Source organism: Cyanistes caeruleus, chromosome 3, assembly GCF_971803275.1.
Source record: "Cyanistes caeruleus chromosome 3, bCyaCae1.hap1.1, whole genome shotgun sequence".
Taxonomy (NCBI): Eukaryota; Metazoa; Chordata; class Aves; order Passeriformes; family Paridae; genus Cyanistes; species Cyanistes caeruleus.
In genome coordinates, this window is record NC_141703.1 from 72,774,864 (window position 1) to 73,047,091 (window position 272,228).

General features: G+C 39.1%; 3 protein-coding genes and 1 long non-coding RNA gene across 8 annotated transcripts; 2 read left to right on the plus strand and 2 right to left on the minus strand.

Annotated features, from left to right (window-relative positions):
• Nucleotides 1-16,553: 16,553 nt before the first annotated feature.
• On the minus strand, nucleotides 16,554-175,353 carry DDX10 (DEAD-box helicase 10). Its single transcript, XM_086881915.1, has 18 exons — nucleotides 175,086-175,353; nucleotides 170,700-170,760; nucleotides 170,326-170,456; nucleotides 168,544-168,702; nucleotides 168,000-168,120; nucleotides 166,842-167,031; nucleotides 164,692-164,818; nucleotides 163,322-163,484; nucleotides 161,955-162,039; nucleotides 149,361-149,462; nucleotides 142,589-142,676; nucleotides 136,902-136,990; nucleotides 127,988-128,456; nucleotides 77,377-77,490; nucleotides 75,022-75,183; nucleotides 61,086-61,142; nucleotides 26,568-26,701; nucleotides 16,554-17,244 (listed from the first exon to the last, which is right to left on the minus strand). The coding sequence occupies exons 1-18, from the start codon at nucleotides 175,269-175,271 to the stop codon at nucleotides 17,058-17,060; spliced, it is 2,625 nt and encodes an 874-aa protein (XP_086738041.1). The 5' UTR covers nucleotides 175,272-175,353; the 3' UTR covers nucleotides 16,554-17,057.
• Nucleotides 175,354-205,688: 30,335 nt separating this feature from the next.
• EXPH5 (exophilin 5) lies at nucleotides 205,689-243,404 on the plus strand. 3 transcript variants are annotated; one of them, XM_086881924.1, is made up of 7 exons: nucleotides 205,689-206,545; nucleotides 223,185-223,342; nucleotides 227,275-227,346; nucleotides 227,450-227,594; nucleotides 232,153-232,201; nucleotides 233,743-233,869; nucleotides 235,478-243,404. In XM_086881924.1, exons 1-7 carry the CDS (start codon nucleotides 205,740-205,742, stop codon nucleotides 240,790-240,792), a joined length of 6,672 nt encoding a protein of 2,223 aa, XP_086738050.1. In that variant the 5' UTR covers nucleotides 205,689-205,739; the 3' UTR covers nucleotides 240,793-243,404. The 3 variants fall into 3 exon arrangements, with proteins under 3 accessions (XP_086738050.1, XP_086738051.1, XP_023775799.2); XM_086881925.1 differs by lacking the exon at nucleotides 227,275-227,346; XM_023920031.2 differs by lacking the exons at nucleotides 205,689-206,545; nucleotides 223,185-223,342; nucleotides 227,275-227,346; nucleotides 227,450-227,594 and adding an exon at nucleotides 229,327-229,565.
• LOC147654248 (uncharacterized) lies at nucleotides 207,332-213,231 on the minus strand. Its single transcript, XR_015284781.1, has 2 exons — nucleotides 210,378-213,231; nucleotides 207,332-209,620 (listed from the first exon to the last, which is right to left on the minus strand). It is a non-coding gene; the product is annotated as an uncharacterized LOC147654248 (long non-coding RNA).
• A 2,832-nt stretch (nucleotides 243,405-246,236) lies between the features above and the next one.
• On the plus strand, nucleotides 246,237-261,014 carry POGLUT3 (protein O-glucosyltransferase 3). Of its 3 annotated transcripts, none has more exons than XM_086881937.1 (9): nucleotides 246,286-246,569; nucleotides 250,790-250,887; nucleotides 251,289-251,486; nucleotides 251,840-252,126; nucleotides 252,857-253,073; nucleotides 254,426-254,622; nucleotides 255,571-255,765; nucleotides 256,776-256,880; nucleotides 257,743-261,014. In XM_086881937.1, exons 3-9 carry the CDS (start codon nucleotides 251,390-251,392, stop codon nucleotides 257,866-257,868), a joined length of 1,224 nt encoding a protein of 407 aa, XP_086738063.1. In that variant the 5' UTR covers nucleotides 246,286-246,569; nucleotides 250,790-250,887; nucleotides 251,289-251,389; the 3' UTR covers nucleotides 257,869-261,014. The 3 variants fall into 3 exon arrangements, with proteins under 3 accessions (XP_023774728.2, XP_086738063.1, XP_086738064.1); XM_086881938.1 differs by having other exon boundaries at nucleotides 246,315-246,569; nucleotides 250,793-250,887; XM_023918960.2 differs by lacking the exon at nucleotides 250,790-250,887 and having other exon boundaries at nucleotides 246,237-246,569.
• Nucleotides 261,015-272,228: the final 11,214 nt, after the last annotated feature.

Consider the following 272,228-nt stretch of genomic DNA (forward strand, 5'->3'; position numbering starts at 1 on the left):
AGAAAGAAGATGATGCTTCACTCCTGTGATGATAAATCATTCCTATCGAGTCATTCAGGGTTTGATCCTTAGAGTCAAAACTGGCATTAATTTCCTCAGATACAGAGCATGACCCTCACCCTTAGCTGTGCAAACATGAGACCTCTATTTAGTAGAGACGATGCAGTGGTTAAATATTTGAAATTCACTTCTAAAAAAAGCTGCCTAAAAATTGCCATGCTTTCCTGTTGGTTCAGTAGCATATGGAAATGCTCCTGCATTAAATGGAGTGGTTTGTGTCACTAGGAACTAGATAAGCGAAATATTTATGGTGACTGTTATCCTGGAGAGCTGAGGTCACTGTCCACTGCACTGTCCTGTTGTTGTGAGGTGTTTTTTACCTCTCTATGCTATGCTTTTGTCTGTGCCTTTCCTTGAACAGTGAGGCTGGGCAATCTCCATCCTTGGAGACATCTGAAACTCAGCTGGACTGAGCAACATAACCTAACTCGAACCACTTCAAGAAAGGGATAGGACTGGATGATCTCCAGAGGCCCCTCTTAAATTATTCTGTGATTTGTTCACAAGCATGTGGAACAAGAGTTATCAGTTCTTTAATTTGTCAACACTCAGCTAACTGGTCATTTATTGACCCCAAAGTCAGGTGGTTTTCTTTCCCTGACTCAGGGTCATAGGTGTAAGAACAAAAGGGTAAATCAGAGTTTTTGAAGACACACTGCACAGAACATGAAGCAAACAATATGTATCAGTATTAATGAAATTAGAAATAATAAGGTTCATAGAAGAAAGAAAATTATGGACTATGAAAATGGATTCCACCTGCCAAACCCAGTAATTTTTTTGGACACATTACCTGCAGCAGTAGACACTGTTCCCAGTTTTGCCAAAAGGCAAAACTTCACTTGAGCCAAAGCACTGTGGAAAGGACCACGGGTCGATCAGTAAAGGGCAATCTTCCTCCAGGTCAATGCTGAGCTACAAACGATGGAATGCATCATTCCTGCATCAGTCCTGCATTATTGCTTCCACCTTTTCAGAGCTGTTCTGTGTGTCCTTGTACTCTGATTCATCTCAGCTAACTTCAGATATCTAAATTTAGTCACCTGCTTGTCCAGGCTCTACCTGTACCAAATGGAGAGCAAAACACCTTCAGATTCCTCCCTCAGTTTGGCTGAAGTTTCCCATTGATGGTGCCTACCTCCCACCCTTCACCCTCCTCATTTCTACACTGGGTGTGGAAGGTGTGTGCTCACCTTGCACATTGTGTTTGCTGCCCTCTGTACCAGTCACTCCTTGTCCAGTTTCTGTCTGGCACACAAAGGAGCATTTGTCCTTGGCCGGACAGCACAGCACAGCCATGACCATGAACAGTGACCAGACCCACAGCACTGTCAGCTCTGGCAACCAACACCACAAACCCCCAGGAGAGACACCAGGAGACCCAGCGTGGTGGGGAGGAGCACACCCAGCATCCCACAGCTTCTGGGCCTGCACACTTATGCTGTAGAAGTGAGAGCTAGCTAAAGCTTTACTGGCAAAAGGACTGGTCTAATTCTATTTTATATTCAATTACTTTGCTCTTAAAAAAAAAAAAAAAAAAAAAAGAAATAAAGAAAGAAAATGCTGGAGTAGAAGACATTTTGGTGTTCAGCCTGGTGCTTTATCATAAATTCCCTGCACAGTACCAGAAATGTGTGATCTGCACTTTGAATAAATATTTAACACCTAAAATGGGGACTCCAACTTTGATCAGGGACCACACTTGGGAATAAATTGTCATTGCTTTTAAATTGCTGCAGTTTAGCTATAGCAGGTTATATACAGCAGTTATATAAAGCTATATACAAGGAACAGTTTCTATGCCACCACACCAGGAGCAGGGTATGAGTTATACAACACTTAAACTGAGACATTCTGTCCGAAGGAAACCATATTGCTCACTCTGGGATTTCATACTGGACATTTACACCCCGGGTAAGCAAATGGATTTTCATGGAAATACATATTTATTTTTCTTGTTCAAACAGAACATAAAAATGTGCAAACTATTTTTAAAGCCAAATTAGATTTGGATTATCTTAGCTGTTCTGTTCCTCTGAAAAAAACAAACATATTCATGATATTATGGGGTTTCAAATGTTCTAATTAATCCACTGCTTTTAATTGAGGATATGCCAAAGTAGCCATAGTGTCTGTTATTTAAAGAGCACTGGCAACTGGTAATGAATATTGACATCATGGTTGCTGACTCTGGGTCCTTTCATGTCAGTAACTCCCCCAAAAAAGCTACTTTCAAACTCTCTTACACATGTGTGAAAATACCAGTGGGAGGGAGAAAACAGAACAACTGTGATGTTGCATCAAAACAACTGTGTTCTGCATCACAGAACTCCTACGTGTGTTGGCAGCCCTACCCACTAACCTGCCCCAGCACCATTTCTACTGGAAAACTTCAAGAAGGAAAGAAAGGCTGAGTAAACATACTTCCCCCTCTCTCCTAACAGAAAATAGGTACTAGCTGAACGTGCCATTTCAAAGGGGAAAAAAATCATTCCCCACTGAAGTTTGTACAGTGCTTTGCCAGACCTTTTCACCCCCCTCCAACTCAGTGCACCGCAGAGACCAGATTGGAGGTGCTTGTGATTCTGTCCATCATTCCCATGCCTCTAACACAGCTAGTAACTGGAATTACCAAAGGTGATATCCTATCACTTTAATCATATATCAGGCCTTTATCAGACAGGAGAAATACATCCTTCCTGGCTAAGGAGGCAGGCCCAGACCCAGAAAGGTTTTTAGCTCCTACTTCTTACCAGAAGCAACAACCTGCAGGTACATGCAGGGTCCCAGCAAGGCTCTTGTTTTCTAAGTCACCCTACCATGGCACATTTGCCCTTAAACCACAGCCCAGGTGAGGTGGAGAGCAGCACATGGAAGCTCCATGCACATGCACAGAAAGGCAGCTTGAGTATTACAGCTTTACCAAGCATAGCTGGTGTCTAATGTGTTTTACCTGTTGCAAGGTGAAGAATTTAGGTCTGCCTCTTCCCTGGGGTTTCTAGCAGCCATTTCATCTTTGTGGGACCACATTACCCAGTGCAAGAAGCCAGCCTGGTGAACCCAAAGCTGCTCCCTGGCAAGCACCCTCTGCAGGCTTTCAGTCACACCAGCAGACCTGTCACAGGACTTGTTACAGTATGGCCCTCCTGCCCCACTGTCCACTGCAAACAGGCTTCACAAACCTGACTGCCTTGGGCAGGCTCAGTGAATCCGTGGCTCATTCAGAGCCATTAAGCTTCACTCTTCAGGGAATACCAGGACACAGCACAAGCTGATGCCTAGCAGCTCTGGAGTGACAGAAATCCCTCCAGACGTTTCCAGCAAGGGAGATGGAGGTACAATTTAGTCACACCTGTCCCCCTTCCAGGGACAGAGCCCCACAGCACCCCAGGCCTCCTCACCAGGACTGGCTGGGGAACCCTGCTCACCCCTGGGCTCTCCTCTGGCAGAGGCTTCCTGTGAGTCCCATCAGCCAAGGAGGATGCAGCCATTTGGGAGTGCCACTGGTAACACATTCCAGCTCAGGAACTACAAGTGTAAGAGGAGCCCAGGTCTCAGAGGACTTTGGAAAGGCACTGAGAGCTGTCAGCCCCATGCTGAGGCTGAGAATCTGAAAAGCTCTTCGTTTCCAGGCTCAAAAGAAGGAAAACCCACAGGTTACTCACACCAGGAACTTGTCAAAGCTGGGTGGCTGTACGTCTGTGATCATGGCAACATGGAAAGCCACTGGGAAAGGAATGATAATAATACTGGCTTCATGAAGATTTACCAAAAGAGAGCATTGCCAGGAAAAAAACCATAAATTTAGTTTCACAAACAAATTCCTTGCCCAGACTAACAGAACCAAAATCTTTTCTTAATGGCTTTTTGCTGTTGGGCAGCCGCAGAAAATCTTTCTGTAAATATTGAGGAGATTCTCTCTCCTCTTGCAGCTGCTCAATTGTCAGGGTGGTGAGATTACATGCAAGAGAGAGAAGAGGTTAAGCATTAGCAGCAACTAAGGAGCAATGTCTCAGGAGGATGCTGCAGCTACTGTCAGAGTACGGGACTGATGCCAGTGGTTGGTTGTGGGAACTGACAATGGTCAAATAAGAGATTTTTAGGCTTCAGGCATTAGCCTGAGCCTGTGTGAAACTAAGTCACACAAGGTTCTCGCTCTGGCATGAGAAATCATAAAGAGGAATCCAAAGAGTCCTTGGAGAAGGAAAACAACCTCTGCAGGTATTGTTTGTTGCCTTGTTGTTTATTTGCAAGAAACAGTCAAGGGGTGATGTTCCAATTGTCCAATGATGGTGATGTGTTGGTTTAATGACCAATGAGAGTTTTACCTTTTGGACCTTCTCAGGACTGCCTATAAAAGAAGATCTGGGATGATAAAACTTGCTGTCTTGTGCAACCCAGGTGGAGAGTTTGTGTCGTGCTTCCGCCGTTCCCAATATAGTGCGACAGTCGATGATGTCCTGTGCGAAACAGTTCTGCTCTTCCAGACTCCCTCTCCAACAGCAGCTCCTGGAGGCACAACTGGAATTTATCAAAATCAAGAGGGCTACAGCAGAAGCAACCCTGAAATGGAGATAAGCTCAGCTCCTAGGAAGGTAACCAAGCTTGCAGGAGCCAGCGAGCACTTCCTTTGGTGCCTCTGAAGCACCAGGGTGCGGCCTTATTAGAGCAGTAAGAGGTGCAGAAGATCACCCTGGGAGCCTGGAATTACCTGCTGCAGGTAAACTGACTGGAAACTGAGACACTCATCCAGCGTCAGAGACGCTCTGCAGGCACTCCAGCCTGCTCCAGGAGCTGTTTTCCCAGAGCACAGGAGCGAGGCACGACGGTACACAATGGGATGAAGGAATCCCAGCAGAGCTGGTGGTTCCCAGGGAGCAGAGGAAGCGCGGGCAGCGGCCAGGATGCTGCGGGCAGGCGCTGGCAGCTGGGCAGAGGCAGCTGCTGCACAGGCAGAGCTCCAGCGACTGCAGACATTGACAGAGCTCTGCAGGGCACAAAGCTCATCCCAAGGCAGGTGGGGAGAAATGAGAACAGGAATCAATTACAGAAAAACAGATAGGGCTCATACCTGCCACAAATGAAAGAAAATTGAAAAACAGTCACAGCCTTCAATAGTAATAAAAAGAAAATGGTTTGGTCTCTGGATGGGAGGCTGAGAGCAGACCTTGCAGAAGCACACAGGGATAAGGCAGGGCTGCTTGACTTTGCTCTTTGCAGGAGAACAGACATGCTGTGGGTAAAGGTCACCTGCAATTTTCAATGAAACCCTTTAACCTTGTCATCAAGACCACCTCCCCTCTAAAGAAATCAAATAAAAGCTCCAACATAATGAACTGCATTTTTTTTGCCAGAGTCATCCAATGCACTGGAGGAAATTTGGAAAGGTAATTCTTCATATAGCAAATTGGGAGGCAGATATATAAAAGATCAGACAGCACAAAGTTAGTGTTTGGATCCATCTGATGAGATGCAGATGTGTACACCTGAGCTAAACATCCCATCTGCTTTGTGTGTTCACTGGTGAGTTTTTGTGGCAACAGGTTCCTCGTGTCTTTCCCTCTTTCAGCCCCCTGTGACCAGTGTAAACCATATGCATAGAGGAGATTACATATATGAGTTATGGGGGAAAAAAATAGATGTTTTATTTTATAAGGTAAGAAACATGATCATGTCGGAGAAGCTGCACTGTGAGACACCATGAGTGGAAGAGTTTAGGTTTCCTGATTTGCGTGCACTTATTTGTGGGACTTTAATAACCTCTTCTACAGAGAGTTTCCAGACAAGGTTGGACATGGCACATGCACACAGGTGTATAATTGACACTGAATAATTAAAGTGCTGCAACCTCTCTCCAGATACTTCACTGGCTGATGGATAGACAGAGAGGCGTGTGTAGGTGACAGAGCACAAAGTGATTGCACACATCTAAGTCTTCACTCTTTCTGGTCTCAGCTTCTTGGCAGTTTCCTCAAGTTGTCTATGTCTTTAGCCAAGTTTTAATCACTGTTAAATCACACCATATGACTTGTGCTTTGGAGTACTTTGTCAACATCAAAAATAAATATTATTCCCCCAAGGAATCCAGCTGGCCTCTAATTAGCTTTCAGAATATATCAATTAAAGTATAATGTGCTCTCCAGTGATGAAAGCCCCTGTCTCACCAGCTTCTAGAAGATCAATACAACTGTATTATATGAAATATCCACCAATTTATTTTCCTGGCAAATGAATCAATATGGCAATTTTAATGGGACCAGTCATCAAATAAATATTATCAGTCCTGAAGAAGTCCCAAAACAGAACATCAGTTGTATACATTCAAGCAATATTTTTCTTTCTGGTACTTATTAGTGAAGAAAAATTACACTTGTCTTAGCAGCAGCAAAAGCACTAATGTAGATAATCACTGTCCTGAGCTTCAATCTATGCAATGCATGGCAAAGCCATCTATTTTTCTGAGAAGCTCTCTTCCAGTGCTACTTTAGTGCCAAAGAGATCTGTATGAAATACGAGGGGGGGGGGGAAAAAAAGAAAATGGCAAAAGTTTGCATCTGGCTAGCCTACAATCCCTTTGTACTTGCCCCACTCCTTCTAGAAGTGACAGTACTTCTGATAAGAGAGTGGCTATTAACGTTCGCTTCTTTAGAATTCCATGTATTTCATGGCCATCTGAGCAGCATCTGAAGCACCTTGAAGCCAGGTTTGCTGCATTTGCACTTCATTTTGAGGCTCACCTGGGTCTGTTCTGGATGTCTGCTCCTGTCATAGCAGGCATGAGCTCCAGCACAGAAGAGCCTTGTTCTCAGAGTGACACTGTCCATGACACACTATTAGGGATCAGCCAAGAGGTTGTTGCCCCATAAAAATATCTCACAGAAATGTTTCTACCACTAAAGGAAAATCCTGGAAAAATCTCTCATCAGCCCCAAAAATGGATCACGAGTCAGCTCATCTAAACCAACTCAAAACACTTCAGCAGCAAGTTGGCTGTGTCAGAGCCTGTTATCACCTGCTATGAATACTTGTCAAACCAAAAGAAAAGCTGAGACAACAGCAGATTTCTCATATTTCTGGTAAGAACACATTTGCATTACTGCTAGCAATGAAGGATCATTAGTGTGAAGTGTTTGAATACATGCTGAGAAACAGCAGCAAGTGCACAGGCAGGGCAGTAACATCACAGATCACAGGAATCAGAGGGCTTCAGAGTGTGCAAATCCCAGCATCCACTACTCCCAAAAGGGCATCCCTTTCCCCATCTCTCCTTGCTCCCTGACCATCTGTTCTCCTGCCAATCTGTTTTGATTTCAGTCCCTTCATCTCCTGCATGGAAGACACCAGGTGTTTCCTCATGTCTCACATTAATACACTGAGCAGAAAAACCCATGTCTGGTCTGAACTGACACAGCTCCATTTGGGGTGATGCTGGTAGACACCAGCTACACTTCTGGATGGAGAAGAAACAACACAGAAGTCTCTCTGCCCAGGCAAATAGGTTTTATTCCCTTGTCAATCTTTTCAAATGCCCTTCTTTGCAGCCTGTTCCTCAGAGGTTGGAAATACCCCTCTGGGGACTTGTGCCATCTGCCCTGCAACTTTCATCTAGGTAGAGAATGAGCCCAGAAACAGCCTGAGTAGATTCATGTCTTTTGTTTGGCAGAGCCTCTCTTGTGTTTAATAGATAAAATTAAGTCCAGTAGCAGAATGGGGATTAGGATGGGTTTTTCAGATCTGAGCTCAGGTTCTGTGGAGTTGGGATCAAAAGTGAAGCGTTTTTTTCAGCAACATCAGCCCTGAGGCCACCTCTGCTCTTAACAAATCAGCAGGAATTTTATCACTGACCTCGAGGCACAGAAAGTACCAAAAATTTCAGAGATGACCCAGTCCCTTTCAGAAGCTTCAAGCAGTAGTTAAAGCACTATTTAAATACACAGAGAGTTCCTCCTTCATCCTGCAGTTTCAAACAAGGCTAGTAGGCTGATGCCAGCACTTCTCCAGGCAGTGATGTGCCCAAGAGGGAATTACCAGGAGTCTCTCCCAAGGCAATAAACCTGATGTCTTCTTTTGGAACAAAAGCCGGAGGCAGCTGCAGGATGTGCACCTAAAAGACAACTGCACAAAGACTTGTGCTCTCTTCCCAGCACTGGCACTAGCTCAGCATTCACCTGGGGACAACAGCCCTGCTCATACCGTCCTTAAAACCCTCAGCAGAGACTGTGCACTTTCATTAGCCACAGCTGAATCCCAGATTGGCAAATAGCAGCTGAAACACCTGTTTTTAATTTAAATGAGTCATGATAGACAGATTTGCATTAGTGTTCATACTAAAGCTGCTCTTCATAGGGCAGTCGTCCATTAATCTGATCATGATCATGGTTTTCTTAATGATGTGGCAACTCAATTAAACATATTTCTTAAAGTGAAAACTTCCTCTTCTTTCTCCAAGTGAGTCACTGCTCATTTCCATTCTCTGTAATCTTTCTTACACTGTGCATAACATCAGTGTCTTAAGAATGCAGATCATTTCCTTGAGGCTTGGCCAGGAGTCTTGGTGTCCATGTAGGGCACCACTTGTCCAGGAGCACCTGTTGCACCAGGGATACACTGTGGAGTTGCGAAATAAAACCAGGATGTTCTCTTAACAGCTCTCACAGTGGACCAGAGATCACCCAAGAGCAGTGGTCCTGCTGGAGGGGACACTGAGTGTTAGGGAGCACCTCTGCTCCTCTGCTCATTAGCTGCTGCTTCACAGAAGCAGCAGCTTAAGAATCTTAAGGAAGAACCTTACACACTTTTCAGATGACACACCAGGGGCAACAGCGAGAGCTGGCAGTGGAGAGGTGACACGTTTCTCGCTTCAAGCACACATGAACCATGATGAGCCTGCAAAGTCTGATGTAGTTATAAATGGAACACACAAATAACCAAAGCCACTCTCCACAGATAGCCAATTAACCCTTTGCAGACAGACCATGACTTGCCTGGAGACTGATCCTGTCACTGAAGCATGCAAGGACTAAGGTGGGGGAAGATTTGCCTCTGGTGAAAGGAGAATTCACGACCCTGACCTGGGAGGCAGCAACCCCACATTTCAGAAAAGGTCATCCTTGCACAGGCACACATATACAGGAGCACTGCAGAAGTTTGCAGCATCGTCCTGTGCCCTGCACAGCTCCAGCCTCAGAGGGACCCTCAGCCTGGCTTTGATGGTTGCACTTGGACTGGACACAGCAGGTGCACAGGGAACAAAGACAGACAGCAGAGAGGAGTCAGGGCAGTGGCAAACATGCCAGGGAGGGTGGACAGGCAGCCACCAGCCCCTCTCCAGGGACGACCATCGGCAATTCTTTGGGCTGTCACTGAGCAGATGTTTCCTGTCAAATGTGTGGAAATGCTCATTAACACAGCAGATTAGGAAATGGGGAGCTAGGGGGCTGAGAAGAGAGGAGGGGGTATTTTAGATGACAGCATAGGGGATCAAACACTGAGCTCTGCATTTCCCTAATAAAACACTCAGCATGTGATTTGGTGGTGCTGCTTGCTCCTGCAGAATCTGTGGCTGCTGCAGCCACACACATTAACTGAACACAGAATGAATGCTAACATCTCTGCAGAGCTAAATAGGCAAGCTCATATTTTCACTTAGTGGAGAAAAACTGCCCCTCTTAATGCTTTATGACTTGACTGACAGAAAGGAAATTTCAGTGTCTGTGCAGGCAGACAGGAATAGATGGGGAAAATTATGAATATTTACAATACAGAGGAGACTATTTGGGTGAGATATTGAATATTTTCCAACAGAAATGTGAGTGAAATTGTTGTTAAATGTATAAAATCTTATATTATCACAGAGGGAGTTGTACTTTGAAAATCCAAAATAATTCTAAATAGCTAATGCAATGAAAGAGCTTATAATAAGTACAGTCTTGCAAAATGGCATAGCTGGCCAATCACACTCATCAAAAAAAACAGAGAGGATTTGATTGCATTCCAGAAAAGACTAAATGACCATATTTAGTCAATCCTGCACTCCTTTGCTTCCACATCAAATAGGATAGAAACTACAACCTCAGATGCTTGGCAGGAAAAGAAGAGAGCTGAATACAGAATTTTACCCTCCCTTGATTCTATTTAGCAAGTTTATGGAGGAGAGCTGTTCTTTTAGCCAGGGGAATTCTGCATCACTAACAGATTGGCATTGTTTATGCTGAAACTGGGTGCTGAAGAAGCAAATTAGTTTGCAAAAAAAAAGTATCAGCACAAGAAACAACAGAAAGAGTAAATGGGCTTAATTAGTCATTAGACAAGGAAGTGGATTAATGTGTTCTTACATATATTTAAGAAATACAAGCTCTTAATCCTACCCAGTGCACTTTTTTCCTTGTGCTGAATAACTCATCTTCATAAAGAGGACTCTTTGAACAGCTGTGTGGGTCAAGGACCATGTCTCCCAGCAGCCACAGCCACTGAGCAGGTGCTGTACCTGAGCTTAGCCTGGGGGAAGGCAGAGGTGGAACTTTCCCCTGCACACCAAGTTTCCCCTGCACGCTGGTCCCTTGCAATCCACTTCACTGCCTCTCTGCTAGACATTGCAGAAGGAAAACAAATTACAGAGTTAAGAAACAGAAGCTGTCAATGAGAGGCTTGAATAAAAAAGCTCCTGGGCCAGCCCCTGACAGCTGACATCCTTGTGTCACCTCTTCACTGCCTTACACTGCAGCACACTTTTGCCAAGGGACACCAGCCAGAGCACTGTGCTTCTGCCTGGGACTGCTTCCCCCCTCTGATAGGTGAGGAAAGGTACTGGCAAGAGAATGCCAAAGCCAAGCTTCGTGGCTCCCTACAGTGCTCTTTTGAATGTTCTTATTTTCCTGATGGAGGATGGAGAGATTTACAAAGGAAAAGTCCAAAAATAGTCAGCTAAAGAGAAGTATAATTCTTTATCTCTTGGAGGACAAAAAGGGCTCGTGTACATTCCAGACAGAGTGAAACAGGATGATTGCTGCTCACTGTAACCTCACTGCTAGCTCAATATTCTGATTCTCAACCATGTCCCAGGTCTTCACCAATTGAACATCCCCACTGGTCAGGAATACTGAGGACAAGCTTAGCAGCATCCATGCAGAAATTGTGCCATTTACCATGACCCGGGATTTGAGAGCAGGACATCTGGTTTCCCTTTGCAAACAGGGTCCATCTGCAAGCTGACCTGTCATCATTTGAGTGTGTGATACTGAGTGAGATGACACCAAATCATTTACTTCATTCCAAGCATTTCTCTCTTTTCTCTGCAAACACTAATGAGCATTTCAGTCAAATCAGTCAGGTTAGGTTTGCACAGACTCTGTTTGCTTCAAGAAAAAAACCCCTAAATTTTTGGGAAACAGGTGCAGGGTAACATTGACATGGGGAATCACATCTCCCAGTTGGATGATTATCCCCTTTCTGGTGGCAACAAGTGTCTCCATCCCAAGGGTCCTTGTGGCAGCCTCTTCCCACTCCATGAGGAGTTTTTATGGGCAAGCCAGGGCACCAGCCTGAAGCACACTGGCAAGCTTCTGAGTGCAACTGAGCGTGTACTGGAGTAGACTCTCCTCATTCCAAGGGAAAGGATTCACATTTGTATCTACTTTAAGAAGCAGAAAAAGTCCTCTCAAAACCAAATTCCACAAAGGACTGGTAGCCTCTTCAAACAGATGAGAACTGTATTCAGGGTAATGGCATAAAAAGGCTGTAACCTGCTGAAGTGCGATTTGTTAAGTTATTTGTGATGACAAGCAAGCTCAAATAGTTCCCAAGCCATATTCATTAGCTTTCACTGAGCCCATGGGATAAAAACAAGTTGCATTTCAGCATAATCAAATGCATTTGGTGGGAAGGATGACATGAGTATGGCCATTAAGCATCCAGACCAGAGGAACTGTTTCACTTCCTTAGGAAGTGCAGCACAATGTATATATAATAGACTTGTAAAAACTTGAGCTGTATTCCATTTTACCTCAAGTGTGATAAGCTCAAGCACATCAACACACTTAACAGCAAGTTCAATTTACAGCAAGTTCAATTCACAGCCTGTACTTACACATTGCTTTTTTTGTAGCTTAGCTTTAGCATCAGAGGGACAAGCTGTGCATGACAGAGGGGACTCCTGCAGTCCCAGAGAGGCCACAGCCAGGAATTTTATCTTCCTCCAGGACCCCATACGTGATTAGGAGAACAATGCTCATTAGATTCCTCTTAGTGCAGCTGAAATCTCAGCACAGCTACTTCTCAGCTCGAAAGGATTTCAAAAACTGCTCAACAAAACTGATTTAGTTTAATTAAACTTATCTACATTTTATAGACAAAGCACATCTCAGACAAAGTGCAAAACTTACAGATAGCATTGACCCAAGAGATTCCACTCCTGGGTAAAGCTGCTAGCTGATAGCCCAGTGTAATTTAAGCAATCATTTTTACATGACTGAATCTGATGAATAGTTTTCTTTGTGAAAAATGGCTTCTGGCCAGACATGGACAAAAATAGGCAATGAACAAGGCATTCTTGGAACAGATCAACTTCTCTCTACTGATTTAATTGTAGCAATATCTCCTAACAGACCTGAAAAGAATCTTTCTCTGCATTAGGCTTTCTCATTCCTTGATGATTTTGACTGACTGATTTGTCTTTCAAGTTGGAAGAGCATTTCATTATAAAAGTGTGCACTGCTTTATTATAAAATGTCCACATGGCACAAACTAATGCCTTGATAGCAATTTATAACTTACAAAGATGATGGCAATCCATTTTTCTGGCATCTAGATCCACCTTTAAAGATAAAATTTGCAGATTCTTCTGTGAATAAACCATCCATTTGGAAGGGTAAGACATAATTCAGAGGAGCTACAAACACCAGAGAAGAGAGCAATATAACAACCAAATCTAATGAAATGTGGTCCTAAAGTGAAGGTAATTGTCTTTTCTCACTAGAACTGTTTATTGAAAATTGTATGTCTCTTGGAGTTACCATAACTGTGTTCTGGATCTTGTAGCTTGAAGCACGCTGGATGCAAGGTTTGGCTCCACTCTGTGCAGGGTCCCTATCAAATTAACAACAGAAGTGGCTGCTGCACAAGAGCTACTGTCCTTCAGCTGCCTGTCACCAGCCTTCTGCCCGGTTCCCAAAATGGGCAGCATAAGGAGTCATCCCTTCCAGCACGGGACAGGACCAACCAGCTTATTTTAAACCTCAAGTTATTTGCCACGGGAAGGTCACAGCCAGGGCAGTGACCTGCAGCATAAAAGCAGTAACACCCTGTGCCACAGTGCATTTCTGCAGCAGCTGCAGCCTACCACAGCTCAGCATCCCTGAGCATACTCCATCTCTCACAGAATATAAGCATCAATCAGGTCAAACTAGAGAGCAGCACGATAAAGAAAAATCCCCATTAGCAGCCTTTACTAAGAGGCATTTTCTTTTTGTATTTAGTATCAGTTTAGTCATATATATCCAGGATTACAGGAACCCACAGGGTCACTTCGGTATCTTCAGATCTTGTACTGTGTTTTATAGTCTGAATTGAATGTTCTCTACCACAGTTCTCTGTTTTTTAATGTTTTGCTTCAGGCATTTCTCTCTCTTTACGAGTACGGCCAGACGGCAGGACACACCAATCAATGCTCCAGCTGAACTCAGTCAGTTGCAGGAGGAATTATTTCTTTACTTCTATTCATATAATATTTAAGGAAACATACCCATTTAAAATGTTTAATATTAATTTGCAATCCCTTATGTTAGAGCCTAAATTTCTTATCATCTTCACACAATTGAATGTGCAGCATCAATAAAAGTGAACACTGAACAGAAACTTCTAAGATGCTGAGGTTAACACTACCTCTGCTATGACACATTTTATGTGCCTCATGAAAATACTCCAAGCTGGGTATCTTCAGTAGCTAGCACATCTAGTGTCAGTCTATTTAACTGATCTAAAAAACCCAAACCCTTCAATGCTCTCCTGACTTTCACCTGACTTCCAGTTTTCATCCAAAGAGGCTTCAAACAAATTGTAATAAATTATCTGGCAAACAAATGTCTTCATTATTTTGTATACAACAAAGAGAATTATTTATTCTGAAGAAAAGCCAACTAAACTGTGCCATTCATTACATAAATGCCTAATGTGTATCTTCAGAGTTAGCTGCATGTAATAGATCTTAATGCTATACCCAGCTATAAATCAACACACTAACACCATTCTAGCAGCAGAAGGAAATCAACCACTATTAACAGAATATACAAATGCAAACTGATCTGAAAAGGCATTATTTGACACAAGACTTCCTGCTTGGCAGTTCAAGAATGTTTCCTGGCCAATGGCTTTGAAAAATACTCAGCATCTTACTCAAGAGTTTTCCACCCCTCCTGAAGGAGCCTCCAAAGGGGGTTTTCCATAGGTGGCAACTTACAGGGGTGAAGAAGCCTGAAACCCATCCCAGCAGACAAGTGCAACACCTAAAGGTTACAATTCTGCACAGAAGGCAGTTCAGATGCCAAGTGGGAGGCTGCTCTTGATAAACCACGAGTGATTTAGGAGTTGTAGATCAACTACATAAAGTTAGCAAGGAAGTCTTTGGATATGATTTCCCTGCTTCCACTTCTCCCGTGTAAAGCTGGGACTATAATGCTTATGAAATGCAACCTTGCAAAAGCTTGGCATTTATTCTGATGCTACAGTGGCATGTCTGGGACCAGGAGAAATGGAAATAGATGATGGGTGGCATGCCCAACTAGCCCTGCTCCTCCTGCCCATTAGCTCTGGACACACAAGCCAAGTTTTTTGGCATCAGATTGAGAGGTCCCCGGGTGTGAGTTGAGGCAAGCTCCCTGGAAAACACCCTTCAGTCAAGTGAGTCCTGAGACTGGCATGTTTTGTCTATTTGTGCTTTTCTTAGACCAGAAAAACATTGCTAGAAGCAGGGCTGGCAAGAAGCCCATTAAAGCAGATCTACAGCTCACAGGACCACAGCTGCTTCCCAAAAATGCTGAATGCTGGATTTTTTGTCTTACTACTTCTAGCACATGCAGCAGTTACCTGTTCTTACATACACTCGTGGCATGAAGCATCTGCCTCAGTCCCCTTCCCTCCTCTTTTTCACATGGCTTCATTTTTATGTACACACCATTGCCTCAAGGACAGACACATTTGAAGTAGATGGGATTCTATTTCAAGGAAGTAAAGTAACTTACTTCTGCTTCAAGCAAGTTAACTCCCTAAGGATTCAAGAAACACTGTCTCTATATCAAACAACACAAATACATTAGAAACTTCACTATCCAAAAATACAAAAGTAAAAGCACTTGAAAAATTATTTTTATGCAGACAAAAAATTATCGCAAGATAAGAAGTGCACCACAATCCTTCCAACATGTATAATTTAATTTTTAGTCTTACAGTTCAGTAGGTAAGAATATTTCTCTCCCACTTCAGCATATAAATATGAATATTCTAGTCAGAAACAGTTAAGTCCTTTGTATTTTTACTTGCTTGCCTCAACAGCAAGTATTCATGCTTCTTAGAGCAAAGCTTTGATTTGAGAGACATCAGGTGACATACAAGACAACTGTCCACCACCAAGTACACTATGAATGTGTAAATATCTCTAAGAAGTACACACCCACTGTATGCATTGTCATCCATATCCATATCCCTATCATCTTTGAGCAGCTTTCTGCTGGTGGAGCTCTCAGCACTGCAGTTTTCTGCCTTCCTCCACAGCTACAGGAGCTCTGCTATCCCAGCACAGATAGATATTTGCTGAGGCTGCTCATCACATTCACTGCAGCCATTCACACGATGGCATATGGGACACGTGCACCAGTCACAGAAGCACCACAGCAGATCCTTCTTCATTAACAGATTCATCAGTGATGCTGGTCCCAGATCACAACATTTTCAAGGCCCACTGTGGCACTGTAGACTAAACAAACACTGTACATCAGCTGCCAAGCAGATCCCATCTTTCATGTTTAGCTGTTTGTGAAACTCAGTCATTTCTTCTCAATCCACATTGTCAGGAAGGAGCAGATGGCAGATGTGCTCTGCCTATAATATTGTTTTTATGATACCCTGCCTGCTGGCAGAACAGTGGAAGAAACATTTGGAGGCAAGAATTTGCAGTATATTTTCAGTTTTGGGTAAGTGAGCTAAAAGACAGCATAGAGTACAGGGAGAAGAGGAAAGGGTTGTACTGAATAGGTGATGACAGATTCCTGTGACAAAAAAAAAAGTGATACTGACAAAAAAAGGAGTATTTAATATGTTGATATGGAAAGACCAAACAGATGAAACTATGAGACGTGTTCTCATTCATATGGGATTCAAATACAAGACTCAGTTTTTGGATTTTAAAAGTTATTTTCTGAATTGCCTAACACCAGTGACAGAATCATAACAGAAATGATACCTGAAGGATAAATATATGCTTTCATAACAAAGCTGAGACACCATTAAGTTTACACCAAGGCTCTAGAAATTTTTATTAAAATATTCTTAAAATATGTGCATTATACACAGAAGAAAGTATATACTTTATTTTTAAGTAATATGATCTCAGCTGCCAACGGTATTTCTCCCTTAAAAATTTTAGTACACATATATCTTCCAAAATAACAAACCTGGCATAGTCACAAAAGGAACATCCTGTTTTCAGTTAAGCAAGATGAAAATAAAATAAGGTAACTGTTTCAAAACTTGGAGATTTAAAATTATGAACACGCTACTGCAAAATTACACCTGGGGATTTAGGTTGAAAAGTTCATTTAGAAAGCCTTATAAATCAAACTAAATATTGTCTATAACCTATGAGCCAATCTAAGGCAATCCCACTACATGTGGAACTCATTTATCTACATTCACTGGTACCCAGCTGCCCAGATGCCAAATTCATTTTGTGTAAACTACTGACAAAATTTGTGGAAATGTCTCAGGAAAGAAAACCTGCAGAAAAATAATTAGTTGTGACTGTTGAGCAGATGTAGTACAAGCTCTTCATCCTCTGCCAGAGAAAGCCCAGTATCTAATGGCAAACAGGGGTCCTCCTCTTGGCTGAATTGCTTCCTTCTTTTCAGTGGCATTTCTTCTGCTGTGACACTGTTGTTATAGCTTCTCCTCTTTCTTCCAGTCTTCTCCTCAAGTTCACTGCAGAAAAAAAATCAATTAGTCTTTTTAACAACTGTGGTAATCAATATCATCATGTAATCTAACAATTCCTTTTAAACAAGGCAAATTTGTGTCAAGATAAGAGCAAACAAAATTACAATTCAGAAGGGTAAAGCAATGGAAGCTGATAAACTCTGAATGTCTAAATTAGAGCTGCTCTCAGACTGAGGTGGTGGTGGTGGATGTTCTGCTGTCTTAATTGATTACACTGTATCAAGATATTGCTATAAGTCTTATCTAATATTTGCTGCCTAACACAGCAACAGACAACTTGACAAAACTGATTTAGTGATGTGTCAGTGGACCATGACATGCATTCAAGATCTTGCCTACAATAAATATGCACCAAAAATAAAAGAACTGTCCTTTGATTGGCAAATCCTACACTTAATACTGTTTTGATCTGGGACTATCTCACTTGATCACTCTTTTCCCTTCTTTGAGGTATTTCCCTTGGAAGCTACTAAACACCTCTTTGCCACGAGAGGAAAAGCCCAAACCCAGTCATTTTCCCTGGTGAATTCCTATTTCTTCTGCTGTTTTTTTAAAAGACTCGACGGAACTGCCTTTTGCAGCCTTCAATCTGGATGAAACAGCTGCCAATCTGTTTCATCTGGCTTCTACCATATGCCCATGTGACAACAATGGGAGGTAGGACAGAGCTTACATGCATCTTCATGTGTTTTTGGTCCAAAACATAGAAAACATGCTAAAAATCTTCTCATCTAAGTTTAAAACAATCTAATAAAATCTGTTCTAAGATATATCTGTGAACCAGATTATGGAGAGCTGGCTGTTGTACACTGTAGGGTAGAATTCATACCCTCAAACCAGTAAAACGCAAGCCCTCATACTTCAAACCTTCCATCCAAAAAAGCTAACTGGAACAAAACACCATTCTCAGCTTTTCATGTCTGTATTTTTTAAAACATAACAAAAATAGAAATGAAACTTCAAAAACAGAGTGAAGGCTTTTCTAAAAAAGTTGGTTAAATTCAGATTTTCAATTAACATTTGCCAAATTTCTACTCAGAAAATTCAGTTTCCTTACATAAAAATTTCAACGAGAATTTTTTCATGTTCAAAACTTTTACAATTGCTTAAGTGTAAATATAATGCTTGTGAAATGTTCCATTCAGAAACACTGTTTAGACACTTAACAATTAGAAGCAGCAGTTACAATAAATAGCTATAACTGGGGAATACTGTCCTGAGAATCAACACAGCAAAGGAACCCAATGCCCAATTCAACCCACCTTCAGCTGCCCACCTTATTTTTTTTTCCATTACTAGGACTAATTAACAGTCTCAGTTTCACCACTCACTGGAAACCAGGCTAACCCAAACATTAACCCCAAACATGGCAGCTTTCAGCAAGTTCCCAAGTGCTCTCAGAGAGGGATCAGCAGCACAATGCAGCTTGTACACTGCGCTTTCTGGCTGTCCCTCCAAAGAGAAGGAATTATTACAGGACATCTGACAGCCTGGTGGGCTGCACAAGTATGGCCTGCCTCCCTTTCTCATCCATCCCACCTGTCAAAAAACAGTGCCATCTTCTGCCTACTCATTATAGCCCAGAGGAAGGAGGGAAATCCTGTAAGAAACACCCTGCATTTCCACAATAAAGGTAAATGAAATACCCTGCCTTTATGTTGTACTTCCCTGCCTACCCAAGAGAAACAGTGTAAAGAAACATGGTCTAGTGGAAGGTGTCCTGGACCTAGATGACCCAGAAGGTCCCTTCCAACCAAAAACATTCAGTGATTCCATGAATAGATGATGACTGCCCCAAATACTCACTTTTCCTATAATTCACAGGATATAGCAACTTTGCTGCCTTTGAGCTGTCATTTACATGGGGGTGGCTTTTCAGGGCTCACTACCAACATGTGTACCAACATACACTCCATTTCTGGGGAAAGGACTCTCGTGTTTTTCTCTGTAGTGGCTCTAAGATATTCCATAAATGCTGAAGCCATACTGACAGTACATGAAAATATACTGAAGCATAAAGAATTCTCACTTTTCCAAGTGGACAGTGTGGGTCTGGGCTGGAGTTTCATAGTGTTCACTTTGATCAGGACAGACTACAGGGGTTCACTTTAAAAGCGCAAGAAAGGCCTCATTAAGTAAAAGCATTTTAGCTTGTTTGCGAAAGAGCCAATTATTTCCAGTCTTTGAACGGACTCTGAAGCCCAGTTTGCATTCATAATTGACTAATGCTTCATCTAGGACATTAGTTAAAAACATCGTAGCAATTAAAACACTGCAGAAACCTCACAAGCTATGCATTTGTACCTACAAGCTATGAAACAGCAGACTTTAAACACCAAAAATTATAATCACTTCTGGAGTTTCAGAGGCCCACGGGCCTAGATATCTATAAGGTAAAACATTTAAATATAGAATAATTCAGAAGGAACTGAACTGTGAGTTTCCTCAATTTTTTCCACAAACAAAAGCACATAAACACAATTATGATTAATTTTCATCCTAAGTTTTGTGGGATGAGTCTGCTGAGTCAAGCTGCTTCTTACTAAGGGATTGTGCAGCTTGATTAGCAGTGTAAACAGAAGATGCATCTACACATAGGCAAGTGTATTTTCACACTAACTTGACCCCAGCTGGGCTGTGAACTGGAGAGGTGAATAAAGAGGAATGTGTAACACCGGAAGCAGCAGCAAAACAGCATTTGGCAACAACAGCTTTGGAAGGTAAACAGAGAATCGTGTGAAATGTGCAAGTAAGATGTTCCTAATTTTGAGGAGCAGAAGAAATACAGACTGACTATCCATAGAATGATTTGGGGCCTTTGAGGAACAGCAAGTCCAACCCCCATCCCTGCTCCTCCAGAATGGATTTTTACCAGCGTGGGTTTGGGTGGTGTGGAAAGGGTCTGTACTACTCTGAAGGAGCTGTCTGAGTTGTAGCTTTCACAAAAGGTGATAATGGCAATTTTAAAAGGGAGATGAAAAATGTGAGGCATCATGATGCTCAGAGATATCCTGTGCTCATTCAGGTTGCTTTTCCTTAGCTGTAGGGACAGAAAGCTCTTTGATGGAGTTGTAACAAGCATAACTCTCGGTTCCACATGTGAAAGGACTGAGTGTGCAAAAGCAGCTGTATGGGAATAATTTCTGCACTTACTGTCAAATAAATTCCTCCTCCATTAATTGAAGGCCTGTCACCCTGCAGAGCCAGTCCTTTTATTGTTTCCCATGGACACAAATGGCCCCTCATTTGTCACAAACTGATGTACTACCAGCTAGTGTTCACAAACAGCCAAAACAAAGATATGCTAAGGTAGATTCTAGCAGAACAACTCACTCAGAAAGCAACCCCCAATTCCAATCCAAACCAAGGCCAGTGCATCTTTTTGTCTTCTACTAATAACATTTCAAAAGTGGCATGTGCATCTGGTTTACAATTCCTTCCTTTTACCATCTGGTGAAATTTAGCTTTTCAACTGCCTGAACAATCCATGCAGTCTGAGGCTGCCTGATCAAAGGATTTACTTTGTGTTTACACAGGTGAGGAGCTACCAACAGCCAACTTATCAACAGGCACAGTAATTTCTGTGGCCACTATTTGCACAGCTGTAACACCTAAGTAATATGCTATCAGTTGGTAGAAAATATTTATTACTCAAACATTAAAGTACAGTTTATGAATCCTGTCCCTGAAACAAATGCCAACATATCTGAATGGCATCTGGAAAATGGGCTCTAACTATGACCCTGATAGCTATACACCGAGAAACTCTTAAACTACTACAAAATAAACTCAGTAGTATGTTTTCAGGTAATGCCAGGGAAAAATAGAAAGCTTTAATTGTTAGTATGTAACTCGCTTCTGGGCTTTAAGCAATGTTAATTTTTTAACAAGCTGTAAGGTTTAGATTTTAAATGCTTGAGAAACAGCCATTTGAAATGTGCAGTCACACAGCCAAGTTGCTGCTGTTTAAACAACGTGGTTCTGGCAAGATCTTTAGACAGGCTCTGCTTCACTTAACATTTATCAGAGAATGCTTTGCAGCAGAGTTTTACTAGCTTTCCTCTGGTAACAAACCACCCTTGCCACTGAACTACAGGGCATGAGTCAAGTTTCCAGGCTGCAATAAAACACACAGGCTCTTTCCCAAAGAAATGTACAGGAATAATGAATGAATCTGCTAGTAAAATACAGTTCAGAAAAGGTAGGAATAATTTATCCCATAAATATTGGCATTTTGCTAATCAAACATGCTGTGCCCAAAACTTTTTCCATGTAATAAATTTTAATTCACAAGGCCATGGCAGCAATCCTAATGAAGATTAATTACTGCAGTCCCTTCCATAAAGCCCAGTGCAGCTTCTTCCTTACTTGCTGTCAGAATGCTACAGCACATAAAAATGGTAATTAAAATATATTGTCCTGTGTTATTTTCTAGATCTGGACAAGCTGGATCAATGGGCTGAAGCCACCTCTAGGAGATTCAACAAGGCCAAGGTCAGGTCCTGCACCTCAGTCACATCAACCCCAGGCAGTGCTACAGACTGGGGGCAGTGGCTGGGAAGCTGCCCAGCAGAAAAGGGCCTGCAAGTGCTGGTCAGCAGTGGTTAAGCATGATCCAGGGTGTGCCCAAGAAGGCCGATGGCATCCTGGCCTGGATCAGCAGTGGTGTGGCCAGCAGGAGCAGGGCAGTGACCGTCCCCCTGGACTCGGCACTGCTGAGGCCACACCTCAAATGCTGTGCTCAGTTCTGGGCCCCTCAGTGCAAGAAAGACATTGAGGGGCTGGAGCGTGTCCAGAGAAGGGCAGCGGAGCTGGGGAAGGCTCTGGGGCACAAGTGCTGTGGGGAGCAGCTGAGGGAGCTGGGGGTGTTTAGCCTGGAGAAAAGGAGCCTCAGGGGGGACCTCATCACTCTCTGGAACTGCCTGAAAGGAGGCTGCAGCCAGCTGGGGTCGGCCTCTTCTCCCAGGGAACAAGTGACAGGATGAGAGGAGACAGCCTCAAGTTATACCAGTAGAGGTTTAGGTTGGATAACAGGAAATACCTCTTCACCAGAAGGCTTGTTGTCAAGCCCTGGAACAGGTTGTCCGGGGAGGTGATAAAGTCACCATTCCTGAAGGTATTTAAAAGACTTGTAGATGTGACCTTTAAGGACATGGTTTAGTGGGACTTGGCAGTGTTGGGTTAACGGTTCAATCTTAGAAGTCCTTTTCACCGTAATTGACTCTATGATTCCCCTATTGGCCATTCCACTGATATAAATCAAAACACCTCTAAAACTGAATATATAAGCCTCTGTCAAGAACAATTCAATATCTCAGTGTCCGATTTTGCAGCTAATCAGAATGACCAAGGCTTTTAAACTGAGACTTTTTATAATGTCTCTCCTATGGTGCTTCTCTGGCCATCACAACATTAAGTTCTGGCCTTCACAAAGTCACAGATATGACCTGAATAATCCATTTTAGAAGGAGCACCATGATTTGCTGATAAATCATCTCAAAAGACAATATAATGTCAATGTCATCAAGAATGACCTGAAACTTAGCATGTCCATGCATCCTGCTGTAAGAAGAAGCTGTAAGAAACTGCAATTTGCCCATAATTTTCATAAATAAAGGAAAGCACACAACAAAGTACCACTGGCTACTAACTTGCACACTTGTCACCTAGCAACTGTCCATAAAGTCACTAACAAAACAGTACCAGAACTAAGATATTTCCCCTCATACCCAAGATTCTCTCCATGATGATCTAGGAGTTAATGTGATCAGTCATACCCATTAAAGATTTAAGAAGATAATGATGAGGTCAATCAGAACTTTGGTCCAATTTTTTTTTTTTTTTTATTTTTTTTTATTTAAAGAGGTTGAGAAATTAGAAATACCAAAAACTCAATGTGACTGCAAAATGAATATTTGAGAAATACAGCTACTTTTTTTTGCCCTGTTCTATATTCTTAGATTTTTCACCTCATTAACAATTTACATTTGATAGCCTTAAACCAAATATGATGAATGTTGCTAGATATACAAAAATTAATCTCATATTACATGCTTGAAGTCATTAATTACTCTGCTTGTAGAGGTATGGCTGGAAGGGACTTTTTATGCAAAGGCAAATTTAACTCATGATTTGTACAGCTCCTCTACTTTAAAAAAAAATTCTGTGGGAGGACAGAGAAGATTAACAATGGTTTTGACTCCTGAAACCATGGACAGATGGTCTATTTTTTAAAGACTCTTGAAGGAAGACACCCTAGGTCTCATACTTACTATGAATTATCCCTTTTAGAAGCAATTTTTCCCCCCTTAAAGCAAGGAGCAGCTAGTGTTGCCCAACTTATTTCTATTTGATTCCAACTCTTTGAGCAAAATATCTGGATTTTGGAAATATAAAACAGAATAGATTTGCGTTTTCTAATCTCAAAGCCCAATTTTTCTGTCTGCTGCTCTCAGCTGATTTGTTTTTGTTAAAACCATTAGGTCAATATTTCCCAGCCACCAAAGCAACTCACCATACAATTCAATAGCAATTCTGAAAGAGCTGCATGAGGCATGAGACTCAAATTAATTTCCTTCACTGCATCTTGCTCCTTCTCAAAAACCTTCTACAGGGTGCTCAGAGCACCTCACCAGACATACCTACACTGAGCATCAAAGCTGCTCAGTGTAGTGTTCCTTTGGAACAGCTGCAAACAACTTTTCTATTTCTTAGGGTGCCTGAGCGAGGTGTGTTGGAAGGCAGCACCACTGCTGACTCCAGTGACAGCGCAGCATGTGATGGATAATCCTGTGCTGGCCATGGCCTGCCCAGGGAATATCAGTCAAGTTGTTACAGGCTAAGTGGATTTGGCCATGGTGTGGGCACAAGTATTGGCGTGTGACTGTCCGCAACTGCTGCGACTTCGGATGGTGCCAACTAAAGCTCTTCTGGGCAATGTCTCAGTACTTTGGTGCAGTAGGACAGGCCAAGGACTGTTTCCAGTAAGCAGTGTTGATGAAACCAAATTTCTTCAATATGTGTAGTAGTCTTTTCTCCAGCTCCAAAGGCAGCTTAGATGCTCAGTGTAGGTATGTCTAGGGATACACTAAAGGAAACCTCCCTGGTTTCCTTTGATGTATGTTCTTTCTTTCCTAATCTACTCCACAGGAAAGGAAAATAACCAAGGACCTTGACTTTGAGTGTTTGCTCTCCTTAAGAGCACATGACCTGACTCTAGGGGACCAGATCAGCCACTGATCCAACAAAAGTCTGCACTTACTACCACTGCCAAAAATCTGTCCATCTCTGTCAACTTTTATTCTTAAAACGCAGCTAATCTTGAGTCTAGCTGACATTCTGAGGGAAGGATCAATACAAAACATGATGTATGAATACACACTCCCCCTCGCACAAAGGAGGAGCGATTTACTGCTGCTCAGAAAAAGCAATGCTTTTCCCCATCCTTGTCATTCTATTGACATTCATGGGTGAACAGGCTCCAGGGGACATGGCCACCAGCCTGCTAACTCAGGGCTATCTAATCCTTAAATCCATGTCCCCCACCCAGTTCTGCATACTGACTCCACAACACACAGTGACACATGGATAAGGACAATCTAGCCCATAGGGTTCACAGAATTCAGATGTGAAAAGCAAGAGCTTTATGAATTAGACATCTAGAATCCCATTTTAGTGTCAAGATCATCCTTCCCCATCTGTTACACGATACATTGTTCGTCACAAACATACAAGTGGCCTTCTTATTGCAGTGACCCACACAGGACTTCATGTTGTATCCCTTCATCTTCCCAGAATATGTCGGCATCAACTACAGATCCTCATTCCCACCCTGTTCTTTAAACTATTTTTTATTAAACTACATGAAACAAATTCTTCTGGTTCATACCATTATAAACACTGCTTTGAATTAATTGAATTTATTACTGTATAATTACTTCGACTCATAGTCCACATGAGTCTTTCAGAGTCTGAACAATACTGAATCATAGAATTTAACAAGTTTTACCATGCACAAATTTATTTAATACAGCACAGCTGCAAAGGGATCATCAAATCCTTAAGTTACTTCAACATTTTTCCTTCTACACAGAAAGAACCTGCAATTTGACAGAAGAGAAATGCACTTCTGAAACAGAACAGACCCACCACTGGCCAAGGCTGAGCCCATCAGTGATAGCGGGAGTGCCTCTGGAATAGCATAGCTAAGAAGGGGAGAAAAAACTGCACAAAAGCAGCCAGGGAGAGCAGTGAGAATATGTGAGAGAAACAGCCCTGCAGATGCCAAGGTCAGTGCAGAAGGAAGGGCTGGAGGTGCTCCAAGTGCCAGAGCAGAGATTCCCCAGCAGCCCATGGTGAGGCTGCTGTGCCCCTGCAGCCCATGGAGCCCCAGAAGGCTGTGATCCCTTGGGAAGCCCACACTGGAGCAGGCTCCTGGCAGGACCTGTGGCCCCATGGAGAGAGGAGCCCATGCTGGAGCACGTTCACATTTGCTGGCAGGACTTGAGTCCCCAGTGGAGGAACCTGCTCCCAAAGGACTGTATGTACATATACTATATGTATGCCATGGAAGGGACCCACACTGGAATAGTTAATTTGCAGCCCACAGGAAAGAGTTGAAGAAGATTGTGGGAGAGACCCCACATGGGAGCAGGGAGAGGATCATCCCCTGAAGAGAAAGGAGTGGCAGAAACAACATGTGAACAAACTGCAACCTTCATTCCCCATCCTTCTGTGCTGCTGAGGATGAGGATGCAGAAAAAATTGTAAGTTAATCCTGGGAAGAAGTAAGATGTAGGGATAAGGTGTTTTAAGATTTAGGTTTATCTCTCATTACTCTACTGTCACATGATTGGTAATAAATAAATGCATTTTTTCACAAATCAAGTCTGCTTCACACGTGACAATAGCTGGTGTAGAGGAATCTCTCCTGGTGTTATTTCAACCCCTGAGCTGTTCACTACATTTTCTCTCCCCTGCCAAGCTGAGGAGGTCAGTGATAGAGTGGCTTTAGTGGGCACCAGGCATCCAGAGAGGGTAAGCCCACCACAGAAACTTCCAGGACATTAGTCAAGATTTTTGTATGTGAAATAATCTCACCAAGATCCCTTCAATATTGACTCAAAAATCATTCTTGTACAGCTTCAGAGAAGAAAGCAATAATCTTTAGCTGAGATTTCTGTTCAGCACCTAACACACAAACTTTAAAGTCAAATACTAAGTCCTGTGAGAAAAAGAACTGTAAGATGAATTCTTAACATGCAATATAAAAATATAATTTTAAAATGAACATGGAAGATGGTGCATACCTATAGCTGTCTTCACTTTCTGAATCCTGCTCTGCATCAGAGTCTTTGTATTTATCAGGATCTGGGAGAGTGCTTGGATCAAACTCTTCTTCACTTCCACTGTGAGCAAGAAAGGCCACTGTTTCCTCTTCAGCCTGTGAGGCGACAAACAGAGAGTTACAAGAGAAGCAAACTTGTCCATGTCACAACCCCATTAATAGGGGAGGCTGTAACAAAAACCACTGCCCCCAAATGCAGTCGAACACCACCAGTAATATAGCCAGGAAAAGAGAATCATTTCTGTCATCACCAGTACTCTCCTCCAAGGCTGTTTGTTAAAGGCTGAAGAAACATTATTAAAAAAGGAAGCACAAGGATTTATGTTCAAATTCTACTTTTCAATATAGTAATCTTAAATCTATGAAATCTAGGCGATCTAGGCAGCAACTAATCAACAGCCAACTGAGACCAAGTGTCTAAGTAATATGCAGCTTTACTGTCCCCAGAAACACACTGGTAAAGAGATACTCACATGTGGACACATAAATCACTGCTGTTAGGTGAATTTAATGAAATAGTCTGATTTAAAACTCATCTGGGTATCCTTGCCATTAAAAACCAAAAAGCTGCTTAAGCTGAATTAACTGCTCTAAGGGACTTTCAGCCATCCTCTGCAAGAGATACATGTTCTTCAGGCATCTTCCCAGATCCCCTCATCCCTCTTCTCTGGGACTCAGCTTCCCTCTGTCCCCACAGCACATCTCAGTATGGGCTGATGGCGTTGGCAAGTTTCCCCAGGGCACAGCAGTGCCTCACTAATTCGTTAACAAAGAGAGCACAGAAGACGCTGCTCCATAAAAGTACTGGTAATATAAAAAAGCTGACTAATTTTGCAGATATAAGTTCTGCTCCACTTAATCCTAAACTGATGGCACCACTTTTGTAAATTTTTGCTAGTAGGCTCAAAGAAACAAGATAGACTGGAGGGCACATGCAATTGTATATGCACACAGAAACGCAGACAGAAAGCTTACAGGCATTTCTAAGCAACGTGAACCCTAGATCCATGCATATTTAAGCTGGAAAGCAAAAACAAATTCCAAGAAATTATAATTAAAGACATTGCTACCTTTTGTTTATATATCTAATCAACATGCACACAGCTGAGTTTCTAAAACAGTACTCATTTAAATGATCATTCATTCTATGAATAACTTCACATCATTATATATTTAAACTTAATTTTTGTTTTGATTTTTCATCATTTTTATCACCAAGTTTTTAAAGAACAGTCTTTATGTGCACATACCTTCCTGCAATAAAAATAAATCAAAATTAAAATGGCAAACAGAAACCATACCAATGGTCTCTTTTATATCTGCATATAGAGTGAGTGAAAGGCAATGAGCTGGTGAAGGGTAAGATTAGTCACCACTGCAAGAGTCCATTCTTGCTTGACCAGTGACACTTAGCAGTGTACTGAAAGCAAGCAGAAGAAAGAGACAAAAGCCAATCAGAGGGCAGAGGAAAAACATACTGAACACACATTTTGTTCTTTACTACTCTAAATACCATTAGAAGTAATTATATAACTGGATGTATAAAATTACTAAAAGTACTGTAACTCTTCAGTACTATAAGATTACTAAGGTAAAGACCACCAAGAGAAAAGCATGTTGATTCTCAGGAACATCAGGTACCACTTCACAAGAAAGTTGGTTTTGGTTTTACGGGGTTTTTGCCTACAAGATAATATATTCAAGCCTGTCTCTTAGTACAGTATTACAGAGCATTACTAACTCTGCAGAAAACTTTTTTGAATGTCACCTTTTTGCTAATTAATTTTCTTATTTGAAAATCGTTCTGCATTAAATTATAGGTTATTTTAATTTCTTACAACATTCAATATTTGCTCTTTACTTGTCCTTCCAATTGCGCTTCTTATTTTGATACAGCTGGTGCATACCAACCTTCTATTGAAAAAGAAAGGAAAAAAAAGAAGTAGCATTCAAAGCTGCTGTATGGAACAATGTATTTTTTAATATGTATGTGTGACACCATGCAACAGAGTTCTGTAATACTAGCATTTATGGACAGTCATCTTTTAAAACTTGGGCTGTTCATTCATATTCTCCATTATGACACACAGACCAGACCTGCACTTTAATTACACATTCATATTAATTCTGTCCAGCAGAAAATATACAGAGAAGTGTTAAACATAATGCTAATGCTAATGCATAATGCTTTTGCTATAGCAAAAGAAATAATTGGCAAAGATGTCTCTTTCACTCATCAGGAATCATGAGGCTGTATTTCTTTTAAGTATCATTGCTTACATATTCATTAAAATATTTCTAAGACCCTGAAAACGTTAAGAACCTGAGCAGGAACATTTATCATCCACAGCTGAACAACAGAAACTCATTATTTTTCCTCTCTCACTTCAAATTTCTATCAACCAGTCAGGAAAAAGAAATCTTTGACTTCACATTACTCACCACAAGAGCTGGAGAAAAGAAGTAAAATCACAGTTCAAAAAGACACGTGTAAAAGTTCTTCAGACACAACTAGGATGCAATTTACAGACTCAGGACTAGACTTCTCCTAAGGCACTTGCCATCAAAAGAGATTAGAAAAGATTTTGATGGCCTGTACTTTGTCTAAGGCTGGCTACAACGTAACACACACTTTGGAGTGTGTATTTTTTGTGAAGTTTAACTGTAGAAGGAAACTTGCCATGCTTGACACCAAAGACATCAAATCAGGCTGGCCAAGAGAACTGAATTAGGTGGCAATCATCTTTTCTCTCTGCTCAGGGATGACAAGCTCTCTCTTCGTACCACACCAGTTCATGTTATTTTGTAATTCTAGTTCCACAGAAACCTGCACAAAGACTTCCAGTTTGAACATGACACTGAGATGAAAACATTTTTGCATTCACAGTCTCCCTCTGACAAGAGAGTCTTCTTATGCAAACTCAACACTTTAGAAAAATTCAGCAAAATTTCTGTGCTGAAAGTTTTGGAAACCTTGTTGCCTTCAACATTCCACATTGTACCAAGTCAATAATCACATATGACCTTACTGCAGTCATTTTGAAAATATACACCCCCTGACACAGGCTCCTCTAGAGCTTTTGCCATGCTTATCAACAGAATACCTCCAATTCAACTTCTGTCTTTGTTACAAGATGTAATGACAACTTCCTCTCCTCCTAAAGAGGCCTGGATGGCTGATGGAGCTCAGGTAAATGAGTTAGGCAGGCTAAAAGAAACTTAAAATGAAGAAACTAATGTACCTCAGACACCCAAGGGACTCGAATGATGTCTCATTTCTATCAGGCAATAGGCACTCAGGTGGTTATTTTTTTTAACTATCTATCATCAGAAGGAAAAAAAAAAAAGAACTGAAAAAGCCACTATGAAAACCTGTATATAGAAAAGTTTTGTTATTTACCAAGATTTCATTTCTAAAATGCATGTTTATCATGGTATTTAATTCATATCTAATTTATTAAGGGTTTTTTTCCCTCCAATTAAACTGTCTAGAGTTGCACTTTTGATGTTCAACCCTTTAAGCAATCTATCAGTTTCTAGCAACCAGGTTGAGAGAGGAGAAATAATTGCTTAGGCACTATCAGTTCTGTCCACAGTACTTTACAAAGCACAGTGGGAGAATATTTCCAATTAGCTGGAAACAAAACTCTTAAGGTTTGTTTAGAATTTGATCACACTTAATTTGAGTCCATCACACTTACACAGTGCTCACTCCTTTCTGAGCTATGCTACCCTTTAGTTTTTGCTACTATGGCCTCTCCCAATAAGCGGTGCCTGTGACTGTAATGCCAAGAAAAGGTAAGTTCTAAATACTGCTAGGAGGGTACCCAACACAGGTACACAACTTCTAAAAGTTTAGCATATTATGTCTCATACAAGAAGATATTTAAAAATAAAATACCTTGTAAGACTTGACAGCATTTCTAATTTTCTTCATTTTCTTCTTTTCTGACAATTATTTTTTATATGAAAACAGAAGTTGTTTTTGCACCATGTTTATGATGGAAGCCATTTATATATACAGAGGGGTTTTATAGCATTTTCTTTAAAATGTCTTACTCTGGATTCACCTGATCACCTCGCAGGTTTGGGTTTTTTCCTTAGCCTGTAGCCCAACCCAACACTGTCCCCAGCTGAATGATTGTTCTGATATGTCATCATCTACATTGCTCCAGAGGAATACAGCTATTCTGGCAGTTCAAAAATGAAATACAGCCTTTGATGTTGCTAGGGTGTTTGATCTAACAGTTGCTTTGAAGACCAAGACAAAAGCCTTAGCCTATACTAAAAACTGACTGGGAGCCAGCGGAGCAAACTACGTGTGGTCTGACACACATGGAGTTGTCCAAGCTATGCCAAAACTCACAGCTCCCATCTATACCATCTATGGTGCATCAGCATTCTGTGGCTCTGGCCAGAAAGGCTGGTAACCAAAAACTGTGGAAACAAGGTTCCAGGTTAGTCAACCACACATGATCCCTGCGCTAAGATGATCTTGCTGATCTTTGGGTTCTGGAAGAAGTCGTTCACATTTCCTGGTTTCTACACTTCAGAGAATTTAATTTTTGGTTTTCTCTAGAAGGGACAGATAACTCTTAGCTTCATCTTTAATCATTCACTATTCCCAATCAGTAGTAGTCACATCCAGGTTCAATTTCATTCAGTCATTTTTTATTTCTTTTAAGCCATCCAAGATCTCAAACAATACAGTATGCCTCGTTTAGCCAGCAGAACCTTACTTTTACCAGCACTCTCACACAATGCACATGAGAATACTTAATTTTCTTTCTTGGCTTTCCTAAATGCCCCACATTTTATGGTCAGTGAATGGGTAAGCCTGTGTTCCAAACTAGCAGACATTGATGCATATATTCTGACATTCGAATTTCTGTGTGACTATAGCAAAGCAATTTGTGCTGGAAATGGCTCCTGTCACAAGCACAGCTCAGAAGCACCGAGAACACAAAACCAATAGAAATTGGTGAGAAGTCCTAAATCTACTCAAAGACCTTTTATTTTAATGTATTTGGATTTCAATTATAATGGCTATGTCTCAGAACTAGACCTTACACTTCTCCTTTTCTAATTTGTTCCTTTACAGCCCATGTAGAATACTTATTATAAAGACAAGTTTCTTCAAGTTGTTATTAGCCACAATTATCAACTTCATTTCAACAATAGAGAAGACTAGTATCAGGATAAAACAACTATACTGTTACCTTAAATGTACTTCATGTTACAGACATGAAAATACAACAGAAAATAAACTAAGTTACTAGGTAGGTAGCTCTAGAAGCAAAATACACACTGAAATACATTATATTCTGCAAATTAGCAGGGTAAAAAGAAATTACTGAAGTTTGAGAGAAGTAAACATGCCAGCGTACTCATCCAAAAGTCTCTGGTCCTGTCAAAAAAAATACAAACAAAAAAACCCAGCAAAGCCCCAACTAGAAAACTACAGTGCAAAACAATGTTTCTGAACTTATATTCTCAACACATGACCCTTGGACTGTGTTTACACTTCTTCCTCTCTACTTTGAGGTTCACAGCAGTCATGGCTGTCAGCTCAAATACTGAAATTCTCCAAAGCAGTGTCTGTGTTCAAACATTTCAACACATCCGTCTTCTGCAGGGAACCTCGGCATGTATCCAGAGAGATGGTACCTACATGAGAGAATCTTCTCCATATCACTTTCCAGCACTTCTGCACAAACCTGAGGGAGCTGCATCCCTACTGTGACACAACAGTGTCCCACCACCACCACCACTCACAGCAGAGACTGCAGGCAGACACCACTCTTTGCTTAGTGACGGGTATTTTTCAAAAAGGAACAGGTCAACAGCAGCACTGGCAAGAAATCAGAAGGGAAGCCTTTTAAGTCACGTAATTCTGTAAACTGGTTGGTTCTGCTCTTTTCTTGGAACAACTGATTTGTATTCAGTACACAATGAAGAGCTACACTGGCATTAAGTGCTTGTCCAACGACACGATTTTGATGTTTTCACTGTACTGCTTCAGTCACGTACTCTAAATGCTTGTACAAAACACGCATATAAAATAGCATACTTACAGGGAGAAAAATATGAATCAAATTAATTCCAGGCAGTGAAAGTTATTTTAACTCCTGGTGGTTCGACATGAACTGAGGAAAAGAAACACAGAAGGGATATTGCTGCTCATGGCATGGACTCAACTGCTTGCTGTGAGAACAAGACCTTGTGTGCCTTTGTTCCAGACCTAAGTAGCAGCTGCAACAGTTTATATTTGTTCAAATTTCAAAACAAATAACCAGCAAATCAACAAGCACTGGCTGATGCTGCAAAATTGCAGGGTCATTTATTATTAATTGTTTTTGTTGTTGTTGTTAAATTCACCTTCCTAAGCCATGAATCTCTTTCTACAAAATTTTTCAAAACTGCTGGCACAAGTAAGGGCTAAGTAGAAGCCACAATAGAACAGATGAATCCAGACTGATGAATGACAAGGAAGCAAGCTGCCTGGGGAAGATTTGAGCAATGGGCCTGACACAGCAGAGAGACCCTCTGGTATTTCCACAAGCATTGCTGCAAAGGGGAACATAAATGAGGAAACTGAAAACGATTCTGAGGTAGACTGGCAGCCATCTACCAGCAGACAGAAAATTATAATATCCCCTGATAACAATTTTATCTACATGAAAAAATATGACAGGCATGTCTTAGAAGTGACAAGTATGAAGAACATGAAAGATTTATGTGAGACAAGATCTTTCAGGACAACTAATTGAAAGAAACACAAATTTTCAGGTCTAAAATAATACAAAGCAACTTCAAAGCAAAAAATCCAACCCAAACTAAGAATAATTGTGAGTTAGTGTTACTAGAGGAATTAAGTAAAATGGAATAATATATGTGCAGCAAGCTTGGGGAATGCTAGTACAGGGAGAACCTAAAGGAGAACCTTCGGGAAAGAGAGAGCACATTTGTCATCTGTGGTAAACAAAAGGACAAATGGAGAATTAGGAAGGATTTAAAAAAGTGACCATGGCAATGCTGAGGCATAGGCTGAAGCGAGAGAAAGTGGTGATATACAGAGTTATTATGAAAGAAACTTACAAGGAAGTCTGAACTTTTTTCTTGAGTGTTGCCTAACCCATGAAATCCATCAGCTAAGATTTTAATTTAGGCAGGAAGGTACAGCTGGAGCAGAGAGACTGAAATAAGACTCCTCAGTATAGACACGAATTTGTATTTTTCTCCATGAGTAAGACAAGGGATAACAGCAAAAGGCTGTGCAAAACATCATCACAGAAGGAGACTGAAGATTCTAAGATTCCAGAAATTACAAAGGAGGAGCCAGTAGAGAAGAGAGACACCAGAACAGAGTGTGGTCACATTTGCAAACCCTGTAAAACTGGAGTGGATATGAAAAGGCCAAGTGAATGACCAACAAGTGAGAGGAAAATTGATTAATGTTTATTGAGTAGAACTGAAACATGTCTACATTTCAAATTAACAGAACAGCATGAAGAAATGTGGTAGCTCAAATGCACAAAATACCAGTGTGGAAGTGGGAATCAAAGACAAATAGGGAAAAATTGTAAGGCAAAAGTGAGAGGGCCTAAGAGAGGACTACCAGGACGATCTGATGGAGATGACAGTGATGACAAATGGAGCCAAGGGGGGTGAGTAGAGCTGTCCAAACCTATTTTAAAAATGGAAGAGAGTAGGAAATGGAGAGAGTGAGAAGGCATGAGAATGGCTCGAGGTATTACTGCAAAGGATGTAGAAAAACAGCAAAAAGGAAGAACAGTCCCAGGTATAGGAGCATGAAATCAACAGCAACAGAACTAGAAAATGCACAGTGAATACACAAAGGCACTTCTCTTCTTTGCCAAAGCCATGAGTGTTTTGCCAAAGCATACAGGAGTTTACACAGGCTCAAGTAATAAAATATATCAAGGCATGGTAAGTGGCAGCACTGTGCCAATAACCCTGGAAGTCTCTCAGCTTCAGAATTCTTCAGCCACGGAGGAGTAATGATCACAATTTGAAAACCACTCTACAGGTACGACTGCAAATTTCCCTTCAACCAAAATATCTGTCAGGAAGAAGGGAAGCAGGTCACCCTCATTTCATGGAAGCCATTATTTTTGCCACCGTTGTTCTGTTTTCTATCAGTCTTTTAGGGCTTCTCATACAAATACAACAATTTATTAAATGAACCCGGTGAAGATGACTATCTCATTCTCAGCAAAACTGAAATGTTTGGAACAATACAGTGAAGAGAAAATTGAAAGCTGAGACATTTTCCATCAAAAGCTTGTGCCTAATTGTATCCTATGTAATGGCTCACTGAAGAACCTAAACTGTGCTATCTGTCTCAAACAGTCCTTGGAGTCTGTACTGCTGCCAAAAAAGTTCTACCCTATTTCAGTGACTGAGTAACAGCTCTTGGATTCAGTAAGAAATACAAGCAGTATACAAACAGACTTCTAACAGAATTCTTGCTGCTCCCCAAAAGCCCACACTTGCAGCAAATCAGTTTCTAACTTGCTGCAAGCATTGAAGGCATCTATAGAAATTTTAACCTAGGAAAATGCAATTTTCAGCTCATGTAACTTATTGCAACCTAGAGTTGTCATGTGCTCGCCTGCTCATTTCAACAACATCTAAAAAATCTTTATACTGCATAAATAATGTATTATACCCATAACAACAGGATGCAGTATGCTGTATGATTGATTACCTTGGCATTTAGCTCCCGTGGGGACAGCTTTTGTGGAACATGGCTCTATCTAACTCCCTGAAAATTACATTTTGGTAAAACTGTCTGAATGATCAAACTTAGACATAATGTTGTTAACACTGCACAGGCAGGTACAAACTTTCACTCTTCACACTGTACTAAAGCAATGCTATTTTACATCCATTTCACAAGGAATTTGAGAGAGCAACATCAGGGGGATCAATTTAAATCAGTGATTTGAATCAGTAATTATAAACCCCATTAAAAGCAGGAAAATTTTAATTCCCACAGTATGTTACACATGCAATCACTGCTGCTTTGTTTTTTTAATGTCAGTATTTTAGGGCACAGTTGTTTTGTACTGGACTTAACAAAATGTGTACACACTATTTCATGCTAATTATTTTAAGTCCTAGTTTTTCCTTTTGCATTAGCAAATGATAAAAGAGCCATCACTTTTTTGTCAAGTGATTATTACTCATTTTTTAATCACGGTTAGTGTCAAGCTGACTCCTATTCAATCTGAAATTGAAACTGATTCCAACCAGAATTTTAATTATTTTCTAGAATATGTATGTTATATGCATATTATTTAGAAGTTATTAATTAAATAGAACCATCTTAAATACAGCAGTATTTCAGACCCAGGAAAGTATACAAGCTTTTATGAAAAAGCAGTTGATTTTCCCCGTTAATAATTATTCTCTAAATCACATCTCCATCTGAAATTTATTCAGAAACTTTATTTCTTGAATAATTTTTTAGATTTTTCTGGTAAACTTTTTCATAGGTCATTCCTTAATACCTTAATTTTCATCACCCATTTTAAGGTCTAAAAAATTAAAGAATGTACCTAACAAATTGAAATATGCATTTTAATAATTATTTTTGTTATTGTTATTGAGCTGATGATTTTTCTCTATCACGTTATTAATAAATATAAGACTTTTTTCCCCATGCCCCTAAATATTTGCAACAGATATAGACTACGTGACCGAAAGGGAGACAAGAAGGATAAATATTAATCTTCCTGATTTGAAAATAGATCATAAAATGCTTAGAAAGCTGTCAAGAGAAGTAATTTTAGCCTAACTTTACCACTCAATCTGAACTCCATGCTAACAGCTCAATTGCTGTACCAACTTTGTGGTGTTAGGCAGTCTGCAGGCAATTACCATCTGCCACCATCACTAAATACTGGGGACAGGACCAGCAAACTGAAACAGCAGCCTGTTTCAGTGTGCCTTGAGTGTAGACACACCAACACATATTGCCCTGCTGGGGTGTTACACCTCTGGCAGAAACAAATGCTTAAACTTGCTATGCTTAGTATTTTCTAAACTGCTGAAGGGTCAGACAGGGTTTCCTGTGGCCACATTAAATCCTCCCAGAGACCCATCCTCAAGGATCAGTCAGCAGTCACTGGTCCTCAGTATTTCCATCTTGACAAAAATCTGAAGCATAACACACCCCAAACACAGAAGTTATCTTCAAATGCTACTTTCTCCACTACCTCTGGTAGATGATTTAGATTTGGATCATTCTTCAATTCTTGACCTAATATCAAAATCAACACTTTTTTTCTCAGAAACCTTTTGCATCTGTTATGTTAAATAAAGACAGTCAAACAAAAGAACTGTGACTTTTAAACTGATTTTCAGAGACACAGCAGTATTTCTCCACTAAGAAATGGTGGGCCTTAAGTGCCTGGTTCTCTTTGCACAGTCACACATCTTTGCAATGGGAACATTTTATTTTTAAAGTAGAATTTTTGCTTTTCTCAAGACTACAAGTCTTTGCCACAGACAAGTGTAGGATTTCAGCATTATGGAGTCGCTAAAATTATTTCTGCCTCAGAAGAGCAACCTGATTATAAAATCCAATTATGATTTGATTGCATCCACAAACCTATCTCCTCACACATGTATCTTAAATGGCTTACGCTTCCTTTTTAAGTTCTTGCAAATTCACAAAATATTGAGGATAAAATTTAATGATCTATTGAAAATAAATAAATAATTTGTTATATCACACTGTACTTTGCATACAACATTAGCACAGAGAACATTTGCTAGAGGTACTGTTAACTGAATATCCTTGTTACATTATGCATGACTTCCCAAAGCACTGAGTACATAATATCCATCATGAAATTCAGAATATATAACTAAATTTAGAAAGAAGTATATTCAGACCTATGATCAGCATTCTGACATCTCCAGCTATGAGTTTTAATTAAACTTGCTTTTGTATTAAGTCTATTTTTATTAAGTAAGTACAGAATCCTGCTTTAAACATTATGCATAAGTAAAAAAAAAGATTAAAAAGTATTTGTAGATGCCTTTTCTTTAAGGCATAATTCAAGTCACTGTTCCATAACTTCTCCTCACAATTGTGATGAAGAGGCACCACACTGCTGAAGGTGATCGGTTTCTTTGAGAGCTTCAGCACCTTGCTGGCAATGCATTTTAGCACCCCAAATACTACTTCCAGTGACAAGAAGCAGAAAAATTGTATCAATGGGTAACAGAGGGCACAGATTATTTGTAATATTCCTCCCCCACCCAGGAAATAAATTATCAAAAACTAAACCCAAAAACATTCTTGGACATCTCTGATAAACCAGACTAACCACTCATCCAACAAAAAAACACAGGGTTTTGCAGCAAATCTATCCAGTGTTATCCCTCTAAATATTCCACTTATAATATGAACTGCTTCAAATTAGTTTCAAGCAAGAAATGAAACTAGAATTAATTTTGATGACACATTACCAAAACCAAATACTTCTCTAACAAGGAAAGCACAGCTTAAAGGATTCAGTATATTGTGTTTCAAGAAACCTATGAGAATGGATGTACTGACACTGTGACACAAAAGTGGAGTGGGGTTGTGGTGGTTTAGTTCTGTTTGTTTATTTTACCATGGTAATACTTTTCTTTAAAGGTTTCTCCTACATTTCCAGGAAATAATTCTTATTAATAGAGCCCTGTACTATAGTATTCACATTCTGACCTGAATAAATACCCTTCCAGAAAAGTACAAACTAAAATGCCTTGAAATCAGCACATCTGTATTTACAAATTCTACATTACTCCTTTGATATCAATCAAATGCACAAGCACATATTCACTGGCTAGCGTATTAAATAGAAGCCGAAAGTAACTGTGTCTTGGAAAAACAGCTTTACTGGATGAGCAGAAAGCTATTTTCCTGCTGGAGAGAAACCTACTTAATCATCCAAGAAAAGAAACTAAGAACTTCAGATTTATCTAAGCAATTTCACTGCATTTCCTGAAATTAAGACAGGTAGAATTCAGCACCTGTTAAAGTTTTGGTACTAATTCTGCACAAATGGTGCTTTAAACTGTTTTTTTTAATATCTCTGAAGTAATCTGTACTTAAAGAAAATTCTGATTTTGCAGGTGCTTTTCAACACTTGGAAAGTCCTGCTTATCAGGCAAGTTCGCTGGGCACAATCATGTATTGGTACAAAGAAATTCTTTTTCTGCATTTCAAGTTGGGTAAACAAGGATCTTGAACAGATGACAGTCACAAACAAATGAATATACAGCACTTATTAAAAGTTTTCAAGAAGCCAAGATTTTGTGCAGAAAATAATCTGTAGGATGAGTCAAACTTCACATAGTATTTTTTGATTATGTTTTTCCTATAACAAACAAGACTGTGAGCACATGCTGACAAAATGCTGGATATACATAAACAGCACAAAGTAAATAAAATACTTTAAAGATGCGTTCTGTTAAATTGAGAACTACCACAAAATAATTAACGTAAGAATAAATGCAAATACTGGAAAGCAATTTTAGTTCTAGCTTTGCTGTTTGTGTTTCATTGCCAAAACATTAAATCCATTTTAACATAGACATGGGATACACAGTATTTTCAAGATCAATTAATTTTATTTTGCAAATATGAAATACTTAGAATTTCAATATAGAATTTTCCTGGAAAGAGTTTTGGACAAGCAGTTTGTCAAATTTATTCTTATTTTCCCATTCCCCCTCATCTTTACCATCTATTCAATTCTTTTGATATGGATTGCAGAATGCATGGCTGCAGTCACCTTCCCTGTGTTTAAGAACACTTATTTGAAAACGAAGATGCACCAATGATATAGCTTTTGGAAGGAATGAGAAGCAAAAAACAGTAAACCCCTTGCATGCTAAATACAGCCAGCGATTACACAATGTACAAGAACTGCTGCACCAAAACATTCTTGCTGCTGCTCCACTGACACCTCTGAATTTGAACAAATGTGGCTCATTAAGATGAGGCAGAATAAAGACAAACCTGAAATGGAAGTTTCCCAAAGTGTTTCACTTGCAGGTACCTTATTTATGACTCTTATTTTCTTTCCAAAATAGGGAGAATGGCAAGATTCAGTGTATTGCATACATTGTTTTAATTGTCTGAAGAAGTTTCGTTCTTAAAGCCCTGCTTTCTCCAAAAGGTACAGAAGACTTAAATGAATAGCCTAAAGAGAATAATTACACAGATGGGTAGTACTGCCATTTTAGAGGAAAAAATAAATGTCATCATGGCACATTTGTACAAAATTTAGTTGACAGCAGTTAATTCTGGAACCTTTCCAACACTGAGAGGATGCTGACTTTTTTTTCCTGAATGGTGATTTGAGCACAGGAATAGTGTTGTCCTGTGTATATGTTCAACTCCCTGTAGCCTCTTCATATTGCAACTCATATAATATATATATATCTGTGTGTGTGTGTGTACATATATATATTTTAGAGAAAAATATTATATATGTATTTGAATTCATTCACAATGTGCACTCCCAGCCCAGAAAGCCAAAGGTGTCCTGGGCTGCATCCAGAGCAGCGTGGGCAGCAGGGCCAGGGAGGGGATTCTGCCCCTCTGCTCTGCTCAGACCCCACCTGCAGGGCTGCAGCAGCTCTGGGGTCCCAGCACAGGGAGGATGGGGACCTGTGGGAGCAAATCCAGAGTGGGGGACACCAGGGTGTTTAGAGGGAGTGGGAACCTCTCCTGTGAAGAAAGGCTGAGAGAACTGGGATTGTTCAGCCTGGAAAAGAGAAGGCTTTGGAAAACATTTGCAGCCTTTCAATATCTGAAGGGGGCCTACGAGAGCTGAAGATGAACTTTTGACAGGAGCATGCCAGACAAGAGAGAATGGCTTCAAATTGAAAGAGGGCAGATTTAGATTACATATTAGGAAAAAATTCCTTGCTGTGAGAGTGGTGATGCACTGGAACAGATTTCCCAGAGAAGCTGTGGATCCCTGGAAGCGTTCAAGACCAGGCAGAATGGGGCTCTAAATCACCTGGTCTACTGAAAGCTGTCCTGCCAATGGCAGGGGAGGGAGTGGAACTGGGTCATCTTGAAGGGCTCGTCAATTTAAGCCATTCTATGATATGCTTCTTCAGCAGGTCATACATGTTTGTGAAAGAGACTTAATGCCCATTGTTTTTCTCATTTTCAAAAACAGAGAATTAGATGGGATTGCTCAGTGCAGGTATGCATTGCTCAAGCTGGGATTACTAGAATTGTATCAGGCATTAAAGAGATTGTCACTATTCACACTATTCCAAAAATGACAGCTTATTAACAGCAGACTAGTTCCTCACAGATGCCATACAGAAGCCTCACCTTCCCTCTGCACACTGGCCTGAAGAATTTTTCTGATGCTGAAGAAAAATAACTGACTAAGAAAGAGTGAACTGCATATAAACTGACCCCTTTCATGCTTTTGTAGCTTTAACAGAAATTTCCTTAAACCAGGACAACTAACCTCTTCAAAATTACCATTACTAATTTTCTTGCCCATTCAACAATGATCATGTTGGCATCTGACATTTTCAGGATTTCTTTATTGCTTTTAATTACCTGGTCTATCATTCTTTTAAACTCATCTACTTCCTGTTTAATCTGTTAATAAGAGCAGTGATTTACTACATCATATTTGAGGTATTTAGAGAGCATCTGCATAGCTACACCAATTAAATGTTTTCCTACAATCAGGTATTTGTATTTAATGAAAGTATAGAAAAGAAAACCCAGCACACTCCACTGATTAGGTCAATGAACTCACACATAAGAAACAAAACTAGGTTTATTATCATTCCAATTTAAATCAGCATGCCTACTTCTCCAAGAGTACTTCCAACCAGAGATGAGCATAATCTTCAACAAACAAAGTATCTTTTCATAGAAAGTTTTACCTTATCTGAGGCTGCTCAGAACCACAGTGGAAAGGGATTCCCTATGGACCAATGCAGAAGAATATGCAACCACTTTAGTCACCTTCAGGAACAGGTGAACTTTCTTGACACTACTGCATGGCCTAGCGCTCCTGTGGAGATGGTCAGCAGCAATCTTAAGTCAGAATATTAGCTCAGTACCTGCCAACTCATTCTTAATTAAATGAACTGACATCTCTCCATCAGTAATCAATATTCACAATGTAAGCCTTAAGCAGAAAGCAACCAGTTTCCAGTTAGGATTGGTTCAGGAGAAACAGGCATATTTGTTTTAATCTGCCGGTTTTAAGTGCTAAAATGGGCATATCAGCTATTACACTCAGCTGATCAAATTTCCAATCAAAACAACTTCTAAAATCAAGTTAAGACAAAGTACTCATATTTGTGGATATATCAAATTAAGCAGGTTATTGGTCACAGAAAAGCCTAGAATGTATTTCTTTTTGCTCCATAATTATTCAGGTAGCGTTGTTTTGTGCGCAAATTTTTTTTTAAAAATGCTGTCTATAGTGCCCTACCTTTATTCCTTGCTTAGATGATTTTCAAAAGAAGACTAGGATCAATTGTTCTTAGCTAATTACCTGAATAATTATTGGCTTTTACGATAAATCCTAATTATAAATGTTAATTTATAGTGTGCTCACTTATTCACTTAAATATTTGTAGGCATCTTCAGGATCAAACACATTTCTCATGGTTTTGTCACAAGTTGTTTTAATTTTAGCACATTTTTTATAAAAAGATAGTCTAGTTCCATAAAATAAAGGTGCCACTTTAATGGAAACAATATTTACATTGACTTATTGAAAGAAAAAATAGTCCTAGAAACCAATGTGCAATCTGACAAATATGACAGGCTACTACAAATGTGCTGAATTTAAAAAAAAAAACAAACAAACATAAGGCTACTTTTTTTCATTTAGTCTCCCTGCTGAAAGACAGGAAGAAACCTATAAATTCAAATTACAAAACCCATCTGAAATATCTGAGACAGGCTATGCTTCCAACCATTCTTTCTTTGAAAGCACCTTGGACAGAGGAGACCTGTCCTCTTTCATTGTTTAACTGTTTCTGGCTGCACATTAACTAAAATTAAATTTCAATTAAATCACCCCTATTAAACAGTCTGTGATTTAAGACTCAAAAAATACATTTAATATACAAGGATATTTTATTTTATCTTAAGAAATCTTAATCCTTAGTCAGCCACCACATGACCTAGTCAGGGGTGACAGGTTCAAGCTCCTCTGCTAGGAAGTCCACTGTGTCTCACTGAAGAGGTAGCTACAAGAATCAGTTGAAGTATTATTTAATTTATAAATTTGCAACACTCCAAGAAATATACTACAGAGCAGGTTTTTTATTAACACCTCATATAAGAAAAATAAATTAAAAACTGTTACAAGCATACAACTATTTTGGTACAACTATAATTAATGAAGCTGCCATGTGGGCATATGCAAAAAACAGTCTAATTTGTTAAAAACTTATTCAAATTATTTGCAATTAAAAAACTGGATGTCTGGAAGCCAGAGCAGCACCTTCAACTAAATACATTTGCATCAAGACACTTGCTTGACAACTGTTTTCTCTTTATTTCTATGAAATGCTACCCTGTAGACTAATGATTGTGCATTCCTTTCAACTGGAGCTGAATTAAAATAGGCATGGTCACAACCACAGAAGAAATAAACCATTTCAAAGTCCTAGGACTTTTAACATCAACAAGAAATCACCTACCAGTACACAAAAATAATGTTAGGATTAACCATTTCAGCTTTTTTCTTGTCTGATTATATATATATATATGTGTGAGTGTAATGAGAAAAGTGAGAAATTAGAACACCTACTCCAAGCATGATTTCAGGTAATTGAGACTAAAGAAGAGAATATCTGATGCAACTGGTTGCAATTTTTAGTTAAACTCTTATACCACTGAAACAGTATCACATCCAGAGCAAGAATATTTATAAGCAGTACCATGTTAGAAGTGCCACTACCTCAACAACATCTTTATCTTTTACTATGCAGAAACAATTCAACTGCTTGAAACAAAATCTAGATAGCATCAAAATTCAGCTAACACAGGAATGGAAGGCACAGGCAGGCACTCCATAACAACCCTGCTGTCACACGCTAAAACACCTCACAAAACTTTACATGAGAAACCTCAGATCCTCCACAAGTACCAAAAAACACAGCTATGAAACACCACAGAAAGGTTTTTCCTAGTTCTCAGGAAAGCTAGAAATTTGTAGAATGACATTTTCAGAGGGTGCTGTTCCTCTAATTACAGAGCAAAACAAAAAGAAACCCTCAATCCTCATGATTCAGACAGAAAGAAACATCTATAAAATATCTGGTGACAGGCTGAATTGTGAACCCAAGAGCAAAATATACCCCTGAGGCATGGCTAAAAGACTTTAAGTTCTCCTCAGCAATACATTCCAACTTCAATTTCCAGAGGAACAGAAAGTCAGAAGCAAAATTTAACACTGGGTTGTATCACTACTGTATTAACGTGAAAGATAAACAAATAGCTTGCTTTTAACATTAGTCCTAACTTAATGACCTGATCATGGTAGTCAAACCAATGAATCTCATCCTGATTCTTTTAAATGCAATTTACTGATATAGTTTTTGATAGCCTCTCTAACCATTTGACCATGGAAACACATGCTATTGGTATGAATAATTTTAATTACTTTTTAAGACCATCTGCAGCTAATAAAACAGTATTTTTGTTCAGAGACAGCTGTATTACTAATATTAAGCTACCTTAAAATAATTTTTTGTACAAGAACATATAATACAAGAAGATCTTGATGTGGAAAACACACAGACTGCTACTGTCCAAATGAATACCTTTACTTCTTTCTGTAAAACTGAAGTTTATCATGAGATATTTAAAAAATGTGAAACTATATGCAAGTTCTCCTTTCAAAAATGCATTTAAAAAGATCTTCCATAAAGTCAAGGCCTTACCTCCAATAGTGCATTAGGACAGAATTTTTCATTTTAAATAGCTTTCAAACTACAAGACAGGACAGATGAATAAACTTACAAAATAGATACGCAATGGCCAAAAATTTTTATCAATTACATTTGTTCCTCAAACTGCCTGATGACTATAAAGAATGCTCCTATGTAATCTATTCCACTGCCTTTTAAAATACATTCCCAGAAAAGATGACTCATGAGGATGCTTCACAAACAAGAAAGCACCAAAATTTCCAGTGGTGACTTCCCTGAAGAGTTTCAAAGAATCCTCTTCCAAAGGAAGAGTTCAGAACATTTCAGGCAAAACTATAAAATATAAGCTACAGACTCTATCCTCTCCTTCAATATGTACTACAAAAGATGCCCCCCTGTATTCAGAGCCTTGAGATTTTTTCAAGCATTGCAGCAGCATTTTCTATACCTTTGCAATTTGGCTCTCAAAATGAGAGTAAAATCTATTACTGAGCTTGAGTACCACGTTTTTTGTGTTTTGCTGGACTGAGACTGTGATGAGCAAACTTTACTGCCCTAATTCAGGCAATAGTGCCATAAAAACACTGGCAGTCAATTAGTGAAAAGCTAAGAAGGTTGTAAGTATCCAGTATTCTAACTGGAAAGGATTAACACATTTACAGAAACACTTTTTGTTTTCAAGAAGCCGCCATAATCCATATCTACACATTTAATTGTAATCTGCACGTATCTGACAGCTTGTATAGTTCATTATAAAGTAATTGACAAAGCTGCTGAAATTCTGATGCCCTCTGTGTAATAACATGGCCTGGAAAACGCCTTTGGAAATACCTCTCAACAGGAAGATGATGTTACCAGCAAGAGATACAGAGAGCAGTGGAAACCTAACTAGCCTACAGTTACTGGAGGAAAAGCTTGTACCATCATCACATCACATATATACTGCAATACCTTTTTAACTCCATCTTTATATTGTTTCTCTTTCTAAAAACCCTTCAGATAAGACAGAGGAAGGAATATCAAGCAAGCAAGCAACTAGCATGACAAGTGGAAAAACCTGCTTAAATCTCTGCTCCAGGCCCAAGTCAGAAAAAAAGACTAAGCAAATCACTCAATATGTCCCACTGCTCTTGCCTGCACATGTGAACAGAAGTAAATCCTGATTACAGACTGCTGTGAAGAAAAACACACTGAAAGATCATGAGGCACTTAGTACTAGTCACAAGGTCAGCAAAATTTAGACAGTCTAACATACTGGATAACAGTTTATTAACTTGTCAAAGTAGCCTGCAAGGAAAAGCTTTTCAGAATTCAAAGCTAAATGGCAATTTAAAAATTCAGTCCACGAAGACTTACATAACACTATTTTAAATAACACTTGCATTCACCAGAAATGAGTGCTCTAGAAATGCCTTCAGTTAGACTTATGGAAGACTCATTTGGTTTATAAGCTCCATACAGTAAGAAAGCAGTTCTAAGGCCAGCTTGGAAAATATGACTAGAATTACAGAGGGTATTTCCTACTCCTTCACTAAGTTATATGGTCGTTGGTATTGCAATACAGAAGTATTTGACACAATTTTTCAACAGGCAACTCATTATCTTTGCTTACAAATACCATAATTACAGTGCATGTATTTTAATTACAGTAAAATCACATCTGTAGTGGTTGAGGGGCAAAGTGACTTCTGTGCTGACATCTTCAGCATTTTACAGCTGCCTAAAAGCAAAAACAGACTGAAGGTATTTCCAATGAATGGTGAAGGTAACAGATTAATAGCTCTAGCAGCTGTAGATCTACCTGATCTTTCAATCTACCAATTAAGAGCCAGGAAGAGAGTAAAAGGTTCTGGAAAGATGATGTGTGGTTTTCTTTTATAGTGACACACATCAGGGCAAAAATATCAGGGCAAGTAGCTCATTCTTTTTAATACCGTTTATGACACTATTTCATTCTAGTATTGAGCTCGTGACTCAAATATCTGAAAATATGCTTGAGCTGAAAGTCCTTTCTGAGGACAGTATTATATTAAGACAACTTCAAACACACTAAGCATCTAACTGCCAAAGGTAATTTTAGACATCAGAGTGCAGAGGGACAAAGCACAAGTCCTACTCAACATCACCACAAAGCAGAATAAACAAGCAAACAAATAAAGCCAAACTCTAAAATTTCAATTTCTCGCTGTGTGTTTGAAACTATTCTCTAGTGCATATTCTAGAGATAATATTGAAAATAGTCTGCTTTGAGGTCTACATGACATGCATTAAAAAAATTATAAAACTTCAGAACAATTTATATACAACATAAATGTGTCACTGTGACAAAATCATCTTTGTCCAATAGCACACATGATTAAAAAATAGTCTCCTTTTCTGGAATACTTCCAGACTTACTAGAAGAGGTTTCCTAGAGAAGCTGTGGATTCCCCATGGCTGGAAGTGGTCAGTGCCAGGCTGGATGGAGCTCTGAGCAATCTGGTCTACTGGAAGGTATCTCTGCCCATGGCAGTAGAGTTAGAACCAGATAACCTTTAAAGCCCCTTCCAACCCAAACCACTCTTTCATTCCATGACTTCAGCAACCAGGGAAAGTCTTACTGTCACTACCTACTGAAGAAACAGCTTGCTCTTCCTCCTGGGACCCCGTTGCTCAGGCTGTAGCCAGAAGACACACAGAATACATGAAACCAAAAGACTATGGCAGCATTTCTCATACACAGTAAAAGTACAGTATTTCTGAGAATTGGTATTTTATTAGTACTGTTATTAATATTTTAACTTCAGGCTTAAAATGAGACAGCAAATAACAGCATGATCAGTAGGAGTCACTGTACCAGATTAGAGAGGGAACTAAAACTCATTATACAAGCTGGCTAGAAAGCTTACACTGTATTTTGCCTTTCTCTGGAAGTTATTAAAAGAGAACATCAACAAGAATTAAGTGAATCACTCTCCTCCTAGTTTCTACTTCTCAATTAGAAATGCTTCAGCAGATCCACTCAGACCAAAGCTGCTAATCTTCTATCCCAGCCAGGGGCACTCCCTGCCCACTTGTAAAAGTCACGTTGGTCTACCTCATTTCTCCAGACGGACTTACAGACCTGCTCCAAAACTGGCATACCATTTACTGTCTGGAAAAGACTTCACTAGATATTATCCATCAATGAAAATGGGCTACTGAGTCATTATCTTTGTTCTGACTATCAAGAATCAGAACTGAACAAGATTTTTCTGATTCCTCTTGCTAACATAAAAAAAGATCAAAATCTGAAGCAGAAACAGAATCCTTAAACACAGGAATCCATCCTTATATTCATAGATTTTAAGATGGAAATCCTCTAGAATAATATAGGTCTCAGATGGCCACAAAATCATCCTTACATCCTTAAGTCAATACCTGCTTATTGAGACAGATCAGACCCCTGGATTATACAGTCATTTAGGTATCTAATATTCTTTTAACCATCTTTTTTAGGTACAGTGATATTTATGCATCTTTTAGGCAGTTTTACAAAGTGATATTCTTTCAGAAGTCTAGAATACTTTGATGCTACTGTGAATGTTCTTAGTGACACAGAAAACCCCCAAGCACTTCTATATATGCAGGCTGTATTAATCTTTTTAATACTCTTTATGCTGCTACCAAGAAGCCTTCTAGGAGTTTAATTCACTCAGTGTCTGACACTCAAATGCAGTTAGCAATTTGTAAAATTACAGAATCTGTAAAAATCTGAAAACAATTTCAACTGAAGACTGGGTTTGAAATGCAATGCCTAAAGAATTACACAGAAAATTGTCCTTCAAATGCCTTTCAGAACAAACAACGCAGGAGATTTTCTTTAGCACCTGAAAAACTAATCTCATCAATTTTATCGTAATGAATTAAGTATGTCAACTCATTGTAAGTAGGACAAATTAACAGAATTCAGATTTTAGTTGGTGAATAAGATATCTGCACTAATCTCTTGCTCTTTATCTACATTTAGGTGTTTTCTGAAATTTTCAGTATCATTGGCATTATTAATTATGCGAGTGGAGACATTAAAAAACAGTTCAGGATGAATTAGAGGAAGACCTCTCAATAATCCCTTTGCTGACTATGCAGGAAGTGCTTTCAACACATGGCAGTCAGAGCAGGTCAGTCTCAGAAGAGGACAAAAACAAAAAAAAGCTGTCTAGCTTTTAATGAATAAACACATTCATACAGTGAAGCCAGCATCCTGCAGGGTATAGCCCCAAGCTTACTCCTTACCTATGTCCATTTGGCAACTCTGAAAAAGGGAAATCAAATACAGGACCAATCTTTCTGCCATGGTACAGACAAACTCTGCATTCACTGGCAACAGAGGGAACTGGATGGAATTCCTCCACAGACACACTCACTAGCAAATTTCTTTCTGCACTGCAATACTATGAAATCAAAAGTCCTTTCACCAACTGCATCATACAGTTGAATATTTCTGATAACTTCTAAATAAACTACCTTCAAAGTTAATAAATAATTTGTCTTCCTGTCTTGAGGCTGAAACAGTGATCTGGTCCTTCTATCATGGGACAAATCCAAACAGCCTGGCCATACCAACAATTTAAAAGACATGTCCATTTTTATAGGTTTCAAAACAAATTTTAAATGAATGTTTTTCAGCATGACACCTTTTGCTTTTCTGTGAACTCTGAGCCACATTCTGACCTAACAAATACAACAAACCTAACTGACAGAATTCAGCATAAATGTGTTGCTTGTAAGATCAATCAGGCAGCTTCCCAACCTCTATTTTTACCTCTTCTAATTTTAGCTCTTTCTTTGCTTTATATCTGTCAGCTGGGGCCCTGTCTTGGGTTTGCATGACAAGGTTTTGGGAGTGAGGGGAGCTACAGCAGGAGCTTCTGAGAGAACCCAGCAGAAGCTGCCCCCCTGTTCAACAGAGCCAATGCCAGCCAGCTACAAGGTAGATCTGCCACTGGACAAAATCAAGCCCATCAGCAATGGTGGCAGTGCCTCTGCGATAACCTAGTTAAAAGAAGGAAGAAAAACTGCACAGCTGCAGCTGAAGAGGCATGAGAAAATCTGTGAGAAACAGCCCTCCAGACACTGAGCACAGAAGGACAGGGAGGAAGTGCCCTGACGCCGGAGCAGAAATTTTCCTCCATTCCATGGTGCACCATGGCGAGTCCACGTGCAGCCCACGGAGCTCCATGGGGGAGCAGAGACTCACCTGTAGCCTGTGGAGAACACCAAGTCACAGCAGATGGATGCCTGAAAGAGGCTGTAAACCTTGTGGGAAGCACACATCCAGAAGGCTCCTGGCAGATGTAGGAGGGCTCTTCACCCTTGGAATGTGGTCAAACAACTCAAACAATGACTATTAGTGGTGGACTGAGAGGGGGCACTGAATTGTGCTAAAACCTGTCTGCCTCACCAACCCCAAACTAAAACCCTGATAGTGAGAAAAAAAGACTTGGATGATAAGTCCCTAAGATGACCTGAAGACATGTAACCAGCAGTCAATCACTTCACACTGTAGCAGTCCAGTCCACTTTCATAACTTAGGTCGTTTTAACATATTCCTTCTTGGACTGTGTGTACGAAGTTCCCTTCTTTGAAGTGGGAATGTCCCTTCACAGATACTCCTCCAGGCTGAGTGAAAGAGATCTGCCCACAACTGTTGGTATGGTGAGTTACATCAATCTCTATTTAATAACTTTCTTTTTGCTAGCTTTCATATAATTGCTTTAACATAGAGCACTATACTATATTAAATGGTACTAGCAGTTTTAGCTTTTATACTGTGTAGTAAATAATTCTGATTAAAATCTTTTATCTAATCATTTGTCATAATAAATAATTCATTTTACATAATTATATCTGATTTGCTATCTTTAATCCTGTAGGACAAAGTTATTTAAAGAGCTGATAGTCTGGGGCTAAGATCAGATCCAGCCTCACCAAGGCTTCCCTCTGCAAAAGAGATGAGAAAGGAAGGGGGTCCTCTCTGCACCTCATGACTCAGTGGATGACTTCTCTAATAAACTTTGTCTGAAGCTCCCCCTCTCACCCACAACAACAGAACCTGTGGCCCCATGGAGAGAGGAGCCCACACTGGAGCAGGTTTGTTGGAAGGGCTTGTGACTCCATGGGGGATCCATGCTGCAGCATCCTGCTTATGAAGGACTGCACCCTGTGGAAGAGACCCACACTGGAGCACTCTGTGAGGAACTGTAGCTTGGGGGAAGGACTCATGCTGGAGAAGTCCACGGGGGACTGTCTCCCCTGGGAGGAAACTCATGCTGTGTGATGAACCGATCACAGCCACATTAACAGCCCACTCGTCCTGCTTGGGGTAGAGAACTCAGGATTGAAGTTAAGCCCAGGAAGCTGGGAGGGGTTGGGAGAAGGTGTTTAAAGATGTTCTAATTTTCTCATTATCCTACTCTGATTTGGTTGGCTATGAATTAAATTAATTCATAAACAAAAACCTTTGGTTTTATTCATAGAGTTATGCTGCACAGGTACCTACTAAGAAGAATGAATTTCATAAATTCTATGTATTTCTTAAGTTAGTAAATACCTTGAATAGTTATAATGACCTTTAGCACCACTTTTGTAGATACATAGTCTATTAGAATATTAGGTGGTGGGAAATTAAAAAATGCTAATAAGTTTTGGCATTTTTAACAGCATATGAATTAGCAAAGTAAATGGATTGATATTGCCATTTATTTTGAAACCTAATGATCTTTATGAGCTTTCACCTTAAACAGCCACCCATGTACATCATGTAAATGCATGCTTACTGTGACTGTTATTAATCAATCACCCGCCCTTGTCCACACAGAATTTTTCTTGCTGAAAATTTCAAAGCCTTGGCAGATTGTCCAAAGAGAATGAAGAGAGGAGAGTAATATACTTGTATAAAGCAGGTCTAATCCTATTACATGCTGCTGACTGCCTTACTGACATATGCTCAACTTACCTTATTATCAGCCATAACTGTTTGCTTTGCAAAACTGCTTATAAGAAAATTCTACTTATTTTTAAGTATTTTCCTTAAAGTATGAGGAAGGATCAGTTGTCTATCTACCAAAATTCTCACCACAACGAACTGTGAGAAAGGAAGCAATTCCTTACACACATGCAGCTCCAGCTGCAGTAACACACCTACACTCTGTGTAAACCTGGGACCTCAACACTACAAAAGTGACGCCTCCATAAGAACACTCCAGGACCCCCATCACAGAGAAGACCAGAAGAAAAAGGGCCAGCAGAACACTGCAGGACCTATATGGTGGTGACTCTCTACTTACCTCTTTCTCTTCACCCACCACTCCTCCCTGTATGTCACATTTACTGTTAAATAAGATCTCTACCACTGACTTTGGTATACGGTCTCGTTTGCACCTTCATTTGGACAGAGGCATCTTTTAAACCTTGAATCCTAGCAACGGCTCAGCAAAATATTACCACTATATATTCATTTGAAGAAATGTCTGAAAAATATGAGACCTTACAGTATGAAAAAAACAAAATGAACAAAAAGAAAACCATCAAAACTTTACTCTAAAATACTGAGCACATCTCCTAAGGCTTTGCTACTAGATGATGCTATTATCTTTCTTCTTGGTAATTCCCCTTTGCTTCTGCTCTTGGTTTTCCCACAGCAGAAAGTAACCAAATAGATGCAACAGTAGCTTGAATTTAGCTACTCAAAAGAAACAGAAAACAGGATAAGGAAACAGCAAGAGATAAGAAACCTGTAAGTCCACAAAAAAAATCATGAAAGACCAGAGGAATAAACAAAACAAAACAAAACAACTGAAAAACAAACTAACAAAACAAAAAAAGAGTAAAAATAAACATTAGGCATTACAGAAAAGAAAGAAACACAGAGGGAACCTACACAGAAAGACCCAGATCCTACCAGACTCCATACAAGATGGATCTTCATTTGGGGAAGCATGGACCTACCAGATTTCCCATAAGCTGTTAAAGAACCACATGTTAGTTACTAGCTTGGCATTGCTTATTGATGAACTCCTTGGTTTATCTATGCAGCTGATAGCATGAAAGGACAGAAAACTTATTAAAATCTCTGCACACCGTGGTAAAACAAGGGATATTGCACTACTCCTGCTCTAGTGTATTTGGCAAGGGAGAACTGACAAAACATTAAAGCTTTAAAAACTCGGGGAAAAAATATATTTGAGAGAACAACCAAAAGCTTTTTCTTTCTCTTAATGCTCACATAAGATCAGCATAAAGAAACTGGAATCCTGGTGACTGCATGACCCTAGAGCATTCTGAAAAAACAGCCAGAAGAATTTTAAGACGTTGGTAACTGTAGCATTATCAGTCAGAATGCAGATAAAAGTTTTCTGATTGCACTAATCAATTTTCATCACTAGTAGCAATTATGACTGCTATAAGCAGACTATGTACAACACTGCAAGCAACACATACCAAGAATATAAACAGGGGGGATAATGAGAAAACAGAACTGCTTAATTTAAAACTAAATACCACTGCTTGCTGCATGAGGATGTCATCAAAACACATCTGAAAGTTTACCCCTGCTCATCAGTCAATTAACTCATTCTTAAGTTCACATCTGAAGTACAGAGCAAAGTAGAACTCCTGCATCTCAAGTCTATAATCTAAGAATGTTTCAAACAAATAAAGCTGCAAAGCAGCTCAGAGTACTATCAGCACACACCAAGGTGCAAAATAAATAAGTTTGAACAATCTGATACAGTCTACTTGTGAAATGCAATCATCAGTGCAATATTTATATGGACAGAATTGGGGAATGTGAATACACCTGGCTTTTCACAACAGAACAGGACAAGACTCCCAACGCAGAGAGAATACCCATTTCCTAAATAAAAGCTTTGTGTGAAAGCTGCTGTAAGCCTAAGATCATCATGTCTGCTTTGGCTGGAGTTTCCCACTTCTTCAGGATAATGTGAAGAGGTGGAAAGAAGGGTAAAGATCTCTGGAACTCAGTTCCAGGGAATTCTTCTGTACTGTGTTGATTGTAGCATCAAAGGACTGTGGTGAGCCAAAGGCAAGAAGAACTCCACATTAATAAACAACAGCTTGCTGTTCCACACATGTATGGAACACAGCAAATGAGCTTGGAGTAACAGCTTTAAATTTTGTGCTTTAGAGGGAAAGAAATTTCAAACACTGGTTACTAAACACTATTAACGAGTAACATGGAGCAGATGAAGAGATGAAGTATCATTAAAATTAATTTCATCTAGTGGTCTATTTACTAAGATGAAAACCCTCAGAGAAAGGTTTATAACATTTTAGAACATCTTTATTGCTTTTCTTCTTTTCAAACTGGTAGATATGCTGCTCCAGTACTGTCTATCGTCTCTTATTCCTTGGCCAGAGTCAGGGAGGGGCAAAGCAAATCTTCCATGCTCTGCTCAGACAGAGACTATTGAGGAGGGTGTTAAACCAATGAAGAAACTGAACAAGAAATTTTGAAAGCCAGGAAGAAATGATGCCGCTGTGCAAGACTAGGAGAGCTCTTGAATTGCGTTCCCTGTGCTCCACCACACTGCCATATGCAGGAACCTGATGGTGGAATCCTGTTCCAAACATCCACGGAGACAGGAAGAGTAAGAAGGAAGCAGAGTAACATATTTGCTCTAAAGAGGGATGGATCTGAAGCAGCAACTCAAGTAAACACTCAGGTCTTTGCTGAGCCCCATACAAGAACCTGGGTGGAAAGCTGTAAAAGCATTCCTCAATTCTACAACTACCAAGGGTTATTTGTAACTGTATGATACAAATAAATGATTACAAACACACATAAGTCACGAGGAAGAGTGAAATGCATATTTATTCAGTTTGCAATTTTCATAGGCAAAACTTTCAATAAGAAAACCTGTTTCTTTTCCCCAAAAAATGCCAAAATATTGTTGATGCTGGAAAAAATAAAATTGTGTAGTCTTTAACACACTGAAAGCTCTGAAGCTCAGCAGTTGTCACCAAAACCCCTGTTCCAATGATACCGAACTTACTCAAACATTCTAAAAACAAAAGGTTTTCCTGAAGAACAACAAATTAAACAGTGTCATATTCCTGGAGTCTACTGGAGAAATTTCATCAGTATTGCCCTAGAAATTTTAAACGATCATTTACAATCAAGTAAGACAATAACCTTTGTGCTCCTAACATGCCAGAAATCGGGTTAATCTGTTCTTCTAAATCCATATTACATCTTTCATCAAAAGCTCCCCTAGAACTGCAACCCACCAATATTAGACAAAATCCCCAAAAGTCTGAAGAAAATAGAAGCTTCCTCTCTTCACCATAAATTTTGTCTTCACTTGCAAGTGAAGACAAAACAAGGAATAAGTAAAACAAGGAATAAGTATAGGTATATCACATATGGTAATGGAGATGCACTTGTGTTGATCCACTGTGCATCTACCTCATCCCAGCAGACCTTCAGAGAATAGAAGAGTATTTGCAAGGTCAACAGACCCACTAATATGCTTTTGTGCCAAGCCTATGAAGAAATAACCTCAGTGACTGGTAAAACATCAGCTTTTGGCATGTAGAGCAGCAAACCCTCATCACATACCACATGAGATTAAAAATAACAGTTGTGAACATTATACTCTCAAAATTCAATTGCTATAGCCATGGTCAATTAGTTTAAATGGTCAATCTGATAAATATGTTTGAAATCCTTAGTGTGCTATTGGCTGCAATGAAAAGGTTTACAGAACTACGTGTAACTGGCAAATCAATCTATCAGCATCCTTACTTGTAACTTGTTCAGGGCCACAACACCAAAATATTGGTTTAATCATATAAATTCTTATTTGTGGAAAAGACAGGACTTATTATAGCTTTACTTAAAGCAATTCAATTGTTATATTATATGTTATTTTAAATATGTTATTTTCAAAAAGCAAAATACAGGTAACATTTCCATACAGGCACATAATACCCATTTCCAAATATTAACTTAAAATATTGTAGAATACTTTTGATTTTAAAAAATGTTTCAGCATAGGAGTAGTTCAGAATCAGGAATTCATTTTCCATTTCACAACTTGACTTTGAAATGAAATGACTAAATTAGTAGGTTAAGATGTTCATACCCCAAATTACTGTGTTTATTCACAGAGCTTCTCAAGGAAATTCAAAACAGTCGAACTTTGCATTGAATAAATAAAGCTACTTACAGCTTTTGGATATGCATACAGAATGCAAGAGTTAACAAATCAGAACTACTTCTAAACTAAGGTTAATGAGATTGTTTTAAGAAATAAGTTTGACTTATTAAAAGGGATAAAATTGACATGGTAATTTCAGCTGTAAGCTCCCCACACTAAACACACTGGAAGTTTTTGCAGATGAACGTTACCTCATTTTTTGCTGTTCTTTGTGGTATTCAGAATAAAAAATAATTACTGATGAAGAATAATTTTAAGTCCTCTGCAGATTGTCAAACAGCAGTGACAAGACATAGCCTGTCCTGAAGTTACACCAGCAAAACACAACTCTCTCCTCCTTAAGAACAACAAACTCCCCAATTTCAGCATCAGAATGTTCTGGCCCTGAAACCCTGCTCCAGCTCCAGAAATCACAGGGAGCCTCCTCAACACCATCCATGAGAGGGTCATAAGAAGTGATCCAGAATGCATCATCACCACTATCAGGTATCCCATGAGACTTCCACTCAAGAATACACAAGAATACTCAGTGACCCCTGTGATCAAGGGAATTTGGGAATATGGATTCACAGGAGACACAGATCAAATTCCTCCTTCACTCCTGTAAATCTCTTTTCCACACTGATATTACTTTCACAGTGAATCCAGCATCTCCAGCCTAAGCACAAGCCATGGGCTAGATCTCAAGAAAAGGTAAATTCAAGGCAGAAGCAGAGGTAATACAATCCCAGTAACTACAGGAATTATCCACAATGGATGAAGCATTTTCACAACATTCTGAAGTGTGTATTTCTATGAGTAGATTATCAGCCACGCCTACCCAAGGGCTTTGACTTTCCCTTTCCTGTTTAAATTTTCCCACATGGTGCAAAGACTTCTTGAGCTACATTTGGCAAGTGTATCTCAATTTCCCTGGGGGTGCTGGAAATCAAAACAAAATGGTGTGTTCAAGCATTTTTCTGGTTAAAATCTCAACAGAGTATGGGACAAAATACAGAAAAGAGAATGCTATATTGAGCATTACAGCTTGCAGTGATGTGATATGGGCAGGTATCAATGCCTGAATCTGCCATATCTAAAACTATGTGCCCCCTGCTCACCCGCATGTATTTTGTAGATGTGCTCATATAAATCCTTTCATAACAGTAGAAAGATTCATTGCAACTCTGAAAAATCTTAAATAATATATATATATAGTATATATTTTGTAGACCTTCATATGAAAGCACTAATTCCTCTGGGAATAGCAAAATATACTAAGGAGAGAACAGGAGAGAAAGGGTGGAGAGAAGCTAAAGCATATTTATTATCCTGCTGTTGCTGTTGATCTTTTAATGTTCTACAATTATTCAGCAAGTATTTATTCCTGAGAAAAAGCACCCCTGACAACCAAGCTCTTGGAGTTCTTCCACAAGTCAGTTTTCCAGCAGGGTTAGAATCTCTACCCTCAATTTTGTCCAGTGAAAATACGAAAAAACATCTCAATAAGGAATATGTGTTCAAGCTGGATTTCTCTAAGTTTTCAGCAGGCTACATTTTTCTTGCAGACCCTGGATAAATAGCTCTTGCTCTGCTAGTCAGAGCTTCTTCAGGTTTTTGTTTTGCTTTGGACACCAGCATGGTGCAACTGCTATAGGACTGCCAAAACCAGAATCAGTGCACCAAACCATCATGACTGAGCAAGTTTTACTTCCTGACACTGCTTACAGATGACGTCCAAACTATTTCTAGCAGACAGCAACCAATGCTTTCTTCTAGGGACTAGTTACCACTTCTTGCATGGTGCTAGGAGCTGATAGTTGAGGATCACCTGGGACATCAGTGCTGGGCAGGGAACAGCACCTTCTCCTGACTCCTGCTCTGCTCCCCCACCTTGAAGCACAGACCTATTTAGCTGCTCACATAAAATTCCTTTCCTACTAAAGCAATTTTATTTAAAAGAAATCAAAATCTTCCTTATTTCATAATTCTCAACACATCAGTAGCACTCTAAGGCATCAGGGTAGCAAAAGACTAAAATCACTAGAGGAGAAATACAGTCCTGTTTAGCTTCATCGCAGCTAACAGTTGCTAGGAGAGCAAGGACCTCTAAGTAATGGTTGAAACCTGAAAGTTCTTCACACAGATTAAGAAATCAGTATGTGTAGATTCTAGAAGAAAAAGTGGAAAGCCACAAGCACAGGGATGCTCTGCTTGGTGTCAGGGGCTGGCTTCATTGAGTAACACCCAGCTCCTGTCCCAGGGCAGCTGCTGCTGCTGCTCAGTGCTTTACTTCTTGCTCAAAAGACTTCTTGCCTAATTTTCTCCACACTATCTTCAAGTAAACAGTATCAAAATTTGTTTGAGGACTATAATTTAATCATTACTGAGGACAAAGTATGTGCTTCTTTCATCTTAAAAAACACTGCATTTGTACATATCACATCAAATTTTCATAAAATGGGAGACAATTAAACATCTTACGATAAAAAAATTACCAAAACCCTACATTTTTTTCTTCAATAAGAATATATGAGAAGACTTCTTTTATCTGTTTTCACATCCTTTTGCACGAAAATTTAATTCATGGTCATAAATACCTAGAAATACTTTCTCCAAAGCATCCTTTAAGAGTCTTCACTTCTTACTTAGTTTATTTATTGCATGGAGATTTATCCAAGGTGTCAATAACACTGCAGCTACCAACTTATCTGATCTCCTGCTCAGGCACACTCAGCAGAGCGTGCCAGAATTTGGTTAGTAAATTCCAGCTGCAGCAAGCCTGGTTTGTCCCAGCATAACAAAGGCTGAGCAAAATCTTCCCTGCAATTGCTCCTGCAGCACCAGAGGAAAAGGGAGGATGTCCTTCTCTCCTGTATTTTTTTTTTTTTTCCCCCTAAATTCACAAAGAATTATTCTTTAATACTAAGAATTGGAAAGCAAATTTCTGTTTTGGTCATGTCAGACCTGGTGGGCTGTGTACTAGTAAAAGACAGCAAAATAATGCTTTGTAACCCAAGCAGTTTGTAACATGAGGGAAACAGTTAATAAAACAAACAAGGGGATAAAGCAGATAGATGTGGAAAACAAATTATGACCACAGCTGCTCAGAGGTGGCTGGCTACCTATAATTGTTGATCTAGTCCTTTTCTCCAACTGCTAAACTGCATTAACATGGCTAAAATGCCTTTTATACTTTTTTGGCTCTCCTTGTTGCTTTCCCTTTCAAGAAAACATCACTAATTACTAATTAAAAGGAGTAGTGTATGGCAGAGTAAGTGGGTCACAAGCCATATCATGAAAGCAGTAGAAAAAATGATAACATTTTTTGAATGCTCCTGATTTAGGGAGCATATATTTTCTCAACTGGTTTAAGTTTCAATAGTTTCTGTGTTTTACTGTTTCTTCCTTCTTAATTCCCCTGGGTATCTTGTACGAGGTGCTTGAGTCATATCCCCCAGAGACTACAGAGAGCTTCAACTACTATGGCTTCATGTCTAAGATCCTGTGAAGCAGGCAGTGTTCTTAATTAATTCCTTAGACACCCAGCCGACAGAAACTGGCACCTTTATCTACTGTCTACTGCTCCCTTCCACTTCCAGGCATGAACAGCCCAGGTCCAAGCTGGCAGCCTTTCCCAGTGGAAGTATTTTCCCTGAAATGAGCCACACTGAAAATGACAGGACTCGGCTGCACAGGGTTCTGGCAAGAATAGCCTCTAAACAACAGGAAAAGCCCAATAGTCTTCACCAAGGAGACATGTCAGCACCTGAGGCTTGCACCTTCTTGCAGAGAGTGAACTAAATGCTCCAGGAATAAAATGAAGTCGAAGCAATAGCAGGTTTACACAGCTGGTACCCACAAGGAGAGCATGTGCCAATCTCACACCAGACCAACGCTAATAAATGAGCTTTCCAAGCACAAATGCTGCACAGAAGAGAGGCAGAGGTGCATAAAATTGTGGGCTTGGGGCTAAGGTTCCACATTCAACCCATATCATGCCCATGGACACACAACCACCCCCCCCACACACTCACAAATCATTCCTCAACAGGGATCAACTTCACTTTCCAATAGCACTGACAGATTCATTTGCTTGGTCAAGAACAGGATAGGAGATGTACATCAGCAAGCAGATCATTTTGAAGGAAATGGATTTCTTTCCACAGCTGCTGAACAACATTTTATTCCTTAAAAAGAGGCACAATTAACAAGCAGTATTCATGAATATGATACAGCCTGATTTGATCAGTGTTTTCTCTCTTTATTAAAATGTTTGTTAATTATTCATTCCATAATTTTCCTAAAATGCTTGCTAAATACTTTAAAAAGTATGCATCTTTATACATTCAATTACAGGCAGAAAATTTCTATTGCTTGATTGGGGAGTCATCATGCCAACAGCTCTCATAGCTTGCCATCTTTGAAGGCAGAATCATACTTAAAACTTAGTATAACTAGGCTTTTCATCTGAAACTGTAATTACTTTCCACTTCAGAGATACACAATGAAACATCGTCCTATACTTAAGCCTCCCAGAGCACAGCCAGCTTGCAAAAATCGGACAAACAACATTATCAATTTTCTCAAGGGAGTAAGATATTTGCCGACTGCCAAGAAGAAACTGTAACTATTCATGTGTAGCAAAAGTAGATGCAGTGTGAGAAACTACATTGCTATGTCCATATTCCAAAAAAATCACTGAAGCTGAATGAAGCCTCAGTTTATGGCAAACCAAGCAACATGAAAAACTGGAACAGCCTCCAGGAAATAAGTAATATACAAATGAAGAAAAAGAAAACAAAGGTTTTGTTTGGGGTAATGAGGGGAAGGAATCAACTTCAATGTAAATACTTGCTATTTAAAAAAAAAGTTCAGCAGCAAAAGGTTGGAGCGAGATTTGGCACACAAAAAAATAATCTCACTGCCTGCAAACTATAAAACATGACCCAAGTCAGAGAAAAAAATGGCATCAGTACTTCAGCTGAAATTGCAACTCACCTGATACACATAATGAAGAGGACGAAATTCCAAAAGGCTTACACACATTTTACATTATTAAATTATTATTTTAATAAATTATGTAAATAATTATTACACATTATTATGTGTATTTATACACACACAAACATACATATTCATGCTTTATCTGAATCCTTCTATACCAAGTTATTACAACCACATCAGAGCAAGGGAGTAAGAAAAGACAAGTAAACAGAAAATTACTTTAAAGAGCCGTTAATCACAACATTGCTTATTAAAGAAAGGAATGAATCGATTTAAAAACTGTTTCAAACCTCAACCAGTAGCTTGATCAAAACAACAAAACCCCTTACCTGTGCATTCTTATTCCTGGCTTCTCTCCTTGCAGCTTTTTCTTTTAACCTCTTCTCCTGAAATAAACAAGATGTATCATTTTAAAGCAAACTCCTGCATTGTTATTATTTTTTTTTAATATTTTAAGATTATTGTTGAGCCATCTAGATATTTTTAAAGCATACATGTTAGACTGGTGGTATTCACCCTACATGTTATTGGAAACAATAAATGAAAAATCTGAATGAGATACTACTCATTCTTCTTGCTCTTAAAGGAAATCATAAAACTACAAGAATGATTGAAGCTTGTATTTTACCCAGACTTATTACTCTTAAAGGAATAATGCAGCTGAGGAATTTAACAGAGTAAGTATTAGTCTGTAAAATAAGGTAGTTAAAATGGTACTAAGAGATACAATTTTTCTTTTTTCCTCAGTGACTTAAAATGAAATCAAATCCACTTAACAAACTAAACTGAAAATTTTCCTAAGCAGAATTGCTGAAGTAACTGGAGAGTGAAAGCCAAAACATCTTAACCCTTTCATATCTCCATTACCAACAAACACTTTACAAAAGCATTTGCTTAGTAATTGCATCGATTCAGAAACCACTACAAAGTTCTCTTTACCAAAATGATTCTGCTACAGGAAAATTACCTAAATGCAGTCATAAAACTCATCCAAAGCTGCCTGCTAGATCTGTCAGCACACAGAAGTGCCCAAGATATTTAAATCAAATGACATTTACTGCTGCTTGTTTTGTTTATTCTTACACCAACTGAAGTATTATCTCTTAATTTATATGGTCAGGTCCTTGCAATTGAACATCCTTTAAATTCTGTATTTCATGAGGAAAGGACAGATATTCAGGTGAGAGCACATCCTCTAGAAAAGCACATGGCTCCCTCTTCTTGTCTTAGTGATGCTGATGACATTGGTATTGAAAATCTTCTATGCTAGCATAAAAATGTTTCTGAAATACAACTCTGTTTCTCTGAGCAATATAGGCCATCCTCACAACAGCACATTTAGACTTGAGTCCACATAAAAGGAGAAATTAACATCAGTCCAGGGTCAGCACTTCAACACAGAGAAGGCTGAAGAGCAGTTACATATCAGCTCACTCATGGGAGTAATGAGAAAGCTACAGCTTCAGCAGTCCCAGTGCCACTTCATCACAATGATGCTGCCGAAACATATTGGAAGGTATGACACAAAGTTCTTTGGAAAAGCAGTGTCTGACTGCAGACATGGGAAAAGGAGAGCACAGCCACCAAGATTTTCAAAGTTGGTGTCGAAATTCAGGGGCTTTTGAGACATTTCTCTGGTATATGCCATTTTCTATTCTCCCAATTGCCTCAACAACAAAAGCGTTAGCTTATTTTCAAAATCCCTTTATGCAGAAGTCAGCCTCTTCTCTCCAAATCAAAACGAAACAATTCCCCAATGCTTTGTGCAAAGCTGTCTGACTTGAACAACTCAATACAGACTTCAATGCATGCTGTAAAAAAAAACAAAAAACAAACCACAAAACAAAAAACCCACAGCTGTCTTATTATTTCAGATATATTAAAGAATAAAAAAAAAAAAAAAAAAAAAAGAGAGAGAGAAAAAATAATTAAATTTAAGTCCACAAGTGCATCATATGGGACAACAAAATCCACAACCAAATACTGTCTGCTCTACATGCAGTTCCTCCAATAAAGTAGACCGATGCATCATGGTTATAACATGATCATCCATGTTACGATTCCTTCACTCCCAAGTCAAATTTATATAAGTTTCTGATCACTTTTACTTTTGTTTTTGTAATTATTTACTTAAGTTTTCCATTTCCTCCACTTTAAATGCTGCACATTCTCCACTCTTCGGGGTAACCATCGGGGCTATCTCAATTTTCTGCTAAAACTGTGGTAATATTCAAACTTTACCCCTCAAAAACAGAGAGAACACAGCTAGAAAGTAATACATCACATGTAAGAAAGCAACTTTTAACTTGGACAGTCTAGAAAATTTTGGATAGAAAAATTCTGATAGGAAAATTCTATAGTGTATGAAATGTGTTTTAACTGCAGATACAGACTTGAGCAAATATAGCAGCAAAGTTCCTCCTCAAGGGATTTATAACAGAGCACCCAGAAGACAGCTATGAAAGCAGAAGATTGACATAAGGACACAGAAGAAGTGTACACAGACAGCATTATGTACTTTAGTCTCTAAAGAATGGTGAAGACACAAAAAATTCTGAAGTTAATAGGTCTGAAATAAGGAGCACAAGAGAAAAACAAGACAGAGAAGCAATCACCAGGAGATGTTGTCAAGATCTCCTTTTTTTTCCCCAGAAACGGGGGAGAGAGGGTTTGGATCTTTGTCAACAAGAAACAAAAGTAGATTTTGCAGAGTGCAGGTATGGTGGCACTGAGCTGGAGTTAGGAGTGCATTTCAGAAGCCAATGTCCTCATCAGGCCTGCCTCTGCGGCTTGACACTAACACACTCCAAACAACACTGGGCATTCACAGGGTCACAGGATCATTCCAAGTGGAAAGAACATGAGGGGTCTCTGGTCCAACCTCCTGCTTACAAAAGAGGTGAGGTCATACTGCACAAGGCTTTGTCCAGCCATTTCAAAATCCCAAGGCTGGAGACTGCCCATCACCTCTGGCCAGCCTGTGCCACAGACTGACTGCTCTCACACAGAAAAAATCCCCATAAAACCATGCTGGACTGAATCTCTTGCTTTAACTTAAGGCCACTGTCAGAGGTTTTGGTCCATTTAATTTGTGACATGTTAATTTACTAATCAGAACACCCAAGTGAAAAGCCATGCAGAAGTTCCAGTGTATTTCACAGACGTATTTACAAACCAGGTTCTGCTCTGATAAAAACATATAAATACAACTCACTATACACCTAATTTCCACAAACCCACATTGGGTTCATATTCTACATATTCTATTATATTCTATATATAGTATTATATTCTTTTCATTTAGTTTTTCATTAATAGTATAACATAGGTCAGAGACCTTCTTGGTCAGACCTTTTAAAATTTACTGCAAATTATCTTTTTTTCTTCACACTTACAAAGCTACTTAAAAATGATGGTTATAACCTCAGAAATCAAAGGGATGAAAATTTTTAGCCATCGTCATGTAATATGGCTAAATCATTTGCCCTTAAAGAAGAGTTGTAAGTCTTCTACCTTTTCTGCACTAGAACTGACAACAGAAACAGCTCTGCCTAAAAGGATCCCAAACCATGAATAAAGCCATGTATAATATATGGAAGAACTACTCGCTATTCTTAACTGTGAAGTTAAGAAGTCTGCCACTGGCTTCTTTTCACATTTAATTTCCCCTCCTCCTACTGCTGGGTTTTAAAACAAAAATTCGTACCCCATTTAATTCTTAAAACTCCAACACACTTAAATATTTTAACATTTACATTCCATATTCTCAACTTGAGACAAAAAATAATGAATAGCAGCATGGCAGCTCTCTCTAGCTGGAGAGGTAAGGAATGTGTGAAAGACACATAAATAGAGAGTTTAAATCCCAAGTTTTTAGTTATAAAAAAATTAAGTCTAGCAATTTTGAGAGTTCTTCCCTCCCAAAGGAAATCTCCTCTTCCTTGGACTCTCCTCTTTCTACATTTAAGAGTTAGTTTTACATTTCACAGAGGGTTTACTGCAATATAAAAAAATGCAGCATTTATTTCTGTTATTTCTATTACAAACAGTTTTGTTTCATACAGTAATTTTTCTTCTCGCTTTTTTAATGTGTAAGAAATTTGTACAATAAAATCTCCTATCTTTTAAAGAATTTATGCAGAGGTCAGATTTACATTCAATTCTTTTATCTGATAAACTGCAGTTTTCCCACCCTAAAATTTCACTGACCTCTTACATTTCCTTACCTGAAGTCAAAAAAAAAGTTTCACTCAACACAACTAATGCGTATTACGGCATATTTAGCTCCGAGAGAATTAAAAAAGCCTGTGGCAAATCTATTTCCTGTAAAAATTTCATGCTCATCTGAGTCCTCTGAAGTCTTTATTTAAATACTCAAGAACTCCCTCAGGTTTTGATCCATCATTTTCACACTAGATTTTCAATAACTATTCCTTTACATACTGATGCCATAATTTGGAGCTACCAACCCATTCTATTTAACAGCTGATGTAATGGTTTACCACACAACAGATCTTCAGGGACCGTGTCCTGGAATAAATCACTCCATTGCCTGGAAAAATCTGGCTGTCATTTGCAATTGGTCAATACTGGAACCTGATACCATGTCTTGGTATCTGACTATCTCTTGTTATTTTAGTGGGACACAGCTAAATTCAGCCAGTTGTGCTGCAGAAAACAGAGTTGTTCAGAAGTTCAGAGCAGCTCTCATATAGTGGCATTTCAATAGCCAAGAGCTGCTTCCAACAAAATTTTGAAGCACAAATATGCTTTGAAAACTTACTTAATAAACATGTTTCCCACATTTTTCTACCCCAAGATTTTACACCAAGCTTGAATTGTTTACGTGCTCATGATCATTGCTACATTTATACTGCTATGTAGCTTAATATTTCTCCTTACAGAGACTAGAAAACCGTCTACACACAAGCATTTCTCCAACTACCAAAACAAACTAACATTCCTAACTCCAAGATAAAACTGAATCAACTTATTAGTATTTCCTTGAATATAATTTTTTTTAAAAAAAACCTGGAAATTAAGTTAAATTGATTACCATTAAATAAACCAATCTTAATACCTTGAAGAAAAAAAAGCAAAAGTTTTTTTATTGTTTTGTGTTTGTTTTGTTGTGAAGTTTTTTGGAATCTCAATGTTTGGTTTTAGAAACCTATTAAATAATCTCTTCAAGCAACAAACTATATAAACATAATTATGTAAGCCTCATCTGTAAAGCCAATGTTTACCTTAAAGCCACGGATACTGAAACACCTAGTAATCACCAATTTAAGGCAACACAGAGTAGGCATCAAAGGCATGTGAAAAAGAGCACAGGGACAATTTTAAACATTAAACTAGAACTGGGAAAAGTCTTAGAGGCAGTGGAAAAAAGGCATTCTCATTAAAAAGAAGAAAACAGAAGCTTACAGAAACTGACCCTTAAAAAGACATTTTTGGAACAAAACCAGCACAGGAAACCAGTGGAGAAAGATCAAAATTATTCTTTTTCCACTTAGACCTGAACGCACTGAGTATGTTTTAAGGATAGAAAGTTTTTCTGAAACTTTTAAGTGAGTTGGTTTAAAATGTATATGGATGAGAGGCTGGCCATGAGCTGTCAGTGTGCACTCCCAGCCCAGAAAGGCAAAGGTGTCCTGGGCTGCATCCAGAGCAGCGTGGGCAGCAGGGCCAGGGAGGGGATTCTGCCCCTCTGCTCTGCTCAGACCCTACCTGGAACCCTGCATCCAGCTCTGGGGTGCCAGCACAGGGAGCACATGGACCTCTGGGAGAGAGTACAGAGAAGGCTGCAAAGATGATCAGATAGAAGATAGAAAATATCTGCAGTGGAGACAGGCTGAGGGATTTTGGGTTGTTCAGCTTAAAGAAGCGAAGGCTCTGGGGAGACCTTATTGTGGCCTTCCAGTAAGTCAGCTGGAAAGGAACTTTTTACAATGACATGTATTGGGCAGGACAAGGGAAAAAGGTTTTAAATTGAAAGAGACTAAGTTAAGATTAACTATTACAAAGAAATTGTTTACTGTGAGAGTGGTGAGACTGAACCTACACATACATAAACACACACAGTGAGAGATAAAGGTAACACTAATTCAAAATACAGTTTCAACAGAATTATATGATTAATGAAGCTAGTTAATACTGTTTAAAAGTAATGCTTAAAGCTGTGAACAAAAATCTTAACAACAAATCAATGCAAGTTGTATTGCAAACCATGCTAATATACTCTAGAGAGAAATAGAGGAAAATTAGCAGTGATGCCCTTCATCTCATTTTGTTGCTGCTTTAGGTTTTCAAGGGATGATGCTGCTTAAGAGTTCAAATTTCATTTAAAATGAAAGAGTTAAAAATTCATTATCTGTAGAGGTCACACACTCTTAAGCTGTCTTTATGCAGCCACCCATAAAGAAACACCCAGCCCAAATACCAGGTCTGAGAGAAGGCAGAAAGGTACAGAAGGTACACAAATCTTCAGCAAACAAAGGGTGCAGCTCCTGTGAAAAGCTGCAAGGCTGCCTCCCAGAGCCTGACAGACAGAGACCAACATTTTGGGCAGTTCCTCCAGTACATCCTCCAGCAGAACAAGCAGCTTGGCATGGAACATCCCTTACAGCACTAGGGCTGGTAAAGCCCCACTTTAAGGTTATGCCTGAATTACCTCAGCCTCCACCCACAGCTGTATCCTCTCAGAATTCATCTGAATAGTGTGTACACAAACCAGCTGGTTAGAGCCTGGTGCTAGTAACACCAAGGCTGTGGGTTCAAACACCATATGGGCCATTCACTTCAGAGCTGGATTCAATAGTCCTTGTGGGTCCCTTTCAACTCAGAATATTCTGTCATCGGTGATCTCATTTTCTTATTTTTCACATCAGTACGATGAGGTCAAGAACCCTGATTTTGCTGCAAGACTCCTAGAAAATATCCAAGGACACTTCAAGCTCTAAGTGTAGCCCATTCAGCTGTTGAAGTGAAAGATAAGTAAGCCCTTGCCTCCACTGGCACCACAGGGAGACCAGATGGATGCTGCTGCTAAGGCTGAAACAGGATGCTTGTCAACCAACATCTCAGTGTCCATCCCCTGTATCTCAATAGCTCTGCATTTGGAGCGTAACAGCAGCACTGTCTGCACACAAAAGCTATGGAAGGGCTCAAATAGGCTTTCTAACAAAGTAATATTTTGATTTTTTTTACACATCTCTCCACCTATACTTTTCTTTGCTGTTCAGCTGAATGCTCCTCTCAGCAGTAACCTCCTTGCCTCTATATTTTGCTCCTACGCTGGCATATTCTTTACGTGAGAGAATTTTGTCATTCTCACCCAGCACCACATGAAACCAACTGTACACAGGGTAATCTGACAAATTCCACTTCAAAGTGCAGGACTATTCAGGTGCTTTATTTAATAAAGATTATAATCCTGCATTGCAATTTTTTACTCCTTCAGATTACTTCCTTGGAAATATGACACAACCCTTCTTCAGAATAAATCTAATGATTGATTTCAAACTAAAAATACTGTTTTTCATGGGAAAATTTATTTTCAACCATATTGAATGGCTTGTGTTATATAACATCTATTTTATAAAATAAAGAAAATCCCTGGGGAGCCTTTTCCATTTCTTGAGCACGGTATATATGGTAGTCAATGATTTATTACAATACACTAGAACTTTTAAAATTATTTTATAAAACTATAAATCGAGTAAGTTTAAATTGCTTGCAAAAGCAGGCGGAGAGCATGAAGTTCTGTTTGGAACGGGGCTGCCAAAGGAAGGAGTAGCCCTAGGGTGCTCTCCCCTGAGAGCTTTCCCATCTGGGCTACGGCTCAGCCAAGGAAAGGGGTGAAGATGGAAGCAGGGGCCAGAGCTTGGAGAGAGATAAAGGCTAGAGCATTACACCAGGAAGCAAACGCCAAGGAATGCAGTGTAGCACGAGATACCTTGGTGGTAGGGATACCCTGAAAGTAAAAATGTGGTTTATAAGGATGAGACAAAAACAAGAAGGAGAAAAAGTAATAAAGTGAGTATGAAAGGCACTAACCCTAATGAGCACTAAGGCAGACAATAGCAAAAGATGTGAAGTCCTAAGTCACTGACAGATGAACACTAAAGGAACCACACAAGCACAACCTTGGGAAGGTCCACACAGAACTTTGCAACTGGTAAGAAAAAGAGAAAACAGGTTATCTATGTTTATCAGTCTCACAGGAAAGAGCAAACTTAAAATGGAATATTTGAAAGGCACTGTGAGACTGAGCAGAAAGACCAGCACATGGAAAAGCCCAAGGTCAGTGATTACACAAGGGCCCTATGATGTAGGTATGAAACTGAACATTATTTAGGGTCCACTCTACTATGTAATGTATTGGTGAGTGTGCTTAACGATCAAAGCAGTGGGATCTTCTTAGTCCTGCTGGTAAACATCAGCCCTTATCAGCCAACAAGAAGAAATAAGCATGTGCTGCCTGTGCTGTGTCTGTTTATGTGAGTGCAGCCTCTCTTGTTTCTGTGGATATCCACAGAGATATCTTGTCTGTGCCCCTCTGTGCAATGCACGTGCAGGGGGCTCGTTCTGCAGCCTGGAATAGCAGCAGGCTTCATCAAAAACACCTGCAGATGAAACCACCTGAGTTCAAACCCAAGGGATTTGGCTTCCTGTACCAGTCTGCGATCTCCCATTTTCAAAAATGAATTTTAATCAGAATTCAATATTCTCTTCACGAAACTGAAAGCTATTTATTTTATGATAGTCCTTACATAAAACCTGGTACAAAGAATTTTCTCTTTTAGCCTTGGAAACAGTTAATAGAATAATAATATTTGGGAGAGCAAACACACAAGGAGTGAAACATTGCAGTGTTTCCTCCTCATTAAAATTATGCACTATGCCACTAACAAATGCATTTAGGGCACAGGAGACAAAACAAAGAGAGGTAATCTGTTTCAGTACAGTTTTTAAAATAATTCTTTTTTTTCTACTGAATTAAGAGCAGCATAAGCAAAACTTTGAGAACATATAGCCCTAAACTTCAAGTGGTACAAATCAAGATCATTTCAGTGGCACAAGGGCCACAAAATATCTCCAGATTCCTTCGAGCAACATCAGTATCCCCAGAAGACTGTGCAAGGAGTCTCAAAAATACTAAGTATATATTACATTTAAAATACAGACTTGTGATACAGTGCAGTATCTTCAGAAAGATCCCCCATCACCCGCAGTCTAACTGAGTCATCTCTCTATAAATATATTTGTTTAAAGTCTTCCAGGGAGGTAGAGAACAACTGCATCTTGCAGTATCAGACCCCTGAAGACAGTCTCAGCTTGATTTCTACTAACACTGCCCAAATAAAATTATATTTAAAAAATATTTCTAGCCTTTTTCTCACATGGATCATTCAAAATTCACAGCATATCTTACTCATGGGAAAGAGAGGTAAGAAATAAGGCTCCTATTCATTTTTTCTTCAGCACCAACGGGCATTTTTCTGAGCTTGCATTAGTACAGGGAAAGAGAGGTTATTAAGTAGTGAGATGAATCCCTCTCCACCACTATTTTCCTCCTAACAACACTGCACTTTCAGCTGAAAACTTGAAAAATGGAGTGCCAAAACATGTTCTGAATAGTTTATTCACTTTTCCCATTATTGTTGTTTATAACATTTTACACATTTCAAATGGCTTTCATTAAATAGCCATTATTGCAGAATTATTTTTATATCATCTTGATCAGTACTCCTGTCCTTCCTTTGTGCTCAACTGCTAAAATTTACTTTGCTGCCAAAAATGTCAGTAAGCATTAATTACATTACAATTATACCTCAGAGTTTTATTTACTTCTATCCATCTGATTTTCAGTTCTTCCATATTTGTAGAGGAAGGAGAGAATAATAAAATGTGAGACTCAGGAAGGAAACCCAATTATAGTGTAGATGCTTTGCAAGTTGCCACAAGCCTTAAGGCACTGCAACACACAACTCTTCTAATCCGAGCATCTCATGAATGCATCAAAACATTTTTCTGATCATACAGGAAACTGCTCATTTAAATGACACTCACAAATGGACTTAAAAGCAATGGCCTGTGGATACTTTCTGAATACTTTTGTTCTTCATCAGAAACAGTTTTGCAAGGAAACTTCATAATAAGCTTACATGCCATGTTCCCCTAAAAGAAAAAATTAGGCTATTTTGGGGATGTTTTGATTTTAAGGAGTTCACTTTTTTTCCCCCAGAGACCTCTAATCTTCAAGATTATATTGCAGAAATTGTAAGAAAATGATTCTCAACTGAAGATGACCTATAAAAGTACAAGCTTTATGAAAATGCTGCTTTTTCTACATCCACTCATTATCTAAATCAAAACCTGGACCCACCTGACAGATAAAAAAACCTGGATGAAATAACATCTGCATTTATAGCCCTCTGTAAATTGTTTTGTTATTGTAAGTCACCATTTCAAAGCCAATGTAAAGACTTCAGGTATCCACACGCATTCAGCTTGAAGGAACTTTATGATTACATACACATAACCACATATCAGACTGCTACATTTGATTTATACAGAATGAAAATGCATTTGTCTCTAGTGGTCTGCTAATCTTAATAACTATAATAGATTTAGCATGTTTCAAAAATTTATTTAAAGGGAAAAAAAACCAAAAATTACTGCCACACACACCACCAGGTATCAGCTGCATTAGGGAAGAAAAGGAATTAAGAGGAGGAAATATGAATCAAGATACATTTGAAACTTGATGTAAATGAAGGAACAGAAGAAAGTTCAGTTGATGAAAATGTTAAGCAAAGATGAAAAATGAAGCAAAAGCAGAAAGGAAAGATTCAGCCACTGCTTGTTCAAAAAGACAATTGTAGAATTCAGCAGCCGAGGCAGAAAACCAAAAACAGAGAGTTGTCACATCTAATATTGGAACATGACAAATGGACAAAGATCTTCAGCAGTCTGCTTAAAGAAAGGAAACTTAAATAAAGATGGGAATTAAATAATTAGCATTACTGCAGAAAGGACAGGTCAGATAACAAGAGTTCATATTACAACATGATGTATTTTGGCCCACAGTGTAGCACAGAGGATTTAAAAAGAAGCAATGACAGTCACAAATGATGGATTTAAGACTTTGTATAAAGGGTTCTGCTGAATGCCAGCAAAGGGATATATAAGATGGGATTAAAGTATGTGACTTTGAAAAGCTCCTCTTTCAATGACACAAGAAAGGGCACTAAGACATCCACACTTAGACAAAATCCAAAGTAATAAAAACAAAGTCTCTTAGTGTTTTTACTACTCTCATAGCCTTTACTGGTAACACACTTGAGTATTCATCTTTTAGGTTACACCCTCTCCCTCCAAATGAGGGTAAGAAATAACTTAAACCACTTGCCTGTCAGACTTACCTAAACAACCAAACTTTTAATAGCAAATTCAGACAATCATCAGTCACCTGATCAGGCTTCTGCAGCATAGTCATGATGCAGACTTGCATAGTTCTCCTTTCCTGTCACTGAGATGTGAGCCAAAGATTCAAACTCAGCTAGTATCTGCTGCTGAGCGATTATCTTTTGGGAAGGGAAACCTCATGAGGTGGGAGAATTTTTAAATACCATTAGGAAGTCACTAAGAAAATAGCCATGTAACTCACTTTTACTGTGAGACAGTTCAAATTTTCCTCTGTCATTCTTTTGTTAATGAAGGACAGATGACTTGTCCCATCAACAACACAATAAATCCCAAAAACGTTAGTGAAAAAACAATGGTTGAAACGGCTAAAATAATGTTTATCTATGACACTTATCTGTGATTTCTGAATTATGCCATAGAACTTCCCCTACAGTGTGAATTTTAAAGTTTACATTTTCTGGTAATGAAAAAATTGAGTAGCATCTCCTCCACCTAGTAACTATGTCGCTTCTTCATAGATCACTGGAAGAAGGCCATCTTCTGATCGCTGGACCAAGCTTAAGATGACCCAAGAGAAAAGAGGCATGCCTGCCTCTCCTTGGATGAAACAAAAGAGCAGGGCTTAGCACATTTTCCCTGTAATTACCACTACAGCTGTTTCCTAAGCAGCAACAGTTCACTGTCAAGAATCCCAAACATAAATGGTTGACTTAGTAATAAGGAAGAGCAAGAGAATCAATCTATATGTCAGCCTTACCTTATATAGCCTGTATTAATTAACACATGAAATGAATTGGTATCCTGAATGCCTTCTGGACTCTGGAGAGGGGTTCATCTTTAACCACAAGGTTAGTGAGACAGTGGGAAGGCAAATGAAGTTCTGCCAGAGTAAAAGCTATCGTCTTCCTGCCCCCTCCTTTCTTTGCAAGTTTCATCTCATTTAAATTTGGATGTTAGGATTCTAAACTGTTATAAGACTATTTCAAAAATTAAATAACAATCAGGTACCTGAATACTTCATTATATACAGAAAATTTATATATGAAGTATTTTTCACCTCAAATTGTGAAGTTTCAAATAAAAAATCTGAACAATGTCAGATGTGTGTCAGTCATACAATGACTGAATGACAGCCCTTAATACTAGACAGTCATTTCACAGGATGTCAAACAGAGGTATTTTTTATTTTTTCATTAATACATTTCCTTTTTTATGTACTATAATTTATTTATTTCATTTCACAAAGGATAATTGGTGGAGTGTGAAAAACACTCATGCACTAATCTCCAAGAAGCTTCACATATGGCATTTTCCATAATTACAAAAAATATCCATGGCATTGATATTGCCAGTCTGTTAACTTTGACTCAGTTTTGAAAAGAGGCATTCTCTTTTCACAGTATCTCCACAGTTGAAATATTTTTCTTCAATGCAGGTAAATATCTGGTCAACATCATTTGTTCTCCTCAGCACTATAAAGCTATCTTAACAGACCAAGAGATTAATTATTTTATCATTGAAGTCTGATATCGAACCTACAACAGTGTTATTCAAAGTATATGAATCTGCTAGCAAACAGATTGATTGCAAAGTCATAGAATCAGTCTCTCCTTCCTTGTTCATTAAGTGCATCCTTGAAATCTGATGGCATTGTTTTCTGTAAACTTGACTATTATTTCACTTAGAGCACATCAAACATGATTTCTTTTCACTTCCTATCAATTGCAGCCCTCTGCTAAAGATGAGATGAGATTTTTTTATATTTGTCAAATGACTGCAACAGGACTAGAGGAGTAGACTTTCAAATTAAATGTGTAAAGTATGCTTTGGTATTAGCTAGGACACTTCACGGCTGAAACATAACTTGAAGCTTTTTTCAAGATTCATTCCAAACGATTTTGTTCAAATTCAAGCCCTCACAAACACTGAAAGATTTTGTACTAACAGTAGTAATCAGTGGAAAGTCAAACTGAATTAAGTCAACATTTACAGAGCAGGACAATAAAACAATGCTTTCTAACACTTTGGAAATTTGAAGCTTTGAGTATAAATCAGGCCTTTAACAGCATATAGTCCTGGGATCTTACATGGATCTGTTATCTGGAGAATGGCACACCCATCTCACAATCACTAACAGAATGACCCTTGAGCTCAAAGACATAGAGCTGTGACATGGTATGACAGAGCTATGACAGGTACCCAGCAAGATCAGAAACCCCTGCTTTGGTTCATAACTAACAGCAGAGAAGCAGCTGGAAAACTCGTAGTCTGCAACTTAAAGGTTTTTAAATACCAGAGAGAAGCTAGACTGTAGACACTGATCTTCTCAAGTCACGAGTTACATGATAAAATCATTATCATGTAGTTTGAGTAATTCATTAAGCAAATTCTGATAGCCCCAACAACACTGACACAAAAAGTTAACACTTTGGCCTAGCTGAAATGTAGTAATGACTGTTGAACAAATGGTAGTCTGAAGACATTTCAGAGATACTCTTTCAGTGACAGCAGGTTTTAGAGCACATAGGCCTAGTAATATTTTCTTTTGGTGAAACAAATTCTTCCACTGAACACTGCTTAAAAAAAAATACTCCTACTAAATTCACCAGATTTTAAAATTGCAAATAAAACTCCAACACTTAATGGTGAATAAGGCTTTGTGCTATCCAGCTACTTACATTAAAACAGTTTCCTGTGAGTAGCATAGTCCTGAAGAAAACTGAAATATTTAAATGAACTTGTTCTACACTTATTTCACAATGTATTTAAGTGTTTTTCCTCACTCAGCACAGTATTTCTGTACTTCAGTAATTGAGCTAGAAATCAACTTACCCTATGTTTTTCCTTTACTTTCTTCCTGTATTCTTCTTTGTCAAATTTGTCTTCTTCGCGCAGTATTTCTTTCGCTTTATCTAGGTTGATACCACTGGCATCCTCTTCCTCATCTCCTTGCGCCAAATTGGATTTCTGCACAGGTGGCCACTGCTGCACTAACTGAATTAGAGATGACAGCAAGAAAAATAATGGTTAGAATGATTTTTTCCACATCACACTTTTTGTGGCCTAAATATTCCAATACATTATTTGTCCAGACTAAATAAAAAGATCATCTGCAAAGGAAACAAATTAACAAACCTAAATTTACACCACAATCAGTTTAAAATTACTATTTTAAAGTAGTGTCTCTATTATATCACAATACTTTTTAATGACTTCACTTGAATCTCTTCTCTTATTTTGTCCTCTTTCCTGATTAGAACAAGTAATTTCTAATCCTGCTAGTCATTTGGGGGAAAAAAACAAACTACTTGTTCTCAAGAAATTACTCTCAGAAAAAAAAAATGTGAGTAAATCTAAACAGTTCCTTTCATGTACACAATAAGCATTCTGACATATTAACCAAGACAAAAATTAGACAACCTTTATTCAAGAGTACACAACAAAAGCATGACTGCAGGTTCATGTTTTGAGGGAAGCAAGGGGAACAGATATGGAAGGGTTTTTTTGATTATTGTACTAGGACAGTATTGGAAATACAGTATTGTTTGATGATTCATGCTGATGAAATGTTTGATGGACGACACACTGAACACATTCAGCTTCCCTTAAATATTTGAAACTCTAAATTCAAGACTACACATTCACCAAAAAACATCCACATCTGTCTTATGACCTAGTAGCTTATACCGTGTGGTATGAGCACACACTTTAAAAGGAAAGCCTTTGCAAAATCATTCTTGCTCATGGATTGGTAGAGTACTAAATCTTGACATGCAAGTACATGGCAGACAATACAGAATGCCTTTCAGTACAATTGCAAAACCAAACACATTTAGGACTCCCTAATGCACGCAGGTTGTTTATTTAACAGGTCAGATAAATCCAACCCATTGTTACAACATCCTTTTGTAAAACTGAGTTTGTGTAGGTGTATTTTCCAGAAAGATACATTTTTAGAGGACTTTATCAAAGAGTAGGAAGTGGAATAGAATAGTAAAATTTTAAAGTACAATTTTACACAGCTTGGATAGGAAAAAAACCAAGAACAACATCCATAGATGCAAATTCTGAGTTTCCTTAAATGTTACCCCTTTTCTACAGTAGTGCTTTTCAAACTAGAATCTTTGTGATTATTTTTCTCTCCATCCTTGCTCCATTGCATAAATACCTAAAACATTTGCATACGAATTTTAAGTTCAGACAACAGCTTCTGTATATCTAAAAATATCTGACATTGTAGTTTTCGGTCAATGGGGCAACCTCTACAACCTTTTACATTCTCTCTAATGTTAGTAATTATGCATATGGCTACACTCCCTTCACCTGCAATATAAAATGCTTTATTTTGTCAGAAAAAAAGAAAATTATATACTTGTAAAGGTGACCTCTCAGTTTATGCCTTACTGAAATTGTTATAAAGAGGAGGAAAAAAAAACCAAACACATCCTACTTTTTATCTTATCTGCTGGAAACAGGAAAACAACATACACAGAATCCGAAGCTGTGAAATCAAATGATAGAAAAGTTCATGGAATATGGATACTTGCTAGTGAGGTTATTTCCACAGGGAAAACCTAGACTAGCATCCACAATAGTTCCTTTCAGTATAAAGTCAATATTTTTTTCCACTGTTCTATTAAAAGAACAAATCAAATAACTGGCAAATTTCCAAGCACTACTACGTCAGTACCAGTAGGCCAAAATTTGCTATTTCTTGAGCTTTTCTAACAAAACTTTTAATCTAGAAATGGTGAATGCTGGGAAGAAAACCAGGGTCTTCTTTTAATTCCAGTACATTAACTCAAGACTTTGGAGAGCTTTGGCAAACAGCTACAGGAAAATTGTTTTACATTTCTGTAAGAAAAAAACAAACGTGCTCTTGATTCCACCTGAAATTGAAGATAATAGGCAGAGAAAAGATACAGTTCTGTACATCCACTTTCAGCTCTCATACAAGTATCTTACACATACAAAGATGAAAAGAGGTCAGTGCTCAACATTCCTCTTTTTCCCAATGGAACTGAATTCTAAATGGAAGCTGAACACTTTCGCAAAATGTAAGCCAATTACAAATACCACACATTTTTCACAAGTGTCTTTTTATACAGGTATAAAATACATCTATGACTTTACAGAAACTACAACTTCAATTCCCACCAAAATGCAATTACTTTTAAGTGATCTTACCTCTCCTTCTTCGGTAAAAACTATTTTTGTGTTAACTTTAAATTTCTTCTTCAATATTTTTTTGGCTTCTTGGGTCTTAGTTGTTTTTTTCTTCATCTTTGATTTCGACGTGGTCTGCATAAAAGAAAGTAAGTTTTCTTATGTTTTTTACTAGTCATAGAGTATATATTTCAAACTTTCCTGAAAGTAATTAGATGTATTAAAATTTAATTCCTAAAACATGTGTAAGACTAATTTCCAGTAAAAATCAGCCAGCAAACCTTGTCATGAAAGCATTTGAAGCAGGCCATATAATCAGAAATTCATTTACTCGGATAAAAAATTTAGTATAATTTAAATCCTGTCAGGACACCTGGCCCATTCAGATCTCACTAAACTTTAAGGGACAAGGACACTAGATTCATCAGCTTATGCTTCTAGAAAGCCTCATCAGACAAGAAATACAGTATAAATGACTTGAAGCCATTAACTACAACTGATCAGATACTCATTTCATCTCACTTGTCATCACACTGCCCCTAGACACTACAATAAACCAGTTTGAGCTATCTCTGTATCAATAATGCCACATGTGGCCATGCAAGAATATTCCTACTTCATGACTTTTGTCTCTTGCAGAACTTCCAGTAGGTGATTACCAAACTTAGGGAAGTACCATTTAAATATTGCAAAAGTTACTAGCATCATAAAAGAAAGTAGGGAAAAGAAAGGGAAAAGAGACAGCAGAGCAACCAATGAATGAATCCACAGAAATCCACAGGAATTGTGAAATCCACAGATGGCCTATATAAGTTTCCCCAAGGCACACATATGGTGGCAACATCACGGAACTAAAGAATGTGGAGATCCACCACCCCAACTCCTCTTCCGAGAACTCTCCTTTCAAAAACAAAGATGTGTTCCAACATCTACCAGGGCACAATACAAAGAGGACATTTTAAGCAGTAACTGACATTGTAAAATCTATTTTATAGGAAAAAATGTTCTGAAGGAATATGTTGAGACTCCATAGGAGAAGGCCCACAACTCATTCATCATCCCTTAAAGACTGCAATCTCTCCACTACTCAGGAAAAAGTGCCTGAAAAACAGTCACTAAACTGTCTAAACTTCTAATAAATAACAGAAAGCAGTCAAAGCATCCAGAAAGAAAAAGGAAAAACTGAACTTTTTCTCACTTTCATTTTTTATTTTGGTCATTTTAATCAGTTTTCATGTTCTATACAAAACCCACTATAAAAGGAAGCAAAAAAACATTAACTCAGAAAGTCACTGTCACTATGGTCAGCACACTAATGCACTGAAATATGAACTATAAAAGAGAAAAATTACAGCCCTTCTAACAGGAAAAATGGCTTGTGACAGCTACTGCGCTGTGATATCAAGTAATGACCATATCTATTATAGAAAATAGTAACTGTAGCAGCACTTTTGTCCTCCGTATTGTCAAACAATTTTTGCTGCACTTTGCAGCTAGCACTGGTTAGGTACATCTGTAACAGCCCAGAAAGCTGTGCTACTCCCTCATTACTGCTGCTTATCCTACAAACAGAAATTGTTTCAGAGTCTGCATTAGCATAAAACCCTTACCTCAAAATACAGACTACTTAGCAGAACAACAGGAGCTGTCCACAAGAAGAATTTAAAGGGAGATGTATTTCAAGGTGGTGGGACAATACTATTCACTACCACGGCATTTTCTTTCAGCAGCTGCTTTTGGTTTTCTTTTTTTATTAAACAGTCCTTTATTTCTGGACTGCCAATATTATTGGTATCAGCATAACATGCTACTATAAAAGAAAAAATACTGCAAGATTAAAATTGGTAGAACAGTATTTTGCAAAATTATATTTAACTGTGAATTTCAGCTGTTTACATTTCTTGGTTTAAAAGGTTTTTCCAGCTAAAAACCACAAATATCCAATGAGCTGTCTTTACATGCACACATAGGCAACATTTCCAGTTGTACCTTGTTCCCCCTCCTTCCTCTGAGTTTGATACTGCCAAGTTGTGTGGGAGAAAATGGAACAGTGCAAATTTCTAAACAAATAGAAGGAACAAGAGGAGGAGAAGAAAAAAATGGGAAGCTAAATTCCCTCACTATAGATTCAAAAAGCATAGTGTAAGGTCAGTGGGTGAATTTGGCAGATTTATAATATTGCTTGTGTAGCATTACACAAAGGGATTAAAATTTTAAAAAAAACCTGTAGAAAAAAGCATGAATATAAAACACTACACACTCTCTAGATAATTGAACTGTGGGTTTTACTAGGATGCTGCATTGGGTTTTCATGGCCAGCTTTTGGTACAGGGGGGACTACAAGGGTGGCTTCTGTGAGAAGCTGCCAGAAGCTTTCCTCATGTCCAGCAGGGTCAATGCCAGCTGGCTCCAAGATGAATGTGTTGCTGGCCAAGGCTGGGCCCATCAGAAGTGATGGTAAAGCCTCTGTGATAACATATTTATGAAGAAGAGAAAAAAAAAAATACGGCACAGATGTAAGTGTAGCCAGAGAAGAGCAGCGAGAACATGTGGGAGGAACAGCCCTGCAGACACCAAGGTCAGAGCTGAAGGAGGGGCAGGAGGTGCTCCAGGCACCAGAGCAGAGGTTCCCCTGCAGCCCCTGGCACAGCCCCTGGTGAGGCAGTCGTGCCCCTGCAGCCCCTGGAGGACCATGGAGATGCAGCAATCCCCCTGGAGCTCATGGAGGAGATCCACACCAGAGCAGAGGGATGCCTGACAGAGGGCTGGGAACCCATGGGAGGCCAGGAACAGGCTCCTGGCAGGGAGCTGCAGACCCATGGAGAGAGGAGCCCATGCTGGAGCAGGTTTCCTGGTAGGACTTGTGACCCACGCTGGAGCAGCCTGTCCTTGAAGGCCTGACCCACACTGCAGCAGTTCATAGACAACTGTTGCCCATGGGATGGATTCATGTTAGACAAATTCACGGAGAACTGTCTCCCATGGGAGGGACCCCACAGTGGAGCAAGGGAAGGACTCCCTTCCCTAAGCAGTAGCAGGATGGATGAACTGACCACAGTCCCCACTCCCTGTCTCCCTGTGCCACTGGGAAGGAAGAGGTAGAACTGAGAAGGAAAGGTGAACAGAAGGTGTTTTAAAGGGCTGGTTTTACTACACATTATCCTGCTCTGATTTTGTTAACAATAGCTTCAATTAATATCTCTAATTTAGGTCTGTTTTGCCTGTGATGGTATTTGGTGAATGATCTCTCCTGGTCCTTAGCTCAACCCATGAACCAACCCCTCGTTATGTTGTCTCTCCTCTGCCCAGCTGTAGAAGGGTGTGATAGAGAGGCTTTGGTGGGTGCCAGGCATCCAGTCAGGGTCAACCCACTACCATGGTAATTTAGCTTTCTGAGCACACTTCAAAGTTGATGGCTATCAAGGCTCCTTCAGCTTCAGAGACAGTCCCCTGACTGACTCATAGTTTAAGACCAGATGGGCTCAGCTATCAAAACATTTTCATCACAGATGTAGGCAGAATTTTCCAAACTACAGGACTTCAGTATTCAGCAGTAGAAGAAGGGACCTTTGGTGTGTTAGGGCACTGGTTTCTGACATACCTTCCCTGTTCCAAGGGGGAGTCCAGGATCAGCCATGGAGTGTATAGTCCTGGGGCCACCATGGGTGCAGCATACATGCTGCTTTGGTTCCCTTCTGAGGATCTCTCACATTTTTCTGGAGTCCCTACATAATCCTAAAGTGTCTCTCTTCTACCACTTAACCCTCTCCCTCCATGTGTCTCCAGTAGCATCTTCCAGGGGATCCATTCCCCACATTCCAAGAGCCTCTTGCCCTATACTTCCTGCCTTGGTGGTTGCTGCTTTATATTGAACATAGCTGTGCCAGATGTTTCTCCAAGTAGCTTAAGTCTTGATGCAGGATGGGTTGTTTAAATCCATCTCAGTTCATGGTCTCCTCCACCATGATACCCTGTGACCCCCTCACCAAATTTCTTCTGCCACTGCCTGTCTTTGCTTTGACCTCACACTTGAACAGCTACATTGAAACATCAGTGTCCTATCTAGCAGGACCCTGATTCATTCATTTTAAAAGTGAAACACCACTGGATATGAGACCTCAGGCTTCCCTAATTTAAGTGCTAATCCTTGGTTCTGTGTTTTCAAGCCATTCTGCTTACTCATTTCCCATTTTCATCTTTTCTACTAGGAGATACCTGAGCACAGATAAGTGGCAGGCTGACATTCTCTACTGCTTCATCTCTTCTTCACAAGGAGTTCACCATAGTAGCAGGCACCACCAGCTGCTGGAGGTTGCCAGAAGATCCTCACACCATCTGATAACCTTAAATTCTGTAGAGAATACAAAGGTAGCAGAAGTCATCTCTGCCCAGTAAACAGCTGGAATCTGGGGTCATGGACTTTGCAGGTAGAAGTATCACCCCATCAGCAGATATAAGTGAATGGAGGGTTTCTGCTGACAAGACCCTGTTCCTAGTGCCACAGCAAGCCACAGGCCCAGGCATTTTAAAGTGAGCTGAGAGGGAACAGCTGCTGTCTTCGCAGATGGGTTCATTGCAGGTCCTGCTCAACTACTATTTACCTCAGTAAATCCCTTCCCAACGCTGAATTATTCCATCAGATAGTGCACTGATCCAAACAAAACAGCATGAGTGATCTGGGCACAGGTTTTCACACTGCCGTTAAGATACCAAAGGAATTCTGCATTTGAACTCAAGTTGCTAACAGTAGTTTAAGCACCAGCTGCTGCACACACCTCTCTCTGTCAATGAGAAGAGGTTACCTGCTGCTCATCAGCAGGTACATTTTGCCCTATGCTCAACACAACAGGCCTCCAAATATCTTCTTTTCTTCAATAAAGATGTGGCAATTAAAGTGATTAAACAAGACCAGAACAATAATTAGCCTCTTTTAAATGATATATAACACTTAAACATTATAAGTTAAGAGTCACTCAAGTTCATAAAAAAATCTGTAAAATGCAGGATCAGCTGCAGGCTTGGGGGATTTTCTACTGTTACTAATCTAGAGCCAAAATTTCTTTTTCCTTTTGTAGATGCCAGATGTCTTGCTGGATTATTTCATGAGTAACAATAAAAAATAGCTATTAGAAGCACAGAAAATGCAAACATTTTGATATAGAATCACTAACAATACAGCTAATATGCAAGTTCTTTTCTATTTTTCTCAAGAAGGACTGGGCTTTTGATTTCTGGCTTAAACATCTGATATTCTTAAGCTGAATCAACAACAAAATGTTTTCTGAATGATAAGACACTGATGAAAGATACTGACAAGTTTAAGAAATCAGATTTACTATTTTTCCAGTTATAATATTTTCCTGAAGAGACAGGGAACAGAAATGCAGCTGTCAGTAAATTCTGTTATTGTAATATGTCACATTTTTTCCTATTAATATTTTAATAATTTTAAAGTCAACAGATAGACTTGAGCACGTAATCCTCAGCAACTCAGGATCAAACAGCAGTATCTTACCATAACCAAGACGAAACAGATGCGCTTTGACCATCTGAGCATTACTCATCAGCAACTTAAAAGTTATTTTGTTTCTAACTATAATTTTCTCTTTAATTTGAACTCAACACACACTTGAAAGCAAGCACAGAATACTCACTACAAAAGCTGTCTACAGACATTATTGTGGCAGGGTAAAGCATTGCATCATAAAATATCAGTAGGAAAAAAAAAAGTTAGAACCAATTCTCCAGTCCTGTAAGCTAAAACAAGCATTACTGCATTTCTAGAGGGGTTGTTGGCTTTTCTTCTCCCTCTTCCTTGTATCATACAATTCCTAGGAAGAATGGTGCTGAACCTGAAAATATTTTCCAGTCTCCCCCCCACATCATTACATTACTTTACCAAGAAGCTAACAGTAACTGCCTCTGAGAAACAAAAATCAACATGGGACTCAATTTCACAGACTTGTTTCATATTTCTTCAAGAAACTGCCCACAAGAGGAGCAAGTATTATCACATCTGCAGTATCATCAAGTACGTTGGTCCCTCTGTTGAGCTACCACGTTCAGATTCGAATGTCATTCCCTACAGAAGGCCTGCAGACCGAAGCTACCAAACCTTAGGCAAAGAAGAGGCCTTTTTGTGCCATGGAAAGCACAGAGATGGTTTTCATCCAGCATGCACCACAGAACTTTGAAAAGACTAACTAATCTCCAGTCACTAATCTAAAACTGCCTAACCATAAAGCATTACCTTCCAACCACATAAATTTTCCAAATTCAGACTACAAGGCTTTGATTACCTATATGGAAAGAGAGGAATTTAGAGGGGAGAGAAGTTTTTACTTCTGAAAAATATCCAAAATATCACAGAAGCAGCATTGAGTTACAAACTTTACTCCTTCGCTCCTCACACATAATTACTAAATTACTAAAGATACTAAAGGTAAGACAGATAAGACAGAAAACATCAAGAGAAGCAAAATAGTCAGACTCTCTTCAAGCACCTACAAAATGCTAAACACCAAAAAGCTTCCTCTTGATAATACAATTTGATTCCTATTGAGTATAGAGGACCCAAGAGGCAAAAATCCTTGTGGTTCACGACCACAAGGGGATGCAAGGATGCTGCTTTTCTTCATGATCTTTGGTAGCTAGGTGGTCTTTATTTTGATTTCCTGTCCACTTCTCTAAATGACAGTTATTTCTGTCCTTCCTAATTTCTGCTGACTACTCATGAATCATGGCCAACTTTGCATTGTTGTGAACATCAGAACAAGCCAAAGCCACTAAGAAGAAGCAGGGCAAAGCTGCTTCTAACAGAAGAACTCCCTCAATCTTCCCTAGGAAAACAAGCTTCTTTCCTGTGTTGTTCTACTTTTTATGTAATACAAGCACAGCAAATTTTGCTTGGGTGAAGTATTCTAAATTTTTACTTTTTAATTAAATGTTAAAAATTAGGAAGCTTAAATTCACAGACACTATTCAAACAACTTGCATATCATTAGTATATATCACTGAGGACAGCTTTTACCACAGCAGTTGTGAAAATCTGGAAACAGGTAGACATACTCAAAAGAAAAAAACAACACTCCTTACATGTTTTCTATTTGCTTCTCTATGAACTCTTACAGCACATTAATCAAGTATGAAGATCAACATGACCTTCAGTTTTTCAAGCAGTGGCTTAAATTAAAAGGCTGGATTGATGGGGGTCTTGCTGGTTTGGAGTATTTTTCCTTCAAGGTGTTAGTATATGTGTTATTTTGTGTTTTTTTCAACTAGTATCATGCAAGATTTCAAGCAAGATACTGAAAAAACAAGAAGCTAAAGTTATTGGTTGATAATTCTTTACATAATATCATCATTTGATCAGGGAAATTCTAGACATCTAAATTACTTACTACATCTACTAATTATTTCCTTTCTAAACCTAGTGAAATAATGCTGATTTTAAAAAGAGACTATTTTATAGATGAGAAAAACATCAAGAACTGCATATGGCTTTTACAGTAGCAGTTATGAAGGAAAGATACAGGTTAGTATTCAAAAGAAAAACAGCATTCTTAGCATAAAGAATAGCATAGACATAAATCACTTCAAAATCACAGCAACAGTAGAAACAGAAGTAGTGTTAATTACAAAACATTCTAATAACCACTATTCAGTACTGCTAACTGCATATTGTGACTTAACCTCAGCCAGCAACAAACCACAATGCAGCCACTCACTCACTCACTCCCCCTGCAGCAAGAGGGGGAGAAAATAAAGAACTGTAGAAATGAAAAAGCTCCTGGGCTGAGATAAAGACAATTTAAAGCTAAAGCAAAGGCTTTGCATGCAAGCAAAGCAAACAGAAGAATAAATTCACCACTTCCCATGGTGAATTGGGAATGGCAGGTGTTCAGCCATCCCCAGGAGAGAAGGGCTCCACCACACCTAATGGTGACTTGGGAAGATGAACACCATTATTCCGAATGTCCCAAGCCCTTCCTTCCTCTTCCCCCAGCTTTATATGCTGAGCATGGTGTCAGATGGGCTGGAATGCCCCTTGGATTAGCTGGGGTCAGCTGTCCTGGCTGTGTCCCCTCCCAATCCCTTGTGCACCTTCAGCCTCCTCACTGGTGGAGTGAGGTGAGGAGCAGAAAAGCCTTGGTTCTGTGAAAACCCTGCTCAGCAGAAATGAAAACATCCCTGTGTTATCAACAGTTTCCAGCACAAAGCCAAAACTCATCCCCATACTCGGTATTATGAAGAAAATTAACTCTATCCCAGCCAAAACCAGCACATCACATTATGTTTAGACCACAAGACCAGCAGCTCACCACACTACTGTGTTCCAGTTAAAATTGCCTTTCAGATCAAAGAAAGAGACACAGATGAAACAAACCACAGTAAAGACAGACCTGTACTATGGCACTCATGCACGATGGTTTTGACTACTGTCATGAGAGATTAAATCTGAATCCAACTTTGATTACAGTTTTGTATTTGGGCGCAAGAGTCTGCTGAGAATAGATTTCTTACTATATACTACTAGTCCCTAAAACAGATAAAATTAAGCCAGGAAAGTTGAAAATAACTAAATTTAAGATTAAAATTTCAGTTTTAAACATAAATAATGCAATAAAATGCAGGAGGGAGGAAAAGAAAACCTTGCCACTTGCTAAAACAACTGGACTATTCTGCAATATATTTACATTATGAACTTGGCAGTGTGTTAAGACAGGAATTTGCTACCATTCCTTCTATTTAAAAAATGAATTTATTTAGGAGATTGTTTTACTTGTATAGACTATGACAGCAGAAAAGGAGGAGAAAAAGGCACCAGTAAATGGGTCCCTGTCCAGTATTTATCTCTAACCACAGTCAAGAGCCAAGCTTAAGTACAGAAATCTTTATTAAACGGTTCTTCAGTGATAAATCTTATTCCCATTCCTGATGCCACATAGCAGCATTTCTCTAGAATACTTCTAAAACACTGAAAACAACTAAAATAATTTCCCACTGAATTGCTAAACTTTTCCTAAGAATGAATGCATACTCCATGTGATACAGGACTGCTCATTCCAGTAGCTGGTATCAAGACTTAGAAATGGAACTTTGGCAAAGGATAAACAGAGATGGAAGATGAGGTTTCTCTAAAAAGCAGGTAAAATGAGCAAATATTAAGAAAAAAATGTTGATATTGCAACATTTACTGTAATTTATTGAACTTACTTGTGAATTACAACTCAAAATCATAACTATTTAAACAATGGTAAAGACAACATTTTCAACAAAAACTATTCTTTCAGGATATTGAGGATTCCATCAGTAGCTCTGCATAGTTCCAACTATGAATTTAGATGAGAGAAAGGATTTTTTTTTTTATCCATACACGCCCCATACGTCTGCACTCATTTTTAAGTTTAATTCTGCTTTAACCATTTCCTCTTTTTTCTTTACAGGTACTTTAGAAATGCCTGGGAACAGTTCCTAATCCTGAAATACAATTCCTTTATCCTCCCAACAGCATTTAACTGCTAAAAAATTTAAACCAAATCCTGCAAATCTATTTTTTTAAATGCATTTTCATCCCTACATTCATGAGAAAACTTTCATGCTTTCATGTTCTATTACTGAATAATAGAATATTAATATTTTACCCTGATATAAAATCCCAGAATACCAGAAGGAACCATGAATGAGCAGCATTGCACAATCAATTTTTCATGCTTTTTCCTTCCTTATCTTACCCTCTCCCTCTGCTTTTTTCTTTTTATTTTTATATTACATATTTCCAACTCCTCCACAGAATAGGAAATGCTTTGGTCAAGAGCCAAGCTCCTCCCAGCCCACAAAACAAACATTTGATTCACAGACTATAAATTATGTAATTGTAAAAGCAACTCTATCTGTATATGCCAACAAACAGTTTTTGCCATTCATCTGCAAAACCACTGCAGCTCATTTTCCAAGTCCTTAAGTATAAGACTATTATACAAGAAATACAGTATAAAAAAAAACAAAACTACCCCTACATTTTTTATTATACTATCTAACATGAAAAAAATCCACTACTTGAGAAATTTATGAATTAAAATAATTAGATAATATCTCACTCTGAAAGATATCTCTATTTAATGCACTGGAACACAGAACTTTTCAGTATAGCTATTATTGCATTAGGCTGAAAACCTCCATTATCTGTGAGCATAAGAGGCAACAACATTCCTTTCTAAAGCATTAGCCCTTTAGCAACACAAGGCCATCACTTCTCATGCAGCTTATTTAAGTGAGGTATAATAGAGAACACAGAACTATTCACATATTTCATAGGCAAAAACTAAATTAAATTCTAATCAAGTATGCATGACTAAATGAAGATAAAGACATTCCAGCATACTGTAATTCACACTGTAAATATCAAAGAAGTATACAATAATGATTAATCTCACTAGTAACTGCAGTGCCAGATCAAAGCGCAAAATGCTTTCATTCCACTCCTCTCTGCCATTACCAAGTATGCACCCTTATAAGAAAATCTTCTGGCAAAATCCAACAGAAACACACAGAACCAACGAATTCTTCAGGACCTCTACGGACAAGAGGAGTAGATGCTGCATCAATTAGCATGCAAATCCCATTATCTTGTTGACTTCTATTTATCCTACCTATTCCAGAGCTTCCATTTTTGCGAGCAAGAAATAAAGATGCTATTTCCAGCACAACTTGGCAAATTAGGAGAGCATGAGCATGTATTTGATATTGGCCCAAATTACTTCAAACCTAGGCATCTCCTGTCTGCCACTTCCAAAAAAAGCCCTAAATCAAACAAAACCACACTCAACCCAAGCCCCATACAACATTAAGGTGGAGTTGAGGAGCTAAGAAAATATGCACCTTCATTGCAACTTTTGTTCTATTATGGATCTCCAACAACAATGATGTTGAGATATTTTCTCAGTTTTCAGCAGGTGAAAGATTCTGCTTACTCATCCCCCATTGATACTCCACATGAAAGGCCCACACTCAAAATGGGAGTGAAGGGAGACAAGTAGGAAGGGAAAGGGAAGGTTGGCCTTCCCCTAAAGATTAAAGAATCCTTAAGTCCTGAGGTGTGCTGAGTACATACTATGTTCTGGACCTTATAAATTTTCAGTTTTGCTGGAAATTGCTCCTTCTCTCAAAGGCCACACTTAATATCTTACTGCAAGACAGTAAAATTGAAATATTCTGAGAAATGTAATCACTGGTGATAGAGCCAGAAGGCAACGCTAGGGTGACATTTAATGAACTGATTAATTGGGGGCTTTTTTAGTTAAATATAGATCGTTGCGTTTAATGTGACTATTTTCTAGGAGTTAGGACAGTTATTCTAAGGAAAAAGAGGAAAAAAATATTTTTCTGCATAATCATTAAGGCAGCCAAGGCTTAAATAAATGTCAAAACATAGTTAAAATTATGGCTTAAAAATACTCTGCAGAAGAAACTTAGATCAAAAGGTGGGATGAGAAGACCAAGCTTTCCTGCTGTTATTCTTTAAGGCTGAAAGCATGTGATGAGCATGACCTTCCTTTCTCTCTGAAAAGCTGGCCCCAGGAACACAGTGGCAGCCAAAGCTGAAACTACTCAAAACATTTTGTTTGCTACATTCTCCTGATCTGTCATCAGAAAGTAATAAAAACATTATTTTGCAAAGATAAAAATATATTATCTCAACTCCCTCTCTCCCTTCTGTTGCACAAGCTGAAACCACAACCTATGCCCATTTAATTGCCACCCACAAAAATATTCTCCACAGACTGTGACCACAAATAGCAAAGACTGCAGATGTTTTGAGAAAAAACCCTGAGTTTTGCTCATTTGACCAGAGTGCATTTTTCAGCAGTAATTAGTGTGATAACCAGCACTGTCTTTAAGAGAGCTTTATTTCCTCTTCTGATTGACCCAGATGGCACATTCTCCTCCCCTTCCCCTTCAGAGGCCTCTGAAGGCGATGCTCTCTGTGCACAGGAGCAGACACAAGTGAAGCCATCGCCCTGCCTCCACCCAGACACAGCACTGCTATGGAGAGCAAGCAGAGCAAACACCAGTTGGTCTGAGAGGGTTTATCTTTGAGACAAGGCTTGGTTGAATTTTGCTCCCAGACAAGGAGTGCAGAGCCCAAGTGCACCAGGGGCTCCTCAGTAACCCCATACACCCAGCGAACAGGAGGCCCAGCTGGGGCAAAGGCAGCAGCACCACACACGTGAGGAAAACACCAGGGAACCAGAGGAAAGAATGGGAGATCAGCTGAGGGAATTGCTCACTGCTGGCGAGAGACCCGAGAAGAACAGAGCTGGTTTCTCCCAACCAAATGTCAATCAAGGTTAATCCGAAAAGACGGAAGTTCTTCACAGCTAAAGGTTGATGCAGAAACCACAATAATAACCAGGAAAAGGTATTTCACTTCTATTATTTCTCTTCTTAAAAAAAGGTTGAGTATTCTGACTTCTTTTTCCATGTATTCAATACAGACTTACAATGCTGCCAGAAGTGGTCCTGCAGTTCTACACAACTCCACACCTGCCCTTTGCTAGCACTGGCCCTTCCCCAAAGAGAAAAGCTGCTGCTCCAAGGATTTAGAACTGGCAGAAAGCTGGCACTAAGACTAGAAGGGCAAAGGCAACTGAGTTTCCAGCAAAGAGGACATGAAAACTGTCCACTCATTTTGAAGAAAAATTAAGTAATTTTCCCCCCAGTTCAGGCATTAAATGATCAGGTAATCCCATTAACACAGAATCTTCTATCAGTTGTGCAATTTTACTTTTTTGAATGAATCTTTCTTACTGGAAGTAACAGATGATTTAGAAGTGGAAACAGCAATATTTACAAGAAACAGTGAAGAGTAAGGAAATCATGCTACTCCAGACAATGACAGACCCTCAGACTGAACTCAAAAGGATGCAAAGCAGAAAAACAAGTTTTAGAGGAATGATGGATTACAGAAATGGAAATTGGAATAAGAAATGCCTTGCAGACCAAGAATGCCAAAGGCACATTTGCAAAAAAAAAAAAGTTTCTTGACTCTTTAGACAAAGGCAATATAACAGGAGAAAATAATTTAACTTTCTGTGGAACATTTAACAGAATCCATACTAAAAGTAATAACTAAAGTTTAAAAAATGTTCAAGGAGAGTTAAGAGACATCAAGGATTAGAACTGTTACAGTGACTACAATGATCTGTGTTTAAAGACAAATTACTGGGTTTCTACTGATTCTCCTCAGTCAGGCCCATGGTTCTTCTTCTGTGTGCACCCCTAGTTTCTCAGGTCAAGTCAAGATCAATTAGGTTGTGTCAGTTGTTCTGAAAGTGGAACAAACATCTCTCATTAATTATACACAGTGTCTTAGAGTTTACAGCAGTCAATTAATTGCACTCTAACACTGAATTTCTCCTCCTGAGCTGCATGTACAACTTTGCTACCAACTTTTAGGAAAACTTATGTTCTGATTATCTTATCTGAGCCATAATACTCATATTTTAAAGATCCTTGGAAGAAAGTCAAGCTGAAATCAAATCAGTAATTATTTCTAGAGAAACACACTGGACTTCAGAGATGTTAGGAAATTAACATATTCTACTTGTTATAGTTATTTCATCATCATAAATTAACTTTGTATAATATTACACACTCTTCTTCTCCCTTAAATGTAACTGCACTAGTTTTGAATAAATGTGGATTTTATATTCTGCATAGACTGAAAAATAAGTCTAGAGAGATAACACATGAACAAATGACTTGTTAGCTATTCACCAGAATATATAGCTTAGACCTAGACATTTCTTGTGCTTACTTAAAATCCATAAATATTTAACACTGAAGTTTCACAAACCAGAAACAATGGAAATGCATCACTGATTTCAGCAAAAAATACTCTGAACGTACCACAAGGAAGACACATGGTACTGATCAGTCATTCCTATTCCTCATTTTAACACTAAGGCCAGTACTGCAGGAAAACCACAGAGAAGCACAAAGAGAATAGGAATGGCATTATGACTGCAGCTCTAAGCAGCAGAACCTTCACAAGAAAAGGTTCAACAGCTGGACATGGAAGATATTTTTGCGATCCAAAGAAATGTCTTTAGTCTTCTCACTAAGAGCACAGCGAATTGTTGTGAAGTCTGTTGCAGGACACGTTATGCACCAAGGTCAAGAGCTGGACCAATCCAATTTAAGTAATACAAACTAAACAACACATTCCCATTCCTGAAGTGTTTGCATGTGCACTGTCAAATAAACTGCAAGTTGCTCATTTTCAGGCTTAAATCCCATCCTTGCAATTCACAGAACATAGTTTCCTGAGAAATTTCTCTAAATTAAGAAATCTCTCTTGAAAGATTATCTCTTAGCTGGACTTCACTTCTGTACCACTGAAAAATTACCCATTTGAGCCTTAGCTAAGCTCCTGGGCACACACACAAATTGCTACATTGCCTTAACTGAAGAAGTAAGCTGGAGCCACCAGGCGCACCAAAGAAAACAGCCTGAAGCCAGCAAAACAGTGGGGACACAGCAGCTTATGTTAGCACAACTGGACCTCTGTAATGAAGTCATAAACCCCACACCCTAGTCTGCTCTACGCTCATTCTCACTCCAGCATGATGGAAAAGCTCACCTTGCTCACCTGAAAACACTTCACACACACTAATTCAAGCAAACTGGTGTACTGAAAAAACACTGTCCATTGAAAATGGACACAAGAAAGGAAAGCAAAAAATATGTTTAGGATTATGAATCTGTCATCACTACTTAAAAAAAACTGAGGTAGTTGCTGACAGGTCTCCATTAAAAATTAATTTAGATAGCTAGCTAGCTTAAGAAATAAGGGAACACTCATCTCTTTCAAAAAAACAACAGTTTCTGAAGCAGTTTCAGAGAATGCACGGGTCATGTGTGGCAGACATTTGTTCAGTTAAGAATAATCTGCTTAAAAGTCAAGATTTCCAGGATGATGAGAAATATTTCCCATTTTAAGTGCAAATGTTAAAATGGGAAATAAAACTAATAAACTGCAAGTGTTTTCACTTTGTGCCAAGAGCCACCCAGTGACCACAGCTGGAAGAAACCCAGATGACACTTCACTTACTCACAATATCAAGGTAGCTGTTGAGAGTTTTAACAATACAGCAAAGTTAGGAAAAGCAAGAAAATCAAGAATAGCAGGTCAACTGCCAAAGTGGAAACTGGATTTTAAACAAGTGCGTTCACATTGACACATCTTACCTGAGATTAAACAAAAACATCCTCTTAAAACCTTTCAGCAGAAAAAAAGATTCTACATAAGAAACACAATTGAGTGAGAAGACAACCATGTACTTCACATTACTAGTGATCTTTTTCTATTCAAAACAGTAATCCAATATGGAAACGAATAAAGACATAAGAGAGAAATTTCAGTCCCTTTTCTCCAGAGCAAGTATTTTCTCAAACACTGTAACAGTGATAATGTAATAGAATATGGTTGTTGCAGACAGACCAGTTTGTAAGAACACACAAATTAACCTTCTGCACAAGTCACTCAGTTTAAAACTACAAAGTACATTATCTTGAGGTTATGCTTTTTTTCATATCCATTTCATGCATAGATTGATTTCCACGATGATCAAAGTTCACAGATATATATAGATATAAAAGTATTTTTTCCTACTAAATCTACAGAAACAGAGGTTATCCCTTCATATAGCTGCATTTGATTGCTTTGATTTTTCTCAAAAGAGAGACGAAACTGAGAAGATATAACTTACTTCTAACTCTGGTAGGATAAAAACTTCTGAACTGCTTTTATAAGCACTTTTTACAGTGCTTCCATGCTTGTACAATACAGCTTTTTATGTTGCAGTAACTTTTTATCATGCATTCAATAGATTTTATTCCTGTAGCCATTTACAGACATGTGGGTAAGATTCTTTTTATCTACCATTTTCAACTGCTCTGAGGAAAAAACATTAAAAAGCATATCCAAGTTTAGGCTAATACCAACAGGAGAATATGAGAGATATGAGAGACCATATGGAAAAAATGTTTTCTGTTTCAGTTTAGTATGGAACTCTTTCTTATGCTTTGTCTAACATGAAGCTTTCCTTACAGTAAGGGTATCTGACTGATTTGCTTATAAGTGAAAAAAAAAGCTGCTGAGGGTATTCAGTGGTCAATAACTCAGAGAAGACAAGTAGCCTGATAAGAAGCTCACACTGTATTGAAACAGCCAGTTTCTTCCAAGGACATAACCATAATACATTTTCTATCAGTTTAGCAGCTTGCAGAAGATAACTGCCATAATTTATTATCTTATTTATCTACTTTGCTGCTTAGAACATCACTAGGTTTCAGTATTTAGTAGAGCAATGGGAAAAATAATGAGTCAGCTATGGGCCATCAGTGCAAAGAGATCGATATCTGATCTAAGATAAAACTGGAATATTTAGTAATCAAAATTACTTATTACACAGAGCCAGTCCAGCAGCAAGTATTTCTTCTCAATACATTTTATACATATATTTAATATATGCAAAACAAATTATTAATATTTTAAGCCATCTGCTTGTTTATTTACACTGCTTTAATAAAATCTGTCTTCTGACAATTTCCACTCTCACTGCTTAAAATAGAAAATAGCAACAAAAAAGTCACACTTTTAAAAACATCACCCAGTAAGCTGCTTTTTTAAAAAAAGAGGGAAATATTTCTCTTCCTCCTGGGAAAAAAAAAAAAAAATTAAAATGGCAGGAGATATTTCCCATTAAAAACATAAAACATACTGACTTTGAATATTCCAATTGAAGATGTGAGCACACATCCCAGAGCACAAATAAACTCTTTCTCCATGAACATTTGCTTAACCAGGCTTTACTTCTTCATATTGTCGTGGATTTCTCACTTGCAAGGACTGTGGTCCAGATAGATCCCATTTTTTTAATCTTTTTGAAATTTGGGGCTATTAAAGTCCTTCACTTGCAAAACTGTAGCAGTCAGTTTTCCAAAGGAGCCACCATGAATTTGTTTTCTGGTATATGATTTACAAAAATCATCACAAGGATGTTAAAAAGATTCTAAAAAGATAGGAAATAAAAGGAAATAAAATTACTCTTTCTTCCAAAGGTGAACTTATAAAAAAAAATCCTATTTCAAATTTTAAGATCTGCAACACAAAACTATTTCCATCATTACTACGTTCCAGCTTCGGGTCGCACTGCACCTCCAGCTATAAACAACTCTTACTGACATAAACCAAGACAAAACTACAGGGCTGAGCACTAGACTTAACAGCAGGTCCCCACATGAGAGTTATGAATTCTGCCATCTGGATTATTTATTATGAGGTCAGTTTAGTCCAAAATATTACCAGGAGATTTCAGATCAGAGTTTGTAAAAAACTGCAATTATGTCCCTTCCACATCTAAGGGGACACTGATTGACCAATCCTTTTGGCTAAATGTTTTCTGTAGCAGAAGTTTAACAGCTATACTGCAAACTTCTTCATTAGTGGGTTGGCCCATTCACTCCACATAATCCAGCAGACAGCCACTGTTCCATGTTAGTTTTCACCTGCAAAGGAGCTGTTTTCACTTGGAAGATCTGGTACAATTTGTAATAAAGTACAAAAATCAACAGGGCCAACATATCACATAGATCTCCTTCCTGCACACATTCTGCATTCTGTGGAGCAGGAATTTTGCAGAGAGCAGATCTCTACTTTACAGACATAAGTGCTTTTCCTAACTAAGTGCAGAATACTAGAGACTAAAAACAAACGGAAAAGCAAGCACAAAATGAAACAAAGGAAAACTATTTTCTCCTTACTACCTCTGCAAATCAAAGGGGTGATTTTAAGCAGGAGGTAAAACACCAGGGGCTTTGAATCAACTCCTGAAATCACTGAATCCTAGTATCACAAAACTGTTTCGGTTGGAAGGACCTTTGAAGGTCATCTAGTCCAATTTCCCTGAAATAAGCAGGAAACTTCCTCTACACATCAGGTTGCTCAGAGCCCAAACCAGCCTGACCGTGAAAGTCTACAGGAATGAGGCACCTACCAAGTCTCCAGGCAACCTATTTGAGTGTTTTACCACGTTCATTGTAAAAATATTCTTCTTTGTATTTAATCTAAAGCATTATCTTCCTTCTCCACTACAGGAGTAACCTTGGATGACTGGCCTACACATGAGAAAATAGTAATCTTCCTTAAGCTCAGTCTTACCCACCCCTTCAAGATGTGTTCTATCAGTTTTCACTTGGACTCCCTCAAAATGTACCAGCTCCTTGTTAAACACTCTCTTCCCTAGAAACCATCACTCTTTACACACCCTCTGCTAGTGTATCCTCACCACCAAAAGGTGGTGTGATGCTGGAGTGCAACACCAGTTGTATTTCAAACAGCAGAACTTACCAGCATCATTCTTTCCACACAACTATCTTGATTCCTTGCTATTTCTGTACCTTTCAGATTAAACATCAAGCATTCCTTAGGTGAAATGAGCCAAGTCAACCTACCAGGGCTTAAAGGCAAAAAAACTAAACACTGGATAGATTGAAAACAAATTTACATGAATACTCCAATTCAGGCACAACTTGGGAACACCACAAAAAAGATAAAAGTGCTCTTGTTTATGTCGTTAATACTCCATTGCAAGACTGGAAAAAATATTACTTGATTATTACTTGATACCTCCTTCCCAACTGTAATTCCCAAGCACCCACAAATTAGGGTGTTGAACACAGATGAAAGTAGAGGAACAATTCTGTCATAGTAATGATGATAATGATGATGAAGATAATAATAATAATGTTTATTAACCAGTCAGGTTGATCAGGTATGTAACTATATATGGACCTGCACTGCTAGATCCTTAAGACAAAATGAAAAAATACTGTGCTACAACAAAAAAATGGTATTACAAAATTTCTCTCTTTAGCTGGGCAGATGGTAAACGGCAACTGCAGCTTATTACAACCCCCATAATTGTCTTCATCACCTTGTGTTTCCCCATCTGTCTTCTGTGCCCACCTGTTTTCTCACCTTAAACCAGCAGCTCTGCAAAAGTATATATGTACTATGTTAAGTGCCCAGTGCAACAAAGTCCCAGCCTTTAATTAAAGATTTTACAATCCCTAATTTTATAATTTATAAATTTATAATCTAATTTATAATGTTATAATCTAGGCTAAACAAGATTTCATTTAATCAGCTCTGTGCATACAACATTTAAAATGCACATTATTAACACCCAGAAATAATGTGTTACATTTCTTTATTTAGTTAGTAAAGGAAATAGATATTTAGTGCTCCCTTGCCTTCAAATGCAAGTCTTTTATGTTACTTTGTAGAAGAGGAACTACTAATCTAAAGAATTCAAGATAGCCTATTGTTTTCATTATCTTGCCTCTTCACTTCCTTCAACGCCACTTAGTGTTCGGTTTTGTCTCATTCCATAAACACCAGGGATTAGTGCTGGTTGACAGAATAAAACTCAGGAATCAGTAACTTAAATGTACTTTGGAGCTGCAATGTACCACTACATTCTACTGGACACCGCCCAAACTATGTATGGACAGAAGATTCCCTTAGCTCATAAGATAGAAAAATCTCCAATGCTACAGCAATGGAAGGCCCAGCGAAGTATGAGGGGTTTATTTTTATCCTGTTGCTTCCTCGTTGTCAGTGTTGCAATTAGAGTAAGTGCTCATCGCCCACAGTTTCTCCACTGTTATTTGGCAGTAGTTGCAGTCTGCAGAGAAAATTCTCATTTACTGTGTCACTGAGTGAGCACCTCTGTAAAGCAGCACATCTGCTTTGTGTCCCAACCTTCTTTACTGTTTACAAGCCCTCATTAGCTGTGTCCTGGATGCTGTGCTATATAAGAAAACACAACATCAAATGCTGAACCTTTATGTCCAGATCAGACACTGCCTTATTGGTGAGCCATTACCAAATCGCTCAGCTAAAATATCACTCTACGTTAGTGAAATACATGGCTAAGACAGATGACAGCAAGCAATAAATCTCACAGAAAGCATTTGATCAGCTGTTTTAATGAGAAGTTAAAAAGGAAACTGCAAGTGTTAGGCCTTTATATCAGTCTTTTTTTTCTAATACAAACTGCTAATCTCTGACTGAAGCAGAGTCAATGCTTAAAAATCCATTACTGTCTTTGCCTTTACATCATTTAATGAAAGTTGAGATAGTGGGGCTATTTACTCTAATACCTTAGATTTCTTTCAAATTTTATCTCTAAAGCTATTTCTATTCTGACTGCCAATTTAATATCTTATTATTCCCCTTCTCTGTAAATTCCTGTTAAAGCAATAAGTACTTCAGAAATACCAAAGCTTAAAAATTCTAGGATATTGTTTCTTCTGGAGCCTCCAGCAATGTATTTCCTAAATAAATAGAAATTTAATCAAATTTTTCATTGACCCAAAATCTGAAAAATAATATATTCATGAAGGCAGAAATGCAAATTTCAGCAAATGGAGGTTACATAACACAGTAAATAAAAAGCACAGCAGACAAATATCAACTTCTGAGAATAAAAGCTATCTGAAAAAAAAAAAAGCAACTAAAAAGCATTCATCTAAACAAGCATCTTCTGAAATTTCTTTTAATTCTCTAAAAATCAATTTACCCCAAGACATTTCATGCATTTGCTTGTTTGCTACTTCTGTATATACAATTTATAGTATTATTATTTCTCAGAATCATGACTTTTTAAATTCTTTTAAACACGAGTTTACCCTGTTTTCCCTGTGAAACAGGGAAAAGATGCAAAGTAATAGGAGAGATGAAAAATTAAAAGGAAATAAAATCAATTTAATAAAATACAATCAGAAAGGGAACAAAATGAAGATGTAGCACCACAGAGCAGTACAGCAGCTCAGAAGATACCAAAATAACTTCCATAGGCAGAAAAGATGTGACAAAAAGAGAAAAAAGAAAAGGAAAAAATCCTCTTTTTTTCAAAAGCAACACAGCGTACAGAGCTAAGCTGTAACACAGTCTTTACTGCAACACTTCTCAATTTTATATACAGGAAGGTTATTAAAAAAAAAAACACAAAACCTAGGCTGGAAGTAAACAAATGTGAGAGGCACCCAAAAGGTTAAAGGCAACTGAGACAGAAATACAGAGTATAAGGAGACACACCAGAGGAGATAAACAGAAACTTAAATATTTCTTCATTCATTTGCAACACAGAGAGTCATGATCTGTTGAAAGAATATTTGAATGTTTGCTTCTATGTGTACCACCAATGATAAAGATGCTTGCTTATTTATAGCAACTACAGTGGTAGCTTCCCATGGTTTTATTTGCATAGTCTAAGAAATGCTTCCAGTTTTAGAACTTTTTAATACAACTATCAAAGACATTCAGATATAATCAAAAAAAGAAACCTTGAACAAAAGAAGGAACACTAAAGTAAATTTATTATCAGCACAATTTTAAACAAAATTTAGTTTCCCATTATTAAGCTACTAAAAAGAAAAATTTTCAGGAGAGCAAAGTAAAATTCAAGGAGAGAAAATAGGTCTATGAGATCAAATAAACTTTTTAATGATTAAATAATGAACAAAAACAGCTCAAGATTCCTACAGAGTTTGGGATTAAATATATTATGCTATTTCATGGCTATGTGAAATAAAGATTGATTGATTTATTTATTTCTCACTAGAACTAAGAGATTATAATTTTCCTACTGCATGTTCTTTTCTTGTTATTTGAGGTATTTTATTGCCATCCTTGGCCATTAATGGTCAATAAAGTCTGATATTAAATAGACCTGAAAAAAATCTCGTTTTCTGTTCCCCAGGAGCTACAGAAAGCTCAAAGGAAAAGCAGGGCATACTCCTGTTGAAATATGCTAAAGAAATAAGATCCAAATAAAAACAGAATTAAAATCTCTAAGGTTGCACTTTAGGAAAGCAGTTTTTTGGGAATTGCAAATACTACTCACAGAGTTAAATACAGCCTGAAGTTCCTGGAGATGGCATTCCATTCTCTCCAAGAATGAGTCCCTCTGGACCTACCTACACTTCTCAGATGTGGACTATTAGTGTCACAAACTCCAGCACCTACTGCCTTGGATATTCTGAGCATGGAGAAATCAAGCAACTGGAGACCAGCTGGAGGACAGATCAGCTTCATTAGAGAAGATGGTTTACCAGCAAGTGTGAAATCCTTAAAAATATAAATCTAAGCAAAACCAAGCCTGTAGGACTATAGAGCTTGCTGAATAAATAACCATTACAAGAGAACTTACCAGGAACCCTTCAAGTAGCAGAAACAGGGATCCAAGTGAGAAAATAACATCATACAAGTTGGCTAATAGGACTGTAATCAAACTAATTCCTATGACTGCATATACAGTAAAATCAATAATAATGGAGTTGTTATGCAGGAAGAATATAGGATTACAGAATATCAGAATGTGTTTTCAGAACAAAACAGTACAGTCACAAAGAGAGCCCAGGAAAAATAGAGCAACTATCACCAGGCTGACTCCATGGGATGAAAGGATCTGAAAAAACATTTGCTGGAAACTGAAACAAAAGATATAAAAATACAAAACGGGACAAGATTCAGCATGGGTTGACCAAAGATGCCAGGCCAAACCCATACTCTAGCTACCAAAGAAATTGTTTTAAGAACAGAAATGCATAAAATACTTCTGTTCAATAAAGCTTTTTATTATACAAATTTCATTATTTTTTTTATTATACAAAGCCACATGGAAAATCACTACTTAAAGAAATTTAGCCACAAGTCATCTAGCTCTAGTGAAGATAGCACAGAGGCATTACTGCAAGCTTAAGAGCAGGACTGTAGAGGAGATTACACATCCCTTAAGCACAGCCTAAAAAGGCTTGTAGGCGGCAGAAGCAAATGACAGCATTAAGTAGCCTATGACTGAACCTCCTCAAACAACACCAGCAGCTACCTCTACTCAGAGATTTGAGACTCCCTAAACACAATGCAAGAGAAAAAGGAAAAAGCCAAAAAATATCTGTGGAAAGGTATGGAAACCTGAACAGTTGGAAGGAGGAACAAACTACTGACAAAATTAAGTCCTACCAGCTTGTTTGTAGTAGAAAAGAACAAAGAAGTAGAAAATTGTACAAGGTGAAGAGCTGAATCTGCCTGACAGGTTGATGCCCATCTTCAACCTTTCACCTGGGGATTATGTGCCTACAGGTAGGATTACTTGCCTCCAGTCTTGCTCAGTGAATTCCTGCCAAGAGGCTCCACACAGCCTGGCTTTTCCTGGCATAGCCAAGCACCCCCTTGCAGCTGCTTCCCTAAGAAGAGTCAGCATCTGCATCCTGCTGGCTCGCAGCTCAGCTGCCCACTATACACATCCATCATTCCAGCAACTGAAATATTAGTCTTGACACTACTCTTCAAAATTCCAATTAGTTGCTTTTGCACAAAGACTGTGTTATAACTGTATTTGATGAGGAACAAGATCAGAGAGGCAGCAGCAGCTGGAAAAACCAGGAAAAACCATTATAGGATGAAAAACTGCAGTATAAGAGGGCAGGCCCCTTTATACACTGATAAAGTGTTAATTTATATAAGAGTGAAAGACACTTTTCACGAAGTGGGAGGGTTGTTAACAGGAACTACCAAGAATTTCGGCTAAGATTTATAATGCTCCATGCATTACCAAGAAATTTTGAAGCAAGGGTGAATAGCTGGGTTAGAAAAATCTGTCAACAACAAACTTACTGAGAAGAGTCACAGTGATACTGAACTTAAAACCAGAATGATGTACTGAATAACAGAAAACACTAAAAAAAATGCAGAAAAATGGCTATATAACACTATTCACACGCTAATGAACTTTACACTACCTAGATCACTCTTTAAAGATGTCAAATTACTGTGCATAATTTTTCAAATATGAGCTAACCACTTGTTTGCAATCAAAAAGGAAAACAGATCAAGAACAAAACAGAAAACTAACCAATATCTTTATTCATGATACACTGCATTCTGATAGCTACATCTGCTCAGATCATCTTGCCTCAGAGACATGGACACTTTGCAAGAGATACAGAATAAAGCAACAAAGATAATCAGAAGTATGGAGCATTTTAAGTACAGAACAACCATAAACAAATCCTACATATTAAATAGACCACAGGGATCAGGGTTAAGATTATAAATCCTATAAAAAACTCTCACTCACACAACATAGAATCAAACAATATGCCCCTAAAACTTAAAGAGAAAATAAAAATTTGAAATTATTTAATTTTAAAATAAAGCCTGCAGAGAAACAGGTAGATATAATTTACGTGCAAAATAAAAAAACAATGATGTTGTAAAGCAGAAAAAAGAGGTGATGTTGCTTCTATGTAGAAACATAGTAACCTGAATCCTGAAAGCTGAGTCCATTCCAAGACTGTATTGCTAAAAAAAGGTTCAAAGATGATAAAACTATTTTAGATTGCAACAACTCATAACAAATATGCTGCAAATCCATGAACTTCAACCAAAACACAGAAGTAGTTAAAAGAAGAAGTGACATGAAGGAAAAAAGTTCAAAGGACTATTTAATGACGGATAAGGTGATGGAATTCAATGTGACTTGCAGAGTAGAAATAACAGTTACATTCAGGAAGAGAGATAAGGACATGAAGACTTGACAGACGCAGTATTGTTTCAACACAGACCTGCTAGGAGAATCTTCTTGCCTTCTAGCTGTATTCTAGAAATATACCTTTTTTGTACAGTAAATTTAATTTGCAGAACTGTTAAATTCAAACTATGCTATTTTCAAAACTGCATCAGATAGGCAGTAACATTTCAAATGTTGTGTTGTTGTCCAGAACCAAAGATTTGATTTCTCTCTTCCCTTTGGTGAGGCACCTATATTTCAAGAAGGAGAGAAGTGACATCATCTGCTCTATCTTCCCTGGAAAACCTGTGGCAGAATTTCGTACTAAAGATCTTAAGCAGCTCTCCAGATTTGTATTACTGCAATTATTGTACTGTCTGGAGCTACTGTCTGCAGAAACTCTTCCTCTTTTTTCCCAATCACCAACAAGGACAAGTAGTCCTGTGTAAAAGATCAAATGCTTGACCCAACATCACAGTTTTATTTGATCCTAGCATATCCTCAAGTAAGATACTGAAATCCAACTGCTTAGCTCTCAGAGTCCCATTACTGGCCAACCTTGCAGATGATTGCCATTTGGCTGATACCATCAGACAGTGTCACCTACACTCTTGGAAAGTCACATACACAGCTGGAGAAGTATCATCATTTCATATTGCTGTGGATGCTTAAATTCCATGAAATGCGCTGGTGTGGGTTCAAAGTTAACTATATATAGTAAGCCTCACCTCTGGATGCACTGATTGCTGCTGGGCATGCTGTGAAATTATTTTACATTAGTGATCACAGTCTTTTGTTTTAAGAGCTTTGAAGAACAGAATTTCAACTGAATATATAATAGGAGCTTTGGGTATTCAAATTATACATTTGAAGACTCATAAGCAAATTAGAGCAAACAATTATAAATCCTTGTCTCCTTTAAAGTAGAAGTCACATTTCAGTAGCATCTCAATATCAAAAATGAGAACTGCATTACTAGCTGCATAAATGTGCCGTGAAAAGACACTGACCTTGTAAGAGAGAACAGTATGCTTAGAAGACACTACATCCCACTGCTTGAAGAAATCGCATAAGGCAAGGACTAATGAAGAAATTCCCCCAAATCCTGTCTAAGCACAGTGCACTCCTTTGTTTGCAGGGAAAGGAAGACAACCTGGTCCTGGGGAACACAGTTACAACAGAGAGCTGAAGAGGACAACATTCAGAGTTGGTTTCAGTGCAAGAAAGACATTACCAAGTGTACACTGATACTGGGACATCCCTCTACCCTGAATGCTTTCCTTAATCACTGCCAGAACTCTATTGGTTACAGACTGTATCAGACTATTGACATAAAACTGTTCATTGTAAGTATGTGCATACATATTTGCAGCCATCCATATACACATACTCACCTAATTTATACTCTGCTAAGAATGAAGGAAATTGATATGGTACCTCATGGCATTTTGCACTGAATAAACAACAGTGGTAATAAGTAAGAAGAGAGGACAAAAGCCAAAAAAATATGTACTAAAAAAAGTATGACCTAAAGTAAACAAAAAAATAGACCAGCGGCATTATAGAGTGTGTCTGATCATTCACTACAAACACAGCAAGGGAGAAACCCCAGGGGCTCCAACCCAATCAAAACCCCTGAGCTGCCACCCCATGAGAGTCTGGGGTGGGGCGACTATTCTTGGCCTCGCAGGGCCTATCCCCTGATGCAAAGGATGGAATTCCCTCCTGTCGGGCTTAAAGACACGCCTCTCACTTTAACAATGTTTATCTGAAATTAAATCTTTGCCTCCCTGGGTGGAGGGCACCACACAATTCCTACCTATTATGTTTTGGTGGGTACACTATAGCAGTCTCAGAGCACATGAAAAGGGTTCAATTTGGATCAGACAAGACTTTCGGATGCCCTTAGGAGTGTATCTTACATGCTCTGACTGCCTATGGGCAGGAACGGACTGGATCAGCCCCAGTGCTAAACCCCACACAAGTGTGGTGTAAACATGGGGCTCACTCTGCAGATCCACTCTCTCTGCATTACACTGTTTGCCTCTGCAGCCACACAGTTCTTACACTCTATCAGAAAGAAACAAGACAACAGATTTCACATATTTTTAATGTCTTGCCAGTTCATACGTCCCCACTTGTCCCCTCACAGTGCCAGCTTGGTACACAGTCTTCAGCAGAACACAGCCTGCCTACGCGCTGTCACATATGGGAGAAAGCGTTAACATAGTGATCTATATTTTAGTGGAAACAATCACTTAAAGGCTGGAGACCACTGAAAGCATCGTACAGTATTTGCTAGCCAAATTCATTTACGCACCAAAAAAAGCCTTGCCACCTGCTGACAAAGTTTATTCTTCCAACTGCAACACTAGTTCCCACTAAACTAATCCATAATCACTTGGCTCATCACAAAATCCACCCCATGCACATGAATTAGGACTCCTGAAGTAGCTAATACTGGATACCAAATAAAATAGGATCAGAGGATTTTGAAGAACCAAAGACAATACACTACAGAAGGAATTCATTCTTACATCAATGGCTGCCCAGGGAGGTCATGGAGTGTCTCTCTCTGGTGACATGAAACATTCCAAACCCACCTGGGTGTGTTCTTGTGTAACCTGCTCTAGATGACCATGCCTTGGCAGAGGGATTGAACTAGATCATCTCCAGAGGTTTCTTCCAGCCCTAACAATTTTGTGATGAACAAAACACATTTTATGTTGTTATATGTACACACGGTGTTAATAGGGTGTCCTGCCAGAAAGGCTGATAGTGATATATTTAGAATTAACCAAACTATGTTAGGACATGACCTTACTAGATCTCAGTTAAGCAGGTTCCTGATATAGTAGATAATTCCCAAGGAAAAAAAGCAATCCTGGAAGAGGTGGAGAGCAAACATAAATGCTGAGAAATGATCTTAAACTGGATGCTTAAACATGACATTTTTCCTAATAAAAAGTGAGAAGAGCATTTCAGGTTATTAACATTCTTGGTGTGCTTTTTATAGGCACAGTGTGCTTTGTCAGACTCCTACTCTTCCATTTAGATTTTGCCTATATAAAACATGTCATATAATCAGTAAAAAACAATTCAAATTATATATTTTGAAGCTTAATGGGATTACACATGAGCATCCTGTAATGGAGAACAGCCAGGCAAGCACTGACCTCCAGAATCTATTTATACAATCAGTATCTCAGAATGATCCCTTAGCTTTCATTATATATATATATATATATATATATATATATGTATTTCAGTACTAAAAATCTCCTCTTGACAAAATAAACAGCAAGAAGAAGAAAAAGAACATGTTTTTCTTTTAAATTCATTAAAAGCTTCAGATTGAACAGGGAAAATCAAGAATGCATATCAAGAAGGTCTACAGCTTTTCCCTTCAGCTTACAGTCTTTTTAAATATCAATAACTTCAATTCAAAACAATTTCCTTGTAATGAAAGCACATTTTCATCTAATTAAGAAAACATAACAACTAGTTTTAAGTTTCATTTTGTACAGTTAAACTTCCAACCATTTAATTTAATATCAGCTAGGTTTTCAATATTTATGAGTGGAAAAGGTTCTAAATTAAACACATACTACTCAGGCAGCAACTTGCTTACAATGACACAGGTTCAGGGGATGCAAACTAGTATTTGCTTTCATTTATGTAAAAGGTTTTTCTGCTACTTCTTAAATAGATACAGCTAAAGGTAATTTAAATAAACTGTCCATTCGTGTCTAGGTTCATTACTGGGGAGAGGAGAAGGTTTAAAAACAAGAATGGCATTTTAAGACAGTAGTTCTTGGTCTGCAGTGAACTTGAGGGTCTGGGAATTTCTCTAAGGACCCATCCTGGCTCTATCATTTAAATTTTATTAAAATAAAGGCATCATTTACAGGAACAAAGATTTCACTAGGTACTCTGAAAATACAGTCAAACCTGTGTGATTCTATAGTAGCTCTAAGTATCTCTCTAAAACACTGAAGTACCACTTGAAAAACTCCTCAGAACAAATACAGCAACACTTAGAAAGCACAATTTGCCTTCAAAGTTAAGTACAGTATAAGGCTCTTGACTTGGTTCTTAAGTTTGTTGACTCAACATAGGGACAGGTAAGTGTTCTACAGAATCAACACACCACTGACCCAGTGAAATATTTTGTCCTAATTGTTCCATGAAGTAAAGGATATTGAAGCAGACTAAGTTACACTGTTTAAGGCCAACAAAGGGAAGCCTCACCATAAGCAGAATGAAAAGTGTCTTCAGCCCCATGTTTTAATGGTATACCATTCCTTCAAGTAAATCAGTAGGCAAAATTAATCTCACAAATTTGATCATCAGTACTTCAGGTTTTTCCAACCACCCTTCTACAGTCATGTGTGTCGCTGTACAGAATAAGCAAATCATTCCAGCTTGGTGCTGAAATCCATGCAATCTCAGGAAATTCTGACAAAATCCCGTCTTTCAAAAAACTTCATTTGCACAAGAATATTTCAAAGCACTGTATAAAAAAAGAATAAAGTATGTACAGGTATGAAGACTCTTTTCATAAGTGTCAACATTTACCTTAAAGATCCTTTTAAGTAACCAGCTTCAAAACAACTCTGAAATTTAACTACTCCTATCCTTCCTTACCCTCTTTGAAAGAGCAGAAGTAATTATTTTTTGTGTTTTCATTCAAAAAATACAGCATTTTCTAGTCTATTTTAAGGGCAGCACAATATTTCTGAAGGTCTGAAGGCTTTGGGGGAGACTTTTTTTTTAAAATATACTCACCTCTTCCCCCCAGTCTCCTGAAGACAGTGCAGTATTAAGCCATGGGAAAAATGACAACCTGAATAATCAAAACTCTGGTCCCTAAATATTAACTCTCCAGTAATCTCAAGTCCACCATTTGCACCTACAACTAAACCAGAATGCACAATTTTCTGCACCAGTTTGAATTTCCACTAGAAACTGGACATCAAGCCAAAAAAGAGCAACTTGGTAATCCTAAAACCACCTATAAAACCCTTCTGAAAACAGCAGTAATGTTTCCTTTTTGCCAGTATCACTGCAAAAGAGGAGATGAAGGATTAAACAACTCCAGAGCAAGCCAGTGTGTCAGGCTTGCACACTCTTTCCCATCAGACCCCTAATGACTGGGGACAGCAGTGTCTCAGCTGAGGACAGTTTGAGCTTGGCTGTGCTGCCATGTTCATGCTACAATAATGTATACAGCACTTCAGTCATTAGATCAAGAATTTTTCAAAGTCTAACCTTATGGTTTTTCTGGCTTTTCAAAGTGTACTGCTTTATCCTGAAGTGCCAGACCAGAAATCAGAAGCTGACTGTTGAGTATATGAGGCATCCAGCAGTGATGACTGTGCTGCAACCTGAAGTCACTGTACTGAACAGCAGATGTCTGGGTGCCCTCACTACATTTTTGGATACTCCTGATGCTCCTCAGTGTACATACCTATCCATCAGGAGTATTACCAATCTGCCACATAACTACACCAAAAGAGAATCAGGAAGGACTTCAAAAGATCATCTGGTCCAACCTCTCATGGGAAAGGGAGCCAACATGAGATTATCCAGCACACTGTCCCGCCACCTCTTGAAAATATTCAGCAGTGGGGGCATTGTTCCAGGGATTGCTTGACCACCAAATTGAGTGTTTTCAAAATAGTCACTTTTTAAATTATTTTACCTTGATACTGTACAGCCCTGAGAATTCCAGCAGAGATCTAGCAAGTGCTTAAAAGAATGACAGCCTTTATCCTAACAATGCTTCCATTTAAGACAGCAGGTAGACCTTAGCTAGGCTGGCACACTGGCAGTCTAGAGCTCCTCCTGCTGCAAGAATTTCCATGCTGAAACCAAAGCAGCCTCAAATGACAAACTACAATCCTACTGTGACTGCATTGCAACATCTAATCAAAGCTGCCAGCTTTACTGGCACAGAACCGAAAACTTGCTGCAACAATAACCTGATCTGTTAATTCTAGGCATAACAGCACCAAATCTTTAAACCAGAAAGTACTCAACAAATATACATTGTACTTGCTAAAGATTTCTGTAAGCCTTATGCAAATATTTCACAATGTATGAAAAGACTAAAGATAATTATATTTGAACCAATATCACAAAGTCAATACCTACTACTACTGTTCCATGATATCTTTCAAAAAAGCTTTCACTAATTAAGGTTTCAAGAAATAGTCAAAAATCTAAGAAGATATGCATACTTGCAGACTGGATAAGCATACAGAATATATAATGAAATATATCAATAAAACTACCCCCAAATACCAAGTTCTAATTTTGCATTTGCCATTTTAATTACACAGCATTAATAAAATAATAGTCTCAAACCCTAGGAACACAATCCAGTGTTGACTTTGAATAACACTTTGACTATCCTGCAAATTAAAATCTGCTTTTTAAGCTATGACAAATATTTTTTTTAGAATAACAAAGGGTCTTAATACAGTACAAATCTTCTCTATTTCTTCTCTAGACCTCACTTTTCTACACCAGTCAACATTTTTAAAAACTACTTGTACCAAAAATGCTTTTACACACTTGTGTAAAGAGACAACTATAATTGAACATTTGTTCCTGAAACATTCTAGACAAATGTTAAAGCTGTATTTGGAGCACATATTGCAATTTCCATTATCCAGGATACACTCATTTCCCATCTCAGAACAAAGAGGGAGGATTTTGATATACTTATTCCATAACTGTGCTTATCAACAAGTAATTTTTACTTTTGGGAGACAGAAACACACTGAAACTTTGGCCAACCATACTACTGTGTCATCCTCCTGAATGGTTAAGGTAACAGTAACACCATGTGAGGACTTGTATAGGGAAAACCTAAATGAGAAACTAAAAACAATGCTATAAAGATTTAAGGAAAAGTTTACTTTTGTCTTTTCATACACTTTTACCAAATCAAGTTACTCTACAAGTCCCTTTTTAAGTAGAAGCTTTCTACTTTAGAAGGATGATGTAGTGAACTTTAACAATCTGCCACTTCAAGAAACATCATAGACCACAAAAGCATTTTTCCTCCACACAAATTTGAGTGGTTCCAATAAATGTTTGTTGTGAAACAGATTTAAACAAGCCAGTGCAAATAACATATGTTCAATTTCATTGTGATTCATTTTGGCTCCTTTCATGCAGGAAAAACAAGCATCTGTACACTTTTAGCTTAAAACAGATAGTCACATGGAATTTATCCTGTGCTCATTAATCTCTTTCCACCTGCATTTAAATCTCTGAAATTACTTTATTCTTCAAACAACTGTTCTGGTATGGCTTGTTTTTTCCATTCACTCCAGACAACGTATAAGCCTGGACACTCACTGCTCACAGAAGAACTCACATTTTCGGCATTTTCCTGACCCTGCTGTGGCACAGCCACAAACCATTCCACTTTTTCCTTTCACTGGAATCCTTCTCAATATCTAATTTTTAAATGGATCAACTGTCAGCACTGAAAACAGCATTATTGTTATTGTTATTCCCTTTGAGAATACCACTTAATAGGCTTATGCAAATCATGTACCTTTTATTTACTGCCCTAGACAAACCTAAAGGGAACAGGTTGTCAGTAACAGCTTTGTTCCCCAGTAACACGCTCAGCCCACTCCTTAGGGGTGGCTGAATGCTGCACTTAGATTGTCATTCAAGAAATAATAAATGATCTCTTGGGACATATTGCCAAGACAAGTATACTCATGGAGTCTTCATAAACTACAAAATTACAAACTCAATTATTTCCTAAAAATCTGAACAAGCAAAGTGCTTTAAAACTTTTGGGTTATTTGAAGTACATCTTCACATTCAAGTGAATGCAAGGAAATGCACCCATAGCTGCTTCAAGCTGGCTGCTACCACAGCCATTGAGAAGCATTTCTGAAGTGAGAATAATCACACTTATGGTATCATTGCATTTAGATATCGCCTTTAAACTTCCCTGTTTCAGATGCAAGTACCAATTCTATTTCAAAATCATGGGGTACAGGTCAAATGAGCTGAACAACGCTAAGATGCAAGTTCATGCACCAAGAATAAACTCCTTCTGAGAAAGTCCTGAGTCCTTTTTGGGCAGTTCAGAGAGAGAGAGAGGAGCTTTCAAATTTCAAGATACTCACGAGAATACTTTGTTTGACTGATAAAGATTCTAGCAAAAGTCAGTGCGCACATGCAGCAGTCTGTCAGCCTCACCATTTAAGCACATAAAATCAGACAGGCTTTCCAATTTATGAGTATTCCAGTTGGCAAGACCAAGGTATTATTTTTATTTGTTATGTAAGTTGTAGTACTGCAGCCTTTGTCACAGACCTGATTTATGAACCTGATTTATAGAACCACAGGAATCATTTAGGTTGGAAAAGACCTCAAACGTTGAGTACAACTATTAACCCAGTACTGCCAAATCTACCACTAAACCATGTTCCCAGATGCCACATGGAGACGTCTTTTAAATACCTCCATGGATGGTGACTCCATCATTTCCTTGAGCAGCCTGTTCCAATGCTTAACAATCCTTTCCGGGAAGAATTTTTTTCCAAATATCTAATTAAACCCACCCTCTTTCACTTTGAATCCATTCTCCCTTGTCCTGTTGCTACATGCTCTTGTAAATAGTCTCTCTCCAGCCTTCTCATAGGCACCCCCTTAGATACTGGAAGGCCACAGTTAGACCACCCCATGCCTTCTCTTCTCCAAGCTCAGCAAACCCAGTTCTCTCAACCTTTCTTCACAGGAAAGGTGTTTAATCCCTCTAATCATCTATGAATGCACTCAGAGAAATACCATACATTAAATACTCTGCAAAAGGGCCAGAAGGATTTGCTGACCTGCTTCAGGCCATGCAGAAAGGCCTCTAACATTTCTTAATGCAAATTTTCTTTCTCAAGCAGTTTTCTTTTTTTCACCTCTGTGTCTATCCAAAAAAATTCATCCACCTTAACCCGTGTACTGCAGTGCCTTTAAAAATACTGAAAAAACTAATAACCCGTTTTGTAGCTTCAAGAACTGACCAGCTCATCTCCCAAAACCCACACTTACTCAGTGCAGCACTTGGATGCACTCAGTTTGCCAATACCTGTGTGGAGAGTAAGGGATGATGCTGTTGTCTCAATGTTTCCTCATTCTGTGCTGAATAACCATTTAAAAAAAAAAATATTTTATGCACCCTTCCCCCCAACCCCCAGCCCAGACATTATCAAAAATTGTGTCTACAGTTGTTTACAGCTTGTCACTCTGCCTACAGCAGTCAGCTGTCAAATCCAGGTCTGGGACAGCTGGCACATTACAGTGACTACACAGCTGGGATTAGCAACACTTCTCGATTTGAAGCTCAAGAGGGAGTTCTTGGATAGGGCTTTTGTTTTTGTTGTTGTTTGTTTGTTCGAAGACTCTTTCAACTAAAGTTTCAAGTGCTCTCATGAACATCTATTCATCTTCATCTATTAGAAGAACCTAATTAGTCTAGACCCAATATTTAGAAGTGATGTCTGCTGTGTATGTAGCTAGCCACCAAAGCTTTCCAATACAAGCACAACCCACTCAGATCTTAGAATTCATTTTTTCATTAACAATTTGGGGGGTTGCCAACTCCATATTAAAAGTGACAGATGTTCATAAAGTAATGTCTAACAACTGCAGCAGCTTTCTGATAAAACAGAAAGTAGGTTTTCACTGGCTTAACTTCCATTAGCATATCCAACACAAAGTAAGGAATACAATAAAAAGGTGAAGTATTAACAATTCACACATTTTAAATTAGCTCACATCCTAAAGAACTAAAGAATTCTAATTGCCACTGGTAAGCTCCCCTTTCTCTTTGAATATGTGTGGTTTTGCCTTCTCCCTTGAAGTCAATTATCCCTACATACTTTTTTGTTTTTTAATATCATTACTGTATATGCCTTTTTGTTGAGCAATACCTTCTCTGAAATTTGCATAGAACAAAACAAAACAAAAACACTCAAATCCCTTCCCTCCCTGTGAGCAATTAGAGCCAAGGCTTAGCAGCAGTTAGGTGACTTCTGCTGCTATTGGCACACAGTGGGCATTTACAGAAGGTACAGCTACTCACCATAACCACATACACGAAAGGAAGTCACGTTGGTTGAATGACCCAAAAAAGGATGACTTGGATTTCTTCAAGTCTAGCTACTCACTACTACCTACAGCCATATCCTCCACTTCTTGATGTACACCTGAAGGTGGATTGCTTATGTTACAATAATTCCTGCAGAGTGGTTCAAGAACTCCTACCACTGTTCAGAATGAATAGGAAACCTTTGCATTAAGCCTTGCTTATGTATAAAAATTAGCTCAATATGGTATCAACTCACTCTCTCTCCTGAAAAGCTGATGATGAGCATTCAGACTAAATACAAGATTGGCAAAATCCAGCATTTTAATTTTTTTATATTTTATATTATTTATGTATTTTTCTGCACAAAGAAGACTGGTGAGAAATTCTCTCTCCCATGCCATCCAATTCCTGCATGTGTGACAGTCAGCACTAACAAAAACAACATAAAGGAAGTATGAGAGAAGGGAACACAAAGTGAGGCACAGCTCATGTACAAAAATAATTTTATTCTATAACCATCAACAAGAGCAGTTTAGGGCTATCAATCAGCCCCTTGTCTGAACATAGGGGAACAGCAGAACTTTGTCCCAGGAGAGTGAATCCCAGTCATAAGTCATTGATACAGGCAGGACAGAGATATTTCAGAGAACTCCAGAGATAAAACCTAAAGCTTTTCCTTGTTATATACAAAAATAGTAAATAAAAAAGGTAAGTGTAAAAAGTCTGAATGTGCTGTTCAAACTCACATTACAGGCTACCATGAGACCTAAGCTTTCACCTTCAACAGTTTTCTGTCATTTTGCAAATGCAAAGACCCAGCTCACAAATGCCAGACATTAAAGTACACAGAACTGCTCAATGAATTTTAAGTAACCTATGTGTAAACAAAAAAAAATTAGTTTTACACAGCACAGAAATTGAGCTTATAGAATTTGCTCAGAGTAAACAAACCAAATAGAGGAAAACAAACAAGTTACAAGCTTTATAGTTAGAAATAACCTGGTTTCTCCCATCACCTTAAATGTCCTTAACCACTGTATAAGCTCTCATGACTGAAGAACTTGAGTCATCATACATTAGTATCATCATGTTCAAACACAGAGCTATACTTGTGAAAAACTCCAAGTCACCCCTATCTTAACAACTGGTTTGTTCTTATGTCGAGCCACCTCATTAAATATTCTCAAGGTAAAACCCTAACCAGTGACATCTACAAAGGCAGTATTGAGCTCTGAGAGCTTCGCACCTCTTTCCAAACATATTTACAGCTTTCAGCAACATATGGCACTTTTTGTGTGAATCACAAATGCCTGCCCACCACTTTTCAAGGAGGATGAAATTCTAAGGGAATTGATGAAAAGTGTAAGGGAATTATGAATATGAAGTTTGGGTTCATTCCTGAAACAGATTTAGTAGTTTTGGCTTTCGGAAATTAAATACTATTTCACTAATTTTGTGGCAACATTTTTAGCCGAGTGTGCTGCTTTTGACTTGAGTAGAATTAATTTTTTCGACAGTAGGTAGTATGGAGCTATTTTTTAGATTTGTACTGGTAACGATTTTGGTAACACAGGGATGTTTTAGTTACAGCTGAGCACAGTTTGCACACTGTGCAGAGTTAAGGCCCTTCCTGCCTCTCACCCCACCCCACCCATGAGTGGGTTGGAAGTGCACAAGGAGTTGGGAGGGGAAACAGCCAGGACAGCTGACCCCAAGTGACCAACAATATATTGCAAACCAGACAGCATCGTGTTCAGCACATAAAGCTGAGGGACCAAGAAGGAAGAGGGGACATTTGCAGTGATGGTCTTTGTCTTCCCAAGTCACTGGTATGCACTGTGGAGCCCCACTCTCCTGGAGATGCCTAAACACCTGCCTGCCCATGGGGAGTGGCAAAGAATTCCTTGGTTTGCTTTACTTGCAAGCACAGCTTTACCTGTTAAACTATCTTCTATCTCAACACAGGAGGTTTTTCCACTTTTACTCTTCTGATTTTCTCCCCTATTCCACCAAGGTGGAGGGAGCAAATAGCTATGAGGCATTTAGTTGCCAGCAGGGGTTAAACCATAAAGTAAATAACTCAGTTTTAAAAACCAGCATAGTTAATACAAGCATTAACCTCCCAAATATGTACTGAACATGCATATGAATTTATATTTAATCTTGCTAAAAATACTTTCATGTAGATTTGAGCCTTCCTGCTGCAAATATGAGAACAAATTTAGTTGGGAGTATATCTTTTAGAAGCACTGCATTGCTCAGATGATTAACTGGAAAGAAGAGCTAATGATTCTTTAGTTGTAAAATCTTTAGACACAGTTATATGTGCAGAAAAATTGGATTTGCCCATTTTTTTTATTTCACCTAGCTTCCTTATTACCTTCAGACTTGAGAGAGAGGAAGCAGCAGTACAAGTACTGCTTATACTCCATTTTACATACTTAACTCCTTGCCATTAATGCCCCTTCATCTCCCTGCATGCATACCTTCAGAGTTACCACATAATCCATCAGGAATTAGGTAACAAAGCCACCTCCTCAGGAGAGAAGGAATGCTGCAGCATGTTGTTCCTGAAAAAAGCTAAAGCAGCAGAGAGAGATGAGATACGAGGAAGCAGAGATGTCTCCTGTCAGGGTAGCTGGACCCCTTTAGTGCCAGAGGCCAGTTTCAGCCCTTACAGACGAGTGTCCCTGGGCAAAGCCCCAGCCCTGCTACTGGAGCCTCTCACTGCAGCAGGAGCCTGCAGCCAGGAGAGCACAGCCCCTGCAGCCCATCCCCCCCTGCCTCCCACCACCTGCTGCATCAGCTTGGTAACCAGCATCTTGCACTAGCAGGTAACGTGCCCTTTTCTAGAGTCCTTCCTAAGGCCCAGAGAGGCAGAAAATAATAATGTAAAATGTAATTCACATCCTTCCTTCAAGAAAGTATCTGAGGAATTGCCTGGCTCTGTAGATACTACAGTCCAGAAGTTCCAATACCAGAGACTATAATGTGAGGCAAAGGAAATCAGAGATGCCTGAACCGACACATAGGCAAGGAATTCATCTAGCTGAAGACCCACAGAAACAGGACAAGTGCAACCAGTTTTCAACTACATCAGCTACCTCCTATCCCAATACCAGCACAGTGTGGATGCTCTATCCATTTCAGAGACCACAGCACCCATACTACATTAAGTTGAGCATGGAACAACAGCATAATTTGAAAGACATTTGAACTATTATTTCACTATTTAAAGAAAAAAATTAAAACAACATGCCAACACTTACATTTCAGTGAGATGCTCACACTTGATTAAAGACTCAAGCTAAAATTACATTCTAATTCTCCGATGTTTTTCCACTAGAAGGATTTAATGTTTCTCATACCACTGGTTAGTCTCTTTTCGATTTACCCAGTAAATATTTCATTATAACTGTCTTGGTTTTAATCACTAGCAGCTATTCTACATTACATCATTACATGTTTTAAAAGAGTATATTATTGCTCATGTTTCAAAAGTGTTCAAATGAAAAATATGAATATTCTTTTCCAAGCGTAAAAGATTAGCAGTAACAGAGAAATTTCAAGATTGATTATCTTCAATGATCCAATGAAAAATTAATCTGTACTAAAAAGAATAAAATACTTCTTGAAAATGCAGAAGTCAATGTAATTTATGTTTTAAATTTCCCATGTTAAAAAGGGATTGTGAAAGTAGAGAACAAAATTGTTAACAAAATTGTTTCACATAGACTGTGAAAGAGAAAGAACAAAACTGGTTAATGAAAACATAACATTTCCTTGGCTTACAGTAAATGCTGATCTTGCAACCAAAGAGAGAAAAATTACCTGCAGATGTGGTACATAAAATTTTTCTCTTTCTTTTAAGGCTGGCCTTCTTAAGATAATTATAATACTTGAACCAACAAGAATCAGAAATCTGAGTCAAGTTCACTCAGTCAAAACATAAAACCTTCAACTCCCACACTGTCCTTTCCACACCTAAGGAACTATGGGAGGCCTTCCAAACTACTTTTGCTAACATTCAGCAATAAATTGTCCATAAGCTAGAAGCTGCCTTAATTTGCATTTGCACACTGCATTTTCAATTTACATCATGTCATTCACCTCCCCCATAACATTATCACATTTTCTTCTCACATTCTTCTCTGTGCTAAAATAAAGTCTCTCTTGCAGGCCAGAGGAATATTTGCTAGAATATCTTTATTCTCTGCTGCCCCTGTTGTATTTATTCCTCAATCCTTTACCCACCTCTTCAATACAACATGAACAAATGAGTAAAACCACTGGAAAAAGTAATTAGTTGTGGTGGATTTTTAATCTCTTAATCTCTCCAGATCGAAAAACGATGCCTTTTGAAAGGTACACTTATGCAAAATTCAATTTTTGTATTCAATACAGGAGTTACTGATTAACACAATACATTATAATATCCAGAGAAGTCAGACCAGATGACCACTTCCCTTTACATCTATAAAATGCAAGTACAGCACTAAAACACTGTAGAAAAAGAAACCACATATTAGAATAGTCAATATTCAAAACTGTGGTAGTGACTAACACACTAACATATATTCAAATATCACTTCAAAAGAGTTGGTATAAGCTTTAATGAAACATGAAGTTAAGAGAGACAAGAACTTGCACAGAGTATCCTGTCAAGTCCTAACCAATGGTCAGGTTCTAAAGATGCCTCATGGATTTGCCACACCCTTACAAAACTACTGCCTTGCAACTCATGTTTCTCACCTTTTTCTCATCTCTCCCTTCAAACCCCTCTTGCCATTAGTCCAAATAGCTCCTGTGACAGCTATGTACAAAGCTTTCCTTCACAAGGTGCCTCCATCCTCAAACACTGTCTCTAAACTGGCTTAAGAGCTACATGTGCTAGAAACTCCCACTCAAAATTTCTTTCCCAAAGCTGGAGATGAGTATTTCTTTTCAGTCCACTGATCAAAATACACTTTGCATCAACACTCATTAACCTACCACAGCCTATCACTGATAGCACTTTCTGATTCTTGCTACTGGTCCTTATTTTCCTGTTATCACATCATTCTGGCATGTATCACACATTTATTCCTGGTGGTACACTACTTTTTAAAAAGTTTAATCTTTTTGTGACCAACATAAAAGTACATAAAACATAAAAATAAATTTAAGAACAAGAACCTGTCTGTACTTTTCAGACAACATTGTTGGGAAAACTGTTGGCACAACAGTTAGAGATAGTTACAAATTACTTTAGTCCATAGCTGTTAAACAACTAAAATTTCTAGTATTTTATCTGAGATTGTAACATTCTTCCACAAATGCCAATTAAAACACCATGAAAACAATGACTCAAAACTTTAACTTTATTCTGCAATCATGCTTCTCATCTATGTGTCAAGTGAGTCTCAAATTTTAACCTGAAGAGGAAACCTCAAGAAACAGGACATGAGAAAACACAGTGAAGACCTGTCTTGCAAACACATTACTCATTTGTAACCAGGGTACCTAAACTCTCATGGAACTCCTTGGAAGTTGCTCTCTTCCCATGCTCAATCTCACACCAAGCAGACATCACAGGAAATGACAGCAACAGTTCACACAGAGTTCTTTAGCAGAAATGATGTGATTCTAGGTCAGCAGGCTATTTTCAAAATATGCGAACTGAGGAATCACCCATTTCTGCAAGCCCTCATCAGTGAGTTCCTGCACTTGGAATGTAAGAATCCAGCAGAACATGTGCTTATTGCTTTACAAGCACCTAAATAGCTATGGCTGCAGTGCGTTTTGGTATTCAGTGCATCTCAATGCAAACAAGCCTCAGATGCAGCTGATAATATACATTTTAGTGTTATCAGCTTGTTCTTCCCTTCCATTTAAAAAGACAACAACTTGAGACTAACACTGGGATTTGTGACCTCACCAGAAGGATCCCTGCTTTGCATTAATGCAATCTGAAGTAGCCAAATGCAAGACTCACCCAGAATACAGACACAAAGCTCAGACTAGAATTGTATGGGTTTACAGGTGAGGAATAGTGACTGCAAAAACAGTAATTTTTTCCCAGAAGTAAGAGGTATGTGCATTACATGTATATGTATACAGACCCATGGAGAAAGAAATACATACTGTCCTTTTATGCTCTGCAAGATGTGGTCTCTGTTGCAAAGCTGGTGGAAAGCTGCTACCACACAGCTGGTGTTTTGTGACCCTCCCGCTCTGACTCAGGTAAGAGTAAACAAAACCAAAACATCGACTAATATTAATTTTTTTCAATGTGGAGATTATGGAAACAAGAAAGGCACTTTCAGCAACTCCAGTTTAAAATTAATGTTGTCAGTACTAACTACTATTTTAAATGGGTATTGTCTTGTGTTCCCTTCACAAAGAACTCATAGCAAGACCTGCACTGCGCAAGTACCTCAAACACACTCCTCATCTACTCTGCTAGCAGGTAAAACTAATTTCAAAAACCACAACACTAGTGGTTTCATGGCTTGACATTGGTTTTTTTTCCTCCAGTGGGCCACGTGAACAGCCTCTTTGCAAGAAGCATAGTCAATGTTACCACAGAAAAATACCATGAAAGACAGTTTTAAGAAATGGTTTGTGGTCTTGGTCACATATGGGACAAATCCAAGGGAAATTATACTGCCATTTAGCTCCTCAAAAAGCTACCTGTGTCATTTTGTTTTCCTGTTCAAGGGTACCCATCTATATGCTTTTCTGAGGGATTTACTAATGCACCTCATTTTTTTCAGGCATGGTTGCCAGCCATCTCTCTTTTCAAGCACAACCCTATTACTTCATAGAGGTCCATACAGAACATATGGGCCACAAAGAGCAGGCAAAGCAGTTTATCTTGATCCAGTGAGCATCTGCTAGATGAAGATTTCTGGCAAGAGAAACACACAGGTAGCTCAGGCAAAGGAGAGAAACCACACTGCATTGAAATACGTGCAAAACTACCACAGGAGCGGTGAGGTAATGAAGAATGAGAAGACCTCTAAGACTTCCCCACCAGGCTAACCCAAAGACATTTATACTTAATTTGTTTCTTACTGAAATAAAGCTAGAGGCTGCAGTCTTAATTGGTTTAAGCTCCTTTCACTCATTCAAAGTAATGCACCTCTCAGAGAATTTTATCCCCAGAGGATGCAGCTGCTGCTTTACCCAAGATGGGGAGCAGAGAGACCAGGCTGCAGAAGGTGAGACGCCGTCCCACTTGGGAAGCCAACAGTACAATTCCTCACAGCTGGGGCAAACCACAAGCTCATGGAAACACAGAATACCTGCTCCATGCAACCAAGCAGACTTCCTAGCTCCTGGTCAGCCAGCAGGTTGCTATTCCAAAACAGTATACACATCTTCCCCTTTTAAAACAGCCATTAAATTACAATCTGCAGAGTGTTAGTGATACTGTAATGAATTACCCCAGGACTCACTTTGGTTAATAGCTGATGAATCATCACCCAAAAATTTTATTTTCAAACTATCAAACAATTCCATCTGAAAATCACACAGTTCAGACGTGAATTTAGAAATGTGCCTCAAAATATTGTGTAAAATGTACATGGGTAGTTTGTTAAGCAATGCTTACAGTAGCATATGTCTGTATCAGAGAAGCCACTATACAATAAAGAATAATTCTCAAAATTTTAACTTTGCTGATAGAAAGTCGGAAGACTCCAGATACATACTTGATAGTCGGTCTGCATTACTACTATTTCAGGAAGCAGCATTTCCTGTAAAAATTAGTGGCTTATAATTTCTAGTAGTATTTGACCATTTTAGCATTCAACTTCCAGAACACTTATCAAAAATTATGTCATCGTTATAAATATTTCCAATGCTATCATTGGAAATATTTATACTCAGCAACCATTCAGGGGCTAATGATTTTAAAGGAAACTTGTGACATTCTAATAACAATTTTTTTTAATTACAAATCCTATGGATTCAGAGAATATTGATTAAACCTAGGCAGATTTAATGCAGAGTATTTTGCTCATTCACCCTTATCTATGAAACTGCTGCAGTATATTGAACAAGGCTATACATCAGCAATAAAGAACAGTTAAAACTGAGGGTATTACTGCAGGCTTGAGTAACCTACTAGAATTATTAATAGAACCTATTATTAATTGAACCTATTAAATTAGTAAGATTTTAGTGAATTATTTCAACTCATACAAGTCGTACTCTAGTGTTTCTTGACATACAAGACCATGCATCTCTCTCTCAGCCATTTTGGGTCTATTCAATTGAGCAATATAGCACACATCTCATTTCAGCATGAATTTGCACCAGATGCTGAAACCTGAGCATGTAAGTAATGAAATAGTAACAGTAATAGTCCAGCCTGCTCAGAGCACTCTGTACAGCACAAATCATCAATAACCTGGAAAGATTACAGAATCACAGAATTTCCTGAGTTTGAAGGAAAAACCCTCAAAGATTGGAGTCCAACTCCTGGCCCTGCACAGGACCCACACCAAGTACCTTGAGAGCAGTGTCGAAACACTTCTTGAACTCTGCCAGGTTGATGCCGTGACCACTTCCCTGGGGAGTCCAAACACCCTCTGGGTGAAGAGCCTTTCCCCAATAAGCAACCTCAGCCTCCCCTGAGACAGATTCAGGCCATTCACTGGTGACCAGAAGGAAGAGATCAGTGCCTGCCCCTCCTCTTCCCCTCACAAGGAAGCTGCAGACTGCAATGAGGTCTCCCCTCAGTCTCCTCCAGGCTGAACAGACCAAGTGACCTTAGCCACTCCTCAGATGGTTTCCCCTCCAGCCCCTTCATCATCTTCGTCACCCTCCTTTGAACACTCTCCAATAGTTTAATGTCTTTTTTATACTGTGGCACCCAGAACTGCCCCCAGCACTGAGGTGAGGCTGCCCCAGCCCAGAGCAGAGCAGGACAATCCCCTCCCTTGCCCAGCTGTGATGCTGTGCCTGATGCCCCCCAGGACAGGGTTGGCCCTCCTGGCTGCCAGGGCACTGCTGCCTCATGTTCAACCTTCTGCCAGCCAGGACCCCCAGGTCCCTTTGTGCAGCGCTGCTCTCCTGCATCTCATCACCCAGTACATCCAGGGCTGCCCCATCCCAGGTGCAGAATCCAGCACTTTCCCTTCTTGAACTTCATCTGGTTGGAGATTGCCCAGCCCTCTGATTTGTTGAGATCTCTCTGCACAGCCTCTCTGCCTTGGAGGGAGTAAGCAGCTCCTTCCAGTTTTGTGTCATCTGGGAACTTGCTTAGTATACCTTCCAGTCCAGGTTCAAAATTCACATAAGTTACAAGTTTTAAAGTACTTCAGTGAAGTTGACCACAGAAACACACTGCTAAACAGCCTCCTCTCCTAAGGGCAGTAATTTATGTGGTACTTCAGCAGGTCCCGCAGAGGGAAGGCAACTTGTAAGGCTGCTTCAGGTGGCACATGGAATTAAGGAATTTAACTCATGGCTTCAGTAGCTGAAACAAAAGAGTGGCACTGCCTAGTTCAGAAGTGTGCTACAGCGGCTACTACCTTATCAACAGCCCTTGCTCTAGATGGCAAGCAGTACATGTCAGCCAGCTGGAAAGCCACTGACTAGTGAGTAACTCCCACCAGATCAGGGAAGCCTCTCCTGGCTCAAATCAGGCTCCTTTCAAATATCTTTAACATAAATGTTCAAAGCAGGTTTCCTACTCATCTACCATCTTTCCACACTCGATTCCTATTTACAAGAGTAACAAACGCCAAGAGGACAGATTGTGGGCATCAAATGTACCATTATTCACAGTGGTTCAAAAGTACCCCAACATGTCAAATTTTCCACAAAAGCAAAGCCCAGCACATGGGAATTATGTACTCCATAGCCAGGATACAGAAAGCTAGTATCTGTGACAAGGGCAGATATTATCAAATAAAATTTATAAATATTCCTTAAAACCCCATTAATCCAGGTTTTCAACATGATCAACATATTTGGGATGACAGTCTTGAGCAGACATCCTTTGAGAGATGTATAGAAGCCATGTGTTTCAAATACAGTTTACCAGTAACTCAGAGACTTCTAATTGTAGACTTTTTTTAATTAACCTAAGCATCGCAGGGATTAGCACAAATACCTGGGAGTGCTGTCTTACAGGTACAGAAAACCTAAAAACTTACAGTGATTTTTTCATAAACTACAGAAGTTCTTAGTAAGCTGATAAAAATGCAATTGAAATGGAAATCTTTAGAGGGAAATTTGAAGATGTATGTGGAGCCAACAGAAGGCTGCCAAAGCAGCTAACCTGAGAAAGCAATGAAGAAAGTCTAAATCAATTACTTACCTGCAGAGCTAGAGTTTAATGCAGGTAATGGGTTTTTATAAGGGACTGCCTGAAGAGTCTCTGTTGCACAGTTTAATCTAGCAAGCAAGTCATGAGTGTTCTACTCAAAAATAGTACAGCCAGGAAAATGAACTTTTCTGCAAATCCAAAAAGTAAAAGTTGTCCAGGAACACAAGTAACTATGTTTGGTCTGTCCTTTTTGTAGCTCACTGGAGTAATCCTGTATAACAGGACTTTTTAAAACTACATAGAATGTAAAACTGGACATCATAAACATACTTAAAAAAACAGTTTCAGTTGTATTGAAGTTACTGAAATTGCTTTGAAAGAAAATGTAATTCCTTTAAAATTTTCTATTCACATCATAGAATGTGTCCTATCATGGCTGCTCTGCATAAAGAGGCTTGAGGTACTGTCAGCAGGTTTTATCACCGTTCAATTCATGGCTGATAATTTTTTCTGACACTGGAATCTTGAAGCACTTCAGCTAATATCTAAATGTAGGCCTAGTTCACTTGTATGCAAATATTTTGTTCTTCATTTAAATTATTACTTGCTATAATTCAACTAGAAATACATAAACACTCTGTTACTGGGCTGAGAACCTAAAGCACTTACATTCCTTAGGAAGGAGATTTTATGGTATGTAATGCATCACAATGTTGACTTTTATTTAACTTACAAATAAGTAACTTCTCTATTTTCTCTGCCAGCCTGCTTACTTTGCTACATGTCTCCAAGGAATAATACTCTCTTTAGAGCCAGCAGACTGCCCGGGGCAGCTTTCTTCTCCTGGACACAACACACTGCTACAGCAGGAGCAAAGCAGGTTACCCCCAAGGGAAATGCCACTACCAGAGCCAGACAGCTTGCTTCCTTGCTTCTCCCTTCCTTTGGGTATTTTTTATCTTGCTGTCCCCCAAAAAGCTTCAAGAAGACAAAGTCAACTGTTTAAAATATATTAATATGAAAACATAGGAATAATAGGTGGTAAGAGGTGGTGAGAAAAACAAGAAGATGTTTCAAACCAAAAAGAGCAGTATATAAACATAAGAGTGGTGAAAAGTTCTCTCGTAACACTTCACATGAAGAACGAAATCCCATTCAGAGAGAAAAGACAATATAAGAGAAGCAATCTAGATAAATCACATATCTGAAAATTAATTTTGATTTCTGTGGACTATAACAGGCTTTCTTCTCAACATCACAGAAGAAAATTCCAGGGGACTATGTCCTCATTTTGGTGCATTTTAAATGATGTTTCCTTGATCTATATAATGTGCAAAGTCCACATTACAAAGAGCTAACACTCTTCTTGGTATAGAGTCACCCATCATTGCTAGTTAGGGAGATTTACCTTTGTCTCTTCTTTCCTGCTTTTATCAATATGTACATATCCTGGTCATGTCAGTTTACGGTGTTTATGTGTTTGAGAAGTTAAGACAATTTCACTGTATGCAATAATAATGGATTGCAAGGCCAGATAGCTCAGACAGAAACACAGCATATAAAATAATTTCCTTCTATTGCCACAATATTCAAACAGCATGCTCTTCAAGAGCCAGACGAACTCCAAGGAATCTGCAAGCACTATTCAAGGCAGCCCCCTCCATGCTTTTGCTTGTTACAGTGTTCCACTATAAACGAACTTGAGAAGTTTTAGGAGTCCATAAAACAAGGGATGGGGGAGCAGGGAGGAAGTCAGAGCAATCCTTAGAACGCAGTAATGTAGTATTTTCTGCACTAAAACAGAAAATTCAAGAGCAGAAGAGAAGTCAGACAGTATGCAGTATGTTTGACAAGTTGACTAAAATTGAAGTGTAAACAAAACTAAGAAAAAATATTATAGGTTTGATCTCAGTTCTCAAAATAAATAATGATAGAAGTTGAAGTACAGCCTTTGAATTGCCAAATGCAAAAAGCAATTTCATAAAATTAGCATTAGAAACAAAGTTTGTAACCAGGGAGTACTTACAGTCTTTGCAACATCAATACTGCTAATACTGTTAAATGCACTTTAGAAGAATAATTTCCATAATGTTAACACAACAGCTAAATACTGCCTATCTGCTAATGGCTCTATGCATATAGCTGACCTTCTTTTCATGCAAAAGAAGACTACTTATCTAAATAAGTCCCATGAGTTAGACCACCAGCTAAAAATCCTGACATATCAAAGTAAAATTCATAAATGGAGCAGCCAGTTACTACCTCTTAAAAAATGAGCTAGGAAGCTCATAATAAAATTGCACTATCTGCCAAGGTCTTCCACCTTATCCAAGGTCTCTCCTTTTATACAGTGATGCAGAAAACAGGTTTTTTTTTCATAGGTGTTGTCACAAAGTGACAAAGTACACATGCAGCCAAGGGACACACACCAAGAAAGGGAAAGAGTGAAATTGAGCCACAATTGATGCTGTTAGAAGATTAACACTGGATGGGTCACACTTTACACCATAACCTCTTCTACAGCTAGACCTGGTACCACACACATTCACCAAAAACAAACTGCTCTACAAAAATCCCACAAATCCCCTTCTAGTCCACCATCAGTTTAAATAACCCCTGCTCTTTTTGACCAGTTCCTTTCCCTTGGTACAAAGATAGATGAGCCAACCCCACCTGTAACCAAAGGTCAGGGCACTACATCATCACAGAGGAGACTCAGAGCCAGCCTAACACTTCCCCTTGCTTCTTCTTCCATTGGAGGGACTGGGATAGAGACAAGGATGAGGAAGCAATGGTGTCTCTAACTACAGCAATTCAAGAACTGAAACTAAACCTAATGTTTCCATTTACAAAAAATGTCCTGGAGCTCCATAATCACAGCAGGACTGCACTGCTGTCGATGAGAAGACTAAAGCAAGAACAGTGAAATTGCACAATCAATTATACGCATTAAAAGCATAAATGCAAACTGAATTCAATCTTTGTGGACATAATTAAAAGCCCACATAGATGACCACATACCAGTGTTTGCAAAGGACTCCTATCTTACTTGGCACACAGAACACATTTTTGAGAAAATCCTCCTAACTGATGCAGCTGAGTATACACTCCATGTTCATATTCCTAGACTCTCTGCAGCCTTTCCTACTATTAATTAATGCACTGCCTTATCCTAGAAATGCAGCAAACTAGTTCCTGAGTCCTTCCTAGAAGGACACTGCAACACATAGCACCAGGAAAACTGCATTCACACTGTTCAGTGCTTCTCACACCCCAGAATAGTAATGCTTTAAATATGAACTGATCCATCTTAATGCAATAATAATCACTTCAAAACTTCTATCCAAGAAAATAAAGAAATGAAAAAAAAAAAAACCTAAACTGCTGCACTTTATCAATTTTGTCTTAACATCCAGAAAATGAGGTGCTGAGTTATGTCAAATAAAAAATACGCAATGCCCAAATCTTTTTATGTAATTTCTGCTATGTTGCATTTCTATAACAAAACTTTAGAAGTTAATATGTTTAGTGACAAAAACCTTTACTCTCTTATCCTTACTAAAATTAGAATCCTTACATTTAAAGCATTCCACAGTTTATCAGTATTTTTCACAGTATCGGATGTTAATAAACTGATCACAATAAACATTAATCAAGTTAAGCAGAGTACACTTTTGACTGCATTTTGACTTTCTAAAAATCACATATTTCATTACCATAGGCATTTCTGCAGGAGTTTATTTAAATATAATCTAAGTTCTTAATGACACAGATCTTGAAACTTTTCATTTTTTTGTTCTCAGCTGCTTAGAAGAGAAATGTAATATTTTGTTATTATGCCCCCATGTACAGGAGCTTCTAAGTGATACAAGGTCTTCTGCATTTGCACACCAAACGCGAACTACATACATGAACTACTAACCCTAACAGCAATTATTCCACTTTGCATCACAGAAAATAATGTCTGGGCTGTCTGAACATAAACTAACCTTTAAATGTTTAATGCTGGAAAACTCTTAAAAGGTTACCCAGTGTGGTTAAAAATTACTTTCTAAATCACTTGTACTTTTCATATTTCAATTTTTTTTCTGTTCATTTTCAAATTTCTTCTGTTCATTCTTTTACCTCAAACTTACCTTTACTATTTCCTGAACAAAACCTGCCAACATACTAAAAACAGCATGAAATTGTCTGTGTATTTCAGCATGCAAAATTGTAGAAGCAATAAGAAAGCCATGAGATAATAATTCTTTAAATAAGGCACAGATGTTTTACTCCACTTTGTTTTTAAAACACAAAGCTCTTTTCTACACAAATCTGAAATTTATGAATAAATATAAGCTACTACCAGGCAGTGGCCATACCTGGGCAGAACTATTCAGGCTTACAATAACAAGAACAGAAAGTTAACTTTGCTTCCACATTCCACAGATGAGACTGGAACCTGTGTCAGCCTCCTCACAGCAGAGAGGAGAGTGCAGGCAGCAGTCAGATTACTGCGCAACCGCTCCTCTTTGACAATGACAACTCATAAAACTAGTTCATGCTTCACTATATACCAAAGGAAAGATGCTGCTTATTGATGCAGCTAGTAGGCTGATTAACTTCAAGGTCATGGTAAGTGCCCTGTGCTGTTAAATAACAGCCCAGAAAAAGAAAGATTTAAAATATCAGTTGGAAAAATAAATACTTTGCTTAACAGGAGGCTCCCCTTGAATGCCTCTAAGTTCAGAAGAACACCTTGCAAAACCAGATGGTTATTTTGCTTGTATCTTTTTACTACAGAAATACAGTTGCTAGATAGCAAAGGATACACCAAAAAAAAATAAAAAAATAAAAACCCCAATATGCACATACCAAATCTTCTTTACAGATATTGCCAAAAAAAAAAAATTAAAAAATCATCAAAATTCCCCTTACTGTAACACTGTCTTTAAAGATTAAAATAAAAAATATTTCTCAGACCATCAAGGATAAAAAAACCAAAATTATAAAGCTACTTGCCAGGGAAATGAAATATTTACATGAATACTTTCAATAAACCTTTATAACCATGCTTTACAAGAAACATGGCCTCTTTCTCTCTTTGATACTGGCTCAATTCTTAATAGCAATGGTCCTGTTGAAAGTAAAAGTCATTGTTTGAAGGTTACATTCTTGTAAAGATCATTCTGCTATGATTTCTGCTGGGAAGTGGCTCATCCTGTATTGCAATTCAGTTCCCAGTGCTATAAACCGTGGTTCAGCATCAAAATTACGACTGAAAGTGGCAGCTATTTAGTGACTTACAAGCAAATTAGGAAGATATAAGAATTAAAACTGTCAAAACTTCCAAGGTTTTCGAGTCACATTATTCATAAATTAAAGAGAGTACAAGGATATTCGTTATGCAAGTAAAACTATGCTAACTGCATAAAATGATAAAAGCTAAGTCACACCACTTATCTTTTGGGAGTGTTTATGACCTCTGATACGTATGCACAACACGTCCAACTTCAAGCAAGTATTCTGCAAAGAGCAGAATTTCCTCTTTTCCTCTCCTCCTTACTTGGAGCAAGTCCAATAAAAAAATATTAAGATTCATGAGCCTTACTATAAAGCACTTACCGGTGCCGGATTATCTTTAGCTGCCACTCCAAAAACATCCCGTTGTTTCACTGTCAGCAAATCAAGACCTTCAGTATCATCTTCATCATCATCGTCATCATCTTCAAAGAACTGCATGGAGTCTGAGTTTGGTAGCCTGTTAGGTACATGAATCTCTTTTTCCTCCTCCCCAGACAGCTCTTTCGACTCATCCTCAGACTCGCCACTTTCCTCAGCACTTCCACTGGAAGCAGAACATTCCTCAGTTTCTTTTCTTCTCTGCTTTTCCTTTGTTTTATTAACAGATGTTTCTCCACTGAAACTAGTTCCACATTTCTCCACTGTTTCCTCATTTACCAAGGTCAGGGCATTCTCATTTTGCTCTGTCTCCTCCAAGTGGTCTGTCCCATTGGCTGCCTCATTCACATACAGTTGCTTCTGAACTCTTTGAAGGAATCTCACACGAGGTGCCATTGCAAGACCAAGTGATCTAAAGCGTGGAATAAACCAAACACATTTAAAAGGTAGATACACAAAATTCGACTAAATTAGAAGCCCTCGTTGATGGCTCAAGTAATTAAATTTCAATTATGACCATTCATATTGATACATTTAGATCAACACATTTAGAAAAATCTAGCATGAAAAACACAAGGGAACATTGGAGGAGAACACAAGATGAAATAACTGAGAGCTCTCAATAACAATTACAAGCCGCCTGGAAAGGTAAGCAAAGAAAGAAGCTGGTAACTTGTAGATAAGAGCCAATTAATTATTTACAATTCATGGTAAAACATGGTAGAAGAAACACCAATGTAATCTGATACTGAAAATGCATGGATTTCATGTCAAGGACTGAGATAACACTGATCTGTCAAGTGTCCTTCACTACTGGGAGTACACCCAGAACATTATCCCCCCGACTTCACAGTGACTGAGAGACCAGGAGAACAAATAAGGTATGCATGAATGACTAACTGCAGAAAAAGCTAGGCAAGAGACATTTCTTCCTTAAAGGCAATTAATTTCACCTGCTTCCACCTCTCTACAGCAAGGCTTTACCTCCATGGCATATGTAACTAACAGTGCCAGCAAAACTATTATTTTACCCAGTTATTCATGACAGTTTGAAGTTATACTAATAAACATTACACGAAGGAGCAAAAATTGCAGAAAAAGCAAAAATCCTGTCTAGCAACAATACTGGAGAGCATTGCATGGGAACAGATACCCTGACTCCAACAGCCCACTTGACTTCAGTAAACTTTGTAACTATCCACTGTTATTACACCTGACCCTGTCAAATTAAAATTTAAAAAAATAACAAATGAAAAGCAACTCTTTCAGAGTTCATGAGCCTCCTCATTAGGTGAGGGAACACTGGTACTGGTGCAAGAAACACAGAGAGAACCCATGACACAGAACTGAAAGTAGTACCTGGTGGCTGTACACACACTTAACAAAGGAATAGAGGATTTAACCAACTGCAGTGTCTACAAATATACACAGGCATCCACATCTGTAGAAGATCAGCCACTTTCAATTCAAAACATGCATAGCTATACACTACCTCTCATCTCAATGCTGTTCAAGTAGATAGCATAATTTTGTCTTTTCACTACACAGCCTCTGAAAGGAACCCAAGTTATAGTACATGAGAAGTATCTAATCCATACTACCTGGCAGAAATGTCATTATAAACAGTCAATGAAGTACCCAAAAGATACTGAAGAGCAGCAGGAGTGCACTGTAGGCCCTAGAGAGCCTTGAACTTTTAATGGTAGCCAATGCAAAAGGGCAGTCAAAAGGAGTACCCTTGCTTGAACAAACCCAATTTTAAACAAAAAAAAAAACTCCAATTGTAACCACACCTGCAGTTAAACAGGGCAATTTTGGTACCAGCCACAGGTTAAAAGTAGACACAAACCCAAACAGCAATTCACACTGTTAGGATAAAGAACAAATCTTTCAACAGATAAAGTTTATTTTTACTGCAAAAATTTTGGTTTCGTGTTTCTGATAATTCAGCACTGTTCTACATGCAATTAACAACAACAGCAAAGCGAATAAAATTTTATGAAAAAGGCTCAAAGGAAGTTTTTATCCAGTGTATTTTGTGCATTTACTGACAGTGCAAAGGATACCTCAACACCACTGGGAGCTGAAATTGGAGCAACTAGCAATCTTAAACTTGTTTTACTGTTTGACAGCAAACACTAATTACCTTCGCAACGAAATGATGTGTTAAAGTTTGGCCTATTGACTAACTGTAATGGAAATAACCAAACAGCAGATGTAATGCTTCACTGCAGCAGCTGGAAGCCATTCAAACCTGGAATTGGGCCTTAACACCAGGCACAGTGAAACACGCATCAAGAGATTGCTGCATTCAATCTCTTCAGCAAGGGGATCAAAGTAGCAAAAATCAAATCCTTTGCAAGAGAAACGATTTTTTGCTTTTCCAGATTTCACATTATTCTACATAAAGTATTGCTGTCAAGTGTTAACAAAGCAATGCAAGCAGCAGCAATACTGTATGGCACCAAACACAATCAGTGTTCACTTCTCTTACTCAAGCAGACAGGTACAAGGTACACAGGGTTGAGAGCTCTGGTTTTATCAGAGCTTTTCTTCTACACCTCCAGAGCTGGCATCAAAGATCAGGAATAGACGTGCATAGAAAAATCTGACATGGTGAAAAACTATTCTCTGTTCAGTGAAAGGTACAAAACAGAAAGAACGGCCCATGATGTGGACAAGACACCAGATTTTTTTTTCATTCAAGTATGAAATTCCACTTGCCAGTCTGCTGTACTGCACTGATGTCTTACTTTAATAATTGAATAAATTTAATTGTCAGTTAGTCTTGGAAAATTTTTATACACTGCTTAGCAAGCCTACCGAAAAAGACCAGGACTCTCAGAATTCAAATTACTTCCAAAAGAATACAGACCTCAGGCAGAAGGGAGAGAGAAGGTCAAATTTATTTCGTAAGACAGTAATAGTAGATAAGCTTAGAAAAAGTGTATGAAATAATTCCTTGATGCTTTAAATTACATAACTTTTCAAAGAAATGTCAGTGTTTTGGCTCATTACTGACTCTTTTTTATAGTATATTCCAAATGGAGAAAAATCTGGGACAATCTGGACTTTCTATTACTGCTAAAAGCTTCCCCATATTTTAAGATTTGACAGTTTCTTTAGAAGCTATTTCTTAATTATTCACCAAATCTATAGTTCAGTCATACTGAAACAACTCAATCTATGAACCAGCCTTTCTTTTCATAAGCTAGAATGGGCATTATTAGTTCTTAATAATTCATTAGATGCCACTCAGACCGCAATCCTACTATGACTTAAGCTTCAGCTTTTTTTTTCACTTTAGTACTACCATTTCACACACTCATCTGGAATAAGAAATGTGCAGGGTTTTCTGATCAAGACAGACAAAAAGCAGGTAAGTTATTAACAGACAACTCTAAAGACACACTAACACCACAATGCAGTCCTCAGACTATGGCAGACTTTAAATGGCAGCAACAATTCAGCTGAAAAACTAAACAATCCTGTTTCATATTTGGGTGTGAAATGCAATGACTTCTAAAGAGCAAGCTCTTCTAGAAAGACATTTGAAATCAGCTTCTAAAGGCAATTCTTAAACAAAGGGAGTGTTTTGCTGCTATAAATCAAAGTACAGCTGACAGTTCTACTCCTCAACTGAAACCTAGGTGGCCAGACATCAGCACTCCCTAACACTGATTATGGAATGCATGGAAGTAACTAAACAAATGACCTATAATGCTCAAGTACCATTGCTAATTTAGTAGCAAGTTCACAAAGACTTTCAGGAAATAAGTTAAAAGAGTAAAATGGCAAAGAAATAACGCTGTATGTCTTTAAGGAGAACACTGCTTTTGTTTCTAGTGAATAATGAATATCAATTTAAAAATTAATTTAAATGAACAGTGTAACATACTTAAAATAATGCTTCTTCTAAGGTTTTTTAATTGTGCTTACACAAAGACCTGGAGTGTGTTTATATTAATACATAATGTAATGGTGACATTACTTTACTGGGATGAGAGAAAAACTCAACATCTCTCAACTCTTCAGAAAGACCTAATCTTAGACACTCTAAGCAAAATCTATCCTTGCAAAAAACAAACGCAAGACTGATAACATCTTTACATTTTTACGTATTTAAGCATTTGTAAATGCTCCTAATGTGCTCCTAGAAGATTACTAGTCCTTTTTAAAACATGAGCCAGCTATAAAGAATTTGGGGTCACATCTGCTGAACTGCTGTACAACAATTTTACACATATTACTGATTCAGTCTGATAATAACTTAGTCCATTTACTAAATATAGACATATTCCATTAGTGAACTACTTCAAAATTATTTGAATACATAAAAACACAGCACAGGGATTACTTTTAGTGTAGAACAGGTTCAGACAAAGATTTAAAATAGGTTGAAAAAGATTAAATACTCCCAGGAGAGATGAAATATTTCAAGAGAAGAAATATGTATTACTTGCCTAGCAATATATGATACATCTGCATTTAACATTTAAAATGTTTACAGAAGACAGGATGAGCAACCATTTGGAGGTTGAAACAAGAGAAACAGGAGAAATCACATCAACTGAAAAGACACAAATCTGAACTAACAGGCTTTCCAGATGGTCTGATTAATAACCAAAATGAACAGAGAAATTGTGTTTGCTGTGCTATTTACTTTACCAGCCAGCTTTATTCCTCTCCATTAAGGAGCAAAAATGCCTGGCACTCTATTAATAATAAGGAGGGCCAAGCTATTCAAGACTTTATGGGTCAAAGAGAAAGAGAACAAAGAGGATGTCATGGTTGCAATCTAGTAATTCAGAAGACCAAGATGTAGTCTTCCTTACAAAAGTAAAACTCCACATTGCAGTTCCAAACCGCGGTGGTGTTCTTTGGTACTTGAGCCACCCTGATACTTGCTCAGAGGGCAACACAGCAGGGAACAAGCAACAAGGTTTTCTAGAGTGAATTAAAAACCCTTTCTCCAAGTTAGCTGGCTTAGCCAGTTCTGATAGGCACTCTACTGGAACTGCTATTCATGCATATGCAGGTACATTCACTTCTAAGGTGAGTGAAGGTCAATAGCCAGCTTGGCTGCAGAATGAGAAAAGATAGCTTAAGATCTTAGAAGAAATGAGGATGATGACTAAGAGAATAATGACCCTGGACTTTGAAAGAGGAGACTGCAGCTTTTTCAGAAAGCTAAAGTTTACAGTAGTTACAGAAGCTCAGGAAGAGCCAGCTGGATCTCAGGTGGCTGAGAGGGAGCTCAATGAGGAACGCCCAAACTCTGCAAATGACTGGAGGGAATGCTGGGGTCTGTATGACCAATAACATACAGAGGCTGACATTAACCAGCTAACAGCATGAGAAATAGTAAATCTGGTTACAGATGCAAAAAGACTGAAAACAACAGGGGAAAAGTAATTAGGAGCCATCTTTTTAGCTAGGAGATCAGCATGTAGAAAAGTAAGTATAAGGAGGGCCAAGAACCAGCAAAGGGAGGACAAGACCTGCAAAGCCTGGAACAGGCACTGCCTGAGGACAAGACAGCCCTAAACAAGGTAACAAATGAAACATGCCCTGACCATGCAGTGTAGGAGACGCTTTCTGGGGACGGTCAGAGACACGGCAAAGACCTCTATAATCGAGTTAAGTGTTAGAAGTTTATTTCAGGGCGTGGGGTAGAGAGAGAGCAAGCGAGAGAGAGCAAGAGAGAGAGAGAGAGGGCAAGAGAGCAAGAGAGAGAGCAAGAGAGAGGGCAAGAGACGGAAAAAAAGAGACCGAGCTCTTCTATACCACTACTTATATAACCTATACCTTTGAATATTCTATTCCTTTACTAACCAATCTTTCTAAGTATACTAATATAGTAACATTTGTGTACAACCTATAGAAATCGCTATTTTTGCATATTTTTAGTTATCTCAGGGTCCTTCAGACCTTTCCTTATAAGGCTGGGATGAGGGGTCTCAGCTTGGTTTTATTGCAGGAAAGAATGTGTTCTGGCATACCAGCCCGGTTTCTTTGAATTATTCAAACCGTGCTATCATTTGTATTTCTTCCTTAGCCTTTCTGGCTACAAAGTCATATTTATAATTTCTTTCTAATTCTACCTTCCCAACAATGCAGTAAGGGTCAGGCCAGGGGTGGGGATGAGAGTGCAGTGGGTGCTTTTCCTGGTTAGTGAAAGGACAGACAGATGGATCATGTATTCTAACATCACCCATTCCAGCCTACAGCACCTTTTCCTACCTACTGCTTTTCAGTACTGACCTGCAAGCAATACTTGCAAAACTATCTGTATACTAAGGAGTGTGTATCTGACATTTTCCCAATAATTTGGCTTCAACTTGTTTTATTTCTTCTCTATGTACCAATACAGGGAGAACCAGGAAAATATGCTGCATTTCTCCTGAAAGACGTGACGACAGTCACAAAGAAAATTACCTTCCCTGGCAGTCCCATAGAACTGTGACTAATCTGTCTATCCAGCACACTCAACTGTTAAGATCTGCCCCTGGAGAACAGTGTTTGTATGTGTATATATGTATATATGTATTAGCAGTTAGCAACATGAAGTGCCCGAGAAAGAAAATATTTTAAAATACTGCTTCCTCTGCAGGAGACCAGACTAAGTAATTATTCCTTTTCACCATGTTGTTTGTTTACATTTTCTTATGTTTTCAAAGCTGTCCTTTGCAATCAAAAGACAAATTTCTCTTTTTAATGCAAGCACTGAGCTTCTCCTTCATCAGAATTAAAGGCTGCCTATGTTAGCACAAGGCCTACACAAGTCTTCCTCCAGCAAATTACTCTTGATAGCAATTTATAATGAGAGAATACTGGAGAGAATAGTAATGAACCATAGCTTAAAGGTGATCAATCACTAGAATAGGGGGTGTGCGTGTATGCACACATTTTTTATATGTTTTGTTTTATATATATATATTATATATATATATATAATCTTATGTAACATAGAAAAATGAAAAATACTTGCTTTTCTGCTGCAGACTCAATCAACAGAGATTAAGAGAATCTCAGTGCACAGACATGCCAAGCAGGAGAGCAACAGGGAATATGGGCAACAGCCTGCAATGCAAACCTGACAGGGGCATTAAGCAGCTTATTTTCTCTGCAGGATTTTTGGTGGAGTAACATCTATCAAGCTAGCAGTAAATATCCACAGAAAAGCTGAAGTACTTTTCAGAAAATGCACACAGAAGGTAAAGGGAAAAAAGTATTCTCATTTAAGCTTTTGCCATAAGTTTGTGTGCAGAACGGAAATCAGGGTTGCTTCTGGATGCAAAATTCAAACACACCAGACTTTGAGAGACTTTCATATAAATGAAGATGACTGATCCATGCATCAGTGGATGTGCACTGAACTGAAAGCTAGGGAACTGCAGGGTATATTTAGGTAGACTAGCAGTCTGGAGGGAAGGGAAGAAGAGTGCCAACAAACTAGAACAGAATCTCCAAATTATCTCCCAGATTTATTATTTTCTGACTTTTTTATTATACTGCCACATATTTCACAGCCTTGACTAAACCTCTCCTACTCTCTCCAAACAACTGACAGGTTTCTTTCATTTTATTACAGGAATGACATTAGTAGCTTTCCAAAGCTGAGACTCAAAATTATTCTGAGGAAGGTCCAAATCCTGGCACTGAGACCTGAGAAGAACAGAACTGTACATTACTCCGTCTACAGATGCTAGATGGCAAACCATGCTGAAATCTAGAAAGAGGCATTGGGATTCTGAAAGTTTAGCATTACCACCATCTGCTAGTCTGTTTCTTACATTGGTTGAATATGTGTGGTTATCCCTCTTAGCCTTAATCTACTGCCGCTATTCCTAACATTCATAGCACAGTAAGACCTACAACAGACTTTAAAGATGCTGACAAACCACGCAAGAAAACGGGCAGCCATTGCATGTGGCAAAAATTTTTGAGCTTTAGGCTAGCTCTTTTTCAAAATCTCTCAGTCCATTAAGTTAAAAAGCACCTTTTATAATAGGCTTATGTATTTTAAAAACCAATCATGTTAAGATTGGTCTTAAGACCAGGTGTTCCAGTCTAGTAATTTGTCACATTTTAGTTCATTATGCCATGTGCTGGCATGTTAACCTTCTCTGTGTGATATTCCACACGTATCAAATTAATTTACAATGAACCTTTCAACATCTTCCTGCTCCCTTATGACTACCTTATGTCCCATGAAATTTCAAAAATTTCACATCTTAAAACAATTTCAGGGGGCTGTCATCTGTAAAGTCAACCTGTCAAAATTAATTTCCCTCCCATACAAAATATGGAATGATTCACATATAAGTACAAAAATAGACATAGCAAAATAGATGCTATTCAATCTAGTGCAGATGCTTCATCTTTACCAAACACACTGAATCTTCTGAAAAGTAATTAATGGCCAAGGAGAAATGTCCAAATCACACTCAAAACGAGACTGCAATAAATCATCTTTAGATACTCCAGTTGCTTTTTAAATAATACACTTTACAGGTTGGTATTTAGCTATGAGGCTGAAGGGCAAATCTGGAGTGGGGAGAAACACCAAAACATATTCTCTATCCTTTTACTTCAGAAGTTATGTCTTCTAGCGCATATACCAAGTGGACATTCTGCTGTAAGTTATTTCTCTGTACAGCAATATATTGCTTTTACACATAATCTCCATTTAGAATGCTCTTGAAAATATGCAAAAGTTCAGCATGAATATGAAACTAAATACACTAGAAGACTAGAAGTCCAATTCTGTGTGTTAACACAATCAAAACAGCTATTTAAAGACTGCAAAGCATCTCACTATACAGCTTTCATATTTTAACTTGGCCATACTTACAGGGCATATTCTGCTAGAGGCAATTTGAAAACATCGAATACCTCCTTATTCTTCATTAAGTAAACTGAACGCAAGTAGGATACAAAACACTGAAAGAAAAATAAAAGTATTCAACAAAAAAAGACATCATTCAATTACCAACACAAGAATCAAACTTATATTGTTGCTCTAAACACAAAATAGAATTTCACTATTAGGTGGTCAAACATCAATTTCAGACTGAAATTATTTTAAAAATACTCATCAGACAAAATTTATCACTGCTACAGAAGTGATGCAGCTTCAAGTACTCAAATATTTCATTACATTCACATTAGCTGAATTGACTGAATTTCCCAACAGTATGTCATGTTATGTTTTCCTAGAAAGAAAATATGACAGATTAGTCAGAAGGAAACATCATTGATTCAATTTGATTTTTTTTCTCCTAGCTTTTCAGAATGTTGTTATGCTGTCCCAGTATCTAAATTATGTGGAACTTAGAACACACTTTGTTGCCATCAGTCCAAGGTGCCCTGATTTAATCTTAGCCACGAGCAGGAAGTTATTCAACTCAATATAGCTGCCTTTCACTGTGGTCTAAGATGATTCCTATTACCTTGCACTTACCATCAGCTCATCACGTACACACAGTCAATGAATGCAACTCAGCTGACCAAGACAAATTCACTATACAGCACCTACTGAAACCAGTCCAAGGTTGAAGTATCAACTAACCACAGACTTTTAAAAAACAAACTGGAAGCACTGCATAAGAGAATAACTTAATCTTGTAGTGCATTTTCCTGCCATCCTTCCCAAAAGAACTCTTATTCTTGCCCTGCTTCTTTTACATAGTCTAGAAGCATAAGTATCAGAAAAGATCCTTGGATTTCTGTTGTTCATAACCTTATTTCTAACATATGCCAGAACTCTTACCATGAGGCTTAAACCATCAAACACTAATAACAACATCAAGTTATCCTCACAGAGTTATATTCAAGCATCCTATAATCACTTCCTTGGTTTGTTATGTACAGGCACCTACTGGAGAAAATTACTGTATTAGTAATTCATGTGGAATGTTAAGAAAAAAGTATCTATTTCTTGTTAACCTCAGGCAGAGGAGCAAACACTCAACAGTCAGGAGCATTAATGTCTTATGGGGATTTTTTAAATGTTTTTAAGAGAAAAAACACTTCCAAAGGTAAAATAAAAGGTAAGACAGTAAATTAAGCAACGTCATAAAGTCATTCTTTTCTCCTGAAAAACTAGTGATTGTAAGGTATGTAGAGACAAGCGATATACTTTGCAAGCTGCCCATCACTTCACTATAAAAGTAAATTTTCATTTGCTTGGTTTTCCTAATGCTGAGGGGCTTTTGGGTAAAGTTTCCTTCCTGATTATGTCCTTCAATTAATTTTAGCTGTGGAAAGTAGGAGATCAATTCATTCAGTTGCCACCAAGATTGAGATGTGGAATAAAACACTTCTTTGCTCACACTGAATTATTAATCATTTTACAAAGGTAATTAGAATGTTTAGGAAAAGGCTTCAAATTTGATAGATCTCATTAATCTATTGTTGTCTAGCAAGTGACAAAAATCAATGAAAGCCTCTTTTTTCTCTGCAATGACAGATGGAAAAAAAAAGTAGGTTAAAAAAGAAGTATCCTTCCTGTGAATCTAAGATTTGCAGATTTGAATATCTACATGAGTCACTACATGCTACAGGTTGAAATCTCATTATGTCTATTGGATAACTGATAAAACTATCACCTTACTAGCATACCTTTGGTACACATGGTCTAGAAATTAACAAACTATAAAGGGCAAAAAGAACACACCTTTTGCATGCTTATCAAGCCATACAATAACTAAGAATGAAACACCAAACAAATGCATAGAAGGAACATAAAATGTTCCACTTTACAGGAAGAGAAATCAAGCTATTTACTTTGATTTTTTTTATTTTATTTCAGTGTATTCATTTCAACCTCTGTCTAAAACTCTGCCATCTCAGTTGGATTTTATTTTCTGTTATCCTAAAACTTCCTCAGCCTGCGCACACACACTGGAGCTGAGGGAGAACAAGTTTAAGTCTGAACTTTCCCCTGCTATTTTACAACTGCTGTTGTCCCCTGCCATATCTGCTTTTTGATACCACTTTCAAGGCTTTTTTTATTAAATAACTGAACATTGTAAAAATATTATATGCATTAACTTCTAGGGAAAATGTTATGGTTGGGCATCATTAACATATTACAGTTCTACTAAAACTGTATCTACAGGTCTCCAAAAGCACTGGAGATTATTGTATAAGTCCTGGAAATACATATGGAAAAAGCACTGTGCTCTATGAATTTACTACTTCTAAACTTTAATTTATTGATATATTTCCTGGATCTTTTTAAAATTTTAAAATATTTTTTAAAATATTTTAAGCATTAAAATGCACACAATTCAATTGATGTGTTGTTTTGGCAATAACTCAAAAGTAAAAAGGTGTAGCTGGAATCTCAGGCTGCAACACCCTGCACATCCCTCTGGCTGTGATGAAGAATTTAATGGACAGATATCACTTCAGTGCCACAGTAACATTCGAACTAGCAAGAAAAACAGATTTTATTTTTTTTAAACTGTTTTCCAGAAGTGGCTGAACTGACATATTAAATATTAAAATTACAAGAAATGCCAAAAGGCAGCATCAGTCCATGAGAAGAAATGCAAAAGTTTCAAAGGAGCCCCAGTCAGACTCAAACTGTCTTTCCAAGCAATAACAGGGGAGCCATGTCCTACCAAATGAACCATGAAGCAATTAGTAATCAAGAACTTTCTATTTTCCAACAAAGTAAAAGCACCTTGAAGTAAATCAACAAGCTTAGAGGACACAATAAGCCTCATGCCCTTAGCACATGATGGTAGGACTACCATCCTACCCAAACTTCTCTGCATAGCTGTGCTGCTCCACTGCTATCTCATCCTTCCAGGTTGGGAATTTCTTTCTTATGCTACAAATGTCAAGAACTCGGTGGCTTGCACCAGACAGGCTAGACAACACAACACCCAAGCCTTGGAGAAATCCAGATTTCAGATAAGGATCCAAGGTCAGGATTTCATTTGCATTAATACTATTGTTTTATTCACACTGACACACTGTGCCACTGCTTGGGCACATTTGCATAGTATGTCTGAACATTCATAGTTAAACCTTATTAAAGAGGGATACTTCTGTGGTAAACCACTTGTCCATATTTCAAGTTTTTCAAAAAATTGAATGTATTTACAGCTTGACTGCAAGAATGACACTTCTCTGCTATCCATACATTAAAAACTGCAACAAAAATGGCCTGAAAGGGTAATTATATGGCAATTAAAATTTTTCAAAACAAATTTAAGTTTGTATCTACAATACTGACGAACAGTCCGTGTTTGATTTTATTCTTTGGCTACTCTGAAACTTTATCATTATTTTCTTCTGCTCAATTCAGAATAATCCTTCTCTGTCTTTTAAGAGATGCTAAAAAGCCAAAGGCAGAAACAGAGGTTTGTTGGTGTTTTCATTCCAAGCAAGATGATGCTGGATTCCTCCTACTCTTGTCCTCCCCCAGCCAGCTGCTCTGTCACTTCTGACATAAATTGGTCTAACTGCAACTTCCCATGGCAGCTGGAGGTGAACGTGACACGTCACCAGTGCCTCAGGTTTGTGCAGCACCAGGATGAGGCTTACGCTGACATTCCACACTGCTTCAAGTAATGCTTTATGCACTACAAAAACCTGGAATACCTAAATGCCAAAAATAGGTTTTAAAAGCATTCCCTTGGAACTCTGCCTTAGACATTTTATTCACAAAGCTCCCACTGAGCTCCTCAGGCACTTTGATTTAAATCTCCCTGTGCAAGAAAGTAAGAATGGCATTCCTCTGACTCACTAAGTGTCCCTACTGCAGGCCTTCAAGATAGGTCACATCACATAGCCCACCTCTGCAGCACAATGAAACCAACATTCATCCATCCATCCCAACGGGGTTTTAAGGTATCTGTGCCAGGAAGCATTGTAAAAGTGCTTATTCCACCCTGTCAGCTATAAATGAAAGTTCAGGCAGACTAACTCTCAGAGGACATCTATAGCAAGGTGAGATGAATCTCAAGAGTTTTAAATATTTCAACTTGACTCATTTTACATCTCAGTTCAACAAAAAGCTTAAAACTCTTGGTTTCTCTGAGCTTTCACAATCCTATTTTCATTTTACCCTACCCCTCAGGTTTACCACTATACCTTCAAGTGTCATTAATGCCCATACTAGCTCACACAAATAAAAAGTTATTAACAATAATCCAGAATCTCTGCAATCATGTATTTCCCAAGCTTTGCCATTTCTAGATTTCTCACTATGTGGCCTTTGGTTGTACTCTTTTAATTTGACCTACATATGTAAGAAAAAATGACACAAAAGATTTGCCTATTATCTTTCCACCTGTGTTTCTCTGCATCTTAATTTGAGCTTTTGACTTTGTATAGTTTTGAAGAGACTTGATACAACTACAGAATTCACAGGCTAATGATATACACACTTCAAAACCAAATCTAAACAAAACCAAACCCCAACAAACCAACCAGCCTCAGAAAACCAACATGTTGTAGTGCTTCAATATAACAAATAGAAAGCTCTATTCCAAAGAGTTCATGGCCTAAAAATATTATAAAACCAGGCAAAGGTCAGCAAACATGTTTAGTGATGGCAAGAAGCAGTACAATTCCCAGAAATGTTTCACAAGCTACCTTTCATGGAAAGTGTCCTCTACAACCAAGCTCATTCTCATCCAGGAACCTACTTAGTTACTTGACGTTTCCCTACCTTCCCCAAACCTGATAAACGCATGGTGAAATTCACATATTGTCCATGAAGTCTCCCAGCATTAACCAGCATAGCAAAGAAATCCCATTCATAAATCCATTTACATCATTCTCCAAATTACCCAGAAGAGCTATTCTAACCTATTTTGCTGCTCATTTAAATCCAAACAAAAGTTAAAATGCTTTATTTAATGCACTGGATTCTACCCTGAGAAAGGACAAATTGTCACACATATTCAGGATATATGACAATAAAAATTGATCAAGGCGGGCATGTTGAGGCTTACATGGTTTCTTATTTCTAACTTTTCAAGTCAAGTAATGTGATTTGCTATTTTTAAGTAACATCTTTTATCAGCAGCCTTTTTTTGAAATTTTCTGTATGAGTTTTCTAAAAAAGTTGTTGAAGTTGAAGTTTCTTCTCAACTTCAGAGACCATCTAGTCCAAACACCTGCTCAAACCAAGGTCAGCTAGGGCAGGCTGCTCAGGAAGCATCCCAGTTTTTAATAACCAGCATTTAGAGACTGCACAGACTTGCTGTTCTACTGTTCAACCACTCTTACAAGAAAGGTTTTTTCTGAGTTTAAATGAAGATTTTTGTACAGAAATCTGTGCCTGTTGCCTCCTCTCCTGTCACTGGGCATCACTCAGAAGACTCTGGCTCTCTCTAATTTATGATTCTCTCCTAATACAGGAGATTCTCCAAGTGCTCAATTATCTCTGGTGGTTCTTCAGTTCCAAACACTGCTTCTAGGGCATGTCTGAGCTATTCAATCAAAAGCTGAATTACTCAAACAGCAGTTCTATTCAACTAACATGACCCAAGAACTATAGTGTAGCAGGTGACTTACCCTTTGAGCTTTCTCTTTTAACTCCTGATCTTGAGCTAAGAACGCTTGCATCCTCTTTTGGATGTCTGTAAGTTTTTCAGGATTAATTCTAATTTAAAAAAAAAAAAAAAAAAAAAAAGCTTTAATTATTAGAACATGCCAAAATAACCACCCATTCTCAGGTTCTCAGGAGCATGATCACATCTTCTTCCTTGTTTTAATATGCACAGAGCTACTACCACTGGAACAGCACAGAATGGGACCATATTAAGGATGAAGATTAAACTCCTCAAATAATGCAGAAAAGACAAATAGCAGCTGTTTTATTCAGACAGTTTTCATGATAGGTCATGAAACTTCTTACAAAGCAAAGCAGAAATCAGCAGAAAAGAACTTCTTGATTTTATAAAAATACAGAAACAGCATAATGAATTACAATACTACTTTATACTGAAATCAAAGTCTTCATAAGGAAATTGTCAGCATTTTTAAAAGTTTAAATAAGATTCATTGTGCCAGGAATACTGAAATTTAAGTACTTCTTAGAAAGAATAGCCAGGTGAGCAATAATAAAGGACACTGAGATTAAACAGATTTAAGAGCTTCTCAAGTAAATAAAGAATATTGACTGCACTATAGAAATTGCCATTAAACCTACTATAAAGATATATAGGTCCTCTCCCAGATTCTAAATTTTTAAACTTATTCCAGTGATACCTACTTTATTGCAAGTTTATTTGCCCAGATCTCTTCTCATCTACTTTTGAGCTGCTACTGCCACCCCAGTGTATCATACAGCCTAGCAAACATCGTCAGAGGTTCTTCTTACTAAATATGAAAACTGATATCAAACTTCATTCCCTTACAATTTCAATTTCTTCACTCTGTTCAGATACAGCCAGGGGAAAACTACAGTGTACACAAGCACTATTAGCTACAGTTTTAGTGAAAGACCAAAAAACATGAGTTCTAGACAGCATAAAATTGGTTCTAAAAATGTAAAGGCATAAGATAGAAAAAAAGAAGCATGAAAAATTGAGTGGGGGACAAGCTGAGCAACAAATCTTTGAAACATAATGATACAAAAAGTAAAAAAGGCATAGCATGAATTATAAAAAAATTCATATGAACACCAGTAGTAAGACAGTCCAGAAAAGCGTTGGATTGCTGCTAAGTTATGGGAAAGCTATTAAGAGATGACCTCAAAGCCCTTAAATTAGCCACTGCCTTTTACCCTTGTCTTCACTCAAAGTGGCAGCTGCAATCAGTCACCTAACAACAGCTACAGCACAGTGCAAGCTCACATCAGAATCACAAATCATGGGAGACCAAGTACTCCAATAAATCAGCTGGGTCAAAAGAAATTTGCTCCATAGCAACTAGAGAAAGTAAAAACACTTGGAGTTACAGTTGTAGCTAATCTTAAGAACTCATCTGAGATGAAAGAAAAAAAATCCTATCAAACAGGCCATGTAAATACAGTGCTCATACTCAAAAGGGGCAAAAAAGAAGTTAAACAATTAACAATAACAATTAACCAATACCAATTTTGATACCAAAAAAAAAAGCAGTTTATAAGGACCTAAAGAAAATAAGCAAATACACAACAGCTAACATAGCTTAGTCAAAAGGAAAATATGATTCATCAGTTTGATTATCTTCCATAGCAGCATTAGCAGGTTTTAAGCATGGGAAAAAAATATCAGATGTCACATTTGGTGTCAGGAAAGCATCTGGCAGTTGTACATTCTCATAAAGAAGGGAAACATGGTCAGTGTGAAATCTTTAAGTAATGCAGAAACGGCCTTGGAGCACTACTCAAAGAGTAGCTGAGACTGCCAACTACTCCCTGCTGCCACTGTCAAACTCAAAATGCTTACAAAGTTCCCATTTTCACCTGGACATGCTATTACTCATTATTTTCTATGACTTGATTATTGTAGGAATATGATTCATTATTTATAAGAGACTATATGTCATTGAGGCTCTAAGCATAACAGACAACAATTCTAGACAAAATACAGCAACATTTTCTAGACTGCATATAAATTTGGAGTAATTTGATTGAAAATTGCAAGAGAAGGGTTTAAAAAAAACAAAAACCCACAAGATACTTCACATTTAAAAGCATGGCTAGATAATGTGGCATAAATCTAAGTGATGTCTACTAAGAACATGGTACCCCAGGCACATTTTGAGCTTATGTGTTTGTCAATGAATGAGCAAATTTACAACCCTGACTATCAAAAAAACAGAAGTAGTACTGCATTCTCTCTTCACTAACACTGTATCATGACAGTCACCTACAATCATCTTCCTCTCATACTGAGATTCAAAAAATGAGAAAGCTGGCCACTGTTAACTGGACTGTGGCTTTAATGACTTTGTATGTTATTTCTTTCTGAACAAATAAAACTCTTTACAATAAATTGTATATATGTGACTATTAGGAGAAGCAAACCTAAAAGCTAAACACTGAAATGAATTATCATCATTTATAAGCTTGCCTAAATGGCTAAGAACCAGTGAGCTAGAACCAACTACACAAGGCCTAGAAGGGGATTTTTATAACATTGTCTGCCATTTAAAGTAGGCTGGTTATTTCTTAGTCTGTGATCACATTATCTTACCTTTAAGGAGCAGTACAACTTTCTGAAGCTACAGTTTTGCCTACCAGTTGCATAAATGGCCACACTTGACTGTGTCATGATGTAAATATGAACCCAGCTGGCTTGGCCTTATGAACTGATCAGCAATCTTCAAATATCCTGTGTGATACACAGTTTGATTTCCTCTCATTTTCTCTGGTTTTAATACTAGGATACAAGCACTGTTTTAACTAGACATTGTCTTTTCCCCACTCTTCTTCAAAGGAAAACTTAAGCAAAAAATATCAACAACCACCTAAAAGACCCTGCTTCCCTGATGAAGCAAAACAGTTTCCATATTCCACTCAGCTTCCAAGCAGCAGCAGCAGGTTTTGTGCTGCGCTCTCAGTCTGGAACGTGGCTCCCTATGGTTACACTAGACAACCTGAGAGAGAGGAGAAAGGCTGGCACTTAAGGAAGGCTCACCCCAGCAGATCACACACAGGTGTAGAACCACACTGATCAGTGACACCAATGTATTGTCTTACAGTAACCATGGCAACTGGGAGGCAGTGAATTTTAACAGATCCCCTATATTAACACTACCAACGTGTGGAATACACATCCAAGTATTATCCACTATGAGAAAGAAAAAAGAAGAGAAAAATGTGTTTTGTTGTTATTGCTGCTTTCTTCAAAAATCACCCTTTTTGCCATAATATTAAAGCAAGGAATATTACATTGTGGGTATCAATATACTTGCACTTCCTTTGGTAAAATTTTCTAGACACAAAATCTGTTAGGGTAACCCCTGAGGAAGCAGCTCTTATCTTTTTACCCAAAAAAGTTGGGTGCAACAAGGCAACCTCAAAATATCAAAAATAATTTAAATTTATAGCTTGCATGGAAAACTTGGAGATGACAAACTCTTTTAAAAAATGTACATACCATTTAATACTTTCAGAGCATCTTTTTGCCATATTTGAATGCTCCAAGATATGGTATTTATTACTGCATATTTTGCAGTTTCTCTTGCTCTGTCTGAGCAATGAAGAAGTTATGTACTGTTAAAAGCATTACCTGTAAATTGGCAGCTTGTGCTTATTAGAAGAAAACCTCTAGGGGCAGCTTAGATTCAGAATTGAAAATTAAAGGAAGAGTCTAAACCCTAGTCTTTTAAACAGGTATCAAGGAAAATAGATTAGTTCTTCCTTCCACTACTTTCAAATTATGGAACTGTTTTAAAAGATCTGTCTACATGAAATAAAAGAACATTGAAAATAGTTTGCAAATCAAAAAATACAAAATAAGAAAAGTAACAGAGATCTTACAACCACTAGACCAGACAACAGGTTAATAAGAACAGCAAAATGAACACTTGAATAGACAACAACGTTTTAGAAACAAGCTTTTGAAAAAAAGCTTTCAGGGTGAATTTCAGAAACACAAAGAGTTAAACTCTGTTGGAAGAGAGCAATGCTCATTATCTTCTAATTCCCAAGCTAGAATTCTTAAGAATCTATAATTAGGTGAATAAGCACAAACAACAGAAGACTTCACCACAAGACCTGGAACATGATCCATGGGTTCATGCAACTTCTTAAACAATTTATAAACTGACAAAACACACTGGGGTTGTATTAATTGGGAAACTGGCTGGAAGTAAACAGCATGAGAAAATCTGTAGTTAAAAACTTCTAGAATTAAATTGGATTGCAACCCACAAATAATTACAAGAATAACTTTTTAAGGATTTTAGTTAAGCCTCTTACAAGGACAATGCTACATCTTTTAAATCTTAACACACTAGGCAGACAATTCTAAGTGAAAGCATTCCCCTTCATTATGATGTTATAAATTCTATTAAAGTTTGTTCTGCAGATTGAAAACCTGGATCTCGGGGCAGGCTGTTAAAATATATTATCAATCAAAGCCCTTGACTTTCTTAATAATTCTTACAATTAAGAATATTACTTAAATGTATTTATAATACATATGTCCTAATGGCTTGGTACCATAATGAATTTTTGGGATATTGTTTAAAAAAAAAAAAAAAAAAAAAAAGGCAGTTTTCTGTTAAAGTAACATCGGATTAACAACAATAAGTTAAGAGATGAGATGCAGCTATGAATGTTTCTCCAGAGACACACCTAATTTGGATTTTAAATATAACAGGCATTTATTGGGGGTGAAATATCTGCCCTATTAAAATTGGATTATTATCCCTGTACAAAAACATATACTTCTATTTACATAGATAAATACAGCCTAAAGAGGGTTTTTTACCACTTTGATAAACTGTTCAAACAATCAACACCATTACTTACGAAGTTAAAAGCATAGCTGACAAAAAAAGGGAAAATATTTATAATGTGCATGAGATTAGACATTTATTTACTGAATATAAAACATAAATTACTTGAATAACAACCATTTTAAGAAGGAAAAAGATGAAGTTTGGAAAGAGAATTTACTGCAGTGGATATACAACAGATCCTTGTAATGTTCTGTGATGCTTAAGGGAAAAGAAAATATCAGATTTCAGTTTCTTTACTGATATTGTCCACATTCAGTTGGTGAGTTTTTGTTTGGGCTTGTCATTAAGTAGTTGTTGGACTGCATTCTAGTTCTTATTTCACTGTTTTAGCAAAAGTTGTTTGTTTTAAGTATATGCACATCCTACATGGATTTGATACATGTGTTTCACCAGAAAAGGTGGATTTATTTCACCAGCTGCTGTGTACTCAGTTTGTTACAAAGAAATAGCAGTCACAAGTGCAGTTCAGAAGAGCTTTTGAAATGGCATACCCTAAACAACAAAAATACTTAAAATAATAAAACTAAACCTTAAATCCAGCAAGTGCTATATGCATTGTTTCTATTCTCTGAAGAAATGTCAATCTCTAAATTTTGAGCAAACTTGAAGATTAAGCAATGAGGTATAAATAACCACCCAAAGCTTCATCCAAATTTGATTTCTTCTTGAAAACAATTTTTCTACAGAGAAATTCAGCATAGTTAATTCTCTTTTTTGCTTAGATATCTGTATCTTCACATGAAACCACAGTTTTTCAAAGTAAAACAGTCCTAGCTTTGCCCATACCCACTCACAGAAACTTGTATTTTCTACCTTGTCATTCTTCTCTGATTCCTTTAATCTCTGCTGTACAATTTTTGGTATGGTGTGACCAGAACTTTCTAAGCGTTAAAAATGGAGCTGGGCTCATATCACATTTTCTGGTTTGTTTTCAATTCTTCTTCCATATTTCCTTCACACTCTCTTCTCTCTTTTAATTCAACATCAGACTGACAGGCTCAAAAAGCAGTATACTCCTTCCTACCTATAGCTGCTAAATAAGAAACTACCATCAATCCTTTTGGTGGTGGTCTTTTTTTCTAGTATTTTTACAGTAAGGGGTTTTGTGTTTCCTACATACCCATTACTCTGCATTTAACAGAAAATGGAAACATGCTTTTCTATTTTTACCTGGTATTGTTATTTGCTTCTGCAACCCCTTCAAAGTCAGTTCTATTTGTACAGATAGCATAGTTCCTTACAGGTTTCCCTTGGAACCCTCTTTTTAGTCTGTAAAATGACCATCTTTTACTTCCTGTCCTTCAACTAACTGATTCAAAAAGGTCATGACAAATTGAAGAAACAGTGTAGAACTAAAGAAAAAACAGATAAGAGAAACAAAAATGATAACAGCAATAAAAACATACAGGGACAGATTAAAGAAACTGTAATTGTTTAATCTGCAAAAGAGAAAGAGAGCATTATCATGTTCAATTACATAAAAAGTAGCTGCAGAGAGTAAGAGAATACATCACTTTCCATATATTCTTGGCACAAGACAAAAGAAATATTTCATTTAAATTACTTACAAGTCTTATCAGACACTTGAAGAAAAAATGTTAATGGTAGTAACTGTTGAGTACGGATGAGGTCTCTTTGGGAAATTGTGAATATATTAATTGGCATCTGATAAGAATGATTTGTGCAGCTCATCCTGCCTCTGGGAACAGCAATAAAATAGGTAACCTCTCAAGGTCTTTTCCTTCTACAACACTACCAAAACTAATTCATTTCTCTGATTTGTCCAGCTCCAGGCAATTAAAGCACTTTATCAAGATTGTCACAGACTCATCACACATTACTCTTGTAGAAAGAAGGCTAAATAACAGACAGGCCATTAGCCACTTACTTGATTTCACTGATAGGTACCTTCCTCTGAGCCAGCTGTTCCACCATGCCTTTTTCTTCTGAAGGAAGCAATACCAACAAAGCTTCACCACCTTCTTTGTACCTGATCAGAAGGAAAAAAAAATAAAACAAAAAACCTCAAGCAAACATGAAAAAATGACAGAAAACATTTTACTGATGTTTTCAATAGCCAATGAGAATTTACTTTCGATTCCTTATAAGCAGTCCAAAGAACAGACAAAACATCTCACTTAACAAAGGGAAAAGAAGAGGCAAATCAGTTAAGCAACTTGCCAATACCCCTACTTGAGCTGATTTTAAAACTACACCAATACATCTAAGGCTAAGACATGGATTCAGACCAGTGAATCTTTTCTTCCCTTGGTTTGACTTAGTGGCAAACAAATAGCACTTGATCAAAGTGTACTTTGATTACAGTACTAGAAAATCCAGCTACTTGCATTCACCATTTGCCAACAGGTAAGGTTTAACACTTGGTAAAAACTGATTCTGCTTGCACATCCGGCAAGCCAAAGACAGGGAAAGGCTATGGAAGGGTAAATGCCTTGGTCTCAAATAACTCCTTCTTACATGTTCAGTAAAGGCTAACAGCTCACAGTGACATGCCTAAAGAAAAGCATGAAAACAGGAGCTCTTTTATTTACAGAAGCAGTTTCCAGGTGTAAAAGAAAAGATACAATTAGACTGATCCCCTGTAAGAAGGCATCTAGCATTCACTCTTCAGTGCACTTAACAGCTGTATCAAATGTAGATGAGCTGGTAATTACTCAAGATACATGGTTAGCAAAGACATTAAAAAGTCAGCTAATTTACGCTTAAAGCATCTTCTTGATAATTTTCTTTTTGTGCACGAAAATATCAGTTCCTGCTTTTGGCACCCTTTTGCTTCAGGACCTTCAAGTAGGAAAAAGCAGCCATTAGCATCAGTAAACAAACAACATGATGGGTTTAAGTTCCACTGAAGAACTGGGTGATAATGAACTTGTGTCCACTAAGTCTGTATCCACTGTAGCACATACATTGTTTCCTTGTTTATATTTACTAATACTTCTTAAGAGTACAGATTGATAGGAAAATACTGCACAGTCTTTCATTACAAAGAAAAAAAAATTCCAACTGAATTTCAGAAATATGCCAGAATTGGACAGAATCCATCTTACAACCAACTGATGACAGCAATATGTAGGACAAAGCAAAACAAGATCAGTTGCTCTGTAGAGCAGCTTTAAACTCTCTTCTTTAGAGAGGCCAGACAGTGCAGAAGGATGTTCTCAGGCACACAAAACAAGAATCATACCATTAACTGATAAAAATCATTTCTAGTGGAATACAGGGAGTCCACATTTCTCAAAGGATAAACAGTTATCACTTGGCAAAAACAGTACTGCAGAATTGTTTGAAAACTATAAACACTATCTGTCACAGCACAGTAAGCAATGCAAGTAGCAACAAAATCTGCAGTTAAAACAGTCTGACAGCTTTTATTACATCTTTCTGCTTTCATTTGATGAATTTGAAAAATCACAACAAAATGCTCTTGGATGCCTAGGAATTTTTTTTCCCCCCAATGCTATATACAGTGGGTTTGGATACCAACTTCAAAACATAATCTACAAATGTCTAGCCAATGTTTTAATCATGAAATTTTAAGCTTTACATTCTAGAGTTTGAAATTTTACATGGAAATAAAATTAATACAAAAGAAGAATCTGTTACATGCCAACATCATGTAAATTTACTGATTATACATGGATTGACAGGAGTATTTTGGTACTGTACAAAAACTATACTGATTTAAATCCATTTCATTAGTAGACCTAAAATGTTCTTAATACAAAAAGAACACCTTGTACAATCTTTCTAAAACATGTTCTAAAACAATACATATGTTTTGCTTAAGGCAATTTATTATCTTTACCAAGCATGTTGTCACTGTTGACCAAACAGCCCACGAATGTTTGCATCCTACATACAATAATTAAGGTTGGGAATAACTTGCTTACACAGACCAAGTGCACCTTTTACAAAAGTTCTATATATTTCAGCTTGTATTTAAAAAATTACAGATGTTATATCTGCAAGGTGGTGCCTGTCGGACACTGCCACTACCTGAACAAGCAATGAAATCCTGGAAAGCCACTTAACCTTAGAGGACTTTGCATTTTATTGTAAAAATTGATGATCATACTACCAAGACAGCCAATTATTCATCAAAAGAACTTGAGCTCTCAGAGCACCGTTGGAAAGAAGGATGAAAACATTCTCTTTTATCTACCAGACAGGAAGACAGAGATAATATTGCTGCCAATACCAGTCTCACCAATTTAGAGTACAGAATAACACAGCTCTCCTTTTCTCTCCAAAAAATCAAAGGACTCCAACAAGAGCTACATGAATGATATGGAATCTGCAAAAAATGTCTGTTAAATCCCTTAATAATGCTTGTCATTTGTCAAGAAAAGTCTTGATTATACTACATAAACCCATACAAATGATGTTTTCAGATTTGTTAAAGTTAGCCAAAGGCATGGATTTGTGTAGTTTTGTTACTTGTATTTCTTACCCTAGAGTGCCTGGCTTGCATTATAAAATTGTTTCTTTATCATATATCTTTTATTCAGTGTGCAAAACACTGTGAAAGGCCAGTGTCATAGAAATCACAGAAGAAATACTCATCAATGGCCAGGGAGTGCAGATATCCCTTCTACAAGCCACAAAACCAAAATCTTGCCATGATACAGGAAAAGTCATTCTCTGCTTGTTTTGTTTTTATAGATTTCTAGCAGTATCCACTAGGTCAGTCTGAAACAGGATGCAGGATCAGATAAACTCTTCACCCTTAAAATTTTATTTTGTGTTATTAGTGCTAAACTCATTGTTTGCTGAGTCATTAACTGCTTCAGAATGTAAAAATCCTAAAGACACATTCCACAGGTAATTCACCATAAAAGTCAAACAACTATTTCAGTGTTTACATTAAGTCTTCCAAAGCCTTTATGTAGACAAAGTAGTACTACAGCTAAGTAAAGAAACAATCACATGAAAATATACATAAAGAGAGGTTCAAGCACCTATACTTTCTCATTTTTTGCCACCTATTAAGAAAAAGAAAAGCAACATAGAAATATTTCTCAGAGCTATGCCTTCAGAAATTCTAAAGGACTGAAAGACATCTGGTAACTACTGATGCAGTGCAATTCTTTTCCTTACATGTTTTGGAAACATTCTTTTTTAAATGCCAATTGTTTAAAAACATTTGAAGGTAAGGAAGAACAGTATTTGCCCATTTTGTACCATAATTGTGACTTAACTAAAACAAACATTTGAATAACAACACTGTTCTTCAGAGCTAAACACAAAAATTAAAGCATCACAGAATTGATAAAGCTAAAAACCAAACTATATTAAATACCATCTGGGAAGGTTTGTTCAGTGGACATTTAGTTTAAAAAAGCAAAATGCAGGCTATAAAAATGGAGTTTTAGTTGGCTAGAGTACTGTCTTATTTCTCAAAAAAAAAAACCTAAAAACAAAAAACAAACCAACCTCATAACATGCTAATCAGAAAAATATGGTGTTAATCTCAAGAAAAGAGGCTTCAATGGAAAGTTTAAGTTTTCCAAAGAGTTCCCTTTACATATTTCATACTAAAAGCTTCCATACTGGCAATCTTAGGAAAGGACAAGCTACTAAAAACTGGTATAAACAGTAACAAGAACAGTTAGATCTGCTCAAAATTTGTTTCCATTATAATGCTTAAAACACAGGCAAAAAGAACATCCCTTATTATCCTACAGGAATAAAGTTCTCCACTAAAGCAAACAAAGGAACATCTCTGTAATTATTTTCAGCACACATATAAAATCTTTAAACCTTTACAGATGATAAAGCAGTGAAGAAACAACCTTGGTTACTGCAATTCTTCAGCAGGATGACTACTTCTGCAGATGAGACAATATTAGAAGCTCTCTTTATTCTTGCTGACTGCAGCCTTCAAGTTGTCCATCATCACCAAAATCAAACATCTGTCCTAAAATGCTAATTTAGTCTGATGATTTATTATTCAATAAGTATGCACTTTGACTCTGCTGAAGAAAAGAAAATTAAAAACTTGAAAGTAATCAAACTTTCTTGGACTGTGTAGTTATTGATGATATCCTGTCATCTCCTCAAGATGATCAAGAAACCAGAGAGGGGACTCATCTTTGCACTGTGATCTTAACCATCTCTAAGGGTACAAGATGCAATTTATTCCAAGTCCATGGACAATTGCATCTTACTTGCAGAAAGTCTTTGTGGAAAAAAAAAATCATTTCTAGTTCATATCTGCCTTATTCTCTAGAGTCTTCAGATTTCAATATTTTTGAAAAAGGCAAACAACTTCTCTGCAACTCAATCACGACTTACAAGCAGGAAGCTGTGAAAATCATCATTAGTGCTATAAAGCAAAGGGTTATATTTACAGTGACTGCAGTTGAGAAAAAGAAAGATGACTACAATCAAGAGCAAGTGCCAAAGGCAGACAAAAAGGAAGTGGGATAAATTACTTAGGACAATGTGGTAGTAGCTAATTACAAGTAGAGAAAAATGGTTTAAAAATGTTCAGAACACCATTTCCTTAGCAAAGAAACATGAAGTGTTGCCAAATAGCTTCACTTGATTAAAAAAAAAAAAAAACACACTAAAATTAAGAGGATAGTTTATGCACCATGACAGAATCTATCTTAAACTTCTGCTAAAAATTACCCTGAGCCAACAGCTGGTATCAAACATGAAGAAATAGAATGGCAACAGTCCAGTGAAGACAGGATGAGTTAAAAATGCTTTCATTCAAGCCAAATAGACACTCAATTGTTGCCTAATTTTAACCTATCTTAACCCATCCTTGATCAGATCCAGCCAACAACTGTATATACCCCTAGGCAATACTACTAAAGCAAACATTACCATTACCACAAAGGCAGTAAATGAAAGAATACTGTGGTTGTTAATCAATTTCACCTGGCCATGCAGCTTGGGTTGAGCTTGTTCTGCCCACATTCAGAGCACTTCTACGTCCTTTGACCATTTTAACATATGGTTCACTCAAATGGACCACATTTTAACTGTCAGTGACATATGAGCCGTGGTCATAACAAAATAAAATAGGAATGGGAACCATCTCATGATGGTTATCGGGCACCCGTGTTCTGCTGTAAAAGCAAATATCCAGTAGGAAAAAAGTTATGGAGAGGAAACTGTAAGGATAAGGTGCATGGATATGCAGACCTTATAGGAAATGTTATACAGGTTGTTTCAAACAGATGCATCACAACATGTTTCCCTAACATTTGTATTTCAGAAGACATAAGTTGATGCCAAATTTCCAGCATTAAAGGCAGTATTTCTGCTTTGTTTGGCAAGAAAAAATAATCTATTTTAAAAACTGGTAAAGGAGAAAACTGAAATGATGAGATAATCATAAAATTTGGGGGAGAAGGGTCACAGATATAAAGATACTTGCACAACAGTTTCCTGAACTGGAATATCTCCCATTATAACATACAGGAAGTGATAATATTTTTTAAGGTATCTACCACACATGTACATGCAGGAACCGTAAGTGTAATTTTTTTTATACTTTAGACATCACACATTCACCACCATACTCAAAAAAAAAAGTATTTTGTGGGGTTTTTTTAAATCTGTAACTTGAATGGGATTTTACTGGGTTGACTTGATTAAAGATCTAATTTTAACCTAACTGGGCCAGCATGGATAGCATCAACATATGCTGTCATCTCATCTGTCAAAAGACACAGAAGGAAGTAAGGTGTCACTGCAAAACTTGTGAGCTTAAATCAAAGCCCATTCCCAAAAGTACTGCGTTCCAAGCCAACAAGCCACCTTCAGATACTTCATTGTTGCAGAAACTCTCCACAGTAAATCCTTTCAGAGAAAGGAAATCAGGCACCAGGGAAGTCAGATCAACTATTCAACTACCTCTTTTTCACTCAGATCAAATCTGGAGATTCACCAGAAGCAAGCAAGAGACTGCTCTCCTGTAAACATTAAGGTCAGTAAGTTAGGAATTCAGAATAGCATTAAAACCAATCCAAATAAAGGTGCCTGATTTTGCATGTGCATGATGATACACTGACTACAGTTACATATTTTCACTCTTCCTCTAATGGACCCTTTGTTCATCATACATACTTGCAAAACAATAAATACAAAAATATTGAATAATTACTTCCCCTGTGAAGCCAAGCTATTCACTATGTACGGCAATCATTTATTCACTACACACTATTCACACCCTGCACAGAACAGAAATAACCTGGAGCACTTGATTTTGCAAAACTAATGTTCTTTAAGCCTTTGCACATAATTTTAGTCTCTATAAAGAATAAAGAACCAGATGATTTCATCACATGGAAAAACTGGTGAGCAAAATACAAAAAACAACACAGACTCCTTTTAGACAATCTTTCCAGAGCAAAGATTTGCCCCTGCAAAAACTGAAAGAAATTGCAGTGAATTATTTGCTAATAACCTAACAATGATATTTAATATAAGATGGATTAGGAAAAAAAAGTTAGAGTGAGTCAAGTTACTATTTCTAGCAAGTAATTTATATTTAATTTTTAAACTGTTTCCAGTTTGTTTTTTTAATAACTACAGTAGTGAAGGAAAAAAAATTCAATTGATGCAGGAATTTGTGTTGCACTTTTCTCTATAATGGAACAATATAAGACATCTATAAAAATAAATCCAAAACATATGAGAATGGATAGTTTTATTCTGAGCAGATCTTTTTCAATCTGATACACATCACAAATAAATCTGTTCACCCACACACTATCCTTTAACAAAGAGAAATTAATATCCATATCTATCCCTAAGGGCTTCCACAGAAGTACAGTAATTCATATTTTGTTTTAAAATTAAACCATTAAATCTGACTATATAAGCTACTATTTCTAAACATATTTCTTAAACAAAGTATCAGGTTTGGGTCTCCAATATCAGGGTAAATTTAAGCAAAACTTTATTTCCAATCATCCTACCTTCCGGGCCTTGTGACATAATGAGAATTGGTGAAATCTAGGTTTCAAACCAAGAAAACATTCTTTTTCCAGGCAGGAATAGAAAGAGTTTTATTTACCATTTATCATAACTTCTGCACTGCCAGGTTTTTTTCATAATACAGTGATTTGCTATTCTGTTTTTTTAAATGACAAGTAAGCACAGAAAATGAATGCATGTTGGAATTTCTCTCCCATCAACATGATCAATGGCCTCTTTTTGTAATATGCATTTCTGTTTAAAACAACAAATCTGTAACAAGAGATCTGTTTGCACTGCAATCTGAAACTGTGCTGTACCATCTACAGCAAGTCTTACCAAAGCAGACCAATAAAAATTACAAGAGACCTTAAAGTGTCTTGACTATTCACAACTGACTGGCAGCAGACAGCCCATGTTCACTGCTGAGTCCTCAACTCACCCAGGAAAAATAGCTTCTTCCAATGGGTTGTGAACAGTTTGACAGCCCACAGAGCATTTAAACAACAAAACGTGAACTAGCTTCATTTTTTGGTTTTGCTTTAGACCACTTCCAATGCTTTGTTCACTTCCATTTCTCCATTGCATAGACCGTAGCTCGGTGTTCCCAAAAAATTATCAGTAAATTTTGCTATGAAGTCAGAGATTGATTCAGTTTATTTTTTCTTTACCACTGACCATTCAATATCCTTTTTCTGTCTGGGAAGTAGCCCATTTACATTTACTGGCGAGTTCAGCTAATCATCTGGATTCTACTCTTACCACAGAACCATAATCCCCTACATTCAGTCACACTGCATGAGTGTCCCTGCTTGCCAGTCTTGGTCACATGAAATTATAGACAAGAACCATTACTGGTTCTTGTGCTCACCAATCTTATCAAGCTAGTCTTTGAATAAACTGATTTCAAAAGGCCTTGGGAGGTTGTTGACTCCTCCAGCCTACACTGGAAGCAATCCATTCCCCACAGCAGCTGTGCCCACTCTGCTGAGCTAAAATACACGTGCTTATTTATTTTGTTATTCCAGCTTACAGCACAGCTTCACGTCAGCAGGTAATAACCTTGGCCACTTAATCGTTCAGCACACAGGAACATTCCTACCATTCCATTAGGAATAGAATTCTAGCAGATAACACAATGCCAGTCAGTACAACTGCAGCATCAGAGGCCACTACCAAGAATGCAGCTAGGATACAGTGTTTAATTTTAGAGAATTTAATAAAGTGAATTCCAAGTTAAATGCAGTGTCAACAATGTCTTGTGACCTCCACTGGCAGCTATTTTTACTTGAGTTAGGATGATGACTGCAATATTATATGAGATGGTCTTAATACAGCACTTATTTTTAAACAACATTAAAAGTGCTTGAGTTTGCCTTAAAATAAAAATAGGAAAATAATCAAAACAAGTCCTGATTATTCAGGACCCAAGACACATATTCCTGAAATACTTTTCCCAATTAAAAAATAAACAAAAATCAAGCTTCCACCATAGAAAAAGGTACTATTAAGTCACTCCATTTTTAAATGTTCTATTGCCACATTAGTCTCAAGGCATATTAGTCTCACTTTCACACAAATAATGTGCAATTACTTAAGGAGAGCCCCAAAGAGCATTAATGAGCTTCAAAGCTTACACTACAAGACAGAGTAAGATCATTCTACAACCTGCTCCTTTCACCTCTCCATAATTTGGCAGATGTGTGTGTTCTCCAGTATTCACAAAGAATTAAAATACACATTCTTCTTAAAAGTCTTCAGCCATACCTCTTAGGGTCTAAGCATCATACCAGTCACTACAAAGATGGCAGGTAACAGAGTATTCTGCTTTGGGAAGATGCAGTTTTATTACTCCATTTGTTGTCAGAAATACAATTTACTAAAATAAAAGAAGCATGCCTGTATGCACACTATGCTTAATGACAACAACAAAATTACAATTACTTTCCTAAGTCATCGTAAGCACCTAAGAAACCTAACCAGCTAGGCTGGATTAAATACCATCAGAAGTCTGAGCCAGTCAGACCCAAATCTTATATAGCTCTGGATACATCACAGATAAAAACTGCAGAAAAAAAATATTTATTTTAACATTTTAGTGTCAGTGTCTTTAAAAAAAGACTTATGACAGAAAAATCACTAAACTCAAGCAGCAGTTTTTAATAGTTGCTTCTGAAGCAAAAGAAAAAAAAAAAAAGAAAAAAATTAAACATTAAGTGGAGGGATGAATGTAATGCCAGGAAAGAAAGAAATTAATTACTGAGACTTGCCAGGATATAGGTACATCCAAAATTGAAGATATTTATGCATGAATAAAAAGATAAAATAAACTTTTTGGCATCCTGTCTCACCAATGCAATCATGACTGGATGAAAAATATCCCTATACACATTTTTCATGCCATACCACTTAGACATTAGGTTTGGAAAAACAGTTGGGGGAAAAAAGTGAGCATCAGGGTGCTTCAGAAATTATTATCTTCTGCTGTCCCCTAGTGGCACTGTAACTTGTTTCACAAAATTCATCAAAGAACACTTTCAACTGTAGGCTTCATATTTTACAGAATAGAAGGCATCAATAGAAATTAAAAGCCAGAAGAAATTAGTTTTGCATGCAATTGCTACAAGCAGCTTTTATTTAGAGTTTTTGAAACTAAATCACACAGGAAACACTGTAATCTAGTGTTTTAAACCACTGACTTTTCTAAGAAATTGTATGGCAAAAATTACACCAAAGGTATTTATTGGACTGACCATGATATTGTCAGTATTTCAGAAATTCTGTCAGTGAACTATTTAAGTCTTTGAAAGTAACTGGAAGAAACAGCTTCCAGTCATTCCAATTGTAGCATACCTTTCAGGTTTATTAAAAAAAAAAAAAAACCACCACACTCAATAGATGTCAATTCTACTATAAAGTAAAAGCATTACTGGACTACACCCAGATTTTCTTGATCTTACTTTACCATAATTTAAAAACGCAGGAGCTGCAATTTATGTTCTTCAGCAGGGTAAAATGGAAATGAAATGTTTCTTAGGGAACACAGTGGCCTTATCCACCTAAAACTAAACTGTTACCTCTTGTTTTAGATCAAGCTTTGCAAAATTTTAAGACATGTGGTCATACATGACTGTTAGTCAAAAGTTTTCCAGCCCCTTTCCCAACATAATTTCTCTCCTTTCATATTTACTTTCGTATCACAAAATAATTTGACTTCAAAAGTAAACAGTATTTGGCATCCCAGTTTTAATTACAGTTTAACACAGCATCTTAATTAGATGAGATATTTAATTTAGTTTTCATTCTGTGCAATTATATTTTCATAACCCATGAAAATTTGTAATTATCTCTAACCTCATTAATGAGGACTACTAAATTGCAGTTCAGTTCATTTTCATCAAGTTTCTAGAAGAAATACAAGCTTCTCATACGAACTGTAGCTATTGAAAACAAGTGAAGCTTCCTACTCAACACTCAGATTTCAACGAGAAGTACATTCTAATTACCCACATCAAAAACTGCATTAGCATATTTACATATTGCACAGTATTTACTTTAAATTATTAGACATCTCCCTTGTTTCATTTATTTCAAATATTTATTTCACGCTTTTTAAGTTTCCTAAACAAACTTCCTTCCAGGACTGTTTTACCTTAAGGATGGAGACAGCCTGTATGTTTCTTCAAAATGAATGCCCAGTATAGGCAGAACCTACTGATCTTTGTATCAGATTAGGAAACAGAAAATACCCATGAAGCTTTTCCTACAGAAGGAATTTGCTTTCACTATCAGTCAACACCCTCCAGCTCACACAACTTGCACAGATGTACTTCTGATTTCTGTAAGGTTTCTTTCTACTGAAAAATTCACATAGAAGGAAATGTGATCTACATCCAGCAAGGCATCCAGCACAGCCCACAGCCTGTGAGACAGACACTCTGCCCCAATTTTCTGTCTAAGTCTGTCCCTGGAGCAATCACATAAGGCTGTACTTAAGAGGCCACTGAAGACAGACCCTTAAGGTTGCCAGGCTAAAGTCCTTTCAGTGTGACATTTGAATAAAAGCATTATGACAAAGGGGAGTTGTTAGTCTTTGCACCTCTTTAGAGCTGTTTCCCCATGCTAAACTTATTCACAATTGCTCTTCTCAGCTCCTAATGAGGACTGGGAAAAGGCCTGAGGATTACAACTCCAGGGAGTGCATTAACTGAGTGACAGGACTCAGAAAAAGCACCTTAACACTGTATCCTAAACATTGCCAATTACATTGTGCCAAATACATTGTTTTCCTTCCATCATGACTGTGTGCCATATAGGACAAGATTGCAAGCTGCCTGTGGAAGCCACACAGGACTGAAATAAAGACAAAAAAAGAAAATATTACAGAATTATAGGCAAGCCTATATGCTTTTCTCTCAATTGGTATGCATAAGATTACATCTAAATTTTGAATTAGCAAAACAGCTACATGTTTTATCTAATTATATACAGCATTCACTGGCTTTGTTCACTGACAGGTTTCTTTCAAAGTCATTTAAAAATTTATCATTCCTTTCTACTATAGAAAAATGGAGACCAGAGAGACAGAATGGGGCAGAAATGTTACCGATTACAATGAAAACATGGCTAAAACAACTACATTTTGAAAGAGTGCTGAAAGTGTACTCTCATTGTACAGTGACCAAAATTTACAGCCTTCTGATCCAGAAACACAGATCTCAAATTCTTATGGTATTGAAATCCTATTCTAAGCAACTGCTCTGTCATTAGGTTTGACAACTGCCTATATTGCAAGCTCTACTACAAACAAATTAAATTAGAGACAAGATATAATGCTAGGTCTTGCATTTCATCCTTCAGATAATTGCATGAGGTTTTTGATCTCCTGAATTATATGCAGTAACAGCTTCTGTTTCACTTAAAAACCTACTTCAGAGATGAAGGACCTGGTTTTCAACAGTGTATCTTCCATCATAAAGGCTTAGCCACAAATATTTTAACCAAAGCTATGCTTAAGAATGTAATTCCACAAAAGACTTAGAAAATTAAAAATTTAACCTGTAATTAACATTTGATTCCTTCCTCCCAAAGTAAAATAAGGAAGAAATATTTCCATTCTTTTGAAGAATCTTCAATGACACAAAGAAATTGGATCCACAGTCTGAAATCCTATTTATCTATAAATGTCAGTGGCAAAACAAGCTTTTCCACCCACAAATACACACAACTCATCCTTTGAGGTAATCCTGCCATGGGAAAAAGGTTTTCTATTTTCTCACTATTCATCTTCCTTAATCAGATGGAACCATCAGGAATATTGTCTGCTGTAACAAGTCTCTGAAGGTCTCTAAGAAATTCTGAAGTTAAATCATTACTCTTAACTAATCATAAGGGTCTTTTAGTGATAACAGCCTTTTTCTTTATAATTTATATATTAATTTTTTTCAAGTGTGTCTTTAGCCAATGATCTGTCCCTACAGTGATGTCATTTTAAACATTAAAATATTAATGAAAAGTGAAAACAAACCTGGCTGTTCTTCCCACTCTGTGGATATACGTGTTTGCATCTTCTGGACAATCAAACTGAATGACCCAATTCACTGCTGGAAAATCTGTGTAATGAACATATACATCAAATAAGTTCACTGGACTCAAAACCTTCCTATTCAAGAGCATTAATTCCTGTAAGAACCAACACTTGGACCCATTTACAGACATTAGGTGCAACTTCTGAAATAAAAATGAAATTAGTTGCATGCATTAGCATACATAATCATTCTCTTCATCAAAGAAAGTTAAATTAATTGTGTGTTCATTTCCTAAATTATGACAGTGCAATGAATTCAACATAATTTCACACTTGACAGGAATAGACATGCTTTGTGTCGCACAGATGATAAAACACCCTATGGTTAACAATTACATAACAATATCTGACCTACTTTTCACCCTCACTGTTAATATCCTCCATCACTGGGGTCTGAAGTTAGCTGTGGTGAGACTGCATCACTTCAGCTGTCACATACAGAAATACCACAGCCCCCTCAAAGATGGGAGGGGGTGACCAAACCTGACAAAAGTCAACCTTGACTGTGAATGGTATTAATAATAAGCATTTTCTAACTGCTGCACTTCACTCAGCAGCAGCATGCTTTGAACTGAAGTGCTACTTCCAAACCAAATCTGCAGCTATATTGTATTCCAGAATTATACCCACACTCTAATCCAAACTAACCATACCCAAATTAGATAGTCACTGGTAAGATTTCAGCAGTATATAAGGTATGAGAACTAGTTTTCATTCCTGACTTCGCTTTTGAGAGCACCTTCTCTCTTTTTGTAACATAGTGACAAAACCTCACATTTTGCACAATAGTTTTCTATCTCAAAGGATGACTGGACTCCTGAAAAGTCCTGTGCTGTACTTAAATGCCTCCAAGAACTAAAAGAAAACAAAATATCTTTTTACCCTCATTTATTTTTCTGTCTCCTTATCAATGCAGTCCTACAATGCCACTCATATAACAGACCTTAAAATTTCATGTTTCCATTTCCACATACCAGTAGGTTAGCATTTTTTCATATCCTTTGGATACTCACAGAATACAGGCACATCAGAAATACTTAAAACTGCTAGAATCTTGCCTTACAGCATATAGTAAACAAATACATCACTGTTACCACACCACACATGTTTCTCTGGGATAAAAAGAAAAGGTAAGAACACATGAAGCAGGCCTCTTCAGTAAAGAGACAGCAGAACACTAAGAAGCATCTCTATTTTGTGCTCCTAAGCAAACTACAGCTTCATTTTTCAAAAACTGGGTCGGTCTTCAGAGTATAAAGTCTGATAAAGCCTCAACAGGTTTAGGTGTTGCTTCTGTGGGTACCTACCCAGGCCACGAGCTGCAATATCTGTAGCGAAAAGCACTGCTGCCTTTTTCCGAACAAAACAAGTGTAGACTTCCATTCTCTTCATCTGCTGCTGCTTGCCATGGAGTGCCAGGACAGGAAGACCAGGCTGAAGCTTACAAAACACTCTGAACAGATACTGAACCTACCCAACAAATCAGGGGGGAAAATAATTACCATCCACTGTTAAACATGTTAACAACATATACATCGCAGATAGCAATTGACATGGCACATCAAATTAAAAATTTCTCCATATCAGAGAAAAGAGATGTTGAGACCTTGTTATACAACCAGGTACTAAAAGACGAAAGCAACTGTGGCAAAAGATGGTGATGCCTTTTGCTGGCATCTCCTAAAGGAAACCAGAGTAGGTAACAGCAAGAACTTGGGACATGAGTACTTAGGCTGTATGCGAAGGACCAAAGTATGAAGTCCATCAGAAGCACTTCTTTTACACAGTACTGGAGGTGTTTATACTTGCAATTCAAATCAGTCTACAGTTGAGGTTTACTATTTCAAGTTTCAACAGGTTCTCTTATAAAATAGCCTGTTTACTCTTACCTACAGTACCCATGATGCAGCATTTTTTTACAGCAGGCAGCTATCTAGCATCTTTTTGAGACAGTAGTTACATAAACTGTGTATACTGCAGGAACAGCTGCAGCTCTGAGAATATCTGTACAACTAAGCCAACCACTTCAGTGTACTCAAAAAAAAAATAACTTCTTGCACAAGTGAAAGAATTCCAATGATTATTTAGTAGGTCATTGTAAAATGGTCTAGTATTGTAGAATACTAGCAAGCAACACCTGCACTGTAAAATACTCAATACATGTAGTAGTTATAGGTACAAATACCTGTGTCAAACACATGCAAATAGCTTCAATAGAATGGTCCCAAGACACTGATACAAGCAGGTATTTGAAGGATTACTTGCTAAGTAAGAAAAACCTTGGCCTGTACTATTTCACAATCACACCTTCTCAAACATGTAGATTTAAAAGCTTGTAAGGAAAGCAAGTACAATTACTGAAATACTTTGTAAGCTAACTATGAAGCATATCAAAAGGGCCTTACTGACACCAACTTTTAGCATTCATTTTTAACAGCAGACCACAAAAATGGCTGAGAACCCTCAGGTCTCCAGAACCTTCTTGAATTGAGCCTGGGTAACTGAACTGCCTCGAAGCCAGGCCCTGAATGACATGTAGCAGTAGGTGATGTTTTGTTCCTCCAATTTCCTTTTGCAAATTAGTCCACAATCTCACCTCTATGATGCATTGACATCTATATGAATATCTTCATTCTATTATTAAAATTCTGGGGCAGAAGGAGAGACAAAAACATACCTCTTTACAGCTTGCAAAGAACACGATGCTCTTCTTTTTCAAATGAGTTCTCAGGAAAGAGTATAACATGTTTACTTTTTGCTGAAGCTCACAGACAACATAGTTCTGATCCAAAGTTGCTGGTGTACTAAAGAAGAAATAAAAACAACAAACAAAACCACATCAAAAAGGTACATTTAGATAAATCATAGAAATGTCTCACTTTTCTTTTAAGCCAAGAATGTCTAAGCCAAGAATACATACTCAGAAAAAGGAGAAAAGTAATCAGGCTGAAAAGCTCTCCCACTTTGAAAAACAAGTCTTAGCAGCTTCATTTGAAAGCTACATCAATTCCCTTATTAAAAGCCAGTGGGAAGGGACAGATAACTTTTGACGTTACTTCTAAATACATTTACTTCCAGCGAGGCAAACGCTTTCCATGTCTAAGCAGCGACATTCAAATTGCCTTGACTTAGAATGCAATTTTGTCTATTAGTCCTATTAAAGCATCAGTTGTGCTTAAGGCAATGTCAAAGCAGAGTCTAATCACGCACAAAAAGAGAGCACTGATGTACTTCTACTGATTATCCTGAGATGCAAAGTGACTTTCTAAAGCTCTGAATTGTCATCTGAACTCACGTTTCTGTTCTTAAAAGCAGAAATGAAACAAGAAAAAAAAATTCCTTGGGATATTTTCCCTTGAAACACATCTAAATGCTCATCTCTTACATCCCCTCTACTTCACCCTAAATAGACCGTGGGTATTCAGAATTACCTTTTTAAAGGTGGTCACTTGGGAGTATGAAATTACAGGAGACTCCTCCAGTTTTTATTCTGTTACTTAATTTGAATTACGCCACAGCACTTTTTGCTTTCTAAGTCTTTCAGAAGAAATTGCTTTTATAAGGCAACAACCTAAGGCAGTAAATTCTGAAATAAATTAATACTTCCCTTTTTTTAATTTGGTTTGTTATCTAATTGCATTCTCCCATATATTTTAAAAAATTAAATGCATTTCAAAATCGACTTCAGCTAACGTGGGAGATCTGTGAAATAGATAGCTGCCAGAATGAAGGCAACATATAAGGCATTCTCTTCTGCTCAGACGGTATTAACAACACTTCTTTCTGACAATCATGTTTAAGATGTCTTTGATAGTACTACTGATTAAAAAAAGGTATTTGCAGTACAGTACAGAGATAATCAAATCAAATAGTGAAAATTTCTTCAAGATACGATGTGGTTCTGCCATGCATTTTCCTGATGATTTCTTGTTTGCTCTCAGGAAAGCCATTTTTATCTCTGTGCTTCACCTTTCTCCTGCACTTTACATATGGAAATGTAATTTTCACAGAGGAGCAGAAAAAGAATCATCCATGCTCGTAAGTAATTTGACACTCAGATGAACGAACCCACAGAAATGCAAAATCTGGATTTTGCATTCTTCATTTGGATTTCAAAAGAAAATTATGCGCCAAAAAGCAATATTCATTTAATGATACATTAAACTTTTTGAGCATAGTACACCACATATTTCCCCTCCAGCAAGGGCAACCCATCCTACTTCAAACTGTAGGGCAGGACAAATTTATTTTATGCACACAGGGCCAGAGACCCAAACACACACACAAAATGCAACACATCAGGAAGCCATGTGAACTAACACCACATGCTTTCATTTGGGCACCTAATACTGAATACACAAGCAAGACTTTCATTCTACACTTTCCCAAGAGGAAAGCATGTCCTTGGAAAGCTGGATTTCTAAACTGCACACAGAAAACTGTATTTGTGGTGGTTTTGCACAGTAAGCACACACATGCAGGAGGCAAGGAACAACAAAAAAAAAGTTATTCAGAACCGAGTGCTGCTAGTCCCAGAATACTGGCATTAATCCACTCTGCAGCTTCCTCCTGAGGAAAAAAATTTCCACTCTGAGAAGCTGCCTGAGGAGTCAAGACAAACACAGGTTCAGCCTCCCTGTAGTGATTCAGTCAGAATTAGTTCCCTCTTATTTGGAAATTCCTTGCTTTCAGGAAGGCACACAGTAGGATCAGATACTGATCCAGTGACGGATGTACAACTCAATCTCTGATTCAGGGAACTGTCAGAAAAGCAGTTAAATGGGATCACTAACTACTCCCCAGAAAAAAAAAAAAATCCCTACATACCTGAATTTGGCTTTCTCATGAACCCAAACATATTCTGGATCTTTCAGACTCAGCCGTGCAAGATCCTTCACGGATTTTGTTTGTGTTGCAGAAAAAAGCAAGGTCTGGCGTTTCTTAGGCAGATTTTCTATGATTGCATTCATTGTATCAGCAAACCCCATGTCTAGAATTCTGTCAGCTTCATCAAGAACTGGATTGAAAGATAAATTTGAGAAAAAACTGGTTTTAGATTTAGTTATTAAAAAACTCTACATTAAATCCATATAGCACAAAGTTCTATCCGTACTTAAAATGCAGAGATTAAATTAACTACTGTACATGACAGGAATCTCTTTAGATATTTCTGTATTTCATAAAATATGTTTTTAAAAATACCTGCAACAGAAATTAGAGCATTTCCCATAATCTGTGCACTACAGCTGATTTTACCATTGAAATAAAGAGTATAAACCAAGTAGCACAGAGACAAAGCTTTAAAAAAGCCTATATTTAATGAAATTCTTGTCTAACTGCCATGAACTGCACTAAGTGTAGCAAGCATAATTTCACATTTTATCAGCTTCATTAGCTTCTTAATTGCTTCTAAGTTCCTCAAGCTATGCTAAAGATTACGCAGTTCTTAGCAGCAAGCAAACCTTTTCATTACAGTAAAAATCTTCATTCAGCTTGGAAGGATGAAAATAATGTTAACAATGCAAACAAAAGAACAAAAGGAGCAGAAATCTGTCTTAAAACACAAAGAAAAATGTTTTCTAGAATTGGTGCAAAATACACACACTGCAGTGTATATCCTATATAGCTAGTTGATTATCATGTCAGGAAAGGCACAAGAGCCATAGCCAGAAAGGTAAGCTTAAAATTAGTAAAGACAAATGTAAAAGATTATATGGGGCACTACACTGGGGTTTGGGTTCCTTACCAAATCCCCCACTTGCTCTTATCATCCTAAGGAAGGCATGCTCAGCAACTGCTTCAGAGAAAGTACACACAAGAAAGAGGTTTTGCTGTTTTTTAATTTAATTTGAACATATGCAAGTTTAAATGCCATTTCATCTACATACCATGACAAGAATAAACATTTATGCAAGGAAGTGCTGAACACAATTATGAGCTGCTACAATATATTGCCAAGTACTTTCAAGTACATAAGAAACTTACTCAACATTTGTAGATCAGATGCATAGAAATAGGAAGTTTCATCCATGTGTTGTAAAAGCCGTCCTGGAGTGCAAATTAGCATATTTATGTGATGGATTCTTTCAGACTCTTCTTTCAGATCCTGAAATGGAGTTAATCCAGCTTAGCTCTAGTTCTTCAGACTAGAAGTCCAATACCAGAGACAGTCAGGCCAGTTCAACATTAACAGCTTTTAGAAATAATAGTCAAGGAACAGCCTTTCCTCTTCCCACAGACATGTCACCTTTTCTTCAGCATGCTCACACCTATGGCTTGAGGAAAAAGTATTTCAGACTAATCTAAATTAACAGGATCATCCTGGAAGACTTGACAGGAAGGTCCATTCCATGGACACTGAAAAAATTTTAAATATGCTTCAAAAAGTTTCACAAGACACTGAATACACACAAGAAAATTATTGGGTCACTGATAGGTTCCCATTAACTACACTCCTCCTTGAATTTCTGAGCCCAGGAAAGCACTCAGCTATGCTTCCCCAGAGCAAACTGCAAGAGAGGACACACACCTTTCCTCCAATGATAAGGCCAGCTGAGAATTCATGATTCTTCCCCACTTTACGCAGAACCTTGAAGGTTTGATACGCAAGCTCCCGGGTAGGCGATATTATCAAAACCCCCAGGCCATCAGCTGAAGTCCACTGCTGGCGATACAGGAGCTCCAAAGCCTGAAGGAAATTACCATGTTATCACCACAAAAATCTCAGAAGGAAAATGTGCAATAAATTGGTAACAAAAAGTGTCATTTAAAAAAAAAAAAAAAGACAAAGCTACATTAATTAAAATAATGACATGAAGAAACATCAGTGCACATTTTACATGGTTTGATGATATATGAATTCTAACTAATGGCAACGATACTTGCTGTTAGCACAATTCTCCAGTACCAACCTATGACAGACAGTACTGGGAGGAAAATCAAACATTTCACTGCACTATTAATCCTACTCTACCAAATTCTGGAAATTAGGCCATTTATATGATAATAGGAATCAATGCAGAAAAATATGAGAAATTTCCCTGCTCAAAAGGTTTTGTGGGAACCAGGAACGGAACAAGCACCTGGGAGAACGTTAATTATTGAAGCTTTAATTCTGGCTTATAGACTTGAAGCAGCATTATCCACACATTACATACAGAGCATTCCAACTAAAGCTGCCATACAGTTCACACCAGGATTATTCCTCCTCTTATGAATTCATATTGCAGAAACATTGTATTAGTCAGCAAATCCTAACACAAGGGCTTTACAGGTATGAATATCTGAAGCCTTCTGAAATACTGACAGATAGTAAGCATACTTGCACAATTAATTTTTTTCCATTCCTCGGCTCTTCAGCATCTTTCATAGCCCTCTACTCTAAAACTGTTTTAAAATAAGGTTTGTAAAACAAAGTACTTCTGCTCTTAAATAGAGTAATCTCACTTATTTCTCAAATTCAGAAGACTTTTGAAGCAACCTACATTTTTTTTATTCTCTACTAATAAGATTTTTTTTTAAAGTAGCATAAAGCATAAATCTTCTTTACTAGAGAGGGTATTCAAAGAACCCACTACTGTGCTCACAGTTACTGACATAACAGACTCCAAAGAAATTTATGCTTATAAAAATGCAAGTAATGTTTAACACAGAGTAACTTCATAAAAAGAACATTTATCCCCTTTGGGGTTTGCATCCACTTATTTGTGCACTTTAAGCACATGTCTCAATTATACTTTCAAATTGAAGAACTGAAATGCAGATCATGATGTTTTGAGTAAAACTGTCAGACATGTACATCCATGACAGGGTTTTTCATCCCACTTTTCTGCTTGCACCTAGAAGTGTTTTCCAAGGAGCTCACAGGAAGTCCACAATCACTAAGGTTAACTTTGTTATATAAGGTATATAATATGTATATAATTGCAAAATTTTAAAGGCGTGAAGACCAGTCATCTAAAAAAATCTAAGGAACTGAAACTCCACCATCTAGTTTTCAAATGCTAGAAAAAATGGACAACTAGAGTTGCACCAGGAAAACATTCATGTCAGAAAAACAAAGCACTTCCTAAATCACGCAGGGTCCACTAATGTAAGGATCAAGATGAAACTTTTAAATTGCAGAATATTCCTAGCACAAAAACTACACTTCTTTCAGAAGCTCAAGCATCTTTATTCAATTCCCAAGTATCTTGGCTATCCTGAAACACTCAGATCAGTTGAATTTTTACTCAGGATCTACTAATGTAAGCTGACTGACATCAGTATTTCACAGATAACTTGGCTTGAGTAGAAAGTTGTATATACTTACTGGAACAATAAAAGCCAACGTTTTGCCCGATCCAGTCTTTGCAGCTCCAAGTACATCTTTACCTTGTAAAGCCAAACCTATGGTTTGCCTCTGTATCTCTGTTACCACACGATACTGAGCTTCCTGCAGTCCTAATATTTGCAGGGTGGGAAGAGAAGAGAAAGTGTGGAAGGGGAAGAGAACAAAAAAAAATAAGAAAGAGAAAAAAATATTCAATTTTGTCTGCCCATGACTGCATTGCTCTGTTTAGAAAATGCTGTACATGGCAATACTAACCTAAAACTTAGTTTAAAGGAAAAAAAAAGTTCACATGCAGATAAACAATGTATTCCCTTTTACTTATATTATTTTCCAAAGGAGAGTTCTATACTCACCTTTAAGGGTCTTCTTTGACAACGGAAAATCTGAAAATATTTGGATTTCACTTGCATTTATCTGAAACAAAAAAAAATTTAATCAATGCTTACAATCCAACCATAAGAGAGGAATGGAATAGCATTCTACAAGTTGGTGTTAACATAAACATGGAGCAGTTCAGTATGATTCAAATTAGCTAGTCTGGCAACCTGTACTAGTTTGACCTAATCTAAACCCCTGGTTTACCATAAACTATTCAGCAAGTAATGATATACTTGAACAATGCAGACAAATAGCACGATTTAAAGCTCAGACCATCATGAAAACAGAGAGAAATTCAAACTGAAGAGGACCTCAGAAGGCCCCTGGTCTCCACCTTGCTAGAGCCCTGATGTCCTCTTCAGATCTGTGTTTTCAGATCCCAGCAGGGATCTACTGGGAATATATGCTCATCCTCGCTGCAGGGTGTATTTGGGCACCCAGAGCTGCAGCAATATTACATCTATCTGACTGGGAAAAGAAGAGTTCACCTATGTCCTGAAGCTTACCAGATTCACCAACCTATAGCACTCAGTATATTTAATTTTTTAGAGTTGCCCTACAGGGTTAAAAAAAAAAATACTAAAAAAGTAGTTCATTGTCCTGACACCTACTAACTTAGCTTTCTGTATGCACCCAGATTTGAGAGTTGTTAATTACACACACACACACAGAGTCCCCAACAACATGTGTTTGAGTCCATGAGTTTGCTCAATGATTTACACAGATGAGGTGTCAAGTAGAGCTCTTGGGAAAAAATTAATTATTTTCAAGGCTGTTCTAGCAGATGTGAAGAGCTTTCACTGACAAAGTTCACAACTAATAGTAGCAAGACAAAAAACTCAAGAAAAAAAGAGACTACTGTATTTATAAAGCCTGAAAAAGAAGGTAGACTATACAGCTTTGAATGCATGCTGACTAAAATCCATAAACTGAGATTTCTAAACGTCAAACTTGGACCTTTCAACTCATGCCTTTCTAACGGACATTGTTTATCTCCCACAAACTGCTGAACAAAAATCTCCCAAATCAGGGACCAAGCAAAACAGTTTTGAGACCTTCCTGACATCTTGTGTTAAGAATTCCAGAGAAGGCTTCGGATAAAGAGCTACTGAGCTGTCAGATCAGCCTTGTATCTCCTTAAGTACCAAGCCTTTTACAGGCTCTGCCTCTTAGAGAAAACTGAGAGGTTATAGCTGATTAAAGCACCTAAATCACAACAGCACTCTCATCAAGACAAGTAACTTAATACATTAGTTTAACCTCTATAAATTAAAGGTAAAAACAGGTAAAACGCAATAATGCTCTTATTAAAACCTGGTTTTGATACATTTCAAGGCAAAGCTCTTGCAAGGCAGATTTCAAGTTTTCACTGTGTCCTAACAGAGCAATAAAACTTTCGCCAAACATTACTTTGGAGGAGGGAAAGAATCCTACCAGAATCACCATAAATAAAGATCTTTTTTTGACTTTCATAAATTGGAATTCTTGACAAGTACTTCCAAATTCAGTTGGTAATTCCCAGTTTTACTATTTTGCATGCTAAATATTTACAACTCATTGATGCATATGGTTTCTGGTTAATTTCAGCCAAGAGACTATCTGAACAGAAAAACAGTAGGCCTACAGGAGGGAAAAGTATTTTACTAACATCAAAAAAGAATTCATGCAATCGATTATGTGCAACCAAAGGGACAGACTTTAACAGATCAGTGATACATCAAATGGGCTATTGCAGCAATCTGAAATCGTTCTAAATAATTAAAGTATTTCAGTAGTCAACTTCTTTTTAACTCGAGATGACTCAGTAAGAACAGATGCATTAATCAAAATAGAAGACAAATATTGTTCCACTCTTCTACCTCAAACTTCTCTAAATCAATTTAAAAATTATTACATGCATAAGCCTAGCTCGTTCAAGGAACGTACAAGGAAAAAAGTGAAAACAGGACTAAAAGACAAAGGAATGTTGGGAAAGGACATGTCACAAAGCTTCATATATTACTTCTCCGCCCTACATACTTCCAGGAGCTTAGTACCCTTAAAGTTTGAAGGTATGGGTATATTTTTTAAGTTATGTCCAAATTGAAGGCATAGGAATGACTGATGTCTGAGGTCGATCTTCTGATAGTCCTGTTCCACATCTACATGCACCAGTGGAAAACACCAACAACTTCTACTTGGTTTGTTTCCCTGTCCAAAGTTACTACCTCTGCTCATCTGCTGGGAACCTGTAACTGTGATCTCTCTAATCACCTCCATGTGAGAGCAGCCAGCTCATTTCAAATACTTCAAATGCTATTCTGATCTAACTCAACTAATTTGACACTGAGCAGACTAGAAAGGATTTTTCACAAACAGCTCCCCAGCACATCAGTTAGGCTGTTAATGCTTTTCATCAGCACAACTGCTGGTAAAAGACCATGTCCATCAGTGGCCTGACAGGCAACAAAGTCACTGAAAGAACAGAAAACAGCTCAGCTATGAACATACAACACACAAAATGGTCCCATGATACGGACACAGTGAAACTAAATTTCACACTTTCCATCTATGCCGCCACACACTTGCCATCACATGTCAACAAATGGAAAAAAATAATCCAGTAGAAAAGTATAGTGGTTGAGTCTTAATTATTGATTTTGTCTTGTTTATCCACCACAGTCATTCTCACACACGAAATTATGGACAGGAGGCCAAGCTGGATCATCGTGCATCCATAAGCCATTCTACCACTGTTCCACGCACACTAAAACTAAATCTAACCCACACACAGCCTGTGTACCAGAGACCCCAGGCACTGCTCTTCAGAGAGAAGCTTACCTCCTTCCCTTTCTACTTCCCTTGTCCCTAAGGGAACTGCATCATGCAGAACTCACTGGAGGCCCCTGAAGATCCAAGCACATGGCACTTCTTCACAATTCCCACTCCCACTTTAACTAGATCCAGGGTAATACAGAAGAAACACTGGAGACCCAGTGGAAAACTCTGTCAGAGACCAGGAAAGAATATCTGAGGGACTGAAGACAAGAAGTTAGGTGGACATTCAACCCACCTGTATGCTCACAAGCAAGAGAATCCTGGAGCAAAAGGACAGCAAAACCCCAGCAGAGGTGAGACCAAAAGCACCCAGAACTATACTAATACAAGCATATGTTTACCCTTTCTTAATTCTGATGCAAACATGCCTGAACATAACAAGCCTCTTTTCTTCAACATCTAAAACCACACACAAACACAACCTTCCACTATCTGATCCCCACTATGCTGCCCCAAGCTGCACAGTAAAACAGAACTATCACCCATGCCCAGAAACAGATGCATGTTTTCATTTCACACAGTGAAATGGAAACATCCATAAACATTCACATAGCCAAGGCTAGGAGTAGAGGAACATGCGATTTGCTTTCAAGCAGCAAAGCAAATGATCCAGTAAAGCTGAAGAATACTAACTTGCTGAATCTTAACTAATGGAGCTAACACGACCTCTTTATGGTAACAGATGTGTTTCTTCTATACCTCTTGTCATTACTTTCTGCTCAATCAAATTGCAACCACCAAAAAATCATTACCACCAGCTGTGCCGAGTGCTGCATAACCAAGTACAACTGTCCTGAAAATTCAGCGAAAGTCGGCAGGAGGCAGAGCAGCACCACAGGCAGCACACATCTAACCCGTTATTCACAATTACAGTGCTTTCCACTGATCAGTGTCGTTCCAAAGCCGACCATCTCCCGCAGGAATTCAAGGGGATCTGAGTGACAAAACCAACAACACTCACTTCAGGTCTCGCACTCCAATACCTATTTCCTGACTTAAGGCTAAACACATTCATTCATACTGATGGTTCGCTTGTCGTGCGTTTTCTACGGAGACAAACGTGTTCTATCTCCACCTACATTGCCTGGTGAGAAGGGCCAAGTGCCCCTGGTTACAACCTTTCCCACCACCTGCTTCAGCCTCCTCCTCCTCCTCCTCGCTGCCCTCCTGACCACGAACTCCCCCGCCCGAGGGTCCCACTGCCCCCGGCTCCACAGCCTATCCAAAGTCACCTCCACCAAAGCAGCAACTGGCCCCTCCTCTTCTGCCTAGGGAAAAAGGACACAGCATCATCTCTACCTCGTGAAAGCCCTCTGCCCGCCACAGAGCAGTGCCACCCAACACACCTCCTGCCTACAGGCACCACCAGCAGCCCTGCCAAACGGGGGGGCTCCCCACTACTGCCCCGGACCCGCACACAGACACCATCCCTCCTCCTCCCAGTTCTATCCACACGCACGCCACATGAGGAGAGGAGCCGCTTGCTCCCAGACCGCCGTGCCCGCCCGCCCCGCACAGCCCCTCGCTCCCCGGCCCGGCCGCACCTCGGGGTAGCGCTGCACCAGGCGGCCGATGTTCTCCCGCTCCACCAGCCACTCGGGCCGCTTCCTCTCCTTGCGCTGCAGCCGCAGCCTCTTCGTCCGCCGGGTGTATTTCTTCTTCCACCGCTCGAAGCTGCGCACGGGGTCCATGGTGGCCTCCGTGGCCGCGCCGCCGCCGGGCCGGCCCATGCTGTCGGGCCCCGCGAGGCTGGCGCACGGCCGGGGAGGGCGCAGGCGGAGCGCGTCACTCGGGCCGCGCCGCCACCAGGCCCCGCCCGGCCCGGCCCGCGCTCCGCCGGAGCTGAAAGGTGGTGCGGGTGCTGGAGGGAAGTCGGGGTGTGTGGAGTACAGCCCAGGAAAATGAGTTCGTGCCGCAGCAAGGAAAATACGCTGTGATAGATTATAAAACGGAAAGGGAAAAAAAATATTAAGCCTTAATAGAAAAGGGGTATGTGGTTAGTGAGGGCATAAATTTTGTCTTCAGCAGTGGGGTGGTGTGGGGGAATCACAGAATGGATTCGGTTGGAAAGGGCCTTAAAGATTACCCAGTTCCAGCCCCTCTGCCGTGGGCAGGGGCACCGCTTGCTGCACCAGGTTGTTCAAAGCCCCATCCAGCCTGGCCTTGGACACTCCAGGGATGCCACATCCACAGCTTCTCTGGGCAACCTGTTCCCATGCCTCACCACGCTCACAGTGAAGAATTTCTTCCTAATATCTAATCTAAACCTGCCCTCTTTTAGTTTTAATCCAGTCCACCTTGTTTTGAGTTTTTTCCTTGTTTTTGTTCTTGCCCCGTGTAGAGCGCTACCTGCTCTTGTGGAAAGTCCCTCTCCAGCCTCCTTGTAGGCCCCCTACCAGTACTCAAAGGCTGCAATTAGGCCACCCCAAAGCCTTCTCTTTTCCAGGCTGAACAATCCCAGTTCTCTCAGCCTTTCTTCACAGGAGAGGTTCCCACTCCCTCTAAACACCTTGGTGTCCCCCACTCTGGATTTGCTCCCACAGGTCCCCATCCTCCCTGTGCTGGGACCCCAGAGCTGCTGCAGCCCTGCAGGTGGGGTCTGAGCAGAGCAGAGGGGCAGAATCCCCTCCCTGGCCCTGCTGCCCACGCTGCTCTGGATGCAGCCCAGGACACCTTTGGCTTTCTGGGCTGGGAGTGCACACTGACAGCTCATGGCCAGCCTCTCACCCACCAGCACCACCAAGTCCTTCTCTGCACGGCTGCTCTCCATTTGTTTGCCTGTGTTCATACCGGGAGCTTCCCAGACCCATGTGGAGCACCTTGCACTTGGTGCGCTTAATTCTCATGAAAGTCCCACAGGCCCAGTTCTCAAGCTTGTCCAGGTGCCTGTGGATGGCATCCCATCCCTGAAGTGTGTCAGCCACACCTCTCAGCTTGGTGTCATAAGCCCCTTTTAGATACTGGACTGCTGTTACAAGGTCTCCCTGGAGCCTTCTCCAGGCCAAACAGCTCTCTCAGCCTCTCTTCATAGAGGAGGTGCTCTACCACTCTTTCTTATCTTTCATGGCCTCCCCTGGACTCATTCCAACAGGTCCATGTCTTTCTTGTACTGAGGGCCGCAGGGCTAGAGTGAGTACTCTGGATCTGGAATCAGGAGGAAGAGTTCTGTGGCAAGACTGTAAATGCTTTATTTGCTCATTCATTACAGGGGGAAACTGACAAATTCGGAAAAATCAAAACTCAGTTGAAAGACATAAAGTGGGGCTCCTGTTTAAGGTGCTGGGTCTAAGCACCTTAGACATGACATGTGCTTTGACCTTTCATAATACAGCTGTAGTCAGTCTTAATGGCCTTGGCTCAGAGCCTTGAACTATGCAAAGGGTTGCCAGAAAGTCACAGGGAAAACTGCAAACACACAGAGTTGTTTTAATGTAAGGCTGGTGTCTATAAGAGGCAGATATCTCACAACAAACTAGATTTACCCAACCTGCAGATTTATATTACACTATCTTTATGTTCACCAATTTTTAACCCCTCCCAATGGGAAGGTCTGCATTGCTCTGCAGCTGTTCAGCGGTCAGAAACAATTTGCTGAGTCAGTTTTAGCACTTCATCAGCACACAGAATTAAAAACAGGCTGTGGAATTATTGTGCCACATCAGGAAGAGAAAATTACAAACATATTTATGCAATGGCATAAGACGGAAGTAAACACGTTGATGAGGGGAACAGTGAAAGACTCCCAAAATAATTGCTGTCTCTGATGAGGGTTTGGAATTCCAGAAAGCCAAGGGAAAAGGGAGTGTCTCTTAATTAGCTCCACTTTTGCCATACATATGTTGAGTGTATCACTGAAAGATGTTTTCCCTTCTCCCTGAGATCAGGGAAACCTATGATCATAGAAATGTTTGGTTTCCCTTTAAAATTCATGAAGTTACTAATTTCAGGAGGGAATGGAAAAATGTCCCTTAAATATGCCCCAGGGAGGTCTCTCCTCCCAGGTACAGCTTTGGATGCAATGGTTTTTTCCTAGGGGTTTATTGCTGTGCAGATGAATAAGTAAGTATACTGAAGGTTTTATTCTTGAAACAAAAATGGTTTTGTCCAAAGCTACGTGATAAAAAGTTGCTTGCAGGAGATGCTGATCCACCCCAGAGGATGTGCTTTGGGGGATGGCTCATGTTTCCCACAGTTACAGCACATTACTTTGCCATACAAAAACAAAGTCCCAGTCTAGCACAGCCTGTCACAGGGCTTAGCTGCCAGTTTAAGCATTTTATGTCTGGCTGTAATAGAAAAACAAACAGGCAAAAACCCTCCTGTGCAGAGCTCCTGCTGTAGCAGCAGTGGAGTAAGTTTACTCTTTTCCTAAGTAAATGTACAGTAAAAGTGATGTGTTTGAACATGCTGTCTTTGCTCACCTGGTCTGTGTTTTGCCTGTAGGGCTCATCTCTTTCATAGCAGAACAGCAGCAGTGGTCTGTGAGTCATGACAGACATAAATCCTCAATGGAAAAAAAAAAAAAAGGAAAAAGAAAAATAATATCTTGCTGTCCTGTTTCTAGAACAACTTTTTATGCTGCTGTCATGAATGCTTTGAAAAGCATCTGAAAAGCATGAAAGCATGCTGATGCTTTTTAATAATTAATTTGCTCATTAGCCAAGAAGTCCATATACCAGGAAAGGAAAACAGAAAGTCAAAAGGGCCTTGTCCTGTGTCCCCCAGTTAAAGGTAAAATGCTGGATGGAGCTCCAAGCTGGAGCTCCAAGTTGCTGGAGTTCCAAGCCCTCCTGCAAGGGCTCTGGAACCACTCTTCTAATTTCTCTGGTGTCCTCTCACCCTGAGGGGTTTGCTTGAGAAACAGCCAGGGGTTTGTAAAAGTTTCCCTTTTATACAAGAACAAATTCTACCTTGTAAAATTTATAATAAGACATTTAACATTTTAGTTGTCTTGTAATAATACTATCCATAAAACCGTGGCAAAACCAGAGGTCCTTCTGAGAGAGATTGAGAGAGAGAGATGATAAATTATTCAAATAAATTATTCAAGGCCAGTTGTTTTCTTGTAATTTGAAGAAATGGAGGGCGTATAGCTATAACAATAAAAGTAACAAGGCCCTATACATGACCACAAAGAAAGCAGCACTTTTTCACTTTAAACAAGACCTACTTCATTCTCCACAGATTTCGCTGTCATGCATACTCAATCTTTCCTACTTGTAAGTATGAACATCTGTGTGTTTCAAAAGAGTTATTTATGGTGAGGAGGACAAGGGGCACCAAGTATCAAGGTCAGAGCCCTGAGGGCACTCATAGACCTTAATGGCCCTGACCAGCCTCATCTCAGTCTCCTCCTACATCCTGGCACAGGTCCACCCTGCAGCTTCAGGCCCTCTCTGAGTTGTGTCATGTGTCATGTTGGTCCCCAGCTCACCTTGGCCATAGACCCCACTGGCTGGGACACAGAGCTGCAGAATGACTTCCTGGCTTGATCTCGGTCCTGCTTTGTCACTGTGGACATGCCCAGTCATGAATGACTGTATCTGACCCTGATTATGGCCACCAGACTTCATCCTAATCCTCATCCTCATCTTGTCCCTGACCAGGCAATTGATTTTCCAGCTTGACCTTGGACCTGCCTCAGATGTGTTTGATGAGTGGGACTCCTGGTTGACCACAGCTTCCACCTGTAGGCATGCCCTGCTCCCTCACTCTGGGGCTGTGTTAGCAGGCTGAGATCCTGGCTCTTACAGAGCAGCCAGTCCTTGCTGTGCCCTGACAATCGTCACTTTGTCTGGGGTCATCCTGAGTGGTGACAATGGTTCACAATCTGTGGTATCCTTCATATTCTCTCTTGAGAAAACCTCAGGGCCAAGCTGAGTTCTACCACACTGCTGTAGCTCCATGTTTCATTGGGCTTTCTTCTCGTCAAGGATTTAGAACTGTTGGCCCAACACCCAAATCTTGCCAATTCCCCATTCTTTCCGATATTCTTTCTTGCGTTTCATGGTTGGTTGTGATCTGTTGACTTGCTGCAAGTGCATCACTCCCTGCACTCCTGCTGTACCATTTCTCCTGGTGCCTCATGCAGACACATAGACTCTCATTCACATACCCCAGATAAACATTTCCTCTGCAAATCTCTACAGGAATTTAAGATAAGTAAATGTTGATTTTATTTGATAATATCTTTTTCAAATTACCACTTTATGTGTTTAAGTTAAACTTTGGCATTCACATTAAATCCTTGATCGTTTTATACTAACCTGCTTACTTTCCATTTTTCCACAATTTTGATCATGCACCTAAAGAAGTAGTCAGCAAACCAGAGGAAGTGACCCCAGAAAGACCATTTGTCGGTGAAATACCACTAAAGCCCTTCTCAATAAAACAACCACGTGCTAGAAGAATTTCTTCAATGGCTCTCAATACCCTTATCTTCCAAGGCTTACTTGCTGTGCTTCAGAAGATTTGAGAGAAAGCATGTGAGAATATTCTGACTGACTCTGAATGAGACACCCACAGTGAAAGGATGGATCTTCAATGTAATATTTGCACTACTATGATGTAGCTTCAGAACAAACCAGAAAAACTATGGAAATGGCAGTCAGATTTGTAAGTTCTCTTTAACAGAGGTAATGTTCCTATCAGACTGTCTTGGTTGGAAAGACAGATGTCTGCTAGGGAAGTCAGGAGCCTCCCTTGGAATGAAGAATGGAAACCCCCTCCCTCCAAATTATTATAATTTTGAAATTACTAAGCGGCTCTCAGGCAGAGATCTGGGGATAGGAATAACAGTTCTTTCCTAGTATTTATAACAAGGCAAACAAACAACAGTAACTACAGCGTTAGCAAGTAAACAGAACCAGGGGCCCCGTGACAGGTTTCTCGGCTGAGACGGGATGGAAGAGAGGCTTTGCTTCACAAACCCCCTCGGGCGGGCAGTCCCGGTGCTCCTGCAGGGCTCCGAGGAACCCTCGGCTGGAACAGCAGGGATGAGCTGAGATCCTGGGCCTGGTGGATGAGGTGGATCAGCAGCTCCGCGGCGGTGCCTGGCACTGCCACACGTCCCGGCAGGACAGGGGGTGCGAGCCTCACAGGAGAAGGAGAAGGAGAAGGAGAAGGAGAAGGAGAAGGAGAAGGAGAAGGAGAAGGAGAAGGAGAAGGAGAAGGAGAAGGAGAAGGAGAAGGAGAAGGAGAAGGAGAAGGAGAAGGAGAAGGAGAAGGAGAAGGAGAAGGAGAAGGAGAAGGAGAAGGAGAAGGAGAAGGAGAAGGAGAAGGAGAAGCTCTGTGTGGGTTATGGCGAATTCCTTTCGCCAAGCAACAGTGTGTCCTGCTCTGAAGCCGAAGAAACCACCAGCCCCCAGCTGCCCCCGGTCTCTCTTTTTCCAGCCCCCTTTCCCCGCTGGGCCCAGCCAAACTCTTTGTCTTCTCAAGCACCCACTAAGTACCAGCAGTCAGGTTTCCCCACAACTAATGGGGAAAATTCTATAGGTGAGAAGGAACAGAAGAAAGGACACCTAACCCCCAACGCAGACATTATTATGAAATGGTGTCTGTCCAAACGGTGTAGAATATGACATAGAAGAATTATAATCTGACTTGGAAAAAGAAAAATCACTTTAAAATGAGCATTATTAGGTGTGATGGACAGAATTGTTCAGAGAAAAAATGGGTGTTAGAGTAGTTGTCAGGGCCCTGAGGGCACTATTGGACCTTATTGTCCCTGCTAAGCCTCCACCAGGGTCTCTCCCAACTCCTGCCCATGGTTTCAGGACTCCACTTCAGCTTAGCTAAGAGGTATTAGTGTAAGTACTGCAGGCTGAGAAAAAAAATCAGTGCTCTCAGTTTAAAACAGAAATTTCAATACTCTCATGCAGATGCAGAGTTAGCAACTCTAAAAAGGAGTCACGGTAGGTGATTGGGATGGAGAGCAATGAATAGAGATGGGGTAGAGAAAAAAAAATTAAGAAAGCCCATAGAATTGTTTTTTCCTGTATTGGGTAGACCTATAATGAAACGCTAGCAAGAAATTATATTTTTGAAGTTGAAAGTTACACTGGATTTTCAAAAACACAGCAGAAACACTGTTTCAATAATTCCTGGTCTGAGCAAATGGATTGTGATGGATAAACAGTCAGTTATTACCAAGAATATTGTGTGGTGTAATTGAGAGTTTGTATTTTCCTCCTAGTAATGAACATCTGTTTCCCAACAATTAAACAAATACGAATTTTCAGATGCATTTCTTCTTTGGGAACTGATAAAACAAAAATGCTTTTACTAAGCATATAAATTGCAGGAATTTGGGTTTAGGTAGACACTCCAAAAGCTAAAGGTGCCATAACTAGAATGGCATAAGCACATTTCTCCTGGAATGCCAGAGGACTTTTTGTTTTCTAGAGGACTGCTGGTATTCATGGTTTAGTCTGCAGGGCCCATAGAATGAACTTTTTGCCAATGAAAGCCCATATGAACATTGGGAAAGCTGTGGTGTAAACTCTGACCAATAAGAACTATTCAATGGACAAGAAGAAAAGCTTTCACTCAGGTTGTCAGGCAAGATAACCTATAAAACAGAAAGTCATTTTAAAAATTACTTATTGTGTCATACTTTCAGTCTTTAAATTAAATAATCTGGCTTTTCAAAATGCTATGATACATAGATTGATTTTAATAAAGACACAAGATGAATGTTAAAACAAATACAAAACCAAAACATTTTTCATGTAAGTCAACAAAAATGTTTTTGTTGAAAATTATAAGCATGACCAATCTTGCAAGAAATATATGATGGGATTTGCTGGAACTTGTTTTGGCACACGGAGCTGTGTAACACGCCCAGGCTTCCCAGGCCCCATCACTTCACCCCTTCCCACAGTTTGCCCTGCAGCCCTTCACCCTTCTCTGGGCTGTTGGTGCCTGGCCCACGGTGGTGTCTGGGTGTCTCTGAGCCACTAGGGGCCGTGACACACCTAGAGAAATAAAAATGAGTAATAAACTGTGATCATAACAGACACACCGCCCTGAGAAGGACCATTAAATAATCAAGCCTGCCTTTTCGTGCCAGCTGGGATCTCTGTACAATCCCAGGGCACAGGCAGTTATTCCAATGCAGGGAACACCATAAATATGCATTTAATCTTGAACACGCTTGATAGTTCTTTCGCAACTGAGCTGGTTTCCTCACTGAGATACAGACTTGACAAATAAAATTTCAAAGGATGAGCTAACCTTTCAGATGATCACACATTTTGGAAGAATGCCATTCCCCAAACATAATAGTACACACTGTGGTGCTACTGAAGCTTAACGTGAAAAATGACATGCTTAAATGCTGTCCTTTAATTATAAAGGCACTCTGTAGAAAAAACCCCAACATTTTCATTTAGCACAGTTTTTGGCCTTTCTGTATGTCAGAATAATTTCAAGAGACAATTAATGTATTGTTTTTCCCAGATCATTAGCATAGTACAATATATTTCGTTTGTCAGATATGTAAAAAATGGCACAGCACCTTTATGCAACAGGCACTTATGCCTTATTATCCTTGCTTTTATGTTTTGATTATTCTTGCATTTGGAGAAAGAGTCATAGTTTATTATTTTGATCCTCTAGTTTATTCACCAGGTGTATTGCACAACTCTGAAGTGTACATTTCCTTCCTATTTATGATGATTTAATAACACCTCTTTTTATGGCTGGGAAATGTAAGCCACCCAGCCTACCCTATCTTTCTGCACATTTCTGGCTGTAGAAGTTAAATTTGTTCCAAATGTTTAGACTCATTAGACTTATATTCCATAGTAATGGGTGATGAGGCAAATTTGAGAGAAGAGACATAGGCTGGGAGTCAGTCACAGGGAGGCATTGTGGGAAGGCAGGAGGAAACTGAAGATAAGCTACCCTGGTAGTGCCTATTTATGCTGCCAGAGGTAAGACTTGACCCATGCCCATGTCACTACCATTCAACCATTCCTGCTGATAATCCTCATACTTGTAGGAGTCCTGTGTGGACCTGTATGAGCAACAGCTGCATGATCTGTAAAGAACTAAATTTATCCCTTAAATAACTGCAAAGTCACATAAAAAATAAATTTATCTTCATGCTTTATTATTTCAGTTGCATTAGATTTCTCAAGTAGAAGGTGCTGACAAGGCTTAAATGAAAATGATACTGTCACTTATAGCATAAGTAGCCATATGACCCCCAAATTCAAGAGTGATCACAGCATTCTAAAAACTGGAGACAGAAAAGCTGCTGTGCTAAATAAATCTCTTCATCTTCACAATCACAAATTCATGGAAAGGGTAAAAGGCTTTCTTTCAGAGTGTGGTGATGAAGTTGTGCAGATTTGTCTACAGTTCCCTACCAAAGGCCAGTTCATGACAATTGAGTAAATGTGATGATGGAGTAAATAGAGTATGTGTCTGAATAGCTGGATTTCTAAATCTTCCAATAACATTTCTGTAGTTCCTCTGGTTGTAAGAACATGAGAAAAAGCAAAACCAGAAACTATGTTAGGAAAAATTACATTTTTCATGGGAGATTCTGGCTACTTTTGTTTGACAAATGAACATAATGATTTAAAATTCCTCAGCAATCAAATCTCAGGTGTGGGATTCAGCTCCAGATCATATATACATATATATATATATATATATATATATATATATAGGCATCTAAATGGAGGGGCTTGGTTCAATTGCTTAGTTGCCATCTGAGGTGCTGTAAGGCATCCTGACTGAGCTCCAGCAGCTTCTCCAGAAGTGCACAGATCTCCCATATCTGGGAGATACAACATACGTTATATCTGCCAGCCTTGTGCTTCTATACCCTAGAACATTGAATGCTTATGTTCAATCCCACTGGAAACTATTTGACTCATTTTGAAAGAGACATCTGAATCCCCCTCCAGAGTCCATTAGCTTTATTGACTGGATTTCCACTCACTATAATGGGAACATGACATGTAGACAGGACATTAAAATGCCTACAAGCTGGAACTGACTGCCCCCTATTCCTCCCCAAAGAGTTTAATGTTCGTCAAATGTAAAGACTCAATAAGAGGCATGTGAAGACATGGACATAAAAAGCTTCACTGAGCTTCTCAGCAGTTTAGCATTCGAGTTTCACTTCATTTAGCAATGCTTTAAATCACTGTCAGTAATAACACTCAGGAAACAGGTTGTTTCAGCAAATGTGGTTGATTCACAGGCAGACAAAGCCTAAACAAATCTAACAGATCTTTCAGTGGCTACTTTTTGGATCCAGTTCAGAAAATGTTCAGTATTCTTTAATGAAATTAGCATCTCTGTTTCAGACTTAAATTAGACAGGTTCAACAACTCATAACACCAAACACAAAACCCATAAAATCTCTACACAGCTCTACAGAGGATTGGCTCCTGCCACATTCAGGAGCTTGACAGTCAACAGCCTAAGCTGTATCTAAGCTAACAGGCTCTGCCGCTCAATAGGATTTAGCAGAAAAACCTCCTACCACAGAGCTCAGATTCATGGCTTCCAGAGAGCCATGGCTTGGCCTTGGATCACCACAAACTTGTGTGTCTGGTGGTCACTGGCATGTGGCTGGGCTAGGTCACCACCACAGGACCTGCTCTGCTTGGCCCTGCTCAGGCACTGTGGGATTGTACCTTGCCAGAGAGGAGGACACAGTCCTTGCCTGCCTCATTCGTGCTCTGCACTCCTGACTCACTGTTCCACAGTATGTTCTAGTGTGTCAAAGGATTTTCTGTGAAGACTGTAGAATAACTAGCTAGGTAATAAAACAACAATTAAAATTCTATGTAATTAAAGGTGAAATTATACCTGAGGAAAACTGTTCCAATTTTATATGTACCAATGGTGGCTGCCTAGTTGATTTTTTACTACTCATAAAATTTGGGTGATACGATGAAACTGTTTCTATCATAAGATTCTTATTTAGGCATTCTTTATCTGTCTACTAGAAGCTATCCTGTGAGGCACAAATAGGAGTGACTGAAAGCAAAAGCAACAAAAGCCCCAATGCTACTGCTGTGTACCATTTTGTCCTCTGTGTGTGTGCGTTGTCCAGCTGCACGTAGAGATTTAATGGTAACAGTGTTCAACTTTCTGCCCCAGACTGTAAACAGGCTGTGAGGAATTTACACTGCTGTGTCACACACTCAGTAAATTCCAAAGTGAATACACCGTGCTCTGGGTTTCCTCATCGGACACAGAAGAAAACTGCAGGCATTTATTTACCTCACTCTCTATCGGTCAGTTTGGAGTTTCCAAAGCACCCAGCCTTTCGGCATCAGGGAAACAGTAACACTTTGCACAGGAAGGGTAGATGAAGCAGAGAACCTCTGAGTAGCTTAGCCTCTCTGAAGAGAAGCCTCAGAACACTTGCTTCCTTTTTAATACAGCAGTGCAAATACTGAGAACACTTGAACTCTAGTCCTCCTTGGAGTTTTGCTATAAATGTACACGAAGCTTAGGTTTTATTCTGATTGCAGTGCTCCAGACATGGGAAGAAGGTAGCTCCTTTTAGGGTGAAGTAAAACTGTAACGAGCACATCTAATCACATTGAGTGTTCACAGAAGCACATCCTGGCAAGAATGTTTTCTTTCACCTGGCATTGCCTCTCTGTTTGGGATAGTATAAACAGGTTCAGAAGAAAACTATGGATTCAAATTTGGATTGACAAAAAGATTCTGGTTTTTCCTACCATTTATTATTGTTATTATGTTTCACTGTAAATCTGTGTTTACTGCCTGTTGGGCCACAAAAATTGGTATAATATATATCAGCATAATATGGCATATTATGCTATTGAATGAGATACAAAGATAACAAAAGACACGCTTGAAAAGAAACCAGAGATCACAGGAGAAAAACCGGGATACACAGTGAGGGATTTCAGTTTAAATTTAGGAAAAAGGAAGAGGCATTTGAGTTATTACTTATGTTCTTACAGAAAATAATAAAAAGGTTTATTTTCCTTAGTGTTGGATTGTTTTAAACACTTCCGAGTGAGTGAATTTGGTGTACTAAGAACCCAGACCAATACCTTTAATTTACTGACAACAATTTATGTGTGTGTTTTGCTTTGTTTTCCCTTCAGTCACCTCTCAAAAGCCATAACAACCGAAACCACCCATTCATCACCTTCTCTTTGATCTTCACTCTTGATAACAACTATTTTGCATCTTCATTCAAATCACTCCACCCCATTCCTTGCAGTAACATTAAAGAGAAACTTCCTGTTCCTGAATGCCATTCGGCAATAAATCCAATTACTGCCGCTCCAGGAAGGGGTTCAATTGGCAGCAAATGCAGCAGGAAAAGCAGTTTGGTGTATAGATGGATTTTTAAAAGCTGTTCTGAGTCCTCAAAATTCTGAGGCAGGCAAGGCAACTGCTATATGTTGGAATATGCAGACAACTGTGTTTTCTAAGGTCCCCCAAGATTCTTCTACAGGATGAAAACATTCTGTGTCTGTTCTTAGACAATATGGATTGGAAAAATGTGCTTTGCAAAATAAAGACCTTGGAGATACATTGTAATTCATGAAGGGCATGAACATCAATTCAAATTTAAAAAAATGTAGTGAAAAATAAGCCACTGAAAAATATGCTCTTTCTAGACAGCCAGAAAACCCTTTGTAAATCACAGAATCACACAATCACATCATAAACTGAGTTGGAAAGGACCCAAAGCATCGAGTTCAACCTGGCACTGCACAGCACTATTCCCAAGAGTCACACCATGTGTCTCAGAACATTGTCCAAAAACTTCTTGAGCTCTGCCAGGCTGGTGCAGTGACCACTACCCTGGGGATCCTGTTCCAGTGCCCAAACACCCTCTGGGTGAAGAGCCTTTTCTAGTATCCAGCCTAAACCTCCCCTGACACAACCTGAGGCCGTTCCCTCAGGTCCTGTCACCACAGAGGAGAGATCAGTGCCTGCCCCTCCTCTTCCCCTCACAAGGAAGATGCAAACTGCAATGAGGTCTCCCCTCAGTCTCCTCCAGGCTGAACTGATCAAGTGACCTCAGCCACTCCTCACAGAGCTTCTCCAGTCCCTTCACCATCTTCATTGCCCTCCTTTGGACACTCTCCAATAGTTTAATGTCTTTTTTATACTGTGGCACCCAGAACTGGCCCCAGCACTGAGGTGAGGCCGCCCCAGCCCAGAGCAGAGCAGGACAATCCCCTCCCTTGCCCGGCTGTGATGCTGTGCCTGATGCCCCCCAGGACAGGGTTGGCCCTCCTGGCTGCCAGGGCACTGCTGCCTCATGTTCAACCTTCTGCCAGCCAGGACCCCCAGGTCCCTTTGTGCAGCGCTGCTCTCCTGCATCTCATCCCCCGGTACATCCAGGGCTGCCCCATCCCAGGTGCAGAATCCAGCACCTTCCCTTCTTGAACTTCATCTGGCTGGTGATTGCCCAGCCCTCTGATTTGCCCAGGTCTCTCTGCACGCAGCCTCCCTGCCTTGGAGGGAGTCAACAGCTCCTCCCAGTTAATCCTGTGAGAAACATAATAAATTGCATCTCTAAAAGGAATTACAGGCTAGCCTTATTGTGAACTATGAAATCATATTTCTACTGTACAAAGCATGTATCCAAAGAGTTCAGGCAAATAGTTCCTTGATATACCTGGTCTCAAACCCTACTTGCACACAAAATGACGGGATTCAATGCATTTCCCTGATTTTTGGCAGCCGGGCATCACACTACAAAGGAGTGTGGAGGAGCATGGGTTCACAGACATTCTTCTGCATTTCTGCCAGGAAGCAGCTGTACTCAGAGTATTAAAACTCTAGTGAACAGCTAAGTTTACTATGAGCTGCAGATTTTTAGAGGTCTCCACTGTATATTTATGACTATTTCTGTTGTTTCTAGCAGTTTAAATGTGCAAATAGCATTCACAGTGTACTACTTTTGAAGTATCTCAATAGACTCACTTGACATTCCTGTGTTGGGTTAACTTCCTTCTGTTAAAGCTGCCCTGGAAACCTTGAAGCTTGATCTCCTTGCACATTCTGAGGTCTAGAATTAACCATAACAAGGTGTAAATTTTGCTCCAATAATGGTCTAGATTTACTTCAAAATAAATTTCTTAGGTTTGCATCATTATTTTCTTCAGAAGCAGGAGACCATTATCTGAACATAAGTTCATGATCACTTAGCCACATCATTTTGCCTCTGTAGGATGTAAATACAGAAGCAAAAAAGAAAAATGAAAACAAAGTAAAAAGAAAAAAGAAAGAAAAAAGAAAGGAGGCAGAACAGATTATGACAGCAGTTTTTCAGTGCACAGTAAAGACATCAAACCTGTGTTTGTCATACACATCTGCATGCCTTTACAGACCTTTCTTCTGACTCAAGGAGTGATTCTGAGACTTATAAAAAGATGAGAGCTGGTAATATATACATCCCTCTCTTCTCCCGAGTTTCAAAATAAACAAAACCAAATTTTTCTTTCTTAATGGATCCTTCAAACGCAGTGGCATGTGCTGGTTTGTTCTTAAATAATTTTACAATTATTTATCCACTTATTTAGTAATTTGTCATTTTGGTATTCCAAGAGCTTCAGATTAGAGCAATAAAGTTGTTCTGTATACCACAGTAGTTTTTTATCTCATTTGCCACTTTTAATATACATAGTAGAGCTACATACTAGGATATGTAGATTGATATATTGAAGCTCTACATCTGTTGAAATGTCATCATTCACAAATGTTTAAATGGATACCTGCCTTGATGTCCCATTTAGTGAGATAAATTTATTTCATTAGTGTTCTGCAAAGGCTTCTATGTGTCAGAGTGACAGAGAAACAAGCTCTTCCTACAGATACAGATACGCATAAACATTATGGAAAAAAAGTCACTTGCAATTTTACTTGAAGAACACTTAATAAGGAGATTCAATTCAGCTAGAAACTCAGTAAACATATGCAGTTGCACTGGAAATAAGGGGTTTATCTCTTTATCAGGAAGACAGTTTAGGAGGAATGGGTGAAGCAGTAATATTCAGGGGACTAAGGACTAGACAGAAAAGAAATCCTCAGTGGCTCCATTGCCTTGTACTTTGAAGAATAGTTTAGGTTATCACCACATGAATATAATACACTGGTATTGTTATTAACAATGCTTGCAATTGACAGTCACTTTGCACTGGAACAAGATCTTCTTTCATGAAGTTACTAACAAATTATTGAGAGTAAGCGTATGGTTAAGTGGATCTCCATTTAACAAGCTACTCAGCCAGTTTGCAAATACCTCAGTATACATAAACTGCTTTTACTCTTAACTCAGGCAGTTAGAAAGTATTCAGGGTTATTTTGTTCAATCATTTTCACTGGAAGGAAAACACCTGCTTTATCTCTGCATATCCTGGTCGTGCAAATCATCTACCCAAATTCCTGTTTCTTAAATACAATAATAATACACAACAGCTGGAGGGTAACCTCCACATTCAGAAGACTAAGCTCTTTTTCCAGATAGGTCTGAGTTCAAAATTCCTGATCCATGTTGAATTACAAGTATAGAATTTATTGGTGTATTCTTGTAATGGAATATAGGCATTAAAACAATTTGATGTTTATTATTTTTTGTTAAATGAGAAGTACATCATTCTAAGAGAGCAATAACAAAAAATTATATGTCATTAAGTAATATGAATTAAAAATCCAGTAAAAGATTTGAAGTGGACTGTAAGCCAGTGACAAAGACTTGCTCTTTCTTTTGGGTTCCCCCTTCAGGTCACAGTTCTAGAGGTATCTCTCTTAGTGTTCTTTCTAATCTGATTGCTTTCGTACAACTACGCTGTGTGATTCTCATGCAACCAAATCAATTCCCTCTCCCTTTTCTGAGAGTCACTTTGGTCTGATCATCCACTAGAGTGAAGCTGAGGCCTCTCACAACTAGGTCAATGCTTTACTTTCATGACACAAATCGATGACCTAGTCAAAAGTATTCTCCCAGTTCAAAGTTATTCCAAGTACATTGCTGGGTCAACCACACACCAGTAGGCTTTGTCACATTAGGCATTGCCTCTCTGTGTGAGTGATATGTGCAGCTGTCTTATCCTTTTCATCAGTTTCTATGACTCTCCCTCCTAGTCACCAATGCTGGTGATTATTGGGTCTGGATGCTGCAAGTTCCAATTTAAAATTTTGCTTTAACATCAGACTACGCTTAGTTGGCATCTTCCTAATCTCTTACTCAATCTCTCCACACATTTGCCTTCCTCATAGCCTGCTTTGTTCCACCCTCGGCCCTCACTGTTGCTTCCACCCTCACCTTGCACCAGCAATGTTTCACCACAGCCCACACTGGAGCCATGATTAGGTTTCCCAGGCAAGAAGGTCATTTGGTAGGTCCTTTCCTGATTCTCTCTTTTGTCATTTTCTGGGCATGGAGCCAGGACCTGGGCCTTTTGCCAGCACACATGCTGCTCTTCCACCCCACCCTGGACCTCACGTGTTCCTGCCTACCTCAGCTCTGGAGCCACACCGGGGGCCGCACCCCTCTCTACACCCTGGCTGCAGAGCCACTCCTGGTCCTGGCCACAACTCCTCTGTCAGCCCTGCCTGGAAAGCCATGCCCAGGACACAGCTCCTCCACACAGCTTAGGCCCTGTACTTCCCTGCCAGCTTCCTCCATGCCTTTTCCCAGCAGTGGAACACAGCTTGGGTCCATAAAGGTATAGTGCTTGACGTGTTGAATTTTGAATGCAAACAAAACAGACACACAGATACATTTATAACTCACTCTGCTTGGGACAAAGAGAGAACATGGGCTGCATCAATCAGACATCAACAAGTTATGGATTTTTAATTAATTTGTAGGCTTATAGTGATACACCATCCCCAGACATATCAGGGTCCTCCATAGGTACATCCTCTGGCACGGTGGCTCCTCTCCTCTTGTAGCAGCAGAACATGATGGGCCCTTGCACTGGGTCTGGCTGGGATGGAGTTAACTTTCTTCATAGCCTACTGTGTTTCCTGTTTGGGACTGAGACAGTGTTAGTAACACATCAGAATTTAGGATGTTGCTGATCTGTGTTTGTACAGCCCCAATGTCACTTTTTTTTTTTTTTTTTCCTCTACTCTGCCCCACCAGCAAATAATTTGGGGTTTTACAGGAAGCTGGGAGGGGACACAACCAGTACAGATAACCCAGAATGAATGAAGAGATTGTCCATGCCATACAACATTGTGCTCAACTATGAACAAATGGGAAAGAGAGATGTTTGTGGTTAAAGCATTTATCATCACAACTGTTAAACGTGTGGTGAGGTCCTACTTCCCAGGAAGTAGCTGGACACTTTCTGCCAATGGAAAGTAGTGAATTCATTCTTTATTCTGCTTTGCTTCCACAAATAACTTTTCTTCACCTATTAAACTCAATCCAAGTTTTCAGCTTTTACCACTTCCAAGTCTCTCCCGCATTCCTTTTGGAAGAAGTGAGCAAGGGACTAGGTCTAGGCTCAAGGCCAGCCACTACAGCACACAAATGACTTTTGCCTTGGCTGACAAAGTCTTTTTGTTGTCCTGAATGAATACGGATCTGTTCTTTGTCGTCAGGGCTAATGGAAAACAGGTACACGTGTCCCCATCAGGACATGGAGGAAGAACAGGTTTTGCCTCTCACCTTGAATGAGGAGGTGTTTGAATGAAAAGGTATTTCTGGTACTCTGACTTAATCATGCATGACAAAGATTAATTGCAAAGGCAAAAATTATTTCTTCTTTCTTTCTGAGCATCTTCTACCAAGCATCACAGTGCCAAGGAAATTAAGCAGAGAGGAAAATTTTTTGCTGTTCTGGGTAGCAGGATTCAGCTCCTCCTTAGAAACTGTCTGCTTTCACATTACAATCTTCTCATCCCAATCCCCTGGACAGCATATCCAGCTCCTAACAAGATCATGAAATTTACGATCACACAAAATGTAGATACTATTACAGAGGCTGTCCACACAGGGGAGAGAAGTTAAATATGATAGGCAGCTCCTAACTGCCTCTATATTAATTATTTGTCCAGCTGCTGGCAGCTGCTGCTGTTGTTGAGTAATAGTGTGTCACCTAGGTAATGCAATGTGTCACTTTTCAATGTGCTACAGCACTTATGTAGTCCATTCTGCCAGTAGTCAGTTCTATAAGTGACATTTTCTATTTCTTGGGGCGGCAATTGATCCCCAAAACAAGCTGTCAGTGTTGCAAAATGTGGCATATACAAAATTTTCTTAAGAAAGTATGTTCTTCGATGTTTGATCTTTGTGTCATTTTAAGCCTAATCAACAAGAAAGGAAATTTAATCCATGAAACAGATAGCAGCTAACAAGTTCTAAGGGATGTCTGGATGTTAGAAGGATAAATTAGTTGTTGGTAGGATTGCACTGTTAAGGTTTAGGGGTTGACAAGCTTCAATGATTTCACATCCAGGGGGAGGTTACTAAAGCATGGGAAGAAGAGTGTACCACAGAGAGTGGATACAAAGAATGCAGAATCTGTGGGCCACCAGGAAATTTGGCAGAATGGACAAGATAAAATTAATAAAGCCAACTCAGCAACTGTGCTGAATCAGCCTCAGCTGGGGAAGGGTAATTCTGGTAGTGGGAAACTGACCGTGACTCAGGGCCCACTGACTCCCAGAACCCACAACTCAAGAGAAGAGAATGATTGAGAAAATTAACCAACAGAAGATTAGCACCACTATATAAGGATCTCTGTACTGCAATGGGTCTGGTATACAAGGGCCTGCAGTGTAAGCAAGTCATTGCAAATCAGCCCATGAGAGCAGATAGAATTTCCATTCTATATATGGCACAAAATCATTATTGTGCAATTCCAATGATTTGGTAATGTCTGTTGCCATGCTGATCCTGTGGAAACATTTCCACCATCAAACCCAGCCAAGTACATAAATGTGATTGTTTACTAAACATGTACATCCCATAAATTCCTTTGCCTTTAAAGCCAAGCCATTAGTAAAGCTGTGCCATCTTGGTTCTGTATTTTTCTTTTACTCTTAAGAAAGAAGCTTCTGTGTAGATCTTGTAAGCTTGTAAATAAAACAAGAAGTTAAAACTGATTAAGCTACTTCGACATCTCTTGTGCCATCAAAATTACTTTTACTAGCATTTTTTGGCTAGTAATTAAAGAAATCACACTCATCCTATCTTTATAGTGTTGTAAAACTTGGGTGTGATTCTTTCATCTGATGAAATAGACCAGTATAAGGCAAAATTTCTGGATGGTATTACAGGAAAATGAGAACATATATAAATTTTTCAGCATATCACTGGTCGCTGTACCAAAAAAGAACAGAAAATGCTGCACTTATATTAATATAACTTGACTATATACTATAATTTATGTGTGTGTGTGTGTGTAGCCTCTAATGCTTTCCCTGTGGAGTATTAATACAGTTTCTCAGTTTTTCTTTATTCCTCATGAAAAAATAAGTAATGGATTTCATACCACAGTCACTTTTTAACGCACACAAACTTCAGCATGAAATACAAAGTCTGTATCATCCATTAAAAAAGTGGCAATTTGCAAGAAAACTACCAGTGTAGTTATTTCAATAGGAACAGGAAAAACTTCTTAATTCTGCGTCCCTTCAGGACCCAGCATTTTACTTAGTCTGCACCAAATGTTTTTAAATACAGGTTGACACAATTAGAACAATTCAAGCACAGATTTACCCAGAAGGAGAGTACCAAAGGGGCTGAAGTTACACTGCTAATATTACAAGCTATCATCTCCAGTGCTCCCCACTAAAGGGCCCTGCAGAGCACACAGTTCTCCCTTGCAGGCTTACACAGACCAACTATTCATAAGGAGCTGGATTAGGCACCACAATAAAGGTAGCCAGGATGGTGTGTGGATAAAAGCTAGGAATGGAACAGAAGAGCTAGTTTACAGCAGAGCTGCTTGTTTAGCAGAAAATCTCCTACCACAAGAATGGAGTAGGCTAAATAAAAGAAAAAGCATTCAATTTTGCATCATTGTTTCTAACGTATTAAAGTTGCTTCTATTTCCCCACCTACTTAAATCCTCTTCGTTTACTGCCAGGTGCACTGGAGAGAGTCCTTTGCTTTCAGCCCCTCTGTACTGATCCATTTCTTTCAATTTAATCCTGTAATTAATATGCAGAGTTGTTATTTCAGTTTTTAATATGTTTAAAATCCTTCCAAGCTGACCTCTTTTGCCTCTGCATCAGGATTGTCAAACAAGGGCAACTGGGGAACTTGTAACACAGTTCTCAGCAAAGAGCCGGAGCAAGGCAGCCTCCTCTCCCTCCTGGTAATGTTCTGTCTTCTCAAACATGTGTTACTCTGAAGCAGATTTTCAGGTAGTGATAGAAACTGAGTTGGATAATTGACATGTAGCATTTAACTCCAGGGTTTGTAAATCTCACCCAGGTGCTAGCTCCTTCCTTTCACAGAGTTCACTCTCTCTCTTCCTCCAAGACCTCCATTAACACTTGCACATCAAATCAATGAACTGTGAAGCCAGTTAGGTATTTAGCATGAATTCATCAAGGAAAAAAGAGAACACAAATCTTCTGGCTTCACCTCTCCTAGCAAAGGCCCCAGTGTTACATGTCCTGGTCAGCCATCTAATGCACAGCCACCGTTTCCTCAGTTACCCACATTAAGACCAGGACTGGAACCACACCCTGGCTGCATAGTAAATTTTCAATGGTTTCATTTGGATAGCCATTCATTTCCATCTCTGATAGGAGGGCCTGAAAGTTTCTATCAGATTTTCCAACTACAGCTCCATTGCACTCTCTGTTATAAATAGTACAAAAAGCCTACTGTTATCAGGGGTCCAGCACTGAGGAGCTCTGCAAAAGCAACAGTGCAAAACAAGTTTCAGAGGTGTCACTTAAACAGAGCGGTAACATCCTGCTGGACTTTGTTTAATATATTCCAGGTATTAATTAAAGAGCTACTAATCCTGTGGAAAAGAAAAACATATGTATTTCCTGATGTTACTTGAATTAGAATTATTAAAGACAGTTATCACTAAGGATTTATCTATACTGCTCGCATATTTAATTTATAAGATGGAAGGGGAAAAAAACTAATTTACAAAAAAAAACTGTTCAAAATATAACCTGCATTTATAGAATATCATTTCTCACTAAGCATTGGGTATCTATTTCTCCTTGAATTTAATTAAGTATACTTGATTAGAGAGTGAACAGCAGTAATTGAAAAGACTCATTAAATTCCCTTTAAAACATACAGCTATGGACTTCAGTGGGAGTTAAATCAAACCCTAAATTAAGAGCCAGATTGCTTCGAGATTAAAACTTGTTTCAAAGCCTGGAGACAGTTTGTTCAATTTTATACTGTATTGGTATTCTTCTTTTATTAAGTGCACAAACAGGCGGGATGAGATTCCTCTCAGCTAACTTTAGACGTATACAGTTTACAATTTGGAGCTAGTCATGCCAGACTCCCTTTATACTCAATGGAGAGAAACAGCCTCTTTTAAGGCATGATTCATCTGACCTACTTGAATGCCTACTTTAGAATGAGATAAATTGTGTACTACAACCATTTGGTCTTCTTCATTGAAAATACAAGTAATTAGGCAAATTCATTTAAAGGGAACTGTCTGCTGCACAAGTGTTTACATTTAGTAAAATGATTACTTTCTTTGGCAGATGAAGGTATTTAGACTCATCATTGGTGCATGCAGATGAGGAGAAGCTAGGCAGTGGTACTGAAGCACAAATGTATATTTTACCTGATCTTTCAGATGGAACTTGATTGCTATGCACAAAACAAAGGCAAAATGTTTTTTTACTCAATAATACTCTTTGTTCTTCTGATCTACGGTAGATACTGTAAATTTGTAGCTGTCCAACACCAAAAGTAACTCTTACTTAAAAGAAGGATGTGAATGGGCTACTTCTTCCCCTCCACTGTTAGGGGTATTTATGCAAACAAAATAAAGGAAGGATTTTATTCTTGTGATATTCTTATTCTTGTGATTCTCTTGCAATAAAAGCTCTCTTGGAGTTAAGTGCTAAAAATGATCACAGAATTTTCTGTGATATAATTAAGTTCAAGACAATCTTTGCTTTGCTGGAATGAAAGGTATTTTCATGCCACAATTTATATTAATTTTCCCTGGCATATTCCCAGAGGCATTCTGACTTAGCTATATTATAGTTGCTGTACTTTGTTCTCCAAGACAGAGCATGTAAATAAAGCCAGTTTTCTCTGGGGTATTAATAATTGTACTTGTTTCAAATTTAAACTGAGTAAGATATGGTTTTATCTCAAAAATAATTTTACTAAAGATATCATTAAGATTTTCTGTTATGCAACTTTATTATAGATTGTGAGACTTTTTTACTGTGTTTCATTTAATTTTCTTAATGAAATGAAAATTGAAGTAATAATTTTTTGTAAAATTTATTCTATTTCTTTTCCACCTAACACTGGAAATCATTAAATTCTAAGGACACTAATCACAGTTGCTGGTAGTGACTCTCTCTGATAATCTGGTTATTCATGTCTAGTAAAAGATGACCTGATACATACAATGAAACAAACTCCCTCACAATGGGTTACATTTACATCTTGCAGTCAGTACACAGAAGCATTTTCTGTCTCTGATAATTTTTGTTTTGAAGATTTAAACATGACACATATGCTATAAAACACTTGGAATCACAGAATCATAAAGTAATCTAGATGGACTCTGGGACTTTGTCAGGTTGAATCCCCTCTCGAAGCAGGGCTAACTCTGATGTTAGATGCTCAGTGCCTTCCCCAGTTTTACACAACTGCAATTTTCATAGACAACCTGTTATAGTGTTGGATCAGCCAGGATTCCATCATTGGAAGTGTTCAGGGTCAGCCAGAGTGAGGTTTTGAGCAACTTGGTTTAGTGAATAATAATGTCCCTGCCCATGGCTGGGGGAGATCTTTAAAAGTCCTTTTTCAACCCAAATAAATCCAGGATTTTTTTTATGTCTCAAATAATGGTGAATCAGATTTTTTTTCATGGAATTTATGTGCCTTATTACTTGTCCTTTTGTTTTGGACCTCCAAGGATATCTGTAACTATCTGTTAAAAAGTTGTATGCAAGTAAAATTTCCTAACCTTTTCTTCAGACTGAACAAACCCATTTACCTCACCTTTACTCATGTGTCACAGGCTATAGCCCTCTGGTCAGCTTTATGCTCCTTTACTGGATCTGTCCTCAGATGCTAATGTTTCTTGTATTTGGGAGTCCAAAACTGTACACAACATTCCAGATGCAGCCTCTTGAGCTCACAAGGAAGTCACTTTCCCTGGCCTGCTGGCTACACTCTCAATAATGCAGCCCAGCATGCAGTTAGGCTTTGTTGCTGCAAGGGCACACTGCTGGCTTGTGTTTGGGTTGTTCACCATGACCCCCAGGTCCTTTCCTGAAAGACTCTGTTCTAACCTGTCAAATGGTACAGTGGCATCATATCATAGAGCTTTAGATGAGGCTTTACTTGCCTTTTTTAAGTGACTTGGTTGGTTGGTTGGTTGGTTGGTTGGTTGGTTTTCTTAATTCACCTTTTTGAACTTAGAGAAGTTTCTGTCAGGCTATTTCTCTAGCCTGTTGAGATCCCTGTGAATAACTAATCTGTCCTCCAGCATGCCATCTCTTCCCCACCATTTAATGTCACTGCTAATGAGGATGCATTCCATTTCATCATTCACATCATTAGTGAAGAAGTTAAATACCGCCAGGGTCACAATCTAATGCAGAAGTTTACCACTGCTAACTGGCTACCAGTTTCAGCTGCTAACCAGAACTCTTCGAGCCTGATGGTCCAGTCATTTGTTTTGTCAGCCTCATAGATAATCCATCCTGTCCATATCTCTCAAACATGGTTACAACATAAAACCAAACATGGTCTTGATAGTCTTGCTAAAATCGAAATAGCCAATATCAATTGCTTGCCTTTCATCCCCAAAGCAGTCGTCATCGAAGGCAGCCAGGTATCTGTGGTAAGCCATGCTGGCTGCTCTAAAATTGTATTAGGGTTTAGGGGTTTTTTTTGTGAAAAAACAAATTTATTTCCCTACACAACTATAGCAGTTCCAGGGACTATAGAAGGCAGGATGCTGTCCTGCTTTAACCCCATCCAACAAGTAAGCTGACTCCCAGAGGCACAGAATCAGAGGAGTAAAAGTGAGAAAACTTGTGGGTTGAGATAAAAACAGTTTAATGGGACAGAAGAGGAAGTAAATAACAATAGTGTTAATTACCATAATAATAGGAATTAGAATATACAAAACAAGTGTTACACAATGCAGCTGCTCACTGCTTGCCAAGTGATGCCCAGCTGTTTCCCAAAAGGAGCTCCTGGCCAGTTTTCACCCTAATTTATATACAGCATGGTGTCACATGGTACTGAATATCCCTTTGGTCTTTAGGGTCAGCTGCCCTGGTTCTGTCTCCTCCCATGTTCTTGTGTCCCTCCAGCTTTCTTGCTGGCAGGGCACAAGAAGCTGAAAAACTGAAAAGTCTTTGACTTGGTAGAAACACCACTTAGAAAACTAAAGATATCAATGTGTTATCATGCTAAATCCAAAGGACAACAAGATACCAGCTACTAAGAAGAAAATTATCTATCCCAGATAAAACCAGGTCAGATGCAGCAGTCATATTTGGGCTAGATTTTATGTAACAGCACATGCAGAGGGAAGCACAAGGACATTTGAGTATGTATTCACTGTCATATGACATTTGACTTGAATTTGCATGCCTTGCCTATGTTGCTGGTTCACATAAACCTGGATCTAGCATAAGCATGAAGCCTGGCTTGGTAAGAAATTAAGGTACAAGTAGAGAAGTTTTGAATTTAAATTTAATTCCTGAAAGCATTTTGGATACAAAAATGCACAGAAGATTTGAACTAGTCTACTCCCAATAGTCAACTCCTATAAAGTTGTCCCATCATCCAGAGCAGCCTCATCCATCTGTATGCCCTCATATCTTGACACCACTCTGCTTCAACTTTGACACCCCTCTTTTAGCTGCTGCTGGTGAACTGCAAATTTTTTTAAGACTCTGATGATTAAGAACAGTTTGGTATCAAGAGGGGATCTGTTGACTCCCAAGAGTACAACTTCTAGTAGTAAATAGCCAAAAACTATTTGAGGACAGCCACTCCAACAAAATCTCATGGCAGCTGGTCATGATCACATTAGCAGAACAGCTGACCAGAAGGCATAAAAGAGGAAGAATCCTCGGGAACTTCTTATCTAAGACAAGGAGTCCTCCACAGACACATGAAACACATATTCCTGATTACAGCCATGGGTCTAGAATCCAGAATGAAGGCCCCTCATTCTTGTACTTGAATAAATGCTGAAGTTAATTCCTTTCCACCATTTCTATAACATATAGAAATATAGACTATATAGAACTTCATATTCTAATTCCCTCATTTATATGGAGAATAGATATGAATTTATAATCAGAATATATGTGCAGAAATCTATGTTCATATGGTATAGGAATATGTAATATAATCTATGTTCCATACATAATTCCATATTCATATATAAACTGTAAGAAATCTATGGAGTTTTTTCCTTTTCTAATAAATTCCAATATTTGGGTTCCTTTTCTGATGTTTTCACAAGTTATGCATTTCATAAAGACCTTCAGTCCAAATGGTAATAGTCAGCTCAGAGTCCATTGCTTACTGGTGAAAGCTGCTTGTATGTGAAGCCAGGGTTTTTTCCCACCATCATTCTGTCCTAAGAAAGCCTCTTGTGGTCGCTCACAGAATGCCTTTGTCCTCATTACCCTGAATGTCTTCATATCACAAACTTTCCCACCACACCAGCAAACTTGCTCACCTAACTGCTCATTTCTTTTCCAGGTCACCTAAGAGCTTTGGGAAGATCAGTGGTTACCAGTGGTTGTGACCAGTTGTTACCACTGACCTTCCACTATAATAAGTAACCTGTCCTCTTACCCTCTATTTCCCAAGTTGTAACCTGTTATTGACCCATAAAATGACTTTTTATTTAATCTCATAACTACTAAGTTCCCTTGGAAGCTGTTGATGATGGTATTATGAAATATCTTCAAAACTACAAGCAGATTACAACAATTTGGCTTTGTCCAAATATTTGCTGCCATCTTTCAAATAGAGCACTGTCAAGTAGGAGTTTGTTTTTAGAAGTCATACTGAGTCTTCCATAGTGCTTCATTGTCATAGCAGTCATTGATCAGCCTTACAGCCTCTCTGATGAGCTTCTTGATGTGCTGAAGAAGGGTTTAGTCCTCATTTAGAGGTCTTCAGAAAGTTGTTCCTCCAGGTATATTTTTCCTTTTTGTTTTCTTTTTTTCTTTTTTATATCAGCCAGGATTTATGAATTTTTCTATTTTCCTCATTTGGCTATGACTACACTGTTTTAAAGGTTGCCTTCTTGCTCCTGATGATATCTCTTCCTTATTGTTTAGTCATGCCTGGTCCTTTGTACCTTTACTGAAACCTGTCTTAATAGGTTGCATGCACTGGCATATGACCTAAATATATTAAATATATAATTCTGCCGTGTCCCAGGTATTGGCCTCTGGTGGTTATGTTTATGTACATACTAGTTAAGGAGGAAGAGAAGGTTGCCTAGTTTCTGCCAAGAGAGCAGATGTTATATGTAATACTAGCCAGCCTATGGCTCTGACAGTCAAGACATCAGACTTATAATAAAGCAGAAACCCTTCATAATTTCAACCAAACATGTTTGCCCTCCCATTCCAAGCAGTGGTTTTATACTCCAGAGCTGTAAAGGTAACAATCTGCTTCATACAACTCTCGGGGCCACAGCCCTCTGCAGCAACACCCTACAAGCCAAATATATCTTGCCCTGTGAGGGATCCTACACACAATATTCTCTTCTCTCCAGTCCAGAGAAAGTGCAGTCCCACTGAGTATTACAAATGAAATTAGTGATTAACTGAATCCTAAAAATAAGAGAGGAAGAATGAGTCATAAGGAAAAAGCAAACCAAATGGGGTGTCGTGGATTTATTTTCCAAAGCAGCACCACATACAGAGAGGATAGTGTCATGAAGTGCCAGGGTCAGACTGCAGCCACCATTTCAGAGATCTCTCTCATGACCACCTTTCCTTGCTGCTATGCAATGCTAATATGCTTTTGGGACATCACTCTTACCTTCCATCTTTTCCGAAACCAGATCATATTTTGCTATGTCATCATTCTACAGGATCAACAAGTCTATTTCTGCAGAAACAACCCTGCACAGGAAACAAACTGAGGAGTCCACATTAGCAATGTATGGGGTAGGAAGCCCTTGGAGCAAGAGGCAGCAGCAGCAAAGCAGTACTTGTAAGGTGAGGAAATGTGCTGTGTGGGAAGAGCAGAGTCTAAAAGTTGGGCAAGGGAGCAGCCCACACTCCAGGGATGGGGAGGAAAACAGAAGCAGGTGAATGACAGACTCAGCAAGAGGAAGTGCTTGAGGAGACTGTGAAAAGGAGCAGTCTGCAGCCACCCATGCTGCAAGATGTGACTTGGGGACGCAGTGTACCCACTGCCGTACTGTCTGTCAGTGTGGATGTCCCTGTGGGAGCAGATCTGCTGCCTGTGGCATTTATAGGGTGGTCAGTGGTGGTCTGTGCCCCACAGCCTCCTCAGCCTGGTCTTGGCTCCCTCCTTGCCTCACAAGAGGCTGTGTAGCACACAAACAGCTACAAAAACACAAACAGCATTTGGATGTTGATGTCCAGGCAATCTTCAAAGTGCACCACTTCATAGCTGAAATGCCTAAATAAAAGCCCAAAGCTCTTTTGAAGTGAGAGTTGAGGACCCAGTGAAAGATGCTGGAGGACACCCACTGCTCAGTGGAGATGCTGACCTGTGGCAGTGGGAACCATAAACTGCAAGCCTCCTGAAACTCAGATGGATCTGCAGATGTTAACACAAATCAATAAATAATGACTATCAGAATAAACTAGGGTATAAACAATGGGCTTGTTAAACACAGGAAAGGCACTGTTTTGTCCTTACAAGTAGTATGGCCCAAGTATTTTTCACCTAGCCTAGTGTTAGAAATATTTATTTCAAAAACAATAAGCAGATTTAGTACATTTTAAATGAAAGATGCTTCATATTTATTCTTTGCCTTGTCATGAAGCCATTCTCACTTAACACAGGGAGTTAATTAAACCAGCCTTCACTAATCTGGCTGACAATTTAGACAGTAATTAGTGCAACAGGAACAGACAAGACCTTACAGTTCTTTCAAGCCTCAAGGCTGATACAAGCCTCAAGGGCAATTGCTACAAGATTTAACCAGACCTTCTGCACATTCTTCTCAATTCCCTAGGTACAGACAAATTTTAGAATCTGTCCTTCTGGCTTTCCAGAACCCTACACTTTGAATTCCTCTGCTGAGAATAAGTGGAGTTAGCAACACCCATTAGTAGTGCAGTATTTGTGAAATGCAATTTTTGAAAAATTTGCCCTCTAATTAAGGTATGTGTGTCAGCATCCTCTTTAGTGGCATCGGCAATTAACATTACTAATGATGTCTCATGTCTGCAGCCTCTCATATGCTATTTTGGCCCTCTGTTTCAGGTTTTTAAATTGGAAAACACTACTTACTTGCAAGAAACACTTCTGTATCTTCCTGGAACACCTGTTAGCTAAAAAACATGGAAAAAATTTAAAGCATGTATCTGATCTTAGGTTTATGGAGCAGAAATTAAAGCACGTAAGGTGCTAGAGACTCTACTGGAATACAGGCAGTGTTTTCTTGCCATCATGATCCATATTTGGAAAAGACATCAATTGTAAATGAGGTTGAGTAATGAAAAGACATTTGGAAAAGTGGTTATTTTTCACAAAATAAATTTCTGGTAAAAGACTCCATAGACAGGAGCTGTTTCTAGTCCTGGTTCAACACACAGTTTGTAATGCTTATGTGATGATCTAAAGATGCTGTGTAAAATGAAGGTCTTCTTATTCTACAAATGGCTATGCCCAAGTCTCTAAATATTCTGGATAAAAGACATTGAAATAATTATCATTGTGAAGTCTTGCAGCATCCCTCTAAAGCCACTAGTGTAGCGCTTGTTACTCTTCTAAACAATTCTATTGCTTTGTACACAACAAAAAAACATTTCTTTCTTATTACCTGAAAGACTATACATTGCTTATACATTAAATTAACATCTTTTCCCTGTTTCCCTCTGCACTAAAAATATGCCAACAAATATTTTAATGATGGAAAGAAAAATGCACCAATCAATCCAATTTCTAGAAATGAAGAAAGAGAATGACAGAAACTTAGAAATACAAGTCCATTCTTGACTTACATGCAGGATAGATACAATTATATAGTCACCAAATTTGTGGGGAAATGTCATCCTTTATTTGTAAGAACTGTAGTATATAACTTCCTTTGAAAAACCATAAGAAAATTCACAGCCTTCCTATATATTCTGTATGTGTGTATCTATTTTTCACCATAGAATCACAGAATGGTTTGGTTTGGAAGGGACTTTTAAAGGTCATCTAGTCCAATCTCCTGTAACTAGCAGGGACATCTTGTAAGTCTGCACAAGAAGTTAAAAGACCACAATTCACCAATAAGATTGTTTCTAAGGCAAGTGTGGGAATTGACAAGCTTCATTGCAATGGATGTTCAGAAAAATTGTTACCATGCTCTGGGAGCAGATCCAGCATGATGCAGAAGCACAGTGAGCAACTGTTTCCCATGTCCTGCAGGTGCCAGTCAGAAAGGGAGAGTGATGTCTAATTCACCGCCTGGGAGAGTCCCCAGGAGAACTCCATACACTCAGCTTCTGCTGGTGAAACAATCACTCTGGTATGCTCAATGCAACAGAATGGGAAGGACAGGACATTTACTCTTAGAGGGAAATTCTCCTAGTGCACCAGGGACCGCTGTGACTCTTGCACCTTTAGAAACAACTTAGAAATGCTTGGACTTTACTGGAGTGTCTCCCATACACTATTAAAAATTCACTGTCTTTTGTCTGTTGGAGACACACCCTCTCCACATCATAATTTTTCATAGTTTGCTTTTTTACATTTTCATCAATTGTCTCACAGCCTTGCTTTTGTTGTTTGGTTACCAGGAATCAGGTGAGTTCTCTTTGGGTCAGACAAATGATGCCAGAAGCTCTGCCAAAACAAGAAACCTCCTGCAACCTATTATTCCTGCTGTGCTCTAAGGCCCTTATTTCCACTTGCACCACTCAATTCCCTAGTGGGGAAACATTGTCCTGCAGCCCCACGTCAGCCTGCTGCAGGGTGGGAAGGTGGCTGCGTGTATCACAGCCCAGCTCCTGCATCACACTGCCCTACCTGTTTCCACTGACTCACTTTGCCATACTAAAACTTGTTTTCTTTTATAGAATCAGAGAATATTAAGGGTTCGGAAAGGACCTTAAAGGTCATCTAGTCTCAACCCCCTGGCCATGGGCAGGGACTCCTCCCACTAGACGAGGTTGCTCAAGGCCTTGTCCAACCTTGCCTTGAACACTGTCAGGACTGGGGTATCCACGGCCACTCCGAGTAACCTGTTCCACAACTTTAGCCACTCTCTTAGTAAAAAAAATATTCTTCCTAATATCTAACCTAAATTCCACCTCTTTCAGTTTGTACCCATTATGCCTTGTCCTACCACTACAGTTCCTAATAAAGAGTCTCCCCTCTCTGGCTTCCCTGTAGGCCCTCTTCGTATATTGAAAGGTTGTTACAAGTTCTCCACAACAAATCTTCTCCTCCAGGCTTATGAGCCCCAACTTCCTCAGCCTGAAATAATTCACCATAATTTTCCTTCTCCATCTGCAGTTCAACCCTAAATAAAGCTCTTCTTCGATGGAAAAATTTCAAAGGACATTTTACAAAGTTTTCTATTAATACGGTGAATTAGTCAGACACATACATTGGAGAGACAGCAATTCACGGTGCTCCCGCCAACACAGGGCAGAGCTGCATTAGAGCCTGCTGGAATGGAATCAGGACGAAATTACTTCCGAGATGTGATTATAACTTCCAGATCAAGAAAAATAATAATTCTCGACTATTTCTTCAGGAAAGCCTTAAAGGAGAATAAATAGGAAACACTGTCCCGTTGTTCCCTCGTGGAAAAGTTGCCGCTTTGCATCCACTCCGCGAACCTAGGGGCATGTGCTCCTGCAGCGGCGGGCGGCGGCGCGCTTCAAGGAGGGGCTGCCGGGGGCCGAGCGGCGCCCGGGCGGAGCGGCGGGGCCGCGCTCGGGTGCCGCGGGGCACCGGGCACAGACGTGGCGGGGCTTGCCCGGCGGGAACCGCGCCGTCAGCGCCGGGGGGGAACCGCAGCGGCCCCCCCGTGCGGGCGTGTGCTCCCCGGGCAGCGCCAAAGCAAACACCGCGCAGAGCGCTCAGAGCATCACCCGACTCAACCGCGGGCCGCGAGCGACGGGACACCAGCACGGGGCCGGCGGCCACTCCAACACCGACACCGACACCGACTCCGACTCCGACTCCGACTCCGACTCCGACTCCGACTCCGACTCCGGTTCCGGCTCCGGCTCCGGCCCCGACGGCGGTGCCGCCTCTCTGCTCCTCCCTGCCCTGCCTTGCCGTGCCCTGCCCTGCCCTGTCCCGCCCCGCCGGGCTGCGCTGCCATCGCTCCGGAGGGAGTTGCCAGCCCGCGGCAGGGCGGTTCCGAGCGGTCCCCGCTCCGGCTGTCGCCGTTCGGGGACACGCGCGTCCCGCGGTGCCGGCGTGCGCGCTCCGCCCGGCGCTCGGCCATGCCGGTGTGGCTGCACGCTCGGCGGGGCTCAGCGCTGCCCGCCCGCCTCCGCCCGCCCGCCCGCCGATAAGCCAAGCCATGACCGCAGCGCCCCAGGGGCCAGATCTCAGTTTTCTGAACGAGGAGGAAGCCAGGGCGATTTTCCAGGTGCTGCAGAGGGACGCGGAGCTCCGGCGGGCAGAGAAGGACAGAGTCAGGTATCGGCTTTCACCCCGGTCCTGTCGGTGCCCGTCGCGCCCGCGCGGAGGTGGAGGGCGCGGAGCGGGGTTTGCGGAGGGCGCTCGGCCCCAGCCCGGCGGCGCGGGGAGACAGAGGCTCATCCCGGCAGGGGGAGCGGGAAAGGGGGTGCAAAGCGGGAAAGGGGGTGCAAAGTGGGCTCCCCGCGGGGAAGGCTCTGCGCCGGCCAAGGCGGCGCGGGGCTGCGGGGCTGCGGGGCTGGGAGAGCCGAGCTCCCGGCGGGGCTGCCGGGGCATCGGGGAGCGCCGGTGCCTCCCGCCAGCGCCGGCTGCCGCCGGAGCCGTCCGGCCGGGCACCTGAAGCATCGGGACGTTTGGGAAATGCGTGTTGTGACAGAGACTGCTGTGAGTCACGGCTGCGGCTCCCCGTGGCACCTCTCCTTCCCCGGGGAGGAGGAGGAGGCTGCTGCGGTGCTTCCCCGTGCCGCTGGCATGGGGTGTGGGCTAAACACCGGTACCCGGGAGACCACGGCGACGGGGAAGTTGTGCCGGACTTTGCAGGGAAACGTGGCAGCTCTGCGGCTTTTGAGTCGATCCTGGCAGCTTTTGGAAACAAAGCCAGGCACTCACCCGCCTGAAAGATAGTTCACAAAACTCTTGAAAGTGACTTAATTGAATTCTCTCTGCCTTATCAAGATATAGGGCACCTCGACCTTGCTTCTAGCTCATATTTCCCCTTTGTGCTGCAATCATCAAAGCTATTTGTGTTGATAGTGAAAGCAAAAGTCGAGGAATTAATAGAAATTATGCTGGAAAATGAGCCGTTTATTACTGAAGGTTATAATTTCTTCCCGCAGGTATGGCTTTTGGTACATTGTGAAGTGTGAGGCAGTGTCCTCTCAGATTTGCAAGTGGGCACTTTTCACAAGTAACGCTTTCATGTAAGATATGGAGGGAATGTTAATGAGTAACATTTGCATCAAGTGGATTTTTGTACTGTGTATTTTTCATTTCAGTAAAGTGGATTTTATGATGAGCATGGTTAAATATTATGTGTCAACAATGACTTACATTTAAAACTTGTCTCGATCTTCTGTGCACATGAACCTGGACTGAGTTAAGTTTGGAAGTTTCTTTCTTCCGTAATGTGGTATTACTTTTCTCTTTCTGATTAATTTCTGTTCCATGTGTCTTATCATTAACCTCCCATAAAGGAGAAATATTTTGCTGGTTATAGGGAATTACATAGCTGAAGAGCTGTAAGTTTAAATCTCTAAAGTTTTTGGGACTAAAGCTGAACCAAATGCATTGAAACTTCTGATGCTATAGAGAGCCTTGTGAAGCAGTTGCCTGCTCTTCAGCTCAAGGCTTTCACCTGCCCCCCAAATTCGTATTTGTTTCTACATCTGTGCACTTAGGACTTTGTGAGTAGAAAATGTTCTCTATGTGAAAGCTGTCAAAATAAACGAGGTATAACAGGATGCTTTACTGAAATGTAGTCTGTTTAAATCTCATCTGAAGAGGCATTCACAGGTTGGCAGAAGGTAGGTGAAGTGTTTATGGCCAAGGCACCATACTGAAAATCTAGGTTAAACCCTGTATCTGTCAAAGGTATGTGTCCCTGGGCAAGTGTCCTAATCTCTCCCAGACCTAATAAAAGTACTTTCTTTCTCACTCCACTTGTCTACCTGGTCTTATTTAGACTGTAATCTCTTCAGGCCAGAAGACTCCCATCAGGAGCAGACAGGTTCCAGTCTGTGTGGTGTTGCCCTGTGCTACTATAATCAAAGTAATAACAGTGATCACCCTGGAGGGCCAAATCTTGCAGTTCCTATATGACCACAGTGAGCTTCAGAGGCTTAAACAAAATTGCATTTGTTCCCCTTTGTCCCATATGCCTCCCTCCTTGTCATTACTATTATTTTGATAATTAACTTCATAGACTTTTTTTTCAGTTTAAAAGTTTTAAAAGAATGCCTGAGAATTGTGGCAGCCTGCTCCTGGGATATTTTCAGAAGGTGATTTTGAAGCCATTTGACTGATGCTGTCAATCAGACAAGACATATAGGAGATGCTGTAGAATGGAAGGAACTATTTCATTAAGACATTTTTGTAATGCAAAGACTTTTTGCACAAAGTTAGTGAAGTGAGTTGCCGTTCAAACTGCTCTTGAGCATGGTTTTGGAAAGAGCTAGTTGGAGCTGGGTAGGGCCAGGGACCAAATCAATAACAACCAGCAATCAGTAACAAATTGGTAAAGTGTTTTCAGTGAACATTTGTATTTACAATATAGCATGTTCCTGTATAGACCAATCTAGACTGGGTTGAGAGAGGAGGGAATGAAGCATTTGTTGGCAGACCAAAGTCAGATTCTAATGACTGCACTGATCTTGTCCATACTGTTTGATGTCATACAAGCAAGCACATAGCTGTTTGCCAGTCTCTTAAAAGATCAATGAAAAATTGAAATTCATTCCCATATATGACTCTAGAATCCAAAAAGCAGGAACAAGCTACATTTGTTGTACTGAAAAATGTTAACACCAGTTAATTTTGAAAGATGAAATAAGAAATAAAATCAGAAGATGAATTCCGACATTCTCTGTGGTTTATTGTGACTTCCTCAAATGTGTTGAGCTTGCAATTGTTTCAATTCAATTGAATTTGCAATTCCCAAATACATTTTTCTTTTCTTGTTGCTTACCTACACTGGGTAGAACCGGATCTTTCTTCATCCAGTCAGCCCATGCCTTTGTTAAATGAAGTGTAAATGGGGTAAATGTTCTGATGCCCCAGCACATTTTCTGGGTACCGTTGGCCCTTTCTTGGCTCCCTTAGCAGCCTTCAGACCTCTAAGCCTTGCCTGGGACACCTCTCAGTGTAGCTTTTGCTTTTATACAGAAATGAACTCAATGTCCTGTTGGACCCTAATTTATTCTTGCTATGGGCAGGGAGCAGAGCTCTTGCTGTTTCCTGGCCTGCTGGTCCCAGGACTGCATTTTTTTTGGCCTGTTCTCTCCTTCCAGTGCCCTCTCGTGGCTCCTTTCAGCAGCACCTTTGAGCAGCCACCACAAACCAGCCGTACCTGCCTCCTCCCTGAAAAGTTCAGAGAAGCAGCAACTGTCGACTTTGGTATAATTCATATGGCTGCTCACTGCTATATACACCGAAAATACTTCAGAAGCTTATTAATCAAGTATTTGATAACTTAAAAGAAGAAATATGTATTAGGTTTGGACTTGGGTAACACTTGCCTTCAGATTTCTTTGTTCATTCAGTCCAGTTTCATTCATATCAATTCAAATAAAATTTAATCTATCATAAATGTTAGTGTGGAAGAGAGATGGAATTTAGGGGTTTTATATGCATGAATTGTTCCATAATAGTATTTGCAGTGTTAAGGCAGAAGTCCAATTCAGGTCATGAAATGCTATTTAATAAGCCTGATTAATGAAACTGGTGATTTTACAGATGCTTGTGGGAGAAAGTTCCCTGTCACAAATATTTCAGTTACAATTAGATGCCTAGGAGAAGCCAGGGAGGAATATAGCATGTTCACAGTGCAGTATCATGTCCAGATGGCTCCCCAACAATACAGTTTCTGTAAGAACGCAATGAATTCTTGCACAGTTATTAATACCACAGATCAACTTTCCTTATGTAATGAAATAGGCCTGAAAATCACAATGTAAACACATTCAAGATACTATTTGGCTTATGGATTCAAGAATTCAGAGTGTACCCGGCTCATCTTCTTAAGCTTTGTTCTGCAGCTGCTGGAGACAGAAATGAAAAAAAGAACTGACAGCTAATATTTGCCCAGAAAGCTCCAGGTCCCAAAGGCTAAACAAACCTGTAGGTGCTTCTCTTTTCTGTCCTTTATTGATGAAGCAAATGGGCAGGGTGAAGAGAGGCTGACTGCCTTCCATCTCTTCAGGACAGCACTTCAGAGCTTGGCAGGTAGCAAAGAACTGGCAGTCTCTGTAGGAAGTCTCAGCAGCATTAGGGCATGAGGCTATGGAATACAGAGGTGGAGCCAATTCCTTTTATCTCCAAGGCAGCTCCTCCCTCTGCAGAGTGTGGAGAGGCAGACAGTGCCCGAGCAGGTGTCATTCCAGTCAGCTTTGGGTCTCTGATGTCTCATAGTGTCTGAGCACTGGGTGTTGAGATGCATCTCCACCCCTGGAACTGCATCAAGGCCCAGAGAAAGCGGCTGAGATGAGAAGAGCCAGGAGACATGGAGCCATCTGTTTAAAAGAGGCAGCAGGTAGGGGGATGTGGTATGGGAACAGGTAGCTGGTACAGTTGCAGGTTGTCCAAAGAATGAACAGTTGGAAGATAGAGTGGGAAAGCTATGGATAAATAGAAAATGCATGTAAAAGGGCACAAAAGCTCTGTATTCTTTAATAATTTTATTTAGGAGACTTGGCTGTTTTATGTAATGCTCCTATTAGGACTTCATGCAGTAGTCTTGTGCTGCTTTTGTTTATTGATCCTTGAGAAAAAGGGAAATACTGTCATCTTCACTTTCAAATGAGATATTGAAAACAACTGAGAGACTGAGCCACAGAATGGGGAAATGAGCTTGCCTCCCCTAACAGCAATTTATTTTCTAGATCGTGTTTTGAGAACTAAATATGCATATATTATTTAAGGATTTTTTATTACATTTTTTTTTTCAGTAGGAAGAATAGCAAAAAATTAACTGCCAGCTCTAGAACATATCTGGCACATAAGCCACTGTCTGTGAATAGGAAATGAAAAAAAAGAGGAAAGAGAAAGGAGCTTTTGGGAGAGGAGAGCACTCATTCCATTTGGTTTAATTTGTTTTGCTCTTTTCCAGGTTGGTTTATATTTTTGGGTGGGGGTAGTAGATTTATTTTGCAGATGACAGTGAGAAGAGACAGCAGCAAAGCAAAGGTTTATTTTAATTTGCCCTCAAATTTGAAGATGAAAAGCATATGAAATTAATTGGGAGGTACAGTCAACATCACTCAGTGCTCCACTCTTGCTGACCCATTAACAACATTTGAGTGTTGTGGGAAAGATGAATCCCCTCGTTAGACTGTTGTAGACAGTCTCTACAATAAATCATTTGGACATAGTTACTTGTTACAGGCACACAGCTGTTCTTACTGCCTCACGGCAGATCATTTACTGAGTTCATTTGTTGCAAGTAATTCCTTACTCTATTCTCTTGACTGACATTTGCTCTCACAGGTCTGGCAATAGAAGGTGGGAATAAAATCCTATGTTGGAAATGCATTTTTTCACTTCTTCTCTTGAGAAGACATTTGTTGCAGAAGTGCAGACATACTTGGTTTTGTATTTGAGCATATCCATACTTGATGCTTCAATTATATTGTCTTGCTTTCAGTTTGAGGGGTCTGCCATTGCATGCTTTATTTTGTCATAATCACAAAAGTAGTCCTGTTTACTTTCTTGGAGACCAAGAGTAACTTCTTGGGTGTTAGACATCTAGATCTGGAGCTCAACTCCTCATAATTACAAAGAATTTTTAAAATCAGCTCCAAAATACATGAGCTGCATGGGTGAGGAGAGCAGACAGGATACCAGGACAGCACTACTTTGGTATAGTTGTTCCAGTGGAGCTCCCTCCCTGGACAAAGCATTAATAAAGAAATTCTTTCATAAGAGATACTCCACCCAGGAATGTTTCAGGGTGCAAGTGTTCTATTGTGTCTTGTTTGTGGAGGAGATACTATTATTACTTACCACTGATACTGTGGCACCAGCGTGTTTAGTGGTTTGTAAACACTAATGAAAATAGGTCCTTGAAGCCCTGAAGGGCTAATATGCTAAAGAAGTGCCAATAGAAGCAGAAATGGCAAGGAAGACTGGGATTTAAAAACCTTTACTTGGTTTGGTAAACAATTACTGTCATAAGAATCCCATTTTGGGACTTCCCTTGTTTGATTTGGGGTACTGTAACCAAATGCAATTGGTAAGTTGCATATCAGGTGTTTTCCTCATTGTGTTTTTTAATAGTCCTGTCTTATGGTGGGGTCTAGGCTCACGGACTGGGGCTTCACAGAGGGTGGGAAAGAGAAGTAGAAATGGCCAGGGCCAGGTAGACACTGTATGTGCCATTTTCTCTGTTGGTTTTTACTCTGTCCATCTGGGCTAACTAGACCAAAGTCTGTGATGTAGCTCCAGTTTTATATCTACAGAGTCTGGACCAGCATTGCTTCCAGCTCCTTTCATAGTGAACTAATTTTAGTGTCAGTCCTTTCCTCTGAAGATTTGCACTTGGTGTTTGAGGGCAGGGGGTTTCCTACGGTCTGTGTGGTGGCAGAAGGAAAAACCTTTTGCAGTGTGTAATATTTGGAAGAGCCTGTCTGTAGGGCACTGAATGTATTTCTTCTTTTGTCAGGTTACTGAGGCAGTGGTGGCTCCCCATGGTTGCTCCCCACCGGGCTGGCAGGGCAGGGCCTGGCCACCAGGGCCTGTCCCCGGTGACACAGACGGGCACCCCAGCGATGGCTGTGGTGGCGTGGCAGGGCAGGGCCAGGCTGTGGGACTGAGTCACACTCAGGGCCGGGTTCAGGCCTGCTGGGGACAGCTGGGTCCACCACGGTCTGGTGGTCATGAGGCAGGGCTAGAGTGATGGTGCAGGGCCACGGTCAAGCCGAGAAGCCGTGTCAGGGTCAGGCCTGGTGACAGTGCCCGGGGTCAGCCGTGGCCCTGTGATGGCCAGGCAGGCCAGGGGTGAGGTGGCCGGGCTTGAGACCACGTTTGTGTCAGCCAGGGCAGAGACCGGGCACAGACAGAGCTGGGGACGCATCTGGGGCTGGAACTGGAGCACGGCCCAGCGGGACAGCATGCGCTGAAACGCAGCTCCATGGGGAAGGAGGGCTCGCCCATGCTGAGGCCTGTGGCCCTTGTCTTCGCAACACCTTTCTTTAAGGACACCCAGCTCTGGGTCCAGGCCCAGGCAGCCAAACCTACAGGAGCAGGAAGGACATTCTCTGGGCACTTTCACCCATGCTCATTCGAACGCAGGCCTTATGCCAGGTCTTTCAGACTATTGAGACTAATGTTTGCATTTGCAAGTGACCAAACTGTAAAAGTGAAAATCACAAAGGCTATTATTGTTATTATTGAGCTCACTTTCTGATATCACTAGGGCTGCCTAAGGCAAGGTGTTGAAATTGATGAGATTTAAGCAAAGAGTTACTGTTAAGTCATAGGAAGACATTTTCCAAGTCCAAGCTTAATGGTAAAAGTAGAATTTCTTGAACTCTGTCTATATAAATAAATTGACCAGGCTGCAAGAATAAATAGACACAGCAGAGCAAATTAGCAAGACTAACTATGGAGTAGACAGTCAATATGGGAAGTTATTCCAGAATAGGTAATGCAGAACAGTCCAATTTTTTCAAGTTTTCCATAGACTTGTGACCCAATTACAGAGTTGTGCACCTTGTAGGAAGTCTGCACACTTCCCAGGTTTGACCTTTCCAATAGTGATGTCTCTATGTTCTCAACACCCTCTGTCTCCTCCACAATTCAAGCACAGAAGTTAAATTAATAATTGACATTAGTTGGAATTGGAAATTGCCATTAGGTAGAAGAAGACAGCTTTCCATACTAAGCAAGCAGAAAGTTATTGAGGTGCCTGTATGAGGAGAAGAGAATGATTTTGTCATGCTGACAGCTTCTACACATTGTGTCCCAACACTTTCAAGTCCTTGCATGTATTTCAGAAATCATAAATTGGTTATGCCAGTAATTCAAAAAAGTGTTTCTCAGAAACACACCTGATTCATATTCAGAGTGTCTGGCTATCTCCCCATGTGTACTGGCACAGCTGTGCTCCAGTGGTGTGCTCAGATTACGAGTGTCATGTACACCTGTCAAAGGCTGTAGCACCTGCTTTCTGTAGGGAAACCCAAGGTGCTGGAGTTTTGTTGGACTTGATCCCTGATGTACTTCAAACTCCTGGATCTGGATAGACATACAGCACTTGCACCTCCTGCAGACATGGCTCTCAGCCTGGCTAACAGCTGGGAGCAAAGCTGCTTGGGCTGTGTGTCAGGACTTCAGCTGATATTCACTGGTTTCTGTCAGATACTGTTCTGATGGCATTTGAAAATTGGTGTGTGTGTCCATCTCCTTTTCTTCTCTTAAATTTTGGTTTTCTCAATGGTTTGTGTATACTGAATTTAATCATCCTGTAAAATCTTTTTTCTCTCTGAATCTGGCTTTCAAATCAAGTGGAGTTTGGCCCACTGGAATTTTGAATTTTGGACACAGAGACCCCATTTTATTTTCTGTTCCAGAAATTTAATACAGGACTGTGTAAACTAAGGCCTAACCTCAGTTTGGTCTTTCCTGTACTTGTTTTAAATTGAAAAATTACTTATTTTCTTGGAGCTTACAATCTGAAAAAAATCTTAAGTATTTAATGCAAGAAATTCATTAAAGCAAGTAGGGAAAATGGGATTTGTTCTGAGGACATGTGCATCTAAAAGTTCACATGAAATTTATTTCTAATCCTTCTTTGCAGCTAAATTATTATGTTTACAGTGTTAACTACAATAAACTGTATTTAAATGTCTGTGTTTTAAACTCTTAACTGAAACAACCTTCTTATTCTCAGTCTTATCTCAGAAATAAATAAATCCATATAGTGGTACTGTATTAACTGTGAATAAACACATCAAAACCACAAAAGCTAAGAGTAAATGATGAAAATTACAGTATGTTTATACTTTACAGCATATAAATTACATAGAATTTATTTAGTTGTTGGAATAATCAAGGAATTGTAACACTCTGCTTGCCATGTCTTTGGACTTTTAGATCAGTCGGGATGTGAGTGCAGAAAGCTGCAGTCAGGAAAAGCTGCAGCAGCATGGCTGGGGTGCTCTGCAGTCTCTTTCTCCAGTATAGATTTGTGTGTTCTTAAATGCATATTTATATGTGTATATTTGTGTGTTCTTTAATATATGTAAAATTATACATATGTAAATATAATATTTTAAAGTATTATTACACTATAATATTTCAATTTCCAGTGGAAGAGTTGTTATAAATTATGAGAGTCTAAGGTACTATAGAAGAGGATCTCTGTGTAAGTATATATTACATACATGTATATGATCATTACACTTCCAGATGAAAAACACCCACTGTGTCTACTTTTAAAGCTTTCATTAATGCTTTTGACCTCTTTCCTTAATTTAAAGCAATGTAAATGAGGCTTTTGTAGTGTTACAGTAACACATAAACTGTGTGCAAGTTCACTGACCTGTCTTACTTCAGTTGTCCAGAACTGTAAACTCTGCTCGATGTGAGACTCTGCACAATTATCTGAGATTTCAAAGGTGTTTTTTGAGAGCCCTAGGCTTCAGGCTTAGCTCTGTACAATCCTGTTTGGAGCCTCTCAATTTCAGAACGCTGTCCAGACCCATGGGCCATCATACACAAACCTGCTTGTAGGGGTGAGGATATGCTTTTAATTTGAATCCAATTCCCCTCTTTCTCAGAGGTTCTCACCTGGCCCATGTTTTGTTTCTTGTTTTTTGTTTTTTGGGTTTTTTTTCTCACATTGTTTATTAGGAAAGGTTTTGCATTAAGAGAGCCAAACAATAACATGAGGAATAGCATCTGCATTGTATGTCTTTGTAAGGCAGTTAACTTTACAACACAAGACTGAGCTGTAAATTACTTGCAATAGATTGTCTCTTTGCATGCTATCAATATAAAAGTTGACTGTAATCAACTAGCAGCTCTACCCAGGCAGAGTAAATACGTCTGCTGTTAATCATTAGCTTCAGATTTATTGAGACCTGATCCTCAGCCTTTCAACCCATCATGTGGTATGCATGGTATACATCTTACATTTCCATGTAAGATTTCTGGGACAGAAATTCAGGAGCTCAAAACTCAAACCTGGCATAAAGCATTTTTGAACTGAGACTACATCTGTGACTGCAAATAAATCAGAATCTTTACATGGAGAATTATATCCATTGCCTCTATTAGCATGTATTAATATTAATAGAAATTCCTATTAATGAAGTAATCTCATTAGACACATTAATTTCTACCATTCAGAAGCTATGTGACACACTTGAAAGATGATAGGTGGCTTTTCTTTCCATTGCATCATGGGTTTGTTTTGTTATTACCATATAATATTGGTAGGTAGCTTGCAAGTATTAACAGCATAGTGAAATTATACCCCTTTCTAGACTGTCATTTGTAGCCTACAGAGACATTGTAACCAGTCGATAAAACAGTCACAGAATAGAGCTTTCCCCGGTTTTGTATGCATTGTGAAGGGGGTCAACCCAAGCTGGAAAGTCACCAGCAGCTGTGACATTCCTAGTGGTATTCCATCTCGTTCGCTCTTAGTGACCAGCTGCCCAAAGGACTAAAAGATTTCATTTTCTACGTATGTATAACCGCTACAAGATCTGTACTTACAGTCTTTTCTGTTTGTTCTAGCAGGGCTGAAATGATGTTTTCACTGTAAACGCAGGGTAGCTGTTAAAGAAATCGTTTCATGTTAAAAGTAATGTTTTGAGGCATTGTTACACCTTGAGATGCATGATTAATCATCCTCCGCTCCCGTGATCTCAGTTTTCAATGCTCTGTTTTGAAAACTTAACTTTTTGAAGACAGCCATTGAGCTTCTCATTTCAGAGCTTTAACTGAGAGCTTCTGATTCCTGAGCTGCCAGAACAGAGAGAAGTTATGTAGTCAGCTTGAGAATTAACCTTTGTTCTTGCCCTTACAACATTTCCTAGTTTTCCATTTCAAAGGAAAGTGTCTTTCCATGCTCTTGCTCAGGAAAGCAGACAAAAGCTTCAAGGGGAAAGGAGTGTTGGACTTGATGAAGGAAAACAGGAGCTAGTGTAAGTCAATGCTTTAATTCACACAGTTTAATGTGAGAAGTTAATGGATGCCATCGAATTAGGGTATCTCAAAGCAGGTGATCAGCTTTAATTTAAAAGAATAAATTTGTTGAATAGAAATAGTGTAATAATGTCAGATTTTGTGATTTATTCTACTTTTTAATTAAGAAGAGGAGAGGTGGAAATGGAAGGGGTTTCCACACGAGCAGACAAGGTAGAGCTTTAGTAAAGGCAAAAATATGTTTTGCCTTTAGCTCACATATTCCCTGACTGTATCCCAGACAATGTGCAGTCTGGGAGCAAAAACAAGAGAAGATTAATTCCCTTTTTACTTTCTTTTGCCTTCTGTCTCTTGGTTTTGCACATTACTGGAATCTAAATATTTAGGGGTAATTATGAGCTCATCATGTGACCATTAAAGTGGAATTGAAAACGTATGTCATACAGTTCAGTGCTGGGCACCCCTGTCCTTCAGGTGAATATTCCTTGGCACTTCCAGTTGCTCCTTTCCATTCAGGGGTGTCACCGCTAGGGGACTCTCCCTCCCGCAGCCTGGCCTGGTGCCTCTTCAGGAGAGTTAAAGTCCTTTTCCATTACATTCATTGATGTGTGGGGTCCTGGTCACTAAGAGACACTGAACCCACACACCCTTTATTCTGCATTGTTGTGCCACATCCTCTTTGCCCATGCACATCTTTAGTTCTATCGGTCACATACTCAGATAAATACATCCGAGGGCAACTAGGTGGGTTAATGGGCATTATAAAATGAAGACATAGTAGTGAAAATGACAGAAGAATAGAAAGGATGAACACTTAGATAGAAAACTATTATTTCAGAGGAAGAGAAAATTAAATTTGAGCCTTTGATTGGCAACGACCTAGCAGGTTAGATTAGAGCATTATTGGCAACACATTTTGTTCATCAAAATAGAGGAGACCTTGACTTTTCAGAGAATTACTGAAGAAATTCTTAATTTTACAAATATCAAATAAAAAAAAATGAGTGAATTCTTGGTTAGATCTTTTTACATGGTCTTGTAGTATGTGCAACCAAAACACAGGAGTCTTTTTTCCTCTGTGATTCATCCATGTGTGCATAGTGTCTTATATGTAATAATGAGGCTGACTTGGTTCATTTTTATTAGCCAAACAGACAACAGTAAGAAAGAAAAATAAACAAAACATGCTTTAACGTGAGTAAAAGTATACCAGCTCCCAGGAATAAAGACTGCCTTAGAAAAAAAACCTGTTTTGTGTCTTACGTGCTAGGAAAGAGTTTGTTGACTCATTGTTTTTCTTCCTGGTAGGATTGACCTGCCACAGGAGCTTTTCTGGCACCTTGGAAACCATAATGTTGTTGTTATTGTTATTATATGTTTCTAGGAAATGACAGATAACAATTTTTTTCAAATTACTTCAGCTGTGGCAGCCTTTGCCTTTGTCAGTAATATTTCTTTTCCCCCTTTTTTTTTTCTAAATAAGATGACAACTTGGAAGTATATCTTTAAATTATTTTCATAAAATCCAAAGGAGCTGTAAGTAAAAAAATAAACTTGCATATATGTTTGTCCTAGTTTGGGACAAATTTGGAAGGGAACTTTCAAAAGGATGTTCCCTAAAGGGCAAATTTCAGCGGCTCTTCCCCTCACCTGTTTGGAAAATAAACCTCTTTCAAGAAAAGTGGAAAAATCTTTATTTAAGAAGCAGAGCATTCACAGATACGAGGAAAATGAAAAGTATTAAGCAATGGAACCTCTCTTTGCTCTGAAGAGATGGCAAATTCAGAGAGAGTCCTTTTGTAGTTTAGAGTACTTTTTGTGGGTGTGTCCTCTGCTTTTTCACAGTATCTCCAGGGCTCGGGTCTCAGCGCAGCTTGGGGGGCCTCTGGACAATAGTCCTGGGATTCCCGGACTGAACAATAGCTGGACAGTTCCAAAAAAACTCTTCTGGCCTCAGCTAATGAGAGAAAAACCAGCGAAAACAGTAAGGGAAAACTCCCTGTGTGTCTGTGGAGCGGAGAACTCCGAGAGCACTGCTAATCTCTAGGTTTTGAATACAGCCGTGCAAAAAATCCCACCGCTTTTCCTTCTCCCCCACTTTGCTCTCAGACCTAGTTTTAAAGGTGCAGAACTTATTTCTGGGCTAAACAGATGAATGAGGATACAATCCAGCATTATAAAATCACCCCAGGGCAGTGTTTTAGAGCTACTTGTGGCTGTGAGAACAGCCAGAGTTTTCTAGAAAAATACCTGGTTATAGAAATGATGGAGTTGTACAGTTCACCAGTGCAGCACAATGTATAAAGCAGTGAGAAGGGGATAAGTTGAAGTAAAAAAAAAGAAAATAGGAAAGAATGGGTTCTTCAGGCATTGTTTTTTAACATCTCTAGCCTTTTCTTCCTGACAAAGCAAGGAATATGAACAGAATAAAAAGAAAAGCTTGGTTTAGGTTACTGCAAGTCATCTGCCCTGCTGCATTTTTCATCTAATGCTTTCAACACTATTTTTATCTGCAATTCTTTCAGTCTTTAGACACTGAGAGCTTTGATCCAATGGGCAAATTTGATCTGCTTATTCTTCACCTGGCGCAATTTCTCATTCTTTGTAGTTGCTGTTTATTTGTTCTCTTATGAGGTGTGTGTGGTAAGACTCCTTTAGGGCCAAATCCTTCTCTGCTAAATTCAATGTGAATAATAATTTCTGCTTTGACAAAAATGAGATTGAATCCTCTGTCCTCTGCAAAAAAAACAGCGTTGTCCCAAAATGTCCTATTTGGCAATTCAGTTTCTACTACTTCAAACACGTGTTCCTCTTTATATTCAGAATGAAGATGGTAAGGAGAATGCCTTCCCTCTTGCAGCAGCAATTAAAGTGTCTTATTATCCTAACAGAAAGTGGCAGGGGAGGCTACACATCTATTGACAGTATTTATGATAACCCACATGAAAGTCTAGAGCATACAAATATTTAGGTTAACTTTGCCCTGGAGATGTCTGTAAGAAATACTGGGACATCCTTCTGCCAGTAAGGAAGAGATGTTTTTAAAAACAGTGCAAAGAAGTTGCTCCTGAGTGATTCATTAGTTTAGATGCTGTGTAGAATAATAGATGGGAAAAGATAATGAGCGTGTGAGGTCATTTAGGGTTGCTGCCTGCACTGGTTTATGGAGTAGTCTCCTGAAGGTAATCCTGGGAATGGATTTGCCTTCAGTCCCACAATAGTTTATAGATACTTTTCCAATGATCAATGATCATTGTCACAATGATATTGTCTCCTCTCAAAAGGTAGTGGCTCTAAGTGCACAAAATAGTTGTAGGCAAATGAGGAGCAAGGACAGATGGAGCAGACTGGGAAGCAGGATTAGTACATTTGGTTTAGAGGGCAGTGTTTTGACACTCTTAAAGTGCAGTGTCTCAATCCGTCATGTGTAATCCGAGTAACAATAGTGCTGCCTCAGAGGCAGGTTCATTGCAATACTGATTGCAGATACCATCTCCTGCTGTAATTGTTTCTTGAGATGGGCTTTCCTTCTGGCTCACAACTCTCCTTCATTAGTATCGTGAGGGGGCACGTAAACTTGACAGAGCAGCTACGTAGGGAAATGATGTGGTTTGGCTGGAAGTCATCGCGAAGGAGAAATACTTAATAGTCCTGCAATATTGCAACTACATATCGTGTCTCATACTCGTTAACTCTTATTCGTTACTCCAATAACTACATAGATAGGGTTCAATATTCGGGCTTGTGTGTGTGCATAAATATGCACAAGCAGTTTAAAGGATTTATTTGATGAGTTGGGCATGACAGCACAATTCACAAGTGGCATATTCACAGATAACGATTACATACAATGCCACGCATGTACCAGTAAAGACTTTACAGTGTTTAAGCGTTGAAGTCAGTGTTGAAGTCAGTCCGTTTCTCAGTGCGAGGCATGTTCGTGCAGTGCCTGGTATGGGCGATGTCAGATGTCAGTGCGGGGTTTTTCTATTTCCCTTTGCTCTGGAATGTGTAAATGTGCAGCAAATTGCTGTTTCTCTGTCCGTCCTGTCGCTTCCGGGCGGCCGCAGGAGGGCGCCCGGCGCCGCCCGCCGCTGTCCCGGGAGCGGCGGTCCCGGAGCCTCGGCCGCGGGAGGAGCGGGCCCGGCTCGCAACAGGGGCTCTCCGCTTTCGGGACTTGAGCAGAACCGCCCGCCTTGTCTGCCGGGCAGTCGCTGTGGCTGCAGCCACTGCCCAAGCTGCTCATGCCTTTCTCTCTGTGCTTTACTCCGCCCAGTGTCTTGGATCCCCTTCGGTAAGGCCACAGGAGTGAGGTCATGGAGTTGGCTCTTGAGAGCACATTGTTCATCCCCTCCTGTTCCACATCAGTGTTAGGCTGCGTTCCAGGCTGCACAATGCATTTACGGTGTTTAGTCACTCCCATGGTACGGTATTATCTCTGACGATTAACATTTTTGCCTTTGTAATAAGTTTATTTGGAATGGCTAGTACTCGTGCATGTGGCTGTGTAATCTTCTTCAAGGGAAATACTCATTTCCCAAAAATGTCTCCCTCCAGCCTTCCTGTCCATCAGACGCCACCAGGTGCACGGTAGGGGCTAGTATGGACAGTGAACCCTATAAATTCCAGATCAAAATATATCCATTTCTAGACTAGATATTGAAGTTTGTTCTGTGAAGTCGTATTGTCTCCGATGAGTTTTTATTTAAATTGATAACTGAAGTAACTTATGTTCTCTGAGTGCATCTGTATTCCTAGACACAGATTTTTACCACTGATTAAGGAGGCAAATTTACATGAAAGCCTTGCTCAAACTTTAGTATTACATCTGCAGGCTGTGCATGAAGTCTTGTTTTGTTGCCATCAGAATCAGTTGGGGTGTGGATTTTCTGTATTTGCATCTATACTTTCGACACTAGTGTAATGTAATTTGAAAACAAGTTACTTTGCAAGTCCCTTGCACTCCTTTGCAACTGTACCTTGTTCTTTTCTGTCCAGCTAAACAATTCATTCCTATAACCTCTTGGTCTAAAACCTGAACCTTCTACTAAATACCTTCTTCAGTTGCAGCCACATGTGTGTAGCTTGCTCAGGCTGCACCTCAGTGTGTTAGAACATTCTTATTCATTATTAGTTGCCTCCATCCATGTTGAACACAGGCAAAATCACTATGCATCAAGGAAAGAGGAAAATGTGATAAACTTGTTGAACATGTTGCATGAATGTCTATGACCTGAATTCACAATTTACTGTTCTTTGCATGGAAAATGTGGACACCTCTCTGCCAGGGCATAGAAAAAAAAAAAATCTTGAAAATAAAATAATAAATAATAAATAAATAAAAATAATCTTGTTATTGCTTCTACTTAAATGAGTGAATACATATCTCAAAATTAGTTTAAATTTATTTAGAGTGTTATTTATTCTAATTTGATTATTGGATCAACTTAATCTTACTTTCAGTTAGTTTTAGAATACATATGGATTGCCTTATTCTTGCAAGGAAAAAAGATGCACTTCCTCAAGGAAGAGAATAATGCAAGCACCTACTTGATTCATCCACTTAACCTGGTACCATAATCTCATTTGTTAAACTGTAGAATGTTGCTGTCACTAAAACTTTTATGTAATTGCTGTAACATCGTCATCAAAGTCAGTCTCACTGACTTTGTAAAAGTCATTATATATAGAGATATACTGCAAATACTTAAATGAAGAACAGGGAGAGTTCCTAATGCTGGGCTGGTAATTTTTCCTTTTTTTTCCTTTTTAGCAAACTTCTGAAGAGAAAGAAGTCTGAAAAAGGTCTGCAGGGAGTGACTGGAGAATGGTTTGAAGAAATAAAAAGAAGAAAATTTCAAAATTACAGTGATGTCAATAGAATGTTAAAACCACCATTAGAGCATCAGCTAAGGAAGAGCAAAAACACCAGTAAGTTGCATTTGTCCATCTCCTTATCTGTATAATAATGGTCACGAAACCAATGTTTTACGGCATGTCAGAGTGTAATAGTTAAGGAGTTTTGCACTGAGCTTCTCATATCATAGCTTTACCAAAGTTGTATTTTCAAAATGGGTATGTTTCCTTAAGCAGATTCTGTTAAAAGCAGAGCTGGGATTCACAACAGACAATCCCTGATATTGTTATGCCATATGGAATCATAGCATGGCCCAGGTTGCGAGGAAATCGGAAGATCTTCAAGTCCAGATTTTCATAGGAAAGGGAACCTGGATGAGATTATTTAGCACTGTTCGTAGTCACATCTTGTAAACCTCTAGTGATGGGGTCTCTGCCATGTCCCTGAGGAGGCTGTTCCACTGATTAATTGTTCTCACTGTAAAAAAATGTCTTTATTAATTGAAATAAAATTGCTATAATTATAGTAAATATGGTGGTAGTTTCCCAGTCAAAGCAGTGATGTCTACGTTATACAAAAAGTTTGTGGTTTAACCTCAGCTGGCAGCAAAGCACTACACAGCCACTCATTCCCCCACCTAAGGGAGGGCTAAAAGTGAATTGAGGTAAAGACAGTTGATAAAGTAAAAGCCACGCACATAAGTGAGGAAAGCAAGGCATTCATTCAGCACTTCCCACAGGCAGGTGTTCAGCCATCTCCAGAGTTCCATCACATGTAATGTTGACTTGAGGAGACAAATGCCATCACTGTGAATGTCCCCCTCCCCTTCCCTCTTCTTCCCCTAGATTTTATACACTGAATATGATGCCATATGGTATGGGATATCCATCAGGTCACCTGGGGCCAGCTGCCCCAGCTGTGTCCCCTCCTGCCTCCTTGTGCAGCCCCACCATTCTCATTAGTGGGGGTGGGAGAGAGACAGAAAAGCCTTGGCTCTGTGTAAGCCCTGTTCAGCAGCAAGGAAAACATCCCTCAATTATCAACACTGTTCTCAGCACAAATCCAGAACATAGCCCCATATTAGCTACTATGGAAATAATTAACTATCACAGCCAAACCCAGCACATTCAAACTCCTTGTTCCATACCATTTATATCACACTCAGGTTCCACATTATTCACATTATCCCCATTAACCACCTCACTGCTTTCATCTTGCCTCTGTTCCAGCTTAGACTTAACCATCTCCTGCAGTGTAGTCTCAGGGGTATACCTGCTCCAAGTAGAGCCACAGTCTCTCCAGGGATATACTTGCTGTGGCATGGACTTATCCACAGCCCCAGTCCATCTGAGGTGCACCTTTTCCAGCATGGCCTCCTCCATGGGCCACAATGCCTTCAGAAATGCACCTACTCCAACATGGCTTTACCCGTGGCTGCAGTCCCTGCAGGGGAGTACTTGCTCTGTCGTGGTCTTACCCATGGCCACACACTTTGAGGTTCTCCAGCATGACCACATGCACAGCCACGGGTGCTTCAAGGTGTACCTTCTATGGACTTCTTCTTGGCCACAGTCCCTTCAGAGGTACACCATAACCATGGCACATAACATTCCACTCTAATAAGCACAGGAGCCTGTCAATCAATAGCTTAACAGCAAGAACAGTGATAAATTCAGTCTAGCACATTCCACTGAGATCTGTCATTATCTCAAACACTTCAAGCCCTACACTGGGCATCCTAAAGGACTCTTGTGGTTTAACCTCAGCCATCAACTAAGCACCACCCAGTGGCTCATTCAGGATGACCCTCATCAGGATGGGCAGGAGGCTAAAAGTGAGAGAACTTGTGAGTTGAGATAAAGACAGTTTAATAGGTAAAGGATAAGTCTTGCACATGAGGAAGCAAACTAAAGAATTAAGTTACCACTTTCTGTGGGCAGGCAGGTGTTCAGTTGTCCCCAGGAAAGATGCACTCCATCATGCACAATGGTTGCTTGGGAAGACAAACACAATCACTCTGAACATCCTCCCTTCTGTCTTTTCCCCTCAGCTCTATATTCTGAGCACAGTACTGTATGGTGTGGAATGTCCCTTGGGTCAGCTGGGGTCAGTTGTCCCAGCTGTGTCCCCTCCCAGCTCCCTGTGCACACTGAGGATGGGGTGAGAGGTGGAAAGGCCTTAACTGAGCAGTGTAAGTGCTGCTCAGCAGTGACTAAAACATCCCTGTGTTAACAACACTGCTTCCAGCACAAGTCCAGAACATAGCCCATGCAAGCAACCATGGAAAAAAGTAACTATGCCAGCCAAAACCAGCACAAAAAAAATTGTTTTTTCCTAGTTTTCTTAAAAAAGCACCAATGACATTTGGAATAAGTAGATGAGTTTGGGTGAGAAAGGTTAGAATACACCAGTGGAATTTTTTTTTTCTGGTAACAGTGGGCTAAAGGCATGCCAGTGCTTGTGGGAGAGTGTCAAAGCCTGAAAAGTTGGCCTGACCAGGAAGCAATTTCTTGAGATCTCATTTCACAGGTTCTGATGCCCATCCAAAATGAACATGCAGAAGAAACATGGTGTCTCTATAAACAGCATGGTATTCTGTACAGTCTTTCATCTTCTATCCAGATAGAAGATACTATCCAGCATGATACATGCTTTTATTCCATTCACACTTCCGCATGTTTTCATTGAGCTCTTCCTATTTGTGCTTCATAGCAATTGGAAGCAGAGTCATGAATTTCAAAGAAAAGTGAAACCTTAAACATTTTACTGATACTACAGACCTGCACAGAACAGATCTCAGTTTTTCCTGACCTTTTTTCCCCAACATCCCCTCTAGTCCTCAGCTACCTACTATTTTCTCTTTCAGAGAGAGTCTGGTTGACTAAACTCTGTGTAATTGTTCTCTGGTATTTAACTTTGAAAACACCTGTTTCTGTTTCAGATCTGAAGAAGGGCTTGTGTGCCTCAGAGGCTTGTCTGATATTTCCAACTGTATGAGTTGGCTAAATAAAAGGTACTATTTCTACCTGCAAGCCTTGCTGTGTCTACATCCCTAGACCATCCTGGCTATGGCAGAGTGCTATTAGGATTCTCTTGATGTCACCTGCTCTGTCAAGTCAATGCCACCAAGAGATTAGGCTCTGAAAGGAGTAAAGAATGTAGCATTTTAAAGCACACAGAGATTGTCACTGAAGGAAAGGCCATGTATTACACATAGGATTTAAATTACATGACATGAATAATTTTGGACAATGTCCATAATGCTGGTCCTTGCTATTGTTATAAATGACACTTTGCTCTAATTTCTGGGTTTGCTTTCTCCTACAGTCATTGGATAAGCCATTTTCAGGCTGTTGTATTGTTTCAGGCATGCGTTGCATTAAATGGAAAGAAAAAAGAAATGCCTTGTTCCTGAGTGATGTCTTGTTTTCTCATATCCTCCAGTTCACTGTGGTGTGGTGCAGGTCCTTCAGTTTCTTTCCCTTATCTATGAACAATACTAATCCTCATCTTCCCACCAAGTGCCAGCCACTTTTACAGGCAGACTGAGTTTATGCTCTATTTGAAGAAAACAAGTCATAACCTTCCTAAAGAAATCATTCACAATACCTTGCATTGAAAATACAGATGTGATATGCAGTTTGTAGCAGGAAAAAGAAGGTACCCAGTGGCCACAGGAATCCCATTGTAAGGAATTCTCTGATACAGAGAACACATTAGTCTGAGTTAGTGTTATGTAGTTACATTACAGTCAGGTCATTGTATATTCTGAGTTGTCACATTATATTTCTTACAAATGTAAAAAGAAAGTGAGACGTGATTGCGGGTGCCTCAATTTTCAAGTGTTTGATTTGCCTGTATTTTAAAGCAATTTAAAGCAATGATTTTCAAGTGATTGAGTGCTGATTATTTTGTGAAAATCAGCCTCATGTATCTCACATGCATCACCCAAAACCAATAATACCTCTTGAAACTTTGGACCTGTTTATCTTTCTCTGTCTTCTAGTTAGTCATTATAAACCAGTATGTCACACAGTCTGTCCAAAAATGTCAAAACTGGATTTTCCTGACATAAAAGGTAAGCAAAATAAATTTGTTTATGAAGACATAACATTTATGTATATTTTAATACTGTGTTTATTAAGAACTTGCAACAAATCTACTTTTTATCACATTTTTAGATCATAAAGAAATAAAAATGTCGTCCCGCACAAATCCTCAAGCACAAAAGAACACTTCAGCTTCCTTTCTGGGGTTCAGATCACCTTTTGCTTGGCTTTCCTCCTTTAGAAAATCAAGGAAAACTCAGACTCAGAAGCAAGCACGGTGAGCTATAATCAGAACATACATTATTTCCAGCTTTAAAAATACCTATGAATTGTTCTATGTTTTAGAACAAAGTTCTAAAGTTTTAGAAAACTCTGTTAAATTATTTTTCCAGTCTCTTGTTTTCCACCTCATTGGAAAGATTGGGCTTTTATTTGGTCCTGTAATGAAAGATTATCTGTATTGTGTCAGAAGAAAGAGGAGTAAGTCACAAGTAGTAGGTAGTCTCTTGGCTAAAGCTATTTTGTTCAGGTTTTGCATAAAGACTTTTAAATTACATGAGAGACTGTAGACTTAGGAGCAGTTGCATCCTATTTAATTCCCTCCCAAGAGGACACGTGGGGATCTGGTGCCCTATGGCTGTGATACAATAGGAAAGCACAGCTTTCCCAAGTCATGGCAGAGAGTACCAGCCCCAGGCAGCTCTGCTGCATCAGTTCCCACCATTTCTAGCCCAGAGGCAGTTTAGAAGCAGCCCTGCAGCTTTAGCTCCAGCCAGGCAAACCGGACGGCTCTTGGCACTTTTGTCTTCTGTGCTTTGTCAGTGCTTTGATTTCAGTACTTTGGTTTGCTTTGGTTTTTGGTTCTGAACCTAAGACGGTCTCACACGCAGCTCTGAAGCTGCTGTTTGAAGAGCATCCTTCTTCTTTGCCATTCCCAGGACTGAAGGAGCTGTTCAGAGGGAAAGGGGTGGGGGGAGGCTACAGTCAGGCTGGTTAGGCTATCTGTTCTCTCTTAACTTTTGTCCTGTATGGCTGTATGTCAGCAACATGTGTATGAAGTCTTACTATTCTTATGTGCATCTTAGGGTGATGCTTGGGACTGGCAATCACAGGTCGAGCTGCATTGTGCAGTGCTTTGAAATCTAAGTATAAGATCTTTGGTACAAAAAGCTGATTTTCGCTCAGTGAGATTGGTATTCTGGTCTCTGCCTGGGGCACCCTGCTGGCATGATGGTAAGACAAGGAACAGCTGTAATAAACAATGGAAGAGAATGAAAGCCTCTAAAGAAATTATGTTTAGTCTGATACATAGGTTTTGTAACACAGCAGCTTGCTATTGTACAGTGTTTGTATCAAAGCAGGAGATTTAAGGAGAGGTTTGAGTAGAGGCTGTGAGGTTAGCTTTGTGGAAGTTCACTGGTAACAATTCTCTTACGTAACAACACAACATAGAGAAAGAATATGCAGTGTTAACACTGCTCCATACCTGTCATCTTCTCGTTCCTCTTTCTTGTGACCTCAAGAAATATAATGCCTCTCATCCTGGAACACAGAAACGCTGGGCTGCCATCTTCCCTGAAGAATAAAGGGACACTTGTGTAACTGAGAATCAGATTTCAAGGGTGCTTTATCCCGGTGCACAGTGAGGTAGCCAAAGCACACGCGAAGGTCGAGGCTTTGCTGTAGAATCTAAGCACCGGAATGATTTCTTAATTTAAGAAGGCAAAGAACCCAAACAGTGCCCACTCATTGCATCAGCTTTTCTCATGTGTGTTTATCTGGCTTTTCCATGGAAAGTCTATCATATCTCAGGCTCAGATGCCTTTGATTTCTGACCGAGCACAGCTTGAAAAATAAACAAGTCAATCCTGACGTGTAACTGAGCTGATTGCTACATTTTGTAGTCACGCCTCTCTGTTGAAAACTTCCCCCACCCTCTTATAGGTGTTGCCGTGGCATGTGGTTTGCTTTATGCATAGGCAAAGCACTGAAATAATCTGCCTCTCACCAGGTAGAGTTATTTTGGAGAGCTAGTGAAACACTATAGGACGCAGCACTGTAAATCCTGTAAGTAAGCCTAACTGGCAGAAGGTTTTCCATGGCTAAACATTAATGGCTGGTTAGAGGGTCCTTTCATTTCTGGAGAGAGAGTTTCGTCAGCTGCAGTGGTATTTTACTGTGAGAATAAATGATGGATGCTGCAGGAAGGAGTGTGCTTACATGGAGTTACAGAAGATGCTAATAAAAGGTTTGTAACTGTAGTCTGAAGGCAGTGAAATGTTTGATCACTTTTGTTTCAAAGGTGTCAATGTTCTTGAATACATCTTTACTATTTTCTAATATTTTCTGGACAAAAATGCTGTTTAATTGTGTTTTCAGCATATGTGAGTTATGTGTTTGGTTTTTAGTTGGCTTCTTATGTAGTATTGATAAGAATAGTATTGAAGAAAATGGATTATACTGACATTAGACAGCATGGTGATAGCCTGCGGAAGACAGGTGCCTTGCCTCTGTGGAAATACTAATTTGCAGCAGATTTTAATTCATGTTTTTTTATTATTGTTACCAGTAGTGATAGTCATCTTTTACTTTTAATCTTACATTTGATTGTCATTAAAGAGATACATATGTAAGTGGAAAAGTATAAAATGGAATTTCTCATTTTCCATAGCGAGGAGTATTTTCCAGATGGCAAATATTTCTAAACTTGAACATCAATTTACCTTCTTTCCTGCTTATGAATAATAGACAATATTTACAAGTATGTGCATATACATTGTGTGCAAAACAATGTAAGCATTGCTCAGTGTTGTTAGCCAAAAAAGAAACTGAATTACTGTTTTCTAAAATTAAGCAGTATTTCTCTGAAATTAAGAAGAACTTTAATTTTGAAATGCTAGAAAATTTAAAACAGTTCATAGAAAATAATAAGGCAGTTTGGGAACTGCGGAGATTGGGATAGGGAAAAGATTAAAATAACCTCGTCAGTATAAGTTAGCAGGGAGAAAAATAAAGCAGGATGCAATGACCAGTTACTTCTGAGACAACAGTGACAGTAAAGACACAGATGAATTTAGAATAGTGCCAGAGGTGCAAATGAAAATTTAAATTTTGCCTAGACTATCAGAAGACATTTCTAACTGACATTTCTAACTAACGTGTCTACTTCACATAGGTTCATTGCAAGGAGCAATGAATACAACATCAAGTGGGGAAAGCTTTGTGCTCTTGTGCTTTGCCAAAGAGTGGCTTTGCACAGTAAAGCTGAAGAAGAAAGCTTCTAAAAATGCTTTTGCATTTTTGTTATGCATATAAGTAAAACTAAGGTAACTTGCTAAGCCACAGGATTTTACTGAATTTAATTTGCAGGAAGTCATTGTGAAAGCTCTAAAACTTAAGTTTCATTGTGTTTTAGAAGCATTTAAACACAACTTTTTTTAAGTTTAAAGGAAAAGCTACATACCGTTCTAAGCTCTGGTTCTGTAAACTTCATTCAAAGAGAGAGGTAACCCTCTGATTTAATGGTTTTTATTCAGAGCTACAAGGGAAAATTGGGAATTTCATTTTCAGACTGTCTAGCCAAATCCTAAGCCTGCTGAAGTCTACAGGCTTGTTTGGTTTCAGTTGGACCCCATGTCAGAGAGGAATCCTGGTTTTACAGTTCACAATTACAGAAGCAAAAACAAATTGCACCTTTCAACTGTTCTTCCCTGCCTGCAAGCACATTGCAAACAAATGACAAAGCACTTCAGGAGGAAAGGCTGGGCCACAAAGAACTTGCCAACAAGCCGGTTTATACTTGCTGTTGAAGCACAATAAAGTAGTCTACCTGAGCACAGGGAGGTTTTAAGAGCCTAAGAACAAGGTCATTCAAAAAGACTTTGAGACAAACAGGACTGAGCAGAACCATCTTTCCCTACTTCATTTTCTCCCAAGAATTAACTTCCTGGGAAAAAGGTTTCTGAGACAAGGAAGAACTGGCAATAAGCACAGGCTAATCAACATTTCCTTCAGGGCTTTTGAAGGGACTGGGTTTGCTTAGTTGTAAAACAAGGATCTGCAGACTCGAATAGACTCAGGGAAGTCTAGTCCTGTTCTTGTTTCTTTTGTTTATTTTGTGTTTGTCTGCAACTCACCCCATTGAGTACTTTTTATGTTCAGGTCTTCTTGGCTTGTTCTAACCACTGCATTACTCACGGACACTCAAGCCACTTCTCTGCCAAGCTCTTGCAGCCTTAAATAGCTTAGGAAAGTAGATGAGCTTTCTACCATGTCGTAAAAATTAGTAAATAAAGGCTGTTTTGGGTGAGTAGCAGCAAGTTCCAAAGTTCCCACCAAAACCAATCTGCTGTCTGTCTCTCCTCCTTTGCAGGGACAGAGCACAGGTGAAATGGAAGAGAAAAACAATAGAATTGCAGATGCAAACCACTCAGACATTAACAAGTATATAACTTAGGCTATGAATAGTACCTACTAATTTTTTTTTTTTGCTTGGTAAAAGAACAAATACCATCTTACCATAATGCTGGATTGAAACAACTACTTTATGGCTGTTGCAGACATTGAGATGTCAGTAGGTTGAGTTTACTTTTGGCTGTGCAGTTATGCAGTTTCTAAGCTGACAAGACCAAACTGAATGGTACATTTTCCCAGCACCTTATTTTTGCAGAATTTTGGTGGGGGGCGGGGGGGGTTTAAGGATGAATTCTTCATAAAGCAAGTTTTCTTAAGATGCTTCTCAACAGTTGTTAAAATGAGAAGCTGGATATTTACTACCTGATGAAATTACATCAAGTTCCTTTTCAAAGCCAACATTTAAATCCCTCTGCCAACAGATATGACAGTTCTGCTAGCCCACCCTCAAAAGTGGAAGAAATGGCAACGGTAAGCTTATCAATTTATTGTCCGCAATGTTTAAATACAGATTTTTCAAAACCTAGTCCCCTTGGTATAGGCTATTGCTTTAATATCTGTTTAAATAGTATTCTTGCAGTTTTTGTTTCAAATGCTAAGTAAAATATCTGTGTTGAGAACTTGTTGCATGTAGTAGACTGAGCTTGTCTGTTAAAGTCCAAAGCTTTCCTAGCTAGGCCCTACATCTAGCTCGGCCAGATTTCATTTCTCTCATAATGACAGAATCATTGCATGGATCTTTTCCTAGGTCAAGACCTTCACATATTTTGGCAACTGTAAACAACCTGTAAATAGATCAAAACACACACTAAACAATAATCTAGTGTATTTACTTTGTTTCATTTCATTTGTACAAGGATGAAAAAGAGTAGCTGGCTTGGGCAGGCAGTAAGCTAGAACCGTTTGTGCAACATTTCCATGCACAGAGTTACCACATAAATGTAAATTTTGAAGTAGAAATTTTTTTCTGTTTTTTTGATGGATGTATGTTCCATTTTATAAGCACATGCTCATTTTAAGGATAAAATAACAGATTTATTTCTGATGTAATTTAAGTGCATGCTGTTGAAATATCAGAATTTCTTCCAAGGATTATATTTTCTATCTTAATTACCTTATTACTCTGTTTTACTAACATGGTTTTCCTCATCTTCAATTGGGTGGTATAACCACAGAGGGGACTAAGAAGGTATACACTGTATAATCAAAGGTACAGAGGATGTAAACTGGCCACCTCCCTTCTCTCATATTTCAAAAACAAAGGGATAATCTATATTAATGTATGACTGAGCAAAGATCTTATCAGAGAATCCTGTCTGTTATATAAACATATTATATAAAGCTATATTATAACTAGACAAGTAAAATATTATGAATATGGCAAACAAAAAAGTAGTAGGGTAGGTTTTTTTGAAAAAAGGAGGAAGAGTTTCAGCTAAAATAATTTAGCAGTTAAACAGTTGTCTGCACTTCCACCATCTGAGACTGTGAGCTGAGAGAAATATGGGTGGGATAGAGCCTCTCAGTTTAACATGTAATCCAAACACAGATGGGGAATAGGATGACATTTTCCCCACTTTTACCCCTAAGCGCTGTCTTGCAATAAGCAAGTGGACTGTAGTGTAAAATTATTAAATCTCTGTTGGGAGGCCAGTGTGTGAATTTTAAAATACACTGGTCAAGGAAGAAGTGATTGTGGAAAACTAAACTGAGAGATACAATGCAATGAGGATACATTTGGATAAAATGAGTAAACCATGCCCTTATCCAAAACATGCTACAGGATGAGGGCAAGATGAGTAATTCTCCTTATTATATGTGTAGAAGTCTATAAAATGCATGCAATTTTACAACCTCAGTTGTGTATTTTAATAATACGTTATTTAATGGACTGAAAGAGTTAGCTCACCTCTGGGACTTGTGACACAATTTGTGATGTGACATGTGAAATGTGATTTGAACCCACGTGTAGAACTGAAACAAGGTTACCTTAAAATTTTTTTTGTTAATAGGCTGAAATGTGTAATTCCTCAATGTCAGCTGAAACAAGTGCTCATTCTTTTGATACAAACCAAAATGAAACAATGGAGAAAAGTACACTGGAATGGAATGAACAGCTAGAGAAGGAGATTTTCAGTGGTAAGTGTGTGTCCTTATTTTGGTTTTGTTTGATAGAATTGTTACCAGAAACAACTGTGGTTTGAGAGAATTTTTTGCAAAAGCACAGGCTGTAAAACATAGCTCATTTCTAGCAGAGTGGCTACTTTTTGTTATCTTTGTCTGACAGCAGAATGTCTGCTCCAACACTGACTTCAGGAGATGTCAGTGATCACTCTCAGAACGCATTTCATCTCACACTGATACAGTTCAGAAGAATCCCAGGAAACTGTGCACAGTTCTCTCTGCTGTTTCTGCCAGGAGCCTGTACAGCACCCTTTAGATGCAGACATATGGTTATGTGAGAATTCTATCCCAGTTTCCTGCATGCATAATTTTGGTAATGATGAATTATTTGGCCTGGTTTTATAAACTGTAAAGCCACAAACCACAGAAGCAAGAGGCATTATGACATCCAGTTAGCTTTCTGGGAGCCTTTTTATACCCCCAGTCAAGAGTTGCAGCTTGCAAGAGTTTTAGCTTGACTCATGTCCTCCCAATGGAAGACTCAGAAACAACTCATCTTTTTTCTTGTTCTAAGCTGAGTTTCTCAGGAATCTTCTCTTTTGTGTGATGAAGAGAAACTTAGGAAGAATGGAGAATTTTAGTACCTTTGGGTCACATTTCATTCCAACCATACATACTTATCAATGCTTTCTTAATGCTTTTGTAGTGTTAACGCTGGTCAGCAATGACTGATCACTCAGTCTTATGTATTTAAGTGGATTAGGAAATTCTGTAACAAAACAATCATATCCATTGTATATTATCTGTGGTATTTTCAAAATAGCAGAATACAATTAGCAAAGGCATAATTGGTTTTGACAATACATTTTTATATATATTTTATATATTTTTATATACAGTTTTAATACATTGCTGTCAGTCTTCTGACTATCTTGGTTAATTAAGCTATATAGTGTTTAATTCTAGTTCATAAGGTTGCCTAGATATATTTATATAAATACATATTTGTTGCTAGACTGAATCACAGCTTCCTAACTATTTAATTACCCTTTCTTATCCAGAAAATGCCATTTTCAGTGCTCATATAATTCAGAAGAGAACTTCTTTTATGAATGAAACAAACAGTAGACATGGCAGAATGTTGAATATGCTTGTTTGATGGTTTGCAGGATTCTGTTTTCTTATAGTTACATCATAACTCTGCTTTGTGAACACACAGAAAGTCCATGTTTGTCTAGTGAATGCTTTTCAGGGATTTTTTTGCTTACAGATTATATGTGGAACGTTCATGCATGCACACACACACACGTATACAATGTGTGAGTGAGAACTCATACTTCAAATTGTTTTGTTCTTCTTTTAAATAGCATAAAGACTAACATTTACATAAAGAGCAGTCATGGAGGAGAGCATTTTTTTTCTTGTAGTCATAATGGGTTACTGCTGAAAGGTCCTATGGAGGAAGAATGTGTGGTTTGGGAAGGGTTTTGAATGCTGAGAAGCTGACTCCTTTTAAAGCTAGTTCTGTTTATTAATGTAGTACATGAAACTTTTTAACATAAGCAGTCAGAAGATTATTAAAGAAAACAAAACCAAGTATCTTTTTTGTTTTTCCCTGTGCAGTTCTAAGTGATCTGGATGATCAGCTGGCCCAGGAACAAACCCAAGACCCTTTGGAAGGAACAGTTTCTACTAGCAGTGCATCAAATGTCCAAAGTAGCAGTGCATTCCCTATTTCAAAGAGGCAGACTGCTAGTAGAGGGCAACAGAGAAATGACTGGAGGGACATGCCTAGCACATTTTTCCCAGATGGACTGAGAACACTAAGGGCCAAAGATGAACACAAGATATTCATCAGACCAAGGAAGTTACACAGTGCATATATAAACTGGCACCAAACAGCCTTTCAAGAAGACTGCAGTTATGGAGATGCAGTCGACGGAAATCCTCGTCTGCACCGCAGGAGGCTGTCTGCGGTTTCTTTCGGACGCTCTTCAGAAGGGAGCTTATATCCCCCTTCTGTAACACAGAATAGTGGATTTAGGCACAAGGGTTGTATGAACAGGGATGCAGCTGGCAGAAGTTACTCCGTGTGTTCCCTTCGGAGATGTCCATCATTGGTATCTTCTGATCAACTATCAGCATCTAGTTTACAACATCCATTGGCAAGGGAGAGCAAGAGTGGTTTTGTACCCAGGCTTGGTCGACAGAACCCAAAGAGAATTCCTCTGTCTTCCATTGTTTGGAACAACACACCAGACTCTTCAGAACAAACTCCAGAAACAATGTTTAGAACTCAATCATTGATGGAGTTTCATGCTACAGACCATGGTAGATATCCCAGCTCTTTGCAAGAAACTAAGAAATACCCAAGTTACCACTCAAAACACCACTACAGAAGATCTATTTCAAGCAGTAATTGTTTTAGTAGAGTTAGTTGCCCTGACGAAGCTCCTTCTCCGTTGCCTTTTGATAACTGGGAAAACTATCCTTTATACAAATCAGAAAATAATCTCTCTAGATCCTACTATAGAGATACCTCTTCTCATGGCAAGTTGTATGCAAACCAAAAAAATTCTTATGGAAGAAAAGACAGCTATCCTTCTTGGGCTGATATTCCTCAGTGTTACAGTGATGAAGTGTTTATTTCCCCCGATGCCAGCTTTGAAGTGTTTATGGCTAATTTAAATGACCACCAGTGGACACATACAAAGAATGCCAAGTTTGGTTCACAGCGCCTGCAGAACAATTTTCATGTGTACTCTCCAGAAAATACAAGTATCAAAAGGATGACAAGAAGTCCAAATAGAAATTTTTCAGAATTCACTGAGGGCTGTCAGCCTTGGCTGAGTTCTAACTCTTCTGTTTCTTCATCTGGTATCAGAACTGATGAGTCAGTCTTTCCCAATTCAAAGGACCAACCAAAACATACAGGACTGAACAGGAATTCAGTAGTTGTTACCCGAAGGAGTACTAAGGCAGACTTTACACACCTGGAAAAGGGTGAAGGTGTGAAACAGCCAGATGAAGACACGCTGTTACAGTCAGCTCCTCAACAAGCAGATACAAGCTACATCAATGCACGGAATTTTACCTCTAACAGCCCTGCTTCTGCCATGTGGCAAAGAGATGTATCTCTCCTTAACACAGTGACATCAAAGAGACAAACCCAAGCTACTGCCAGAGGAGATGCTACAAAAATTTTTACATCAAATAGTGATAAAAGAAATGTAGAAATGAAGGAAAATGATTGCCCACCCAGCAGTGTGTTCAGTCAGCCTCCCTGTATTTTGCCAGCTGATGGGAGCAGGAAGGAACCTTTTCTTCCAAGTCAGAAAGAATGGGAACATAATCTGCATTATGCAGCACAAAGAGAGAGTATCAAACAGGATAATTGGAGTGTAGAAGCCCTTAACAAAGCTACTTCAAAGAGACATTCCTCACTGCTGAATGTTACTTCTGCTCTATCAACTGAAAAATTAGCAAACTGTCAAGGCCTGTTGTCCTGTCCTCCTGAGTGCTCATCTAGTTTCTCACAAAACTCTCCACAAGCCCTTTCTCATAAAGACAATGCTAAATGCTTAGGAACACGAACTAGCTCTTCAGTAAATTGCACTGCTACTGAATCTCAAGCAGAAGGGGGGAAAACAGCTGAAGTGAGTAGAACAGGTGTTAGCAAAGAGATTTCACAGAAAACACTGCAAAATGCAAGCACTTTAGTTACTAAGGACTGTAATGGAAAATTCACTACTAGTTCTCCACAAAATGGATATTCTGAAAATATTTATATGCATAGCTTTGATGGAGACCCCAATACCTCTGAAAATAGTTTAAGTTATTTTTGCCTTGAAAAAGGAACGGAAAAAATGAGGAGTACTTCACCTTGTATCAGAAGGTTTCACAAGCAAGACAGCTCACCGAGACATACCAGTAGCTGCAGCATTACTGGCTCCCCTGGCAGAAACAGCTCCAAGTCTTCTGACCCCCTTGTTATTTATTACACTTTGCCTAGAAAATCAGCTAGCATTGCTGGTAGTATTATGTCAGAGACGCCCATCTCTTTACCTAGAGAAAGTAGAACAACATACGATTGTTTAAGGTCTGAAGCTCTGCACAGAGCTGACACCTCTTATTCTAATCAAAGAGATGTGTCTTGTTTAGATCCAAAATGTTCCTTTTTAACATCAGCATCATTAAATGCTGCCACAAGTGACAAAGATTACTGCAGTCCTTTAACCAAACATATTAATGATTCAGTAAGTAGTAGTACATCAGTTGATTTGACAGACAGATGTAAACATCTAAGTAGAAGAGAATCCTCTGTGTTTCCAGATTATAAGGAGGGGGGAAATTTTTTGCAGAAATATAAAACCACAAGCACATTTACAGTTTGTGTTGATGAAGATCATGTCAAGTATCATGAACTAGTTTCAATTTATTACACACTACCACGGAGACATTCAAAAACATTTTGTAGCCTCTTTAGAGATAATTCAGAGGATGCAGATTTACCTTGTCCCAAAGAAAATGCTCAGTCACCAAGAATACAAAACAAGAAAAATGAAGGTCATGTGAGTTTAGAAAATGTTTTTTTCCCTACTACTTCAGAAAAAGAGGTGCCTTCATATTCTTCTGACCAAGTATCTTCAGTTCTGGTCACACCTCAGAATCTAAGAACTGCTGCTGATAGTGAAGAAGAGAATTCTCACTTATCCCCTAGCTCTGAGAAGTCGGTGAGTGTGGTACCTAACACGAAAGATAATTCAGCACATCTTTCATTAGCAGAAAATGTCCTTTCTGATGTGGCAACAAAAGAAATTTCTTTTGGTGGCCCACAATCTATGGCAGTAGTGGCTAAGTCAGGTAAGGCCATTTCTGATGCTTCAAGCAGCCAAAAGGCAGAAATACATATAAAAGAAAAGAAGGAAATTTTACAAAGAACCACACCACTAATGTCCACTTTATCAACCCCTCCCAAGCCAGGCAGACATTTAGAGAATCCTTTATATTCTAATTCAACAAATAAAAATACAGTACAGAAGGGAAGCTCTGAAAATTGCTCTCAGCCCCCAAGAGTGAACAAGAAAAATCTGAACAGTTTATTCCTCCGCTCCAGAGAGAAGAGTTCCCTTGGAAGGAGTGGTAACGCAGAGCATGCTGATGTGCCACTTACTCCCATGGAAGATGTGTACAGGGATAGTGCCCAAGTTAAACAGAGAGCAGGTGTCCTACACCGAACCACCCCTCTGTGTAATAATAAATTTAGTGGACTGCAATTAAGGGCTGACAGTTCAAGAAAAAAAGAGAATGGTTTAAACTTTAGTAGCAAAGTGCTTCCAGAGTCTCCAAGCAAAGCATCTCAGGTAAGCACAGCATCCAGTGCCAGTCCATTACTTCAGCTAGACAAAGTGGCTAGCACAGATACAGACGAAGTAAAGAATTCAAAAATTAAAAAAGAGCAAAACTCACCGAGTTCTCATATAGGTAAAGTTTACAGTGGTTTTCAGGAATCAGAGAGGCATAGTGAGGGCAACCTGAACATTAAAGATAAAGTCCCCAGGGTTACACAAGATCAGAACATAACACAGAGTCCAGAAGAGGAAAACAAGCTTCTCTCTGACTGCACAAGAGACAAAGTCAAAGATATAGAGAAAAGGAAAAACAGACCTTCAATTAAAAATAAATTGGCAGCTGTTTACAAAACAAGTCGTAAATTTTCAAGTAAAAATTTACCCCCCAAACCACACATAAGTAACATTTTTTCACAGAATGATGGAAGTGCTACTTCTTTAGAGGTCAACATGTCCCTTGACTCGTTGATTTCAATGGATTCCCAACAGTCATTCCTGGAGTTGGACAATGAAAATCAGAATCACAGTCTGAACTCTGACAAGAATACTCCAAGACCAAGAACAGCTGATAATAAGAAGCCTGGAAATCAGAATGATCCTTCTTTGCTTGTTAACACCAAAAGGAGGCCTTTTACAAGTTCATACACCCAGAGGGAAGCCATCAGTCCTCAAAAGACTGCAGTGAAAGTGGAAAATAGGCCAAGACTCACAACCTTGTTTCCAGATAAAGCAGTAACCGCAAGAAATAAGAATTCCCAAACACTTGATCTCGGGTTAGAAAGCAAAAGCCAGCCTATCTCTCCCAGTGCTACTACCTCATACCCACTGGATGAAGAGAAAGGAAGAGCTAGCAGTCATGTCTGCGCTCCTCCCTCGCCGCTTTTGACTGACAAAAACTCCAACACCTATATAAACAGCTGCCTGCAGGCAGACACATGTCCAGAGCAAAACTTGACTTCCCAGAGAGTGCTTGGTCAGCGTCAAAATACCTCTCAGCCTACCAGCTTAGAAAACGCTAACCTCAATAGCTATCAGTTACGCAAGAGCCACGTGAAAAGCCAGCGCGAGCGTCACCTCTCTGAGGGCGTTTGTGCCCAGGATTCCCTTGAGACCTCTGCCTCAGGAAGCAATATTCTACCCAAAGATGGCATACACGGGAAGAGATTTAAATCTTACTCAGAGCTGTTGTCTTGTGATGAGAATGAAAACTGGGCATCAGACGATGAAAAATGTTACAGCACTAGAAATTTAATGTATCCGTCTGTGGAATTTGGTATATTTGGCAAAGAGCAACAACTGGCTTTCCTGGAAAATATCAAGAGGTCACTCACAGAAGGGCGATTATGGAGACCATGTCTTCTTAATAACCCTGGTGCTTTCAGAGATACAGAGAGCTCTTCTATAAACAGGGCTGAGCTTCTGAGCTCGAGTTCTGCTGGGAGCAAAATGTCATCAGCTGCTTCATCCCCCCGAGAGCTGACTGATACCTACGTGGAAGACCCAGCCGCTTACTCGGACTCGGACAGTGATACCACCACCGATGATGAATATTACCTAGATGAGATAGACAAAGAATCAGAGCTATGAAGGGACTGTGGTACTAAGATGGCACAGTAGTAGTGTGGTAGTTTCTGGGCAGGCAAAAACATGTCAAATACGCTGGGCCCATAAATAAGAATTTATGCTGCTATGAATTGGTGCAGCTTCCTTAGTTTCAAGGGAGTTAGTATGTTATATTAGCTGAGCATTTGACTTTTGTATTAAATGTGTGGCTTCACCTTTCCTGTTTCTCTCAGCAGGGAAAAACAATGTTAAAAAAATCCCTTCCCCATATAATAGAAGGTAAACAGCTGTGGAGCTTTGGGCAGTGTAAGTCCAGGGATGGCTTTCCTCTGAGTCAGCAAGCAGTGGTTAGGTTCCTGCCAGCTACGCAGTGCTGGAATGGCTAAATTCTAGCTTGAGCTGCTTTTTCTTACAGAACTTAACAGAAAACCAAGAAGTTACTTTGCTGATAATTTGCTGTTTCTCCTAAACCAGGGCACAATCTTCCTCATTATCAAGCATGATAATGCTAATCCTTCCCATTGAACAAATATCCTCACAAAATGAAACCTCTTAAATCTTTACAGATTTGTAAAGTATGTATGAATGTTCTTTTTCTGCATTCCTGGGAAGCATAGCAGCAATATCCCTGGTGGCATTTGTTCTGCTGTGCTGTTGAGGCAGATTCCATACCGGGACTTTTCAGCATTGCAAGAGCAGTGAGCAATGTGAGTTGCAGAAGTACCCCTAGTGTGGGAGAAAAAGCTCAACACAGGGCACAGCACCGAGAAACTGACCAAAAGAAAGACAACTGGGCATGGAAATCTGCTTTCCAGACATGGAAGATTCATAACCAGCACATCTTTGGTTTCAGTTGACATGATTGGCCAGATTTCTGCCTTTGACTTAGAAACAAGTTAATTTGGATTAAAAGTCAGACACTTTTAACAATTCAAAATATAAAAAAGTTTAGCCTGTTAATTTCCTGTATTAACCTCACAGGTTAAACCTTTAGTTGTCCTAGTAGTGAGAAGATAACCAAAACAATTTGTGAGATCCCAGAGTTCTGCAGCTGCCTCTTCTTGGCTGGTCTCAGGATGAGGCACCTGTGGCCACTGGACTCCTTCAGGGCAGCAGCACCTGGGGCATCCTGAGAGGGAACTTGGCTCTAGCACCACTGCACCATACAGACTGGGAGTTTTTTACTTGCAGAGTAAATAAAACCAGTAAGAAAGTCTCTTTGCCCTTTGTTAAATTACTATCCCTTTTTGGTATTTTTCAACTGTTCCTGCTGTGACCACAGCACTCTTTGTCCTCTAAACTGAATGTGTGTAAATATTTTCCATTGGCTTTTCTTCAGCCACAAAAATAATGTAGTATTATTACTCAGTAGCCAAAACTTGTCCCTGGCCATTAAATTTCTAACTGAGCTTTGTTCTCTTTTTATGAAAAATCGGAATCTGGCTCACTGAGCCAGAAGGTGCATTTTAAATTAATTTTACATTTTCTTCTACTTTATTTCTGATTTCATATATGGTCTGAAATGATGGTCCATATTTTTATATGCTTTTTAATCCAATAAAATTTCTGTAGGACATAATTATATTTTTCTAACTTGAAGGACAGTATACCGGCATTTGAAAATAACATATTTTACACGAAACAAGCAATGCTTGTATCACTGATTACTCCACAAGAATCTAAAAGATGAAAATATTACAGTAGGTAAGAGGTATCCTTATTTTTTCACACTGTAAGCTTCGTTAAAGAAGTGGGTCTGTAGTTTAAATCTGTACTGATATATAATTATTATTGCTTTTCTCTGGGGTAATTTGTCTTTTGTTGTACATAGAAAGACTTAACTTAAACTGTATATTTATAGTCAGAATTGATCTCTACAACATGCCTGTTTCACAAGGATAAAAGAACATAGGCAATGCTGGAAGGAAATGACTACTGTATAATTGCAGTCTTGTAAAATGTGGTATTCAAAGAAGAAATTATGTTTTTCTGTAAATGTTTCTATTCTCTGTGTGTACAGGATTCTGTAGAGTAAGACAAAACCAGCTGAGTATCTGTGCTGAGTTTCTGCTGTTGTACATTTCTGCAAAATAAATTAATCCAAAAATTTGGGATACCAGCCTACATAAGGTAAAGAACAATAAAAGAAATGTGGAAAAAGGAAGTAAATGGTCATACAGTTTTTCTTGACTAGACATAGAATAGTTTAGAGCATTTTTATTTGTAAATAGTTTCTATCCATTCAACAGTAGTTGGATTAAGTGCTCACCTTCCAGGTGTAAGTTTTTTTTCATTTGCTATGCTGTGTATGACAAAATCAGGTGGCTTGATTTAATGTAAGCAAGTAAAAACTGCTTCTGATTGTAAATCAGTTGTGGAAGACTGCAGCCTGTTGAGGATCTGTAAACTAAAATTTACACTGAATAGTAGTATTCTAACAGTCAATTGCATGAAAGCACAGGGAGAAATATCTTTTGAATATCAGTTCCATTCAGTTTAGCAGAGCCAAATTTTGACACTTCCACTCTTCCAAGATTTTCTTTGGCAAAAATATATTCTATAAATATTGGTAATTTACAGGATTTTCACATTTAAAACTACTTGTTTGAAATAAATTCTGCATTTACATTAAAAAATGTATTGGTACTGTATTTGTTTTTCACATGCTGTGAATGCAGTAGACTATAAAAAAAACCCAAAAATCCAGCATCTTAATATGGTTGCCAAGATCATCAGGCTGCTGATGGCCAACAAAGCCATGGATTGAGCAGGGCAGGCAGCTTTGGTCCATCTTGTAGCTGTAGCCAGCAGTCACATCAGCTGCCAGGCTCAGGCCTGCCTCCTGCACAGGCAGGATGTGCTGCCTTCTCTTGTCCTGCCAGCCGATGAGTCTCCAGCACACAAATAATTCTCCATCCATGGTAGAATCTTTACAGTAGACATAATAAACCCTTAGGGAGCCGTATGCCTATAACTTGCCTTGAGGTGCCTATACTCCGTGTAGGGGCCCAGGGTAGTGTTTGATGAGTATTTTTACAAGGTGATGAGCTCCACGTGAAAATCCCTTCAGCTGCAATTAGGCCTGAGTGAAACCTGGCTGCCACGTGCCATGTCATAGTGTGAGACTCATCATAGTCTTTCAGCCTTAATTACTACAGCCAGTATTTGTGGTACCTGAGCTCAGTGATGCAGAGTCCTTCATCCTGCCTTCAGAAGGAAATATGGCTTATGAACTAAGGTGGTTTTTCTGTCTAGACTTCTGTCCACCCAATAGGTCGTGCATGTACCCAGATGATCTTTGGGCATTCCACCATCTTGATGACATTTGAAAGAAGGGACAGAAATTTCATGGATTCATCAAAGGATAAGTCAGGGTTGATGTGACTTCAGAAGGTCTCTGGTCCAGCCTCCTGCTCACAGCAGAATGGCTTCGAGGTCAGGGCCACCTTCTTAAGTCTTCATCCAGTTGAGGCTTGAAAATCTCTGAAGATGCAAGACTGGACAGTCTTTCTGGACAACCTGTGCCTCAGCCTAAAACATGGAGGTGTTACAGGGTGACCATCTCGTCTTCCAATTCATGCCAGTTGTCTTTCATCCTTCTGTCCTGCACCATCTCATCATCTTCCTGGGGGCTTCTGTGAGCTCCAGATACCTTATTGAAGGTATCTCTTAACAGGCTTAACAAGTCCAGCTGCCCCAGTTTCTCCTCAGAGGGCCGGTGCTCCAGCTCTGCCATCTCAGTGGCTTCCCCTGGATTTGATCCAGTTTATTGATGTCTTGTTCTGGGGAGTGCAAGGCTGGATGCAGGATTTAGATGTGGTCTAACAAGTACTGAGTGGAGGTGGATAATGACTCCCCTCGACCTCTGGCTTTACCCTTGTTCATTCAGCCCAGGCTGCTGTTGGCCACTGTTACTGCCAGGGTTCATCGGTGGCCCATGTCCCTCCATGCCCACCTGGACCCCCAGGGCCATTCCCTCAGAGCTGCTCCCAGCAGCTGGTCCCAGCCCATCCCAGAAACAGGGATGGCTCCTTGCCAGGAACAGGGCCTAAGAGCACCGTCAGGCCCTGATCCCCCCCACCTCCTCAGGGCTCCCCTTGCTCACCCTGCCCATGGCTCACACCACCATTTCAGCCCAGCCTGAGGCCATCAGTCCCTGGGCATCCCGCCCTGCTGAGTCTGGCCCTTTCTGCAGTCTGACAACCCCAGGACAGGCAGCTATCCCAGAGTGGTGTCTGAGCCCAATTCCCCTCACAGGGACCGATCCTGATCTGCAGATTGATGTCCCTGTCTGACCTCAGCCCTGCCCTGTACCCTGCAATACTACACAAGCTTTCTCTCACTGTTGGGAGTATCACACACGCTATGTCAGTGGAGTTCTGTGGTGATATGAAGTGAGGGAATTGCAGAGACTAAAGACAAAAGCAAGGAGGAAACCAGACTTGATAATTCCCCCTTCAAGGAACCTGTTTTTCATGGTCTGAATACACAGAGACTTGAAGTTCATGTTATTCAAAACCAGGCAGAATTAATTTGTGCTCTCATTGTTTTGCATGTGAAAATCCAGGCTTGCCCAGAAGCTCGATTTAATTCTCCTACAGCCTTGTAAGCCCTCCCATCTACTCATACCTTGAAATACTAGTAGTAGCAAATGGTAAAAATGATAAAACAACTTTAGGAGACAAACCATCAGAGTTTTACCCTCTTTACTTGAAGAGTCCCAACATTTTAAATCCATAAAATTACTTTGTTGTTACATTTTCTAGCGGATAATACTGTGATCCCTTTTCCCCCCCTCACCAAGCATCGCAGCACTGATGAGTGCCACCAGCAGCATCTCACCCACAGACCTCAGGAGCACCATAAATGCATCTGAGCCTCCTCTCCGGGACAGGGAACCCTGCATCAGTGTGTCCTAACAGGGTCCCTGCTCTGTCCTTCGCTAGTACAATTGCTATGGGAAATCCCAAAAATCAGTGAGGAATTTTAAATTATGTCAGGTGCTTGGGCCTTTTTACAGCAATCTCTGTACATAAGCTGACACAAGGCCGTACCAATAAGCTATAGATGATATTTTCCTCTTCAAATTCCAGGCCAGCTGTTCAGCTGCCTGGAATTTCATCCCAAACCACAGGTAACGTGTTATTGGGGGGTGGGGGGCACCCCCGATCATCCGCTCATCAGCGCGTCCCGCAAAGCGCCCACAGGCAGGGGAGATAAACCTCTCGGCACCGCCAGACCAGCGGGTCCGAGCCGCTCCCCGCTCCCACCGCGGCTGTGGGGAAGCGCCCGGCCCCGGACCCGCTGCTGTGCCAGGGCACGGTCCGGCGCACACGGGCTGGGCTGGGGCAGCCTCTCACCCCCGACCTCCCTGCGGACATCGCGGGACGGCCCGGAGGAGGAGAACGAGGAAAGGCGGCGCCGGATTCAGCCGCCCGGGGACAGCCCGGCCCTGCCCTCGCCTCCCTCCGGCTCTACCCGGCCCCGTCGGGCCGCCCCGCGGGGCGGGGAGCGGGCGGGGGCCGCGCAGGGCCGGAGGAGGCCCCGGACCCCGCTCCGAGAGGGTGAGGTGGGGGCCTGCGGGGCGATGTGGGGCCGCGGGCTGCTGCCGCTGCTGCTGCTGGGCGCTGCGGGGCCGCTGCTGCGGCCGGCGGGGTCGGCGGAGCCGGCGGATCCCGTCAGCGCCGAGCGGAGCCTGGCCTGGGGCCCCGGGCTGGACGCGGGGCTCACCGTGCCCGTGAGGCACTTCTACATCCAGGCGGTCAGCGAGGCCGGACGCAACTTCTCCCGCTCGCCGCCAGGTACCGTTCATGTGCTCCGGGACGGGCAGGGGCGCGGAATGCAGACCTGCCCCGGGCTGCGGTTTCGCCACAGAACCTGGCTGGAGGTGCCCACCCCTTCCCCTCTTCCCTCCTCCTTGCTTCCTTCCTTCCTTTCCCCGTTCCGTGCGGTGGCTGTGCCATCGCCGCTGCCGCGCCCGGGACACGCAGGACAAGCAAAGCACATGGTCCGACCCGCCTTCCTTCTGGTGCTGCCCAGTGCCTCCCCTGCTCCCACCAGTAGTCACTCCAAACAGTAGGGAATTTACAGCAAAGAAACAGTAAGCTCAGAAAGAACCAGTGCTCCTGGAGCTAGTGGATGTAAAATCCCAGTACACAGCTGGGAAGTGGTAACGTAATTAGTTTTAATGCCGCACACACACCAGTTGCTTAAAATTTCTGTCTCTGTCAGCAGAGCCCTCTGGGCTCTGTTATCCTACTGCTGCTCCGTTAAGGAGTAATTTTCATTTGTTGTTTACTCAGCACAAGGACAAACCATCCCATGACATTTCTCCTGAGGGTGGGAATTGTTCTTACAGACCGGTGGTATGATGCCAGTCAACTGTTTGCTGCTGCAAATTAACTCCTCACACTCTATTTGTAGTTTAAATATGGAATAAAAATTACTTTTATATCACAGATTCCATAATGAAGATAACCCTGGGATGGCCCCAGAGGAAATCTTGTGTTGCTAACTTTCATAGGGTAGAGGCTACTTAATTTGTTCACAGAGATGGTACTGAGAAGGCAACTACCACGTATGCACGGCCTCTTCGTGTGGTGTTAGTTAGAAAGCTGCTGCTTGCAGAATTAAAGAGTAGACATACATTGTGCCAAGGTTTTGGGTTTGATCCCATCCCTGTATGGGCCATTCACTTAAGAGCTGGACTCGATGATCCTTGTGGATCCCTTCTGACTTGGAATATTCGGTGAATCCGTGAATTATACAGGCTGTGTCTTCAGTCCAACAGAAGCATGGATACTTCAGATATTTCAGGTCTGGACTTTCCCCATCTGCTGTTGCACCTTGGTGCTGGATGTCAGTGCAGTTTTGTATTTGCAGTCCAGAATGCGACTGCACGCTCCCTGCCAGTGCAGTGGAGGTTGATGGCAGCTACACAGGAGAGCCTTGGGTTCAAACAACAGGTTGCTAAAGGTGGAAAGGTGTGAAGTTCAGGTGGGTTCTCATGCTAGTGCTAGTCCTCCAAAATAAACTTGTAGGACATGGGTACTGAGAACCTAGTTTTGATCACACTGTGTTTGTGTGTGTTCATATTTATGTTAATAAATTCAGTGTCCCAGGAAAGCTTCCAAGTCCCAGTGCCATCTGGCATGGAGTGATCTTCATTCATCCCATGACCTGCTGTGGCCTCCAGTCAAAGACAGAGCATGCGTGCTGCTGGCAGGGAAGAACTGTTGCCTCGGCATGTGCTAACTGCTGTCCCGTGCCAAGAATTGTTTAGGAGGGTGCCAAGGATTCTTAAAAAAATTAGTGGTAGAGTTGGTCATATTCTAGTGCATGAGCACTGTTTAAAGTATTCATAGAGACCCTGGCTATGAGCTTCTGTTCTTGAATGGTTTAAAATGTTCAAACCTGTAAAATGTCATTAAGAATTAAAATGGACAATATTTATTCAGGTACCACTCTCCAATATAACTTAAATACATCTCAAAATATATCTGTTGAGATAGCAAAAAATCCGAATTATCACCTACACTGCAAAACAGAAACACTGTGATCAGACCAGCAGAGCTATGGTTAAGGCATCACATTTGTGAAATTTGTCGAAATCTATTAAATTGGTTTTTATGTGCATTAGAATTTCAGTCAAGTGGTTCAGGGCTTACTGGGCTCCATTATAAAATTTGTATAGCATCATTAGTAGATTTTAAATCCAGATTTGTTTTCTGAATGTCAAGTCTGTTCACTAGAATTGATATATGCACCATTGCACATTGCACTGGAATTTCAACCAGAAGGTTGTAACTGACCTTTCTTTGTAGGAGTATGTCAAATGATGCAGAATTCATTCTTTCCCTAGAAAAATTATTTCAAAGATAAGAAAATCCCAGCTGAAAGAAACGAAGCTTTCTTTTGGTGTAAACAGCATAGATTTTTTCTTACTTCAGATACTTGGATACACCTTCCCCTTCTTTTCTGCTAGGTTTCAACAACTCCCAACCATGTCTTTATATGCTATTGACCATGATAAAATCAGCTGTTAACTGTTGTTCAGATGATCTACATACTCTGCTAACAAATATTTTTCAAGGCCTCCCAGGTATTCTTGCAGGTTTCACCAAATGCTTTCAAAGAGCAGGGCATGCTTCTTCCAGCTTTCGTTCCACTGCTGCCAAACAGAGTTGTGCATCTCAGATCACTCACCTCCATACCTGGGCACTGCAGGACCTCCCTTTGGGTCTTTGGTTAACCATGATCCCTGGGCTTTTGTGATGGTCACACACAAGACCTGTATTTATTTGTTACTGATATATGCTCTTGCAGCCAACTCTCTGAAAGCATAGGCTTATAATTCGTGTGTCTCTTTAGTGACTTCATCAGTTTTGTGTTTTCAATAAATTTCAGTAAAACAGTTGAATCAAAAAAATCTTCAGATCTTTTCATTTCTCTTCAGCATACATGTCAGAAATAGGGTGACTAGGTTTTTTATGTTCTTCTTTAGCAATTTGCCTATATAAGTATCTTGTTACCTTTTTCCTCTTTCCCTCCATTTCATCACTTGTTCCTCCATGCATGGTGTATCTCTTTTGCAAGCTGCACAGAAGAAAAAAATATGTAAAGCAGGTGTCATTATCCTGATTTCTTAATGCATCCCATTTTGACTGTGTCTATATTTTAGTCTCTCTTCATTACTGGGAAATTATTTTGTACTTAAAGTGCTGTCCCAAACATGTTTTCAGGGTAACAGAGAACTGCTAGCAGTGCTGATTCAACAAGGACACATTTTTCTTTTACAATTCCTTTGGATTGAGTGAAACAAAAAAACCACAAGTGAAAGTACCATGGTAACTTCTTCCAAATAAAAAATAAAAATCAGCAAGAAGTTGTTATGATTAAGTATGCATTAGAGGCCTTGGCCCCATTACACAATGAACGTTGCAAATTACAAACAAAAAGTCTGTTGCCTCCAATGAATTATTTGTATGCACATGAAATACTCAATCTTGGGTTTTTTCCCCTTCACTGTCAATGGAGTTAGCTTTTTCCCAGAGAGCTTTGTTATCAGTCACTTCCCTTATCAAATTATTCCTGTGTCTAAAGTGCCACCAACTAAAACTAACAGATCCTTTGGGTGGATCAAGGGCTTCTCATGTCTTGAGCAGGATGTACATAACAAGCAGGGAACAAGACCCACATAGTAATATCCTGTAGGTGAGGACAAGGATATGAAATTGAGTAATATTTGACTTGTGATTTCATTTTTATGACAACTGAAAACTTGCTTTTCTTCAGTTGGAAATCACGATACCCAGTAAAAATGAACTTTTCTTTGTGAACCTCATGACGCATTCTGGATTTGAATACTTCTTCATCCAAATAATACTGGGTGATAACCATAGGGAGAGGCTAGTTGGTTAAAGTCAACTGCTTTGAAGCAAGTTAAAAATGGTTGTTGTGATTTGCAGTGACCTTTGAGGCAGAGATGTTCATTTCTTTGGGAGTCATTTAACCTGAATATTCTTGCACGGTATTTGACTTGAATCCAATTTCAAGATCCAGTGATTTAAGAAAGACATGACTGATCATTAAAAGACTGGTGCTTATCACATCAGTGCATTTATCTGTGGATGCAGAGTATAGAGTTAGTTGTGACATCTCATGTTGGGACATATTCAGATTTTAGTAACATCTTGATTATTTCTGGATTTTTTTCAGTTTCATTTATTTCGTATACTACTTGTTGGTAGCATTCATTGTATTTGTTTGGTTCACAATGCTTAGACTGTCACACTTCATGAATAATTTGTCCCCCTCTTTTTTTTATTGATAAAGTTGACAAATGACCACTTGTGATAGAATTAAAGAATGTAACAGATTCATGTTTATACATACTCATATTTTCCATAAATTATACCATATCTTAGTGCATTAATGATGAAATGCTCGTGATCTTTAAGCACAGGTCAGACAGATGTCCAGGGAACATCTCTACTATCATTCTCTTATCCCTGCTTTTCAGTAGCTGGGACTTTAAATGTGCAAGACAGTCAGCAGCAGCCCAAAGCTGAAAAATTTGTATGTGACTCCTGCATGCTGCAACTGCCTTTCCACAAGCTGGCAAGTATTCTTTTCTCCTGTTACTTTAACTTGGTTTCCTGTCTTTCTTACTCTAGAGGAAATTAATTGTTCCTCAGAGCACTAATTTGAAAACTTAGAATAAAACCTAATCTTAGCTTCAAAATACTGTTAGTCTTCTTTCTTGTGATCAAATATTTAACTTTTTATCTACATCTGCAGGTTTTCCATTAGAGGTGTGCAATGACTAAGAATATTTGGTAGGATGATATTTCTTCACTGGAAACTAGTTTTACCAACTTGGTATAATTAAAAAATTTTAGTGAAAAATAAATTAAATTCCATGGTCTTAATTCAGTGGAGTTTGCTCCTTATTTTTATTTACTAGATGTGATTCCAATAGCTTAAAGTGATTTTGTCTGGTTTTATTTTCCTCTTGCCAGGGAAAACACAATTTAAAGTGGTAATTAAAGCACTTTCTCCAAAAGAAGTCACCAGAGTTTACACCCCTCGGCCTCTGGATAGAAATGATGGTACATTCCTTATGCGGTATCGGATGTATGGAAGTGTCACAAAAGGCTTAAAAATTGAGATACTTTATGGTGATCAGCATGTGGCTCAATCACCTTACATTTTGAAAGGTAAGGGTATTTTTTGATGTAATGTATCAAAGTTTGAATTAGGATGTATTTGAAACTGCAACACCTGGGCTGTGGTAGCTGTGGACAGCTCAGACAGTTCTGAGTCCCCCATGGGCTTGGCAGGTTCACAGAAATGCAGCTTCATTCAGCAGAATAATTTCACCCTCAGAAGTGAAACACAAGTCTTTTATTTCTGAAAAGAGAAGAATGTTGCTGTTTTCTCAGTTACACTTCAAAATTCCAGAAATTATAGGGAGGATGGTTTCCCAGGAAAACTGTAGAAAACATGGTATTTAAAAATGCAATTATGTGTGCTGTAGAATCACCAACTCTGGGTGCTTTGTTTTCCACAGGACCAGTTTATCATGAATACTGTGACTGTCCTGAAGAAGACGCTGAGGTCTGGCAGGACACGATGTCCTGTCCATCCCAAGAACCTCAGATTACCAAAGACTTCATTTCGTTTCCCACCATTGACCTGCAGCGAATGCTTAAGGAAATCCCAGCCAAGTTCAGCCAAACGAGAGGTGCTATTGTTCATTACACTATTCTGGATAATCACATCTACCGGCGCTCCTTAGGGAAGTACACAGACTTCAAAATGTTCTCCGATGAAATGCTCCTGTCACTGGCCAGGAAGGTATCGGTTTGGTTCATGTCAGACTACTTAGGCAATATCACAGAATCACGGATTGGTTGGGGTGGGAAGGGACCTCTGGAGAACATCTAGTCCAACTCCCCTGCCAAAGCAGGTTCACCCAGAACTGGTTGCACAGGATCACCTCTGGGGTGGGTTTTGAATATCCACAGCCTGTCTGGGCAGTCTGTTCATGGCTCTGTCACCCTCACAGCAAGGAAGTTTTCCCTCATATTCAGATGGCACTTCCTGTGTTTAAGTATGTGCCTGTTTCCCCTTGTTCTGTTGCTGAGCGCCATTAAAAAGAGTCTGGCCCCATCCTCTTGACACCTGCCCTTAAGATATTTGTAAGCATGGATAAGATCCTCTCTCAGTCGTCTCTTGTCCAGGTTAAACATATTTAAATATGGTAGTACAGCAATTGTTGCATCTTCAGATGTGTAACTGCTGAAGTAAGATTTGACATTTGTTTTTCCATCAAGGCAACACTGTGTGGGGGCTGGCCCTGCCAGTAATGAAAACATTTGGAAAGCTCCAAGGGCTAAGGCCCAACTGTGAGCTGTTTTGTGGCCTCTGGGTGTTCCTTTCATACTCATTTGCAGGGCAGAAGCTTGGAATTCATACATTAAGCACAGCTAAATCTATGAGCTATCTGGTAGGTGAACTGAGGAATAGATGTATGAGTGACAAACAGCTTCTCTGTGTTATTATCCTCTCTTGGGCACACGGTTAGGTTCGTCTTCCTGATGTGGAGTTTTATCTCAACGTTGGAGACTGGCCAGTTGAGCATCGGAAAGCTAATGATACACCTGGTCCTGTACCTGTCATCTCCTGGTGTGGCTCTGTGGATTCCAGAGATATCATCCTGCCAACGTATGATGTAACCCACTCAACTCTGGAAACCCTACGTGGAGTCACCAATGATCTCCTTTCCATTCAAGGAAATACAGGTGAATTAGAGACTGTGGATTTAAAAAGAATTGGTGATTTCCATCAAAGATGCAAGTTGCATTCAAATAATATGTTAAAGTCTTCAGTGCCCTAGGACATGTCTGAATACAAGCAGATTAGTTTTTACAGATTGCAAACACTTTTCAACGCTGCCACTAAGCAGGTGTGTCACTTAGAACCAAAATTTAAGAACTCCAGTTTGCAATAGACAATTTGAATTTGACACTAAAGGTATCCTGAAGATACCTATTGTGACCTGGCAAAGGAAACTAAATGTAACTAAAAAGCCCTTCTCCTCAGTAAAGGACTCAAATACATTTCTTCTAATCAAATAACAACCCTTTTCCTGACTATGTTACGGCCCACTATTCTGTTTACAAAAAATTAATTTCCATCCTGAAAGAAGTAAGCTTGATACTATGGTGCAGCCTTTTTCAAATGAGAAAACATTGTCTATATGAAAAAATACCTCAGAGTGAGATCTCCTGAATTTCTTTTCTGGCTTTGAAAGAAGAGTCAGCTTTACTGACAGGTGTCTTCCTCCCCCTCAGGAAATTAAAGAATACTTAGGAATCAAATAAATGGCATAGCAATATCTAAGAAGTAAAATGAGTGGAAAGTTACTTCTTTTTATTTAATTAGCTCTCAGTTCCTCATTTCTTTATTAGTTTTCAAATTAAATATTTCAATTAAATGATCAGTTGGAAGCATTGTGTGTTTAACTCATTTAGTAAAATTGCTTTTCCAATTAGGAGACAGTAAGAGACTACTCCATTTAATAGGTCCTTTAGGGAAATTTTCAGCAGAAAGGTGAGGAAGGGCACAGTTAATGTTTTTAAAAGCTGGCAATAAGCAGAGATGAAGTCTTTCAGACTCTAGCTAAGTGTTTAGAGGACACAACATAGCCATTTATTTTCTTTTTTAAGACATCATTAAGTGGTTCTTCAAGGACCTAACTAAATTGCTGGGTAACAGAAGTGGATTTTACTAAAGAAATTTGGTTAATGTGGCAGGCTTTATGGATGGAAAATTGCTTTAATTCTTAGTATTTTCCTTACATATTTTATTATAATCCCTTATGTAGCTTTCAAGATAGTTGAAGTTATTGAAATACACAATTGTTGAGTGGAAAAGCAATTCTCTAATTCTCCTTTTATGAGTTTCTCATCACAAAATTCAAGCCAGAATTGGGAATTTAACCCTGTGATTAATAAATGGTTATGGGAAACCGTGCCAGTCCTACCATGTGTCCAAGTGCAATGCCACTGTCAAACCAAGTTCTTATTTGCATTGAACAGATCCTGAGCCTGTCACTGCTGTTTGCTTTTGCCTTATCACTCACTGCTCATAGGCCCCTTCTGGGAAAACAAAACTGAGAGGGCTTTATTCAGAGGTCGAGACAGCCGAGAAGAACGTCTCCATCTTGTCAAATTATCCAAGGAAAATCCAGAGCTACTAGATGCTGGAATAACTGGATATTTCTTCTTCAGAGAAAAAGAAAAAGAGCTGGGAAAGGCTCAGCTGATGGGCTTCTTTGACTTCTTTAAGGTAGCAATCAAATTACAGTTTTGGATTAGTTTTATGTCAAGTTCTTACCAACTGAAAAGACAAGGCTTACTTTTGTTAATTCTTTTCAGTAAACAAAAAATTACATTGCTGTGGGAGCACGGGTCCATGCAGGGTAGATAAACCACCTGTAATCAATGTCCTAATGTGACACACTTGTAAAGAAAGGCCTTTAGAGAGACATTTTGGCTTATTTTTATTTTTTAAAAGTCTGAGAAATTTGATTTATCACCATCAGGGTTTCTTTTATTTGGGGTAAATATGAAAACAATGGACACAACTTATATCCATTGCAAGTACACTGTGGATGTCAGAATGAGTCTTTGTAGTAACAAATTAGAAAAATAGATAAGTGGTTTTGCTGTACTTTAACATACAAATTCTACTTCAAGAAAGATATAAAAAAAAAAGGGACAGAGTCCTGTATAAAGCCATTATAATATACAGCAATTGAAATTCTGTTCTGAAGATCGATATTTCAGAAATACTGTTAACAGCCAAGAACATCTGCCAAAGCAGTGCATGCATGGTTTTAGTATAATGTTTCATCTTATTTTATGTTTCAGATTATTCTACATAATAAGGTTAAGTCAGAATAAATTTATTTTGAATTGAAGTATAGATTAGTTTTAGTTCCTTCCCTGATGTAGCCTTTGCTCTATCACAGGACACTTCAATATGATACTCATCAGGGAGTTCATATGACACAAAGGTCATATGGACTGTCAGCCTCATGTTGAAAACAAATCCTTCTTCCATTATGTTATCCAGAAGACCATGAAACTATACATGCTTAATGCTAAAATGAGTTTGAAGATGAAAATTAATAAACATGGCTACTTCTTGCCTGTTAAAATAATACTTTATACAGTCAGTGTTCCCATTCCCATACAAAACATTTCACCTTTTTTTCCCCTCTTCACGCTGTAGTACAAATACCAAGTGAATGTAGATGGCACCGTAGCAGCTTACAGGTTTCCATACCTCTTGCTGGGTGACAGCCTGGTATTGAAGCAAGATTCCCAGTACTATGAACACTTCTATATTGGATTAAAACCTTGGAAACACTATGTTCCAGTTAAGAGAAACTTAGAGGACTTGCTAGAGAAAATAAAATGGGCTAAGGTAAGTTCCATTATTGATTCAAGTTCAAAGTGATAAACAAACATGTAAACAATTTCTCTTAATAGTCTCTTCATACATATTTTGCATGAGCTCTGTTGAGATCCTGGAATAAAGGAAGTACATTTTGTTGTTAGTATAAAATGGGAAGGCCTTATTTGAAGTAACCATCTCTATTTAGGGGAGTACTTAAGTGTTCATTTTAGGTATGGGCAGAAGAGTTCTTGAGTCAGAGCCTTGGTATACTGACTAAGGTAATTGTGAAAGAAACAACCAGATTCCTAGATATGACTTAATTAATGCTATAGCTTTTTTAGGCCCTGACTAGGGCAGAAGTTACTGCATGTTTTGTTTGAATGTACAAAAAATTGCTGCTCTCTGTAACATGCTCAGAGTGAGAGGCTGGGATCCTGTAATCAAACAGATACGATTGTGTGGTTGAAAACACCATTTGTGCTTTAAGTCAAAGTGCTGTTAAGGTTAAAAAAACACAGGAGAAGTTTCTCTTCTGAGAGTACTGTAGGTCTGCCTAAGGAATCAGAGGAGAATAGTAAAAACTTTGAAACATAGACCTAAAAAGTTTGAGAATAAGTCAATGAATTCATGCAGTTATTTTTAAAAAGAAGGTGTTGAATTCCATTGCACTGGACAGGACAACCGCTGTGGTTTTGTCCTCTGTAAAACTAAGTAGGTCTGAGAGATATCAGAACTGATTTTGAAAAGGCTTGAGGCTTGGACAAAACAGTAGAGCAGTAATCAACTGAATATTCAAAATTGTACAGTTAGTCATGAAAGTTGTTATTGATAGCCCTAAGGTAGCAGTAGCAACAATAAAACCAGTCCAGTATTTTTAAGCAAATCTGCAATTTTAATCATGCCTTTGCAATCTATCAGTAATTGCAGTTGAATTTGCAGATTTGAATAGCCCATTTAATAAAACTTCTAACGCTAGTCAGGCTTTGAGTAACTTACTGATTGCTCCATTATTCATTTATTTCTTCTGAATTTCCCAGGAAAATGATGAGGAAGCAAGAAAAATTGCTAAAGAAGGTCAACTAATGGCAAGAGAATTACTTCAGCCTCACAAGTTTTACTGCTACTATTATAAGGTGCTGCAGGTAAGTACAATAAATCACTTTATTACTCTTCCCACAGCTGCTACTGCTAGCAATGTTACAAATTTCATATTCAGTCCTTACTTAAATCAATAGCAGCCGTGGTACATATTATTCATAGGAGATGAGTGTGAAGAGCTTTGCTAAACCCTGCTTTGTCATTAAAAAAAGCTACCTGACATAATAGTTTTTTCACAGACTCAGGAATTTTTTCTTTGCCCCCATCCCAAATCAGCCCTGTTTCATTGTCACTTGGTATTTGATTTCCAATAGATCTCTGTAGGAGATAATCTGTATATCCAGTTTTCTTTCTTTTTACCTTCATACTTCTCACACATCATGAGCTACCCTACTACAAAGCAATGAATATATGGAAAAGAAGTTGACTAGTATAGTGTAGGGGGTGAAGCAGGCCTGGTAGTCATTTCTTCCTTTGAAAATGCAACTCTCTAGTGAGAGAAGTTCTCCTCTCTGAAAGTATGGATTTCTTTTTCCTTTACTGCTCTGCAGTTAGATGTCAGCTTCACCAGCCACAGGTCAACACAGAGTTTGGAAGTGTTCATTGTACAAAATTGACATTCAATTCATTGACATTTTTATGCATTATCTGCATAAAGGGTTAGGCACAAATGATGACAATATTCAAGTTTCCATAATAATAGGCAGAAACATGAAAGGAGGTTTTCAGAGGCAATGTAGCCTATTAGTAGGTGTGTTACAAAGACACCTATGCAGAGATTGTAAACAATGACATAAGGAGCCTGGATAAAGGTAGGCTTCTGAGTGGAAGGGAGGAGGAAAATTCTGCTTCATGAATTATATGTTGGTGCTTATAGCATTCTTAAGTGTTGTTTACATATTTCAGAAATATGCCGAACGCCAAGCCAGCAAACCTGAAATACGGGATGGAATGGAACTTGTACCTCAGCCTGATGACAGGGATTCAGTGTGCAGTTGCCACAGGAAAAAGCCTTTAAGGGAAGATCTATAACTGTACTGGATGGAGAAAATGACCCACTTAAAATGCGAGAATAGGAATTAAGCTGTGAAATCCAAGACTCTTATGCAGTAGCAGACGTTCTTAGTTGTGTATTATTCTTGTATTTTCATACCCTTTTTCACGCTCGTTCTGATCTACAATGTTGGTTCTCACAATTTTGGCTCCATGACCACCACCAGACAGACACTGAGCCTGCATTGGGGAATGTCTGGGGGATTTGTTTGGTGCACTGCACCAGCAGGAAGAAGACCACAGAGCTGCTCATGTTCCAGATGGGACCTATTTACCCAAGTTTTATGAGGAACTAGTCGTCACAAAAGATCTTGCCATGAGTCAGTGCAAGTTATTCTAAAGGAGCTTTTGTGATACATTGAAACAGTGTTATGAATTCCTCATAAAGTTTACCTCAATGTTAGATTGTTTCTTGTATGCAAAACAATTTTCAAAGTAGACAAAAATGAATATTTGAGATTTACAGATATCAGATCTCGTTATGCTTTCACAATATTTTGTGGTGTATGACAGGTAACAGACAACTTGATGTAACACTCATCAATTTTAGAGGAAAATGGAGAGGAAGGGGAGAGATTAGAAAAATATGTTTGCAAGCATCATGGCTGTGAACCACCAGAATTAAATGCTGCTTTAAAACAGACCCTGTAGCTACCACAATCACAGTGGTTTGGGTGCCAGGTCACCACCCTGAAGATCTCTTCCCTGCCAGTGACTGTAAATGTAGGCACAGATCCACAAAAGGCTTGGGAATTTCAGGCCATGGGAAACACTGGTGTCTTAGTTCAACACCACCATCTACAGTATTCTAGACTACGTGAAATCTGAAATTTGTTAGCAGAGTTTTAGACCACCTAAGTTTAACTTTTATGTAATAATCTAGGGGTTAGAGTCCATGTAAAGCAGTTGGGAAGCTGGTTGTCCTCCTTGATTTAATCAAAGCCATTTTTTCCAGAGGGTGCCTTAGCTCCAAAGTGGACAAGAGGTTTTCGCATCTTCTACTGAAGTTTCTGTGTATCCATGAATCTGGCAGTGTGAAATTCACTGGGGCAGAAAGATCTGATCATGTCTTTTTGATAAAGTCTGCCTTTGGATGGGGAAGAAGAAGAATCCTAGTCCTGCATGCAGCTCCAAATACCTCTGTTGGTTTTTGCCCAAGTTTGTCTACTTTAAAATGCATAAATAGTTCTGGAAGGAGACACCAAGACCAGTGCCCACAAGCACCCATTTCTGTGTTTTCATCTTGGCTAATGCAGCTTGCCTGAGCAGCTCCTCAGTCACTACAGTCAGATGAAAGCTTTCATGGATACCAAATTCTCCCTACACTAAAAATAATGGAGATGTCTTCAGACAGTGGACTTGTCTGATTGATTTGATTCGATGCACAAAATTTAGTGCTCTGCATGTCATGCAGGCTTTGCTCTTGGTTCTGTGCTGCAAGTTACATAAAATTTTTGCATTAGAAAGGCAGTATGCTAAATAAGGAAAGAAATTTGTCTTTCTAAAGAGGTCAGTGCAACTGTCCATCCGTCATTTATTACATTTTGCCAGTTCAGAAAAAGACCTGTATCGTGTTGCTCTACCCATCATCCTCTTTGTTCTGGTTCTAACACTCATATTTATAGGAGTTGTATTTTTATTTAGCATGAAAATCAGTCCTAGAACTTCAGGCTATAAATATATGTTCAACTCATCTAACATAAATTTTTCTACATCAAAGTTCAGGAACGGGGTTTCATTGCTGAAGCTGACTGAAGACTGAGTATGCGCTCCCCTTTTGTTCTATGTGTACAATCATTTTTATGATCTTATTTTGGGGGAATTACCCATTATGACATGTGCTTTTTATATTCACCAGTGTTTACAGAGGTGGTGTGCTCAGCAAAGGCAAGTAAGCATAAAAGTTGGGTGAACAACAAAGTTTTCCACATATTTCAAATCAAGAGTCCAAAAGGGATTAATTTGTATTTTTTTAAATGGGAGAGAATAAGGGGTGTCATGGTTATTTGGAAATGTATGGACCTATGTAGGAAAACTTGCCTAGCTTGAAACAGAAGTCTTTCAAACTGAAAGAAGAATCAGATAAATTTTAAATTATGAATATAATGTGAATGCTTTATCCCTCCTTTCTTCCCTCATAAAAAGGGAAAGAAACTATTCTTAATTCTTCTCTGCCAAAAAAAGTCCTTGCTTTTGTAATAAACATCTCTCCAAAGCAAAGACTAGTTTGTCAACAGGGTGCCTTACAGCTGCTTTTATAGCTTACAGGCAAGAAATATCCTGAAAAATGACTGCATTCATCTTCTTGCTGTAATGAAAAAAATAGTGGAGAAATAGTGGAACTTATACTACAAGTCTATAGTAATTTGAGAAAATCTGTTTCAGTTTACAACCAGAGCTCTTCCAAAGGAGAAAGAAGGCAAAGTCTCTCTTCTTTCCATTGGTGCTACCATATGCAATTTAAATTGTAATGAAGAGTGATCATAGCAATTGTCCCACCAGGCCAGGAAAGGTGTCAGATCTATTTGAGTTTGATGAGAGGATGATACCCATTGGCCTGGTGTGTTACAGGAAATGCTAAATAGTGAGTAAAACCTGGTTTTGCAAGTAAAGTGTAATACTTTAAATAGAATTTTTTAAGTGGCATACATAGACTGGACTTTGTATTATTCTGTGGTAGTTCTTGAACAATGACTGTTCAAAGGTTTAAAAATCTCTTGGTGGTGATCATTTTGGAAAACTGTTACCATACCACAGTATTTTGCTATAGTAATTTCAGTTTTTAAATATAGAGTAAAACCTGTCCTGTTTCCATCAGGGATTTACCAGTGATGACAGAGGCAGATTTATCTGTTTGAAATAGTATGTCCTAAAGTCCAGGGCCAGTGTTCTCAAACACAGGAATCTGCAGAGAAGGGGTTTGACTTCCATAAATGTTGGGAAGGCAGTTCTTTGTTTTCAGATTTCTTCAACCTTAACAGTGGCTTCACATAAGCAGTGAACACTACTTTGGTGTTATGTGATATGTATGTCCTAATATGTTTAGGCACTCACGTTTGGAAATACCCAATCTCAATTTCATCTTGAAATGAGAACTAATAAATCCTGATCTGTTGAACATAAAAGAGATACAGTTTCATATATATTTTAGACTGTTGTTTGGTTTTTTTTTTTACATTTACTTCAACATCACCAATATATTTGTTTTGTGACAGAATTGTGCCAGGCCCACCTTGCAGATTCATAATTTTAAAAACCCTATTATCAAAGCTTGTCTGATGGAATGTTAGATTCAAGCATCCATGCCGGGGAGCATACGCCCGACATTTATTACATTACAAAGTAAATTATTTAGTTAGGGAGGAGAGCTGACAAGCAAAACATACATCACCTGTTGGAGCACGTCTGAGAAGCTTGCAAAGAAACTATAATAAGGAAAAGAAGCATTATATAAACCTACGATATTATCAGCTCCTTTAGCACTGCAGTTTTGCAAAAATTTTGTCTGTAAGGGCGGTGATGAAGTGCAAGCTGTTATATAAATATATTATTGTTTAAGTTCACAGGATTTAACAGCTAGAGTCTTCTTGTCTGTGAGAAGTTTTATAGCATTTTAATGAGGCTATATGAGTACAATGCTTCTGTGTTGAGTTGTTAATAGGAAAATCTACACTGCAGACAGTTATGGCACTAATTTTGGATTTTGCTGTGAGAATAAGGGAAAAGCTATTATTTGCATGTTTGTTTGAAACCATTTCAAACATCTGTAATACATTCCTTAACTGAGTCCTGTCAGGTGAGCAGTGATAAGCAGGAGTGTGGCCAGCAGGCCGAGGCAGGTGTTTCTTCCCACCTGCTTGGCAATGTGAGACTGCAGCTGGAGTCCCATATTCAACTTTGGACTCCCCTGTGCGAGAAGTACGTCAACACCCAACAGGGTGATAAAGGCAATGGGGCACAGGGTGCATGAGGACAAGCTGAGTGAGCAGGGCTAGGTCAGCCTTTGAGAGAGAAGGCTTCACAGAGGGACACAGCAGAAATCCTGACAGCAGACACAAGCTGAATCATGGGAAATTCCAATTAGATAAGGGAAAAAGAATCCTAAACTGCTATCCCCAGGGAGATGAAGCTTGTTCTGTGTAACCTCCAGATGTTCATTTTCTATGAACTACAGTCACACAGCAAGCATTTATCGAGTCCCATAGCAGAGGGATGAACCCAGCTCCTGAGTGTCTCCAAGAGGCAGCGTAGCCTTTCTGTGCTGACACTTTTGACACTATTCATGGTTATGTCTCCCTTGATAATACTGACAAAGTTTTGCACGTATTTTTGTGTTGGTTTGTAAGGCTATAAAGTTATATATCAATTATACTTCTATTTTATAATATTTATATGTATAATATAATGATTTACCTTACTAATGTATATTATCACAATATCTCCTAGTCATGCAGTACACAGACAATTTGACAGAAGTGAGATACATTGACTTGGTATTACAGGCCTGGACTGAAAGTGCAAGACCTGCTCTTTCAAGGAGCCGAATACATACTTTACAGGTATGAGACAATTGTAAAATATTGTGAATACAGTTATGAACCATCAAAGTAATTGCTCTTAAGCAGTCAGTGAGAATATTAATATATTTATAAGTTATGGCTTAAATGCCAGCGTACTCTGTAGGCCACTGGTGAATGAACATGACATATCTCCCTCTCACTCCCAGCACTAAAACAATCAGTCAGGATCCATCTGTACCACAGGTTTGCAATATGGTGTGCAGAGACTCAAGACAGCTCAGCAGTGTGCCAGAAGGGCCTACCCATCCCACAGGGCATGTGAAACATGATAACCTTCCTGCTGAAAGCCCACAAAGTGCATTGGCCTGGATGGAACCTGTCTGAGAGATGATCAGTCTAAGTTGTGCTTGTCAGACCTTAACTTCCCCTGTAGTTTATGCAACTCAGAGGTCGTTTACCATGAGCAGATGATTTTGCCTGTCTTTGGGTCAACAGTAGCCACACTTTCAGCTGGTCTTCGTCTCCCAAAATGCCCAGCCAAGCTGTTTCACCACTTCAGCTGCAGAGATCTGCCATCTCATGACTGATACCCACGATAAACCAAAATGGTTCCTACCACGTTAATATCCTGCAGGTTCAACACCTGATTTCATCTTGCATGTTACTCTCACCAAATTTTAAACGTGCAACAGAAAGGTATTTGAGTGTCTTATTAACATTAACATGGAAATCTGCTCTCAGAGTGAAAATAGTTTAGAGTGAAAACTGGGTTTGCTTCCAAATGATGATTTTTTTTGCTCAGGACCATCAGCTTTTGCCTCCGGAAGAAGGTAGTTTTGTCAGCAGTTCATTTCATTTAATGAAAAAAAAAAGAAACATTATTAACCCAAACCAAACCAAAACCACTCTGCTGGTAATAATTGTTACTCTTTTTTAAAAAGGTGCCTGTTACAGATACATTTGTAAGTTCTTTGTAGCAGAGACAGATCATGAACTGAACTATATAAGCAAAAAAAATCTGTAGGGATATTTCAGGAACAGGCTATCCTTTATTACTGTACACTGATAGTGATCTCCAAGATTAGGTAATTCTAAACATTGAAAATAAGAACCTGGATTATACAGTAAGATTTTATTTGTTAAAACATAAATTACAGAAGAATCAAGAAGACATTATACCTCTGACATAAGCACTTAAGCAAAATCCTGTAGTGAAGAGATTCAACTCATTCTGCCAAATGCCCTGAAGTTTATTTAGGTTTTTTGGCAAGATGAGTTATTCAGAAAATGTCAGGAATGTATGATACTGATAGAAGCTGCATCTCTGACAGTAAATTCTGCTTTCTTCTGCCTTAGGAACAAAGATACTTTAAATGTGGACTAACCCTCACTGACAAAATCCAGCATGCCTTTTCACACTACAACCGTTCCATATTATTTAGACTTTGATATTTCCTCCATTCCCTGAAAGATTTATTTGTGTCTCTAAGGTAACCAACAGTCACATTGATCCCAAACTTCCTGTAACTGAACCTGAAATGTAGGTATGAATTTTAAGTACTTGATTTGTACTAAATTAATTTTTGACTCTTTAAAAAACTGAAGCCTTTAAAGGTGGTAGAGATCACATAGATTATAACTTTCTAACAATTGTAAATATTTGGCAATACTGAAATACGAGTAGTAGATAGATAAGATGCAGAATAATTCTCAGTATTTCTTGTGAAATAGTTTCCAAATTCTGATTACCTGTGGGACAGTAAAATTCCCTGTGATCAAATGTTGTCTCAAATCAAAATATTCCCAAAGATCCAGAAAAAGTGTTACTTTTTCCTGAATATTAATAACACTATATGTACAGTGAATTGTTCACTGGAATAATTAATGGCTATTTTCTCCTTTGCAAGATATATATATATATTTCCCTCATTGCAATTCCATTCCAGTCACAGAAAAATACACTATCATTTTGTCTTTTATTTCAAAGGGAGAGAGACATGGGAAAATTGGCTTTTCCTGGTAAAATTTGAACCGATCAGCTCAGAACAGGCAATATGTTCACTTAAGATGTCAGTTTGAGTGAGGTCTCCTCTAGGTCTCCTCCACCATCATATAGATATGGTATAGATTCTTATGAATCTAATGAAATAAAATCTTCAGGAAGTCCTTCATGAACACACAGCTCTGAGTACCATCCACAAACTCAAGGCTTTACTTGAATCTGGTGATCACTGAACTACCTTCATATGCAGTAGATGTTTTCTCCATTCCAGTCCCAAGCTGATATTACCCCAAAGACAAGCAATTTTTCTGCTCAGAAGTCACCACCTTCAACCTTCTAGAGCAGCTATGGTCCACTGTCAAATGTGTTTGCTATATTTAATATCAAGTTACACCCTGCCTCGATGGCACGCAGTAATGTGTAATTGTTGTCAGACTGGATCTGTTAAGTAGGTTACTGGGTGCAGTTGTCACCAGTTCCTTGATGGATTATCTTGTTAAGGAGGCCATTAAAAATCACTTTTGATGGGGAATACAAATTATGTGCACATAGGCCAGACTCTGGTCCCATTAGAGTAAACAGCACTGGATTTTTGCTGAGCGCATTCAGATTTGTAACAATAGATAAGGTCTTGAAGGTTACCTGATCCAATGAAAAAATCAAGGGAAAAGTGCTTACTGCTCATAGACAAATTAAAAATTAGCTTGCTTATCTTTAGGGTTAAGACTCAGAACATCTAAATCTAGCTAATCAGTTTCCTATTCCTAAAGAATTTGATAGCTGAACAATTTGTCACCTCAATCAATTCCCTTGAACCACTCTATCACTTGTCAAGACTAGCTAAAACCCTAAAGCAAATAAGAAATTATATGCAAAACTGGCAAAGCTATGGAGATGAAATATAGTTCCTTGGCAGTTAGATTTATTTCTCATGGTTACACCATCAAGTAAAATTTTAACAACCTCTGCTCAGATATGAAGAGCCAAATGAATGTGGATGATAAACTGTAATTTTCAGGGCAAGGGAGGAAATATCAACACCCAAAGAACTCATTAAATTGCATTGCCCTTGAAAATTGCATCCTATCAGACTGTAGTCTCCTACCTCTTTCTGAGAAACAAAGTGGTCTGTTCCTAAAAAACTCTTAATTCTATAGAAAAAGAGAAATGTGTTATGATACTGGTCACTTAAGTAACCCAGTTTAATAAGTAAGAAAAAATTCAGACATTTTCTTGGGATTCTCACTTAAAATGCTCTGGCATTTACTACAAAACTGTGTTAATTAACCATATTAATTTTGGACTTCTTGGAGTGGATCACTATGCTACATTATCCCAAGTTAATAAATGGTTAAAATTTTGCATCCTCAACCATTGCATGGGAAAGAAATATTTTCTGATTAAATAAATATATTCTGATAGGGCTCAAAGACTTAAAAGTGGTTGCCTGAAGACAATGAAACTAATCTAAGGCTCTCACATAAAATATTGTATACTGAGTTGAATCTAAACCTATAAGGTTTCTCCTCTTCCCCTTATTGAAAAAAATCATCCATTCATGAAGGATCAGTAGTTCACTAATTGCTGAGACAGATTTTCCTTTGGGAAAGAAAACAAGCAAAGAAAACAAATCATGAGTTACAAAATCAGTGTTTTGACTTCACAGGAACACTTGCTCCCGTCCTGGAGCCAGCAGGAATTCCCTTGGCTGATACCTCACGGTCTGAGAGCCATGGCAGCTTTCCTGGCACTTCCCCAGGATCAAGCATTCACTCACAGTAGGGAAATCAGCCCCTGTATTTTCAGTTAAACCAATGCTTATTACAGGGTCCTCTCTCTTTGTCCATGGAACAATGCCATGGATTTATGGTTATAGCTGCCTTATTCGTATAATATTGCACCTACATTTGTATTCTCCCTTTATTGTCAGACTAATACTTGTCTGGATTTAGCTTTGCATTTTAATTTAATGTTAAATTACATTTAATTGCTTTTTGCAATAAATTTTAATTTGGAGTACTGATGGGGATAAAGGCCTCTGGCAAGAGGTGGCTCTTAAAACTGGCCTGAGTAGTTTCAAAAGCTATCCTGTGAGTATAGCTGGGCCTGCTTTCAAACAGATTTTATATAACTTTCACAGCTTTTTGATCACTGTTTCGAAGTCTTTGTCTTTGAAATAAAGTTGCAATATAATCAGCAAATCTAGGGTGTGTTTTCTCTTGTGCTTTATGTCCTCTTCTTCAATCAAGGATTTCGAAACTCTTTGTTATATAAAAGGCAAAAGGTTTTGTGGAACAGTATCTCATGGCTTAATCAGTACAGGCATTCTCCTCTTTTGTTTAGCTGATTTTATCCATCTAGCTGATCTAACAGCACTACCCATATATAAGAGGATTATTTTAAAATAAAAAAAAAACTTTAGGGTTTGGTTTGTTTGAGGTTTTTTTGCCTGGGATAAATAAAATAATACAGGATAATATTCTACATTATAAGAAGGATTAATAAATTAAAGTGAAATAAAGTTTCTTCTTTCTCTGATACACTTAAAAATTCCCATTATCTGGGCTGGATCAACAGTGTGAATATGATAGTCATCCCTCAGGTCTTCACATTACTGACAAAGGAAATCAAAGTAGTACACATGCTGCTGCCATATCCAGCTGGTCACAGGCTATCCAGAAATAAATGTATTTATTTGCCTATCTGGTAATCTCTGATTTAAGAAACAGAGATTCTGCTTATTTAGCAAAATGATGGACATTACATGAAAATACAAATGGACTTACGTATCCATTTCAAAATGGATCTCTTGGGAGATTCAGTTGCATGTCTTCAACTGTCATTGAAATCAGTGACAAAATCTGCTTTGCTGGCAGTAGGAATTATTTCCCTGTTCTTCTATTATTCTTTAAGTAGTTGGATATTCTGACAGGGAGATACTCACCAGTGCTCTCCTTCCTGAATCTTCTTGATGCAACTTTAATTTAAACTCTAGAACTATTCAGTAATAGAAGTACCATACTAAACAAATACCAAATTTAAAAAAAATGACCAAGAGCCACTCCCTGGCAGCCAGCAGACACCCTGAGCCTGGAGCTGTCAGACAGGGCCTGCTGTGGGAGTGCCAGCTCCCTGTGAGTCACCTCCTCCTCCTCCTCCTGGCTGGTTGCTCAGAGAAAAAGGTGGATTTCTCTGCTCATTCCCAGCTGGTGGGAAGCACATTTGTCAAGCCATGACATGAGTTTCAGCTGATGCTGCAGCTTACACCCGAGTGTCAGGCTGAGGGGGAAATAAGCACTGTGGAAAGATACATGGACTCAGCAATCTGAAATGGGGGTAGTTTCATTGTCCAGGGATGGCTTTCTGTGATCTTCATGAAAGCTGCCAGTTGGAAGGGACCCACAAGGATCATTGAGTCCAGCTCCTGGCCCTGCACACGACATCCCCAAGGGTCACACCATGTGCCTGAGAGCCCGAAACTGTGTGTCTCCCAACCTCAAGGATGATCACAGAACTGTTCCAAAACCTTCACTGGTGTCCTGTTCAGCCTCAGGTTCACCTCTCATCTTCTTTCTGCTCTCTCATGGTCCCCAGGTCTGTTTTCTGGACCAGCTCTTGTGAAAGGCCGCTCACAAACCTGCTCCTGCCTGCTTTGCTTTTCATTATTCCTGCTTTTTTTCTTCTGTGCATGTCCTTTGTTTTTAATTCAGGGTCATGTACTTACAGAGGTCATTCTTCCAGAAGTGAGGTCCTACAGCTTGCCCATCAGATGACTTGCTTGCCCATCAGATGACTCTAATTCATCAACCATACATGTGTCCTCTGTTATTACTTAAAAAGGAGGAGGAAAAGAATTCTTCAAGGGTCACAAGTAGTTACGTACAGCTAGAAAAGAATTCAAGAAAGGATATGGATATGATGACATATTTTTATTAAAAAAGAAAGTTGTGTAGGACTAAAACATTATTTTTCAGAGTATCTCTGTAAATTCTATGCTGGAGAAAAAGAGCTGAGTTTCACTCAGTGGTTATTTTCAGGAAAAATAGGTTTAGGGATGTAGATGCTCTATTTCAGTTGAAATAGATCTATGTAATGAATGTGGGACCATACTTTACACTGATACATACTTCTCCCTAAAAGCTTTTTCACTATTAGCTTCTTCTAATACAGAAATAAACTATCTCTTCTAAAAATGTGTTCAGTTTCTCTTACATGAATATGATTTATTAGACCATTCCAAGTTCTTAAATTCTCTACTGTTGGAATGGGAAAATCTGTTCTCAGCTTTTTTCCACAGCTCTAAGTTACAAAGATTTTTTTCTTGTATATTTGCACTTCTCTACAGGATGCCCATATATTCCTTTACAACAAAGAACTTGCAGGTGTTAGAGGAGCAGATCTTCCTCTTCTGGTGAGGAGCATTTACCCTCAGAGGATGAGGGCTGTACAAGTTAGGGAGTGCAATTCTACATTCTACTGGTGGCATGTTGGATTCTACTACTGGCTGTCTCACTGCTTTGTAGTTGTGGCACAGGGCTGTAAAATTAGGCTCATGACAGTCGTTTAAATCAGACAGTTATTTCTGATTGCCCCCAGTCTTTTCTGGGTCCCACAGTTACGGATGCACACTGAGGTTGAAAACAACTGAAACTGTGCTCCAAGGGACAACGAAGCTGAACATCAAAGACAAAACTAAAGGGAAGGAAGAACAGAAGAAACTAAGCATTCAGAAGGCAGCTGCCTCGTAGAGCTCATTATGATGGACTGGAATTCATTTCCTACAACCCACTTGAAAGCTGCTTCATAATTATAAAAATATTTATTGGCCAAGTTGACTTCCTTTGCTATTCCCTATTCTTGGGAGGTTGTAGATGGTGGATTCTTTAAGAAGCTTTGTCTGCCTGCTAGAAACCTCCCTGTGCTTTGCAAGTTTTCTATTTTCTCTTCTAAATGGCCTAAGCCTGATGAAGAGCCTGTACTGCCACGTACTGCAGAGAAATTCACAGTGCTGTAAGTACTGCCAAGTAACTGGAACAGAATAGTCACAGTAATATACTTTCTGACCTAATTTCTCTGTAGGATGCAAGCATTACAGATCATTATCTTTCCACTTGCAGACGGAGCTGCTAGGTGTTGCAGCAGATACCGTCATCAAAATCAGGCTAGGTACTGCAAGAATAACTTTACCATATGGGGTATTCTCTGTGGTATTCCTTCTGGATGCACAAAATTGCCACTGCATGGAAGCATTAAGAATATTTGCATCCATGAAATGTGTTCAGCGAAGCAAGTCAAAGTGGATAGAACTAGATTCCTAAATCCACAATAATCTTTGCTGTGCTAACCACTTGTTGATATTACTGATTTAGAGATTTGTGGGGGTTCAGCTCTTACTAAACCACAGCTTTATTTTTATTTTTTTTTTCAGCTCAATTTTAGTTTTTCTGTTGATTTCATTTTCACCTGACTCTTGAGGCAGACTTTTAGTGGCCAGATTTATTCCACCTGTCTTTGGTCCCCTTAGCAGAGCTACATACATCAGCAAGAAGCAAGAGTTGTTTAAGGTTCTTCTGTAATCAGCAGAAAGAAACTGAGATCTCTGCAGGGCAATTAATATCTTGGCTGCTGTAAAATTGCTCAGGGAAAGTGCCTTTCCAGCTCTGATAGCTGCAGAGGGAGCCTGTGGTGTGTAGGCTTCTGACTTGGGTGATACAGAGAGACTTGAAAAATGGTATGAAGTGTTTAAATGTTATTTTACTTGAAATATCTTACTTAGTACGTGGGTCTGCTTTGATTTAGGCATGAAATCCTTGTCTGTTGATTTTTGGTGTTTAAAAAACTTGAGAAATCACAGTCCTATGTAAATGTCTAATGTTTATGGAATATTTCACTAAGGATTATGGCTACCTCACCTGAAATTGCTGGAAGGAAGGTAGTTTATTGCCCAGCTGTCTGGCATTTTTACTAAATTTCTGCTTTCCTTCTATAATAATTTGGTTTCTGTCTCAAACCTCTTCCTCCTTGTTTCATTTCACCTTATGCACACAATGTCATTGGTATGCCTCAATTCAATTATACACAAGGAAAATGAAGCATTAGGTACATCTACACTTTTTAATTACTCTAAGGATTTAACTGGTTTTATTGTGTTTTATTGCTGGCATGGGGTGTTGTTAAGTGAGATTGTAACACCACTGCACGTGCACTTAATTATTTTAGAATTAAGTTTATTTTGATTCTGAGTGTACTTTTTGGAGAGAAACAATTCATCAATGGCTGCAAATGCAGCCCTTTGCAGCACTTTTTTTCTCTTTAACACTTCCAATATTAGGAAATAGTGTCTTGTAAAAAAAGACCAACCAAAAAAGCTGACAAAGGTCCCACACCAATACATGGGAGTGGTGTCATGAATCTTTCAAGAAAAACAGCTGGTTTGTATTAATCCACAGGGATAAATCACTTTCAGATCATAAACAATTGAGCAACTCAACCACAAAGAATCCCTGATTTTCTTCTTAGTGGATGAAAATGCATTTTCAGTAAATTCTAGTTACCTCATAGAGAGACTTGGAAGATCAATATCAAAATAATGAGTTATTCATAAATTGGACATGACAAACACATTGTGGTGGCCAGCAATAAAAGTAAATTACTTATTTTATATATAGAGAACTTGTTGCAACAGCCTCCTCCTCCAGTTAAGAAAACCATTAAACTCCTTGGTCTATAGTCAGTTGGATCATTTCCGTACTGGGATACTCATATTTCTAATAAAGAATAACTGGAAAATGTAACAGAAATGTAAAAATATTTTTAATACAGTCATATTAGTTTCTTAAAATGGTTTTGCAAACATGCAATTTCTTAAAGCATTATTTAACTTTAAAAGCTTCAAACATGCCTATAATTAAGAGATGAGTAGTTCTTTCATAGCAACAAGCTATAAAAAGACCCCTCAGCTACAACAGTAATGCAGATGCTGTAATGGAACCAGAAAGCAATGAGTGAAGTAGGGGAGGCACAGGCTGAGACCACATTCAGTAAGGGCTTTTGACATTTATTTTTTAAAAAAAAGTGTATTTTATAACCATTAGAACAAAGACTCAAAAATAGTGTAGGAGTGAGAAAGAAAGTGGTTGAGAAGGACAGTGAGGAACAGGGAGCTCACAAGCTGACTTCCATGTTTTACATAAAATAAAACTGGTAATTTGGAACTGAATGATGACAGGACACTTTTGGCTTAAGTAATCGTTGCATATCCTGAGGAGAAGCAGAGGCTCAAAGGTCTGTGTTTATCTTTCTGTGCATAATGTCTGCCTTAACACAATGCCTCGTGTGTTGTCAGTGCTTTACGAGACCTTGTGTGCAAACGACAGAATTAAGGTGAACAGATAAGAGATAATTACAATGAGATGTGTGTCACATGGAGGTTTGCACCCACAGTGGTTTTCACAGACCTAAATAAATTGATTTGAAACTGGTTTTAATTACTCTGGTAGAACAGCTGTGTGCTGATAGGGCATCAGTTTCTGTGTTTTGACATAGCCAAGGGGCTCTTAGTGTGTATCATCTACTTAGACATTATGCAATGCATAGGTGTGTTAACATAATCAGCTGATTAGGGTAGTGAGGCAAGTCTAAAAACCAAAACAAAATCATATAAGGAAACAGATTCTCCTTTCCTTTACACTGAGATGATTGAAAAGGTTTGGTGTAATTTAGGACTTGTTCTGCTGTCTAGAAAAAATATCGGCCAACAAACTTATTTTGTGAGAAATAATTTTGTATTTTAAACAATGGAACAATATTAAGTGGTA

Bases quoted from the DNA above. Each gene is read 5' to 3' on its own strand.
- DDX10 (XM_086881915.1), bottom strand. From the start codon at position 175,271: ATGGGCCGGCCCGGCGGCGGCGCGGCCACGGAGGCCACCATGGACCCC. The intron at 168,703-170,325 runs GTAAGTATATAC...AATTTCCTTCAG, and splicing joins CGTTGGCTTTTATTGTTCCA to GCTTTGGAGCTCCTGTATCG. The intron at 61,143-75,021 runs GTAAGTTGATTT...TGTTTATTTCAG, and splicing joins AAGTAAAGGAAAAACATAGG to GAGAAGAGGTTAAAAGAAAA.
- EXPH5 (XM_086881924.1), top strand. From the start codon at position 205,740: ATGTGCTCCTGCAGCGGCGGGCGGCGGCGCGCTTCAAGGAGGGGCTGC. The intron at 206,546-223,184 runs GTATCGGCTTTC...TTTCCTTTTTAG, and splicing joins GCAGAGAAGGACAGAGTCAG to CAAACTTCTGAAGAGAAAGA. The intron at 223,343-227,274 runs GTAAGTTGCATT...TCTGTCTTCTAG, and splicing joins AAGGAAGAGCAAAAACACCA to TTAGTCATTATAAACCAGTA.
- POGLUT3 (XM_023918960.2), top strand. From the start codon at position 246,356: ATGTGGGGCCGCGGGCTGCTGCCGCTGCTGCTGCTGGGCGCTGCGGGG. The intron at 254,623-255,570 runs GTAGCAATCAAA...TTCACGCTGTAG, and splicing joins GCTTCTTTGACTTCTTTAAG to TACAAATACCAAGTGAATGT. The intron at 256,881-257,742 runs GTAAGTACAATA...TACATATTTCAG, and splicing joins ACTATTATAAGGTGCTGCAG to AAATATGCCGAACGCCAAGC.